Source organism: Lasioglossum baleicum, chromosome 6 (assembly GCF_051020765.1).
Source record: "Lasioglossum baleicum chromosome 6, iyLasBale1, whole genome shotgun sequence".
Classification (NCBI taxonomy): domain Eukaryota; kingdom Metazoa; phylum Arthropoda; class Insecta; order Hymenoptera; family Halictidae; genus Lasioglossum; species Lasioglossum baleicum.
The window spans coordinates 13,519,312-13,727,067 of NC_134934.1; the positions used below are offsets into that span (position 1 = coordinate 13,519,312).

At 37.7% G+C, this 207,756-nt stretch overlaps 18 protein-coding genes across 37 annotated transcripts; 7 read left to right on the plus strand and 11 right to left on the minus strand.

The window, feature by feature from the left end:
* Window positions 1-1,423: 1,423 nt before the first annotated feature.
* Window positions 1,424-19,418, plus strand: Moody (G-protein coupled receptor moody). Of its 3 annotated transcripts, none has more exons than XM_076426676.1 (9): window positions 1,424-1,931; window positions 14,681-14,819; window positions 15,167-15,307; window positions 15,435-15,605; window positions 15,984-16,111; window positions 16,262-16,415; window positions 16,488-16,687; window positions 18,159-18,437; window positions 19,277-19,418. In XM_076426676.1, exons 2-8 carry the CDS (start codon window positions 14,746-14,748, stop codon window positions 18,389-18,391), a joined length of 1,101 nt encoding a protein of 366 aa, XP_076282791.1. In that variant the 5' UTR covers window positions 1,424-1,931; window positions 14,681-14,745; the 3' UTR covers window positions 18,392-18,437; window positions 19,277-19,418. The 3 variants fall into 3 exon arrangements, with proteins under 3 accessions (XP_076282791.1, XP_076282789.1, XP_076282790.1); XM_076426674.1 differs by having other exon boundaries at window positions 18,159-18,347; window positions 19,277-19,416; XM_076426675.1 differs by lacking the exon at window positions 1,424-1,931 and adding an exon at window positions 1,967-2,184 and having other exon boundaries at window positions 18,159-18,347; window positions 19,277-19,416.
* A 1,164-nt stretch (window positions 19,419-20,582) lies between these two features.
* LOC143210127 (ras-related protein Rab-38-like) lies at window positions 20,583-26,211 on the minus strand. Of its 2 annotated transcripts, none has more exons than XM_076426681.1 (7): window positions 25,498-26,211; window positions 24,667-24,816; window positions 23,912-23,944; window positions 23,334-23,430; window positions 22,950-23,006; window positions 21,489-21,733; window positions 20,583-20,723 (listed from the first exon to the last, which is right to left on the minus strand). In XM_076426681.1, the coding sequence occupies exons 1-7, from the start codon at window positions 25,538-25,540 to the stop codon at window positions 20,599-20,601; spliced, it is 750 nt and encodes a 249-aa protein (XP_076282796.1). In that variant the 5' UTR covers window positions 25,541-26,211; the 3' UTR covers window positions 20,583-20,598. The 2 variants fall into 2 exon arrangements, with proteins under 2 accessions (XP_076282796.1, XP_076282798.1); XM_076426683.1 differs by lacking the exon at window positions 25,498-26,211 and adding an exon at window positions 25,132-25,472.
* Window positions 26,212-26,406: 195 nt separating this feature from the next.
* LOC143210124 (phosphotriesterase-related protein) lies at window positions 26,407-32,252 on the minus strand. Its single transcript, XM_076426677.1, has 7 exons — window positions 31,790-32,252; window positions 30,920-31,079; window positions 28,625-28,815; window positions 28,353-28,511; window positions 28,122-28,286; window positions 27,286-27,503; window positions 26,407-27,128 (listed from the first exon to the last, which is right to left on the minus strand). The coding sequence occupies exons 1-7, from the start codon at window positions 31,818-31,820 to the stop codon at window positions 26,997-26,999; spliced, it is 1,056 nt and encodes a 351-aa protein (XP_076282792.1). The 5' UTR covers window positions 31,821-32,252; the 3' UTR covers window positions 26,407-26,996.
* Window positions 32,253-32,392: 140 nt separating this feature from the next.
* Cdc27 (cell division cycle protein 27) lies at window positions 32,393-39,875 on the minus strand. 2 transcript variants are annotated; one of them, XM_076426671.1, is made up of 13 exons: window positions 39,707-39,875; window positions 39,117-39,192; window positions 38,879-39,026; window positions 38,411-38,794; window positions 38,012-38,336; window positions 37,727-37,912; window positions 37,405-37,651; window positions 37,144-37,324; window positions 36,835-37,060; window positions 36,435-36,562; window positions 36,031-36,352; window positions 35,797-35,944; window positions 32,393-35,082 (listed from the first exon to the last, which is right to left on the minus strand). In XM_076426671.1, the coding sequence occupies exons 1-13, from the start codon at window positions 39,728-39,730 to the stop codon at window positions 34,955-34,957; spliced, it is 2,523 nt and encodes an 840-aa protein (XP_076282786.1). In that variant the 5' UTR covers window positions 39,731-39,875; the 3' UTR covers window positions 32,393-34,954. The 2 variants fall into 2 exon arrangements, with proteins under 2 accessions (XP_076282786.1, XP_076282785.1); XM_076426670.1 differs by having other exon boundaries at window positions 37,727-37,915; window positions 39,707-39,874.
* A 1,353-nt stretch (window positions 39,876-41,228) lies between these two features.
* On the plus strand, window positions 41,229-43,565 carry Brn (beta-1,3-galactosyltransferase brn). Of its 2 annotated transcripts, none has more exons than XM_076426673.1 (2): window positions 41,229-41,637; window positions 41,912-43,565. In XM_076426673.1, the coding sequence occupies exon 2, from the start codon at window positions 41,958-41,960 to the stop codon at window positions 43,233-43,235; it is 1,278 nt and encodes a 425-aa protein (XP_076282788.1). In that variant the 5' UTR covers window positions 41,229-41,637; window positions 41,912-41,957; the 3' UTR covers window positions 43,236-43,565. The 2 variants fall into 2 exon arrangements, with proteins under 2 accessions (XP_076282788.1, XP_076282787.1); XM_076426672.1 differs by having other exon boundaries at window positions 41,230-41,844.
* Window positions 43,325-45,743, minus strand: LOC143210129 (microtubule nucleation factor SSNA1). The gene is made up of 4 exons (XM_076426686.1): window positions 45,086-45,743; window positions 44,808-44,905; window positions 44,033-44,232; window positions 43,325-43,923 (listed from the first exon to the last, which is right to left on the minus strand). The coding sequence occupies exons 2-4, from the start codon at window positions 44,857-44,859 to the stop codon at window positions 43,816-43,818; spliced, it is 360 nt and encodes a 119-aa protein (XP_076282801.1). The 5' UTR covers window positions 44,860-44,905; window positions 45,086-45,743; the 3' UTR covers window positions 43,325-43,815.
* On the plus strand, window positions 45,583-48,789 carry LOC143210126 (uncharacterized). Of its 3 annotated transcripts, none has more exons than XM_076426679.1 (6): window positions 45,584-46,117; window positions 47,022-47,054; window positions 47,131-47,361; window positions 47,465-47,679; window positions 47,760-48,023; window positions 48,105-48,789. In XM_076426679.1, the coding sequence occupies exons 3-6, from the start codon at window positions 47,224-47,226 to the stop codon at window positions 48,361-48,363; spliced, it is 876 nt and encodes a 291-aa protein (XP_076282794.1). In that variant the 5' UTR covers window positions 45,584-46,117; window positions 47,022-47,054; window positions 47,131-47,223; the 3' UTR covers window positions 48,364-48,789. The 3 variants fall into 3 exon arrangements, with proteins under 3 accessions (XP_076282795.1, XP_076282794.1, XP_076282793.1); XM_076426678.1 differs by having other exon boundaries at window positions 45,586-46,117; window positions 46,969-47,054; XM_076426680.1 differs by lacking the exon at window positions 47,022-47,054 and having other exon boundaries at window positions 45,583-46,117; window positions 47,117-47,361.
* On the minus strand, window positions 48,699-50,099 carry LOC143210128 (uncharacterized). 2 transcript variants are annotated; one of them, XM_076426685.1, is made up of 5 exons: window positions 49,885-50,099; window positions 49,576-49,784; window positions 49,238-49,494; window positions 49,013-49,155; window positions 48,699-48,942 (listed from the first exon to the last, which is right to left on the minus strand). In XM_076426685.1, exons 2-5 carry the CDS (start codon window positions 49,740-49,742, stop codon window positions 48,787-48,789), a joined length of 723 nt encoding a protein of 240 aa, XP_076282800.1. In that variant the 5' UTR covers window positions 49,743-49,784; window positions 49,885-50,099; the 3' UTR covers window positions 48,699-48,786. The 2 variants fall into 2 exon arrangements, with proteins under 2 accessions (XP_076282800.1, XP_076282799.1); XM_076426684.1 differs by having other exon boundaries at window positions 49,878-50,098.
* A 641-nt stretch (window positions 50,100-50,740) lies between these two features.
* On the plus strand, window positions 50,741-56,648 carry Strump (WASH complex subunit strump). Of its 4 annotated transcripts, none has more exons than XM_076426666.1 (18): window positions 50,741-51,040; window positions 51,282-51,509; window positions 51,619-51,721; window positions 51,805-51,996; window positions 52,206-52,420; window positions 52,492-52,858; window positions 52,947-53,222; window positions 53,308-53,533; window positions 53,634-53,869; window positions 53,946-54,197; window positions 54,266-54,448; window positions 54,530-54,646; window positions 54,724-54,896; window positions 54,976-55,238; window positions 55,311-55,494; window positions 55,578-55,798; window positions 55,867-56,020; window positions 56,272-56,648. In XM_076426666.1, exons 2-18 carry the CDS (start codon window positions 51,388-51,390, stop codon window positions 56,423-56,425), a joined length of 3,438 nt encoding a protein of 1,145 aa, XP_076282781.1. In that variant the 5' UTR covers window positions 50,741-51,040; window positions 51,282-51,387; the 3' UTR covers window positions 56,426-56,648. The 4 variants fall into 4 exon arrangements, with proteins under 4 accessions (XP_076282781.1, XP_076282783.1, XP_076282784.1 ...); XM_076426668.1 differs by having other exon boundaries at window positions 50,741-51,012; XM_076426669.1 differs by lacking the exon at window positions 56,272-56,648 and having other exon boundaries at window positions 55,871-56,014.
* Window positions 56,649-60,644: 3,996 nt separating this feature from the next.
* On the plus strand, window positions 60,645-67,215 carry LOC143210116 (uncharacterized). The gene is made up of 6 exons (XM_076426662.1): window positions 60,645-63,261; window positions 63,346-63,845; window positions 64,128-64,390; window positions 64,479-64,874; window positions 65,706-66,086; window positions 66,189-67,215. The coding sequence occupies exons 1-6, from the start codon at window positions 62,217-62,219 to the stop codon at window positions 66,598-66,600; spliced, it is 2,997 nt and encodes a 998-aa protein (XP_076282777.1). The 5' UTR covers window positions 60,645-62,216; the 3' UTR covers window positions 66,601-67,215.
* Window positions 67,216-69,313: 2,098 nt separating this feature from the next.
* On the minus strand, window positions 69,314-71,026 carry LOC143210119 (acyl-coenzyme A diphosphatase FITM2-like). The gene has a single exon (XM_076426665.1). It carries the CDS (start codon window positions 71,024-71,026, stop codon window positions 69,845-69,847), a length of 1,182 nt encoding a protein of 393 aa, XP_076282780.1. The 3' UTR covers window positions 69,314-69,844.
* Window positions 71,004-75,165, minus strand: LOC143210117 (uncharacterized). Its single transcript, XM_076426663.1, has 4 exons — window positions 74,860-75,165; window positions 73,860-74,190; window positions 73,220-73,768; window positions 71,004-73,143 (listed from the first exon to the last, which is right to left on the minus strand). Exons 1-4 carry the CDS (start codon window positions 74,992-74,994, stop codon window positions 72,434-72,436), a joined length of 1,725 nt encoding a protein of 574 aa, XP_076282778.1. The 5' UTR covers window positions 74,995-75,165; the 3' UTR covers window positions 71,004-72,433.
* A 1,357-nt stretch (window positions 75,166-76,522) lies between these two features.
* Window positions 76,523-82,640, minus strand: Cds (CDP-diacylglycerol synthase). The gene is made up of 10 exons (XM_076426664.1): window positions 82,378-82,640; window positions 80,698-80,822; window positions 80,517-80,613; window positions 80,264-80,440; window positions 79,597-79,799; window positions 79,365-79,521; window positions 79,131-79,283; window positions 78,919-79,050; window positions 78,644-78,778; window positions 76,523-78,472 (listed from the first exon to the last, which is right to left on the minus strand). The coding sequence occupies exons 1-10, from the start codon at window positions 82,417-82,419 to the stop codon at window positions 78,383-78,385; spliced, it is 1,311 nt and encodes a 436-aa protein (XP_076282779.1). The 5' UTR covers window positions 82,420-82,640; the 3' UTR covers window positions 76,523-78,382.
* Window positions 82,641-83,824: 1,184 nt separating this feature from the next.
* On the plus strand, window positions 83,825-85,867 carry LOC143209385 (glucose-fructose oxidoreductase domain-containing protein 1). The gene is made up of 2 exons (XM_076424961.1): window positions 83,825-84,562; window positions 84,642-85,867. Exons 1-2 carry the CDS (start codon window positions 84,076-84,078, stop codon window positions 85,313-85,315), a joined length of 1,161 nt encoding a protein of 386 aa, XP_076281076.1. The 5' UTR covers window positions 83,825-84,075; the 3' UTR covers window positions 85,316-85,867.
* A 1,612-nt stretch (window positions 85,868-87,479) lies between these two features.
* On the plus strand, window positions 87,480-195,161 carry Shab (Shaker cognate b). Of its 8 annotated transcripts, none has more exons than XM_076424941.1 (11): window positions 87,480-88,109; window positions 88,876-89,015; window positions 100,358-101,759; window positions 113,975-114,821; window positions 129,969-130,273; window positions 149,876-149,959; window positions 165,493-165,747; window positions 167,606-167,839; window positions 179,840-180,050; window positions 181,734-182,126; window positions 183,552-195,161. In XM_076424941.1, the coding sequence occupies exons 3-11, from the start codon at window positions 100,671-100,673 to the stop codon at window positions 183,803-183,805; spliced, it is 3,672 nt and encodes a 1,223-aa protein (XP_076281056.1). In that variant the 5' UTR covers window positions 87,480-88,109; window positions 88,876-89,015; window positions 100,358-100,670; the 3' UTR covers window positions 183,806-195,161. The 8 variants fall into 8 exon arrangements, with proteins under 8 accessions (XP_076281056.1, XP_076281057.1, XP_076281055.1 ...); XM_076424942.1 differs by having other exon boundaries at window positions 88,876-88,997; XM_076424944.1 differs by lacking the exon at window positions 87,480-88,109 and adding an exon at window positions 88,144-88,772.
* Uvop (ultraviolet-sensitive opsin) lies at window positions 186,431-200,022 on the minus strand. Its single transcript, XM_076424960.1, is given in 7 exon segments — window positions 186,431-195,574; window positions 197,096-197,280; window positions 197,485-197,866; window positions 198,533-198,748; window positions 199,598-199,830; window positions 199,833-199,890; window positions 199,892-200,022. Coding segments are annotated over 7 exon segments (1,299 nt in total). The 5' UTR covers window positions 200,008-200,022; the 3' UTR covers window positions 186,431-195,465.
* Window positions 200,023-200,593: 571 nt separating this feature from the next.
* Window positions 200,594-204,780, minus strand: LOC143209383 (FAD synthase). The gene is made up of 6 exons (XM_076424958.1): window positions 204,663-204,780; window positions 204,394-204,551; window positions 203,022-203,268; window positions 202,139-202,574; window positions 201,940-202,081; window positions 200,594-201,850 (listed from the first exon to the last, which is right to left on the minus strand). The coding sequence occupies exons 1-6, from the start codon at window positions 204,688-204,690 to the stop codon at window positions 201,425-201,427; spliced, it is 1,437 nt and encodes a 478-aa protein (XP_076281073.1). The 5' UTR covers window positions 204,691-204,780; the 3' UTR covers window positions 200,594-201,424.
* LOC143209382 (tRNA (guanine(37)-N(1))-methyltransferase) lies at window positions 204,773-207,437 on the minus strand. 2 transcript variants are annotated; one of them, XM_076424956.1, is made up of 3 exons: window positions 207,121-207,437; window positions 205,283-206,788; window positions 204,773-205,137 (listed from the first exon to the last, which is right to left on the minus strand). In XM_076424956.1, exon 2 carries the CDS (start codon window positions 206,769-206,771, stop codon window positions 205,332-205,334), a length of 1,440 nt encoding a protein of 479 aa, XP_076281071.1. In that variant the 5' UTR covers window positions 206,772-206,788; window positions 207,121-207,437; the 3' UTR covers window positions 204,773-205,137; window positions 205,283-205,331. The 2 variants fall into 2 exon arrangements, with proteins under 2 accessions (XP_076281071.1, XP_076281072.1); XM_076424957.1 differs by having other exon boundaries at window positions 205,283-205,408; window positions 207,121-207,434.
* Between the last annotated feature and the right edge of the window lie 319 nt (window positions 207,438-207,756).

The window sequence follows — 207,756 nt, forward strand, 5'->3', positions numbered from 1 at the left end:
CCAAAGAAAATTAATTCTAGGGGATTTTTTGTGATTAAAGAGTTAAATAAATAGGAGAATATTGTTTAGTAATTTTGTTCATTCATTGGACCATCATTGTTCAATTACTAGAATGTAGTGTTCATTGACTGGTATTTTTTATATTTTTTATTTAACGTTTAATAAAGAAAAATAATAATAATTTCATTTTATTTGTGTTCATTTATTTTTGACAAATGAAGTATAGGGAGCCATTTGGCATATATGAGATTCCTTTAATTCACATATTTTTTTTTTAAATAAAATATCTTCCTGAACAATTTCTTAAATGTTCATTCACTGGTGCAGTTACCCTACCCAATTTTGGTATAAATGCAGTCTATTGACGAGTGAACATCTACATGTTAGGTTATAGGTACAGTGACTCCCACTAATATTCGGACACGCTTAAAAACATCATAACTTTTTAAATATTAGACTATGCGATTTGAACTTTCTTGGGAAGCTAGAGCAATTAGTTTACTGCAAGGTGTGAAAAGAAAGGTTTTCGAAAATTGCATTTGGTCGGGGGATTGTAAAGAAAATACTAAAAGTTGCATTTTACAACTTTCTTATGCGGGCCTATATTGAAATTTTAAAAACTACGTTTTGTAGATATGTGTCAATTATATGCACTGTGAAAGTTTCATAGAAATCGGTTGATGCGGGAATAGACAACAGGCATTGAAAGATGCAAGAATCCTTGGAATTACTGCAGCTGGAGGCCGAAAATCGTGAAAAACTGCAATTTTTACCATCTTTAAACGTTTGTAGCTCATTACAACGTCGACCAATTTCGATGAAATTTTCAACATATGTTTAATTGATACAGATCTACGAAACGTGTTTTCTAAATTTTCCATATAAGCCCACATAAAAAAGTAGAAAAAAACAGCTTTTAGTATTTTCCCTGCAATTCCGACAACTTGCAGTTTTTTTTAAAATTTTTCTCACGTTGTGTAGCAAACTAATTCTTCTAACTTCTCTAAAAATTTCAAGTCGTATATTCCAATATTAAAAAAGTTATGGTGTTTTTAAGAGTGTCCGAATATTAGTGGGAGTCACTGTAAATAAAAGTTACAAAATTTCGGACTTTAACTACAAATAACAGAACAGTAGAACTTATTTCTAGAAAACTGTGTGAAATCGAAACGAAGGGCGGATGTGGGTGACTGAACTGTATGTCGTATGTAGTGCGGTAAATCTAAATGCATTTAATTCCCAACAGAAATTCTTGAAATTCTGTTCGTCAGCGTAAAAGTGGCTGCTGCATTTCGTGTTTCGTTTTCGGTCGGCGGCGTGGTCCCAGGCTTTCCCATTGCCTGAAAAACTGACGTAGGCCTAGTCACCACGTTCCTCGTGATTCGCTTCAAGTCCGTCCCCCCACGCTGTGGTCTACTGGGCCCGTATCTATCGCGGCAACCAGTCCATTCGCGGTGACGGTGACGGACAGATCGTTACTCGTCGCTCTGGATCACGTCCCTCGATCCCTCTGCCGACGATCGATTTCCATCCGTGGATCCTCATCCTTCCACGCGGGGAGCGTCACCGGAAACTGCCACTCCCATCGTGCATTAAAAAATGTGGAAGATCGTGCTAGACCACGCAGATAAACTTCGCTGAAAGAGACTAGGCCCAATTTTTGGGCCCGTCGTGCAAATTTCAACTTTCCGGTGTGCGAATAGTGTATCGTAAAAGAGAATTGAACTGACAGGACGGGGAGCAAGTGTGAACTTTAATATATAATACAGTGCCAGGTGCATTTGACGATTGTGGAACGAAAATAGATCCCCGGAACTATTGATTTCGGTCTTGGCGCGCTCGTGCTGGCGAACCGGAAGTCGGGTATGCAGACGCTGTTGCGGATGGTCACCGATCGCAATGACGTATGAGTCGTGAAAGGAATTAACACGGTGAGTCAGCCACGCATGTTTCTTTCCTCGTCGCATCGCGTCGGTTCCGTGAAGTTTTAATCACTGTGCTGGGAAAGATAATTTTGTTGCGAGACCGTCTGCTTCCGGAAACTGTTTTCTCAATATCTCAGGCGGAGAGGAATTTCTCCGATTGCAAATCGCTCGCGGATTTTGACGGGCAAGTTTTCCGGATCGATTGGAGTCGGATACAGTGCCATTTGGTTCTCCGTTCGGTGAGCAACCGCCTGTGCAGGTGATTAAATATCAATTTCAATCGTCGTTTGGCTTTTGCTAGTTCGATTTTATTCGGTCGATGATATTATCCGTGATACGAAATCAAACATTGTTTACATTGGATTCGATTTTGATATCTTGATAAAAGAGACTTTATTTTATTTTGAACGTGACACGGATGTCCCCAAGGTATTTAGTTTAAACTGTTCTTTAGCGTAACAGAATTAAATGAATTTCTCTTAAAGTTGAAATCTCTTGCAAGGTCAGGACCCAAAGTGTCCGACTTCGGTTTTCATAATCTTTTGTGAGACGATGGTATATGGATCCCTAATGATGTCTGCAAAATATTAGGTGTAGTTACTCAATATTTTTAAAGATATGAACAATTGAACTTCGCGCAACCTGCGTACACAACTAATGGAACTTCGAAAACTTGAGCTGCAATTGATATCAACAAGGTATGGAAGTTTAATTGTTTATATTTTTAAAACTATTTACACCTAATATTTTACAGACATCATTAGAGATCCATATACCATCGTCTCACAAAAAATTATCAAAATCGAAGTCTGACACTTGGGGTCCTTCCCTTGTTAGATCAGTTGGAAGAGACACAAGTCTAAATGAAACGAATAAATCGAATATTTTATTCACTTTAAACTAGAGATTCCTATTTCACGTACACATACTTCAGCACGCGAAAAGAAAATGTATATTTTTGTCAAGCGAATCAAATTTTATTTCATTTAAAAAGAAAGGTGTAATTATTAGATTTTGCTTAAAATCTTTAGGACGAATGTGACTCGTTAAAATATAGCAAGAGGTTAAATTGACACGCATTAAAGTACGTGTACGTAAATACAAAACATATTTTGTTTACTCACGTCCGATTTAAAAGTAGCATTGGGCGTTCTGTCGGTTCGAAACGAGAATAATTGTAGTCCGAGCTGGAACGAAGGGGCCGAGCAGCAATTGGCTGTATGGCACATGCACCCTTTCGAGGACCAATGCCAAGATCCCGGCAAAAAACGGCTGTTATGTGTCTCATGCGACGACGAACGTATCGGCGCGACAAAAAATATGGCCAGGACAAAACGAAACACGAATGACATCCGTACTATATTCTCCTCTTACTCGTTCGCCGTTGTTTGTATCTGTCAAGCTCTCTCTTTCCGCCAGCAATTTCGCATACAAGCGAGCACGTGGTCTCGTGGGCGGGATTTCGGATCTAGAGATCGTGAAACACATGGCGATTCAGCACTTGCGCAACGTGCCAGCCGATCAAACCCGTTAACCGGCCGATATATGTATTCAATTATGAACGAACTGGATGCTGATGAACAAGTCACTTCCGCGAGTTGCAATTATTAACCCCTTGCCGTACCATTTTCTTTAAAATTACAGTGATTAGAACGTCTTTATCTCGAAGAATGTCGTAGAAGAGAAAAGAAAATTTATATTTTTTATATGGATACATTTATTTAACGCTAGGGATGGGATCAAGTTCAATATGTACTCACGTATCCGAGTCAGTTTCAATAACCAAGTTTCATTTCACGGGTTTCGATTACTACTTAAAAGCAATAATGTTTCAATGATTATATTTGAAAAGTATCATTTTATACAAACTGATATCGAACCTCGGAATGAGTACTTGCAAGTTTCGAAAAGATATTTATAAGTATTTCGACGTTGAAAGGAATCGAATCTTTCACAAGTAGTACTCAAATCTCGAAAGTCAGAACTGCATAGTGGGTTTTAAGCACTTTCTTGATTAAATTGGTAACTATTTAAGAATAATATTTCCGATTGATTATGAAAATATAGTTACACATGTCGAATTAAATTATGCATCAGAGGACAACATAATTGATTTTAAAGGTAAAAAAAATAATGGTTAGAAAAATCAGTGAATTTCCGGGACGATATTCATAAAAGTTTCGAATCTATTCGACCAAGATTCGAATATACTTGCAAGTATTATTTCCGTTTACCAAAGTACTTGTAAAAGGTTCGAAACTGTCTGGCATAGGTTCAAGTATACTTAGGAGTACTATATCTGTTTTTCGAAGTACTTATAGAGAGTTCGAATTCAATCAATCAAAGTTCGAACCTGTTTGCGAGGTACTTGATCCCATCCCTACTTAACACTTTATCTACCGGTAGGCTTTCTAATAATTGGGCTTCACCAAATGGAAGCTTAAAAATCTTCTTTTGCACAATATTCCGAAGGAAATGGTTGGAGTTTGTTATTGAGAGTGAGTATGTTAGTTTATGATTAAAATTGCTGTTGCTATTGAAGGATTCCTTTAAAAAATCCTCAGCTATGAACCATAGACACAAATTTATAGTTACAAATTTTATTTCATCTAGAAAGAAAGGCATAACATTAATTTTTGTTAGACTTACTGTTGAAATCTTCATGATGAGTCTGACTCGTTAAAATACGGCAAGGGCATGCGAAAAACTTCTGCACAGTTAATCTTTCTTTTTTTTAATAATTTCTGCGATTTATATCATGATCTGGATCTCGTCGAGAACTGAGAAATTTGATTGTTCTTGAAACACTCGGCGAAAGTGAGCACGAGAAGTTGTAGTTTAAGGGTGAGAGATATCCATGTGTACATGTGTATTGTTGTTTGTTGCAGTTGACTTATCATTAGTCAACAATTGTTTTCTATTCTCGTCAGGTTCCTCGGAATTCATCCTTCGTCCGCTCATTTCCATAAGTCCGATTTGCTCGCGCGAGTCCACGGCAATGTATTTTTAGCGACGAGCAGGCAAACAAACGTTTGTTTGCATTGAATTTCGATTAATCGTCACAGCCATTTTCTCTGTACATCATGTTGTAGTTGTTAGTACCGATATGCTCGCGTAGTTTTCGTGTACAATCAAAAATTGATCGAGTTCACTAAGCGTTTTATCGCTGTAGAGGGTTGACAGGATGTTTAAATACTTCAAAATTCGAAACTCGAAGAAAGTTGTGCTAGTTTCGTGCTCGCCCGAAAGCGTAAAATTAAATTCGGATTCACAGAGGCCGTTACAAATTGATCGTTCATATGTATAATACATACATAAGTCTGGATGAAAATGGACTCTCGACATCTTCGACACTCGAGCGACATCTCAAAGTGGAGAACGCATGATTTACGACATTCTGCTTTGCATCAAATGCAAGTTGCACGCCTGTTTCACATGACACCTACATGACACTAAAGCAAGTACCGACTTATTAACGGCAATCTGGAATTCTTGGAAATTAGCGTGAATGTTCAACCACGATTAACATTTCTTCCATTTTCCGTACATATGCTTCTCGAACTTTGCAATTCTCGCATCACAGTAGTTTGAAACTAAAAAGCTACAGTGACTCACGCTAATATTCGGACACTCTAAAAGAAGGACGATAACTTTTCGTAATATTGGACCATATGATTTAAAATTTTTTGGGAAGTTAGAACAATTGCTTTGCTACACGACGTGGCCAAACTTTATGATAAAAAAATATATAAAAGACCTTTTTAAAAACCACGCTTATATTGAAATGCACTAAAAAGGAGAACATTTTTTTCCTGATTCTCCATAAAATACCGAATCCAGTTAAATGATTAATAATATTTCTCCCCAAAATTTTAAGAAATTAGTTCAAAATTTAGAATAGATAGAAAAATTTAATATAAATTTAAATAAAATCGTGACATTAGTGACTATAAAAACAAAAGCATGGAGCGCTAAACTAGTATATTGACGTAATCTTTGTGGGTGCTCCAGCTTTTATTTATAGTCACTAATGTCATGATTTTATTTAAATTTATATTAAATTTTTCTATCTATTCCGACACTATTTTATAACAGAAGAAATTTTGAACTAATTGCTTAAAATTTTGGGGAGAAATATTATTAATCGTTTAACTGGATTCGGTATTTTATGGAGAACCAGGAAAATATCATTTTCTCCTTTTTAGTGCATTTTAATATAAGCGTGGTTTATAAAAAGTTGTTCTTATATATTTTATTTTCTACTTTTATTGTCATCGGTGGCAAGTGTGTATACAAAATTTCAGGAAGATTGGAGACTATGGGAAGAGGTTTAAAATTCGATTACAAGATTTGACGCGTACGACATACAACAACACGGCAAGTTAATATAAGCGTGGTAAAAATTGCAAGTTATCGGAATTGCAGAGAAAATCCTAAAAGTTGTGTTTTGCAATTTTTTTCGGTTTTTTGAGAGCGTCCAAATATTAATGGGGGTCGCTATACATATATAAGTTCTGCAAAGTATTATAGAAACGTTCCCACTAAATAAACTATTGATTAGAGCGAGTTATCGAGAGAAATTCTCTCTCTTCTCCGACCTGCAGCATAAGGCTCACAGGTATGCAACGACCCATCCGCCATTAATTTCGGAAATGAACTCGCAAGATCACGGTTGGTCCAGGTTTCACGGTCCCATGGGTTTACGAGACGGCAATTCCCCATTCAGAAAGCTCAAAAAGACAGCGTCGGTTGCTAGGAATGTACAAATGTTCGCGACCATAAATAACCGGATTGGTTGGGCCCAAGGTAACGCGACGCACTACCCGTAAATCTGCAGAACAATGACCGTATTACCCGTGCTATAAATTCTGTCCGCGAAAACCAGGAGAGGTTGTTTGTTAAGCACTCTCCTCGAGCTGAAAATGACGAGACTAAATTAAAGAATATTTCAAAACATTTTCGTTACTGCATTTTGCCGAACAGAAGTTTCTTCTCTCCTTTAGTCTGTTGCCGCATTTTAACAAGACAGACTCGTGATGAAGATTCTGAACGGAGTCTAATAAATATACATATATGTTATTAATAGACTGCGGATTTTGTGCATTTATGACAAAAATGGGTACGTACAATTTAAGACAGTGGAGCAATACACACGAACTTTAATACAATACAATCTTTTCGGAGGCGGCGCGAAATTGAAAATTTTCGACACTGGAAATTATGAAAATCCTTAAATCCTTTCACATATTTAATGTATCTTCTCTTCCCACCTACTGATTTCCAAGTCCATCATCCAACCAATCGGGAGACATACCCTACAAAATGCAGAAGGTTTCGTTCCGATTGGTCCATCCATCTCGGCGTAATCGGTAAACATAGAAAAAAAAGCGAAAAAAGGCACATACAGATCGAATTGAGTAACCTCCTCCTATTTGAAGTCAGTTAAAAATCTTGGACGACAAATAATGTGTTTAAAAATAAATAACTAAGTACAGTGTTTAGACGAGGAAGAAGAGGGCCAATTTTTCTTTCCCATTCCCGAAGGAAACGTTGAAAAGATCTCCCACGTGGATGCCCCGTTGGGTCAGGTCAAGATTAATCGTCTTTCGATGATTCTCGTGGCAGCTCGCGAACGGGTGCAAGCGGAGATATTGGTCCAGGAACACTGTTTTGTTTACCCAGTTCCATTCGCGTGGGTGTGCTTTCCCCTGCACGTGTTCTCCTCGTCCACGTGTTGCTGCACGAAATACGAGCGACTGTAAATTTCAACGCGCGCGCATTCTTTATTGCTACTTCGGACGGCATTTAACGCTGAGAATACAATTCGTATCGGCAGTGGCCATACGGTTGAAAGCGATGTCCGTCCGATAGTTCAGTGTTTACTGCGACGCGACTTTGAACCTGTTTACCGAACGTGTTCGCGCTATCGTGCTCTTCTAGGAGCACCGATCCCTTCTAGTCAAATATTTTTCCACGATGTAAATATCTCCCTCTCCGATGGAAATTTTCCCCCTCCGTCCTGCTCCGGAAACCACACAGTTCGTCTCGCCCAGGGTCGACGAACTCTGAACGCGGTGCTCTTGATCCATTGTGACTTTTCCGGTAAATACAACGACGAAACCATGCGTGGATAGAACGCGTGGATAGCGTGAACATAATCTACGGTTTGCTTTTCCTGTAAAAGTAGCAATGCTCGTCATTGGATCGCAGGTCCTCGTGCAAAATAAAAATCTGTTGCGTCCTTCGCAACGAGCAGGAATTATAAAACTTGCCTCCTTCTTTGATCATTCTAGCCGACTGAAAATGACCTGGGTACAATTTAATTTTTGTCGTAAGTACACATCGAATGCGCAGTTCACACAGTTTCCTAGAAAATCCCGTGGCGGTTTAACTCTTTGCAGTCGGAGCTATTTTATAACTCGAGACAATTAAACATATCTTCGAACTGAGAATAATTCCATTCAATATTTAAATGTTTAGTAATTGATTCGATACCAAGATATTTAATAATGTGAACAATATTTTGGATAATGGTACAGCCATTTTTATTTGCTAGAAAATTAAACATTCCTTCCGACCTAGAGTAGTTTCATTGTATATGATTTTGTTCGTTTTACAGTTATAAAATTGATATAATACCTCATACAATACATAAATGTTTAGTAATTGATTAGATATCAACATTTAATAATGCGAACAATATTTTGAAGAATGGTACAGCCATTTTTATTTGCTAGAAAATTAAACATTCCTTCCGACCTAGAGTAGTTTCATTGTATATGATTTTGTTCGTTTTACAGTTATAAAATTGATATAATACCTCATACAATACATAAATGTTTAGTAATTGATTAGATATCAACATTTAATAATGCGAACAATATTTTGAAGAATGGTACAGCCATTTTTATTTACTAGAAAATTCAAAACATTTCTTCAGACCTAGAATAATTCCATTCAATGAGATTCAAGACATTCAAGACAACAGACTGGAGTGAAATAGAAAATTATATTCATTCTTAAGATATTTAATAGATTGAAAATAATATAACAACATGTTGAAATTCTTCTAATGTTTTTACTGTTTTAAATTGCACTTACTCATTTTTGTCGTAAATGCATAACATCCACTGCCTAGTTAGGAAATTGATATAATACCTCATAAAATACTGAAATATTTAGTAATTGATTAAATACCAAAATATTAAATAATATAAACGATATTTTGAATAATGGTACAGCAACTTTCAGTGGTGACTCTGAGTCACGAATGCGGAGGGTTAATAGAATTTTTATCATGCATTTTATCTCCATACGTTAATGATTTCGTTGCTTCTCGATCTTCATATTGAAACTAAACTGGAATGACTAGATCGCCGATTGGGGTGTAGAATCAAAATTGTCTGTATCAAGTGCAAGACACAGGAACAACGTTAATAGGGGTCGATAGGTGAGTCTCGATACACGAGGAAAAACTTTGTTACACTGCAGATAAGCTTGCATTCGATTGCCAGTTGCTCGTAGCGCAACGATTACCAAGATCTCTGATGTAATCCGTGTAAGTACTCTAAAGTGTACTCCGCGGCGACGACGTCACGTTTCCTGCAGTCCTTTCACTAATCCCGAGCGTAATAGAAAAATGCCCGACAACGTTTCCATGAATGGAGCCGATCGTCGCCGCGTCGCGTCGTTTGAAGAAAAAGCAACGCTGCGAGACGATCAGCCGATTTGCATGAGCGCGCGTTGCTTGCGCGTGCCGATCGTCTTGCTGCGTGGCTTAGGTACTTACTTTCACCGTGAGTCAACTTGACTCATTCATTGCCATTCGCCGCGTGATTAACTCGGCAATCATTCGGTGACGTCAGACGATCGCGAATGATTCTCTGCTACCGATCGTGACGTTTCTCCGCGTTCTTTTCTTTTTTTCGACACGGACGAGACCCGGTTTTCTCACCTTGCTGACTAACCCGACGGAGGACGTTTGCATTTCTCACCTACATTACCAGTGACTTCGGCTTATTTGTCGGTGACGAACAATTTTATTTTAATTAGTATCACTTTAATGTATTCGAGACAGCATGATCCACTAGTTGGTCACTGGACGATGCTCTTGTTTACCGAAATGATCCACAGGTGGCTCATCTCTTGATACTTGTGTTTGACGACGTACCTCATGATTGGATTACTATAATTCCCATTTTTCTCTCTCAGCGAGAAACCATATGTGCCCATAATTATGAAAGTTGTTTAATTGTCAACATTATTTCAAACTAAATTAATTCAATATAATTCTTACGATATTGTGATAAATGAACCTATTAGATAGTGCTTGTTATTTCAACATTATATGGAACGCATTTAATGTTGATATCCTTTTCCTTTAAATATCCTTTAAATATCTCGAAACAGGAAATTATATCACTTAGACCACTTTCATGTGAAAACATTCTGTTTGAAAGTCGCTACTGGGTCATTCCATGCCAAATCGATCACTTTTTGCAGACACCATCGTCGATTTTGATCTAAATGAAATATATGTTGTAGTCCATGTGAAATTAGGGGCGGTTTAAGTCATCATTTTACCGGTTTCGAATTTTTTGAGAAATGGCAGACTTTCGAAAATTTCGATTTTTGCCCATTTTGGCGAAAACTGGCCTCACTTACGAATTTTTATCTCATAAATATGGCCGTTTTCGCCAAAATGGGGTAACGGGGTACACTCTTTGTAAGAATTCTAACATCTTACAATACCTGTCGTTTTTTCCCGCATCAACCGATTTCGAGGAAACTTTCACAGTGCATATAATTGACACAGCTTTAAAACGTACTTTTTAAATTTTCAATATAGGCCCACATGAAAAAGTTGAAAATGCAACTTTTAGTATTTTTTCAACAATTCCGATCAATTGCTATTTTGGAAAAAATTTCTTTTCACATTCTGTAGTAAACTGATTGCTCTAGCTTCCCAAAAAAGTTCAAATAGTATAGTACAATATTAAAAAAGTTATCGTCTATTTTAGAGCGCCCGAATATTATTTCGAGTAACTGTAGCTATTTTCATGCTGCCGAATAATGCAAATTACGCCTCATAAACGAAAAAATAGGACTTTTGAGGGAGATAGCGCCCTAGATCGATCTTTTATCTAGCGTTTTTGGCTACTGCAAGCCCCCGTGTTTGTATTGTCGAGAAATGAGAAGGCGAATCCCGCAGGCTTGCAATCCTGGAAACGAGTCTACCGCCTTTAAAAACGAACGTCAGCCAGGGCAACGCGTCGTCAAACGTGCCGAAAAAGATCTTAATTGGCTAACTGGATCACTTACAGCCGTCTGAAACGAATACCAATTAATGTGGGGAGCCCATGATCACATTTGCGCCGTCTAAATCGCGAAGGGTGAGCCTAATCGTGTCTCTAGTAGCGACGAAATAAATTAGCATTGAAAGAGTACGGTTAGCTGGTGTGTTCCTTTTGTGAAGGTAACTAGAATAGAATTCGTTGAATCATCGATCGAGTTTGACGGGTAAAGTGTCTGAAAAAGTAACGGAGCATACTGTCGTAAAATAACACCGCCTATGTATTCATTTCATTTGTCAATTAGATGGACTATACAGTGCCGTTTCGTTTGTGTTCTCACCGCCGTTGTATTTTTTCATTGTACAACTAAAACACAATAGAACATTCAATATAATTCTCTTCTTACTCTTCTTTTGATCCAAGAACGTACATTGTTCGTACTGGTTGGATCAATGATTCTCTTATGCCTGATATTTTCTTGTTTCTGGCATTATCTACGATAAAGAAGTTGTAATTATTGTAGTTGAGCAGCAAATAAGTGTTACCCGATGTCTCTAGAAAATGTGTTCATGCTCGTGAAACCGATACAATTTTCAACTCCGTTCAGAACACAATAACTCATTTCACGAACTGAGGTTAGGGCATTAATCGATTAAAATTTTAATCAAGATCGATTGATTAATGTGTACGATTAAAAAAGGTAATCATTGAAAAATCGTCGATTGATTCAATCGATTGATGAAGTTAACTATATGTTCTCTAATAACTATAGATTAACGAAACCAAAATAGAATTTCATCTCTGTTTATAGGAAATTAATAACATATATATATTTATTAGACTCTGTTCAGAATCTTCATCACGAGTCTGACACGATATTGTTGGGCAAGGGGTTAATAAGTATTTAATCGTTAACTGCAATTTTCACAATTAATAAATATTTAATCGTTTAACGACTAAATTATCGACTAAACTAGGTGATTATAATTGGGATTAACGATTGAAATAGAAATTTATTCGTCAATCGTCGATTAAATTTTTGCCCAACTCTGAACTGAATCTGTTCCTTGGTCTCAAATTGACACAGTGGTAAAGATCGATGAAATAACCAGGTAAACAGTAATTTTTCGATGTTTTTTATTCAAATTGGTAAGTTAACATTTACACCTTAAATTTTCCAGTTATCTGTGTCGCATTAAAACAATAAGAGTTATGAAGTTTCGGGTAGATTTACCTATAAATAACGAAACGGTATAATTTATTTTGAGAAAACTATGTCAAATTGAGACGAGGGACGGATGAGGGTTACTTTGAAAAAAGCGAAGCAATAAAAGAGGTGGATCTCGGAGAGAATGTCGTCGACGAGGTGGATAAAAAACGTGTGAAGAGTATGGAATCGATCTTACAGAGCAGTTCTATAAAGATAACAGAGGCTCTGGCATGAAAAGAGGCGATAAAGCCGCGGCAGGAGGACACCAGCTGCCGGTTCCCATGTCTTCCATAAGTTTTCACGAGTTTTTTGTCGCGAGGGAACGCCCGCCGCTGGGTGTCCGTTAATTTCTCTTAATTAAGCTCAATCGAGGTTAATGCACCGCAGCTTGACCCTAGTTTACCAAATCCAGCATAGAACGAAACCAGCCTATAGTCGCTTCATCGAAAATGGTATTCGATGTACCGGAGTATGCACATACTTCCTCGAATTGCATAAATGATAACTAAACTGCGGATTTTATGCATTTATGACAAAAATGGGTACGTACGTACAATGCAGGGGTGGGCATTATGTGGCAAAACAAATGTTTCAAATACTATTTAATACTTTAGATTTTATTTTGCCTAAAGAAAATAGTATTTTAAATACGATATACAATTTCGAAAATTAAAATATTTCTATTTTAACAATCTGAACCTCAAAATAAAATATTTCTATTTCATCAATTTGATACAGAAAATTAAATATTTCTATTTTAACAATCTGAAACACAAAATAAAAAATTGTACTTTTTGAATTGTTATAATACTCTGAGAAACTGCATAAACATATGCAATTTATGTCAATCTTATCGTTAAGAAACGATTTACACTCATAAATGTACTGAATCCGAACCATTATTTTCAGCAATAATATTTAAAATTATTATTAAAAATAAAGACAAAATACAAATATTTGCACTATATTCTTCACATAAAATACTATTTCCAACAATCACTGCTTCTCTCAAATAAATTATTTTATTTTCAAAAGTTACTACATCAAATAAAATATTTTATTTTCAAAGTTGTACGCATACTTCAAAATAAATAGGTTTGTTTATTATTTGCTCTGGTACAATGTAAAGCAGTGGAGATGTTAAAAAAATTCAAGGACATCAGTGTATTAGTTTCAGCTTAACAAGATTATTAAAAACAGTAAGAAGTTTCAATTTCAATATATGCAAACAATTTTTAGTTTGCATGAAGGTCGGGAAACATTTGAGACTTCTTAACAAACAATTATTTCATTTCAAGTAGAACACATTTTAATGAGTTTGTTACTAAATTATTCAGGAAGGTTGTTAGTTTTTTCGAGCTATGACGAAAATCACGGCAGTAAGGTGGGAACGATTATTTCTAAAATTAGATGGGTTTATTGGTCGCCGTAATTCGTCTTAATCGTCAGAACTGTCTTTAACGCGAAAAACCCGCAACTTACAAGCACCGACGTGAGTTAACGCGCGTCACGTAGACCGGAAGTCGCGTTGTTGTTTAGGAATACTTTCCTTCAACAAACCGGGAAGCCCACGAAACTATGCGACCGGATTTTCGAGAATTGACGTAAGTGGGAGTTTACAAATTATTCCCCCCGACACCAAAAACTGAATTCGTATAGATAATTTCGGTTTCCTACTGCGGCAAGGCAACAGTTGCAATTGCTATCGGGCTACTACAGACCCTGTATTTTTTTAGAATAGATATAATAGGTTGTCTTTTGAATGAGCAGGTAATTTTGCTTGTAAATCAAAAACACATGTTGCTAGTGAGTGATTGGGAAACAGGAATTGACAGGTTATCTGAAAGATGGCAACAAGTTGTTACATATAATGGAAATTATATCATTGTGAATAATATTAAGCATATATTTTTATTAATCGATTCAAATGTTTTCTTTAAAATACGACAGAACTTTACGTCCCACCTAATTGTAGTAACCTTGTATAAACTGTTTCCTTCATTTTGAAATGAAATTATTCTCTGATAACTGAAACGATGAATGGTAAAAGAACATTTGAGAGATCAAAGTTATCGTTTTTACGTATGTTACAAGTATAACGATTGCACAATAAAATATGAAATGTAGTTTGAAAGGTTCTTTCCAGTTTTATCTGTGGACAGTTGAAAAAGAAATGAAGAAAGAAAAGAAAACTGATTGTTAGTAATGAAGTCGAATGTCTAATTTTCTTTTACTTGTTCGTCTATTTCCAGGCCTCGGAGGTTGATCAAAGTCGAATGATTCACACAGAACGAAGCAGAGGCTCGTCATCGTCGAAATGGACAATAAGGCCACGTGGTTGTTACGTGTTTCGGAAAACAATACCGAGATCATCGATGGCGATATGTCAAGGTAATTAACATTCCAAGCGACGAGTTACAACCAGCTGTTCAAGTCCCATTACACCGCTTGAAGAAAATTATTCCATCACCTTTAAACAGAATTCTAAACAATTGTTTTTGATATGCATTCAATGAAAGAAGAAATTTCTTTGTTAAAAAATAACATAGAGTATATAATTTCTTTTATTATATGTGTTTAGGAAACAGTTTGACTAAAATTTAAACAATAATAAATCAATCCTATACTATACTTGGTCATTTACTATACTTCGTTATAGTAAATAGCATATAGTATTCATAATTGTCAGTGATTTTTATTTCTCGTAGTACAAAGGATGATCCATTTCCTGTTCGCAGATTTCCGAAGCCGCTGCAGACGTTCGCGGCTGCAGTCGCCATTTTGATAATGATCGTCGGTCTCGCCGGAAATCTACTAACAATCATTGCCCTCTGCAAGTATCCGAAAGTTCGCAACGTTGCGGCCGCTTTTATCATAAGGTAACGAGAATTTCATTCGATCTTTCAAAAATTAAGAGAGAAAACAGCACCAATAATTTCTCAAATGAAAATAGTTCTTATTTCAATTGGAAAATGATGAATGATTTGTTTTTTACGATCATTGCAGTTTATGCGTGGCAGACTTCGTGTTCTGCTTGCTGGTATTGCCATTCGATTCGATTCGATTCATCAACGCTAGTTGGGCGGAAGTGCGGTTTCTGTGTGTCCTTGTGCCTTTTCTGAGATATGGGAACGTTGGCGTCAGTCTCCTCTCTGTCGCAGCCATAACCATCAATAGGTAAATGCTCGACTCTTATTCAGTTCTCGACGATGATTTCAATGACTGATATACGAATTTTTGCAAATTGTATCAGCCAAAACAATGAGTCACTTGTCTTTTTTAATCTTCTCGAACGCTAATACTACTTCAAGCGCACCATCATGTCGACAATCATTCTTATCTGTCTATCAGATACTATTTCAAGTACAGTACTAAGTTAAAAATAATTCGTATCTAGTTGATAGTGATCTAACTTCCGAATCTGATCTATTTTAAAAGCGCTTTCAAAGATCTTTAGTCACCGTAATTACGCTTCATTTGTTTCGATTAGAAAATTCTAAAGATGCAATTTTCTTTCTGGGGAATGTCAAAATATACTTTTTTTCCATTTTTCAGGTACATCATGATAGCTCATCACGGCTTATACAGCAAAGTGTACAAAAAATACTGGATAGCATCCATGATTATATTCTGTTGGATCTTCTCTTACGGAATGCAGGTGCCCACCCTTCTAGGAGTTTGGGGTGAGTCGGAGTGTGCATTCTCACATACTTTTATTGCCTAAAAACCAATCGTGAAACGACAAATAAAATGTCGAACTTTATATTAGAATTTTAACTTGACAATAGAAACGAAAAAATAAGTAATTTTACCGTTTTCTGTTAATGTTATAGGAACATTCGATTACGATACAAATCTTGAAACCTGCTCGATCGTTAAGGATCTCAAAGGTCGCACATCGAAGACGTTCCTGTTCGTAATGGGTTTCTTGATACCCTGCGTGGTGATTGTTGGATGTTACACGAAAATATTCTGGGTAGTGCACAGGTAAATCATTCTAATACATTGTCTTACGCTACTTTTCAACAGGAACATGTAATAGCTTTTTATGATTTATAGTTCCGAGTCAAGGATGCGAAAGCACACGACACCAGCGATAAAATCACCGCACACTCCCGGAAGGGATACCAGAGAGATTAAACAGAAACGAAGCGAATGGCGGATCACGAAGATGGTTCTCGCTATTTTCCTCAGCTTCGTCGCTTGTTACCTGCCGATTACTATCGTTAAAGTAGCCGACCCGGAAGTTCTATATCCAGGTAATATACATATATGTGTTGTATGTATACATACAGTGGGTGTACAAAGTATTCGTACACCTTCTAAAAACGAATAACTTGTACAATGAATAATTTAAAACATGTATTTTGTAAATCTAAGTAAGTTATACATGTACACTTATATACATGCCTTTAACTTTTAACACATAATTGATATATTAATTTTAAATTTCCCCTCAATTTTAAATAAATTACAATAAATTTCTAATTTATATTTTAATTTTTAATTTCCCCTCAACTTTAGATTTTTATAGATTACAATATATTTACTAATTTATAATTTAATTTAAAATTTCCCCTCAATTTTAAATAAATTACAATAAATTTACTAATTTATATTTTGATTTAAAATTTCTCCTCAATTTTAAGTAAATCACAATAAATTTCTAATTTATATTTTGATTTAAAATTTCCCCTCAATTTTAAGTAAATCACAATAAATTTACTAATTTACAATATATCCTGATTTAAAATTTCCCCTCAATTTTAATTAAACCACAATAAAATAATTTATATTTGTATTTAAAATTTCCCCTCAATTTTAAGTAAATCACACAATAAATTTACTAATTTATGGTTTTATTTTAAATTTAAATTTCCCCTAAGTGTCATCCAAATCGATCAAGATTATTATGAAATATAATTGATTGAAAATAGCAAAAATTGTAAGAATCAATAAGTTCAAAGATTTTGACATCCTACAATTTAATGTCGATAGATTTTTTACGCGTCAACCGATTTGAATGATACTTTGTACATGTGTAGAACTTACTCAGATTTACAAAATACACGTTTGAAATTTTCATTACAGGCATAGATGAAAAATTTTAAAATCGTCACCTCTAATCGTAACAAATTTAAAAAAGGTATACGAATATTTTGTACACCCACTGTATACATATAAAAGAAGAAATACGAAATGCGGGATGAACTTATTAATAATTTGTTAATCTTTCGAAGTCGTCGTGGTCGTTCTAATTTAAGACAGAGTAGCAAAACGTGTTTATACAAGTTTGCACAGAGAATTGTAGAATTTATTATTAGTTGCGGATGTTGATGCGGAGTCGCGTCTTTAAATCTAGATTTAGTAGAGCTGCAGCTAAATACAACTTTGTTTTCTGGATTGATCCCATCAAAACAATTCTCCCGAGCCGAACCAAATATTGGGTATCTGAAATTTTCCCTCGAGAAGTCTATCCGAAAAATTTCTCAACTCGACCCGACCTGATATATGTATTTTCGGCTTGAATGTGATTATTAGACTGCGGATTTTTAAGCACTTATGAAGAAGAGATTAACTTGGAAAAATATGAAAAACTATTAAGGGGTGACATGAATTTGTAATTAACTAATACTGTCCACAATCGATGCAGAATATTTTTATTTCGCATAAAGATCCGCAGTCTAGTGATTATTAATCACTGATTAATATTGGACTGTTTCGTTGCAGGGTTTCACGTACTGGGCTACCTCCTCCTGTACTTCGCTTCCTGCGTGAATCCCATAATTTACGTGATCATGAACAAGCAGTACAGACAAGCGTACGCTGGTGTGATCGGTTGTTCGCGAATAAGGGCGGGTTTGACACCGTATGGGAGCAGCGCACCCGGCCATCATCATCCACAGGACTACGGCCAAGGTAACTTCGAGCACCGTCGCGTGGTATCGCTCACCAAGCTCTGACCGAACGCGAGCTAAGCGACCACTCTTCGCTCTCCACACTTACTTCGTAAGTCCAGGGCACAAATTCGCTGCTTTCTATGATCGCCTTTTTTTCGCTCACTTCCGGTTCCACCTGCTCGACGCGCACACGTCCTCTGCAACAATTCCTGCAACCTCTGCTAGCAAACATGGACAGACAGGGGTACAATGGAACCTCGTTTATCCGAACACGTCCACGTGGTTCTACTGTATTTTCATCGTAATTAAATAAAACCTTACACATTCGCTCATTCAACAGACTTAACATCGAAAAATTAACCCTTAGCACTCGAGTGGTGACCCTGAGACACAACTACAAAATTGCAGTACCATTATTCAAAATATCGTTCACATTATTAAATATCTTTGTATCTAACCAATTACTAAACAATTCAGTATTGAATGGAATTATTCTAGGTCCGAAGATATGTTTCATTTTCGATGTCAAAATAGCTCCGATTGCAAAGGGTTTAATGAACATTTTTCGAAAATTTTGGTTGAAATTATTTGCTTCAAATCACCGACAATTTTTTACTGACTCCAGATTCGACCAACAACAACTTTGACCGTCGACGAATTCAACCGACAACGATTTTAGTCGACGACAGTATTATCCGATAGTAATTACATACTTCAAGATTACACATAGCTAATATTGACAATGCTTCTTTGGATCAATACAATTTTCGATTTCTGTAGAGATTCATATTCATATCTTATAATTAACCATGCACGTAGTCCGCTTCGTTGGTTGTCTTTTCTCAATCGTTTTCTGCTTGTCGCTGTGCACTATACCGATTGTTCGAAGCGTTCGAAAGAGAACAGGTGTTCGCGGATCGACTGCCATTCGCACGGTTTTCGTTGCAGATTTTAGCAAGACGATGGTCTCCACTGTCTCCATCGCTATGAACCCTGTGAGGAATCCTCACTTCGAAGAGGACTCGTGAAACTTAGGACTGAACTGCGCGTAGGAAGAGGAGGACGTAGAATAACGTACAGAATTTTAATAATCTCTACCTCCAACTTCAGATAACGAGAGTATTATTACCTTCGAAGTATTCAAACCACCACAGAGACATTGTCATTCAATGTACGGTAGACTCCCAAATCTGCCCATAATTATGAAAGTTGAGAAAAAATGAGTTTATCAGTTAGTTCACATCACATTATTTTAACCTAATGAACATTATATTTTTCTTTAAACATCACGAAACAAGAAATACATCACTTAAACCACTTTCATTATTAGGGACACATATAACGCGATGAAAAAAGTTGTTTCATACAATACATATGTATACAATCTTTTTAAACAAGTTTCTAGTCGCGTTACACGGGAGTCTACTGCAGATTTGAAAGTCTTTCAGAAACTGAGCCTGCAAATCTCGGTTTGTTCTTCTTTCGATGAAATTACTGCCAGTTTTATAACTGTTAAGATTTGCTCGGTGTACGACCGAGTGATGCCATTGCAAACATTGAAAATTTTATGAAGAAAAGAACGATAGAGCAGTGCTGTTCTCATATCTAGTGGTCGTATAAATGGCATTAGTATTGTACAATAGAGAGTAAAATAAGTTATTCGTCGATCGATAAGCGAAATGTTGATAGGTCCACGGCGAACGCCATATTTAATCCTCGAGACGCAAGTGTCGAACTTTTGCCAAAGGTTACACACAAATATATTTTGTACATAAAAGCACTCGTTAATATCTCTAGATATAATGTAAAATTAAATCATAAGTATATATAATATGTATTACAATATAGTCGTCAAACATATAGGCAATTTTATATTGGAGAATTATATTTATTCTTCTTAGACGATCTAAAAATGAACACGATGTAAAAAGTATATCGGAAAAGTACGGAATTAAATACTTTTTCTATAGTTCACGTTTTATCTTTCTTCTTCTCCGCAAAAACCTTGCGAACGAAAATTTGATTTTATGTAATCTCCGTGGAAGACGAGTCAATGATGCGATTAATTATAGTAAGTAATATTGTAAGTTCAATGAAAAATAAATATAGTTTCCGCATTTTTTTCATTGATGAAACCACGTACGCTACGTGTTTAAAAAATAGAAGACTACGAGTGGTCGTGTACAATCGAAACGTATATGATTCATGAGTAAAACTGTATGCATAAAGATAGCTATCTGAAGTATCGTACGATAAATGACTGATACCGATCATGACTTGCAGCATGCGCTTTTTTCTCGAATAGGAGGCCTATCTCGTAACCGAACGGAGTCGCGTACACCTCCGTCGATTTTTGTTTTCAAAACGTTCTCCACCAGATAACGCATTGCCACATCTGCAGAAAAGTAATATTTAACGTTACTATTATATATAATTTCAATCATCCTTCGATGATGAAATCAACGGTGACAATGAAATTTCATGAAAATGTCATCGACAAAGAAACTACCAAGATCGACTTTTTCGAAAGTAATCTATAAAATGTCGTCTTCTACGACTGTAACTTTGTTTTCCTCTTTCAACTGAAACTGTTAACACTTTGTCTACTGCAAATTACTGTAGGACCTCGAAACAGCCCGGACAAATTAAGGCCCGACGGATAATCGAGACCCGAGGGACATAGTTAAAATTTACATTATATTCCAAAATAAATTTTTTATTTTTAAAAATTTCCCCTTCATATAATACATATAATCATATTTAAACGCATATTTGTTTATAATCGGGATCCGATTAATCGAGGTCCTACTGTACTTTAAAAGACTGCTCCTTTGAGGATGAATGTCAACGTATAGCAGGCATGTCCAGAAGTTGTTCGATCGGAGGAATTCTCAAGGCATACCCCCACTTCTCCCGCCCGCGTGTCTCGCTCCCCATGGCGGCCGTAGTGATCGGAGCAACTACGGCTGGCAAGGGGAGCGAGACACGCGGCCCGGAGAAGTGGGGGTATTCCACGGGTATTCCTTGAGAATGCCTCCGATCGAGCAACTTCTGGACATGCCTGACGTATAGCAACAAAAAACAAATTTAATAATAGGTAAAGCGTTAAAACGACTCACGACGGTGTTTGGCATTATACGATGGAAGTTTCTTTACTCACCAACGTTTGTGTTTTCTTTCGCGGAGGTGACGTACCAAGCACCAATGTTATTCTCCTTGCAAAATTTTGCGATTTGCTCTGTCGGCACTACGGGATAGGGGATGTCGCATTTGTTCGCCAACAGGACTACCGGTATGTTCGCACCATCCGGTAGCGTCACCTTCTCCCTTAGATCGGACAGCCATTTCTTAATTGACTGAAACGTCGCTATCCGCGATATGTCAAATACCAAAGCTGCTGCCACTCTGTACAAAATATATATGTATTGTTACAAACATTGTTACACTATTTACACTCCCGTCCATAAATCATCGGACACTTACATATATACAGGGTGTGGCCGGACGGGTGGTACAACCGAGCAGGGGGTAATACTACATGTAAAATTAAGTCGAAAAAGAAGGAATAACATTTTTTTGTTTGACGCTTCGTTTTCGAGTTTGAAAATGCAGCGAATACGCGAGCTATGGCATAGGAATCGTCTGACGTGTCTGACCTGGATCAACCAATTCTACTTTGTGCATATACTAAAGCAGCGCTCGGATTTACTCACTCGCAACGGCCGAGTTTCGAAGGCTACGCCCCCTCGACCCGGCTGCGCGTCTCGCTCTCCGTGGCGGTTCTAGTTTGCTGCTGCTCAGGCGCGTTTCATACTCGCTATTCGTGACGCCTAGGAGAACTAGGGCCGTCACGGGGAGCGAGACGCGCGGCAGGTTCGAGAGGGCGTAGCCATCGAAACTCGGCCGTCGCGAGTAAGTAAATCCGAGCGCTATACTAAAGCACGCGAACCTGGCAGAATTTTAAACTCGATATTCTCGAAAACGAAGCGTCAAACGAAAAAAGGTTTATTCCTTTTTTTTTTATTTTTACATGTAGTATCACCCCCTGCTCGGTTGTACCACCAGTCCGGCCACACCCTGTATAAGTGTTATCTTATCTTCAACAAAATGGTAATCAAAGAATACAAGCTTCCAGCTTGATCCCAATCAGCCAGGCAGTCTCGAGCACAGCCTGGCGAGCAGATAGCGGGCATTATGCTGTCAGATGACGCTTGAAACTGAGGATGCTCCGAATCTGCTCGATTTTGGACAACGCAGAAAGCGATACTAATGCGCGCGCAGATACCCGTCCAAAATCGAGCATTTTGCTTACTGGGATGTTATTGTTTTATTTTAATTAGACGTATAGCTATTATACGATAATATTCGAATGCAAAATTACTACATTCGTAATTCGAAATTATTCGAATGCTAATTGCAAGTACCATTTTTATTTCATAATATATTGGTGCTTTAATATCAAAAAATGGTCCACATCCAAATTTGAATGAGTGTCCGGTGACTTATGAACGGGGTGAGTCTATACGAAATACTTTTATTTGATATTTGAGAAAAAGAACGATTCTTCTGAACCTTAATCAGTATTAACCGCCATATTTCTTTAAACGAACAAAACACTTACGCATATTTATAATAAACTCTAGTCATGTATCCAAATCTTTCATGGCCGGCAACGTCCCTGAAAATTCAAATCATCACTTGTACAAGAGTAATTACACCGTACACTTAAAAATTGTAATATTATACCGAATATCAGAAAAATATTTCCGAGGAATAGTACATATAGTTTTCATGTGTAAGGACTTTTGCACTTTATGCATTTGTATTATATACTTTATGTGAATAAGCGACATTTTTATAACAAAATAAATGCTTCGATAAAAATTTATTGAGATTTTTATTCGATATGAATATCTAAAAAAGTCTTCAAGAATAAAATAAACGAAATTTAGCGAAATTTTGAGCGATTTCAACGACTGTACAGAACAGTTTGCCGTGCACCTACCATAATTGCAGATTTATTTTAGTGCGTGGATCCCAATCGAGAGATTTCATCGCGAAATCGGCTCCTATGGTGATCTTGTAGTTCGACGTGAATTTTCCTATAAAAAAGTAATCGAATAAGAGCGGTTAATTAAAAACGACACGCCGAACGAAATAAAATAGAAGACGATAATATTCTTTTTTGATGTTTTCAGGTTCTCATCTTTCGATTGAAAGGAGATCAAGCGAATTAGGTCAAGAATAAAAATAGTCAGACGTTTATTCACATTCACGCCATCACGCTGATAGCAGGTGTAGCATGAAATTTAATGACATGCATGGATCGAAACTATTACACTATTTTTAAACGTTGATAAAGTGTGAAAATATGAAGATAAAAACTCAAAGATAAATTTAAATTACCTCCAGAATAAAATTCCAATTAATTCACGCGATGTTAATTAACATCTATCTTATATTAATATACATATACATATACAATCGCATGAATTAATTGAGATTTTTAGTTTATCTACAAAGCCAACGCGCAAACATCCATATATCGTAATAATAATAGCAAATGTATAATTTTGTTTTTACCTTCGGTGTACCGCCTAACAAGCGCAGTTTTTCCTAAAAAACACATCAAGAAATAAATGACGACTGCCGCTTTCTTTGTCGTGCGAAGTAAAATTCAATCACCACCCGCGTTTGTTTATGAAACGTAGTAAAGACGAGTATTTATCCCGACAATAGTCAAACGGCGGATCTACAGGGTATCTCAGCTGAAGAAGACCACCTAAAAATCTCCTTTATTTTTAATGGCACAAAAAATATTTATGGCATAATTTAAATGGTATCGAAGGAGGAATATCATAGAAGAACAATTTCTTTTGTCCGATTATTTTTTCATAGTTTTTTCGAGGTCATCGTTATTCTTTTATAGGGAAAACTAATTTTTTTTATTCCATCTTATAGCGGCTGAAAAAATACATTTGAATATGCTTAAGTCATTAACAAGAGAGATGGAGTAAAAAAAGATAAGTTTTCCCGATAAAAAATAACGATAACCTTGAAAAAACTGTTAAAAAATAACTGGACAAAAAAGAATTGTTCGTCTATGATATTCCTCCTTCGATACCATTTAAAAAGGAGATATTTAGGTGGCCTCCTTCAGCTGAGGCGCCCTGTATATGTGCACTTTTGGATCACCAAGAAATCGAGACAAGCAAAACACGTAAGTTCCATGGGATTTAGTAGATTTGTATTGTCAGAATGTATACTAACGGAAGTGGTATAGCACGCAGTCGGTGGCGAATTTTCGAATATTGGGGTATAAAACAGCTGCGACGCACCGACACCATAGTCGCCTATCACGAGGAACTTGAAGAGGAACTCCTTCTGACTGAACTTGGACAGGAGGACATCAGAGTCTCTCCGCGGCTTGCGTCCGTTCATTTCGCTATTCCTGTCGTTCTCCTTTCCGCGGTCCAGCTGAATGAAATCTACAATCGAATATCCTTAACTTCCTCTTCAAATCGAGCACCTCCTATTTTACAGGTTGATTCTGCGAACTGGGATAATTTATACGGTATCGATTGATTTAACAAAACAATTGCGTTGCATTAAAGAACAAAGTGCAATTGCACCTGGCGGGTGCATTGGTGCATCCTCTATCATTCTCTTCTATATATTTTCACTTGTAACACAGCAGTAGCTTGTCCCACTTCCCAGAATCACCCTGTACATTACAATACACAGTAAACTACTGCAATCACAAAGCAACACTTGTAGAACTTTTCATCTTCTCTAATACTTACGACTTCTTATTGAAAATGGCCGTGAACGCACGATGCACAATATCAACGATCAACGAATCGCGATAAAAGATTTGCATATTTGAACCGATATCTCCAAGGATTAGAGAAAACAAGAATTTCAGTGGTAATGTCAGAGAACATTATCGAGTATACATATACAAAATATGTATACATACAAACGTCTCCATTGCTTGTGTAAATAAATATGCACTACTGATATGTTTGTTGAACCAGACCTACGTTCAATTTTTAAATAACTATATTAGAAAAGACGCGTATTGTTATAAACTACTGCCCCCCTACTTGCAAACTATTTCTCCGAAGATACGGTTAGCACAAATATTTGTTTACTGACAATGTACGTACCCTGGACGCGAGCGTCGCGTTCCTCGTTAGGTGGCAGACTCATTGCAAATAACCGAGGGTGACAAGAGAGACTCGACCTCGAGGATCGTCTTCATACCTCCCTGGCCCCCCGAACTATCGTCATCGCGGTGCTATCTATCGTTCGGTGACCGCTGTAAACACCAGAGATCACATCAATTTCGACTACGGTTATCGGCCAGAGTTCCCGCTCACGCTACTTTCCTCGACACTATGTATATTTCATGATAGTTTATCGTTCCATGGGACCCGGTCGTCGGTTTAGCCGGAGATTAATCAGCATCCGACGAACGCAAGTGTGTGCCCGAAAAGCTATTAAACTCCGGCGCGATATGTCGCCTCTACATTGTTTCGTCGCGGTATAATGCCAAGGTTGTCGACGATAACTGCTGTTATTCGGTCGGGTTTATCTTCTCGGTACGCGACTATCGTAATATAGGCGCACGATATAGTTATATTACTTCTCCTATCCGGTTACGTTCGCGTAATTCGGCTCAGAACGAATCCTCATTTGGCGACTCGTGTGTAAAAGTACCAACTTAACGCTCTGTACAGGCTGATTCTGGGAATTGGGACAAGTTATTGCTCTGTTTTAAGGGGGTAGTCTCGTTTCCAGAATTGTAAGGGTGCGGGATGCGCCTTCTCATTTCTCGATAATGCAAAGATGGGGTTTTACAGTAGTGAAAAGCGCTAGATAAAAAATCAATCTAGACCGTTGTCTCCCTAAAAAGTTCTACTTTTACGTTTACGTGGCGTAATTTGCATTATTCGGCAGCATGAAGCTGCGCGTGTAGCTATATTTTCATAGAGCTGTGATAGTTACATGCTGCCATACCTTAACATTAAAAAGAATTTAAAAGAAACGACTAGGCCCTGTTACTCGAGGAAATTTATTCTGTTTGTAAAATTTTTCGACATGTATCGCAGTGTAATCCCAGATAGCACAAAGACGTCTTAGAGACGTTTAAAGACGTCTGCAGTTGGACATCCGGGAGGTCTTTAAGACGTCCCTAAGAAGTCTTAAAGGTCCATAAATGTCTTCCCTTCTACATTCCCATAAAAATAGATTCCGACAAAAAAGAGTTTAAAGTTAAACCTAGCTTTATCAGAAGAACGCATATGGAATTAACATAAAAAGTGTAATAAAAATAACAATTGCAATTAAAATAATATAAAAATAATAAAAATTGAAGTTGAAGTTGTAATTGTAGTTGAAATTGAAAAATTGATGTTGAAATTAAAGTTGAAATGGAAAAATTGAAGTTAAAATCAAAGTTGAAGAGTTGAAATTGAGGTTGACATTGAAAGTGAAGTTGAAATTGAAGCAAATACACTAACTCGAACAAATAATACCAATGCTAGTATGTACTGTAGATTATGGGTATATAAAAACCACCCTGTTTATGGTCTTAAAGACGTCTTCTTAGAACGTAAGGCTTTCAGACTTGAAATAGACGTAAAATGTGCTATCTGGGATGTGTTTAAGAGGACAACCAGGTTCTAGGATTTTGAATAGTCAATGTGTCGATTTCGTCTTGAGTGAAGCCCTTCAGCGACATCTTCGGCAGAACGTTGTTCAGAATATGAGAGAATCCGTGACCGCCAAACTTGCTCTATTTTTAAGAAAGAATAAATTGATAAATGAAATTCTTTTTTACAAATAAAAATGCTCTAGCCTCGCTAGATTTCGGGACATTTAAACGCAGAAACTAATCGATGCAAGAAATATTACAGTAAAAAATAGAATTGACTTAATGAAGCAATACTTACTAATCTGTGCTTGGTGTGAATATCGTGGCTCAAAAGCACACGATGCAATTTCTGATCGTTTCGAAGAAGCTTAACGCGATCAATCCGTTGCGCGTCGGATAACATATCCACTGCCGGATTTAACTGATAGAAAGAGCATTCCGTTCCAAACAAATCGAATTGGCAATAACAGTTCGTCTCGTCGGCAAACTCCAGAAGCCTTTCTTCGGACAGCGTTCCTATATTGATATGTGTATAAGTAAATCAAACAATTATAAATTGTTCATTTACAAATGTATATACTTGAAATGGAAACGGCCAATTCGGAATAGTTAGATATCTCCAATGTTTTATCGTTGATCAAATATGACAAATACACTTGTTCCATTTTTATCAAAAACATTATCTTCACTTTCAAACATAAGCTATCGCGCGAAAACACGGATCAGAAAGTCGTTGCAACTGTACACAATGCTTCAAGAGATAAAAGATAACGTGTAATTTAACGAAATCGAGCATTGATAAGAGAGAACAAGTATTGAGCATAGGAAATTCTAATTTAAGTGGCACAGCCATAATTAAGTTATCCAGATAGCACCGGACGTCCATAGGATGTCCAGGTGCTATCTGGGTATAAATACTGTAATCCTTGTTCCACTTGTTCCAAGTTACAAGTAGTGCAGCAGACTGTACTTTGAATGAGATAGACAGCGCTGAATTAGACAATGCTGAATAGAATGCAAGATAATCTAGCACGGTTTACGAAGAACGGTTTCTAGGCAGATTGGCGGTAGCGATGGTGTTGAAAATTTACGTAATCCAGTGAGATAGGTGATCCGATAATAATTGAAACGTACGATCCAGGTGAGAGAGAATGGCTTTCCCACTGTCGCCGCCAGCTTCCTGATAGAGCCTCATTATTTCGAAAGGCGCTTCAGGATTTCGTCCAGGATGGAAACTGACGGGACACTTTAATTGCGCCTGGAGTTCCCCGGTCGATTGTATCGCCCGTTTCTCGAAGTCTATTCAAAGAAATCGATATTAGGATCATTAATTATTACCGAGCAGAAGTAACAAAGTGTGTGTACCTTCGATTGGCCAGGCACTTCCCACTTCTCCGATGAAACCTGTTTTCACATCACGGCAGTCCTCGCAACCAATGGTCATCTCTTTCAGCATCGTATCATACATTTCTTCTTTGGATAGACAGAGATTTCTTTCACTCTGAGTGGCAGCAACATAATAACCTTATTCAAATATATAATGAGTAATCGAACAATTGGAAATGGCTACACGAAAGGAGAATATATATTCTACAGTCTGACGACGATCATGTATCCATTGAAATTGAAATTGGTACCTGTCCCAGCAATAATATTCACTCCAGTTTCTCGGCTGACTCTTCTCATCAATTCAATGTCCCGCTTTAGACCATGGTTGCTGTTCTCCACGATGGTACCACCGCCAAATTCACGGTACAATTTTACATCTTCGGACACGGCGTTTATCGTGTCCCCGTCGTTGAAGTTTAGATTATACCTGCTGCTGTAACTGCAAATAAACAGTTAAAAAATTTATTTTACCCTTCTATTATTTGATCTCTTCGATTTATCTTTCTGTTTACTATAGGAGGATTAACAGGAATTATACTATCAAATTCTTCAATCGATATTATACAAAAATTAATTACCATTTTTCAAAAAAGTACGATCGCGAAAAATACCTCCTTTATCGATATTATACAGTTTGGAACGAAACTGATCACACACACTTTAAATCAGAAGAACTTTTTTATGAATGGACCAAACGACTTCAATTTCTCTGTAAAGCTAGATGATGAATTAGTTTAGTAAGTGGCGTCTAATAAATATGTTGAAAATATGCATTTGATCGGAATTGTGAAAAACAATAGTAAAAATTGATTTTTACGACTTTTTTAGCTGGGCCAATAACGAAAATGTCAAAGATGTGTTTTGTGAACTCGTATGAATTATATACGTTCTGAAAATTTCATTGAAATTGGTTAATTGGTTTACGAGTTATAAACGATCAAAAGTGGTAAAAATTGCAATTTTTCAAGATTTTCGGAATTTTTATCACTTTTGATCGTTTATAACTCGTAAACCAATTAACCAATTTGAATGAAATTTTCGGAGCGTATATAATTTATACGAGTTGACCAAAATCTATTAAATTTTCGTTATTGGCTCAGCTAAAAAAGTTATAAATTTTTTCACAATTCCATCCGAATGCATTTTTTAACATATTTTTCAGACGTCATTTACTAAACTAATTCTTCTAGCCTTGCAGAGAAATTGAAGTCGTTTGGCCCATTCATAAAAAAGTTACTCTGACTTAAAGTGTGTGTGATCAGTTTTGCTCCTAACAGTACTTCATGATACTTATTATGTAATTGGACACTTTCACTATGTTTTATCTATAGAAGCAGTTTTTGCTATTATTGCTAGATTAATCCATTGATAACCCAGTTTTACACTAAATAAAAAATTACTAAACATTCAATTTATTATAATATTTATAACCTTTTTCCCCCTACATTTTTTAGGATTAATAGGAATACCTCGCCGATATTCAGATTACCCCGTGGGTATATACAAGGTGTGGCCGGACGGGTGGTACAACCGAGCAGGGGGTGATACTACATGTAGAAATAAGTCGAAAAAAAGGAATAACATTTTTTTGTTTGACCACTCGTTTTCGAGAAGATCGAGTTTAAAAATGCAGCGAATGCACGTGCTATTGGGTCTGATCATGATCAGCCAATTCTACTTTGTGCATATACTAAAGTACTAAAACACGCGACCTAGACAAAACGAAGCGTCAAACGAAAAAATGTTATTCCTTTTTCTCGACTTATTTTTATATGTAGTATCACTCGGTTGTACCCACTTGTACCACACGTCCGGCCAGACCCTGTATATATATAGAAATTTCATTAGATTCGTTACATTCATCACACTGATTAGTAGACAGCGGATTTTATAATGCATTTATGGCAAAAATGGGTAGATATAATTTAAAACAGTAAAAACATTAGAAGAATTTCAAAATATTGTTATGTTATTTTCAATCTATTAACCATTTGCAGTCGGAGCTACTTTAACTCGGAAATTAAACATATTTCTTCCGCGACCACCATATTTCATAATCTAAAGATTATCTTGATTAAATGGCACAGCCATTTTTATTTGCTAGAAAATTAAACATTTCTTCCTAGCTAGAATAATTTCATTCTATATGATTATTTTAATTGTATGGCTGTGAAATTGATGTAATACCTCATACAATACTAAAATGTTTAGTAATTGATTAGATACCGACATATTTAATAATGTAAACAATATTTTCAATAATGGTACAGCCATTTTTATTTGCAAGAAAATTAAACATTTCTTCAGACCTAGAATACTTCCATTATATATAATTTTTTTCATTTTACAGTTATGAAATTGATATAATACCTGATAAAATACTTAAATGTTTAGTAAGTGATATAGATACCGACATATTTAATATTTTTATTTCACTCGAGTTTGTTGCAATCCAGGTAAAGAATTTTGATTTTCCATAAAGATCCGCTGTCTACTGATTAGGGATAACAACAGAAGAATAAGGTAAGATTTATTACACTCACGGATATTGTCTTAAAAAACCAAGATTTTGTATCTCGATGTTGTCACCGAAGAATCGCTTCAGATGATGCGGAGGCGGAACGTAAAACGCATCGAACGACAATGACAGATGCTCGTGGGTAAGAATCCTGCCAAGCTCGTTCGCATTTTTTTCTCCGAGAACTGCGAGCATGCAAATGACTCGCCATAAATATAGATGAAAATGTTCGTGAAGATTTACAAGCTTAATTTGTAAAAACACAATCCAAATGGGAAAACGTTTGTGTTAAACTAATATAAATTGATTAGATTTAATGAAATAATTTTATTCGATTACTTCTAATTAATCAACGCGTTAGTTATACGCTGTCGGTTTGCATCTTCCATCGAATGTTTAACCCTTTGCACTCGGAGCTACTTTAACTCGAAAATTAAACATTTCTTCCTAGCTAGAACATTTCCATTCTCTATGATTTTTAAAATTTCATGGATATGAAATTGGTATAATACCTCATACAATATACCAATATATTTAATAAAATGTAATTTGCAATTTTTCGAGGCGATTTTTAAGAAGGGGGAACCAAATAAAATATTATTTTCTGACATTTTTGAAAATTTTCAGAAGCCATAAATGCATAAAGCTCCGCAGTCTACTGATTAGATACCGACATATTTAATAATCTGAACAATATTTTGAATAATAGTACAGCAATTTTTAGTGGCACCTCTCAGAGTTACCAATAATCGAGTGCTGAGGTTTAAAATCCGCAGTCGAATTGCAACACAATTTGAGTAATATCAAAATTCAATCAACTAAGAAAATTTTCCAGTAATTTCAAACAATTAATACTAGCTTTTTGAAACTCAGAATCGCAATTTCTTGTTCTCACCAGTTTGTACGTAGCTGTTTGCGTTCGCCATTTTCCGCTTGAGTGGATGCGCAATTATAATTCCTTCCTCTGGCTCGACCGGCCGTAGAGTGAAGCGTCGGGAGAACGTTACATAATAAAAACCCAAAGATTTTGTTTACACACGATACACCGTTTTCGTTGGTTGTTCAAGATAGTATTTTCTCCAATCGCCGGGACGAAATAAACAGTTGCGCGACCTCGACGAAAAGTTCGCGTAATATCAGTCGTCGTTCGATTCTACTTCTTCACGTTTCTTTGATTCATTTTTAGCTAAGAATTGTGCTGTATTTGAAAAAGTCTCAATTTTCCATTTTTTGTAAGAAAGACTGATTATCACGGAAAAGGATTATCGTTTTTTTCGGGTTGTCTTAGCTCCAATTCGGAAAACAGAAATCAGACAAGTCATCGCAATTTATTGTTTTATTATTGTTTCGCTACCAATCCTCGTCAGTTATATTTATTGATATATTGTTCTTGATGGATCTTTTTTATGAAGATAAGGATTCTTCCGAATTTTATTGAACGGCTGTCCACTGTTCATCGATAACAATCGTTCTTCGTGGATTAAAAGGAACCAAACTGTATCATACAAAGTGCAGGCCTTTATTTTTGCACGTACATCAGTTCGTAACGAGTAACACGACAACGTTCCATAAACTTACTTTAACCTGATCTTCGTTTAAGTAATTTGCTATTACATGAACCAGATAGACGAAACAGAAAACCACCTTCCCCGCTTTGGTTTCTTGTTCTCGTTGAATTCGTTTCTCTTTTTTTTGTGGGATACGTTTCATTCAATGTAGAAACATTAAAGTAAACGCTTCCAGTATTCGAGCCCGTAGCACGGTGTTTGCCTCGTTTCTTACAACTAAAAAGCGTATGGAACTCTCTCCTATGCGACACTTTTGTTTAAACGAAAAAGAACAGCGAATAAATAAATAATAGGAAGAAAAGTGGAAGGAAGGACCGTAAACGATAAAAAATCAAATGAGCCTGAAACGCGCTAGGATACGCTCAGGGTACGCTTTCATTGGGAAAGATACAAAACGATTAGAGGGACGAGATGCCGCATCACATTATACACTCGAGGACAATATTAAGTGAACACTCTTAAAAATCGTATAATTTTTTTGGAATTGGTCCAAAGGACTTGAATTTTTTTAAGATGTTAGACCGACTAGAAAATGAGTAAACAAAAATTTGTTTAGATTCCAATTGGTAGGAGAATCGTACAAAATTTTAAAAATGATGTTCTGTCAACTTTTTTATCTGAGCCTGTAACGATAATTTAAAAAATGCGTTTGTCAGGGCATTTCGCTCTTGTGTGATCATCTTTAAACGTTTGCAGCTCATTGCAATGTTAACCGATTTCGATGAAATTTTCAGTATGCATATAAGTCACCGAAATCTACAAGACGCATTTTTTAAATTATCGTTACAGACTCTGATAAAAAAGTTGACAAAACATAATTTTTAAAATTTTGTATGATTCCCACCAATTTGAATCTAAACAAATTTTTGTTTGCTCATTCTCTATGCGAATTTTTAAAAGTCTCCTCTTATTATTGTTCCCGACTCTGTACGTTCTTTGCTGACAATTCGTCTACGCGTCTCAAATACGTCTCATTCCCATCAAATATGCACACAATACAAAACGTTTACTACCTCTCTTGATCGAGCACGATATTATACATGCAAGCTACGCGTATAAATCGCATTATCGTCCCGATGGTCGACGCACGATTGAATCGTGCCGTTCGTACGGGATCGTGTTGCGGGCCGAACGGCAAGAAACGCTTCGCGTTTCGGTGGATAATATATCCACGATCCATGCATCATTCCGAGTACAATTATAAATAATCCGATAATCTACACCGGCTCTCCCGAAGTCTAGAACATAAATTCATTGGGCCAACACCGGTTGTCCCGAATAGACATTCTAGAAATGCTGAATCGCAATCGTCGATTCCGCAACAGAATTAAAATACACGTTTTATTGTTTTCGAGCGACACAAACGAGATTGTGTTAGAACATCGGGAAGCAGTTGGATGTTTAAGGCACGCTAGAACGAAACTGTTACTTGGTCAATTCGTGATCATAGAATGCATTTTATTTCGAACAACAGATGGACCTCCATCAATAAATATATGCTATAGACTTCCGAGGTTACCGATAAATTGAAGGTTCGTTAGTACGAGTTGGTTGACTCGCCTACCGTGCGATGATCGTCGGATCGACCACGCTTCGCGACGAGAATTGCACGATCGTCCGATACGGCCACGACAGTGGCCAAAAGGAAAAGAAAAAAGAATCGGAAACTGAAAAGAAGAAATATTCTCGTGTTTCTCAGTAAATCAACAACGGCAATTATATGGATAAATAGTACTGACAGAGCACTAATGATAATAATAATATTGATAATACAATAATTAATAATTTACATATACACTTCCACGTACTTATTTACTCAGTTAATTAATTATATTCCCTATCTACATACGGCATGCTTACGGGTACACTCTCGCCCGTCCGTTAAACGTAATACAGTCTGTACTCAACCGTAAACTCTTAAATGAAACTGATTAAACGCCCGAACGTACTCTATGTATCTATAAAAAATAATATAAGTAACCGTAAAAAATATACAGAGCAAAACGCGTAATATACAAATCGATCAAATAGATATTGCGAAATTTCTCTCTCTCTCTCTCTCTCTCTCTCTCTCTCCTCCCTCTCCTCTCTCTTTCTCTTTCTCTCGCACACACATTCTTGCACACACTCTCTACCCAGAGTTTATCGATTATTTGAAACGTTTCCCATCTCGAAGTGGATACGAAAAAGAAAATATAAATGTCACGATCCAAATCATGGAAAAAACAGTGTCTGGTTTTTTTTTGCTTTTTAGTTTACCGAAGGGGGCGCGGTATTACGGGACTAAGGAAAATATCATAAATATTAAAGTTGGACAAGAAAGCACTGCTCAGGTAAAATCAATGAGTGCGCCCAAGGGAAATATGAATTCAGAATGAGGCTACGTCAGTTTCCGAGAAGTAATTGATCAGGCCCGATCAATAGAAAAGATAAATAGTGACACGCTCGACGACACTTCATTCTGCGAGAATCTTGCACGCGACAGGATGTCTTCATAAACTATCGTCACTGTCGTCGGCGTGAGCTTCGACCGCAACGTTCTCGGCCAAACCCCCGGTACTTCCTTCTCTGTTGTTTTGAATCTCCTGCTCCATCGAATTATTCTGCGCCTGTTGCTCGTCTACGCATAGATAATAATACTAATTAGATTGATACAAGTAAATATATCCACGCTATTATTTCTGATGGTATGCCAAACATCTTCCGGCCTCTCTGATTCTTTTTGAATTGCGACGATTAGATTGTCTTTATCTTTAGCAGATTTGATGCATTTATGACAAAAACGAGTAGGTGTAATTTAAAACAGTAAAAACATTAAAAGAATTTTAAAATACTGTTATATTATTTTCAACTTATTAGCCCTTTGCACTCGAATGGTGACTGTGAAACAGTTTTGAAATTATTAATATAAATGTCGTATAAGACAACAGGTTCAATTTCATGTGCATAGTGTAAAAAAGATATGTCTTGATTTCGGAATTAAAATTGCTTCGAGTCCGAAGGGTTAAACATATTACGAGAGAAACTAAATGTCTATTTCACTCGAAATTGTTGCAATTCAGGTAGAAAATGTTTATTTTCCATAAAGATCCGCTGTCTACTCATAATACAACCGAAATCATAGAACAGACAAGAGTGTTTCGTCTGAGTACTCGCGTTTGAGAAAATTAAATTTGAGATTTCTCGAGTGTACGTGATACATGGGAAACCATATGTATGACGAGACATCGAAGAATGAGAATAGGATTGTCATATTCCGATAATGAAACTAGGCAAGTACTGAATATACCTTGGTAATGTTACGCTGACCTATCCTTCGTATTAAATGAATTACCTGACTGCGTTGCCGGAGATTCTTCATCCCCTTGACCTGGATTCAGTATAGCTTCTTTGATTTGACTGTTAACACCCTTTGGATCAAGATCCGATGCCCAACTAAAGTACATTAACGCGAGATGCGTGTTACCCAACTTTTTATGTACCTGGAGAAATTATAAATTTTAAGTACGTAAAGAAAAATGTAGAAACGCTAAAAACGATCTGAATAAATAACAGTAATAATTCATACTTTTCCTATCGAATAATAGACTAGGGATTCTTTGGGTACAATATTTTTCAACTCCTCAAATTCGCTAAGCGCTTCCGTGTGTCGACCAATTGAGAAATTAATACTCGCACGATGAAACTTGCATAAAGTATTGTCGGGATCGTTCGTGATCGCAGTATTCAAAGTCTTTAAAGCTTGATCGGTTTTCTTCAGTGCATGCTGCACGACACCGATGTGGCACATTATCGCAGAGTTCTGCGGATTGATTTGTAAAGCACGTTTAAAATGCAGTTCGGCCAGACTGTACTGCTCTTGTTTAGAGAATATTGTTCCTAATCCGAACCTGTAAAACACGATGTAAAATTGTAAGAACTACAAAATATTTTAGTTTACAAGAAAGTATACACATCTATGAATGAGCATACCACGCGTTATAATGCCGAGAGTCAAGTCTGATGGCGCTACGAAATGCAGTAATAGCCTTTTCTAATTCTTCAGTCAGTACGTATTCATGACCGAGTAGCGTATAGGCATATGGAAAATTAGGATCCACCTGCGAACAATGCGATTCATTATAATTTTCTTATACATATTTATTTGGTTGGAGGGAAAGTTCTGTTGTACTTTAAAGAAAATATTTGAATGATATAATTTCCATTATTTGTAACAACTCGATGCCATCTTTCAGATGACCTGTCAATTCCTTTTCCCCAATGACTCCCTAGCAACATGTGTTTTTAATATACAAGCAAAATTACCCGTTTATTTAAAATATGACAGAATTTTCCCTCTAACGTATATATTCGAGTGTTCTTGTCAACACACCTGAATAGCCCTCTGAAAGAACTTGATTGCCGTTTCGTGTTCCGTTTGTGCAGAAAATAAGTTTCCGGTAGCGCACCATGCAGCCGGTGAATTACGATCTTCCGAGACCAGTTCTTGTGCAAGAGTAGAGAGTTGCACTTCAGCGTGTAAATGCCATAAAACTGTACTATAAATTTCCATAAGTTCAGTCCTTTGGGGTTCTAACTGTCTCACCTCTGCGAAATAACTACATACCAAGGGATAGGACAAGTTGAAAAGTCAATTTATCTCGAACGTAGATTCATAAACAAATTTTTAACATTTTTTTACCTAGCCGCTTTTTTATAATCTATCATCTCGAAGTGTGCACGAGCTAGCATCGATAGTACCCATCCTGTATTGTAATGTTGTGCTGGAAGAATACTTAATATTTCAACAGCTTGAGCACACTTATATTGACTTAAGCATTGATATGCCATTCCTAGTTCACGGAGCAACGACATTAAACCCTCTAAAAGCATATAAACCGTATGATTGTGAATCACAATGAAAAATTTTTCCGTAAATAATTTCCTAAGAATAATAGCGTACCAGCACATTGTTTCTGGAGCGTTATAGCACAGAAATTAGTATTACTTTGATTGTTCAATGCATTCACGTTAGCTACTGCCTTTTCCGATGTGATAGTTTCAGATTTCTCCTTCTCGTTTCGATTTCTTTCGTTTAGCTCGTTGAAATTTGCTTTATTCAAATTACTCTTTGAAATCCTCGCTTTTGTTTTCCGCGAAGGAGATTTAGGTGTAGCAAATTTATTTCTATTAGGAGATTTATTATTTTCCTGGCGAAAATATAAATATACAATGATCTGGATACGTTCATGATTATTTATAAAGTTGAACGAATTTCAACTTACCTTGACTGAATAGCTGTGACTAAACAGCCTTGACGAACGCCTAACGTTGGTACCTTGTAACGTTGGCGGTGTTGGCGTTGGTGTAGCAGGCGTTACTGTAACAATATTTGCGCTGTTACTTGTATTTCCTGATTGTGAAAATACTGGTTTTCCTTGTTGTAATGGCGTTTCTTTCCTCGACATCAACTGCTGTTAATTCATAATATTATGTTTTACATCTCATAATATGTGAGATATAGATATATTATTTGTTTAGAAGTTAAACAATTGTTAATTAAGTCTTACCCCCATATGAGCTCTTAAACTACTGACACGTTTTACTAAACTTTTCTGGTCATTAGCTTCTGTGAGCGTGGTATGCGATGGTAAAACTGTCGGTTCAGGCGTATTGCTTTCCAACGGTAATATACCAAAAGTCGGAGTAAGAGGACTCATCGTATTATTGAACATGCTACGATACCGTGGCAGTTTAGCCCTTGGCGATATTGACGAGCAATTACTGTAATGCGTAGGTTGATTTTGCGGGCTCTCGTCTACAGAAGAATAGAATCTTGCAGCTGGTCCTATACCGTTCATAATAGTCACCGCTGTTGTCATTTGTGTGGGTGTACTGCGAAACACAAATGGAAAATATAATAGTCTAATGTAAATATGGATCTATCGCTTTGATTTACGTATACATACACACTGATGCCATTCGTAGTAGGTGTACCGCTTGAAATGTTAGTAGGTACAATGAGATCTGACTCTGTGGCATAAGTGGGAGCGGATATGCTGCCATGGCACATTGCAAAATTATCTAATTTGTCTAGTTGAAAAACTTTTGCAGGCTCTACAACATCGCCAACATTGCACAACTCTTCGAACGAATGCCACAGAAAAGGATTGAGTTTTAAAGCTAATTTGTGTGCATCATTTCCTTTTGCGGTACGCATCATTTTATAATAAATCTTGGCTATGATCTGAAGCGAGAAACATGCATGTTCGCCGAACTGAGTTATGATTTCTTCTAAATTTTTTAACTGTTTATAATATCCTCCTATTATTGCTGCCTCTGCTTCTGCGTATCTAAACATTCGAATACAAGATGGCGCGTTAATAACTAAACCTACAGAAATAATTGCAGAAATGCAGAAATAATTAGGTACTCACTTTTCTAAATCATAGCAACACTTGGCCAAAAGAAATCTGCATTGCGCAGAGCTCGGAGCTTTCTTCGAAAGCAACGCGTATGCTTGTCTAACTTGACCCGAACGGTAATAACATGTCGCCAAAAGAAATAATGTTTCTTCTGTGTCAACTAAAAAATATTTTTGTCCTCATTACAATCGCAGCACGCAAAAATTGATTATTCCAGAAATGATAACTGAAAAGAAAACAAAAGACTTACCTTCCGCGCACAACCTTTCTGCTAAAAATATTGCATCTGGATAAGCATAATGATTTAAACAATGCCATATGGCTGCCTGTAATTATATAAAACATAATCGCTGTCAGAACACGTATCAGTACATTGCGATAAAAAAGATTTGCTCTTAAAACCGCATAAATAAATATACATAGTACCTATATAACTATTCCCTAATAAAGTAATACAATTGAATTGATAAAAATTAGTGAAACTATACAGGAAAGAAATCGTAAACACCATAAACATTTCGACTTATTTATAGTCGTATCCCCTCCCATTCACGTCCATTTCGCAAAAGCAAACAACCCTAAAGAAGTACACCCTCACGGAAAAATACATTTAATGAGCTATTAGGATAAACTTACGATAACATAGGCAACGGTATATTATCGAGGAGGGGGTGGAGGTACGCGTGATATCACGCGAAACACGAAAGCAATTTCCAGTTGAAAGGGAAACGTACGCGCAAACTGTTTCAATTTCTGATGTCAGTATCAATAAGTGTGGATGCGCCCCGATAGAAAATCGCACGTCATTGAAAGTTTCCCGTTCAAATCGAATGATTTTACCTGCACTGGCTCCTGTACGATCATCGTTCACACGGTAGGCTTGGTCATATAAGAATAATCTCGAACGTTTCAAGGAAATTTAACGAAGAAAATCCAAAGTCGAACGACTGCTGTGTATAAAAATTTCTTAGGTGTCCATCTTTGCTCCGATTCTTTTGAAGTGAACAACGAACTTCAGTACGAAGGTCTACCAACACCGTAGAAACGTCAATTTTCATACAAACTGAACAGAACTTTGGCACAGAAGTATTTGTACCTGCGTTCAGGGCAATTCAGAGTTCAAATCTCCATATATCTATAAGATTACTTCATCTATATATCAGATGATTTATTTTGAATTATGTATCTTGTAACGTGACTTGTGAGCACCAGATATTCTGTTATCTTGGAACACTGCATCCTAACTGATATCCTGTAAATACCTACCCAGCTAACCAGGCGTGCCTTGGGCAAGCCGTGCCTAGGGCACAGATCGGCAAATCATTGTCCAATCTACGCTCGGAGGTGCTCAAGTCCCGATTGGCTTAATTTTGGACGACCGTAGGACCAGGGTTTGGACATGGGCATGAGGTCGGCATCAGGTCGGCACGAATCGACCGAATGTGCCTTTGTGGCAGCACTGTCGCACTGATGTACCGCATGCCGAATATCGTTTTACAGGTGAAACAAACAATTCCAATGCCGCTTTTGCAAAATTCACATGTTTTTCTATAAGCGAGGGTGAAACTAATATCCTAATCGCGATATGGAGCAACAAAAAATGAGTATACACATTCGGAGCTAATATCCCGTACATTACTACCGGGCCGGTATATAAGAGAAATTGGCGAAAAAAAAAATACAAATTTTATTTATTTCTCACATTTGTTATTTTTCCTAGACTGCGGATCTTTATGCGAAATAAAAATTGTCTGCATCGATTGCAAGAGACATAATCTAAAATTTGCATTGCCGTACAATTTTCTTTACAGTTCAATTTCAACTAATTGAATACACTTATATTTTAAAGATGATAAATAAAAATGATTTTATCATCTCCGCGCGAATGGCAGTACTCGATAAGTACTGTCCATCTGATTTTTCTAGACGCCCGAGGCCAATAGAAGAATATTCAACTTTTAAAGCGACCGAGTTTCGCCAATTTCTCTTATATACCGGCCCGGTAGTAATGTACGGGATATTAGCTCCGAATGTGTATACTCATTTTTTGTTGCTCCATATCGCGATTAGGATATTAGTTTCACCCTCGCTTATAGAAAAACATGTGAATTTTGCAAAAGCGACATTGGAATTGTTTGTTTCACCTGTAAAACGATATTCGGCATGCGGTACATCAGTGCGACAGTGCTGCCACAAAGGCACATTCGGCCGATTCGTGCCGACCTGATGCCGACCTCATGCCCATGTCCAAACTCTGGTCCTACGGTCGACACTAGCTCGGCATATGCGCGCACAGGAGGTCGACCAAATTTAGATTTTTGGTTGGCTGGGTATATGTATGTCAGGGTCTATTATTTTCACTATTGATATTAATTTTTTATACTTACCGAATGTTGACATTTTTTAAGGAGTTGAATATACCAAAATAAAATCTACATCCAGTGTCGGTACCACGGTACTATTGGTACTATATATATTAAAATTTTCGAGGAGTGTGCATCAAATTTAATAAATTATTACCGACACAATTACTGTCATTCAATTCATTTGATATGTAATACGAGCTTTTTCATAAAATTTATTTCGAAGGTGTTGTGAAACTATATATATTTCATTTCTCGTTGTTTCACGTAAATAATTGTTATATATATTACACTATTTTTGCTGAATTGGTTGGCAACCTGTGAGTGCAAGGTCAAAGAATATATTCATTATTTATTGATACAGTTTATAGTGGTTTATAGCGCATTATAGCGTCTGGCTGCTGAAATGTAAATATCGTCTTATGTATGAGCAATATGTGTATTTAAATACTTACTTATTTATATAGTATCCTCTGTTCATACAATAGTATGTTCTTAAATATAATTTTTCAAGTACATTTATGTATATGAATACGTACATATACATATACCTATATATTATACACATCTTATTATGTATTGTTTAAGCAATTTTCTTATAAATTATATAGCAATGTAAGTATCTAACTTACATGAAACTATGTATTCCAATATAACCTAAACATTTAATGTTATTTTACAGACTTCAGAAATATTAAAAGTACAAGAATTATGTAATACTTTGTAAAATGTATTGCTTCTTGCATGTTTGCTTTCATGCAAGTTTTCAACTGATAAAAAAGATCAAGTTGAAATATGTCTGCATTTGCATCGGCGCCATCATGTTACTCGACTTCTTTGGAGCGTTCACACATTTCTTTGAGGTCACATACGATTCAAATTTCGTTTATCCGTATGAAGGTGACGTGCGTGAATTTGTGAATGCGTTACGTCATAATGAGAAACCAAAAGTTGCTCCTATAAACGACTATAACAACACGTATATAATTAATAACAAACAGAAATGTACAGATCCAGCGTACAAAAAATATCGTGTTGTATACGTTGTGAAGTCTGCGATACAAAACTTTGAGAGGAGACTGGCGATTAGAAAATCTTGGGGCTTTGAAAAACGATTTTTCGATGTACCTTCGAAGACAGTTTTTATATTAGGCGTACATTTAAACGACAATGAACTCCAAGCAAAAGTGGAGGCGGAGGCTGCAAAGTATAAAGATATCATTCAAGTAGATTTTATAGATGCTTATTATAATAACACTATTAAGACACTAATGGGTTTTAAATGGTTAGTGACGCATTGCTCAAATTCAAAATTTTATATGTTTGTTGACGATGACATGTATGTTTCAGTAAAGAATGTTTTGAGATTCATAAGAAATCCCACTAGCTATCCAGATTATCTTAAAGAACCCAAAAAGATTGAAGCTCATAAGAGAGAAATTAAAGACTCCGATAAAATAAAAGAATCATACATTGAAAATGAGATCGCAGAGAGGAATATCAATAGTTCGAATAAAGATCACTTTTCTGTAAGGAAACTTGAAAATGAAACAAAAATTATAGGAAATAATGTTACACTGAATAGAAGAAAGAGACAAATTTTTGATTTAGAACTTCCAGAAGATATTAGATTGTTTGCAGGGTTTGTGATTATGTCGTCACCGCATCGTCATAAAACTTCCGTTTGGTATGTTTCTCTTAGCGAATACCCTTATCACTTGTGGCCACCATATATTACAGCTGGTGCATACATATTGTCGAAAGAAGCGTTGCTCGATATGTACTATACTAGCTTTTATACGAAACACTTCAGATTTGATGATATATATCTGGGCTTGCTCGCAAAAAAAGCAGATATTGAGCCTTTTCACTGTGAAGAATTTCATTTTTATAAAAAAGATTATACAAGATTTAACTACAAATACGTCATAACATCGCATGGATATGGAAATCCAATCGAACTACTCAATGTGTGGAATGAACAAAAAGCTCTTGGTAATGCTTAAAAAATGTTTTCAATACACTTTAGAAATTCTACATTAGTAACTTATTGTATAATTACTATATATATAATTATAAACATAGTTAATGAAGATATGATTATATATTTATTTATTACTGTATAATGATTATTTATTCTTATTGTATTATCTTCACTTGATCTCTTTTGTTTAGTGGTAGGGCCGGATATGTCTTTTACATTGTTACCAATTTTATGTAATTTAGTGGGTCTAGCATTCCTCCATTCTTATTTTGTCTATTGTATATTTTAGGATTTGCGATTCAACAACTTATTGTATTAAATTTGTAACAATTATAGAATTATCATGAGTGAATCAGCAGTATTCCTTTTTTTTAATTTTAATGTGATTTTTTAACATCGCGAAAAATCTCAGAAAAACATTACAAATATTAACATTTCGAGAAGATATGTATTATATGTGAAAACAGAGAAATATTTGCAATTTTGTACTTGTTGAATTATTATTCAACTCTGTGTCTATTCACACTTGAAACTTCAATAAGTATATTTTTTAAATCCTTTCACTTTGTATTTCTCTATCTCCCCTATTTATTATTGCATATTTATAATCGATGTTGGTGTTTCTCTGTATTTGCTTTAACTAATGTTTGGTCTAAATTTGTAGCCTCCCTTTTAATCATATTCAACAGAAGTTGCGAACTTTCCAAGATCTGCAATAACAATAAATTTCATATTAGTTTTATATAACAATTAAAGTGTGTTAACTTTTATTAATATATTTATAACATTTCTGTGAAATATGATCGACAAGAAGTATACCTTTACATACGCTGTTTCTGTATCTGCAATGGTTCTATCATATTCATTTCTAACAGCTATTCTTTGAGATAAACTGTCATTCAATCGTGTTAATTTATAAGACAACTTTTCGATTTCTCTTTGCAGATTATTTTTTTCTTCTTCTTGCGAATCAATTTGTACTTGCAACTCGCCACGTTTCGCTTTCATATCTTCTAAACCTAAACAAAATTAAAAAGTTATTAAAAAGTAGGGGGGGGGGATCGGTTCGGCTTTTTATGACTCGGGTCGGGTCAATTCCCGGGTATCCGAATATCACGAATTTTCGAGTCCCGAGTCCCGACCCAACCTGAACCCGAATTTTCGGATACCCGCCACTCGAGTGGCGGCTCTGAGGCACCACTAAAAATTGCTATGCCGTTATTCAAAATATTATTGTTTACATTACTGAATATGTTAATATCTAATCAATTACTAAACATTTCAATATTGTGTGAGGTATTATATCAATTTCATATATTCATACAAAGAAAAGAATTAATTAATATAGAATGGAATTATTCTAGGTCGGAAGAAATGTTTAATTTTCAAGTAAAAATAGCACCGACTGCAAAGTCGTTATAACCTCGAACGTTTTTATTAAAACGATTAAATAAGTACTTATTTCGAAATGATAAGATCAAATTACAATATAAAATGCGTATCAAATTAAGAAAACTTTGAATTCTTCAGATTTCTAATAAATAAACATAATTGCATACATATAGTTTGTATAGGTTATATGACAGCCACTTACATTTTACAAGTTCTTGATTATACGTTTGAAGAGCAGCACCGTGCTGAGACATTTCAAACCCTCCATGCACAAATTACAATTACAATGCACCAATTCATCTGATAAAAAAATGTAATTCAGTGACAAATTTAACTGACAATTTATTTCGAACAACATGCACGCAATTGAACAAACGTTTCAGTTTTGCCGCGGAACTCTGAAAGGATTATTTACGACGCATGCGCACTTACTAATATGAAATTATTTATTACAATTTAAAAATGTCAATGTATACTCACAATTGAATGTGTCCGTAGAAGTGAATGCGATGTTTATGTGTATTTGTACAAAGAAGATTATGTCATTTATATATATTATTAATACTATCGATAAAATTATATATGCTGATTATATATAATAATCATGCACTATATATCTATATCAAATATTTACGCTACGAAAAAGTTATCACTAGACTGCGAATTTTTATGCAAAATAAAAATTGTCTGCATTAATTGCAAGAGAGATATATATACAGGAGCAACATATATAGACATTCATTTCTTCTCTAAATAATAATTTTATATAACTTACAATTATATAGTTGGAAATACTATATATAAGCTGCATCGGAGAGCATTTTCAAATTCTTCAAATGTTTTTACTGTTTCGAATTCAATCTATACACATTTTTGAAATAATATAGTTATCGCATAGATATGTAACAATAAAATTGATATATATAGGAATAAACTATATGTATTCGAGGAATATGTTGTAATATTATTTTTAATGATTTCAAAAATGCGCTTTGTCTAATGGCGAAATTTGCATTTAAGTGAAACAATGCAGCTGTTCGCATTGCCTTTTAAAGGCGTCACGGAGTGTTTTAGTCCGGCAAGCTACAATAAATGCACCTTTCGCTCGGAATCTTCACTCCAGCAGAAAACGTGAAAGCCACAGAAACACACAGAAACGTGTTCGATCGTGGTGTACGTCCGTCGATCTATCGATCGTGAATAAATCAGTTAGTTTTTCAGCTGTGATTAAAATGATTTCGCGTTTCTCTTTCGTGTAATAGAAATTGGAAGAATCATTAAAGGTATACGTACAATATACCGAATACCGTTACAGTTAATACGTGCCGTATCAAAAGCTCGATATGTTCCAGTATCAGTGTACGATTGATCAACGCTTTCTAGTGAAAGAAACACGTTTTATGCATAAACAGCCACACGCAACCACCTGAGAAACTCTTACGCGAAATCTCGATCGATAGCTTGCAGATCAACTTTACTTTCGACAGGTTCCTTTCAACATGGATCTTTCAGGTATGACAATCTTCGGATTAATTAGAATTATAGTGATTCTGCCATTCAGCGAAAGCCATAATCGTATTAAATCTGACATCACATTTTTCCGTAAAAACTTTTTTAGTTCGATTTCTAATTTATTCTGATCGTACGGCTGAAATACAAACGAAATTTGATGCGAATTGAAAGGCAATATGCGTTCGATGCTATGTTGACAGGATTTATGGCGCTTGCGCAGGCAAATTGCACGTTCTTATCCTTTTTGAGTATGTATTTGGAGATTTCGTATCCTTTTTTAATTAGAACTGGCAAATACGTGAAGTCGAAAAATGAAAAGCAATTACAAAATACGAAGATGGAATAAAATTAATAAAACATAATATATATATATGTATATAAATGAAATTTTTATCGTGAACGAATAAATTAAGATTGTCAAATATAAAATGCTAAAGATTCAAATAGAAGAGATACAGATCATTTAGACGCAGACGATAAATGTATAAATTATAAACGCTAAAGGTGACAATTGCATTCACAATCATTTTGTCACTAATATCAAAGATGCATGAGACATGCGACCTTGTCAAATGACATCACGATACTATATTAGGCTCTCTTTACCGGCTCAAACGTATTGCAACATACACATACTTACATACGATAGAAAGATTTTATGATAATTACGTATTTTACAATTCATTTGCAAAGGATGCCACTCCTACTTTATTGCCCACACATCGACTTTAAAAATCGAAATCGTTTATTTGTCCTTCACATTTTATTATGTGTACATAAAATATTACCTTTTTTAATTCCTTACTTATAGTTAAAAATTATAGAATAATTAATTATTAATTTGTTTACAGACAAACGTAATAAATAATATTTTTGGTCTAAAATAAAGATTATTTGTCAATAGATATGTTCTTTTATACCACTCAATATTCACTATGTAAGTTTTCCAATTATAAACAATAACTTTCAATAACAATGTTTAGAGTGTAATTTTTACAGAATCCCTTTTTCAGTTAAAGATCATCATATCATCGATATACGTAATTCAAATTGTTCATCAACCTTGACATTTTTATAAGTACAACAAGCCAACATACTCATACACAATGACTCATACTTCGAGATATGTAGGATACCATGCTACTACAAATCGAGACTATTTAACGGATGGCGATGAAAGTCATCGAGCTCCGTCAGATCGCACAGTATCTGAATACATTGTATCAGCTGATCATGCTACGATGGTAATTGCTAAATACATATGGTTTATTCGCATTATACTTAATTGAACACTCATGAATAATAACAACGTAAAATTTCTATGTTACATGTATCGACATTGCATAGGTAAAAGCAATGAAAAAAGACCGTCCAGAAAAATATGAGAAAGATGAAGGAAGACGATCGCGAAGCGCACACAATAGTCGTGTTTCAGTATTATCCGGATCTTCCAGACAAGGTCTGCAACCCCTCAGGAAGAGTGCTTCGCATGGTAGTATATGCGACAACGGCTCAGACATATATGTTACGAGTGCTGCTTATAGAGCAACATCAGACATAAGGTTGTACATATGTAAACATATAAAATATAAGATATTCACTCGTCGATATGTTATAAACGCAGTTGTCATTCGATCAACAGCCATGTATCGCATCACAGTCTATCTCCAAGTTTAAGAATGGGTCATCGAGCACCTAGTCATTGCAGTTATGGTTCTGCAAAATCAGTAAAATCTCACACGTCCAGAAAGGATGGTATTATTATAGAAACTATGTCGACGCCTAATCCATTTTGCCCGAATACCAAGGGTGTTTGCTGTCTTATGCTTCTCCTTAATCTTGGCCTAATTCTTGTCGCGTTAGGTTTTGTTATAGTAATTCAATTCTTTCAACCATTAATAGTTTGGTGAGTATATAACAAGTCGTTTAATTCTGCATTTAGTAACACGTACGTATCTATTAATTTACTACGTTACTATGCTTTCAGGATTTTGGGAATAGTCTTTCTTATATTTGGATTTTTAACTTTGATAGGAAGCTTAATATACTGTGTTCATGTATTTAGACATGCTAAACATCCACACGATATCAATCCCGAAGATCTTTATTGGACAAAGTACTGGCAGGGTCATGTAGGTTCAGCACCCGAAGTGTACTACAAGGCCGAGGACAAGTATCAAGACGATGGGTACAGCGATCGCTTAAGCAAATACTCGAATAAATATTACGACCGTCAAAGATATTGAACACTAATTTAATGCGAAACGTACATACATTCAACATATTTATATTATGCATACGATCACCAAACAAGCATAATGAAACTTACACGCAAACTAATTCAAGATAAAGAAAAATCACCTATTATGTATATCCTTGTTATTAACATATACGATATAAGAACATAATCTGTACAATTGTATTTTGTATAAAAAATGCTAAATTATTTATTTTATACAGATAAATCTAAGAACAATAAAATAACAGTTACAAATATATTATTTATTGTATATAATAACTAAAATGATTAACAAGTAAGAATCGTTCTCTTACTTTTATAATTATATATAACGATATAAAATTAATTAAACCCTTTTGCTTTTATAAATATGTATTTTATTTATAATTTTACAAATTGTAATTTATTAACACAATATATAAGTAACGCATTACTTTCTCCATCTTTTTAATGTTCCTATCGTATTATCAAATAATCTTCCGTTCAAAATTGTCCCTGTACAATCTAGTAAATAGAAAAACCTTTTACCTTTAATTTTCATTGGTATATAAGTCTTCATATCCTTTCTTGCGACGATAGATTGTACCTTAAACATTAGAAATTACTTACAATCATGTAAGCTTATATAACAATTTAACTGATATTTTGACAACTACCTCGTTCAAAGGAATTTTCAAAACTGTTTGATCTTTATACAAGTGATAAGTAACTATAGATACTTCTTGACCTCCCTTGTGTAAAATAATATATTTGATATATCGTGAGGCTGATAAATATAACGCCCAAAATATTAAAGGTCCTAATCATAAGAAAAGAAATATTTTATAAAAGCTTATATAAAACCTATAATATAATAATATGCAAGATAAAGATACAATTACCTACTAATCCTCCATAAACAAAATATATTACAGTGAATCCATTAGTTCTTAAATATTCTTTTATGGATATGTTCGTTGTCCAAAGTAATTTAAGTTTTGGATCATAGGTCATATACAATATCAATGCAGAAAAGGACAATGCTGCGATTGAAAAATATCTCATAATTTGGAAATAATTCGTTTCCAATTTGTATAATAATACATTATTTTGTACATTTACACTTGGATTTAAAAAATCTATTCCTGCCTCTTTGTATCTATAAAAAAAATTCTAGTCATCTCTTGTATACGGTATAAGAAAACTAATTTTTCTTTCAAAAATGTTTTCATTATACTACCTTGAGTTGGTTATTTTAATTGCACGTTTAGGCGAAGAATGATATAACTCACGAAATACACAAGCTTTAAATTTACTATTCCCCCTTGTTCCTTGATAAAGAAGTTGTAGCTTGTTAATGACATTTATTCTTGTACAAGTGGTTTTAAAATACAAAAGATTGAACATTTTTATTTAACGCGTTCTTGGATGTATTACTTTTATATTTCACTGTAATTAAATAAGTTTGTCATAAAAGTCTGCACACTTTTGCATTAATACACGCACGATCTTTTACCCGTTTATTTCATAAATATACAGAACTTTTTACTTTTATTTATAACCATTTTTAGGTTACAGCTTTTCGTGAACCATGTATGGTTACAAGTTGTTGGTATTAGTCGGCCAGCATGGCACACATGGTCAGCATTCAGCATAAACAATACTCACTATATATACCACAGAACATTCAATAATACTGAATACTGCTGAATAATACCATACTTTGCGCATGACAGTTCATAAATTCTATATACATATAGATGAAGTGTATTATTCAATAAAAAATATATCTACAATCTAACAAATATAAACGGATTTTTGTATTTAATATATGTTCATGTATGTTTATCGGAGTTTATCCATACACACACACATGCATATATAATATTATATGTGTGTATGTATAACTATTGAAATTGCTTGAAATTCAAATTCTACTTTACAACAATAACAACCGCTATATATATAGAAAGAATATGTTATTTTATATACTATATGAAAAAGCATTATATTATTATACGAGATGTGAAGCTAAATACATATGTATTTTGTAATATACATATACCCAGACAGCACACCGGCTCGATTTTAGCCGGGCCCCTGTGCACAAAATGGCGCGAATTTCACCTGCGGGGGGCTCGAGCCCAGGGCCTGCCGGCCGGGCCGGTGTTCGGCCGATTTGCAAGATTACAAGGGGTGCGGGATTCGCGTTCTCATTTCGTGATAATACAAACACGGGTTTTTTCAGTAGTCAAAAACGCCAGATAAAGGTCAATCTAGGCAGCAATCGCCCTCAAAGGTCTTATTTATTAACTTATTATACTTTTGTCGGTAAAAAGGGAGACTGCTACGCATTTGCACAGTACTGCCACATTGATGCGACCCGCCCTGTGTCGTGCATGCGCGAGGAAAGTTGGGCTCAATCGAAGCACTGATTGGTCACATTAGTGTGATACCGTGCTACCCTCTCAAAAACAGGCTGAATCCCAGCCCGGACGGCAGGCCCTGGGCTCGAGCCCCCTGCAGGTGATATTCGCGCCATTTTGTGCACAGGTGCCCGGCTGAATCGGCCTGTCTGGGTCTCGACTGGTCTCGACGCAGCTCCAAGCGTTGTGTTTGCCCGTAACCTGTAGGTCAGGGTCAGGGGCTCTGCTGGCTGGGTCCGGTGGTAGGCAGGGTAGGCTCTGTCAGACTGTGCTGTCTGGGTATAAATATATATATATATATATATATGTATATATACATATATATACACATATACATATATTATATCAATGTACTTTTTAACAATATTTAAAAAATTAAATAAGCATTATATGCAATTATATGCTTGAATTGATTTGTTTCTTTTACAGTATTTTTACACACTTTATCTAATTGAATACGTAAATTGTGTGCGATTACTGATTACATATTGAATTTCCTTGACAGTTCTTTTTGATACAGTTACAGATACAGCCTTTCAACGTGAGCGTTGACGTTTTGACGTTTGTTATAACTGAAATGCTGATGAGTTATCTGTGGTTTTTATGAAAATATACAGTCCTTTAAAATGGGTGATTTCTTGGCAACTAACAATATTTGCGGGCAAAATTTATTGCGTTTGGTGTCCCGTGGAAATGCTATTATAGCGGAGTTGATGAGATTAAAGGATTATGTGCCGCCAGTATTTAGGTTATCTATTATTATTATCGTTAATTATGAATAAAATAAATATCGTTCTTGTAACGGTTATTACATGTTGATCTCTTGTTGGAATTAACGTAGCCCTTCCACTTTACAGTTTAGATTCAAAGCAGATAATACAAAAATATGGATCGATTATAATTGACTTTGCATATTTCAAATCGGTTAATATTTACGAACAAAAAATAGAAAATGATCCAGTAAGTAAAAGTGTATAGGATGTATATATATACATACATGAATGCAAATATAATTTTCATCTCAACAATAAACAACTGTATAGGTTCTTCAAGAGACCGACGAGGATTTGCGAAACAATTATTCAGATATCATTTCCAGATTTTATTTAGCATTTGAAAGCATACACAAGTACATTACTGATTTAAACACGTATGTAGATGAATTAGGAGATGGAATCTATATTCATCAATCTATAGATTCTATCATGCTGAACGAGGAAGGACGACAATTAATGGTAACGCAATAATTTAATCTATACGGTATAGTAGTTTAATCCTTTGCACTCAGAGCTATTCTAATTCCAAAATTTTTTTCATTTTATCAATATAAAACTGATATAATTCCTCATACAATATTATCAATAGTTTATTAAATGTTTACCGAAATGTTCGGTAAGATTTCAATAAGCTTTTTCTTATATATGGATATGATTTATATTTACAGTGTGAAGGAGTATATTTATATGGAGTCATGCTTCTTTTGGTGGATTACCATTTTGAAGGATGCATACGAGAAAGACTGTTAGTATCATATTATCGATATAATGCTCAACGGTCATCTTCCACAAGTGTAGATGACATATGTATGTTACTTCGTTCAACAGGATTTTCTAAAAATTCCAATAAAAGACCTACAAATTATCCCGAGGAATATTTTAAGTAAGCTATCTAAATTCTTTTAGGTGCTCCGGTACCTATAATACTTTCATATATTAACACGTATGTTTCAGGAGAATAGTGTTAAATGAATCCCTAATAGAACATCTTATCGGACGTTTACGTTCGGATGAAATATATAACCAAAGTCTTGCTTTCCCACATCCAGAACATCGCAGTACTGCTCTTTCTAATCAAGCCTCGATGTTGGTTGTTATTTTATCGTTTAAGCCAAGCATGTTACATACGCATACAGCCATGATGAGAGAGATCGTAGACAGATTCTTCCCCGATAATTGGGTGATCAGCATTTACATGGGAATAGTGATAAATTTGTGCGATTGGTGGTCTCCGTATAAAGCTGCAAGGACAGCTCTGAATAATACACTTGACTCGTCTAATGTTAAAGTAATCTCCCAAAAATATGGTCAGAAAATGAAGGTAGTTATGTTTCGAATTTTTGAATGAACATTTTAAATTAATAAGCTATATTTCTCTTTATATATTTGACGCTAGAATTATATTTTAGAAATTGATATCGGAAACAGAGGAAGTACAGTTAGCGGGCACTTTAGACGACAGTGCAATAGGATCCCTTGTAAAGTTAGTAAAAGAATGTAATGTAACTTTACATTGGATACTTTTACATACAGCAATGTCGACTATATCGCTGGAGGATTCGAAACGTACGCGTATGCTCAGACAGTTAGTAGTGAATGAAAGTAAATATACAACAGTTGATTGTCTTCAACTATTATTAAATACAGCTCAGATCGAACAAGATGTCAAACAGCTATATAAAGATGTACGAGTACAATATTTTTTATATTATATCGTCGCACATAAAATCAATGATACGTGGTACAATAATGTTGATCAATTAATTTTAGTTGTTGTTTGGTAAAGAAACTAAATGGATTAGAGATAAAGGAATATGTGTCGAGAGAATAACAGACCTTGCTCAAATATTTGGAGGTAATAAAACTTTCGACGGTATCGAGAAAAATCAAAATCTACATGCATGGTTTATGGAGATTAGTAAGCATATCGAATCGTTACAACAAGAAGATGGACGGAAAATAGTACAATTGTTACCGGCATTGGAAGAAGTGCAAGGTAAACTCTTTCATCTTTTTTGTCTTTTATCGTACATTCTGTTGTTAGAGTTATATTGATCTACAACTAATTATGATCATTTGAATTGAAACGATTCCAGAATTTCATCAATTGGAAAGTAATTTACATATATCTCAGTATCTAGCCGATACGCGTGAAATATTACACAATATGTTACGCACGGGAAGTATTACGGAAGACACTATGATCAGCTTAAATATAGTAACAGATTGTTGCTATGCATGGAATATAATGGAATCTTTTATCGAAACGATGCAAGCCAGCATCAAAGAAAGTCCTCCTACCGTAATTAAATTAAAAGCGTTGTTCTTAAAAGTAAATTTCCAGTTTTGTACATAGTATGGAAACATTCTATTTATTATGGAAATATTTATATCTTATTAATTTTTAGATGGCTTCGGCATTGGAAACTCCGTTATTGAGAGTGAATCAAGCGCGTAGCGCAGATCTATCGTCAGTATCTCAGTACTATAGTAGAGAATTAGAAAAATATGCAAGGCGCGTTTTACAAATAATACCAGAGACTGTGTTCGGTTTACTCGCTCAGATTGTACACCTTGAAACAAACGCTTTCAAGGAAATTCCTACTAGGTTACCAAAAGATAAATTAAAAGAATATTCACAGCTAGACGATAGATTAAAAGTGTGTTCGAATTTTTCATGTTTTAATTATTACAAAGAATATCAAATAAAAATCTAAATCTATTTTAGATGGCTAAGTTGACGTACGCTGTGTCAGTGTTCACGAAAGGTGTATTATCTTTGAGAAGCGTTCCCTTGGGAGTATTGAGAGTCGATTCTCATCGTTTATTAGAAGATGGTATACGGCAAGAATTGGTAAAAAAAGTCACAGTAGCCTTAGACAATGGCCTTGTTTTCGAACCAAAATCAAAGGTACAATCTAAATAATATGTATTTAGTTTTCTACTCGAACGTCAGTGCTGAGAATGTTTTTGTTTTAATGCGTTGCTTTAGGTATCAATACTACAGAAACTGAATAATTTAGCCGCAATTATGGATGGTTATCGTAAATCTTTTCAATATATTCAAGATTATATAAACATCAATAGCTTAAAGATATGGCACGAAGAAGTAAGTAAATTTGTACGTACGTAATATGGGATATTTAATTATATTTGTAACAATATAAATTTATTTTCTATTTATAGATAACATACATTATAAATAATGCAGTGGAAGATGAATGTATAGGTTCTTCTTGGACACCAGAGAGATCATCTAGATTTTATCAAGAAGACAAATATACGTCTGTATTAGATAATAATTCTACAACTTTTATCGGTAGACTTGCTCGTGAACTTGTTCGTATAACTGATCCTAGGTAAATTATTTTCTATTCGTAACTTCCGTTACCTTTTTTCAACACAGCATTATATGCACATTTACATATGTATTTTTAGAACAACTATCTACATCGAACATTCCCTCGCATGGTATGATCTGAAAACACAAGCAGAGGTTCTAAATTATAAAATATTTTCAAAAATAGTAGAAGCGATAGGCACACCCGGCTTAACAGGACTCGATAAACTTATCTCATTTTATATCGTTACTGAACTAGATAGTATGATTCGTTACATAGAAAGGAATCTTCGCAATAAAACTTGGACATCTACCTTAGATTACTTCGAACCGATTTTAAATTCCTCGGATATAATTAAAGGTATTTGTAGCTCAACGTATCGAACATCTAAAAATACTTACTCAGTTAACTTTGTTTAATATATGCGCCCAGGTAATTTGCCAAAACTTCATAGCGCAGTGGCTACTCATGCGAATAAATTCTGTCCTCAATTGCTCGAATGGGTATCGAAAATTGGACACTATCAGCTTCTTAAAAAGAAGATAGCGTACGAATTAAATACTACCTGCAAATTTGAAGCTAAACACATGGAAGCGGCACTTCAAACATTGAATGCGTACATAGAAATATTTCTTAATAAATTCGTCGTCTCGTAATCTAGCAATATATTTTTATACATCGTACTTTTCTAATTTATAGGGCTATTTTATTTGAAATTAGTAAAGGAAACAATTGTGATCAAAACGAGACTAAACGAAACGAACTGCTGCGAGAACTGAATGTCAGATTAGATTGGGCTGGCATAAGTAATTGCCATAACAATGTCTATATTAAGTCACCGAACTTAAATAATATCGCGCTGATTCTGTTTTTACTTACTGTGTCTCAATTACCTAAGGTGTACTATTGCAAAAATGCAGGTAATCAGTATTTTACATTTGCAAGCTTCTCGGCATGCAAAAATAATAATAAATATAATATATTATAGGTAGTCTTGTGAGTAAAAAGTCTCAAGATCCTCTAGACACTGTAATATTTACGATCGGGATACAAACGATTTTACGCCAGTTCACTTTTGCCGCAATGGCCAACTATGTTAAATATCTTTGTACATATGTTACCTCCTGCGTTGCAGCTGACAGGTATAAAAACAGTAATCTATGAACATTCATTAATAGACTGCGGATCTTTAAGCATTTATGGTTTCTGAAAATTTTCAAAAAATGCCAAAATATATCCTTCGACAGAATTTAGTGAAATTTTGATGTATTTCAGATCTACAAAGGCTACTACCACTGAAAATAATATTTCATTTGCTCCCCCTTCTTAAAAATCGCATAAACTTCCCCAGTCTATTCATTAAAATTAATATTCTTAATATTCTATTCAACAGCGCAAAAACCGGAAGCGACGGAAATACCGAAGGTTCGAATATTTTACATATTTTGGAGCTGTTTACAAAATTTTCCGGTTTACCACGCTCATTTATACTTAAAGAAATTCCAGTGATCGTAATGGATCATCTCCAAATGAAGATTACCAAGTAGCTAAAAGCTTCTCGTGTAACAGAATTTTTTGTATAAAACCAACTTACATTTTGTTACAGTACATATAAAAGAATATGGATATTCTCTATTTTGTACATATGTTCGCACATGAATTTGTATTTTATACGTGTACTTATTGCAGTGCATATACATATATATATATATATTGTATGAATTATTGTTAAATGATATAAGGAATAAAATTCTATTATTACTATAAAAATTTTCTCTTATTGAATTATTTGTTCGAAGAAACCGAAGAATGTTTAATCAAATAGTCTTGAATTTATAATCCGTTAAAATGGACTATAACTACTTAATAAGATTACGTTGGCATGATGACAATACTTCCACGAATGTGTGGGTCGTTATTGTCAACATCTGCATTGGGAATTGGTATACGCATCGGCGGCAAAGGGTGCGATATACCGCAATCGGCGGTGATGTGTCGCTTATGTACAGGTTTTATGTACAGGATTACATCTGAACCGACATTAACAAATCGAATTACAAGAATCGTCATCGCTGTACGAAATTATAACGTATTCGCCTTCATTTACGTTGTATATTTGCTTGAATACCGCAATTTCGCGAACGTAGGCGGCTTCGTCGGCTAGAACGGCCGCCGGGAGAACGTTGAAGGCGCCGAAAGTTGCACCATTTTTACGATTCATTAGAAAGTAATGTTTAAATCTTTAATAGTATATTTTATACGGATGTAAAAATTGCGCGATCGGAGAGAATATTTTTACATCCCCTAGAATATTAATTATTTTAAAATATAAGTAAAATTTTATAGAAATAGGTGAAGTATCGGCGGCGACGACGCCATTGACGCAATTGACGCCGACGAAGGCGGCTACAGGCGGCTACAACGGCGGCTACAACGGCGGCTACAACGGCGGTTGTCGGCGGCCTGATACAAAAGGAACTGCGATAAATTTCCAGCTCAGTCCCTTTTACGTGCTGTTACAAGACTATTCTGCTTGCCTATAGTTCACGTTGAATGTCCTCGAATACGATATCATGGATTCAAAGCGTCCGTTAAATTTGAAATTTAAATATTCGCGGAAGATTACACGTTCGAACTTCTTCTCGGTTGTAACAAGTGCATCTTTCGTTTCATGTCACGTACATTCAGTCTAGTTCGACTTTCATTTTATTTAGCGAATATCAATATACTTATAATAGTATTCCATATGTATATATAATACAAAAATGTATATAGCAATGTTAAATTGTCCACGTAAGTATACGAAACGTATATATACATATATTCATCTTGTAATAGATTCGCTGCTGAATTGTAAGTATAATTGCTATTTATACATTACAAGTTTTACAAATTCTTAGTACATACATATATTGTATATATATATATAAATTTGTACACACCCGTTAATATTTTTAATTTCTATAATCTCTCTCGTAACAAGTTCATCTTCTTCGTAATTGTATAAGATTAACGTAAGAAATGGAGACGAAATCATACCGTTAATTTCGGAAAGAGTGGTTGTGATATTTAAACCTGATTAGTAGACTGCGGATCTTATGCATATTTATATGGCTTCTGATAATTTTCAAAAAATGGTAGAATATAAAATTTAGTACAAGACAGAATTTAGTACAATTTTTATTTATTTCAGATCTACAAAGACTACAACTATTACTGAAAATAACAGTATTTTATTCACTGTCTTAAAATTCGTCTACAAAAATTGCAAAATTGCATATATAAACATCCGTATAATTTCCTGATTATATATAGCTGCGTTGTCATGTGAGCGTAGTCTACGCTCGATGTGATTATCATTTCGTCTCTATCATTCTATAAAACCATCAAAAATATACAAAAGGGCCCAGATAGAAGCATATTATCACAATTATTCAAATAAGTTACAATATCAGTTTCTTTTTAAAAACGAGTGCAAACATATGTTACTGGATTTTCGTCAGATCCATTTGTTTCTTCTGGGCAAAGACAATCAATTTTTCTACTAATATATCTGTTATTAACCATTATGAAATTGTAATCGTAACAATTTTTTAATATTAGAATACCATGCGACCATCTATAATCATCATTTTGGCTTTTGCCGCCGGAATGATCGTTGCGACACCTAGGCACCGTAATTTCTCTCACTTCGTGAAACATGCTGCGAGAATGCGGGTCATTCGTGGATTTAAACCAGAAAAGATATCCATTGCATACGGCTTCGGGAAAAGGCAAGACACTGCTGATGTCTCCAATATTAATAAAAACGAACGGATTTTATTTACACTTCTACGATATTTCCCTCAGGGGTACGTTCATATGAAATGTTCGAATAGCTCTTTATAAAGGGGGTAGAGAGTTCTCATTTCTCGATGATGGCAACGATGGGGTTTTTCAATAGTCAAAAGTGCGAAATAAACGATCAATCTAGGCCGCGATCGCCCTTAAAAGTCCTATTTTTACGTTTACGAGGCGTAATTTGCATTATTCGGCAGCGTAATTTGCACTATCCGGAAATTTAGCAATATTTTCATAAAGCTGCGACAGCTATATACATGCTGCCGAATAATTCAAAATACGCCTCGAAAACGTAAAAGTAGGCCACTTTGAGATACTTGCGCGCTGGATTGATCTTTTATATCTATTTAGCTATTGTGAATTGTGCATTATCAATTTTGCATTATCGAGGAATGGTTTGAGGCCGCCCAAGCCCAACCCTTACAATCCTCGTGTGCGTATACACACGCATACAAGTTGTACGACGTTTTTGCTTTTAGAATACCTGTAGAATGGCTGCTTCAACAAATGAAAGCAAATCCAGCTTTCGCTTCAAAAGTAACGGAATTATTAATGGATGGACGTGCTGATGATTTAGCATCGATGACAGATCGTTCTAATCTTGACAGAACAACATGGCTATCATAAATAAATTATTCAATGAACAAATGATATATATACAATTTCTAGTTATACATATTATAGTTTAATAAATCTGCGATGTTAACAATTATTTAGTACCGTTGATGTATTATTTTGGTTTGTTCAGTTTTTCTTTAGAAAAAAAGATTGTAATCTTTTGTCTGCACGAGACTACAAACTTGAAATACAAGAATAAAATTGAATTTTTTCATGTGTAATAAAAAAATTAAATGGACTATAATGTTAACGCTAAAGCCTACAATGGCGGCGCGGGGTATAAAGAGTGAGAGAGAGAACAATAGTCAGGTGTAGCCCGCTCTCTTTCTAATTGACGAGTTGGTGGGGAGAGATTCGTCCAATGAAAGTGGGGAGTGCGTAGGAAGTGAGAGTTGACTGGAGTTGACTGGCTCGCTGCGCCCCCACAAACTATCGGTGTGCGAGTGAGATAGAGATCCACCCGGCTACCATTGTAGGCTTTAGCGCTTCGTACAGACCGCGCAAGTCTATGGTAGGATGTTAATTGATGTTAATCTATTATATCTATATATATATATATATATATATATAATAGTTTGATTGAGTTTGATCACAGCTGATCACAGCCTACTTTTACCCCTACAAAGCATTTCCATGTAAATACAGATCTCTGGTAAATACTTCATTGTAACTGTTAAGTATGTATTAGTAAACGCATTAATTAACAATTTTCGTTGGAATTCATTTTGATGAGAAACCTCTGTAAAGAATGGAACACGCTATGTGTTTCATCGTGAACTGACTTATGATTGGTAGAATTTTGAGATGTACATTATAATATGTATTGCATTTCGTAAAAGTCCTTATCAAATCCAAATACATATATAGCAAGTAAAAAATATCTGAATAATTCTGTCGAATTCTGTAAGTACCAAACAGTGAGGCTACAACAAGAGGCGACACTCCGGACGGTGTTTTTGATGCGGCACGCGGGAAATTTAAATCAACTGGATTTAATTAGATCGCGGCAATATCTAATAAGTACAATTGAAGTATTTATGTTAATTTGAAAAGTTGAGAAAGAAGAAATATAATCAAATGATAACTGTAGAAAATGCAATTTTACTTATATAATTTAAATATATTACGATATATATATATTGCCGAATAAATTGGTTGTCCCTCTCGAAAAAGTCGATTTTTTCCAATATACTCTGTTACCAACCTGAAAGTTTCGAGAACGTCACAAAACAGTCACAAAACCAGGAAAACCAGTCACAAAACGGTGGAAAACAGTACAAAACAAAGGGTCCGTATAATTTCGGAACATACCATCTAAAGGTAATTCGTGGTTTACATTTACAGTAATGGAGGACTTTCGATTCCTACGTTCCACGAATTTTTCGTTTGTGCTTTGTCCTTATTAAGACTGATTCTGCCGTGGCTAATTAGTTTTGGAATTAACAACGTTCCATCATTGGATAGAGTTATTCAGAAAAAACGGTAAAACGAGGACGCACCTGAAAAGTCGAACCGTTTTATCTGGGTGACGCCATCGGCCTAAAGCCTCGGAGCCTTATAGTCTCCACAGGCCTACAGGCATTAGCGCAACCAAGGTAAGAATCCCACAACACGTTCTTAGCAGAATTCATCAAATATTTTGTATTTTTTCCAAAATATTTTACAAATTTCCGAGAATTCGTCCGTTCAGAGATTTACAGGTTCAGCTGCAGTTACACCTAAAATCAATGCAGTGTTAACCTCAATGCAACCATGGAAATACCCGAATGAACTTGTATTCAATGTAACGATTAACGTGTATTAGGTTTGAGTAGCAGTTACATTTTTACGTAATGAAATATTTCTGTTACATTTGTTTGGCTACTCTTTAATTGTTTTTAGGTTAATCAAAGTCGAAATATTATTTCATGAAAATATGTTGTCATGTTGATACAGCGTGCCGAGATTTTATAATTACTTTCACGATATTATACTCAAACGAATTAACTAAAGTTATATGACAAATCTAATTCGTTCATTCTTCGAGTTACAATTATAATAAATTTTTCGGGTGCAGATGATTAATTTGAATTTAAATGAAGAATGATCTAATTTGTATAATTCTATACATTGATTACCAGTTTATCAGTAATTTTCATGATTAAAACATAATTGATTCTCTTATAAATATTTTATTGAATTTTTCTGTTCTCTTTCCTAACAATAGCGAAGTATTTCTTTCTTCTTTTTTTTGTAAATTTAAAAATAGGCTAATGAACATTAGCATTGCATAGTCTTATCTTTTGCATCTGTTGGTAAAAACAATACTTTGATTTATCATTTCCTAAATTTTCCCTTTCTTCCTTTTTCTGTATCGTTCCATATGCCCAAAAGATATTCTTACAGGTTGAAAGTCCGTTCGCTATAGTTTCTAGTGCAGTATAAAAACGGTTTGCGGTTTACCGGTATTTATTAGTTTGTGTTGTGCTCGAGTTGAAAAAGTTTAAAACGTAAACAAAAAAGTTCCGGGCAAGAAATCCTGAAAAATAACAGTATGTATTGTATATGTGCAAAAAGTTCAGTTCAAGTATAAAGTATAAAAAGTTTGCTAGTAAAAAAAGTTACCGACGTGATATAAAAAGTATGTTCGACACGGTATGGAGCGCGCGCGTTGTGCCTTCAAGAGCGAGTACTGCACAGGTTCTTATTGATACAGGTAAGCCATGCGCTGCTACTGATGCAGATTTTACAGTGCTACATTCGGTTGGTACGGCTAAAAAGTTCACTTCTCTCAAGTAAGAGCGATTAATAACTTGTTTGAACTGTGGTCCCAGTCTTACGTCAAATTTCATTACAAACACTGTAAAAATATCACTTGTTTACAGGTTAGAATAATTCATCATGTCAGACTCTGGTTCAGAAAGTTCCTCCTCAGAGGGTTACGATGGAAGAAGAAACGCAGTTGCATCTGCCGACAATGTGGCTTCGCCATGCTACTCGCATCGTTCATCCGTATCGGGTCATAAGTCGAGAGCAAGTTCTATTTCTTCGAGAGGAAAATCTCCAGCGTCTGTTATGTCCGAAAGGGATTCACGATCGCCGGCGTATACACCGAACTCACCAGCGTATATTCCGATATCACCAAAATCTCAAAGGTCTGGGTTAGCGTCTCCTAGCGAAGAAGGTTCTCCAAGATCTATGCGTAGCTTATCAAAATCACCGCCTAATACACCGAAATCATATCGTTCGAGAAATAACTCTTTGGATTCGCCCAGAAGCGATAGAAGTTTATCTTGCTCGCCTATACCGGACGAGAGATCGTGCCCATCTACTCCTAACGACTCGAAGTCTTTACACTTGGAGGACACAGAACCAAAACAATTTGAGCTGGAGGTCGATGCGCAAAGATACGCCGATAATTCTCCTAAATCTTATTCTTATAAAAATAGCGAATCAAGACAAAGCTCGCCAAAATCGCCAAGATCTGGGCATAGTTCAGCGAAATCATTAATTTCAGGAAGAAGTTCTCCAAAGTCGGGTGCTGCTTCTACAATGGACGATCAAGAATCTGAGAAACATTCACCACCTCATTCGCCACCAATTAAAAGCGGTTCATTTAACGAATTAGACGGAGAACAAATTTCAGATGGAGACATCGAAGACGAGCCCGAGTCTATAGCTAAATCGAAACCAGCACCGATTACGCACGGCGAAGATTTGTCGGATGTTTCTGACCTTGAAAGTATGGATGGAGTTGATGGTACGGCGGAACATGAATCGGAACTTCAAGAAAATAAGCAAAACGAGGATAGACGCATCGGAGGAGAGAGAGATCACGATGATAAAGTAGAGAAAGAAGACAAAAACGCGCAAGTTGGATTAACAGAGGAAAGCGAGCAATTGGACTTCGAAGCGGACGGTCAGTGGAAGGATGAGCGTGACGAAGGTATAGAACTTAATAGTTACAAAGACATCGAAAAAGAATAAATGCAATTTGAACATAAGTAAAAAATAAATCTGATACTTTTAGGTGAAACGGATGGGCCAAATGTTAAAGACAGCAAAGATGACAAAGATAGAAAGGACAGGGATAAGGATAAAGATAAAATTAAGTTGAAGGACGGAGGCGAAGGAAATGACAAAGAAGAAGGAGAAGAAGATGGGGAAAAAGCAGAGTCAGAATTAGAGGAAGGCGAACTGAGCGATGGTGACGATGCTCGACCGGAAGAAACAGAACCGAGACCTGTTTGTCGTTTTTACAACCGCGGTCAATGCACGTGGGGTGTCAGTTGTAGATTTTTACATCCAGGCGTAACAGATAAGGGCAATTACACTATGTTTGATATGGTGAGGCCAATGACGTATCCACCGCATGCTGCCACACAACACGAGTTCAGACCGCATATCGATAGACCAAATATGGTACGACCGTTGCCTGGTAATTATGGTGGCGCGCCATCGCACACACCTAAAGTAGAGGAGCTCCCTACCGAATCTGCGTGGGAACGTGGATTACGACACGCTAAAGAAGTCAGTTTTCGTTACCGCAAAATTCTTATACATACACTAAGTATTAGGTTGGAAGGAAAGTTCTATCGTCTTTTAAATAAGCAGGTCATTTTGCTTGTAAATGAAAAACACGTGTTGCTAGTGAGTTATTGGGAAACAGGAATCGACAGGTTACCTGAAAGATGGCAACAAGTTGTTACAAATGTTATCTTTAAAATACGACAGAACGTTCCCTCTGACCTAATATAAATATACTCTGAAATTAAGAACACCTCGTTAATGATTATTTATATTTTCGCGTAGATGATGCGTAAAGCGAACAAGCGTAAAGAATCGGATATGGACTTCGAAGAAAAGAAAATGAATCTAAGCTTAGGTCAGGATGAATTAGATAGAGAAGCTGGTTACTATGTCAGAGCAGCTAGCCCAGAACCGCCCGTCGAGAGGTGGCCGCCTAGGGAGGCTCCTCGAAGGATACCGGCGCCGAGGATTACGCCTGAACGGTATGTCGAAGAACCTGATCCTTACTATGCACCACCAGCAGCACCACCGCCAGAGTATTATAGGTAACATTCTTGTTCACTATGAAACGATTCGCTCAGTTTTCTTTTCTCGTTTTGCACTTTAAAAGATAAACTTATTTATTTTTTACAGGAGAGTACATTATAAAGCAGATTCTCGTGTTACGGAATACCGAGAACGAATCGACTACCATAATGTACCTCGTGGAACACCCCATTCCGTTTCTCCACCGCCACACACAAGAGATCGCGAAAGGGAAAGGGAACGCGAACGCGACAGGGAACGAGAGTATTATGAGAAATATGAGAAAAAGCATAAGCGTCCGTCAAGGGAAGTTATAGTAGAACGTATTCCACCAACGAAACCATGGCGGGAGGAAGAACCACCGCCAGTGGAAAGGGGTAGAGGAGATGAATGGGCGGATCCTTGGATGCGACGGAAATCCCCGAGTACCGTGCGACGAAATACGTCGTCTCGACGTTCACGAAGGCAATCGTATTCATCAGGTTCTTCGTATTCGTCTACAAGGTAAACATTACGGTACAATTGTTACTATTTTATTTGTCTTGTAAATGGGTGTTATCCGAGCGGTCTCTCTGATTTTTTTAATGAATCTTTCAAACACAAATGAAATATTTTGACTTTGACACGAATCCGAAATCCAATCGAAAATCGGCGGTGGCCACTCGAGTAACGCCTTTATTAGTAAAACATCCTCTATTGGTATAGTAGTATTTTCTAGTCTCGACAAACCGCGTTATAATTAGAACTATGGTGATCACGTAAAAACTGTAACGTTGGTACATAGAACAAATACGAATTCGTAACTAATACTATTCTCGCCTGCTGTACAATGATCGAATTATCGTACGATCGCCAGTCGTGGTAATCTATTTAGAGTTCAGGTTTGGGTATAATTTCTTTGGAATTGGAGTCCGTAAATATTTATAATGAAGCCGCATCTGTTCTCAAAATTCTTACTTGTCTAGAAAAGTCATGTTCACGTTTCAACGTAGCATCTAGAACCGAATAAGATCATATGTTATTCAAATCTTCATTTTCCAAATACAAGAAGTACATAGTTATGTTTACACATCTCGGCAACCGAGGTCTCGCGAGCTTCGCTGTCCTTTTCTACGTTCGGCGCAGTCGACGCGGCCATAAAGAAATAGTATCCATTCACGATCTCTGTCACAGCAAAGAACCAAGAATTGATTAATGCCCAAACCTGTTAGAGTTATCGTAGAACCCGTAAAATTGTATATTTTAGTTTCTTTCGCAAAGATACGCGTCCGGCAGAAATTTTTTCAATATTTTTTCCGTGCAACAACGTACAAGTATCGTGTATGCTCTTTTTAGTTCTAGCCGTAGCTCGAGCCGATCTAGCTACAGTTCTTACGACTCCCTATCCAGGTCCCGTTCACCATCCCCTCCCTCTAGAACCCGTGGTGCTGGCAAAGGGAAAGCAGTCGCAACATCGCCACCCTCAAATCCTCCGGCAGTCGCAGCTGTTGCGCCCCAACGCGGTGCCATGCTAATGAATCCACCTGCTCCTTCTCCACGTCCACCGAAAGGTTCCATTTCACCTACAACCGGTACGTTGCACCGACGTGCCGGGCTGAACCCTCCTGCGCCAAGCCCTCTATCGTCTCATCAGCGTCATCACGAGAAGGCAAGGGATAAAGCAGCTATAGCAGCAGCTGCTGTGGCAAAGGTTATCAAAAGTCGATCAAGATCCAGGTAAACATTTCAAATAGCATTCGTCATTCACATGGTTTCAACGGTTAACGAACACATTTGGGATCTTATCACTTGGTACTTTGATAAACATATATTTTTCAGATCTTCGCACAGCAGTTCCGGATCAGAGAGCAGCGGTAGCAGTAGCGACTCTAGCGAATCAAGTTACTCGTCTTCTTCCAGCGAAACACGCCGCAGGAAAGGCTCAACGCCGCCGATAACGCGAAAAGATTCGAAAGGTATCGATGCTCTGAAGCTGAGCGGAACTAAACAACAGATCAAGCTGACGCTGAAACCAACTAGCAATGCCACGGCTGTGAAAAAGATCGATCGGTCCGGTATGATGGCCGGAAAGAAGAGACCGTTAGAATCGCCACCTTTGATTGATAGCAAAGCAAGCGTCGCCGCGGCTGCAGCGAAAGCAGCTAAGAAAGCGAGTTCGAGACGGGAAGAACTGTTGAAACAGTTGAAAGCAGTGGAAGACGCGATTGCTCGTAAAAGATCAAAAGTTTAATAACGCAGCTTTACTGCCTTAAAGGTAAATATGTACCTTCTTGCATAAATATTTCGTAGATGTACCGTGTAATTAGCTGCAGTAATGATAACGTGTGATATCAGAACAGGAACGTTGTATTAGGGACAGTTACGTTTCTAATCGAGCAGATCGTTCTAATCGCGATATCAAGATTTTATCTTTTGATTTTTCTTTTTTCTCTCGGTATAATATGTAAACAGACACAATGTTGAACGAACGTCATTATTGTACAGTTTCTTCATTGCTGGAACTTAGAGAAGCGTGCGTCTTTTCACGTATAAAATATTATATATTGTATATGTGAGAATTTCGAGCATTGAAGTTTTTTTTTTTAAGGATCGATCGAGTATAGCGATCCGTAGAAGTAAGGTAAAAAAGGAAAAGTAAATGAACTGCTGGACTACGTCGTGGACAAAATGCCAAACGCACGAAAACATAAAACAAAACATGTAACTTATTTATGTATGAACGACAAAGATTTCGTTGAAGTATGTAAAACGTATATTATTGTCACCGGTGTATAACATTTTTAAGCACGATATGCGAGCAAGTTTGGTGATATTAAACGACAATAAGATGTCGCGCCTGTACAAATAATCTATAATCTCCTCTTTTCTATTTTGTTAACCGATTAAGTATATATTCTTTACGTTATCATTAAAACGAAAGAAAGAACATCACCCATCAAACGCAATTGCATTCAAAATTAGATGTTAATTAGAATGGCCGTTAATGAAAGTAGATCATCGGCGGATAATAGGACAATTTCACTTAACCCTTTGCCGTACCATTTTCTTTATAGTTACAGCGACTAAAACGTCTTTATCCCGAAGAATTATTATTTTTTTTAAAATTTATATTTTTTGTATGGCTACATTTATTTTAATGCTTAAACATTGGTTACAAACGAATAAAATTTTATTTTATTTAAAAAGAAAGGCGTAACATTCATATTTATTAGACTTTGTTTAAAATCTTAATGACGAGTCTAACTCGTTAAAATACGGCAAGGGATTAAGGGAACAAACGTGAACTCAATATAACGAAACGTAAGTGCACGGTGTAATGTGCATTATCCTATATTGCTGCTTTTTATGTTATGTTTATTGCACACAAACAGGTGAAGTTGTATAATACTGTCACCGGCAACCATTCGAAACAAGTATACAGCGTGTCCGAAAAATCTTGTACATCCTTAAAGTCACTTTTCTTCTTTGCGAAAATGTTCTCCGCGGTTTTGCTCAAGAGTTATTAACAAGAAACACAGACCAATCGGACCGTGGTGTTGGCATTGGAATTAGTTGAGCCGAAATCCTTCCGCTGTAGCGGCGCTCTGATTGATCTGTCTTTTCCGTTAACTACTCTTTAACTTTTAGTACTCGAATGGTGACTCTGAGGCGTCACTAAAAATTACGAAACATTTAGGTATTGCATGAGGTATTATATTAATTTGATATTCATACAAAGAAAGCAATGAATATAGAATGGACTTTTTCTAGGACGGAAGAAATGTTTAATGTTCGAGTTCAAATAGGTCCGTAAGATACAGATGTGTATGTAGCGCTCCTGTATCTTGCAATCATTTGCAATGATCATTTGCAATCAGATGCAAATCATTTTTATTTTCCATAAAAAACCCAGCAGTCTATTTAAGATAGCACTGTATTTATAATTTGTGTCTTCCGACGTTGAAAAGAGTTTAATCTCTTTCGCGGTACAAATAAATAAAAAGGGGACGCGGAACTTTAGAGTACCTCTGTTTACATTATTAAATATGTAGGTATCACTTACTAAGTGATAATTTTAAAATAGCCATTCTAATTCGAAAACGAATTTTTCTTCCGGCCTGAAATATTTCTATTTTATATGATTTTCTTCATTTTATCGATATAAAAATGATATAATACCTCGTACAATACTTTCAGCAGTTTAATAAAATCTTAAATACGTTTAGTAACTTATTGAATAGAAATTTAATAATGCAACAAATATGTTAAATATTGGTATAAGAATTATTAGTGGCGCCTCCGAGTCACCACTCGAGTGCAAAGGGTTCACATTCAGTTACTCGCACACCACTTTCTGCATAACTGGTTACATGGAATTTTATACGACTCCAACGCAAATCAATATCTAATCAATAAAATAACTACTTCAATGCAAAATAAATATTTGCTGGGGTGGTCGACACCTTTGGTTTTGTTTGCAACATTATTTTCTACTTGTTTTGAGATTGTAAGTGCTATATGCGAGTAATTACAAGTTAACAAAGATACGGAGAAGATTTTCCCAAAGGAAAAAGTTACTTCCAATGACCTTGGGAATCAACCCTTTCAAGGAAGTACAACATTTTTCGGACACCCTGTACAACCACTATCAGATTTCGAACTATTCTTAAAATAGTAGTTAACGCATTGAAAAAATAAAATTTGTTGAACGAACGTAGCGACGCGGGGAAAACTACTAAGAAAAATGTATTCTTTTATACAACTTTTTATAGGCTAGTGAAATGAAATCCTACATGCAACAACAGTAGTAAAAGTACAGAAAATCTGATAAAATGTGAAAATGAATACATGCATATACGTAAACGTAAAATGGATGTGACAATGTATTTTGTACTTTCGACAAACAGATTATATTACATTCGTATTACAAGTCCTTTTTTTTTATCAATTACTGAGACGAACACTTTGTTAACAATAAAATTTATTAAATATAAATTACAAAACAAGGTCGGAAATGGTATATCCATAAGAATAATTGTACTATGTAGGTGTAGTCTGATTGGTTAAACAATCCATACATAGGTGAAAAAGGAATACATACTTTGCTTTAATATACTGTATATATTACCAAACATAAACGACAATTCTTTCATATGCTTACGTAATTCAATTGAAATTTCTATCTCGAAAATAGTAATTTCTCTATATATAGACAAAATATCACCAAAAATGCGTAAGACTTATCGACGACTTCGGATACGTATTCAAAATGGTGAAATACCACGTGAGCTAAGTAAAACAGTTTTCCCAAAGAACACAATAAACCGCTTAGCAGATATTTTGGTTGATTATACATTGTATAATTGAACGATACCACGGTTACATACAATTCCGAGAATTGTATTAAGGGAGATATAATTAAGAAAGCTACCTAAACAACATCAAAAAAAAGCTTAGACCAATCCACCCAATGAAAAGAAGCTAATTCATAATTTTTATAATCTAGAAGTAGTTGCGTCGGTGTCCGATTGTCTATTGACGCCGTTCGTTTCGGTGTTGTCTTGATTCGTGCGAATTGGAAGTCCCATAAATCTGTTTGTACCGTTTAAAGTGCTGCGTCTTGATCTAATCGTAATGTTGTCATGAGCCTTCACCTCGTTGTATCTAAATAAACCGTCGCCGGGTGGAGGTAGCGAATTTTTCGACGTTTTGTACCACCACTGATACGTGACGTACCATGTCAGAACGGCGGCTACGCCGCCGATGAATTTCTCGATCATGATATGATAATAGAGCATCGTGGATATCAACATAATGTCCCATAACAGCTGTTGCAGCGTCATCGCGACGAAGAGACCCCTCAGATAGGGGGTGAGCTCTTTGTGCGCCTTCTTCAAGAACTCTAGATCGGAGTTCGACAAATTCCGAAGTGGTCCGGTACTAGGATCATTCGGAGTGGTTCGCGAGTGTTCCTCTCGCATAACCAAATCTTTTATACCCTCCCATCCCACCAACGAGGAGCCCTCCTCTGCTAGAATTAAACTCGAATATATCAAGATAAACGTGTGTCCGGATATGTCGAGACCACTCCAGAATTTGCCGGACTGAAGGCATTTCGCTTTCGTCTGCAGTTGTACGTCCCTCGTGTTCAGGCATCGACCGTAATTCGTCTCGATGTAATTGAACAATCTGATCCATAATAACCAGGCGATCGTTGCCAGGGCCAATCTAGCGAGGTGTTTTAGTAGAAAGGACCGACGACCGCAGCCAAGTGTGTGCGCAGTCAACACCACCCATGGAACGGTTACGGTCAGCAGCCACCCCCATCCCCACTTCACGAAGTACTGGTTCAGCATATTGTCCGAACGTGAGAAATATGTTCTTGGCATTGTGATAAAGTCCGCTATGATCGATACTACGAATATCGCACCACAATATATAGCAACCTTAAGTCTTGTGTCGAACAGCAACGATTTCTTACAAACATGTAAAAACATCGTCACGAGAATTAGACCTATGGAACTGGGAGCAGCGGTCGGCCGAGTTCCGCCTCTGTCCTCGTGCGATGAATTCGGACGGAAGTTTAAACGGCTCGATCTTATATTACTTGCTGTTGAACCGAACATCGTGGAATTGCCAAGCGTAGGGTTCACAGTTCTTCGTTTCCCCGTAGCCATCGTGTAACCAGTACCGTACAGGTTATTGCACGTACATATGTTATATATGTTTTATTGGTATATCCAATACACGGCGCATAGACACATGTCGAACTATTTTCTCTTACACGAATCGAGGTTAGATTCCAGCCGATTTTATTGTTCTCTTCATATACAGTTAACAACTTTGATTTATATGAATTATTGTTGGATCAGCTGATCGAAATTAGTAGTCGAGTTACACACTACATCGCACACCCGTTACTTAAAATAGTACTACTTACTACAACTGTACGTAGTACCAAGTAAATGTGACCCACACTCCACACTGATTTGCTCTGTCATCCATGGTCAGCCATCCCCACTACCACTCTGTAGAAATTCATTCGAAACTGAATATCTACATAGTTTCTTGTAATGTTTTATTTGCATACGAAAGCACTTCGAATTTTACCTCGTCGAATATCCGAAACGAGGTTCTGCAACACTTGTAGCGCGTAAATTGACAAACTTCTTTATTCGTTGGATATTTTCATTCAAATTCTTTTATTTCGAGAAAGAATTATACATTCGAATAATCAACGAAATTTAATGTATTTAAGAAAATACAATCTATAGAATCATATACAATTAGTACCATTTGCTTCGGGGTTGGTATACTTTCGTTTCGAAACGAAAGCGTTTACAAGAAAGAAATCGGTACAGCATCATTGCACTTTGGAATGACGAGTAATCAATGTATATATAAATACAGAAATTTTCGATAAAACGAATACGATAATACAAATTTGACTAGAATTAGATTTTTATTCGCTATTCGATTTCTATTATGCTGCCACTAGCGTCAGTGTGCAATAAGCTCTATTTATTCCTTGTAGGAGATGATCATTCGAAACATATCGTTCGAAACGTCATTCGAGATGAATAATGAATTTACATAAAATAATCTCACACGCACGCTGTTATGTAATATTAGAAAAGGAACTTTGCTATTATCTCTTCCAGGACTTTGTTAAACATACATATGCAATATGTTCTCTAATAACATGCGAGTAGTTTTGCAAATTTAAATTTTATACATATGCTCATCAATTTTCTATATAACTTTTGCAAGGCACCATTGAGAGTTCGTTTAAAATATGTAGACATTAACAATGGCCTCCTAGAACGAAAATGATTTGTTTGAACGATGATTTTATAATAAATTAGGCAACTATGAAAATCATTGTTACTATTAATGTGTTGACTAGCTCTAAACAGATTTGTGACCAGTCACCTTTAATAATAAATTCACTTAAATATATTCACGAAACGGACTTACGTTACCGTTTCGTTTCGTTGTTGTTTATTATGATTGCTTTTGAGTGGTGAAGCTGGAGTAATGTACTTAAAAACAAGTATAGCTGCTAAGTATAAACGGAAAAATCATTAAACACTTATACGTGGCAGACTAGTCACGATGGAATCTAATTTGACAACTTGAACGTTAGACGTCAGGTAAAGTTCCTTCTGCGACTCTATATTATACGAAGACCAATAAGTTATTAATTCTGGGAACCCGTCTTCGCTCGTATAATCGATTTTAATTGAACTAAAACGAGCACGTAAATTCAAATTCGGTTGACAATCCGCAGCTTGACACAGTTGAATAATGTCGCTCTGACTCGCGTTCATCACTTGTACGTCCGTATAGTTTACAAAAACTATTAATACTCTTTCTATCAACCTTCTCTCTGTAATAGCAGACGCTGTCTTTGTATGTTCGGTTATCGAATCGATCCATTGCCAAAACTTGATGGCGAATCCGGAAGTGTATGGATTCCCAGGTGTAACGAGAAACGCTGGTTTCGATACGAAAGAATTTTGACTAACATGATCCCATATGGTTATCGGCTGGCTTCCAGCTGCCTGCAACGTTAAGTTTATGCTAGCTTTGCAAAATTCTCCAGGACACGAACCTTCATTTTCTATAGATAGTGAGTGATATGATGTAGGCTTCCAACTATGTTTCTCGTCGTCGTGCTTTAATGTTTCGAACATACGAAACGGTACCGACGACTTTACGACGGCTTGTTTATATGATTCTGGTAGCTTCATAGCATGAAGTAAACCAATGAACGTCATTGTTTTAACCGTGCCTGCAAAGACAAACCAATTCCGTATAAAAATAAAAGTCATAACGTATCAACATATAAAAAATAAATTGTCGCTTACTTTTTCTGCTATTATTCTTGCAAACATAAGATATAGTATCGGTGGAAACAAGACTGTATATGTCAATTAGCGAACAGTCTCCAGGCGAATATCTTCCTAAAAGGTTACCAGTCTTTCCAGATAAAAGAACAAGATTAGGCATACTTTTTATCGCTACTTCTATGCTCAAAAAATCTGCGACTCCGTCCGAATCGATATCTGGCAGAATGACAGGTAGTTTCTCGAATGTATGGATTTTTGAGCTCCAGTGTATAATGCCTGCAATAGGCTCGATACTAGCTAGGAGGCCTTGATCGCCGGCAACTATGCAATCCGGTTTCCCAGACTTATCTGTATCGACTGAATTACAATCCATTTCGGTAGGTGATCTTTTCAACGAGACCAGCCATAATGGAGAACCGCTACTTTCTTGCAACGACATAATCCCTCCTCCTGCTGATATTTGTCTTGGATCTTCGGTTGTGTCGTTCCCTTTGTATTTTTGTCCACGAACAAAGAATATCAGATTAGACGGTTTGTCTTGAATGATAGAGATAGGCCCATACAATTCTGAAAATGTACACATAAATAAAGTAACAAACGTTTCATTAAATAATTATAAAAGATATACATACGAAACAAGATATTCTATCAAACATACCTAATCCATTTAAAGTTCTATGCCACGATATAGATGATTTCGGTTCAGAGATTGTGGGGCACACCATTGAATTGTTGCAAGGTAAAACATACAAAAATACGACTATTATCACGATGCAAAGTAATATGGATGCAACCAAACAAAATCGACGAAAAGGAGACATGTCGCGTGGCTTCCACAAATCATTTTGGTCGTTTCCCTCGATCGACATTATTGGTACGTCATCTCTATAATATTTAAACATGTTCTGTCCGTTTTTCATCCGATTCATTGCATTTTTCGTTTCATCCAAAGGATAATATATTCCATTTTCATGAACTATTGTTGATTCCTACAATTTTTTTAAAGTTTATAACATACTTTCTACATTCTTCATGGAAAGTAAGTCGACACGCTTTCTCTTGCATAAAAGTAACATTCAGTTTTGTCGATTAGTTTTAAAAGAGCAACAACGATCGTATCAACTTCGCACCAGGTGGTGTTTTAATTTTCTTGTATTTGAACTTTTTCTCTCTAACATCTGATAATTATAAAGTTTGACGAACAATATGGAACAGAGGGAGTAACAAATACTACATCAAACAATCTCTTATTACGCAACGGAACAATAGATTACCAAGTTTTATTTAAATGTACCGATATACTTAAGGAAAATAATAAACAAACGATTGTTATACGTGAGAAATATGTTGACAAACTATCTAACGAGATAAATATATGTACGCGTATGTTTATAAACATTTTGTAGTGATTTATTATTATTTCTATTAGCGTACTTCTGAATTAGCATTGGTTTCGTATTCGAGCAATGTTTAAACAAATATATTGTTGCGTGTCAACGTATTTTCCAACGATGGGTATATGTATATTGTGTGTAATCGTTCAAGTACGCTATTTTTTTCACATTCTTCACTAAATAGTAATGGATTTACCATGCTTTCGACTTCATTTGTATTATTTAATACAGTGATTAATAGCATTTCTTCGAATTTAATCTTACCGCTAGCGGATCGTCGGTATGTTCTTTAGGAGCTTCGTTTTGTTGGGGCAAACAATCTTCATCTTCTGTATCGGTGTTACTTATACTTTGTGGCAAAGGCGCGTAACCCTTGCCACCGTGATGATCAATCGACATGTCGAACGACGCTTTAAGAAAATATATCGCCGACTTCGAAAAACCGAACTCAATGTTTATGTGAGCACATATGTATATTTATATCATCACCGTATCACTGTCTGTCAACTGCAAACTGCAAAGTATTAATAGCGCGTGAACATAGTTAGAGTCAAATATCACTTTACAGTATACCAACAATCAGTGCCGGCGTTAGGGTAGGGCGCATTTGGGCGATCTCGCGGCGAAATTCTCGCCCGGGGCCCCGGGGCGCCAGACCTGTAGGGACGCCGTCGACGCTGCTGCCCAGTGCTGAGATAGTGAGAGTGAGATATTGCACGGGTTTCACCTTTATTGTTAGACTTTAGAGTACTTTCATGGACCTACAGTACTTTAGACCATATATATAAATATATATGGTCTAAGGCAGTGCTTCCCAACCTTTTTATCGTCGCGGACCGGTCAACGTTTGATAATTTTACCGCGGCCCGCTGAAGGGGGGGGGGAGAGGGACGTTGATTGTTTATATTTCAGATTGTTCTGATTTAATAATTTTAATTTAATTGTATTTAATATTCCTTGGGCGGACCGGTACCATTTGATCCACGGACCAGTACCGGTCCGCGGACCGGGGGTTGCGGACCACTGGTCTAAGGGTTTCACGCGCATGTGCGACGATTTTTAGCGTCAGTAACGTAAAAGTGTGGCTAAAATGGGGTACCTTGGTCACCCCTCCTAATTTCGTAAAATTTGTTATAATTTGATTTTGAAATATGAATATGTACAACATGCGTGTGTTGTATTAAAATTTAATATGTATGTATTAGATGATTGCATAAGTTCGTGCCCGAGATTTTTATAAATGTCGCAAACTGTACTGCACGACGGATTGTATAATAAATAAAAATGATATATATATAGTCATCATTCTTTTCTACAATTGGAAAATTCTTTATTTATCGTATTCTTTAAAATTTAACTATTGAATTTTATTTTCAAATCGAGCACGAATTTATGCAATCATCTGATTCATATAATATATAATATATAATATATACATATCATTCAACTACGCTCTCGATTGAAAATCAAATCGCTAGAAAATTCGATTTTGCTGACTTGATCGATACCATTGCGCGACTGCGCGAACCAGAGAGATATTCTGCGCGAACTTAGGTACTTACTGGTACTTACGATAAAAAACAATAAAAAACGATAGCAGACGACAGCGTTCCAATCCCTTCAGTATTACCAAGTATTACCAATAGAAATAGAAGTAAAATTTGAAATACAGAATGTAATTCAATTTTCATTTTCATTAGAATTTATTTGAACAGATAAATTTGAAAAAAAAAGAAAGTAAAGCAAATTTTAATAAGCTACCGTTACACTACAATAATGATTGTTAAAATATTTCACTCTTTTAAACAATGTTTTTGTTGTCACCATTCGAGTGCTAAGGGTTAAAGGTCTTACGCTTTCCTTGGAAGCTAAGAAGATAAAGAGAAAGTTCTCATAGGAGCCTCTGACAATAATTAAACACCAAGAGTAACATTTACAAGAACTTCCTTTATTTCCTTCCGCTACTACATAAATATATATTGTCATATATTTACATTTAAGTCACCTTTATTTAAGAATCTATAGTTGTAATAACATATCTATTACATCATAAATCTTCCATCTAAACACGTATGTATATTTTGTTATGTGTGTCTATTAAATAAATATACTTACATTTACATGTATTTATATATATTACTGTTCTCTCTCATTCTATATACACATATATATATTTAACATCATATTTTTAACATTGAAATATTTCTTAGGATACAAGCATTTGGTGATAAAGGAAAGTACAAATATTCAATTTGGAATTAGGTACATTGTGTAATTTGCTTGTACAAGCATACAATCAATTAACTTTATGAAACACATATAAAATTTCAATTGGAAATGTAATGTAATCACACAAAAATATCGTTAGTTGTGCCACATTTTTCTCCTTCCACAATTGTATAACATTCCCTTAAAGATTTTCTTACTTCTAAAAACAATTGGCACAATGTTAAGTAGATCTGAGAGAACAACTTGGAACAAAATGTTTTCTAATAATATTTTTCGGTACTCGTAAATCTAGTAAAATATTGATCGATCTTTCACTAAATTTTAAGACTATTTTATTATTTAATTTACTGATATATGGTACGAAAAATATTCGTAATATGCTAAATAAGAAAGAACTAAGAGTACTAAGTAAAAAAATAGTTACTGTGGAAAACAGTTACATTTCCATTTAACTTTCTTATCCTTCTTTGCAATAAAATTAAAAATATATGGAAGTTACTTTCTTTCATCTTATTTTCATTGTTACACTCGGTATTACAATTAAACCATAGCCATGCACCGAGTCACATTGTTCAGAAACATACATTTGTTAAATTCGTAAGTACCGTAATTGTTAATAAAATATGGATACAATTATTTATTAATATCGTTCAACTATGTTTTCTTGAATTTTTATTATATTTTCTCGTCAAGAAGATATTACGTCGAAATGATTAATCTCAAAGTTAGTACTGATTCTAAAGAAAATTGCAAAATTCTCATAGTTCATTTGTCATACCCACGTTAGTTTGTACACATTAATTATACGCACATAACGAGACACATTACCGAGACAAGCTACAGAAATACTCTTCATATTCCTGTCGTACAATTAGCAATATACTATAAAAAATATGGAGACTTGCTGATTTTTCAAATGAAACTAGCTATTGTATGTTATGCTTCCTTTAAAATTATACGTATGAAATATATGGATTGTGTCAAAGAGATTCGCTTCTAATACTATGGATCTTAAATGCACAATTAGGATTTAAAAATATATCGAGATCTGATTGAGTTAGATGATCCGGTTTTGGACACGTACAAGAAATCCATCGATTTCATTGATCAATTTACAATTATATTGCGACGTATAGACAAAGAAAACATGTGTTTAAAAAATCTGTAAGAAATTGGAAGTTTTCCTTTTACAACACACAGAGTCTTCAACATTCTTTGGTTTCATTGATAAAAAAGAAATTCTTGATTAGAATTTCTATCATCATCACAGATCGACAAACATTATTTCCTTGATAAAAAATGGACTGTTTGTTGCGGAATGCAAAAAAACTGCAAATGTTGCATGGCATGTTTCTTAATCCTCTAATTATAAAATAAACTTTACCGTCATACTTGTAATGTGAAGTTACGATTGATACCGTTAATGCAATTTATGCAAGCGTACATTGCACACAATATTCGGACAAATGTTAGAAATAACGACAGTTAGTTTTTCTAACATTTTGCATAACTTAAAAGTAAACTTCTATAATTAGTCATGTAAATTGGTGGTGGAACATTAATATATATCTAATAAACCTCTGTGTTCTAGTGAATCCTTTAGCGTTTGGAATAACTGCATCTGTTGCTCTGGTTTTAAGCTGTATACCTGCATTGCATAGAATAAAAAACATACGTTTCATCAGTTTTAAGATGTTATTTTAAATAGATAGTATTACAAAAATTATATCTTGTTTGCTGATAAGCTGAGTTCGATTATTAAGTAATAATAAAAAGCCGCAAATAGCAATACCAAATGTTATAAAAATATTTGCTTTACCTGTTGTAGAAGTTTTTGAGGCGAAGCAGTTTGAATAAACGAAGATATATAGACATTCACAAATGTTGCCATTAAATACTGACAATCGAACCTGTCCATTATGCCTCCGTGTCCAGGAATAATGTCTCCAAAATCCTGTATGAAACGAAACGAATTTTATTGAGGTGTGCGAGAAACGACTCTGAGATTCTCGAAATAATTTATTCTTTATATGTTAAACATTAAAATACTATCTTACCACCTATAATGAAATTAGTATTTAAAATTAAAACTACCTTAATTTTGAACGCTCTCTTAAAGCCACTGGCAAAGAATCCTCCGAATGGCCCGATTACAGAACTGAATACTGACATCGATAGCGAGTGTAATAAGAATGGATATAGTGTCACGGTGGATTTTCCACTAATCTGAAAAAGATAAAGTAAAACGTTTTCCACAGACGTTCTCACAAAATGCAAACTACATTTTGGGTTCTCGGATGATTTACCACTTTCCATACAACTTGTAAACTGCCAGGCAATCCATATTCCTGAGGTTGGAACAAACTAGACGGTTCGCAATCAATAGTCATTCGTCCTAACGCTTCGCTGTATTCAATTGGACAAACAAAGTAGCGGTACTGACACATCACATACGATATCTGAAATACTCTTTCTCTGATTTCTGTTTGCGAGAATGCAATTCTTTAGAAATGTCTTTTTTAACAAAATAAAACTATTACCATTAGACCAAGAATAACCGTTGAGATACCACCACCTATAAAACCTTCCCAAGTCTTTTTCGGAGATAATTTAATTAAAGGTGTTTTACCAAAGAAGAAACCGAACATGTACGCCATCACATCGTTTGCTACTATCATACTAACTGGAACAATAAACCTGAACAAAGTAAATATACATGATTAAACAATATATTTCCAGAGCAATATTGATTTACATAAATAAATGACTCACCATATCAAACCTTCGAAAATATTCTTTATTATGAGGTAACTTTGTGTCACGACGATAAGTAGAGCAACGTGTGTCCAAGCAAATAAGGAAAACTGTTTCATATAGTATTTCTTTACGAGTGACAGTACAAACCATACGAAACCAACGATGTATAGACAAAATGAAATAAAACGGTGGTAGGTAACAAGTATACGTAAATATTCCTAAAAAGATAAGAGAAAAAGTATTAATAAAAAAATTCACGAGATATTTGGGAAATTAGAAACATGTAAAAAGATTATGGACTCTAAAGTTTTTGTAGCATTTAATGCGGGAAACAGCATTTCATATGTACAGATCTAATAGAAGCCTCAGAAAGTAGAACTGGAAGCCATATAAACTATATAAAGATAATACTCAAAGGTGTCCATTGATTTTATGTCAACCTATATCGGTTCGTAAAACTGTATTTCATGATTTAATTCAATTACATTTACAAGGTAAAATACATAACATGGCCATCTATATTATTCTTGTTCTTAGCGAATTGATAAAAAAGACTTTTTCATATTATACACGATATCAAAAGTTTAACTTCAACAAATTTACTAAGAAATGCCCTATACAATGAAATTATACAACATTTATACAATCATACAAGATATATAATTGCATGATGGTTACTCACCGTTCTGTTAATAACCACAGCAAAATAATCCATTAAATTTTCTCCGTAAAAGAAATAATTGGATGTAATTAAGAAATACCATGAGAGAGATCTAAACCATGGTAAACCATGAATTCTGTAGACAGCATATCCAATGTTAATAATTTCTTGGAAACATTTAACTTGTACAACGAGCGTCTATCAAAATATATATGAAAACATGTAATATTTCCTTATAAATTACATGGTGAAATTTAGCAGAGAAAGAACTTACTGTAGCCATCAGTGCTAAAGGTCCAATATAAATAATTCCACAGAATCCAATAATCATAAACAGTGTAAAAATAGTTCTAATCACCCAATTTTTCCAGCTGAAATATTTCATAATTTTTACAGTATTCAATATAATGTATATCATTCGTAAATAACAAAGGTAATGCGTATAAGAATTTTACCGATCAGGCAAGCCGGAAAGGGCCGAATTCAAAATGTGAGGAGTATGATCAGTTCCCTGTGGGAGGCTCTTCGCCATCTCCTCCACTTCCAACTTTGCGTCGTCTTCGGATTCCACATCTTCCTTCTATACGATATAACATAAATACAGTTTTTATTAACTTTGCCGCATTAAGAATGGTTTCCAGGATTGTGCAAGGGTATGGGATACACTTTCTCGATAATGCATGCGATGGGGTTTCTCAGTAGCAAAAAGCACTATATAAAAGTTTACGAAGCATAATTTGCATTATTCGGCAATGTAGTTTGCATTATTCGGAAGCATAAAGCTACGCGTGTAGCTATTTTCATAAATAGACTGCGGATCTTTATGCATTTATAGCAAAATTGAGTAGATAAAGTTCAAAATTGTTAAAAATTTTAATAATTGAATATGTCAATATATGATTTCTCCTCTTTTAAAATCATTAAGGGAAAGAAGTTACATACAATTTAGTTTCGATTTTTTGCAATCTATGCAGACAATTTTTATTTTGTTATTTAAATTATGCCTTGTAAACGTAAAAATGGGACTTACGAGGGCAATCATGGCCTAGATTGATCTTTTATCTAGTGCTTCTGACTACTAAAAAACCTTATCTTTGCATTATTGAGAAATGAGAAGGCGCAACCTGCACCCTTGCAATCCTGGAAACAAGTTTACCCCCTTAAGTATGAGTTTGAAAGAGTTTATACTACTAAATTTTATTAAATGAAATTTTAGTTCGTAGAAAAAATTCAATTGCCTATATATGCTTAATGCGACTTGGTGGAAGGAATTTGTATTTGTTTCCATTAGGAAATATATTAAAGTTGCAACAAAAGTGTTCATGCAAATGTAGATTTCCATACATTTGTGTTCATGTATGTAATCACATATTCTCTTAAACTTTAATGACAGACTGTATAGTTTAAGAAACACCTACAAGTTATATGAAAGATAACAGCATGTCTACATTTATTATCATAATTCATAATGAAAAAAAAAATATTACTAATAGTGCACAAAAAATTGCTGTACTATTATTCAAAGTATCAGTATCTAATTAGGTACCGTATGAGATAGTATACCAATTTCATATCCATAAAATTGAAAAAATCATAAGGAATGGAAATATTCTAGGTTGGAAAAAATATTGAATTTTCAAGTTAAAATAGCTCCGAGTGCAAAGGATTAAATATATCAATCATAGAAGGAGTGAATATGTAAATGTATAGAAACTTGGAACTTGTTATGTGAAAAGTACATGTTCCAATTAAGATAGGAAATACGTCGTATAAATACTATCAATTAATTAATTAATGTAAAGATACAATTAAAAAATGTTTCATCTAGAAATATAATTGTGTATAGAAAGAATGTATTTTTGACGAACACTGTATAGCTCTACAGCCGCATTCCCACCGCTGTATCATAAAAATAATATTAGCGGCGCGGCGGATTGCATTAGTGTAATGATTTAGTGTTAGTAGCTGTCACAGTCGTTATTCAATTCATTTAATATGTATGTATAACATCGAATACAAAGGTCAACACGCAGTTATTCACACTTAATGACACGACGGGAGACACAAACAAACTAGCAAAAAAATAGTTACGCGGCATTGAAATGAGACTTGCAAAATAGAGAAAAGCCGTTTACCTGGTCGTCATTGACGACTATTCTCTTCCGAATTTCCGTCATGTTTTATACGTTGAATGGCTTTACGACACTTGCACTTCAATGAAAAACTTAAAGTAAAAAATAGCAAAGTGACCACTGGTTCATACGGTTCACCTGCATATTTACAAATTTAAATAATTAATTAAATACAACGGACGTGACAAACAGCTATCATCTTTGCGCAATGCAAACTGACAGGTTAGCGCAGGGCACGATCACGATCATCGTCGACGTTCGGTTTATTTCGAGTACCTTCGGAAAATCAATGATAAAAAATGACTGACAAGTGAATGGAAACTAACGACTCGTTCGCAATCATTCGCAATACACCACGGCACGCTTACGTCGTTTAGATTGGCTGAGCCGGAATCCGTGCATTGTAACCGGCGCGCTGATTGGTTCATGTTTTTCGTTAATAACTCAAAAACAAAGCCGCGGAGAAAATTTTCGCAAAGGAAGAAGTTATTTGAAATTACCTGAGGAATCAGCTCTTTCGGAATACAACATTTTTGACTTGTACTTGAGTTAATAAAATTGATCACGAAGATATACAGGGTGTCCCAAAATTCGTGAAAATCCCGAAAGGGGTTGGTTCCTCAGACCATTTCAAGCGACATTTTCCTTTGCAAAAATGTTATCCGCGGCTTTGTTTAGGAGTTATTAACGAAAAACACGGACCAATCAGAGCGCGACCTAGACGCGAGTTGCCACAGTCGACCCGGCGCGCCAAGTGTCTATTGGCCGACTGTGACAACTCGCGTCTAGGTCGCGCTCTGATTGGTCCGTGTTTTTCGTTAATAACTCCTAAACAAAGCCGCGGATAACATTTTTGCAAAGGAAAATGTCGCTTGAAGTGGTCTCAGGAATCACCCCCTGTATATATAATATACAGGGTGTCCCAAAATTCGTGAAAATCCCGGAAGGGGGTGGTTCCTGAGACCATTTCATGCGACATTTTCCTTTGCAAAAGTTATCCGCGGCTTTGTTTAGGAGTTATTAACGAAAAACACGGACCAATCAGAGCGCGACCTAGACGCGAGTTGCCACAGTCGGCCAATAGACAGTTGGCGCGCCGGGTCGACAATGGCAACTCGCGTCTAGGTCGTGCTCTGATTGGTCCGTGTTTTTCGTTAATAACTCCTAAACAAAGCCGCGGATAACATTTTTGCAAAGGAAAATGTCGCTTGAAATGGTCTCAGGAACCACCCCCTTCCGGGATTTTCACGAATTTTGGGACACCCTGTATATATAATATATATATATATTAAAATATTTGTAGTTATACGGTGGTATAATTTATTGTTACTAAATACTGTTTGTTGCGTTGTAAGTTGATTTTGACTTGTATACAAAATTTTAGTATATCATATATACTTTATATCAGAGAGTATTCTATCTTTATTTTATTCGTATACTTTCATGTAATACCGCCTTTAAAAACTATAATATGATGTCAGAGAGGAAATCTCTGGCGATGCTCTTACTCGGTTGTGATATATACATACATAGCTTTTGACAATGTTTTGTTTGTTATGTATACTAAAGATAACAATTAAAGAGTATCGATAGAAACGCATACAGAAGTACTGTATAAAAGTGTTAAATTTTTTGACCGAAAGTAAGATTAAATTATCAATATTTGATAAAATTAGCGAGGAGATACTTGAAGAATTGAATATGACATTGCCTGGTATTGGAGTTTTTGGTACTGGAAGTATTGTAAGGATTATTATACCATTTCTGAGAGAGAAAGGCTTTAGGATCGAAGCTATCTGGGGCCGTACATTGGCAGAAGTATCAGAAGTTGCGACTGACCTAGATATACCGTTTCATACTAGTCGAATAGACGATGTATTGCTCAGGAAGGATGTTGATTTAATCTTTATCATGTGCTCTCCCAGCTTACATGCACAAATTGCAGTGAAGGCTTTAGGCATAGGAAAGCATGTTGTGTGTGATAAGCCTGCCGGTTTAAGTCAAAGCGAAGCTTTAAAAATGGTGCGAGCCGCACAGTATTATCCTTCGTTAATAAGTATCGTCAACCATAGTTTAAGATTTTTGCCAGCATTCGTAGATATGAAAAAGGCTTTAGAGGAAGGATATTTAGGTGGTGTTGTAACTGTTGTAGAAGTTAGAGTACATATGGGCAGTTTATTGCACAATGGTTTGTATTTGAATAGATTATCGTTCTGAAAAGAATTTTGTACTTTTATACAACTATATAATTTTCTATATTTTTATAGGATACGATTGGTTGTGCGATGATACAATGGGAGGAGGAATTTTAGCGTTAGTAGGGAGTCACGTAATAGATTTAATCTTTCACTTGACTGGTCAACACGCCTCCAAAGTACACGCAGTAGTTCGTACTTTCACCCAAACTACAAAACATATAAACGGAATAAGGCACGTTACATCGCCAGACTTCTGTAGTTTTCAAATGGAATTGAGCGGCGGTACATTGGTAACAGCAACCTTAAGCAACCATTTGCAAGGCCAGCTTTCTCAAGAGGTATTAATATGCGGAGGTGGTAATCATCTTCTCGCGCGCGGTGGAGATTTATATGGCTACCGTAACGGCCAAGAAGAAATGTTATATCACGATACAGATGATTTGCAAGATATACCGTTTCCTATCACCGATTCCATTCCAAGACCGTACGTCAAGGGACTGAGAAACATGATTTCTGCATTGAGACAAGCTTTCCAATCTGTCGAAGATAAAAAGGGTTGGGTAAAGGAACCAGTATTTTCTGCATCAACTTTTGAAGATGGCTTGTATGTTCAAGCAGTCATCGATGCACTGCGACAAAGTAACAAACGACGGGAATGGGTGAAAGTTAATATTCTGACAGAAGAACCAGATCCAAATCCTTTACTGAGTGCAGCTGTTAGAGCTACAGCAATTTCTATATAATTGCAAACGTTGTACAAAGACTGGTTTATTGTTATACAAACATCTTTAGTGCCACTGACAAATAATCTGCTAAAGAACAAAATAATAATGATTAATCACAAGTTTTATTGAAAAGGTAGCTCTACGTACAAAATGAACATTTATTATTAAATTTAGATCAAACTAATTATTTATTTCGTTGGAGATACTAAACGTATGGCGATTACATTGTAAATATGTGTATAAATATGTATGAAATCGAACAAATTTTTCATTTGTTTTGAATCGTACAACATAGTGTAACATTTTGACATTCACAGTAACAAAACGATGCATGCATCATACAAATGCTTATTTATATATTCATAAAACTATTTATGCCTTAGTCTGAGATATACAAAGAAATATATGTCACTCTGTAAATAAAATTTTTTATATTTATATTTAATGTTATCTTATTAATCCATTATTATATTAATTTATTGCACATTGATTTTTATTTAAGGTTTGTATAGAAATCAATTATATATTTAAAAAATGATTAAATAAATTAATACAAAAGCAAATTGAAAGAAAGTTGCAATTATTTAACAAAATTCAGAAGGGGTTCCTGATATTTCTAGTAGGCGATCTATGAAACAGTCTTCTACTAATGTCGCAAAATTGTTTAAAAGTTATAGATATTTTAAAGACTGAGTTATGATGCCAGCGAGCGCTGACGTCATCGTTATTGCTTCCCGATAGATTGGATAGACAATAATAGTTTGTTTCAAAAAATTTATGAAGATTTCTCCGATTTCTTAATTCCTTAATTGCGTTGCTAGATAGCGCCACCATTCGCGTTTAACTTATTTTTATTAAACATTTAATGATTCGTGTATAGCATTATCTGATTTTGTTATTCAACGAATTTGCAACAAAACTGAATAGACAATCTTTAGCCCTTGAAATTAGACAAGTTGCTTCATGCAACGATATTCAAATAAACAAAGTATATGTTTCTAAAGATACAATTTTACGCGCACCTCCATGTACTAGCTGCGCACGTTTAAAAAATTTTGAAAAGTGTAGATATAACTGAAAACCAAAATGGAATAATTTGAAAAAGGCGACATTGGTCAAGGTGAAATTTTATTTTTCATTTACAAATCTCGCTGCATTGTTGTTGTCATCAAACGAGTCAATGAAAAGATGATTAAAATAATGTGTGGTCCTCGTGGACTGTTCGCGCGAGCAGTGACGAGATATCGTATGGTTTCCACGCGCATGCGCGACGATTTTATCGTCGGTAAAGTAAAATGTTTGAGTAAAATGGGGTACCTTGGTCACCCCGTCTAATTTCACAAAATTTCTTATGATTTGATTATGGAAATATGAATGTATATATAACATGTGTGTGTTGTATTAAAATTGAATATGTAATATGTAAACTTCTTAATTCTTCCGGTACTTTCCTGCCAGTAATATACTATAATTTATTAGGACGTATACACTCCCGTCCATATAAATCACGGGACACTTACTTATCTTCAACAAAATGGTAAATAAAGAATACAAACCTCCAGCATGATTATATTGTTTTATTCTGATTAGATGTAGCTATTATATGATAATATTTGAATGCAAATTTGAATATATATAGATATTCACTCCCGTTCATAAGTATAAGTCGATCACCGGACTTTGTGAAAACTGCAATTTTTCATGATTTTCGGCCTACAACTGCCATTTTTATCACTTTTGATCGTTTATAATTCGTAAACCAATTAACTAATTTCAATTATACGAGTTTACAAAACACATATTTTAAATTTTAGTTATTGGCCCAGCTAAAAAAGTTTTAAAAATCAATTTTTACTATTACTGTTTTTCACAATTCCGACCAAATGCATTTTTTCAACATATTTATTAGAAGTCATTTACTAAACTAATCCTTCTAGCCTTACAGAGTAATTGAAGTCGTTTGGTTCATTCATAAAAAAGAGTGAGTGATCAATTATGTGCGTAACTATAGATACGTTCCTGGTTTTGATCGCGCATGCGCGTGGAAGCCGCACAATATCTAACCAATCTAACCGCTGCGCTGTTCTTAGAGGTAGGCTGTCGTTCTGCGCAGTGCGCACGCGCAAATTTTACACAGATTCAAAATTGATATCGAGCTATCGGTACGCGAAAAGAGGAAAGCGAACAGCATAGATGGAGGTCAAGTTTTCACCATACGCGCGACAGACAGGGTAGCTTTACAGTAATTCCCGACGCAGGCGCATGTCTGACTGTAGTCCAAACAATACCTCTCTCCGCTGTCGCGGGGCAGCTATAATAGTAGTACAATTCGTATCGTCATCGCTACCGGATACACGATCGGCGATGTTACCAGTTACCATCCGTCGTTACCACTGCCGTCACGAACAACTCGAACGTCAGATAAAAACGCGATTCACGTGTTTCCTACCTCGATATTAAACCGGTCGACAGATCGATCTATGCGTCGTGACCGATTTCAAATTACCACTGGAGATATTATCGAAGAAATGGAGATTAACCTCGGGACCGTTCTCCTCTCGCGTTGCATCTAAGCCCGAGACTATGCTACATTGTACATCTCCTAATCGATAGACGCGTGAACGTCGATTGCAGCGCTTGGTGTGGAACAAGTGGTAGTAGTACGGTGCCCTCTCGTCACTGTTCGTCACTGGTCGTCACTACTCGTCACGGTGCATTATTCGTCGCGGTAGCCACGACAAGATGCGGTGCTACATCGTGGTGCACAACGTCTTGTCTTCTCGGGCGAATGGTGACCGTGTATAAAGCAGAGGTAAGTCGTCGAGAGAAAATAAAAAGAAAATGAAAAGATTTCGCGTCAGACCGTTGGTACGTTTCTACTGGCTTACATCTATTTCCGTATAGTAGCCTGCTTCGTTATAGCACGGGTTGCCGGCACGCGTCAAATACTGTCCCCGAATAACGCGCGTACAGACCCAGATATGTTGAACCACTCAGCTGCTCGCTCTTGAATCTGTCAAAAATACACGAGTTCTCTTCCACGCGTTCCTCGAAGTCCCAATGAAAAACTTCCTCTGTCCATTGAACGTTACCGACGTTTTTCAACATACCAGATTACAACGTTTCCGAAAAATTCGTCATTCCGTAGGAGAGTCAATAAACTCAATAGACTGTCTATTTATTGTCGATGTCACCTGAACCCTCGAGAAACTACTGTACAGTAATAATGTTAATAGATTAGAAGGCCGTCCTAATATCTTTAGGATTCATAGAAAATCGGGGGTTCGAACGGCAGCATTCATTCAGAAAAGAGAATCGATAAGGTCTCCAGGTCAGTCTGGGTCAAATTTTACGGCTTGCGAAAACAGAGTCCACCGAGCAAAGTAAAGGTTAAGAAAATTGTGCGTTATGTCAAGAAAGGATTGGGGTGGGAGGGGGGAAAGTGCCTAATGTCCACGAACACCGTGACGTCAAGGTAGTATGCATTGTTGAGATATTTGCGTAAGGGGGGCAATGTTAGAATGCGAGGAATGTCGATGATCGTTTGACTGATAGTAGATGGTCACTTCACCTTTCAGAATCCCCGGGAACGTGACGATGACAGGTTGTGCGACAGTGAGGGGAACAATTAAAGTGTCGATCGTCTAGCGGTTAGGGAAGAAAGCGCATTCGATCCTGAAATGCAGGCCGTAAAGTAGCGGTAGGTTACTACTGCCTGGTAAGGCTCATCATCCATCTTTACTACTGTCGGCTGCGATCCTAACAAATCGGGTTCTTCTCCGTGTGGTTCGTGACCGTTGTGTTTTTCCGAAATGTACGATTCGATTGGCGCGCTCGACGCGGCGTCATCGGATTTGGACCCGGGAGATCGTTATTAAAAGCGAAGTATTCGAAACTGGCGTGTATTACGACACTTCGCGAATATTTTCGCTAGCCATAGAGCGACGTATTGACGCGCAGCCAAGATCCAGACCCTGATGCAGCGAAACAATGCTCGGACAACAAGCGTTTAAATAATACATTTTCGAACGATTTCCCTCGGCATTTGTTCCGTGCGGTTTCGTCGGGATGTTCGTTGCCAACATAACCTATCGGTCGGGTGACGAGCAGCCGATCGAAACGGACCCGAATAATAACCAGCCATAATAATTCAATCGATAACGAGACAATAGAGTATTACGGATACCGACTAACCCTGGGAACCCAGGGGGAGAAACTACTCTGAAATTATGCCACGGATAAATGCCGTGCGGTGACATTTAAACGGATTTAAAATGTCACGTGAACAGGAAGCTAACGTTTTGGCAGACCTGACACTGTACGCGTTGACGATTTTTCACGGCATTCCTACACGCGTTCACCGTTCAGCTCGCTTCGACCATGTCCGAAATCGTGGTTTCTCGAACGGTGAGAAATATATTTTTATTTATTTTTCATCGTAAGGGGATCTATTCAGACCGCTGTCTCCCTCAAAAGTCCTACTTTTACGTTTACGTGGCGTGATTTGCATTCTCTTCAATTCTCTTTCCCGTACCTTGTTTCAGTATTTAAAGAAGAAATAAATTAAAATAGTGTAAATTCAAATCGTATAAAACTGCAGACAATTTCTTTTATGTTTATGCATGTATGTATATGCTATGTAGAAAGTTTTACAAAATACCAATGTATTACTTAACAATTACAGGGAACGCCACTGATATAGTTTGAGAAACGTCTTACAAATCTAATAAACTTGATAAAAATGCGATGTAACTCGCAATTTTCTCAGGTTATGGCTCTGTGACTTGCGCGAAGAAGAGTTATGCTCTCCGCCAATAAGAAGGGGTCATGAAACTCACGAATCACTGTGAAAAAACCATGATCGGGAACGAACGTGATCGAATCACGAGTGATCCAAAAGTAGCAGTTCACGCCATCCTTAGCCGACACTATTGCGATCGAATATTTGAAGGAGGGAATAAAAGAAAACCGTCTCTTATAAGAAAGAGTCCTCGAAAGGTGCCAACGCGAAATGTATTTTCTGTAGCCATTCGCTTCCCCAGAGTCCACAGGAGAATAGCTCCGGTGTTTAGAATGTCAAGATTGGTCCCACGCACACTTGCCGGAATTGATGACGAGGACACAGGCACCGCTTAGCCCTGTGTCGTGTGTAAATAGTTGCACACCATCTTGCGCCATGCGCGGGGATCGCCCTTATACCCAAACTGATTGTCTTATATTTCCTGCGTTATTCAACGTTTTACTCGTTCGACTGGGATTCACGATCTCAATTCTTATCTAAAGATTGTTCGCATAACGTTTACACACCTTGCTGCGAATGACCTTAAATACGTTGACTCCCGCGCACTCCGCGACGACACAATTCCATGTCCGGACTAGAAAATCAATTCGTTATTAGCAGACTGCGGATCTTTATGCAAAATAAAAATGTTTTGCATCGATTGCGCGGAGCAGGAGTAAAATAAAAATTCATTTCATCCTTTAACGATTTTGTGTCGCGTGTGAAAAACAACATTACAATATTCTGAAAGTTTCCTAACGATTTACTGTTTTACATCTCACCCAGCCGATTTCTTCATAAACGCATAAATATTCGCAGCCTAGCAGAGTTTGGGAAAAATTTTATTAAAATTAAAATTTCGAACAAAGAGGGTTTAAAACCCCCTTGGAAAAAACCCACTTGATTCGAAATTTTTATTTAAATAAAATTTTTGCCCAACTCTGCAGCCAGTTATTAGGAAATCATGTTTCACACGAATAGAAAATATGTATAGACGTGGATTTGTCCGATCGAGTACTCTTTAAACGAAAGTTTCGTAAGGTCTTGGAGGCGTTAGAAAATAATGATTACATTATAATATTTTTGTCATAAATGCATGAAATCCGTTGTCTGATAATAAAGATACACGAGATATCTCGTCCATAGCGTCGTTTTTTCGACATCGTGGAATCGAGATGTCTCGTCCATTGTAGCGAAAGGGTTAAGGGTAGGATGTCTGTTATGGGAATTGTGAAAATGGGGTAAAGCGGGGAGGCACGTCGCGATCGCGTAGAAATGTCCGAAGAATGTCTAATTGGCTGTGGGTAAATGACAGTGGTGGAGTCGTTCGTGTGGATCTCGAGTGTTCCTCGGGAAGCACAAACGGTCACTGGAAGATCGGAACGTTTCGTTTCGCGCAGTAGCTTCCGCCCACGCGGATCGATCTGCGCATAGTAGATACTGAACCGTACGCGAGCACGGTCCTCCAGAAGTGCGGGTGTCGAAAAGCTCGTGGAAAGTCGCGTTCGTTGCGTCCTCCCGTTCATCTGCTTTGTGTGGAGAGATGACATGTGACCGAACTGTATTTGCGACACGCTGACTGGCTGGGTCACTGTGGCCGGAATGAGATCGATCCTCTTCCCGTCTCGCTCGTCGTCCTCTTCGTGGAAGCGAGTTCCCGTTTATTCGCCGATAGGGTGCTATCCAGATGGGCTACCGCGTGCGTTTACTTTGCTATCGGTACGTACGAGTATACTTAGATCGGAAGAAACACCGACCGGAAGTGTCGAGAGAACAAGTGATTTTAAAACCAGTGCCTCGCGGTCCTGCTCCCTTCATTTTTTCTGCATGCTTTCCCAAACTCTCCATTAGTAGCTGTAACAATCGAATTTATGGAGATGCGAGACGCTTAACGCTGAACCTACCAAGCTTTCAAAGTATCAGATAAATAGACACGGGATCTTTATGGAAAACCACGAGCGAAGTAGAAATTTATTTTCTTTCACTTAATACGTTTAACCCTTTGCACTCGGAGCTATTTGAACTCGAAAATTAAACATTTCTTCCTAGCTAGATTAATTCCTCGCGTTTATTTTGATATAATACCTTGAACAATACTTAAATGTTTAGAAATTGACTAGATACCAACATATTTAATAATGTAAACAATCTTTTGAATAATGGTACAGCAATTTTTCGTGGCGACTCTCTGGGTCACCACTCGAGTGTTAAAAGGGTTAATAGATTGCAAATATATAATATAACGGTATATTGAAATTCTTCTAATTTGTTTGCGATTCTAAGTTACACCTACTCATGTTTGTTGTAAACGCATAAAATCCGCTGTCCATTGATAAACGTTGCCTTAGAGAAATGGCAACGTTTATCGAGGTTGATCCTTGGACAAGGAAATTTATTTCGTTGTTTTCCATAAATGAATTTCGATCGTTTCAATAACTGGAAGATGGAGAACCATGCCATATTTGTAGGTAGGTAGGTTCGGTGTTAATTAACACGAAACATGTTAAATAGTAATTTCATTTGTTTGGCACTGTTGACGCCTTGCGCACTCTGCTTGGGCACCTAGAATTTGATGTTGACTTCGAGTTAAGTTCATTCGCTGAGTGCCACCGAGTATATTGTGAACATGCGAAGATGAGTAAACCTCATGATGTAATCTGTATTGGCAAGTGTAGGTAATGGAAAACGGGCTCTTGTTGTATCGTGAAAGACGAGAACTGTTCTTTATCGTTGCTTACTCGACGATAATAATTTCATTCATTCATGGTGGACTAATGGCTATTGTTGTTTACGTCTTTTATACCGACTGGACAATTTCTTGAACAATCGCGTACTTGACCAGTTGCTTATAACTAGTGTAAGAGTATTCGATATTTAAACGTTCTAAATATTTTCGTAATTGTATCGTATTTTAACCATTTCACGTCCAAACTCTGTGAATGTTTCTTTCGTAATCGTTTCAAGAAGTCATGTTTTGTTTGTCTATTTACATTAGTTACGTAGTCAATCGATATCACATCGATTGACTACGTACACACACATAAAATACACACATACAAATATCATTACACGCATACAGAAAACATTCATAATCTCGCTCCTACACTAGACTGCGGGTTTTTATGCATTTATGAAGAAATTAACTGGCTGAAATATAAAACAGTGAAAAATATAAGAAATTTACGAATATTGTTATGTTGTTTTCAACGTGAATAGACTATTAAGGGGTGAAATGAATTTTTATTGAATACATACTGGTTCTCGCAATCGGTGCAGAATACTTTTATTTTCCATAACGATCTGTAGTCTACTTATAACATTTGTACTTCAACGAAGTAAAAGAAATTTTCAATTTTATCATCTCTGCTAAGAAAGGTTTAGAAAGTTCGATGGTCAATTTCTTAGAGATTATATTAATATTGATATTACTGGTAATATTTTTAAATCGCTTTTGTCTTTCTCGCCTAGTATTTTCAAGGAAGTTTCAAACCTCGCGTAAATTATTTTATTGTAGGCGTCTCATTTATTAGAACGACTGTACCGTAGGATAAAACTGTGTAATTCCGCTGGTCGATACTTTAGGGTGATTTTAATCACAAGGACGATGCTCCTCCTCCCTTATTTTGACTGATAGCTCCCCACCATTTCGGGTACATTTAGTCGATTCAGGGTATTATTTTCAGAATCGCGGTTCAAGGCTATATCGAAAGCAATCGTATATGTATATCACGACTAAAATAACTTGATGCCAGTGAAGCCATTGCTGGTGATACTGGTGTGTAATATAACAATATATCATTGATCATTTATCAGTGCTTTTTTCTATGTATAATAATATTACGGTAACAAGTCTGTGTTCGAGTATTTTGTATTAAACAACATTTTGGTGGTATCAATCATTCTAAAAGAGAAAGTCAGATATTATTAATAAGATTCTCAATGATTTTATATGTTGAAATATATTTTTTTTAGACAATTATCCTACGAGAAATTGCTACGTTACTGAGAGTGGCGTCTTGGTACACGACTGAAGTTGTTATCGCCATTCGAATACTTGCCAAGAAATCTTTAGCTGTGAATCATAAACTTTTCAGAACTGCTGTTATAGTATCATTAACTTCGACATATAATTATACGTTCTTAATTTACCAAATGCACGCGCGTGTTCAGAATTTCATTTTCAAAAATCTTACGTCGACCTTTCGATTTCAATCGAATATTCTTCAATTAGCGAATCAATGGCAGCCGGTCGCGTGAAAATTTCATTTCCGAATAGTGATCTTTGAACTTGGAAGGAGGAAGTAGTTCGCCTAACACGGGAAACTAGGTCAGCCCCAATGAGTCAAGTGTGCCGTGCCACTGTCGTTTCTTTCCCCTTCGTACACAGTACACAGCGATACGGAGGAGGTTCGCTAAATTGTGGTGCAATCGGTGAAACATTGATTCCACGCAAGAAGGAACGAGGAAATGAAAAGCACACAACATATTTGTTGCATAAACAATGCACGAAATCGAGCGCGATTGTCATTTTCACTGCGAACAGCGTGCAAACTCACGGTTTATCGTAACTGCGGATCAAATAGACTTCTTTTGGCTCTGAATGTCTTAAAAATAGCAGAAAAATGTTAGTAAGCCTGATATAAAGGTCACATTTATTTTTGCATTTTCGTCGTGTGTTCCCGTTACAATTGCATAGAATGCATTTTTCCCATTCGTTCGATATTTTTCTAGATTCAAGTTCCTCATTTGGAAAATTACTTTATCCACGATCACACAATTTTCGTGATAAAAGTCAAAATATTCACTAGATTGATACACGAACGACTGCCATTCAATAAAATAGAAATAAAATCTCAGCATATCGACATAAAGGCTGGCTTTCAAGTCTGCGTTATATTCGCAGTTCTTGTGCATTTAACTCCCTTGCCATATTTTAACGAGTCAGACTCATGACGAAGATGTGAACAAAGTTTAACAAACGTGAATGTTACGCGTTTCTTTTCAGATGGAATCAAATTTGATTCGTTTGTAATCAATAGACTGCGGATCTTCATCCGTTCACTGCTTATGAAAATGTTCAAAAAAGGCTACAATATAAAATTCGTTAGAATTTTTATTTGTTTTAGATCTAGGAAGGCTGTTCCCATTAAAAATAGGATTTTACTTAATTCCGCTTACTTAAAATTTGCCTAGAAGAATTGGAAAATGCCACACAACAACGGCAGGGGGTTAAAACCGACACGGTCGCCGGAGCGTTAAAGGAGTGACCCACAGATAAATATAAATGACTAGTGTGCACTCGAACGCTCGTATTTCATTCGAAACGTAACTTTAACTTTACGGATATTTTACTGCCGCTCTGACAGTCGAATGGCTTAGAAGTTCGGATCACCTGATGCACTTGGCCGGTCCTAAAGGCGCCATCTTAGCGACCTTTCTCCTTTTTGGCTGATGCTACGGACTGACGTCCTGAACTTACCCAAACATTTCGTATGCCAAAGGTGGCGATCACGTGACAGAAAGACAGAGAGAGGGAGAGAGAGAGAGAGCCTGTTCACCTGTGGCAGCGTTCTAAAAAAGAAAAGGGTCGCGTGAAAGTGCAAAAGGGTCTTGCCATTTTCTTATCGAACACGGCTAATAACCTAACCCAGACCCGACGCGGCGCATTCGGCCAGCAATCGCTCCCGTTGCATACTGATCGCGAGCCCTCGTGCACGAAACCACGTGCGATTCAATCGGGGACTATCGGTCAGGACAGGTGTTTTTCGCGTGGTATCTGGGTCGTCGGGGAGTATTGACCTCGTGTATAAATAGTCCGCCGTACGTAATGTTCGCGGCAAAAACACTTTTCAAGCCTTTCATTTCCAAACTTTTCTCCCGGAATCTCTCCCTCTCTCCCTCCCTCTCTCTCTCTCTCTGTCCTCTACTCGTCGTTCTCTGTCTCCGTTCTCCCGAGAGCCATCGTCATTCCCGCGAATGCGCGCCTCGGTAATAAAGGAAGAGTCTCTGCCCGCCTGCCATACGCACGAAAATAGGTGCGATGATATCAGATTTGAGATCCACCGGCCTCATTAGAAGCGACACACAGCCTTTTTGTTTCGAGCAATTAGCCCCCGTTCCGGCTCATCTGATCTACGATCTTTTAAACAGGTCTGCAACACACTACCAACTCTTTTGGGGTGACCTCGACCCGAATTTTACCGATGGAATCGAACATAGGGTGTAATAAATATGTCGATGACATTCGAGCGTGATACCAGCGCTCTTCCCGAAGAAATAAGTCAACGGGGTTTGTGAAAGAAATCGGGGGACAGTTGCCAATACCGTGGATTTAAGAAATTTTCGATTCTCGGGGAAGGTTTGGTGCGTTGCTCTGAAAAGCATATAGGTCGAATGGTTCCGAGACTGTAATCTGTTTGCAATGACCCATTAACGAATTCGCACTGGATGACGCATCCAAAATATTCGTATACCGTTAAAAAATGAATAACTTTTTTAAAATTGGACCCAACAGCTTGAGTTTTTTTTTTTGAAGACATTAGAAGAGGGTTAGTTTACTAGCTGATGTGTAAAGAAAAAGTGAAGGTGATGATTTTTAAATGTTTTATATCTGTGCCTGTAATAACTGTGGAAGCCGCCTTTGCAGTCTAAATAAGTTATATACACGTACAAAGTCTCATCGAAATCAAGGATGAGATGAAATTTAAAATATATGTTTTGCAGATCTATGTTTCTGAAAATTTTATTGAAATCGATTGGCATACACACGAGCTACAAGCGGTTAAAAATTGTGAAAAGTCGTATGATAGTTTTTCACGACTTTTGATCAGTTTCTGCTTAAAATCCACAGAATCGTACATCTTTCGATGGGTATCGTTTCTTCCTGCGTCAACCGATTTCGATGAAATTTTCGGTATGTGTATAACTAACGCAGATCTACAAAACATATATTTTAAATTTTCATTAAGGGCCCAAATAAAAAAGTTTTAAAAAGTGCCTTTTTTATTTTTGCATGTAACTTTGTAAATTATAATTTTTGGGAAGCACATCATTTAGTAAACCAATGCTTCTAATTGCTTACAAAACATCAGGTCGTTCATTATAAAAAAGTTGTTTTGTTTTAAAGGTCGTACGAACACTTGTGTTGGCCACTGTAGCTTTTTCATGTGTCAATCGATTTCAATGAAACTTTGTACATGTATACATACGTATAACTTACTTTAGATGTACAAAATATGTACATGTTTTCAATTTTCATTACAGGCACATACAAAATATTTAAAAATCGTCACCTTTAGATAGACAGAAATGCGTAAAATACTTTTGGAACTAATAAATTGAATGTTTCTTTGAAGAGAAGGAAGACCTACTGGCGCCTTGAAGTGACTCTCACTTGGTAGTCCCGGCGACGAGTTTAGCTAACGATCACTGGTAGTAATGGACACTACCAACTCCCATTAACACCACCATAGCTTACCGTCTTGTTGATCTTCTGTTCTAAGAAAGTTTGTACAGATTCGCGCGGTGAATTCCTCCGAAACAACCTTGAGCCATATTTTTGGTAATCGATCAATCGATGGTAGAGAGTATTGTAAATATTTCAGTGAGACTGAAGGAGAATTATTATTACCACGCTTATATTATCTTGCCGAGTTGTCCATGTTGTCGTTGTCGTTGTCGTTGTAAGCGTCAAATCTTGTAATCGAATTTTAAATCACTTCCCGAAGAGCTAGAGACTTGAAACTTTAAACATAGCTCAGGACTGGATGACAATGCAATATTGAAAAACAAATTTTTTAAAAAAACTGTACGTCTAGGAGAAAAAAAATTAAATATTAACCGTCACACATCGCCGCGCGACGCTCCGTAGTACCTCATCACGTTCAGCGATCCCCACTCCGCGCGCCAGTGCTCCCTACTCCACTACGCGTTCCCACTCCGACTCATCCCCACACATTCCCAGTGTGGTGTTCCGTTGATTTAGTTCCATTTCGAACAATTTCGGACTCCATGAAGAGACGTCGTCTCTCGGAGTCATCCCCTCATTCTTTCTCGCGTATTTCCATATCTTGCGTTTCTATATACAATATCTTACTATTCCATACCAGGACATATTACTATATCTTGCGTTCCATTTAACACGTTCGCTGCCAACAACGAGTTATCTTGTAGGTCGAAGTTTGTGTTTAAGCGCCAGCTACGAATATACTCGCAGTTGGCGTTGTCATAAAACATCTTATTGCAAAAACCGACTACGCGCGCGATATAACTCGTATAATTAATGAAGCAATTAAAAATTATCTAAATTCAATATCTCCCATAAATACATGTTTTGTATTTTTATTTTACAATTAATTAAAATTTGTTGGCGTGGTGGAACCGTTTTTGAAAATGTCGCTCAGCAGCGAACGTGTTAAAAAAGACTAAAAAGTAGAAAATAAAAAAATATATAAAAAAGACTTCTTAAAAACCTCGCTTATATTAAAATGCACTAAAAAGGAGAAAACAATTTTTTTAGGCATTAGTGACTATAAATAAAAGCGTGGAGCGCCCACGAAGATTACGTCAATATAGTTTACCGCTCCACGCTTTTATTTATAGTCACTAATGCCTAAAAAAATTATTTTCTTCTTTTTAGTGCATTTTAAAATAAGCGTGGTTTTTAAAAAGTTTTTTTTATATATCTTTTTTTATAAGTACACTGCGGATCTTCATGCAAAATAAAAATTGTCTGCATCGATTGCAAGAATCAGAAACTGAATCGAATGTTATTGCTTCCCTTAATGATTTTAATAGAGGAAAAATCATATATTGACATCTTCAATTTCGGAAATTGTTCAACTATTTCGAAGTTCATCTACTCAATTTTGTTATAAATGCATAAAGATCCGCAGTCTATTTATGAGTACACTGCGGATTTTTATGGAAAATATCAATTGTCTGTATATTTATCGACAAGATAATGAAACGTTTCAGCACGTTGTCGAGAGGTTGCACTCTATTAGCGAGCAATTATTTAAAAACCGTGTCGTTCCTCCATCCCTGTAATTCATCGAAATTAGCGTAATGAAACGATTAACTGAAAGTAATTTAAGGCTATTACCGCTGTTATATCTCCTTCCCCGATGTAGGAGTATCATAGCTGAAACATGCTAATGACAAGATTAATTTGCGGTTAATTTATTTTCCTAGTATAGAGGGGAAGAGAGACAGAGAGAGAGAGAGAGAGAGAGAGAGGAGAATTTGTGGATGTGCGCGTGTTACGTTTTTACAGTCGTTGACGTTGATGTTTGTGTTTCTGTTCTTTCCGGAAAAATAATCAGAGATTCGCGCACGCGTTCATTAAAACGACACTCGCGGCAGAGGATAGTTGAAAGTTTCTTAGGCTCGCGCAAACGCAAATACACAAGACACGAGGAAACCGATATACATATTTTAGAACGTGATCAATGATCGCGATGTTTTACCAATCCGAAAATCAGCAGTTTATTGCGAATATTTTTCTGTCAATTAATTTGGAAGATTCGATCTTCCACGTGTTCCGTATTCGAACGCGTTTATTTATATACAAACGCGTGGCAAATGGCAAGAATACAAAAGTCTTTACATGATCGCAAAATTGTACCGTGTTTTTTAATAAATTTATTGAGTTTATCTTTTACAAAAAGTTTGAAAGTTGATTAATTGGAGAATATTGCCTGGAAACTGTAATATAAATTCATCGTAGCTTGTGAAAATTGTTTATCCATGTACAGCCGCTGCCCGTGTATTTCAAATTTTCCCTTGAAAAGTTTACGAGGTCAGCGGAGTAACAAATACTAGCGGCAGAAGCTAAAATTCTGACTCCTAGAAGAAACAATGGAGATGAATCTTTTTCCCGTATATTTATAGCCGCATAATCCGCGTATAGGTTGGACCTAGCACGCTTCCCGCGAAGAAGCGTCTATTGTTTCCTAATGAATATTCAAACAGCTGCTCCAGAATCCTTGTTCTCGCGGGGAGAAGAAAAGAACTTGAATTTATTAGCGGCTCCGAATTTGTTGACATCGGATGCTTCGTGAAATATTGCATACTTGAAACTTTAAAACATCGTAAACGTTGCTAACTCGTAGTACGAGGAAACTGTGCGACTGGTTAATTTTTCGGCTGAGGGCGATAGGTGCTAAATTGCACATGTGTCGGCAAATCTACGAAAAACCTACAAATACATATATCTCTGTTGATATTTTATCAGAAACTTATTGTCCACTTTGATCCACCATCCATTTTATGTATTTCAGATTATGGCGCGGTTAAGCCGGGCCAACGCGAGAGGACAGACGTAGGCACGGATGAAGCGCAAAAAGGGTAACGAGGACGAGGAGGAGGAGGAAGAAGAAGAAGAAGAAGAAGAAGACGCAGAGGAAGAAGAAGAAGAAGAAGAAGAAGAAGCAGAAGAGGACGCCAAAAACGAAAAAGAAGGAGAAGAAGAAGAAGTTGCCGTGAATCAGGAAACCGTCAACGAAGAGCCTCGCAGTCCAAAGACCGAGAGATCGGCTCGACCAGAGGCAGCCAACAGCGCGGTGCTATTATCATCTTGGCCTGGTGCGTTTGATGCTAAACAAAAGGCGGCTCGAAGAGGACACAACGCTGGCGGACGGGGAACGTAATGGGAGCGCCGTGGTCACGGGCCCGGTGCTATCGTCGTCGTCGTCGTGCATGGTGCCATACATCGGCACCGACCAGGGCTTCGTGTTCGAGGGTGGCGGCACGACGACGTTGCAGTGGGCCGGTGCATCTGTCCCAAGCTGTACCAGTACTGGAGGAGGATCCCTCGGAGTCGGTGTCGGCTCGGGGACTATAGGGACCGGTGGAGGTGTGATCGGTCTGGGTGTTAGTATGACTGGAGGCGGAGGAGGTATCGCCGTAGTCGGCGGTGGTAAACCTGGCGTAGGTGGAGGAGGAGGTGGAGTAGGAGGCGGTGGAGGAACTAACAAGGAGGTCCGTTATGCCCCGTTTTCAACGACCGTGGGATCCGTCGGTTCGGTGGGGCCGGTGAACCTGCCCCCGCCGCCATTGCCGCCCCCTTTGCCACCTCCGTTACCACCGCCTCCACCACCACCACCGCCCCTGCCACTGCAAATGCAACAACAACGCGCGTTCTCGAGGTCGATGACGTCCCTGCCACCCGAGCCGTTCATGATCATGAGGTCGAAGGCCCTGAACCGGCGGGTCTCGATCAACGTTGGCGGCGTGAAGCACGAGGTGCTCTGGCGCACCTTGGAACGGCTCCCGCACACCCGGCTCGGCCGTCTCAAGGACTGCAACACCCACGAGGCGATCACCGAGTTATGCGACGACTACTCGCTTATCGACAACGAGTACTTCTTCGACCGTCATCCGAAGTCGTTCAGCTCGATCCTTAACTTCTACCGGACCGGCAAGCTCCATCTCGTCGACGAAATGTGCGTGCTGGCATTCAGCGACGACCTCGAGTACTGGGGCGTTGACGAGCTCTACCTGGAGAGCTGTTGCCAGCACAAGTACCATCAGAGGAAGGAGCACGTGCACGAGGAGATGCGCAAGGAGGCCGAGTCCCTGCGACAGAGGGAGGAGGAGGAATTCGGCGAAGGGAAGTGCGCCGAGTACCAGAAATGGCTCTGGGACCTGCTCGAGAAACCGACCACCTCGATCGCCGCCAGGGTGAGTTACGTCGTCAATGATCATCGCGACCCATCTCCACCACAAACCCCCGTGTCTCTCCTGGCTCTCCTTTTTCGTTTTTTAGAGATGTCTCTTTTGTAGAGATCGGCGCGCGATCATGCCGTCGGATCGCGCGCGCGCCGTCTCGCTTCCGCGATCTCGCGGCTAACCGGTGGGAGAAAATTTGGAATAGTATTCTGAGATCGGACTACTCCGGGACAGCGGAATTTGAACTTGAGCCAAAAACACGGGTTGTCGCAACAACGCAGCGTGTCAGTTGGCATTGACGGACCCTCGTACCGGCACCGAGGGTCGACCTTGTTGATCGTGTCTCAAATTCTTTCGATGTTTCATCGTTAAGACGTAGTTTCCTCGGTAACAGGCTCGCGCCGATCAACGATACCTTTTTCCCTTTCGTTTCTCGCCTGTTTTCCCGTTCGAGCGTACCGTTCTCGAATTTTTACGTTTACCGGTCATCGACTCCGACGGCTTCTTTCTGCGAGTTACCCTCTTTGATTTCCTTGAAAGTTGCGTGCAATTTAGAAGCACATCAGATTCTATTCAGATTTATGAGGATGTCACAAAACCGGTATTATTTTGGCGTGACCAAAAAATTCTACAAAACTATCTTCTCTTAAATAAATGTTGTTACAGTAGTACCGAAGGGATCTTTCTGAAAGCGACATTCCGAAATTCTTTCGATCTTCCCACCACCTGAATTTTCACCTACTTAATGTACTCGTAAATGCATAGAATTCGCAGCCTACTCATCAGTCATGCAGGGTTGAAAATAGCTCTCAAGTTGGAGAAAAAAGCTTTTGGAGTCGGGATCGCTGACTTCATCCGTGAGAACAGACTTTTTAAAAGTGGATTTGCTCGTGAAAGAAAACATTCGAAGAAGTAGTACAGTCAACTTTGAACACTATTTTTACACCCGAAACGTAAATGACCGGCAGTGACGAAAATACATATCGAAATATTTACGAATGTTATATTGCATACGAGTTTCAATGAAGTTAGAGGGGATATCTCTTGCACAATGAGCCCTTGCGTGTTCGTCTTCAAGTCATTCATCCCGCGTTCGGTGAAACAACTTTCGATTTTCTTCCATTTCTGTATTTCTTTTCTTTTTTATTTTGGTTTCGAATGTTTCGCGAGGGAGAACGATTTCTCTATTGTTTACCGAACGAACGAACGGCTGACCGATAACTGCTCGCGTTCACTTATCGTGCGAGAATCCTGTTGAATCTGTCCACTAATCTACTTACGATGTCTCCACGTTTACAGTTCGTACTGGAGCCTCGGTTTGACGAAAGGTATTACAAAGTTGATAGTAGAAAACATTGGTTCGACGTAGCTCACGTATTCACATAGAGAAAGACAAGTAGTGAGAACGTTTGCGACGTATGCGATCTTTCGACATATTTCACCGTAGATCGTTCACTCGTATAGCAAATCGTCTGATCGGGTTTGGATCCTGGCTTTTCGTCGTTTTCCCGCTTGTCGGCATCGGGTTTGCTTGGCAAAGATGTGTGAACAATAACAAGAAATAATCAGTACATGGTTTTACGTAGTATTTAACAGCACCGTGTGTGTTTGTGATCAATATTTATGCGATATCGATTGGAAAAGAGAGGAGCGGGAGAAAATCGTGGTAAATTCGGTCGAGACACACAACGAAATCTTTCTTTCCTTCGGTTCTCTGTCTCCGGAGAAAATTGATTTTGAACATTCGATAAAGTACAACGTTGCTGCGTTAGGGTTGTTCAAAGAATACTGAATACGATCAATGATCTTCACAGTTCTAACGAAGTTGGAATTTATTTCATGCAAACAGAAATTCAAATTGGATCGGTAAAAGTTGTTCGCCTGGATTCAAATATTTCACTGATCTCGAAATCAATTTCTGTGATTTCCCCCGGAAAGAAATGAGCGTCTCGTTTCGACGAATTTTCACGGGAAAAAAAACGGCCACGATTTTCGCGGCGAAGCCAGCACCGCGGCCAATTATCTCGCGTCAAAGCCAGATCGAAATCACGTGAACCAAGCATAGTTGATCTATTACTCATTAACCAGACTCTAATTAGAGAGACCCTCATCTTGTTACATAGTATCGATGCATTTGGTTCGTTCCATTGATCGAGCTCTACTCGCTAGAAGAGAGTACCATGTAAATATGTACATGTATACGTGTACATGTATATGTATGTAAATATGAGCTATATGTATGTACCTATGTGTGTATGTACAGTAAAATCGTAGAGAGAAAGAGAGAAAGAGAGATATGTCCGATACGTCCGACCGTGAATTGTAAAATAGAGACTGAACGTACGCCGAATTAGAAACGAGAGAACCTACCTAAGGAAAACGAACAGATTATAAAAGAATAATCGTAGCAGCCGCAGATCGTGGCTCGCTGTGATCGCTACGATGATCGCCCGGTTGTGTCGATATCTGTAATGTGTATTTTATTTCTAGGTGGTGTTAACCGACCCGTATACTAATCTCATTTCTCGCCTAATCCACCTTCTCTAGTAGTTAGCCGTTGAAAAGAGACCGTGCGTCTCACGCCTGAAAGAAAAGAAAGGCAAAAAAACAACAGAAAAAAAACAATGAATGAAAGAACAAAAAGAACAAACGTAATCACCCCGCCACGGGGCCGTGATTCGGCCATCGATGATAATGGGAGTGCATAATACGCGATTACCAGGTATCACGAAGATTCTTTCTCGACACCGCTCCCTGTGAGATGTCATAGTAACTTCGCTACCAGCGAATTCAATTCGATGTGTGTGTGCGCGCGTAATACACGCATGAATAGCCGCGCGACTAACTGACCGAGTTCTATAGTAAACGAACGACGAGAGTAAAAACGAACAAAAATAAAGAAAAAAAATACGAAAAACCAAAAACGAAATAGAATGAAACGATAGAACGAAACGCAAAAGAAGACTCAGACTAATTTCTTTCGAAAAACCATGTGCGAACAATCAGCAAATCAATGAGAGAAAATGAAAAACGGGTGCATACTGAAGAGCAAACGAATCCGACGTTTGTTCGAAAAGAAATATGTACATAGCCGAAACATAGAGCCGATCCGTAGACTGAGAGATGCACGTGGCGCTAGCTGTAGACAACTAATAGCGCGTATAGGTTCTAGAATAGTCCCCTGTTCTCTTAGAGAATAATATTTCTTTTCGGCCGGACACGTCGAATTCGTGGCCGACTCTCGGCTGATCCTCGATTACTCGTTTAACTTTAACAGTGATTAAGGCACTCAGGCGGCGCAGTTTCATAAACAATATACTTACACACCACAGACAATACACATTGCACACACTGTTGCTCTGTGAATGAAACATGATGCGGGGTAAAGAAAGCAGCACCTGTGTCCCCACCGAACCCCTCACCCTTTCTCAACAACAGCCAACAAAAAAGAAAGAAAAAAGAGAATGTACGTACGCCACGTTCACCAATCTCTCTCTCACCACGAGCTCTAGCCAAGATCTCTTTCAGCCCCACCCCCCACCCCCACCCGTCTAATTTCCTGTTCACAATCTTCTCTCTTTGCGATAATGTCTTTTCGCTAGTCCGCGGAGAACGCGACTCCAGATCGGTCTCTTAAAAACAGTAGTTATCGCTTGATCCGCGCGATCGATCTCGGCCGCAGCATGCTGAACGCTTCAACGGACGCCGCAAGTTCCATAGTTCAGTAGAAGAGCACCCTGAAGACCTCCTTCGAGCGTGTACTTGTCGCTAACGACCTAACGAGGTGGCGAACTCGCCGGAGCCATCAACCGATGCTTCATTGCGCATCTGACCCAGCTAGAATCCTTCAAACCAGCATCAGTTTTAGGATTCTGTACCGTTCCAATCTCACCACGTTCTTTTAAAAGCGTAGAACCTGCTTAGGAACTTTGAAAGTGTGCAGAAGTATTTAATACCTAATCCAGAGACCCAGCTGGAATCCTTCAAACCAACATCAGTTTTAGGATTCCAGCTCCTCTGTGCTGTTTCGATGATCTTTTCATCGGCCATGTTGTTTTAAAGGTGTAGAGTTGACTTAGGACCTTTTACAGGACGATACGAACGCGAAAGTTAATCTTTGAAATTGTTCGCAAGATCGAAACTAATTTCGAGTGACTAACTGTTACGAGCTGGGACAGGTATCATAGCTTTCGTCGACTGAACTGGACCTCTGTTTATGGCCTGGTTGGGTTCACCACGTCGATAGATCGCCACCTCCAAGTATACGTCCAAGGGTTTTACCTTAATGCGTCAATATTACAGAAACTATTGATTTTCCACTATATTTAAACCGCGTAAGCTCAGTCGGTCAATAACTGCGGCTACTTCGGAGAGCCGATGGTATAGTTATCGGTGGGAACACCGGAACGCGGTTTTTTAATTAGTAATTCATTAAAATTGTCCATTAGTAATCCTCTAGAGCTGTTAACATCAGCTTCTGAAAAAAATTGAAATTGACGATTTTTCTACGATTAAATCTGTGATCACAGAGTGACTTCGAAGTTACCTCGAAGTAATAGCAAGCACGAACTTCGAGATAAATTAGTGTTAACGAATGTTGGTTTGCTCGACAGACGACTACGTTTCCGAGACCTTTCGAACCAGAGTCACAGTTTCAGAACTTTATGTAATTTTTGTAATCGTTCGTTTGCAAAATTTTTGTCCGGCTTCAGTCGTCGAGTAGGATCACGACTTTCCTGGCACCGATTCTCGAGGTCACTTTGCGTGCCACAAGAATTTATTCGTGTCGGGACTTACGAGTTGCTTTATACCCGATCGAATCGATTTGTTTTCGTCGAATTCTATTGACCCATTTACATTGAAACATAGTGAATCATCCACATAAAACGCTTGAATAAAACAGACTTGCCCGCGGTGAACAATTCGAAAAAAGTGATTTCTCGATTGAACGGACATCGATATTAATCGTCCACCATTATTGTTCGTGCATTCTTCGAGCTTTTACTTCGCCAGAATTTATTCTTGAAAGAGGAGCACGGACTTATTGTTGTGGCTATCAGACTTGCCAATCGATACCGGAAGCGGATGAAAAGTTAAACAGAAAAAGGCGGTAAGGTGGATGCACTCGAAGGTGAATAGCCGGCGAGTTATGCTTGTTAAAACTTTCACTGCAGGAAGTTGCCAAAGTACGATTATGTGCTTGTTGTTTTAGGTGAATCACCTCGTGTCGAGTGTGTATAGCTTTGCCCGACTGACTATGCGGTAGCGACTCGTAACTCAATTAGACGATACGGATAACCAAACTGTACTGGAAAAAAGCGGTAAACGTCCGCAAAGAAACTGTAACTTTCAATCGTTCGTATAGCGTTACGGTGTCGTGGTAAATAATAAAATAAATGTCGTGGTACAAATAAATAAATCACAGAGAGAGGGAGAGAGGCAGAGTTTGTCGGAAATGATTAAAATTTTTTATCTGCGATATTCCGGGAGAATGAAAACCGAGAGAAAATTTAATGAAATACATGTTTATCTCTCTCTCTTTCGAAGGCTGAACGAAATTGTATGAAACTGTGTTGACATTTCATCGTCGGTGGAAGCAATTTCGCTCTTTATTCATTATAAACGAACAATGCAGTGACGAGCATGGTGGACGATTTTAATGTAGCTATTTCGGGAAACTTATAAATAACTCGGTAGCTTCATTGAGATTTCGAGTAAGCTCGACGAGTTGAGATTTGTGGCGCAAACAACGAATGATCGACGCTACACCCTCGAACACGTTGAAATCCTCAATTTTTCGGTTAATTTGTTCGTACTCCGCATAGTTTATTTACCGGAAAGATAGGTTTCTCGACGAAGAACTGGAGATTTAACGCGGTGTTATGTTTAATTTGAAAAATTAATTGGTCTATTTCTTTTTTATTAGAAAATCTCCCATCATCGATTAACGTTAAGAAGTCAACAAATCGATTATTATTCGAGTTACGTCCTCGAATAATATCGGATAAATAAAGTCAACTAATCCTCTAAATAATTGGGTACATTACCTGAATCGATTAATGTAGAACAAGTTAATGAAGTTGCGTCCTTCAGTGTCCATTTGTCATATTAACCGTTTGCACTCGGAGCTATTCTAATTCAAAAATCGAATTTTTCTTCCTGCTTTAAATATTTCCATTTTATATGGTTTTCTTAATTCTATCGTTATAAAACTGATACAATACATCGTACAATACTTTCAGTGGTTTATTAAAATATTAAATACGTTTAGTAATTTATCGAATACAAATTTAATAACGCAACAAATAGTTTGAATAATGATACAAAAATTATTAGTGGTGCCTCCGAGTCACCCCTCGAGTGCAAAGGGTTAATTACAGAGTTCTGAAACTATTTTTGAAGGAAGCATTTAGGGTTAGAAATTAGGGTTGCATTTCAACCTGTTTTGGGGTGTAGCTCCCGTTTCCGGTTGTGTACCGCTGATTCGAATTCACCCCGCGTTTCTTACATCGTTATCCGGGCTAATTTTTCAAGATTCACAGGGGTTTCCCGTCACGGCATTAAAAGGGCACGTAATAGTTAACGCGTAAACTCGAAGGTCGTTTTCCGCATGCAACGGCGATACCATCGCGCCACGCTCCAGTTTAATTGCCAGCTAATTATTTGATTAGGCTCGCGTTTTCTGGCGAGACAGAAATCAAATCTGACCTTCTACACTATTTCTTGACGCCATACTCGCGAAAATTTATGGCCGTTCCGCTCGAAATCGCACGAGTATTCTTCCCGCGTGACAAGTTTCTCGTCCATTAAAATTTTCTCACCGATTGCCTTAACACGTTCGCGACCGCCATTTTGTGCAGAAACCGTTTGTCATTGACAGACACCTAAGCGGAAGGTATTCAAAAATAATAATGGATGTGTAAATAAATGATACGCTGTTTTCTTTTAAATTAGTATTTCATTATTCGTAATTAGTGAATTTTCAATAACAATGGAATTGTCAGTACGTTTACCATGACTACAAGCTGTAAAAACTAAGCAGGTATTGCGATGTGAAGTCTGCCTTCGAATCAACCATGTATATACACAGAGTTGTCCTAATTGTTAATGTAATTTGCCTTATTAAGTGTGTCACGCATGTGTGACGACGGTTTCTCGTGAGACTTTGCAGTGTTATTATATATTTGCGACGCCGGTAGGGAGCGTGTTAACGTAATTGTCTACTTACATTCTGTCAGCCAAAAGTTTAGAATCACAATATTCTAACGTCACGTCATTTTAAGACAAATTATTTAACACGTCGTTTGCGATCATGTTTTGCAAGTGTTTCTAAACTTTTCGTGGAAAAAGTGCAGTCGAATTGAAAATGGCGCCTTCTACCCCGGATTAGTGCAAACGCAAACATTTTTCTTCTTTCTCTGCTATTCAAGGAGGAAATATTTTGTTCTATCAGCTTTCGAACAACTTTGTAAATTGTGTGTAAAGTAAAGGAAAAGTTTCAAAGGGATTTAGTACAACTTTGAACTTGTTATTTGTAAAAGTCACTTTCCTATCTTCATAAAACGCGATCGAAACGTCAGAACTCTTTTATGATCGACATTAAACGAACAAGCTTCCAAGTTTGCCATTATCCAGTCGGTTCCAATTCGATGCACTAATCCGGACTGTGCAGTAGTTTGCTACGTTTCATGAATTTCCTCAAGTTTGTAATTGGCTGAGTCCTTTCTAAGATACGATAGAGCCTCTATTATCCAAGTGAAGCGCGACACCTTTTGCTCGTCGTCATATTATTACTTCATAAAAGAATATAAAAAAAAAAAATAGAACTATTCAAGAACCGATAATAGAGGATTTGTCGTACTATTTTAAAAAACGGGTCTGTATTACTGAGTAGTTTCGATATGAGCTTCGCTTCCAACAAGAAACGCACGTTTTACTGCTCTGGTCGATTCGGCGAGCAAAACAGCCTTTTCACGTAATACGAGTAAAATTATAAAAGTGAAGCGCGTCAGAGAAACAATACTGGGAGATACATACAATTTCGAAGGTGTTCAGATTCACATTATTTTAAACTAAATGAATTCAATGTAATTTTTACGATATTGTGAAAAATGAACGAAACTAGAATATCTCGAAACAAGAAATATATCACTTGTACCACTTTCATAATTATTTGCACATATAATATGATGTTTTCACTTTATTACAATCTGGCACTTTATTTACTAAGTTGAAGATTAAGCTGTACGCGTGTAACGATCGTTGAAGACTATTTAGTAAAAGTAGCTTTTAATCATCACTCAAACGTCTCTTCAGTGAGTCAGCTCTATTAATAATCCTGTCATCTATTTCCTACACACTATTTTCTACGTAGCGTGTTTAGGAAACAGGAAACCGTGTAAGTGGGAAGTGGAAAATGAACGATAGCAAAGAATTTCATTCGAACAACGCTAAGTTGCGAACATTGAATAATATACCAGAGTACCATAACTTTATCAATTTCGACTTGGCCACTCGCTTCTATTATATTATAACAACTGCCCTCGATACACAATTAGAAATGATTTAAGACAACGTGGTACGTGACTGCGTGACCATCAAAGTCGCTCAAACGAAACAAAAATCTACACGAGTATTGATCATAAAGAATTCGCTTCTCTGCACTAATGAATTTCCATTCGATTGACTATAATCAAATAACCCCCCGTAACTTCTATCCCCAGTATTGTCGACTCCTGCCGCTGTTCGACGAATCATTTCGGCCAGACTATTGCGAGAATAAGCGAAGCGTGTGAATCATTCGGTATTGTACAATCTCTATCCGACAACGAGAGCGCGCAAAGATGGCTTCAACCGCTCTAATCCCTCCCTAATCTCTTCCAGACTTCGCTTACCCCGCAATTTACTATAGCTGCTACCCTTCTCATCCACCTGAGACAGGACCTTCTCCTTTTTCCTCCACCTAACCGTAACTAATTGTTCCCACGAAAATGCCGCATCACACTGCTTTCTGCAACGAGAAGTGACCAATACTACTTTACAATTTTATCCATTAATATACAGAGTGTTCTATCCACCGTTCGCAAGCCTAAGCGTCTGCGCCATGCCAAGTACCGAACTGAAATGAAAATTGTTTGATTACGGGAAAAGTGTTCGTATCTCGATAGATTCCCCCGCAGGTGGAGTAATAAAAGTCTTATCAATATTGTAAAGCAATCTAACATGTCAGTTACATTTATCCCTTTGCACTCGAATGACGACTCCGAGGCGCCAGTAAAAAACTTTCAATATGATTAAATTCTTCTGTATTCTATAAATTGTATAAAGCTCAACTGTTGTATGAGAAAACATGTTCAATTCGATGTGCACAATGTAAAAAAGATTACATGGAATAAAAATCATCTGGGTTGAAAGAAATGTCTTGATTTTCGAATCAAAATTGCTTCGAGTCCAAAGGGTTAATGCTCGCGGTAGTGCTAGGCGTTGAAGAGCTTGAACATTCAAATAAGAAAACGAAGTTCACCACCTCCACTGCATCTTGGCCTGCAGATGCACGTATGCGCGTTTCCCGCTGTCGAACAATTTTTGGTAAATAATATCTAGGTTGGTTACTTGATATGATGCAGATATATTCGTGACCGATATCGGTGGGACAGTCTATGTATATTATGTACAGCCACATTCTCCACTGACAAAGAAACCACCGGTAGCATCTTGGCGGCAGAGCGCACCAGCAGTTTATTGCATGAAGACTGCGGGCGTGACCGCCGCCATTTTGTCTACCTGTTACCTTCTCCACCTTTCGCTTGTAAAGTTGCAATCGAGACCCGACGCACTCGGAAGCCGAGCTATCGAACGTTCGTATCCGAATCTCGATTCTACTAGAAAATTAGAGGGAAGCTAATTAATTGAATGTCTGGCGAAATCGATCTCCAAGATGGCCGCCGCGCCGCTTAGCTTCCGAGTCGAAAGGTCTCTGTTATTATTATAACACCCGCACTCTCCAACCACGCGATGCGAGCGCCTGTTACTTTCTGTTAAAGAAAGGTTTTTTGCTAACTATCTGAAAAGCGACGAATTGATTTCGCTTTGTAGCGATTGCAACCAGCCTGCCAGGGTACAGGGTCTACGAGCTGTTTGGCGTCGTAGGTTTGCTCGAGGGTGGATAAAAAAGGGAGCGGGGTTTTGAAGGGACGAAACAGTATGTGTTAATACGCTTGCCGAACAATGTGTACTTGGCGGAAGAAACACGGCGACTATTGTAGAATCCTACGGACCCCCAATCATCCTTCCGCTTCTCTGAACAAACACACGGATGCTGACGGAACCTCCATTTCGTCTCCTGCGCCCTTTTCGGCTACTTTCAGCACCGAAATGTGATATCATCTTCTTCTCGATCCCTCGCGTTTCTTTCAGAATTTTTCATCGAATCCTCTGCAACAGCAGTCTTTAATCCCCTAAGTATTTTTCAACACTTTCTCCGATTCTTCACGCCTCCTTCTGAACTTCGAGGAACTCTCTGCATCAATAAATACGATGTTAGTCAAGCTAGTTAAATTAAACGATCACGATCAGAACAATCGTAGAATACAATCGAAGAATTCAGGAGACGAATATTTTATATGGCGCGTGAAATATGAAAGTCTATTGTTAATGGAAAAACTGCATTTGAAATTCAGTATTCATGAACTTCTGAACTCCTTAAATTTCCCTGTAGATCCCTTCTAACACCTAGACGACAACGACAATATTGAAGCAGGAAGTACAACAAATTCATACACGCGTTTATTGAATATATTTTCCAGTTATAATCTCGCAGAGTTTTGACAAGATCGTGTCTTATCTAGATTCTACACTTCGAAGATTTCGATTGTTTCAATCGTTTCGCGAGTACTCGAACGAGTTTACAGCCGATTCGGCGACCCGATGAGAGACACTGACCAAGCCCACGTTCAGCAAACAACATTATCCCGAGATTGCATCCCGAGCCGGGTCGCTGTACGCGTTTCTTCCGCCAGGTATACAAACTTGTAAATGAGTCGAGCGACGTCGGGCAGACTGCCATCAAACGACGAGATACCCCTTGGTGCGAATCTCTGTGCGTCCTATACGATTCTATGGCAGTTTTCAGGGACTCTGAGTTCGTCAAGGGCTTTCAGTCTCACGGAAAATGCTCTAGAACGTTATAGGCAGTTCGCAATTTGTGCTCTATGCTTTCCTTTGTTTTCTTTTTTCTTTGTCTCGACGTCGTTACGAAAGGTGTTCACGTCGCTGGGAGGTCCGAGGTTATGCGTTTCGTTGGTCGCGTTTGTCTCGTCGACCCGAGGCCCGACAAGGCCCATCGTTGGACACCATCGACACCCATCTGACGTGTCTGAAAGAACAGTCTATCTCGCATTGTTCTCCACCGTCGTCGCCGTTCGAGCTGTCACAAGCTTCTTTACGTACGCAGAATTGTTGCTTGCTTCCTGTATATTTTTACATTGTTTCGTACTCTGTAAAAACGAGAAAACAAAAACAAATAAAAAGTAATAATGACTACCGTACGCTTCTACTCATGTTGTTTTGTCGGTGAAGTATTTATGTATTTTGGTGTTATATTATAGTTTTTTTTTTTAACGCTTCCGTGCAGTGAGAGCTTCTGGTTATTTACTCTGTTGTGGTAGCCGTTGTTGCTTAGGCCAGCGTGAGCCGAATGATAGTTGTTTTCGTTCGAACAGAGACTAAACTCGTGCTCGAGGCTTTTTTCGGAGAATCGTCCAGGTTGATCAGGTTAGGAACACAAGCGAGGTTATTCTCGCAGGAGACTCGGTTGTTTTTGGAGGACTGTGTGTGTTGGTCGATAAATTGGGGAAGAAAAAATTCATCGTTGGAGGATGTTCTTCGTCTCCGCATCGGGATCCATTATCGATCGTCTTCGTGTTCTCAGTGGTGGCCGTTGAAGCAAATCGCTTTCCACCCACACGCCAGTTTCAGACCCCCGGTGATGATTGATTGCTACGCGAAGTAGCGTAATAGCGCGAAGACTAGGGTGACGTGACGATTTCGTGAGAGATCGTTAGACAGGGATAGCGAGAAAGAGAGCGAGAGACAGAGAGAGAATGAAAATGAGAAAGAGAGAAAGAGAGTGAGAGAATCGTAATAATGTTAGCAGACGAATCGCCGTTTCAGGCGGTTCAGCAACGAGCGATGACTCCGTTTGACCGGTTGACCCGTCGCTTTTCCAGGTGATAGCTGTGATATCAATACTCTTTATTGTGCTTTCGACGATCGCACTAACTCTCAACACCATTCCTAGTATGCAAGTGAATGATGAGAAGGGGAACTTTCAAGACAATCCGCATTTCGCCATCGTGGAGGCCGTGTGCATCACATGGTTCACCCTCGAGTATGCGCTTAGGTTCAGTGCCTCGCCGGACAAGTGGAAGTTCTTCAAGGGCGGTCTAAACGTGATCGATCTACTGGCGATATTGCCGTACTACGTATCTCTGTTCCTGGTCGAGACGAACAAGAACGCGACCGACCAGTTCCAGGACGTGCGCAGGGTAGTGCAAATCTTTCGTATAATGCGGATCCTGAGGATTCTGAAACTGGCCCGCCACTCGACCGGGCTGCAGAGCCTTGGCTTCACGCTACGTAACTCGTACAAGGAGCTGGGCCTGCTGATGCTCTTCCTGGCGATGGGCGTCCTCATATTCTCGAGCCTCGCCTATTTCGCCGAGAAGGAGGAGCCCGGGACCAAATTCGTAAGCATTCCAGAGACGTTCTGGTGGGCGGGCATCACGATGACTACCGTCGGATACGGCGACATCTACCCCACGACCCCGCTCGGCAAGGTGATCGGCAGTGTGTGTTGTATATGTGGTGTCCTGGTAATCGCGTTGCCCATTCCCATTATCGTAAACAACTTCGCCGAGTTCTACAAGAACCAGATGAGACGGGAGAAGGCCCTCAAGAGGCGGGAGGCGCTCGAGAGGGCCAAACGGGAGGGCAGCATCGTGTCCTTCCATCACATCAATCTGAGGGACGCCTTCGCGAAGAGCATGGACCTCATCGACGTCATCGTCGACACTGGTAAGCGACGGACCACAAGGCAGGATGATAACAACCGGTCGTTTCCATTCCCGCGTGTCAGACCCCACATCTTGTCATTCGGGAATACACGGCTGCGACTCGATGCTTACACTTTAACAATCAATCGGGTCTGTCTTTTACGCCATCGTTCCGTCGTGTACAGGATGCTCGCGTAATTCGTCGCTGGACGTTCTTCTCGTAAACGGTCCTTACACCTTTTTCCCCGTAGCAGAGTTCCCAGAAAATGTCTTTGCGCTTCCCTCTCTACCATCAGCATTCTCCTCCAGCAACTCTCTACATCAGAGGTGACAATCCCCTCCACATTGATCTCTTCTGTCTGCTGATTCCCCCATTTAGCTGCTAAAGAAAGATGCACAGAGTAGAAACTGATTCGCTTGGTGGGGGAATCGGCAAAGTTGCAGAGATTGTCACCTCTGTTGGGTACCAGATACTAACGGTAGTGGGAATAATGTGACGTCACGTATTCTCTTCGCGCAGAGAGTCGCTACAGGAGAATCGAGCCAAGTACAGTGGTACAGGGGAACACACATCGTTTGGTAACCCTGCTCCGTAGTGTCGCGCGATGCGTTCAGCAGCGGGGGAACCTCGATTCCGCCGTCGCTGACTGACGGTTGGCGCGTCACTTAGTAGTGGGGGGAGAACGCTTATACCTGACGCTACAGAGGGAAAACTGTATACGGAACTAATCGAATCGTTAGACTAACTTACTTGCTTTCCTCTGAGATTTTTCTACTTTTTTCTTCACTGTCCAACGATCCGATTGAACTATCTTGAAAACTGTTCAAATTGCGTAACACTCCCAGGTCCAGCTAAGAGTCGTATCTTCGAAATAGTTTCTACACCATGATTTTGTACATTAAACGAAGTAAATGTTATAGTTTCTCGATGGTGCGATTCTCCGCAGAACTCCTACCAAGGTTTTTCCCCTGAGTTGATAGAATCTAAAAACGTTAGATTTCGACTAGCCTATATTCGATGAAATGAATAAAGGACCCTTTCCTTTTTACGAAAATGATCAGTGATTTTCGTTTTTCCATTTTTCTGCTCACCGTTTACGGAAAGAAAGCCGGCCAGTAATTACGCGAGCACCGTGTATACCTTGAACTTCTTTAAGATTTTTAGATTTAGTGTTTCTTCTTCATCCTATGCAGAGTGCGCCAATCAGGATCGACCATCCGATCAAGAACGTAACGTCACGATCGTCTAAGGAAATAGGTTGCGCGCGGAATATTTTATCGATCACAATAATTGCGTTTCCCATGTGTGTTTGCAATCTTGTTTATTATACGATCTCTCTCTCCTCTGTTATTAAAAATATTGTTGCCGATGGTCGCGTGATTTGGGACACTCTGTATATGCAGTGCGTGACACGGGATCGGTTTTCACAGCGATTCCTTCCTTTCCTCTTTCTCGGCACAAGCTTCCAGAGGAGTAGCCAAGGCGCGTTTCAAATGAATACTTTTTTATTTGGTATAATTATTTGGTATAAATGTGCTGGGAACGGAGAGTGGAATGAGTCAGATTCTGTGTCGCATACTGCACGTTACGGTCTTCATTATACAGGAATTTCCTTCTTCCGCTGGAATTCTTGTTTCCGCGTAGTGTTCCACATAAAGCGAATCGTTTTACTCGGAAACAAATTTCAGCTCAACTTTCGGCATCCTCTCGAGCGTAGAAAATGGGGCACGCAGATAAATATTAAGGGGGTAGACTGCGAGGGTGCGGGATGCGCCTTCTCATTTCTCGATAATGCAAAGATGGGCTTTTTCAGTAATCGAACGCGCTACATAAAAAATCAATCTAGGCCGCGATCGTCCTCAAAAGTGCTATTTTTACGATTACAAGGCGTAATTTGCATTATTAGGCAGCATGTAGTTGTCGCAGCTTTATGCTTCCGAATAATGAAAATTACGCCTCGTAAACGTAAAAATAAAAACCCTATCTTTGCAATCTTGGAAACGAGGCTACCCCCTTAATATTTTTCCTATTTATCGAACCACCGGCAGGATTCATTGTAAGAATCAAATACATAAATGTTAGAGTCTCTGTTGATAGGGGGAAACAAGAATTTGATCGATATCTCTGATATAGTTTCCGTGTAAACGATAAATGATAGAAATTAGCGTGATACTAGACCGAAACTTGTCGTAATTGGAATTCCAGCGATGAACGAAGTTCCGTCCATCGTTCACCGACATTTTCTAATCATGTATTTCCATTCATAAATTGACTAACACCTGTGTCTGAGCAATTTCTGGAAGGGAAAGAGAAAAGAAATGTTATTAATTTTCGTCGTGACGAAGGTTAACAATTTATCAACCCTGACGCAAGAGTGATAAATTTATCAGTTCTGGCGCAGGGGCAAGGTAGTACGTGGGGCCACGCACACAAACACCGTCTCACTCTCTCTGATCGACTTTCTCATTAATGCAACTGCAACTGCAACTGCACATATTCATAAGTACACACACGAGTCCCAGTGAGAAACAGCATTGAAACGATCGTTGCGCAACCGAGTCGTTAACCATCACTTTAACTTGCCGTCTCACCGGATATGTGGGAAAGTTCTGTCGTGTTTGCTATCCGCTTTTTCATTAATGCAAATCATTGTTCGATGTATCAGCTTTCTCTATTGGTTCAATGAAACATTTATCTCGTCCCGAAGATCAAGGACGAATTTCACCAGAAATAAACCAGTCATTCCGACAATAACTAATTCAGAAGCATCGTGCTAGGTCCGCGCGATAGGCGAATTATCTCATAATTCCAGTTATTATTCGAAGCTCCGAAATGTTCGATCGACATTTCATGAGCCATCTTTGACATTCACAAGCAGTTCGTTTCGAACGCGTTACACAAACCTTTGGCAGCCCGCCAACTGGTTTACTCGCGGAGTATACAACAGTGTTGCAAGTACACTCTGTCAAAGAAGAGGAATTAATCGTCAGACAACGGTCCAAACAGTCAAGTTTCAATAAATGAAATCGACAATTACCGCTACGAACTTTTTCGCAAACTCTGCCGCGAAATTCAATAGAAAATACAAACATTCAAACTTAAATCCTCAAGCATGGGCAAAAAACTTCTGATCTCTTTCTGTCGAATCTCTTATCACTGGAACTGAATTCGACGTGTCGCGAATGTTTAACCCTTTGCACTCGGAGCCATTTTAATGATTTTTACTTATATGATTTTTGTATTTGATGAATATGAAGTTGATATAATACCTCATACAATACTGAAATGTTTAGTAATTGATTCAATATCGACATATTTAATAATGTAAACAATATTTTGGATAATGACACAGCCATTTTTATTTGCTAGAAAATTAAACATTTCTTCCTAGCTAGAATAATTCCATTCTACACGATTATTTTAATTGTATGGATATGAAATTGATGTAATACCTCATACAACAGTGAAATGTTTAGTAATTGATTCGATATCAACATATTTAATAAAGTAAACTATATTTTGAATAATGGTACAGCAATTTTTAATGGCAACTCTCTGAGTCGCCGCTCGAGTGCTAAGGGTTAAAGTCCTCCACGGTACAGAAACGTCTGAAACACCGTCGCGTATCCAATTTTCGTTTAACCTTAACTCGCCACGGCATGTTTCTCCAAGCAATCTAGAAGACGGCCAGGGATATTGCATTTTTTATGCAGCCACTGCATAGCGAACTCCGGACTCCGGACCTATTTTCATTCTCCGTGTATGTACTCCGTCCGAGCTCTCGATGGGGATTGCTCGCTCGCTGTTAGTTAAACTCGCGATAAAACTGTTCCCTTTGCTAGCCACGGACGGACGTATCTGTGGAAGCTCTTGATAAGCACCGTTGCAAAAGCTTCTTCCGAAAGCACCTGTAGATTCAACGAGCTCCTCCAAAAATATCAAAGTAAAATCCAGCCTCGCGACTATGACAGCCATCCGGGTCGAGACGTCTCTTTCAGCCCGGAGGACATCGATCCTGGACAAGAAAGTTCGATGCTAGGTTAGAAAGCTTCAGGATTATAGAAACCAGACTTTACCAGACAGTGGTGAAGTCTTTATTCGATTCGTGATCAAGGATATCGAGACCCTGAATGTTCAAAAGCTTAACAATTACGATAAAATCACAGTCAAGCCATTTGTTTCAACCCAAGCTGAATGAGATACAGATTTATTATTCCTGAACCGTTTGACCAGAAAAACAGAAGCAAACCGAAACAGAGCCTTCCCAGAGACCCGCCACTCTGTGTGCTTTTTTTCACCGTAAAACGCAACCCCGGTTGATCACGCTCACCGCTGCAGTACACCATCCGTATGTGTCCAGTGTTCGTGTGATCTGGATCCGTTCGTTCTTCTTAATCGTAATCCCGCTGAATCCTGCGTCAAGGTTGATGAATTGGTGGCGTGTAACGGAATGATGAAAACTAAAAAAAAAAGGAAAAAGAGAAAAACAAAGAGGAGAAAGCAAAAGGATAAAGTGAGAGAGAAAAAAAGAAAGAAAAATATGAAAGGAAGAAGCGAAAAAACACAATGGATACCGAGCCTGTTTTCAGGTCACGATATGTCCGGCGTGGATGGTAACAGCAAGGAGGGGGAATCCGTGTACGGACGCAGCCCTGCCCAGACCAGGTCAGGCTGTTATCCTAGCTATGAGCATTACGGTCCCTCGTGGCGTCGTTGCGGTGCCTCGTTTTCTCCCGCTGCTTCCTCAGTTCCACCAAACGAACCAACAAGAACGAACGAACGAACGAATAAACGAACAAACGGAACGACCTACCACGCCGGACAGACCGAGCACACTCTCCAACTATCGAGACTAACGATCCGTGCGTGGAACCTGACCGGCACACTTAGCCCGAGATTAAACAACACTCCGTTCTGTGCCAAGGTTCCACCCAAGAAAACTAATTTCCACCCCTATCGCTACAGCGCGGATCACGATACGCGGGGTGTTCAACCCCTCGCCTTACTTGCCGTCTCCTCCAGAATTACGATCATCAGAGAGCCACTTCAACCCCCAAACGAGAATTTTCTACGCTCCTCCGAGAGCTCGGCGACTTTCTCTTGTTTTTCTGGCTCGTTACAGGGGTGGGTTTAGATTTAATCGAGAGCTTAAAACCTAACCGGTATTTCACAAATCATGTTGGAACAGTGGGTCTACATCTTTTAGAATAACTTTTGAAAATTGAACCGAACGAGTTTTCTTGAGATGTTAGAGGAATTAGTTCTTTCTTAAATTGCGAAGAAAAAAGTAAAGATCACAATTTTGAACTTTCTTGTCTGTGTGAAAACTGTAATGAAAATTTCAAAGATGTCTTTCGTAAGATATAAGTGTGTTATGTACAGGGTGTAAGGAAATTAAAATGTCGCGTCTATAGTAGCGCGATTCTACACCCCCGGTTTCGTGGAAATTGATATAAGAAAAGTGTCGCGAAATTAATTTCGATTAATTACAGTGACAAAACAAATGGTTGATCTTTCGACCTTGAAATTCAAAGTCAATAGTTAATTTTGCGGCAGCTTTCTAACATCTATTTCCACCGAACCGAGGTTGCAGAATCTCTCTACGATGGTCGCGACATATAATTTTTATACACCCTGTACACGCGCCAAGTTTCATCGAGATCGACTAAAGTTCATATTTACGAAAAGTGGTAGAAAATTGTACATCGCAAGGCGAGGGGTTAGAAAAGGATATTTGTTGCTCAAGTGCTGCGCGGACGTTCTGTTAAGATTTCGAATATTGTCATGACGTCACCAAACGAGTAGAAGCAACGTGGAAATGTGTTAGAACGAATGAAAAGTTACGTCGTAAATTTTGTTACGACGGAACTTGCAATATTCTTATTTCGTAAATTATTAACTCGCGCGGTTCAATTCGGCGTGACCTATACGAACGTGCTCGGTTCGTTGACTGCCAATCTTCCAAAAGCTTATTAAAAGGTCGTCTCGTAACACTTGGATAACTCTGCTCGTAAACTTTGCGGGTTTATGTCTGCTTTCTCACTGAGAAGACTAAGAAATGCTTGGTCGACGTATAGTACTGGAAATATTTATTGCACTACTCTTCGATCGATGTGTTTGCGCAATTGATGAAATTTATTGTGGCCAAGACAAACGGCTAGACATACGACAATAATAAGTGAAATAAATTGAAGCGTTAAATTTCAATCACACTTTATAATCGCATTTTTAAAGAAACAATTGGATTACGATTGTGAAGAAAACTGAGAAATTCATTCAGAAATCCTTAGCCATTAATTACCGATTTTAAGGGTGTTTACGTTCATTGACTCAACAAGCACACCTTCACTTCCATTAACTTGTGGCGTGTTTCCAACCTTACGACCAGTAATGTACGTTGATTGATCCTCGTACCTGGGTCCATTTTGGCGCAGGTTTCCAGAAGCACCATCCCCCATTTTCCATTTCCATCGGAGTACTTGCTTCAGAGCAAATTTGCTTGAGAGTACCTCCCGGCCGAATCTAGGAAAATTTCTAATTTTCATATTTTACATACATATTGTACGTAACAGGTTGTAAAAGTTAATGGAAAATTCTTTTCTTCATCGTTAGACATTGGAAAATATTTTAATGATTAAAGTTCATTGCTTTAATAAAAAAAATTGGGTTTTATTTCACCTTAAAATACCGAAATTACTTTCTTGCCAGCCGAATACAAAGGCTACTACCACTGAAAATAAAATTTGATTTGGTTCCACTTTCTAAAAATTCGTCTAGAAAAATTGCAAATATCATGAATATCCGCGGTCTGCTCGTCATATTATATCCTCGTCCAGTTCTTTCTCTAGAACATGACGAAGAGCTCGTATTTTTTGATAACTCGACCGGGAAGTAGTCTCGAGTTGGCAGTGTTTGCGTTGCGTCTCCGAGAAGTGCGTTGGCAAATACATTTCGTAAAGTTGATGAGTCAGAATGGATTTAGTCGTCGGAAATGTCTGTCTTTTCGAGGGTCACCCGTTGGACAGAAAAACACAAATGGAGCTGAGTTATACAAAAACATTTTTCGCTCAGCTCCGTTCGCGAGACTGTTAAGCATTTTCTACTCTTCTCGGAGAAATCGATGAGCCTTCAAAGAACTTCACCCCTTTCTGAACACCCTGTATAAATATACGTATGTCTGAAACCGTCGGACAACACTGCGTAAGTCACATTTTCGAAAATATGCAATTAAGTCACTGGAATCGTAATAAGTCCATTAAAAAAAAAAAAGAATTAAATGCACAGCATTTATTTCACAACAACAAAAAATTTATTTAACACAATTTCTTTTTGTGTTAGAGGAAGAAATTGACCGAAGTTTTCAACGCGTGAACGTGTATGCGTTCACATCAGTTGCTCTCGGTTAAAATAATGAAAATATCCACGCGTAAAATACAGGTCGCTGAAAAGATCGTGGGTGTGAAAAATATATATTTTCTTGCCAGAACAGAAATGTAAAAATATTGAAATACGTTGTCTAGCTTTGAGGCAATGCTCCAAGAAACATGTGACCTACGCTGTATTGTCTTGCAAGCACAGATGTATGTCCGACGTGGAAGGTAACCAGTTCTTCTGATCAGTATACAGTATACGCTCGCTTACTGCTACATACGTTCTGACAGTTAATAGAGCCTGAGAGAAAAGCAGCAGCAGCCTACCACGCCGGACTGACTTTCATTCGTTCTCGCTTTCATTCAAATTTCGTCGATCGAGCATGTAACAGTCTTAACGCGTTAACGGCCGCCATCGCGTGCGCGTTACTCTAAAACCATATAGTATACTTATAGACCCGGATTCAGATAACATGCTGTGTTCCATGTTTACTTCATCTACCAGATGACGGATGTGGGCAAAGTGCTATAGTTTGTTGAGAAGTCGCAATACCACAAAGCTGAAGTGTACCTGGAGGGGAAAAGGGAATCGTCGCCGCATCTCATTCTGTAGAAATACAGTGTTCCCGCGATTGTTGTGAGAACCGCGGGGTATCGAGTCTCAGGGAATGAAATGGTACTGCGTCTTTTTACGTGTGTGCCGAACATAGATTTCTTGGATAACTTTAACAAGTGTAAACGACGATCCTGGGTAAACAACGATGCTAAGCGGGAAATTGTTGTATTGTACTAATGCTATTCCATACCCGAGAATGATACATTGATGGGGGGGGGGGGGAATGATACATCCCAATTTAAACACCCTAATACCTTAATTTCTTTGTAGCGCGATCGACCGCCCAAGGGGGAATCCCCTAGTAGTGGGGATACAAAAGCCACATCATCCGCATACCCGAAAGTCACATCAATCGCGGGAACACTGTATTTATGGAAACTGTAACTGTAAAATATATTTTATTTTATTACTCGTTCGTTTTTACTACATTCTTATTATTTTAAACGTGGCTATTTCAATTTGTCGACTATAATTTGGAAAAGTTAAATTTAAATGTAGACGTTGATAAATATATTTATTTCGTTACAACTTGCTTTATTTAACCCATTCTCCTACGATTTATTTTATGGTTTTAAGTGATTAGAACCTGTTTGTAGATCATAATTTCCTAAAAAAGGAAAACAATAGCTGCACATTAACAGAACCAAAATAGAATTTTATTTCGTGGTTTAAAGGAAATTATTAACATGCATTTTTATCAGAATCTGTTCAGAATCTTCATCACGAGTCAGACACGATATTGTAAGGCAAGGGGTTAAAAAAAAAGAATAGTAAGAACGATATATTCGATATTAAGTATAAAATATATATTTGTGTCACACGGTTTTGTCGTTCCTGACAATTCTTTATGCAACAAGTTTGCACCGTTTTTCCAAGTGTTTACGAACCAACACATTATAAATATACTTGTATACCTCGCTTTTATATCGCTACTCATCATTTTGAATTATCTTGTGACGTGACTTGTGGGCACCAGATACTCCGTTATCTTGGAACACTGCGTGTTGTGCATATCCAATACCTATGCAGGGTCTATAAGTGTATATGGTCTAATTGTAAGACGTGACTTCGACTAGCCAGTTTAGTCGCAAGCAGAGTCGCCAGACTTGTGTCCTCGCTCTTATGTACCTTCTCCGTCCACAACGCTTTACTCCACCACGCTTTTGCCACGGCCGATCACGCGACGCGCTCCCTCTCTGTCGTGCATGTGTCACAATGTCACGTGACTAATCCAGTACTAGCATGGAGAGGGTAACCTTTCCTCTCATCTGGCGACTCGTAAGAAATTCCAGTAAAGAAAAAATCGAACAGTACCACCATAAAAAGGATTCGTTTCTATGCGTATTTCTTCACCGAAAATGATTTCGACAGAGCTATGATTATTAGACTACGGAAGTTTATGCAAATTTAATGCATAATTTATGTCAAATATATGCAAAAAATATGTGAAATGGTCGCCCTGAATAATTATATTAGTAACGAATGAAACAGTCGAATATAGTTTAATATGATATATGTAGAGTAATTGTATAATATTTATTACTGCTTGTAATTGGCATTACAATATGCGATGATAATTTTTTCATCAGATAAGATTAATTTATATGCTGAAAATGTCCTTTCAATATCACAAAATGTGATGGGGGCATATTTATACTTTTTCCAGTATCGTGCTTTTATTTCCGTCGTATCGTCGATATTTGAATCATTTAAACTATTATTAAGTTTCGACAATTTTTTGAAATTCTAGATTTTTCTGGAAACCATATTTATATTTTGCTCTCACTTTTTCTCCACAGCCAATAGGTACATTATCTAGATTTTGAGCAAAATCTGTAACTAATTTAATTGAGTGTTTTGATGCCAACGTATTCGATTCTAATTTTCGTTATTGTAACTGGCAAAGTGGAACAATTAGCTTCAATAAATGGTAAATCGTCAATAACATCTTTATTTTTTATCATTTCTCTTGGGCTGTCTTAATACATGCTAAGTACACTTTGTTCTTCAACGGATTTAACAATCTGGAAATGAAGGAGAACTTGCCTATTTGGCACAAAATTAATAATTCATTTAATCTTAATGAACTCAAATATTACCAAATATATTTACTTACTTCCCTAATAACATGCACATGTTTTGCGTACAATATCGCCGTTTCTATCCAAGTTCCCCATCGTGTTACGACCGCTTCTGGTGGTAAAGGAACACATTTGGCAGCTTTTCTTCGTAAATTTCTATTCTACGTGGAACTTTAAAGAATATTTATTTTACAGAAGCTATTAATGTATTGACCAAAGGAAAGTGTATTCGTATTTCCTCCACTATTCTGTGCAGTCCATGTGATACACATGTTATATGTACCATATTGGGATAAAATAATAATTATTATTAATAATATAACAATATTATTAACTGATTCTTAGGCCGTGTTCATACAAAAAGCGGCAAACGGTAGAGCAATTTATTTTTGATTATTATTACATGAGAAAAATGCAAAAAATATCCACAATATGCAGAAAGCATGCACTATGCACAACATAGGCTGTAAGCAAGATATTCAAATTAAAAATATATTTTTGGAATCATCTAATCATGACATAAATATCTGTCCAGATCCCATTTGTCTACGACATTTTCTATAAAAATATGCATTTGCATAAACATCCGCAGTCTAATGATTGTTCATAAGAAAAAGCCATAGGAAACAAGATATTTATAAAAAAAAAGTCACTAACAATCAATTTCCATTTTCCAAAAAATCTCGTTTTTACTAATTTCTTCCTAACTGATTCGCAAGAAAAAGCAAAATAAAAAAGAGAACGTGCACGGCTGTTCGCAAGTTTGGTCGGGAGATTTGGAAAATAATCCGGGCGGAAAAGTTTCGACGGCAGTGTTTTAAATCATTGTCGGAGCCGATAAATCGGAATTTCTGCATCCTTGTTCGGGCACGTTGTAAATTCCGTAGAATAAGTGCATACATATACTGAAGTTTTATGTATTTATCTGAAAACTGGGGCACGCTCGATCTCCTCAACGGCGCGCCGCGCGCCGGGGCGTAGATAAATTTATGGGACGGACAATTTTACGACGTTGTTGCATTGTTAAAGGACGGTTTTACTAGCTTCCACGAAACTTGTTGGCGGTAGGCCACAGATTCTAGCTGCGAAAATGGCGGCCGTTAAAGCGTTAACACCCAGCACACTCAGCACAATCGATTCCTATTCGCTGAAATTCGGATATCTCCTGCGTCACGGCTGATAAACTTATCGACACGCGTGCGAACTCGACAAAATGGACGCCGAAGTCCGGCGTGGTGCACGACAGCCTGGCGAATTCCGAAAATTCGTGTTCGATTAGCGAGGCGGGTTCGGAAGGGCTTCTTGATCGCTGAGAAACGAACGTCGGAGATCAAAGAAACTAATTACGGCGAGGGAACGCCTCCGCGTGTAATGAGCTCCGCGGTAAAAACCCCAGAGGAGAGAGAAAATTCCACATTTTCTAATTAATTAGAGGAGTTTGCCGCAAACTTGATTTCAACTGCACCAGAGGAACGAAATATGTTTCGTAAATATGTATACACTGTTCCGTAAACTGTGCTGAAACAGTTGCGTACAGTTTTAGTCGTGACAAAGAGACATGAAAGTTATCTAAAATAACAATTTCCGTACAGGTGTAGGTATTGTCTCGCCGCAATGAATTCTCTTTGATCCGAACGTTTCTTTTTCGACGACCGAACCGTAAATGTTTATGCGAATTCGTAGTTCAGTAGATCATTTTACACAGAGAAATTCAACTGGAAATATTATTGTACTTGTTACGGAAGGATTTATGGAGTTAATGTTTAACACAGCTTGATGTTCTGTGTGTGTTCATTGTCGCTACAAATGCATAAAATCTGTAGTCTATTGTTTACCGATCATCTTTCCGTTCCGAGCGCGCCTCACGTTTATGTGTCTGTTCTCGGTTTGATTCTCAATTAGAACACCGGTTTAGTATGAACATTGTATGGAATTGATATTGTCTGCTTCCACAGCATCTTTCTTTGGCGCAATGCTCGCGTTAGGAAATTAACGATCGACGCGTGAGAATGTTTTACTACGTTCTCGAGCGAGCATATCCGAATGTCGCGCAACATCCAATTTCTATAAATTGCTGATTGTACTAGTGCAATTATTGTGTGTGTCGAGACGACTGCGGATTTTATGCATTTACGTATGTATCGAACCGTCCGAAGCATAATGGAACATAATTTTTCATAACCAAGTGTATACATATCTATTTGATCTTTTCCGGTTTGTCTTTGTGCACCGGCGTGTAAAACTGTTCGAATCAGCATAAACATTCACGATCACTTCCGCGCGCAACTGTACATGTATAAGATCCGCAGTTTAATCAATCATTTTTCTGGAAAAGCATTTAGGCCGTTTTGCTTAGATTCGCAGTTCCTAGCCAGACCTTAAGCTGGTGCTCTTTCGTTTGCGAACGCTCGGTAGACCAGTTAATTTAGAATTTATAATTTGCGTTTCACGGGGAGACCTTGCTCAACTGGCGTCTCAGATTTCGCTGAAACTTCTCCTTTTTTTTCGCTGTTGCATAGACGCGTACAAACTGAATTGGGGTTCTCTTTTCAAAATAATAATAATAATATACTTTATTTTTGGCTAAGAAATTGGACTTGGTTTACATAAATTCTATCTTAATCTTTCATTCATCCATTCGCTCATTCGCTCACTCATTAATCTCACTTCCCATGATTTGTTACCTCTTTCTACTATCTAGGTATACTAAGTATTAGAGATCGTGGATTTGAACGTGTATTTTCAAATCAAAATATACATCAATTACAATTTTTCTACAACGATATTTCTCATAATTCTAACTGGAAATGTCGATTGAGCTTATTAAGGTAATTATGTATGACCTTAGTTTATTTAGTTTATTATCTCAATTACTATAGGAAATGTTCGCTTTACTCGAGAAAGTTCATTTTTTCATTTGTTCGAATCGGGAGAGTTTGCAAAAGGGAAATTCAATTCAGTTTGTCTACGTGCGAACAAATCTATACCTTGACACTTGAAAGTTCCATCCGAATCTGATAAAGAAAGCTTCCCAGAAGGCAGCTGACTCTCTAACATGCACTTGGCAGATTGAAATACTCGCGTAGCGCTGGTTCTCCATTTTAGAGGCCATTGGTTAATAGCGCATCGAATGCCAACGGCTAAGGTCACATCCAATTCGTTGTCATTCTTAAACATACTTTCATGCATTGTGTTGGCTTCGTTAACTTTAAATATACAATTTACATGGATCTCAAGAATTTCACGATTTTTTGATACTAGATTCATTGCCCTCTCGGAATGTTAATCATTGGCCTCGAAAAGGGTCGGTATATCAGTCACGACAAATCAAGATCATCCACAGAGCTGTAGTATTACGCCTGGATAAGAAAAATCATAGTTTCGCTAGTCTGCTGCAGAAACTTGACCCAGTCGATTAGGTGCTCAATCAATGCTTATCGCGCGCCGATTGCTCCGCGATCAATCAATGAAAATCACTGCTCCACTATTTTCTCGCACTAAAAAGAAAGAAAAACGAACTAGAAGAAAATTCTTCTCGAACTACCTCACTGCTGGGTCTTGCATGTGCTCCGTTCGATTGGATTAAGGCTACTCATCGAATCACATGAACAACCGTAGGTCATTTTTCGTGATTGATTACAGGAAAATTAAATGACGCAGAGCTAGAATCCTTTTTTCAATACATCCGAGCGCGATTTAAATATTTAAGCGTGCCTATTATACATAGATAGTGTTCACTCGATTGTTGATAAAAAACAAATTCGTTATTCTTGATTTTCGAAACAAGTTTCCTAGCTCTTTATCATTCAGGCATCTTGCAATGAATTCGTAAGAATGACTTACTGCAGGGAGTTCCAACATGTGGCCAGCTTCTTCCCCGCTTATGTAGTTCCCCCACTTTTAGACTTGATCGTCGCCGTGGAACAGGGATGGGCATTTTTGTCTCAATCGAGACAAGACCGTCCTTCACCAGCATCCTCCATCACCGTGGAGCAAGAGATGCACAAGCCTCGCGCATCGCGGTGAAGCGCGTTGCACGAAAGAGAGGTTGGTGGAGGGAGCAGGCGTTTGAGGGGCCCCTATCGTGTCCATCCCTGCCGTAGAACTTGCTCCTTGTTCCCGTGCTGCTACTACCGTCCTGCTGTCTCTATGGCTGTACGCAGTAGTGGCAAGAGGATTGACAAAAATGTTCGAACAAGTTGGAACTCCCTGACCTATTCTTGTCAAGCGTACCCTTAATTCAGAGACAGCGGGTAAACTTTTCCTTGCGTAACCAGAAATTTTTGACTTTTCCCAACGTTATCCAGTACCAAGTTTTGAAGTCCAACTTGGATTTCTCGCATTCTCTCGCCCAAATCTACCGGATAACATAGGAAAAAAATACATAGCAAAATTTCTGGTTGCGCAAGGAAAAGAGCAGCCGAGACAGTTGTACTGCTGAGCGCTCACAAGAAAGTCCCCGGAACGGCACAGAGGCAAGAGGGATCTATCGTTCTGCATAGCAGTAGTAGTGTGTGTGTGTGTGACCGCTTCGGCCAATAGAAGGTGCGCTTCTTCCAAAAGCTAACCAACCGGGCGCGCATTCTTGCCTACGTCACCGCATTCCTGCCAGGGACTTTCTTGTGAGCGATCATTAATACTTCGCCCATCGAGCAGCAGAACAGTCGAAGTGAAAAGCTTCTTAGAAAGTCAGCGCAGCGATGGGGATGCCTTCCCATGGAGAGACACCAGTTGGTAGTCTCCTCGGTGGTCCTGCTCTCTCCTCATCCCCCTAACGACCAGCCTACCACGCCGGACCAGACCGAGGCACTATTCCCATTACTCGTACTCTCGCCACCCTGTCACCAATACTGCCGCTCATCGAACCATCGCTGCATGCGTCTGTCTATCTATCTATCTACTTCTCTATCTATCTACTTCTCTATCTATCTATCTATCTATCTATCTATCTGTCTCTATTTCTCTCCGTCTCCATTGGAGTTACACCGTTCGACACATCGAGCGCGGAACTTCGAAGCGAGTCATCGTGAATCCCTTGCGTCACGGTTGACGGTGCCAGGCGATTCTAAAAGTGAGAACCGGACGGGCAAACTGTTTCCAGGTCACAATATGTCAGGGGTGGATGGTAACAGCACCGAGGGGGAGTCCGTGTGCGGCCGGGCCCCAGCGCAAACCGGGCCCGGCTGTTATCGTAACTATGAGCATTACAGTGTCTCGCGGCATCGTCGCAGCGCCTCATCCTGCTTCCCGAATCTGCCTAACGAGCTGCCGCCGAACACCCCGGACAGCCCTAATCGCCGGCTACTGGACTTCGCGCAGAGCGTGCCCGGCACCCAGAACGACGACTACTTCCCAGACGAGGTGCCGGCCCAGCACGTCGTCAACCAAGGCAATACCACACCTAGCGTAAGTCTCGCCGTCAGATCTATCTACCAACACTCTGTGTTTCGCTCTGTATTTTGTATTGTCTCGGTGATAACATTCCTACCGTACAATCCGAACATCCCCTTCCTCGACAACCTTTTGTTGTTATCTCTTCACACCCACCAAACCATTTCTCGTTGTCGGCACCTTTCGAGCTGCGAACGTGTTTGTGTACGTTTTGCTAGGTGACCACCTACCCCGGTCAGCGAATCAAAATGGTACCATTCGATTTGTCATGAGAACACCCTTCAATGGACGGGACACCTGTGGCGGGATTCGTTCAGATGATCGAGCAGTAGCTGTTGATACGGTACTTTGACTATGCGTCAAGCACTAGAAGCAATTGGTAAACGTTGCCCTATCCGAATGGTAACTTTGAACTCGTTTGATCTAGCATCGATACGTTTTTGTAGTTCCAGTCATTGTCAAATATAAAATCCGGTCGTTTGGTTAGTTTGGTGTTACCTTTCAAAGTACACTTGGATTTTCCATGCAGTTGAAATACATTATGCACCATTGTGTGTACAAGTAATGTGTCAAATAAATGTGGCCTAATTCAGGGTTTGGATCAGTTTTATTTCGGTCATTTGGCTAGTTTGTTTTAACTGGGTTACGTGAACGTGCACCATGGTCAAAGTACAAGCGAATTACATTATGCACCATTGTGCGTACAGTTTAGTAACTGTAAAAAGTATCAGCGAAAGAAAAAAGATGAAGAAGACACGATTTCAAATTTTGTTGTTCCGCGATTCTTGTATTGACCTGCTAAATTTTCAATTTATAAAATTTTCTATCTCCGGCTTTGCAATATCGAATCGAATCGAACACGTGACAATTTTACAAGGAGTTTGATGAATATTTTTGGCAGGGAGCGATTAATAAGCCTAACAATCTTGCAGCGTAACTCGAAAAATATTTTTCGATGGAATTCTGAAGTTTTGATAGAATTTTTCTACATTTTATGGGAAGAATCCGCTTCTCTCTCGGTTGTCTGACCTGTCCCGCCACATACAGACTTTGTATAGTAATCGTAGCACGATTTTAGGGGCAACGCGTCTTCCAAGAGACGATACGACCCCTAAACCATTATTGGTACCCGCACGTGATTATTAGAGGCAATACCACCAGAACACTACTGCGGTCGCATTGGATGCAAACTAGTAGTGACGCCTAACTGCGGTCAGACCCGACGGAAACGTGTCCCGCATTCGAACTTTCAATCACTGGACTGCTGATATTCATACGAACTCCCACTCATTCCAATTCCCCTATCATCTCATTTACAATCTTCCATAATAAAGGCTGTCTCTAAATGACTAAATTTTTAATTGCGCGCCATTTTTTTGTGGTGAACATAGAGTACTAATCTTTGACAATTGGCATTAGGAAGTATTGAGGTTTAGTCATGGAGAATTACACGATCGAGCAACGCATAGAAATTGTGAGAATTCATTACAAAAATGGTGAAAATTTTGCAGAGACGATTCGAAAAGTCCGCACCATCTCGCAACACTGTGGTGAATTTAATCACAAAAGTTGACAGTTTTGTTTATTTACGTAGCCACTAAGTTGAAAATGCGCCACATCGCTGAAGATGATTTTCTTCGAAAAATCAACATCAATTGGTTGATACTCCAATATCCAACTGGCTGCTGTTCTTGCGTCAAATGGATCTGGTAAGCATGCAAGTGCAGATCTTTCGTCAAAATTCGCTGCTCAGAGCATCTTGAAATGTTCAATTGCTAAGCACGATGGTAAATCGAGGTGGAAGGAGTTTCGTCAACACTCGCACTCGCTGCAGTTATGTTTTCACTCGACCGGCCGGTACGAGGACGGCCACTGCTTTTCGCGGTCAGAATTGAACCACTATTCTCAAGTTTTGTGATTAAATGCACCACAGTGTTGCGAGATGGTGCGTTATGATGACCAAAAAACGTGCGGACTTCTAGAACCGTCTCTGCAAAATTTTCGCCATCTTTTTTAGTGAATTTTCACCATTTCTATGCGTTGCTCGATCGTCTAACTCTCTATGACTAAACCTCAATATTTCCAGATGCCAGGTGTCAAAAATTAGTACTCTATGTTCGCCACAAAAAAATGGCGCGCAATTTAAAATGTCACGTCATTTTGAGACACCTTATAGTTAATCGAAAAGATCAATCCTTATTTCTGTGGTTGTCAGGAAGAACGCCGCATGTCACATATTTTCACTTTCGAGATATTGCCGTTTAAAGTTTTGATCACCAATGCTTTGACATAGGACATCGGTTAAATTGCATTATTTTTTTCGAGCCTTTCGTATTTGTTTGCATGACTTTTTTTTTGGTAAATACGTAAATCCTATAGTGTAAAGCCCAATTAATGCAGAAACTCAAATTTTTTGAAATTGTGACAAGCGGTGTTTTTCCTTGCAATCACAGATTTAATCCTCTGTATCTATATCATAATATCATTCGATTAGATTTCCACGAATATTCGCAGTCTAGCGATTACCCTATTTTATCATAATCGGATAAGAAGCACATTGTTAGATTGTTCATTTATAGTTCAACTCCAGAGAGGTGAAATGAATACGTCGAAAATACATTCTCATTTTTTCCAAAAAAATTTCGACACGAAGCGGATCATCTTAAAAAAGAATTTTGTCAGTGTTTATTTAAAAATTACATTTTTTCCCATGCCTGCGACCAAAGGAATACTTTTTCTCTGCAACTGAAACATATGTGTAAAAATTGTTTTTTGAAAATGATTAGCTTTCTGTGAACAGACTTGTGCGTCGGCATATTTGTTCGATCAATAGATTTCTTTCATTTGTTTGTAATTCCGAGCGTTCAGATTGAATTGCCGTACGTATATTTTTCTTTCGAATTGATAACCGTGCTTTGTATTTCACGGATTGTCGACTCGATGAATCGTGCATCCAATGCTATCGTTACTGTTTGGTGTCGATGTAAACGTGTCGATGTCGAATAGCCCCGGTTTTGTTTCTACACCGGCGTGTCGTTGTGGGAATCAACTATTGTGGTGATCAACTCGAATCATGCAGAATGACACGATGTACCCAAGCACGCCTAGTGTGTACAGTGTTTCGTTTCTTTCTGATCCCGTTTTGTTGTCGTTGGGCTGCGGATTTGTCTGCTAAACTCAATTTCAATTACGTCCAAAATCGAAATATGAAATTCTGTGATTATTACAGATTTTGCTTTGCGGACAATAAAAATGGCAGAAAATCCGCAATCCATTTGTTATACAGAAGGAAAGCACGTCGAACATATCTTTACATCTCTTTATCGTCATTAAAATTCCAACGATACGAAACTGAAATCGCAGCTGCGTTTACACTATTCTGTTTGACTTTTAATTCCATTAAAATTCCTTTATGTTAACAGTTTCATTAATTTCGAGTGACGTGAATGATTTTTCTAAATGGTATGAAATTAAAGACAAAATGATCAAGTCGTCTGTTAAAGTTCGCAGGGTAATTTGTAGGCTGCGGATGTTTATGCATTTATAGCTTCTGAAGGTTTTCAGAAAGATGCTGCAAGATATAAAATTCCACGGAATTTTACGAAAAAGCCTACTACTATTAAAAACAAGATGTTACACGATTCCACTTTCTTAAAGTCTGCTTATAAATATTGAAACTTGCATAAACATCCGCAGTCTGGTAATTTGTTAGGAACGTAGAGACCAAAAATGAATTTCAATGAAAACGGAGAATAAGGAACTTCGTAATCAACATTCCGCTTTTGGGAACTACTCTGCGAATTCCTTCGCCGTCCCTGCGCCAAGATGGTGTTTCAATTGCAAAAGTTCTCGGGTTCGATCAAAAAGTCGAATAAATCACGAGGTCTCCCGGTTCCTGGCGATTGTTGAAGCAAGAATAGATTTGCTCGGCGTGCAACTTCTTATCCGTGTGTGCCTGCTTGTTTTTGTCGGTATACTAATGATCGATCGAGTGGTATCTCGTGGTGTTGTTCGCGACTTTCCTCCGTATCAGCGAGATGGTTGCCAGCGTCCCCGAATTTTCGATCTGGCACAAGCGCGGACCGAGTAAATATTTCTCAGGATCGTACTTTTTTTTTGTGCTTCGAATTCTCGCGACCTATTCCGTTCTTTCTTTCGACGGTCTCTTTTGGTTCGATTCCCATTTGTATCTATCGATTTCACTGCGAAAATATTTACTCGATATCACGGAGTGTCGAGGGTATACGATCTGTGCAGAAATACACGGAGCTGGGTGGAATACGACGAAATATTGTGAATTGTTATAGTTAACCCTCATACGTTCCTCAGGGTGAAAATTCATCAACTTACTTAAATCATTCATCTCTTTCTGTTTGTGTTGCGAGATGTATTACTTTAAAGCGTGACGCTTTAAACGAAACATAACTTGTTGGTTTAAAGTGTAAAATAAAGATAGGTGAAATATGATTCTAGACTTTTATATGCAACTATTTTTGAGGAACGCGTGAGGGTGAAACAAATAACTCGCTACATTTTCATTATATCTAGTATTTACTTTTGATGCATTTCTGCGTCGCGTCAGTCGTCAATGAAAATGAGAATTATGAGAAAGGATGATCTGAAAAATGAAAATTGATAGGCCGAGAAGTATCATGAATTTATGATATAATCTGATTTAGTTTAAATTTCCTTGAATTATAAACTTCTACAGTTTGATCATCAATTATATTATACTCACTTGAGTATATATACAATCAAGATGCTAGATTGAAAATAATAATAAAGCTTTAAAGGGGAAATTAATTAAAAGTTCGAACGTAAATGATTTCAAGACCAATTACATCATCTGGTTTACCTTTGGAATAATTTCTGCGAGAGGCAGTGCACACCTTGCTCCGTACAAACGCATTATAGATTAACCAGAATGGTTTCTCCAGTGCAACACGAAATTCTCTTTGGTGCTAGTGCATCTGTACCTAACAGTGCTAAGCTATTACCAATACTGCACAACAGTTCACTCATGAATACAATGTCAATGTAAATCATTGAGAAGGAGCAAAACAATGTCAAGAATCGAGGAATTCAACAATTTTGATCGCTACTCGTTAACTTCTGAGAATTGTTGAAAGACGCGAGTGCTATAGGGTACAGATGCGACAGATGCAGGTTTGCGCAGCGTTTCGACCTCGTTATCGTTTCTTTTCTTTTGAACGAGTCAGACGCGATCAATCGAGCTTCTACACGATCATTAGAGATCACTATACACGCGTTTCAGTTTCTCGTCCACGTGCGAACGATCCGCGGAGCCCGACAGAAAACAGCATTAACACGTTCTGTGGCACAACATGATTCGTAAACATTGATAAAACGTTACGTTTCGTGTGGACGAAAATTCTTCTTCAATTTATTTCATGTGCAATCGACAAAGGAGCGAGCGATCCTTGAGAAAACTTTGATCACGAGAGTGATCCACGTGCTACGGAACGTGTTGACTAACTTCCATCGCGGAATTACTCTTTTTACTCGCTATTCGATCTCTTTAGGATCAGATATTTCCACTTGACGACTTCAACTTGCTCGTGTAAATAAATATTTCGGTAAAAATGTGAGACACTGAAAATTCATTCGAATCATTTCGTTGGGTAAACTTTACTTTACCGGACTCAAAAGTGCCTTTCTCCTATAAATTACGATGCATTTGGTATGTAATCCAGTAGATTTGTACCCGGAGCGGCTGCAGATCGAAGTTTCGATCCTGTAAGGTCAATAGTTCAGGAGTTATGCTTGCTTAAAGTTGAGCAATCTGCAGTGTTTCTGACAGGTTAGAGCGCCGCCATATTGGTTTGTAGTGACGACCGCGAGCCGCTTACCTAGCCGCTCCCCTCCCCCGACCTAATCACCAAGCAACTATCACCTAGCGGCTCTGCTTGGTAAGCGACACTACAAACCAATATGGATGCACCCTTACCTGTCAAAAACACTGCAAAATGCCCAACTTTAAGCAAGCATAACTCCTGAACCATTGATCCTACAGGATCGAAACTTTGATCTGCAGGCTACCAAAATACCAAATACAACGTAATTTATAGGAGACATGCACAAATTTTGAGTCCGGTAAAGTAAAGAGCAGCCATTTCTTTATTTAATAATTTACGGGCAATTGAAGTCAACTAGCCTTGTACTCTCTTAACCCTTTCACTCCAATGGACGAGATATCTCGTCACCATGATTCGCATCATATATATCTTAATATCTTTATTTGAAAATTTCACACAAGTAATCGATTTTCAAGACACGCGATCGTCGGTGGAAGGTAATATAAAATACTCCCTATTTTACGCAATTAGAGTTTTTATTGTTTATCTTGTATGGAATGCAGAGGTATCATTGTAATCGATGTAGAAGATCTAACCTACAAAAGTACAACTCACAGAAAAAAATCTCATCCAACACTTGAATGTGTGGTTTGCAGAAAACAATGTCTGACGGAAGGAAACCAGATATTTCTGTAAAAATTGTTCCACAATTACGTACAAAATAAACAAACAAAAACTTGAATTATCATCTTTAAGTACACCAACGAGCACGTGTCTTACAAAAACGATTACTTGTGTCAAACTTACAATGAAAACACTTCGTATCAATAATAAAGATACAAGAGATATTTCGTACACAGCATTTTTTCTTCAGCATCGTGGAGCGAGATATCTCGTCCACGGTAGTGAAAGGGTTAACAGTCGCATACTTTCATTGGTCGAGTCTGTCCCGACCCCTTGAATTATCAGATAGTCCTAAGTGCAGCGATGTCTTTGTTTCTCTGTTCCCCACAATTCCAGTGAAGTATAGAAAAGTGTTGAGTGTTGAGGCAGCGTGTCGTCCAAATGCTTTTTCGTCGGCGAATGTCGTCGCGTGGTCGGTTTGACACAAACGAACGACAATGTTTCTCTCCCTTCGCACGTTACTGCGGTCCTGGAATGCCCGCTTCTGAACACTTGTGAGAACGTGTCGTCTATCTGTTCTGTTCTTTTTCTCCGTTTTCCCTGTCAGCGACGCACCAGGCACAGAAAACTCCACCGGCAATTGGAAATCCTCGCGGACGCGTATTTCGATCACGATTCGCGCGCCACATCTCGCTTATTAAAGGACTCTGGATGTTCGTTCTCCAGTTTCAGTAAGATCATTGTTAAACCACTTCAAATATCAGGTCGTTCCATGGACAATGCGAATTTCCTTTTGTATTTCTTCGATGAAATGTAGAAAATCGCAACATTTATTCCTTTATCGTTTCAACTCCTCGCGGATTTTTGGAAATTTGGAAAATTTATCAGTCTTTAGGAAAAATGAACAATATACAGGGTATGGTTGGACGGGTGGTACAAAACTAAGTCGCAAAAAAGGAATAACATTTTTTCGTTTGACGCTTCGTTTTCGAGAAAATCGAGTTTAACACTAGAACTACCAGACCAGTAAAAATGACTGGTTTTACAATTTCATTTTAAAGTTCCTACTTTATTTTACATTTTTTCCCGCAATGATGTAATGACTTTTACAGCGATAACTAAAGGAGTAATATAATGAATTTTATTTTTGTTTAATTTATTCAGGTTCAAAAAATAATTTTGTATCATGGCTACTTATGCCAATACCAGTCATTTTGACTGGTACTTCTCTAAGTAGAAAAATATTGAATAATTTGTTTACTGATTTATTGATGTTTTGCGCAACGTCTTATTTTGGCGTCACAACATAAACATAAACATAGCTGCGATGTAACGTAATATAGTTATCGATGTTGTTTCACGCGGTCATTTTGTATACCATAACCGTTAGAATAGGACCTAATTTTTTTTATATAAAAATATTTTACTAGCCCTAAAAATGGCAAAACGATTGAAAATCTCTGAATTGTTGCAAAATGTATACCAATGGAATGCTCTGATATCAAGGATGGGGAATTGTTTGAGCATGAAGAAAGTAAATCAGATGAAAATGAAATTGAACTTTACAATGATAATAGTAATAAATAGGGTAAATGTTTCGTTTAGGGGAGGCTAAATAGTAATAATGAGATTATAGAGACAAAGAAAATGTTCAGGAGTTCACGGAAAGTGAATTAGAAAATATTTTGAATTTACATAAAGGAAGACGTGTTTGTGTGCTTTCAAGTTCTGAACACGAAAATGAAAGTATATGCATAAGATCTTGGTCTAAATAGTTGATCGAAACGTTGAAAGTTTTGTGGTAATTTGCAAAATCGCTTAAGTAGCAGCATCAGATCGAACCAGTGCGCTGAAAACATTAATATATGTTATTAACAAATTGTCGATCGAGATCAAGGAAACAGTTATATAAGATCTTGTTGGGAAAAATAAATGGAGGGTCTAAAGCTGGAAGATTACATAATATTAATATACTACATAATATTTTCAAAGACATATTCGACCCCATATTCCTTTTGTAAGATAGTAATAAATCTATAAATATAAAAATATTCTATTATTACATATTTCTTAAAGACCAGTCATTTTGACTGGTTTTGGTAGAACTAGCTTCGTCTTAACCTCAGTAATTCTAGTGTTAAAGTTCCGCCAGGTTCGCGTGCTTTATATGCACAAAGTAGAATTGGTTGATCATGGTCAGACGCGTCAGACGATTCCCATGCAATAGCACGTGTATTCGCTACATTTTCAAACTCGATTTTCTCGAAAACGAAGCGTCAAACAAAAAATATTATTCCTTTTTTTTCAACTTATTTTTACATGTATGTAGTATCACTCCCTGCTCGATTGTACCACCCATCCGACCACACACACACACACACACCCTGTATATATAATAAACTTATCCCTAGTAGCACAAAATATTGTATAGACATTCATATGATGTTAAAAAGAGATCGAATCTGTTTTTAATATCCAAATATACGTACAATATTTATTTTACATCATGTAACAATTATTTTTTTTCAAATATACAGTAAATATATATTTCATGTTACGAAAAAAATATTTTTTTCCAATTGTAAAATGAATGTTTATTTAATATTGGGAATAGAATATTTTTTCCTAATGTGCATTTTATATTATGAGAAAAATATTTCTTTCTCAATATAAAATGAATCTTTATTTAATATTAGCGGCTTAAAAAATATTATTTTAATACCTGAAAAAATGTATAAACAATATTTTGGGCTACGAGGGATGTGTTCGCATCTTCGAAAGTTTAAATTGTCGCTATTCGTCCTCGGAGAGTTAACGATTATATTGAAAAAGAGGGGATTTTATTGTCCTTTTATTTAAAGGTTCCGAAAATATGAAAGGAAATTCGGATGATCTAGGTTTGATAAATTCCTTACAACAATTCGTCGATGTGACCATCATCGCAATCTTTGCATTTCATTGTCTGCAATAATGTTACTATATTATTAAAAATGAATTAGCAACTGCGAACATATACGAAACGATTATACCCAACTGGGTCTACTATTCAATTCAGAAGTTTGACCGTGGTATAACGCAACAAATGAAAGTAGAAACCGAGGAATTATTGCAGGCTACAACGCTTCGCAATTCACCACTCAATAATACGTACAGACTCATTCCTTCGCATAGGGTGACCATATGAAAGGCTAAAATCGAAAATCTCCAGACAGAAATTAAACTGATTTCTGTACTGAAACAATTTAACAGAAGAAAGTCACGGATTCTTTGGCTAGCTACTTAAACAACTAAGTGTATAAAATTAACTGAATTATCTGCGAACTGCATAAAGTAAATTCCGAAGATTGCACTCCAATTTCACCCTTTTTGCAAATCAATTTCAACCTTTTACGAATAAAGTATTTTTCAGTTAGTTTTTTCAAAGAAAAATCAAATTTAATGTATACTAATCGTTAAGAAATTCAAAATTTTACTTACCGCGAAGATGCACATATATCAAATACTTATTTAAAAGTAATTACTACTAGACTGCGGATTTTTATGCAAAATAAAACATGTTTGCATTGATTGCAAGACACAGGAGTCAAATCAAAATTTTTTATCAAGCTCAGTTTTCATATTAAGCTGAAAGTAATACACTGATGTCCTTAAATCTTTTTAATATGTTCACTGTATTCAATTGTACGTATCCATTTCTATCATAAATGCATAAAATCCGCAGTCTAGTTATTACCAATTCGTTAAATTTGTAATGTATGAGAACTGTGTGTAGATACGTATATTCATAGTAGCCATTTTCTGATTAATCAATTTGTATTGACGTGTATTAAGTATCGAGTTTTATGTTTCCCCGGCAGCAACGACGCCGCTCACGTGTGCCTAAGTAAATAAATAATTCATTGTACTGATTTACATAAAGGTGAAATTGATTTGCAGAAGGTTGAACGTGACTTGCAAAACCTATAACTACGAACGTGTTGAAAATCGGGGAGAAAAATCGATGGGAAACGAGTATGAATGAATGTCGAGTATGGTCGCCCTATTTCACATTGGCGGTAATGATCTGACGGATTTCATGTCGGTATGTTACAGGCAATGTCCGACAGCGCGCATTGAACCGCCATCGTTGAACAAAGCCGGCCGAAACATTCGTCTCTCACACACACACGAATTAACCTGCTACTGTCGGACCTTGCCGAATCTCGTGCTCTGTCGCTGTTTCCGTAGAAAGAAAACAGAAAATCACCCGATTCAAAATACCAAAATACAAAAAACCGGACTCCATGAAAACGTCCTTGAAACGGGGGAAGGGTTTGACGTTCTCCGGAAGCGACGCCCGGAAGTGGTGCATGCTCGTTGCTAAGAAAGAATACAAAACGTCCATTTTGAATAAGAAAACGGAGTAGAGAAAAAAAGCGAAAATGACCAAAAAAAAACATATCTACCGTGAAGAGAATCGCGAGGAAAGTTTCGCCCGTCTTTCCTGGCAACGTCCGACACGATAGAGAAGCCATTCCATGATTTCGATAGCGATGGGCAGCCACGGGAAAGGCAACGACAGAGTGAGAACGATGAAGTGCGTAGAACAGTGACAGACAAATACGTGATGGACGATTAGCCGGGGTGTGATACTGCGGGCTCGCTTGCTGGACGAAATATAGTGAGAATGATCGATGCTAAAGTGTTTCACTTGATCGTCGAGTCGATTCGAAGTTCGACGAACCATTTCAACTTTCCACGTTCGATACATTCCTTGCAACAGTTTGTCAACATTCCTCTCGGACAGGAGAGCCTCAGGGAATGGTTGTGTCGATTTGTAAATAATAGTCGCATTTATTTATTCGAATTATTTTTCATTTTACGGAAGTCATTTATTACCGATCGCATAAACAGAACGTATACGGTAAACATATTAATATAATTAATTAATTAGACTGCGGATCTTTATGCATTCATGGCGTAGAAAAATGTTCCAAAATTTGGTACGATTTTTATTAATCTTGTATCGACAAATAAGATTCTATTTGATTCCACTTTCTCTTAAAGGTTGACTATAAATATTAAAAATTCCATAAACATCCGTAGTCTATTAATAATATTCGTATATTTGTATGAATAATATTTGTATGAACTTTATGGTGCTTCGCGAGAAACAGGAATTACAAGGAAATTCAATTTCCTCTAGTAGTCTGAAAGACCGAACGACATAACACTTCGCAGACTTATTTTACAAGTAATTTAGCGGATTAACTATGAACTCACTATATTCCATCCACCAAGTACACATACTTCAACGTCGGACCTTGCCGTGCTCGAGCCGAGAAAAACGTGGATCGCTTGGCTGCATTCCGAAAGATACGTTATCACCACGATTACTCTTACGTTCTTCGTACGCTCGTATTTCGGTTCGTTATTCGATTTTTCATATCGTGTCATGCCGCTTTTCTCGTTCTATTCTTTCGAGGATGCGTTTTCTGCTCGGTTCATACATACGTATTTTAGATCAGGCGCGGGCAACTCACTGCCCCAGGGAGCAACGTTAACCACGCCCCCAAGGGAGTGACGTTAGCTACGCCCCCCTGGGGCAATGCTGGCCAAGTGTCAATCGATAGTGGCGAGCCTGCAAACAATGAAACATACACTTTCAAATTCGTCCAACTACATTCTGATCAATTCGTAATCATTAGACTGCGGACTTTATCCACCTATGACAAAAATGGGTAGTTCCAATATAAAACAGTGGACAAATAAAAAAAAAGAGCGCTCCGGCTCCGGCACAGGTGAGTTGCCCGCCCGAATCCTAATAAAACTTCTTCATTTCTTAAGAATTTGATCTTTTCACAAGTAGTTATTCCGATCACGCTGCATCACCGAAATGCGAGCTGTAGAGAAGGCGATGAGTAGGTTGCTTCGTTGCTCGACCGCTTACCTTCCTGCGATTACTTTCGAACGATTGCGAGCAGGGTGGTCCAAAGTTAAATGACGAATCTCTGCCAATAACTAATGTAAAACTGAACGAAGAACATGTTATACAAACGTAGACCCGAGAAAGCTTTGTTAGAAAACTTCTAACACGGTAAGGATAGAATAGATCGATGATAATTCTCTAAGCTATCTAATCAAAATAATCGAACCAGACTGGCGCGAGTTGCACCGAACGTGCATTCAACATATTTTTTTTACGTTACCTTTTGATAGAGCGTTTTCTGGTCTACGTTCATGTAAGACTTTCGTTACGCCGTTGTTTAAAAAAATTGACAGACCTTTGATCGTTTAACTTCGAAGTATCCTGCAGGTTTACCGGGCAATAGTGACTATGTAGTTAAGTATGCATGCCAACTCGTAAAGATCGAAAGAAATTTACAAATATGAAATTAGTAATAAGGGAGGGGAGTTATAAATCGATAATAGAATTAAATATTTTCTAATTAAAGTATATATGTAGTTGTAAAGACGAAACTGTTCGATAATAATTACTGATCGATTAGTATATACGTATATCCCTGATGCTGTAGTCGCTACTGCTCTGTAGACTTAGATCAGTGCTGTCCTACTTGATTGCTATACACGTGGGAGCTCATTCCCTACACATGTGTCGATTTCTATTCATGCTAATTTTCTTGTTCCTGATTTTCCCTTTTCACCCATTAGTTTTCTTATTATTTCTTTCTCAATATTTCTATTTACTTCCCCCAACTGTCATTTGTTTTTTTTCTGGCTAATTTGTTGTCAACAAAAATTTCAGGTCGCCTTCAACACATTTCAAATTTTACAATTTTAGATCACAATTTATTTGAAATTACAATGTTAGAAATTTGAATCAATTAGGTATACTTATGTCGTTGGAAACATTTATTTGATCATGTTCACGCATAACTTTTTCAATCCCATCGTGAACGACATCATGAGTCAACAGCACTGTTCCAAACGTATACTACTGTACTGAAATATTTGGCTCCTTGATAAAATTTAATCGAAATTCTCGCCATAAATTCTTAATAGTTTTGACGATTTAACGTTCTTCATATTTAACATTCTTATCCTTACTACTACTACTATTGGTTCGCTGAAAGCCATTCAAAAAGTGTTCCTTTCGAACATTGATTAGGAAAGTAGAAAAAAATGGCGCATTGCATCGATGTCTAAGACTAGACTGCGGATCTTTGTGCAATTATGGCTTCTGAAAATGTTAAAAAAATGCGATGTTAATCTATTTCAGATCTAAAAAGGCTACTCTACCACGGAGAATAAAATTCTACTTCATTCCACTTTCTTAAAATTCGTTTACAAAAATTGACAAATTGCGTAAACATCCGCAGCCTACTGCTGACAAATGCTTTATTTATACAAGAAAACATTAGCGTGTTCGTTACGTTAATGATGCAAAATGAACAATGACGGTATCGGAAAAAGTCCAAACACGTAGGCACGGTAGTGTACGTTCGAAAGCCTCAAGCAGGAATGAAAAAAGCAAAAGAAAACAGCAAGAGCGTTTGATTTCGTGCACGTTACGCATAAGTTCCCACTGTGCCACGGTTTGCTCGATTACTATACCGTCCCATTCGGTGTCGCTGGATCAAGACTTGTGTCCCCACTCTACCTTCCCCTTCTACGATGCTATTCCCCCACGCTTCCGTCGCGGCCCGGTCACGTGACGGTCATCTCTCCCTCCCCTCATCCGGCGACACTGGTCCCATTCGGCGAGACGAGCTGAAACGTAGTACGAACACAACGAAGAGAACGTTCTTCAGCATCTTTTACGAAACTGCACCGGCTACGCATTAAACACCCTGGCATCGATTTAGTTTAAGGCTCGCACACGCTCGCGTTTAGAACATTTTCGTGAGATTAGGACGCTCTTGTTAGAAATTCTGCACGCCGATTCATATATGTACATATACAGGGTGGCCTAAAATTCCTGGCACGGCCTTGAAGCGGATAACCTTGTGTCCGACGATCGAAACGATGCTATCGATCCTTTTCTCGGGAACGCGTACCCTCGGGAGACATATCTTTTCCCACATCAATGATTAAGCACATTAATAATTACCAACCTGCATACTTTATGCACTTGTGACGAACATTAACGAATGAAACATGACACGGTAAGAAAATATTATGAAACTATTCAATTCTGATTATTTGACATATTCTCTGTGTTTTATCTCTCTTTCGGTTCCTTCTTATGTTTTCCATGGATTGTTTGTACAGGGTTATCCAGAATAGGACTATAGGAAGCTTTTTTAAAATAAAAACCTACTATTTTTAATTTTACTGGGCTCTTTTTATTTAATTATCAGGTATCATCTATGACAATTATGTGTGAAGGACGATATCTGTCAAATGACCACCACGACCACGTTCACAGACATCAATTCGAAGAAATGCACAATTCTTGAGAACGACGTGGAATTGATGTTGATGGGTCATTAGCAACACTTTCACGAACAGCAGCAATGTTTCCATTCGAACGAGCTGTTTTTGGTCTGCCAGACTTTGGCGTATCATGAACAGATCCAGTTTTATCAAATTTTTAAACCAAATTTCGAATTGTTTGCTCTGATAGACGGTTATGTATGCCGAAAAAATCACGTAATTTACGATGGATATTTTTTATTGAACACTGATTTGCAAAATAAATTTTAATAACTTTAACACGCTCTTCAGTCGTATACGACTCCATTGTTAAAATTGTCTATCATTGTACGTTAGAAATACAAGAAAGCGACAAGAAACAAACATGGCGTTTGACAGATATTCTCATTCAACATCCTAAAGGTACTTTTGGATAACCCATTATATTATATTCGTGCTTATAAAAATGAATTTAGTAGTATAGGGAAGCCTCGTTGCCTCAACCGTTTCTAACAGCGACGGACAGCTGGCAATCTCTCCATGGTTGACAGTCAAACGAAAGACTGAGCGAGACAGGTCGTGCTTCAGATGTAGTGAAAATTGCTATGCTCGTTTCCGATGCAGTATTACCACTGCTATAGTCACGCACTGCGGATCTTTTTATGACAACGTGTCTCTCTACATCATCAGCAGTTGTCCATTCTCTTTTATTCAGTAATCGCGAGCCCTCTCTGTCTCCTCTCATAAAAAACGGATCAATTAACAGCGAATCAAGCGATTTCAAAGCCAACTGCTCCCTACAATTCGATACGAGTTAATTCGTCCTTTGAATCCCTCTGTATAAAGGTTTTGCACTCGAAATTCACCCTTTTGCAAATCAAATTCAACCATTTACACATAAAGTATCTTTCAGCAAGTTTTCGTAAATTAATTGTTAAGACATTCAAAATTTCAAGTAAATGCTATTGAGTTTAATGAGAGGTATCACAATAGCAAAAAATCAATAATACTTTCCATTCAAAAAAATGTTGGGGGCCTCCCTTTCTCCCCCAAAAAATTTAATACATACTAAAATATTAACCCTCTTTATCCATTCAATTTAAACAAAGAAATTAATTTGATATCTTCGTTAGATTCTCAGGAAATAGCTTGTAACACTTTATCTGGTACACTCTGTATATGGAAAAGACGGGACTGCGTAGTATCAGTGAAATATCACCTCCGTCACAAAATCAAATAGACACTGAACTTTTAATCATGTTTGCGAGATCGTTAATGGAAACCCGATTAACGAGTATGTATAACGAAGTTCTATCGTTCACGAAAATCGAGTGACGATTATAAGGGGAATAGAACACTGTACCATATTTCTCTATCGAAATTTCACAGACTAATTTTGCACAAACGCCTCGCTACTGGAACCGAGGGATTATACTGTCGAGTATACGTTGACGTGTTATCCGCTTCAATGCTGCACCAATGAACTCGAGCGCACCGTGTATACTTGTTCGAGATATAATTAGATTGTTCTAGAGGAGACATACACACGAAATCTTTCCACGGACACGCTAATAGCGTGTACTAATTATTAAGTGTACATATACGTACGTATAATATCGGGACGTGTCGACGAGTGTTTGTTTACGTTCGTAAACATTTGCGTTGTTACGCGCAGGATATCGTATTTCGCTGCTCAATTTAATACTCGAACGGACAATTGTAACTGGAGTTCAACAGTTTCTTGGAAAAGAAGAAAAGAAAACAGTATCGTGTAACGTTTTTCTCAACGGTTCTCATGTAATCACTCGAACTCTCTTGATAGATTAATTATTACGGTCACGATGACGGTTGACATTGGTTCTTCGAAACACTGCCTGTACATACTCATTATTATACTGTACCACACGTCCAATCCGGCCGGAAGGATCGAGCGTAGATCGTTTGCCGGACTGTCGGGCAGTTGGAATTTTTATCCTTCTCGATCGTATTTGAGATTGTAATACGACACGATTCAACGTCCATTCTTTACACTAGAAACGAAACGTTCTTCTTGTAATCGAATAAAAAGTCCATTTCGAATCCTACTCTATGATTTCTGATTCAATCGTGATCTCTCTGTTCGATGAAATCTCTAAATCGATCCGTCAATCGATATCTAAACGCTATCATTTGTTTCGAATTTTTTAAATTGTTTTCTCGTTACAGGTTTTGCACACCAAATTCACCCTTTTTGCAAATCAAATTGAACCTTTTACAAGTAAAATATTTTGTAAAAAAATCAAATCAGATGTAAATGAATTGATAAGAAATTCAAAATTTTATTTATTTTGCGAGGATATACATCAAATACTTATTTAAATGTGATGAACTTGTAATAAATCGTAATTAAATGTTTCAAATTCAAGAGCATGTTTACGTCACGCTAAAAACCAAATTTATCCAATAGGTACTTGTATTTTTCACTTTCCTTCGAAATAATAATTCATCAGTCTTTCTATGCTTATGTTAGAGAATTCGAATTTTTTCTCGCATTTTTCTCACCTCGGTCAAAAGAAGCAAACCTTTTCGAGCGATTTCGAGATTTCTGAAAACACTGTTCCACCCAACGAAAAAAGAAATAAAAAAACAACCACCAAAACCAGTGCTTTCATGTTTTATTTTTTTTTTTCAAGGAGTTTTGTTAAGTAGCTGTTTCAGCTGCGAAGTAATTAACGTGTCGCGAACGAGATCTATACGAGCGATCTATACGAACGTCATCGATCCGAAAGAATTTATTTGCGAGGACATAGACAGGACGGCAGATTCCGGTAACTTCTGTTCGTACTTTTCATTCGTGTAAGTAACGAAAAGCAATTGTGACGTCCGACCACACACGATTATGCTACACAGGGTGTCTAAACAGTGTTGGCACAGTAATTGAACAATGTATTTTTGGCTGTCGTGTGAGAAGCGCTCGTACGAATGTGTGTTTCACGAATCACAGTCTAATTAGTTACTAAAGTCTCTTACATTTCATGCCTTCAAATATGTTCACCTGTTGTGATTAGCCACCTTTATTTTCACATAAAATTAAACGTTTGTGTCGATGATGAATGAACATTCAGAATGTTTTTCTTAAATAGATCTTTTTTTTCTACATCGGTATTCTGAGGAAATCAGCAGATCGCAGTATGTATCCAAAGGAATTGAAGCATACTTGTAATTGGTATGCGTTATAACTACATGTGTCCGTCATCATGAAAGTGGTCTAATTGTAAGTGATATATTTTTTGATTCGAGATATTTCAAGGAAAAGGATATTAACTAATAATTCTTATCCATTATTCCAAATATTTGCTGCATTATTAAATTTGTATTCAATAAATTACTAAACGTATTTAACACTAAACCTACCGAGCACTAGAAACGATTAAAATATTTCATCTTAGAAAAATGACAAAACTCTATTTAGATTTTGTGCAATTTTGATTACGATATGTGCTTCCATAAAGAAATTTATCGAATCAATTTCCATGTAACATTATAATTCCAATAATTGTAAGATGAAAAATATAAAACCGGTCATTTGACCGGCAGCGGTAGGTTTAGTGTTAATAATTTAATAAACTACGGAAAGTATTATACGAGGTTTTACATCAGTTTCATATCTAGTTTCATATATTCCGAAAAATTCGGTTTTCGAATTAGAATAGGATAGAATAGAACAATTGAATTCATTTAGCTTAAAATAATCTGACGTGATGACTCATTTCTTTTTAAAATTTTCACTTGGTCTACTCTCATAATTACGGACACATATATGTACAAGTTTTGTTGAACACAAATTCGTATCAGCGCCACTTCACCGGTTTCACCACTCCAACACGTTGTTCGATCATTCTTCCACTCTATTTACACATCCCGAGATGACTTTCACTTGAACGCGTTCACTGTCACACGGTTTACCAACAAACGAACACGTTTTGTCACAGCTCACGTTCTGTTGAACGCACATTAGAAACAGTTCATAAGTAGTGGTAGCGAAATTGAACACGAAATCTCAACGCGACGACTAAAAATCCACGATTTCTAGAAAAATTTATCGTTTACGCGAAAAATATCAATCTCTTCAGTTCTTTACTTTAATAAGCAACAACAAAAAAGAGAGAAAAAACAGCTGCGATATTGAATCCGTATCAAGAACACCCGACTATCGGAGTTTTAATTAGAGTATCACGAATACCACGATTTTATGAAGTAATTCACGTACCGTACACAAATGAACACTATCGCGACACGTTTTCCTTCTCACCCTTTTCGTACACGAGAACCTTCTGTCTCTCTCTTGCTCTCCTTCTCTCTATCTCTCTCTTTCTATCTCTTTATCTCTCGCTATCTCTCTGGCTCCACGTGATCCATACGTTGCCTCGTTTAAACCTTTGAAGCACCGTGCGAAAGGTGCAACACGTTTTCCACGAAATTCTAATCGAGTAGAATCGCGATGAATCGCGATTGCAGAAAACTTCTATTCGAAAATCCGAGACGGTAAAATCGTACACAAATACTCTTGAATGCGTGCTTCAAAGGATTAATTACATATTCGCTCGCTCGAGAAGCGTTCGAATGATTTCGTTATCTTCACTTTCACGATATATCCCCGTACGCGTGTACCCTTTTCTGTTTGAAACAATCCGAACGCGACTGTTCGCATATTATAAATGTTCCTTTCGTAAATGGAGTTCGATCGTGTAGAGAAACGATCGCGAAATGATCCGACCGCTTCCGACCGCGTGCCGTGTGTTGACGCCAAGTAAAATGGGAAATTGTGTGTGTGACATTGTAGGATGAAGAGAAAAAAGACAGCAGAAAATTCGAGAAAAATGATGAATTACCTAGCGAATTCGAGTGTTGCTTTTGTACTACGAAGGTATTTACGAACACTAACGTTCTTCCTTAGGCGGCACTACATACACCAATGGGCTGTCCAGAGAATTTTGTGGGAATTTACCGATTCGAACGACTATACTTCTACTTTTTCTTTTCGCATCAATTGTCTCTACGTACATATATCTTATGTATATACAATAATATACGTATTATACGATTTAGACATTTACGAGATATACTGTTCCGTTTCTTTCTCGCGAAACTCGATGATCTTCCCTCTATCGCTTCGCAAATTGTTCTCACGCAGTCCGATCGAGATCGATCGAAGGAATTTACGCGAACGACGGGAAAATTCCACCGTCGCTGTATTCGTCCCCCTGGCTTTTTATACGTTGTCTCTGTATCCGCCACTGTCTCCGTGTTTCTTACGGCCGATGCACGGTTTTCATGTATAGTCCACTGGGTGTATGCACTGCCACCCCCATCCGACAACCCCCTTCTCTCTATTTCACCCTCGTTCTTTCTCTCTCTCTCTCTCTCTCTCTCTCCCCTTCTCTCACTCTCACGCCCGCTCCCGCAGAAAACTTTTCCACCGTTTCACCCCCTCCGAAACAAAAGCACAGAGAACTTTCTCATTGACACGAACACCGGCCCATTCAAAGCTTCGAGCGAGCGGGTTTCTCATCTGGCCAACGAGCACGAACAAACGTGAACGAACGCGGAACAGTTATGCTTCGCATCCGACCGAATGCTTTCTGTTGTCCCTCTACAACGGACAGGAAAAGCATGAACGAAGCCGGAGAATGCGATTGTTGTCGCTGAATTTCGCCTGATCCTTCCCATTGTCGCAGTCGCGAATTTATTGTAGAATAATTATCTACAATATATTGTAGAGAGTGTTTAACGAATGTTCTCGTGAGACGGGCACCCGTCCAACTTCTTCGTCGCCGCGAGCCACACTCTCCCCACCATCGCACTGTGTACCGAGAATAGTTACAACTTTCATATACAGTTTATTCCCACTAATATTCGGACACTCTTAAAAAGACCATAACATTTTTAATATTGGAATATACGATTTGAAATTTTTGAAGAAGTTGGAACAATTGATTTGCTACACAACGTGACAAAAATTTTTGAAAAAAACTGCAAGTTGTCGGGATTGCAGAGAAAATACTGAAAGTTGTATTTTTCAACTTTTTTATGTGGGCTTATATGGAAAATTTAGAAAACACGTTTCGTAGATCTGCAGTAATTCGAAGGATTCTTACATCTTTCAATGACTGTCGTTCTTTAAAAAACGTATTTTTTAAAATTTCAATACAGGCCCACATAAAAAAGTTGTAAAATACAACTTTTAGTATTTTTTCTACAATTCCGATCAATTGCAATTTTTGAAAAAATTTCTTTCCACATCCTGTAGTAAACTAATTGCTCTAGCTTCCCAAAAAAGTTCAAATCGTGTAGTAAAATATTAAAGAAGTTATCGTCTTTTCTAGACCGTCCGAATAGTAATTCGAGTAACTGTATATTCTTCTTCGGGAATGTTTACCGAGCCTGATTATACCCATAATAATTCATTTAATGGCGATATAATCATACAAATCAGTACGATAAAGCTCCGAACCGTAATACGGCGAAATCGTACGTTTCTATTCGTTATAAAGAGAATTGTGTCGGTACAATAAATAATTAAGCTTTTGTACATGATATTCTATCTTAACGTAACGGGTTATTAAATCGTTTCAACAAAATGATATTATTCATTAGTTTGTTTCACAAAAATTAAAAAAATTTTACTACCAAATTTGAAATCAGCGTGACAAAATCTACAGGAAATGATATATACATATATAGCATGTCAAGAAAAAAATCTATGCGCACATGGTATTGGATAAACCACAATTTTCTTGTAGTTCTGCAAGTGTAACGCAGATTTTCAAAGTTAAAAACGGTCGTACCAGAATCTCTTTATTTTTCCCATATTCTGCAATGTTCCAGCTTTAATTTAAAAAAAATTACCGCTCTATCTCATTTCTATCGAAAGTTCTTTGATTTTGACACAAAATTCATCGGTTTACCCCACTGTGCGACGGCCCGCAGGCCTTACACTGTTTCTTTCATAAGTCCGAATGGTGGGAGACGCTGATAGGCACTGAGAAGCGGGGAAAGAAGCGGTGCGCGGCCCGCGAGCCGCCAGTTACCCGGCTCTGTAATAATTCACTCGAATTTCAACTGTTTTCTTAATCTTTGTCATCGCTAGACTGCGAGTTTAATGGATTCCCGATGAAAATCTGCGAAGACATAGAAAAAGTACAATTGCGCTAAATAGTCGAGAAATAATTGATTCGATTTAGTCCGACAACTTTCAGCTTCGATTCGACGAGTCCGCGAATGATGGATCGCGTTCACCTGCATTCGTTCGAGTCCATTATACATAGTAATGTGACGCGCGTTCGTCCGCGTTCGTTTACCTGCGTTCGATAGTGCTCCTCTGGCAGGTATGGACTCGGCATTAGACGCGAACGAGCCCCGCGGCTCGATCAGACTAATTCGAATTGCGTGCGAGCTGGCCATTTTCTCAGCGGAGGCGCAGGCATCGTTAGCTCGCGTTATTTAGACACGAACGCACACGATGCCTCCGGCTCTGACCCTGTCACTTAACCCTAAGTAGACTGCCATTGTTTTGTCCGACGAGGAACCCTATCCAGTTCGTTAGCATACGCGCAGAAGATAGTGTCTTCGAATTTCCACGATCTACACTTTGTCAATGGCAAGCTCCTCTGCTCCTCTCTCCTTGAACTTCACTAATTAGCAGGGAACAAAACTAACAGTTATTCTAACATTTTCTACGATAAAAATCATGAATAAACAGTTGATAATTATTGAAATTTAAGATAATGTACACAAAATATAAAGAAAAAAATTCGAAGAATTAAATGATTAAAAAATATCGAGTTTTATACTTTTTTTTGGTTACAGATAATAGTTATTCGTGTTCAAAAAATTGGATCCTCCTTGATAACTGTTATCGATGAAGAAAAACTGTTTCGATCACTCATAGCAGTTATCAACGAGAGAAATTTATTTCTGTGGCTCATAACATTTACCAACAAGAGAAAAAATTTTCGGTTACTTATAATCCTTATTTGCAACCAATTCGATTAGTCGATGAAATACTTGTTATTCTATGACTTTTTTTCTTTTTGATTATAACAGTTATGGTCCCTGCTAATTAGAGTCGTGCAGTAGTAATTCGACTGGTCGGAGTTTGATCGTGTGACTCTTCACATTGACTTCATTACAACCCATTTCTATTCTATAATAGTTAATTGTTTTCATTCTCTTTTATATTCCTCGGCTCTGATTTTATGCTCATAGATCCTGCGGTTCTTGTTTTCTTAGATCGAGGCTTCACCGTGGTATGTTCTAATCTGAAGCTTTCGAATGAAATTGTCAAGAAAATAACGAATACGAAGTGCTCGGAGAATTTTACATTTTCTCAATAATAATAAGAAACAACATTTCCCGAGAAATTTGATTTGTTGTTACGTCAAGATCGAACAGCATGCTACAAACTGGATACACTTACCGTTCACTAGTGTTGGGCATTTGCGAATTCATACAAGCAAATCATTTCCGAAAAGGTCAACGTGAAAATAGCGGAGTCATTTGCGGTGACGCGAGATTACAATGGTCTTGCGTTCCGACGCGTTAAAGTACGCGATTATCCCGATTCGGGCCTATCTGGTTACCTTGCGAATAATTCGCAAATGCCCTGCTACATATCACGATTGAAATCGATGCACACCGGCCGACGGATAATTTCCTGCTTTCAATTTTAACAACGAACGCCATGTTCGCACGCTACACCGGTGCATGAACCACTCCTACGCGTCCAACCGAACGAGTCGTGTTCGAGCAATTTGCTTGCAACCTGCTAACAGCCAAGACGAATGTCTTTGCACGAAACACGCCGCGCCGCGCCGTTTCAAACGGAACACGTTTCGCCCTCGAGTGGTTCGGCTAAATTCAGTACCAGTGTTCCTTTCATCCGCGTCGCAGAGCTCAAAGCTGCAGAAATAATTATTCGAACGAACTCTATCGCGTTTTCTAACTCGAATAAAATACAATTATTCCATGAACTAAATTTCACTTTTCCTCCGAGAACTGGATGACACATCGGCGGACAGCGGATTTTATGCATTCCTAACGAAACGAACGTTTGAAACATTAATAACTAGACTGCGTAGAATTAGCTAGAAATTGAGTAGACGAAATTCAAAATTTTTCCTCTATTATAATCATTCACCCTTTCGGTCACAAATTATTTATTCCTGGAAAAAAATCATGGCTTTGCTAAGCAGTCCTCTGAATTAAATTATGATTTTTCAGTTCTGTAAAATATCTCAGAGGAGGTCCCCAAGGGGAGGTGTAACGCGTTGTGACAGTATGAGGACAACGTTTACGAACAATCAAAACTGAATTTAGATACACCAAGCATTTTTATTTAGTATGTCCTTATATGAGGGCCGAAAGGGTTAAGGGAATCATTTTCATTACTAGGCACGGATAAAAAATTTAAAAATCGTCACCTTTACTTTTCCTCCGCTATTGCGACCAATGACAATTTAGTAAACTAATCCTTTTAACGTCTGAAGAAAACTCACGCTGTTGGGTCGAATTTTGAAAAAGATATTCGTTTTTCAAAGGTGTAGGAATACAATAAATCCTCATTTACTGTCCGGGGTCGCCTATGTGATCACTGTCCAGTGCCTACCCATGCCACTGCCGGCCAACGCCGCGCCGCGCCGCAGGGCGGCGATGATTGATCTCGGGTATATCGGTGTGAACACCACTACATTAGCACCATGTGTCGAATATTCAAACTTCTTAATTTTCATTATTTTTTTGTGGACTTCCACTAACTTATTTCTGGCACTTTTCTGATAAAAACAAGACCGAACACGATATAATTTCAACTGTATTTAGTGGTTTAAACGACGATGAAAGTTTCGAACGCAACGAAGAACAGCGTGTGGGACATTCTTTGAACTGTGCCGGCGACGGCGACATGCTTCGGCCACGCGATCCGTATTTCATTCTGTCCTTCTCTATGTTCGGCTCTCTCTCTCTCTTGAAGCCTCGGCGCGGCAGACGCAGTCATAAAAAATAGTATCCCTATACGATCACTCTACGTGCAGAACACGGCTGTTGGACAGTAAATGAGGATTTACTGTACTCCGTACACCCATTGTATATTATACTCAGCCTATTAAACGCTTTAAGAAAGAAGATCAGTTTCCAATTCACTCGAATTCATTACAATCCAGGCATAAAATGTTTATCTGGCATAAAGATCCGCTGTCTACGCATGAAAATCAAAAACACCAAGAAGACGCTCTGATCTTTCGCAAGTTTGTCTTCGAAGGGTTAATAAAAGAAATACCGTTTTATTTGACATGTAAATACGTCGAGCAGCTACTGATACTAACTGTTTAAATGGTCCCAAGCAACTGCAATTCGAATAATTATTGTACAGTGTTTTATCGATGAAAAGTGACACAGTTCTGTGACGCGTTCTGCTCTCTTGTGGCCGGTGTTCGCCAGTCCCAGACTCGCTCCGTTGCTCCACCATGCGCACACGAACACGCACCCATTCACACTCCGTACAATTAGTTGTTTAGTGAGAAATTAAACAGTCTGCGTGTCAAACGAGAATTCATCAGAAACGATTGTCCAGCTAGTGGTATGGCATGACAACAGACTGACACCGCTTCCGTTGCCTGCGAACAAGAACTAGATTCTTTCTTCTCTCTCTCTCTCTCTCTCTCTCTCTCTCTCTCTCTCTCTCTATTTCTCTATCGAACATTCTCACACAGAAAGCTCGGAAGATGATTATTCTAGGAAGTAATTATTTACACGACGAATGTATTAACCTGTTCGCCGAGTGGCTTTTCGACCGTGAATATGAAACGATACTGATCCGGGGCGAAGGAAAATGGAGCCTAACGAGACCTCGGTCCTAACGAACGCGAATTCTATAACGGCAAGCTCGGTGAAACGCGAGACTCATTAGCGGGAACGAGCTGCGAAAAAAATTAATAAAAATTAGTGGAACACGAAAGGTCACTCCGGAAACAGGTTAAAGAACGATCTTAGTTTTCATACTAATCCTTAAAGTTTTCCTTGGTTGGTTGGCTGCGTAGAGCAAGAGATACATGCACAGTACACTCTCATTCATCCTATCAACAGCATGATCGAACGATCCCCTTAACACACCGGCGCACGTTCGTTCCAACATGATTCGTGCCGCTGCTTTGTAGTATGGGAGCACGGCTCTAGCGGCACGATTCATCCGACACCGCTGTTCAACATTGCGATCTAATCGATTAACGAACGCTACCAAGGACCACGTCGATTAATTCAGGCTCCGATTGGACGAGTTAATGCCACCGCTTGACGGGACTTTGCTCGATCTTTTCGAGACCGGGATCTAGAACACGCGGGAGGAGATTCATTTCGGTGATGCAAATGCGACAGCTGTGACGATGATGAATACGAATCCGCAGCTGCGACACTTGCTCTCGCTGTAGAACCATTAAATCTCGACGACCCAGTTCTCATTCGGATAAGCAAAGTCCCTGTGACGAGGTTTATTAGGCTGCTGTGCGTGTTCTGTCCGGCAAACTGCACGTGAAACCACGTCGGTTTGAAAAACGCGATGAACAGCGCCGTTTTCTGAGCGTCGACCGATCTCGAGCAGGACAGTCATTAAATCAAATGAACAGACTTCCAGTCAGTGGTGGTTCATTGTCATCGGTTTGATGAAATAATACCTGTTTAACGAGTTGTAGATAGCAGGGACCATAACTGTTATAACCAAAAATAAAAAAAGTCATGGAATAACAAGTATTTCATCGACTAAAATCGTATGGTTACAAATAAGGATTATAAGTAACCGAAAATGTTTTCTCTTGTTGGCAAGTGTTATCGTTGAAAGAAATTCATTTCGATCACTTATAACAGTTATCAGTGAGAGAAATTCATTTCGATCGCTCATAACAGTTGTCAATAAGAGAAATTTATTTCGGTCGCTGATAACAGTTATCGATGACAGAAATTTATTTCGATCGTTCATAACAGTTATTGATGAAGGAAATTTGTAATAGTTATTAATAAATAGTACAACTTCCAAATGGTAGACAATCAATTATTTCATACATTTTTTATTCGTAAAATTAATTGCTACGAACGAACAGATTTTGTGTTGTTCTTATGGTCTGTTGATTCGTCTCGTTGTACGAAACCTTCTCAATGAATATCACAGGCTTGCTCCATCCGAAAAATAGTAGACAACTCAATAAATAAGCAACCAAAATGAATTTTCTCATATAATTATTACGAACAAGTGAAAAGAAATTCGATCATCGGTAACTGTTATGAGCGATAGCAATAAATTTCTCTCATCGACAACTGTTATGAGCGATCGAAATAAACTCTCATCGATAACTGCTTTGAGCAATCGATAACAGCTATCGAGGGGTATCCAATTTTTTGGACACTAATAACTGCTGTCTGTAACCAAAAAGTATAGAAATCGATATTTTTTAATAATTCTGTTCTTCGAATTTTTTTCTTTATATTTTGTGTAGATTATCTTAAATTTCAATAATAATCAACTTTTTATTAACGATTTTTATATCGTAAAAAATTGTAGAATAACTTTTATTTTTGGTCCCTGGTAGAAAGTCTTGTTGCAGTTTGATACGATAATTAATCTACACTGGTGGTCAAAATGATAAGGCACCTCAAGGTTTTTAGCAATGGACATTCATTTGTGCATATATACACGTAGAAAGTGAATATACAACAAAATCAGGTACTAAGTTTTATATAATATACTAAAAATTATAATATAATATACAAAAATTGACTATTAGTGTGGGCAAAATGATAAGGTACTTTGAATATAAAATAAGAAAAGTATTAGTAATGCGTGGACTGCCCTTTACGTTGTACCACTTCAATCATTCTTCTTGGTAAACTTCTATATAGATTTTTTATATCGTTTTGATGTATGCTTTCCCAAGCTTTTAAAATTGCTGATTTCAATTCGGATACTGTACTGTACTGCTTTCCACCTTCGCATAATATTCTTGACAGTCTTCCCCAAACGTTTTCGATAATGTTTAGGTCAGGAGACCTTGTAGGCTAATTTAAAACCTTTATATTTTCCTCTTGAAAATAAGTTTTCACAATGCGAGCAGTATGCACACAGCTGCATTATCTTGCTGAAATATATATTTTCTGCCAGCAATTCTGCAAGCATACGTTCCAATTTGCTCTTTAATTAAATTAAAGTAGCCAGCACTATTCATACGGCCTTGAATAAATTTTATTTCCATTTTTCCTCTATAGACGATTCCTCCCCATATCATTACTGTACCGCCACCACATTGTCGACGACTCAAAACCCTTTGTTCCTTTCATAAATCGTGGAAATAGTACTATTGTATCCATCTGGACCATCCAAATTTAGTTTCTTTTCATCCGTGAATATAATTCGTTTCCACTGAGATTTCACGACGTTCATGACGTGCCTTATCATTTTTGTCCACTAGTGTAGCATCGTTCGACTATTTTAACTTTTAATCACTCGCATAACGCGTTTATTAGGTCGTCTCGGAAAGTCATTTCGCTCTTCGTGTAGAGATGGCATTGCTTCCATTTGTTATTACTAGACTGCGGATGTTTATGAATTTTTCAATTTCTCTAGACAAATTTTCAGAAAGCGGAATGAAATAGAATCCTGTTTTCATTGGTAATAACATTCGTTCGCGCTTCTTTCTAGCCTCCACGGGCTATATATATAGAATGTACATATAAATATAAATACGGTGAATAAACATTTTACAAAAAAAAAATTGGAGGACAGTTTAATTGGCAATTTAAAATATTCAAAAGTGTCCCACATTTATCGCTCGACAGAAACGACCGCGGCAGCCTAATGAATTGAAATTTTTTCGACAGCCAACAAAATCGGCTCGCGGCAGCGTCGTTACTGCGCGAAACGAGTGGCCGAATAAAAGGCAATGCTCGAATTTCGTCGACGAAGGATATTGTTACACGCATACAATCGTCACTTTCCAATTTCCAGAGCGTACAGCATCCAGGTCAAATTGACGACCCTCTTCCGGTAGTTTGTTTCTGTTTTTTTTTTTCATTTTTATATTCCGTTTCGCGTCGAATATCGAGAATCGATTTATCGCTTTCATTCCGCGACAGAATATTTGAACCACGGAATGTACGCTTTCCTTGAACGACGATCTTGGATCGTTTGAATCCATTACACGATCGCGAGCGAAACAGGATGGCGACCGAGCAAGAAAATCTTGTCTCAATTTTGTTTGTACGCTTGTCGCAACGAAAGAAAAACCAGTGAAATTACTTGTGGATCGCTTAATATATTTCCCATGCGTGTTACGTTAGTTCGTTGTTTAAATTGATATAAAAATGTCTGTAGAACAACGAAGCAGAAAAATATTTTTATCGAATTGTGCGATAGCATAACGAGATTAACGAATCATTTGCTAAAAACAAGCTTTGAAGAAAAAATGCTGCGCATGATAATAATAATTGTAACAAGGAGCTATTTCTTGGACTCGAACAATCAGAATTCGTTAGAATCCGTCCCTCGTATCAATTTGACAAAGTATTCCTGAAATAAGTTATCCTGTTCTGTTATTTGTAGGTAAATTTGTCCGAAACTTCGTAACTTCTATTTTTTTTTAACACTGGATTTACCAAGGTTTCTTGTAGAAATATTAAAATTACAAATATATGTTTTTCTAAGAGGTTGTTTTAGTGAACTTCTCCACTGAAGTACAAATTTAAACAAAACTGGTACGAAGTCTAAATAAATGCAATTTGGTCATTATTATAAGGCAAAGTGTGCCAATCGCGTTTAGATTGAAAAACCTAAGTTGTAAATGTTAACTCATCAATTTCATTAAAAAAAACATCGAAAAATAACGGTTGAATTTGTTTTTTCATCGATATTTTCGATCTTCAGTTCGTGACATGAGGGACGGACGAGGGTTAAACAAAATATGTAACAAGGTAATTCACGAGTATTTTTCGCGAATGGTCCGAGTTCAATTCTCGACACCAATTCGATTTTTTTGATCTCCGAATGTCGGGAATGAAACGCTCGATGCGTCTGCTCGTGACCGGCCAATAAAGCCTCGCAAAGCCATTGTCGTTCTAGTGTCGTGTAATGGATTTCGCAGTACAACGCTTCTTTCTTCCACTTTTCGTCCTCTCAGCATGCGTTCGTTTAGCGAACAAAGGGACTCGAGTAACAAGCACGATAGACAAGCATTTCAACAAAAATACTTTGCAATTGATTCTTTGTATGCACACATATATAGCGCGTAACTTGTGCCTCTACGGTATGTTCTGGCTAGAGCTTGAGAACGACTTTTAACAAGTAGCGGACTTTCCGTATGTTTTCGCATCTTATTGCAGGCCCACGTTATTATACAGGGTGTTCCGTAACGAGTGACACCCACAATGTGCCTAGGCAGAGGACGCAACAAACGATGAAAGGAGTTCGTGCTAGCGTGCACCCTATTTGACATCTTCCATTATGTCGTTGAAAGGTTTTCTCATAGTGAGCTGTGTTCCCAAATATATGTACTACGTTTTTTGGCTGCTACTTACTTTACCGGACTCAAAATTTTTGTCTTTCTTCTACAAATTATTATGTATTTGGTATGTGATCTAGTAGATGTGTACCCGAGGAACCTGCAGATCGAAGTTTCGATCCTGTAGAATCAATGGTTCAGAAGTTATGGTCGCTTAAAGTTGAGCAATTTACAGTGTTTTTGACAGGTAAGCGCACCGCCATCTAACGGTTCTGCTCGATAAGCGGCGCGCGATCGTCACTACAAACCAATATGGCAGCGCCCTTACCTGTCAAAAACACTGCAAATTGCTCAACTTTAAGCAACCATAACTCCTGAACTATTGACCCTACAGGATCGAAACTTCGATCTGCAGATTCTCCGGGTACAGATCTACTGGATACATACCAAATACATAATAATTTATAGAAGAAAGACAAAAATTTTGAGTCCGGTAAAGTACAGTTTACCCCCTTTTTTAGGTAAACTTGTCGGAACGTCACTTCCTCACGGATATTAATGAAATTGAAATATGTTAGTACTCTTTCTAAACTCTTTCGAAAAAACTTCATTCAATTGTCGCGAATTCTGAGTGGGTGCAGGGTGAAAGACAATGTTCCGTCAATTTAAAACGGCAGAGTTCGTAGTTCAACACTAAACCTACCACGACGGGTCAAATGACCCATTTTAGACTTTTTATTTGACAATTATTGAGATTGTAAAGGTGTTTTCATGGGAATTGCTTGAATACATTTTTTTACTCCAGTATCGCCCAAAATATAAATAAATTTAATCTCGTTATTTTTATAATACTATACACATTAGTCACTTTTGATGGTCGGTAGGTTTAGTGTTAAATATTTCGGAATCGAAGGCCGAGCGGCGGAATTTGTTTATTTCGACGACAATACAAAGATACCTGAATTTTTCGACGTAACGGCTGAAATTTTTCCAGTTTCGATGAACCCTTTGCACTCGGAGCTATTTTAACTCGAAAATTAAACATTTCTTCCGACCTAGAAGTAACGTTTCGACAAGTTTTACCCTTCTTTATTTTAGGGTTGGCGATGATGTCTCCATTCTCTCGGAGAACAACTTTCGCAACAGACAGTTAGACCTACAGCTAACAATAAGACATCATGTTTTTCATGATTCATCTGACAATGGCTTCGTCGTCGTTATTCAAACTAGCTAGCTAGAATGTGCGAGACAACAATTTCCTGCCAGTGGCTCCACTTTTCTGATCACGAGGTCACGGTATATTTATACACTTCTTACCCGTTGCACATTGTTGGCGATGCATGCTACTCGCCGAATATGTGTACGTGCATTTCAAAGTTGTTGCTGATCAATGTTGTTGTCATGACGGTGACGGTCGAACTTGATTTCGGGATATTCTCCTCGCTCGATAGGATGTCATTGAAACCTCTGCCAACTACATTGTGTGACCCTATAATTGTGTTTATTTTCGTACATACAAGTCTACACGCAGAGTTGGACAAAAATGTTATTGAAATAAAAATTTTGAATAAAATGGGTTTTTTCTGAGTGGGTTTTAAACCCACTTCATTCGAAATTTTTATTTCGATAAAATTTTTACCCAACTCTGTCCACACGCACGTTGTTCGTGCAGCATCGTCTCCTTCATATTGTGGGATTTTATTATAGGTTTTGAACTTGAAATTCACCTCTTAACAAGTCAAATTCAATTTTACCTTTTTGTTAATTAATATCACTAATATCACCCTATTTGCAAATCAATTTCACCCATTAAGGATATTTAAAATTAATTATTTATTTATAGGTTAAATTATATATTTATTTAGACACACGTGATCGGTGTCATTACTGCGAGGGAAACATAAGTTTCAATACTCGACACGCTTCAATAAATACATATAAGAAAATGGCTACAATGAATATACATATCTACACTACGTAGTAATTACTTTTAAATAAGTATTAGGTTGTAAAGAAAGAAATGCAGAATTTTTTTGTTCCTTTGTGTCAACGAATGCACAGCTTTTATTTTTAAATAATATTAAATTCTCTGTAAAATATTAATTTTAATACTATTCCCTTCAATAATATTCTCATAATAATTTAATGTTACTATTAAACAATATTAAATTTTCTATAAAATTAATTTTCATATTATTGTTTTTATTAAAACAATTTTAGTAAAATTGTCTGTTATGTGAGTTATAACACTTTAAAAACATAGGTTCGAATCCTGCATTTTTTTCTTTACAACCTAATGTTTGATGTAATTTACATTTTATTTGATTTTTTTTTAGAAAAACTTCAACAAAAGGGTGAATTTAGGGTGCAAAACCTGTACTATACATACTTCTTTGTCTTCGCCAGCAAAGTAGAAATAAACTTTCTGTCGTTGGAACGAATCAGAATTCTTGTGCACACTGCTCACTAAACAAGAATCGAAATGAAACGTTATTCTTGTAAATTTTAAGCAAATGTCGCATAAAATTGTTTCTCAGAATTCAGCTAGGTTCTTGTAAATGGAAATTTGTCGGAAATACAACGAGCACGTAGTGCAGAATCGCCAGATTAACATTAAACCTACCGAGCCTTAAAAGTAACTGGAAAATGTTCACTTATAAAAATGACAAGATTGATTTTATTTGGACTTTGTGCAGCTCCTATTGTAATACGTGCTCCACTAAAGATATCTATACAATCATTTTTTTATGAAATTATTTTTATTATATCAATAATTGTAAAATAAAAAATCTGGAACTGGTCATTTTGACTGGTGGGTTTAGTGTTAATTCACTCCCCACTCTACCTTCCGTCACGTGACCAATCCGGTACTAACGAGGATAAAGGAAATTGATCGGAGTACAAAGAGAGTTGTAACTCGGAAACGATGTCAAATAGGAGGTGCGTACGTTTGTGGAACTTTTTTTCAGAGTTTTCTCCTGTCCTCGTTCACCGTTCAAGCGTGTCCCCCGTTTCATGGAACACCCGGTATATACCGTCTTCCACTATCTAATCTGCTCTAATGACCGTGCAAATACGTTTTTGGACACATCAGGCGAGTATAATAATACGAACGTAGAACGGCTACATCAAATAGATCCGAGTATTTAGAGAGCACACAATCATTTTGTTTGGCCCCCCTCTTAGCGTCTAGCACCCGAACAGAAATCTATTTTCTCGATTAATTTTCCGATTAGCGATGCGCGAGTCTCGTCGTCCGTAAATGTTATAAACATTCGAACATCGCGCGATATCGAGTCTTAACAATTGTCACGAAGTAAACAAGACGACATTGAATTCGTTATCCGGTTGAAGAAGGAACGATCTTTCCGAATAATATCTCTTTGAAATACCTTCTCGAAAAAATAAGTTTGACCAACGAACGCTTGACGGTGACCTAGTTAAACAATAGTTCAGCGGGGACAACCGTTTCTCTGAAACAACAAGGCGGGAGTCACGTTTCTTTAATCAAGGTACAGAGAACCCAATGGAAAACGGAATTTAAAACTTCTCCTTAAGAGATTAATTAAATGTTCCTGCACTGCCCGAAATTACCATAAAGCCACCTGATTTTTTGTGAAATCTTATAATTATGTCATAGTAATGAGAAGCTGACGCACGATAGCATTTTAGGATTAATAAAAGAAACCATTTACATGATTACATTCATAGATATATTATTTATTTACAGAAAAATGTAAAGTTATATGCTTTAACAAAAAACGAACTGCGAAATTTCCATAAATCCACACGTTTTTCAAGTAGATAACATCGAGATTATCGAAAATTTCTTCTATATTTACAAATTAATACTTAGTATAATTGCTACTTCTTCGAATAACGTTGAAAATTCATTTAGGCATTGATGAAATTAAAGTACGAAGAGTTTCTGCTTCGTTCACCGCAATCCATAACTCGGAAACAGAGTTGTACTGTTTACAATTGCCATATACTTTTCTTGCAAGTATTCCCCAAAGATTCTCAATTGGGTTTAAATCTGGCGAACAAGCTGGCCATGAAAAATCCTCATATTTTTGTTGTCTAACCACTCCATTGTTTGTCTTGATGCATGAATTGAGGCGTTATCGTGCTGAAAAGTGAAATTGTTAGTCTCAATTTCTTCTCAAAAGACTTTCTCAAAAGTATATGGCAATTGTAAACAGTACAACTCTGTTTCTGAGTTATGGATTGCGATGACCGAACCGTGGACATCCATCGAAGCAGAAACTCTTCGTATTTTGATTTCATCAATGCCTAATCGAATTTTCGACGTTATTCGAAGAAGTAGCAATTATACTATGTATTAATTTGTAAATATAGAAGAAATTTTCGATAATCTCGATGTTATCTACTTGAAAAACGTGTGGCTTTATGGAAATTGCGCAGTTAGTTTTTTGTTGTAAAGTATTCATGTAAATGGTTTCTTTCATTAATCCTAAAATGCTATCGTGCATCAGTTTCTCATTACTATGACATAATTATAAGATTTCGCCAAAAAATCAGGTGGCTTTATGGTAATTTCGGGCAGTGTATACTTGGAGAAAAATTCAATTTTCGACTTCATCTACGTTCTCTTGCCATTGCTAAAATATTCCACGAATTTACAATTAAAAACGTCCCTTTGCAGGTTCGCCACGAATTTACATTTCATAAAATTCCTTTTCAACTCTGACACGAATTCAATGCACGCCGTTCGTTAAGGGGAACAGTAAAATGAGAAATTTAATGATAATAATCAAGGTGAAAAGGAACATTGTACCGTGCGACGAGGCTCGTCGCGTTTTCCCGGTGACTTTTAGGCTGACAACCGTGTTGATGGCGGGCGCTTTGTGCAGCGAGCCGTCCTCGACGAGCCGAGACTTTTCACCATGGTCGGTGTTTCTAGGAATACAAAGAATTCAGTGACGCGGAAAATATAATGCCGCTGGCGACCAGCGACTTTCGTACTCCAATCTGCCAGGAGATGAGGTCGATGCGATCCGGGATGTTGATGGAGCCACCCCTGCATACGCTCTTCACCGAAACGAAGACGTCACCAGCTCAACCGTTGGAGATCACTGGCTACGGGAGAGCTTACAACGAGCAAGGAAGCGTGGACAGCTCCGATACGTATGCCAGCTGTCAGACGCATCCGTCTCAGGTATTGACATTGATATCCCTAGGAAATTGGCTTCTTCGTCAAACCACCAGTTAACTTTCATCGCCCGGAATATACCCGACACACCCCCTCCCGGGTTCGCCGGTAATTGATTCTTTTGAGCCCACCCCTTTTGATGGGTTCCTGAATCCTGGTTAACGTCACTAGTCTACTAGTCGACTTTCCTATCTAACCAGAAAAACGATCTGCTTATATACCAACGTCATTTTATTCTACATACCATATAGACATACCCGGCTTCCTGTTTTCCACCCAGAAAATAATTATATAAACTCATGATTTCATTTTCGACTCATCCTGGACCTCCATCCTTGTCGCATCATATTCCAACTAGCCCCTTACAATTTCTAAACCCCCACCATTCAAGTTAGAATCAACACTCCCGCCCATGACGATTTTTTATTATTAAAGGACCTACACTGCTGTGCAAAAGAAATAAGCACCCGGCCGTATTTAAGGATGTTCTGGAGGTATATAAAAACGCAACAAAATTTTTGAAAATTTGACAAGATATAATTCTTACTAAATTAATGCAATTACCAAAGTTTGGGTTCAATTCACTGCACCGTTTGAGAATTATAACAACTTAAAGTTTGCACATTTTAACACGTCTTCTTATGGAGAATTTTCATAAAATTCCACTTCAAACCCTTTAACCCTTGAAAAAACGCAACTAGAAATTACAGTTTTTTTATATATACATATAGTAAACATGATGTAATTAATTATGTTCAAAATTTATTAGGATTCACTAAACAGTTACAGAGCAAAAAATTATAAACTGTTACAAAACATCAAAATCGTATTGTCATCTCACTAGCATGGAAACGCGACAACTGTGTAGACCACTGAATATAGCTACAATCAGAGGGTACAATTATTCGCAAAAGACACTTACAATTTTTTATGATATGAAGACCATTTTATTAAAAAATAAATATAACATGAAATTCACTAATTAAACGAAAGCTTTTTAAATTAATCTATTTTTTTAATGCGAAATGTACTCATGAATGGCTTTCATTGCCAATATATTGAAGGATTTCGAATTTCTTGTACTTTTGTCTACCATTGTACCTCCAGAACATTCTTAATAGAAAAGCGTAAAAAATCAAATAAACACGTTTTATTGCCTGAAAAGGATTCCGCTGTTTAATTGAATAGTTCTGAGAATATGTGTTATTGCGGATTATCTAATACTTTATATGCAATACATCAATCATTGTACAATACAATTTCTACATAAAGATATTGTCTGTCATTATATCTTATATAATTATACTGGATGCTTCTTTCTTTTGCACAGTAGTGTATCGTATGAAATAAAAATGGTACTCACTAACTTTGTCGAATGTACTAATCAATTACTACGCGTTTAAGGTATTATATCAATTTTATCGGTCGGAAGAAATGTTTCATTTCCGTCTTAAAATAGTTCCGAGTGCAACGGGTTAAAGATTCGCCAACTATTTTATTCCATACGTCTACAGGGAATGATTATATACACGGGAAAATAAATAAATTTGACGCGTCGTTCCATATAATATCCAATAGTTATTCTAAAAAAAAGTCTTCGAAATCACTTGTTTTCACTGTGGTTACACAAGAAGCGCCGTAAACGGAGAACCATGGGGGAACGAGCGAGGACGATTTACTTTGTCGTTGATCCGTGAGTAAACGGCGGTGGGACAATCGACGGGAACGATTTTCAATTGCGCCCCCGCCGCGGTGGCTAAAGGATTAAAACCCGTAACGCGATTGAATCTCGTGGGGGTATATCCGGGGCCATTAAGAGGCAATCGACGTTGATCACCGATAACGTAATTGTATCGGTTCCCAGGGCGATCTGACCGAGGAGGCGGCGGACACCAATAATCTATACGTGAACCCGCTCGAGGCCGCCGAGAAGTGCGGAAATAGGGTGAAGAAGTCGGTTTCCGGCGAGGTGGCTCGAAACGCGTCGGACGCGTCACCCAGCGTCGAGTCCTTGAAAGACATTCGTCCGATGAACGAGGCCGGCAAGGTCACGCTGAACGACACGGTGCCTAAGCACAGGAAAATTCGTATTCAACAGGTGAGTGGCCGCCGGTTGGTTAGCTACCTCGGTGTCAATGCGAGCCATGTCCACCTGTGCACGCGTGTACCAATGTTTCCATTGGAATCGCTGTTCTATTCGCCGAAGGATATCACGCTGCTTTCAGTGTGAGGGACATAACCGCGAAGGACCTTGTCCTGCCAAGCAGAATAAAGATGGTTCTAGGTCATGCAAATGTTTACTTATCGTTAACCTTTAGTTACTCGCACCTCGAGTTGTGCAAAATTGCTCGCATGGGGTCTTGTAGGCCTCCAATACATACATATATAATATTAACGTTTCAATCCAAATAAAACAACTATTTTAGTTCTAGTTGTAAGGAGAAGCCGTGAGGGAAAAGTGGGTTTGTTAACGTATTTGGGCACACGGATAACCAAATGTTAACGATCGACATGTTTGTCGCGGGCGCTCGTTTCCACCTGCCTTCTTTTTGCAATTCGTTGGCGATCATAATTTTATAAATCTTCTCTTATTTCTCTGATTCTCTATTTTTATAAATTTAGCTATACATATGGTTGTCTGTTAATATATTGGGTTGGCAAGAAAGTAATTTCGGTATTTTAACTTTAATCAATACAATATTTTCTAATTTATTCATTTTGGCAAAAGATCATCGAACAAAAGGGAAAATATCTTATTCATTAAAGTTCATTGCTTGAATAAAACAATTGTGTTCTATGCATATCACCTTAAAATACCGAAATTACTTTCTTGCCAACCCAATACACACATACATACATGCACCATCCGTACTTCGACTCTATATAATTAATTATTTATTTACATTAGTTAAGTCTCTGTTAACATTTTTCGACAGGAATTACTCATTTATGAAGACATCGAAATTACCATGACCCCATGCGAGTAACTAAAGATTAGTTGGTCTATTCTGGTAACGTAATGTTAGTTGTGGTATACCATCACCGTATTCAATACTATATTAACGTGCTTTACCGGGTGTTTCTTTATTAGGGTACGTCTTATGTACATACTATGAATTATGTAGATAGAACCTAAAGGTTCAAGGGACTACCCTTAAAAATCTGTTGTTTTCGGGACCTTTTTTCAAGGATAATTATCACGCGAAAAATTCCGGTTTTTACAGTCGATATTTTACAGTAGCTCTTAACTCTATCCTCCATTTTTTTCACAAGAAAATATTTGAAAATGGCAGAGTTAAATGTAGTTTCATCAGTATGTCAACGAAGTGCCACTACCCTGAGAATTGTCTACTCTACTTGGCAAGACAATCCATTGAAACCACCGATGCAGGTTTCATCGAGCTGTCGGTGATTTCAATTATATTTGACCTCCTGCTGGAGGGTGAATTGTATCGAACGGGGAAGTTCGATGTGTCTGCGAACCATTCCGCAGGGTGTCTCCAAAACGTCTGGTTCAGTTATGGCAGCGTGTTCTGTGCGATAAAGTCCCACGAAAATGATATACAGATGAGTGTCTAAAAGAAAGTCTTCGAATAAGTGCCAAATAATCAACAATACTTTATTATAAATAGACTGCGGATCTTTATGCATTTATACCAAAATTGAGTAAATGAAATTAAAAATTGAAGATGTGAATATATGATTTCTCCTCTATTTAAATAATTAAGGGAAGAAATAACATCCAATTTGGTTTTCATTTCTTGCAATCAATGCACGCGATTTTTATTTTGCATAAAGATCCGCAGTCTAATTATAAAACTTCTTTGTACCCTGTATGGAACTTTCTCCTGTCGCGTGGAAGATACCTTGTCATAATTTAGTCGGAAGATTTTGAGACACCTTCTATGTACACGGATCTGTATTATATATTTATGAACTTTTTCACTCGACAGGCTACTGTGCATGACGAATATTGCGTTTATTGTTAACACTTCTCTGCCACTATTCGTGCGCCACCCAATCCTAAGCTCAGGCGATGAGGCGAGCGTAAGGTTTTTCGGTACGGTAACAAGCAAACGAATTTCAGTCGACTTCGATTTGCAAAAACGCAAAACAAGCTTCCACGAGTATCCAGTTTTCGAAACGTGAACGCAGAGTCGCCAGATGAGGGGAGGGCCCACGAAATAAGGGGAAAAAGTTACGAAAGTTATGAATGTAATCGTGTAAATGGTTTCTTTTATTAATCCCAAAATGCTAACGTCCATCAGCTTCTCATTACTATCACATAATTATAACATTTCGCCAAAAAATCAGGTGGCTTTATGGTAATTTCGGGCAGTGTACTTGTTTACGTAATAATTTATCCGAATTCGAGGAAAAGTAGTAGACATTCCTTTTAAAAAACTGAAGATGCACCTCATATCTCGATGAAAAAGCAAAGGAATAAAAAACAGATTAGTAAAATAAAGAATTTCAGATCGTTACGTTATACCAGATTCGCCCTGTATAAGGGTGTCCCAAAATTCGTGAAAATCCCGAAAGGGGGTGGTTCCTGAGACCATTTTAAGCGATATTTTCCTTTGCAAAAATGTTATCCGCGGCTTTGTTTAGGAGTTATTAACGAAAAACACGGACCAATCAGAGCGCGACCTAGACGCGAGTTGCAACAGTCGGCCAATAGACATTTGGCGCGCCGGGCCGACTGTTGCAACTCGCGTCTAGGTCGCGCTCTGATTGGTCCGTGTTTTTCGTTAATAACTCCTAAACAAAGCCGCGGATAACATTTTTGCAAAGGAAAATATCGCTTGAAATGGTCTCAGGAACCACCCCCTTTCGGGATTTTCACGAATTTTGGGACACCCTGTATGGTCTAAGCCCCGACAGTGACGAAACTCGTCACGTGACCGAGCCGCAGCCGAAACGTGGGGAATGGCGTCATAAAAGGGGAAAATTCGAGTGGAGACAAAAGTCTCAATCTGGCGACTCTGCTCCAATGCACGACTCCTCTTTTCTTTTTCTCTTTTCGTTTATTCAGACGATTTTCGCGCAGAGAATGTATTCATTATTATGTTTCATAGTTCTACACAGCGCGATAGCACGCACGAAACATTTTCGTTCTGTTCGTCGATAAGTTGTCAGGTTAGTAGGACCCGCAAATTTGGTAGTGCAATATTATTTCGTATGTGCTCGCTGTCATATAGAAAGTCAATCTTCGCATGTCCCTCAAACATAGAATGAACAACGCTGCAAAGTTTTATCAGTCGATATATATGTATATTGCTTTTGTTTTATTAGTCGAACTAGGTACACCCCTTAAAAAATTTCGAATTTGATGTTCGAAAGTAACCTGCAATAATAAACTATTTCAATATAAAGTAATTCGGCGATTAGACGCTTGTATGTAGAGCTTGTTGCATTTTCTTTTTTCATTACGTAGTAGGTAAATATCAGCCAATGCAACGACGAAGTTGATAAAAAATATACTGTAATTAATTCTGAAAATATTAATTGTTTCTTTCACGGCAATTGATAGAATACAATTTGACCGTGCGATAGTTTGTTCTTTATCAAATAAAAAATGTAAGTATAAGAGCAATAATAATAACTAGACTGCGGACTTTTATGCATTTATAAAGAAAGTAGCTGGGCGAAATATGAACCAGTGAAAGATGAGACAAATTTTAGAATATTTTAATGTTGTTTTCGATGCAACTAAGTCATTAAGGGATGAAATAAATTTTTATTTTATTCCTGATTCTCGCAATCAGTGGAGAACATTTTTATTTCGCATAAAGATCCGCAATCTAATAATAACACAATGTCAGTTCATCGGCTGATCTTATATTATTTCTTCATTTTTGTGGCGCGATCGACACTGGCAGCCTCTAGGAATGGGATCAAGTTGATTAAATCAATTGTGAAATAGTATCTACACCCATCTTTGTCGAATGAAGAGAGAAATACAGTAATAATATTTATTACGTTTACAAGTTGCCGTAAAAAAGTAAAGGAAATATTAGAAAGTACTTCAGCGAGCCATAAAACTGTTATTAAAACTATAAAAAAGAACAGGCGATTGTTAAGATTGTGTAAGAAAGGCGCGCATGTATAAGAGATGGTAAAATTTATAATAAACGACTAATGGACCATGCTATGTCTTACGAGATGAAGAGGATAAAAGTCAACTGTTCCGTTTCTCGCGATTTCTATTTTATAATTCATAACTCTTTCGATTCCTCTCCAAAGGCGTTCGCGTTTGCTCAGAAAAGGAATCGATGCCACTCGGTCTACACACTTGATCTCATTCCCAGCTGCCCCAACCCTCCCCGTCGCACCCCTGGCCCATTTAAAACTTGCTTGGCGAATACAGCGTCCTTTCGGACCTATATCTACGTATTATCACATAAAATTTGCATGGACTATCCTGTACAAAAATACACGTTATAAATTGCACATAAAGTGTCGAGTACGAGTAAGATTTTAACAAAAATTGCAATTTGTGCGAGTACAGTCGATTTATTATCTGCATATCTGTCTATTTTCATCGCGTGGATCAGGGACCAAAAACAACAGTTATTCTAAAATTGTCTACGATAAAAATCATTTTAAAAAGTTGATTGTTATTGAAATTTAAGATAATGTACACAAAATATAAAGAAAAAAATTCGAGAAACAATATTATTAAAAAATATCTATTTTTATATTTTTTGGTTACAAATAACTCCTCCTCGATAACTGTTATCGATTAGAGAAATTTATTTCTATCGCTCATAACAGTTATCGAGATGATCGAATTTCTTTTGACTTGTCCATGATCATTATTGATGAAAAAATTCATTTTGGTTGCTTATTTATTGAGTCGTCTACTCTTTTTCGGATGGAGCAAGCCTGTGAAATTCATCGAGAAGGTTTCGTACAACAAGACGAATCAACAGACCATAAGAACAACACAAAATCTGTTTGTTTGTCACATTCAATTTTGTTTGTAGCAATTAATTTTACGAATAAAAAATTTATGAAATAATTGATTGACTACCATGTGAAAATTGTACTATTTAATAATAACTATTACAAAGTTCCTTTATCAATAACTGTTATGAGCGATCGAAATAAATTTCTCTCAACGATAACTGTTATGAGCGACCGAAATAAATTTCTCTTATCGATAACTGTTATGAACGATCGAAATCAATTTCTCTTATCGATAACTGTTATGAACGATCAAAATAAATTTCTCTCATTGATAACTCTTATAAGTGATCAAAATGAATGTCTCTCAACGATAACATTTACCAAGAAAAAATTTTCGGTTACGTATAATCCTTATTTGTAACCAATACGATGTTAGTTGATGAAATACTTGTTATTCTATGACCTTTTCTCTTTTTGGTTATAACAGTTATGGTCCCTGGAAATGATAAATATCATTGAAAGCAAAAATATTGAAACTACATTTATTGTATAAATGTGGCCACAGTAAGATCATTGATTATGGGTCTAAGAGGACCCTGATTCTCCTGGCGCAACAATGTTCCGTACAATAGTTAGAGTTTCTTTTTCGAAAGAAGAGAGAAGAGACCCAAAGTACTCCAATAGTACACCCCTCATAATAATCATTCCAGACTCAAAATACAGTAGTTGTACATTACAACGCTGTACATTAACTAGGTATTGGATGTACAACACCCACTCGGTAAAGACCTATCTCTCAGAAGAGAAGGTAGAGAAAGGTTGTCATAACTTACTTAAGTGACCCATGTAAAAATATTCTGCATTGCCCCTCTATACTTAATTAGCTGGACAAAACTCATAACTAGACAACGGATGTGTATGCAAAATAAAAACTTTGTACCTGAATTGCAACAAATTCGAATGAAGTGGAAGTTTATTTCCTTTCTTAATATGTTCAATAGGTCGAAAATAATGTGACAGTATTTTTAAATTTTTCAAGTGGCTTTACTTTTTCAAATTAGACCTCCTCAGTTTTGTCATAAATGCATTACCGTAACATATGTATAGATGCTAGTTATATGAACTAATGTCTAGACAATAAGAATATTAACATTTCGCTGTCGGTAAAACCCCCCGACATTCTTTTTTGTCGACAGAACTTACATTTTGTAAGGGGGTGTCCATAAAAGCTCTTATATCTCGCTAATATCAATCGATATTTTAAAAATACGTTGTGTACTCACTTTTCTATATTCTAAAGTAAATTTTTATAATGGAAACTAACGGCGAAAGTACGTTTTATTGTCTTAATTAATTTCGTTAATTAAATATATTATGAACGTTACGTATGCAATATTCAACAAGCTCAAAGTAGGCAATAATGCGCAATAAACGGCAAAATTTTTCTTGGCAGCATTAGAGCAGACTTTAAACTTTCTTTTCGTGTAAATTTTAGAATGCGGAAATGACAGTGGTCGCTATTTCACGATCTGAATTTTTGGAAGTTTGGTGGAATTTCTGGAAAGACAATCCTCTTAATGGATTGTATAAAAATATGTTTTGGAGAAATCGTGTATAGATACGTTATGTGAAGAAGCAGAAAAAATCTATACGAGTTAATATTTCCAATATCTGCAATCTGCACACTTTGTAATACTAGTCATAAAGAAGGTTTTGTTCAGCTAGGACCTCGAATCGCAGCACTGTGCGAGGGTGGAGACCCAACGACGATCCTACATGAATCGTGACGCGACTAGGTAACCCTTTCTCATTTTTTTGTTTTTTAAAGACGTGCGGAAAAATTACGTACACGCCAGAGGGGGGTAGTGTGGGACTCAGGAAACACAGATGGGCGGTGTCCCCAATACTCACTAAAAAAACCGCACGTCTAGGACTCCTTTAGCCCTTTCCTCTCCTTCCTATGCCCTTAAGAGCAGTCAAAGCCCCACTCTCCGTATGTCTCTTGACCGTCTTACCCAGTCTTACCCCTCGGGCTCTGTTCACTCCTGTTCTTAGCTCATGCCACTAGGAAACCCTACTATTGGTACGTTTGATACTATTGGTGACGTCGGTCTCGAGTCTCTTCTTTCGAGAAACGAGCTAGGCCCTAGAGTTAGCGTGTCCTTGTCCGATAGCGAGGCTGCCCGAAACCGCACGAGCTCTCTGACCGGCGTGTCATCACTGCTTTTTTCAGTTTCACGAACCGTCAGGATCGCAAACGGAGCACAGTTGAACGAATCGCCGAGGGCGAATCGTGCGTTACCGAATCGTACGGCCTGCTGCTCGCCAGAGAGAAGGGGGCCCAAGCACAGCACAGACACACAGAACATTGCTCTCGCGCGCTCCGTCCGAAAACCGGCAAAACAAAAAGACAGACTACTCCCACACAGACTAGAGAGAGAGAGAGAAAGAGAGAAAGAGAGAGGGGACAGGGCTCTCGGAATAGCTCAACAAAGATCACACACCACAGGGACGCCCTTAGTCCCGATTGAAAGGGCCGGGGGGCCAATGGCAGCTAGAAAATCCGACTCCGATGATGCTTCACTCGGCGAACAATTCTTTTCCGGTATCGTTGACTTTTTCCTGCCACCAACACAGCTACAGCTTCGATCACGTTCATTGACGATGCTCCACACTGGTCCGGATCGAGAAGTTCAGCGACATTTTGTTAAAACTTTTGAACCATTAGAAGCATTGCAATGAAATTTTCACGAAAAATATTTTCAAAAACTAGACATTTTTAACTGTAGGTGATTAAATATTTTCTGCATTTGTTAAACAATATTGTTTCATTAGTTTTTATTGATATTTATTTATCAAAAACAAAATTGTATTTTATATTTATGAGAAATTTATGGGATTATTTAAATAGATAGAACTTTGCTTTGTCTTACTGCATTGATCGTTATGTTTTAACACGTTTTCATTACAAAAGTCTTCTCTTCAATTGAACTCCTTGCCGTATCATTTTCTTCGCAGTTACAGCGATTAAAACGTCTTTATCCCGAAAAATGTCGTAGAAGAGAATGCTTAAATATTGTTTACAAACGAATCAAATGTTATTTTAGTTAAAAATGACGAGCAATTCGTGACGAGTGTGGCTCGTTAAAATACGGCAAGGGGTTAAAACAGAGACAAGGAAAAATATTAAATAGGAAACGATTTTTGTCGTGAAAAATACTTTTCTTAAAATGTCCAACATTCAATGTTCATTACAACTATAATATTTATTAAATTGTACTGATTCGCACGGACACTTAGGAAACAATGTTCCTCGATTAGATATCGATACGAGAAAGTTGTTTTTAGGCAAAATGTCACCGAGCTTCTCGATCCGGACCACTGTGTGCCCGCTTGTTTCTCGCAGCACCCTATCACGCATCCATCACCGTCCACGCTCTCTTTCTCTTTGTCTCGTTCGTCTTGTTTACACGTACACACACGAAACCGTCCTGGAAAGATGCTTTTCTGAAGTTCGTATTAGCCGACTGTGCTACTGCTGTGAAACTGTCTTCTCCTCGACGATAATCATGGTTGCCGATCGCTCTAACCCTTCGCGGAGGTCGTCCAATGGTAACAGAGTCTTCTAACGTTTTTGTGAAAGTTGCGTTTTGTTTGAGAATTTCTGATTTCTGTTTATCCTCGGGAAGCAAGCTAACCCTCCGCGGAACTTGTTTGTTTCTAATGATTCGTTTATAAAACTTTCACCAACATGTTCGCGACACTTCTCCGATTGAAACGATACCGAACACGACACGATTGCGAGCCTATTTACTTGTTTAATCCACAATATAGTAGAACCTCGACTATCCGAACTAATCGGTGGAGAACTTCACCTGAGGGGACCAGAAATTTTTCACTTTTTCTTATAATAATCCTGTAGGTCTCGACGAGAAAATGTCGAGAGCCGAAGTTTTGATCTTAGGAATCAAGGTGATCGTTGAACATTTCAGTAAAATATTTTTCCACACGTGTTCCTATTTTGTAAATAGAATCCGTTAGATATTTTGTATGTTTAGCACGCGATGTTTAAGGAATCGTAAGCGACTCAGTGAACGTCCCAAGAGACGATGACGTCGAGCCCAGTTCCAACGAGATTTCTCCATCGAAATGTGTCGCTTCTCAGGGGAACTAGTTTCAGGCATATCACCTTGATTGCTAAAAATAAGTCTCGGAGAAGCTTTCATAAATAGAGCCTCATCGTTTTCGCAACGGACCGCGGTACTTGAATGATTTTCGGTGTATCAGATCGGGAAGAACGGTGACAGTAATCCGAACTATTTGAAAAATTCACGACGGTGACTGCGCGCTTTAAAACATGTTCTCGACGGGAGAGGATCGCGAGGAATAGAGTCGGAGTTTAATCCTTTAAGTACGTGGATGGCAATCCTGTGAAACGATCCCTCGCTTTCGAAAAGTTTCGAGAACTAGGAAAATCATATGATCGACGGTCATGCGAATTTGCAACGTAAAATCGGAAGGAACGGTGTTCTCTATTTTGCTTCGGCGATAAAAGTTTTATCGCTCATCCATTCTTCTATCGAGTATATAGTGGCGTACAAAAGTTCCCGACCACATGGTTTTTGCGATTTTTCTTCCAAAAGAGAAGCGTTAAGAAATTTGTACTAGTATAATATACAAGGGCATATTACGTGAAAGGATACTATAAAAAGAATCAATGCTATTTATTTTTCTTATGTATTTATTTGCAGAATAAGTAAATTAACGTGTTCAAAAGTTCCCGGCCAGTATGTTTAACAAAAAAAAAATGATGTTTGTTTTTGATTGTGTAACAATTTTGCGGTACATTATTTAACATATTATAATTAATATTTTGTAGCCATGTCCTTTGCAGCAATAACAGCAGCACAGCGATAAGGCATGGATTCAATTAACCGAGTAATGTAGTCGTGTGGTATTTTATTCCATTCTTCTATTAAATTTTTAAGAAATTCTGTCTTATTAAAACTGCCATGATTTTTCATTCGACGTTTCATCTCTCCCCACAGATGCTCGGTTGGATTTAAATCCGCAGATTGAGAAGGCCAGTCTAAAACCTGTACTTATTTGTAGACAGCCACGTTTTACAGGCCGTTATCCTGCTGAGAGAACCAATTTTCTGGCATTTTTCTTTCAGCGTATAGTAGCATACGTGTTTCTCAGATTTCTCTACATATACATGATACTATTCATGATACCCTCAATTTTTATAAGAGGACCAACTCCTTGAGCGGAGAAAGCTCCCCATACCATAATGCTTCCTCCACCATGTTTAACAGTTGGTGTTTGGTACCTGATATCGTTTCTTGTGCCAACTGGACATCGTACATATCGTCTTCTATCGCTGCCGAACAGATTAAATTTAGATTCATCCGAAAAAAGAACAGCTTTCCAATATTCAACAGTCCAATCACAATATTTTTGGCAAACTTTAATCGGACTACTTTATTTTTCTTATTGATTAGCGGTTTTTTTTAACACTAACTCTGCCAAATAGTCCTACATCATGTAATCTTTTTGATACCGTACATCGACTAATGTTAGCAACGTTTTCCTGTTGTAGTTCTGTTGCAATATGGCTAGCTGTCTTCTTTGGTTCCGCAATTGATTTCCCTTTTATAATTCTATCAATTCTTTCAGTGGTCTTTCGGGGCCTTCCACTTCGCGGGCGATCTTTCACGCCATGATCTGCATGATATCTATTGATTATATCGTTGATTGTACTTTTCCCGATAGACAATGTTCAAGAAATTTCAAGAGACGACTTTCCCCTTATAATGACAATTTAATCACAATTTTTCGTACTTCGACAGATGTCTTTCGACCCATGTTTACAGTTCAGCGACTGGTTACCGTCTGAAGTAATAATGCTACGTAATATTACTTGAATATTAACACTTACTGACCTTTTACAGACTTAAAATTGAAATTGGCCGAGAACTTTCGAACACGTTAATTTACATATTCTGCAAATAAACATACAAGAAAAAGAAATAGCGTTGATGTATTTTGTAGTATCCTTTCACGTGATATTCCATAATAAATGATACTAATAAAAATTTCTTAACGCTTTTCTTATGGAAGAAAAATCGCAGAAACCATCTGGCCGGGAACTTTTGCACACCACTGTATGTATACATATGCATATGTATACATAGTGGGGCGTTATGAACAGGTCACCCGAAAAACTAGCTTGCTTTTGCAGATAGAAGAATATCAGACTAAACTTACTTGGTATCGAGGCGCTCACAATCTGATGTTACTAATTTTTTCATAGGTGGAGGCGTCAAGGAGATACGAATGGTTTTCTTATCCAAATTCTGATAAAGTGTTTCAAGCCGAATATAATGATCTATTATGAAGGTCAGTCAAGATCGCTTAAGGTCAACTGCAATAGAAAATAAATTGTCTGTTAGTTTGGTCTGATGCATTTTCTTCTATCTTCGAAAGCAAGCAAGTTATTCGGGTGAGCTGTTCACAAAGCCCCACACTGTATATCAATCACACAGGGAATTGCGGAATGCTATTTAATTCTTTAAATAGTTGTGTAGACTATTTCACGCGATTTTTTAAACTTTTTTTATTCAATCTTTCGGACAAGACAATACTCTGCGCTAATTCAGCTTTCTTCTCAGCTCGTGCGTTCAAGATAGTGCTCGGTCGAGGAAACAAAATGGCGAACATAGCTGATCGTGCAACCTAACTTTAAATAACACGGCAATCAGCTTACAGAGAAAAACCGTGATGTCTTACGTACCTAAAAGTTAGCACAGATAGTACAAAGAACGAAACTGGTTAAGAACACACGACACCCGACGAACCGAAAAAGCTCAAACATACGTTGAAATAACTAGGATCGTGGACCGAACGGGATTCTTTCGTTAAACTGGGTTGAAAGAGAGACTATCCCATCGTGTTCTTCGGCCTGATCCCCGAGAAGGATCAGAAAGGCCTCGTAGAGCGTCTCCTTAACCACTCGCAGCCCTTAATCGTTGCTTCTCAGTCAATCACCCTCCATCGAAGCAATCCGCCCTTTTTCGGGAAGGATCGGCCCCGGATGTGTGTATAACTGCGTGTGCTAACAAAAGCAGCCGGCTGGCGCGTGTGTGCGTGTCGCGTATTAGTTATTCGACGCGGATGATTGCAGAGCGTGAGACTTCGCGCACAGTTTATCAGCGACCAGGAAAACATAACGGCGCGTAACACCGTGAAAGAGGACCATCTGGAGAACAACAATTATTACGCTGGCCTGAGAGGAGGCAGACCGTTCGCAGCAACCAACAGCAGCCTGGTCTCGGCCACGAGGATACTCAATCAGCACCTTTTCGGGTCCGCCAGCGGGCCCAAACAGTACACAGGTGACATTCATTAGCCTCTCATTATCTCTTCCCGATATACAGTTACGCACATATTATTCATCACTGGACTGCGGATCTTTATGCAAACTAAAAAATGTTTGCATTGATTGCTAGACACAGGAGCCATATAAAAATTACATTCTTCTTTTATATTATCTTATTAAAGTGAAACTGGACATTATCTTATTAAAGTGAAACTAACTAATACACTGGTGGCCTTAAATCTTTATAATACTTCCACTGCTATAAATGCATAAAATCCGCAATCTATTGATCACATACAGTTTAAATCAGAATAACTCTTTTTTATGAATGGACCAAACGACTTCAGTTTCTCTGTAAGGCTAGAAGGATTCGTCTAGTAAATGACGTTTAACCCTTAGCACTCGCATGGTAACTCTGAGACGTTATGCCATTATTAAAATTGCCATTAAAAATTGCTATGTCATTATTCAAAATGTTGTTTACATTATTAAATATATCGGTATCTACTCAGTAGACTGCGGATGTTTATGCAGATGCATATTTTTATAGAAGATATTTTTTATAGAAGACTTTTATAGAGGACATTTTCAGCATATAAATTAATTTTATCTGATAAAAGGCATCTGCTCAATAATATCAAATTTTCTATATAATTAATTATTTTCATAATAACTGTTGAAAATATAGAAAAAATTATCGTCACATATTGTAATGCCAATTACAAGCAGTAATAAATATTATACAACTATTCTATATCATATTATACTATACTATATTCGACTGTTTTTTATTCGTTACTATTATAATACAATTATTCAGAGCGACTATTTCACATACTTTTTGCATGTATGTATTTTACATAAATTATGCATTGAATTTGCATATTTTTTACATGTTTTGATATATAAAATTTGCATAAACTTCCGCAGTCTCAGTAATCAGTTACTAAACATTTAGGTATTGTATGAGGCATCATATCAATTTCATATTGATCAAATTTTATAAATCATAGAGAATGGAAATACCTTGGGTCGGAAGAAATGTTTCATTTTCGAGTTAAAATAGCTCACACGTTAAAGGGGTGGAATTACCTTGTCCGAAGATTGACGTAATCGTTCCCCCATTTTCCCGGCGCGGCGATATTTCTCGCGGGTATCGGTCATCGTTTCGATTCCACCCCCGCGATCAAAAGTGGTCAAAATGGCAGTTGAATGCTGAAAAGCATGAAAAATAGCAATTTTTACCACATTTTATCGTTTATAATTCGTAAACCAATTAAGCAATTTCAATAAAATTGAAATTCATATATACATTGTATCACGTAAAATCATATAAAATCGAAGAATTACAGGTCGGTCGAAAAACTCGGTTTTCGAATTAGAATAGCTCCGAGTACAAAGGGTTATAGGGGTGAATTACCTTGTCCGAAGATTGACGTAATCGTTTCCCCATTTCCCGGCGCGGGGATACCTCTCGCGGGTATCGGTCATCGTTTCGATTCCACCCCCGCGCTTGCCACCCCCGTAACTGGTTCGGTGGTTGCGAGATGATTCGGGCCACGTCCGGCCGTCGATTCGCCTTCCTATCGATTCCGCCGGTATTTCTGGGTCAGTCGGTATTCAGGGTAACCCGGCGAGCACGGTATATGTATACAGGTATGTATGTATAGACGGCAGGTGAATCGAAGGGGAATTTCAGGAACGAGCACCGAGAGTAAGCTCTCCTTGTCCGCGGATTCGATCGACGGCGAGGGCGTGCCCTTTATCGACAGACACCGGGCGATCTCGAAGTCGATCCTGAAGAAATCCGATAGCAGCAATAATTACTACAACACCGGCTGCGACTCGGACACCGAGAAACTGATCACCGACAACGCCTCCACGATCAGCATGTGCGACGAGACCGGGACCGGCACGGACACGACGAAGACCAAGCAACAACCTGTTTCGCCGTTGCTCTCCAGACAGGTCCTCGAGTCGATCTTCCGCACGAACAACAACCTCGAGAGGGAGGACGAGGCGGCAGACCAGACCGAGGAGAAGAGCTACGTGTCCAAGATCACCAGGTCGATATTCGATGACGTCCTCGAAGGTACTCGTTTCCCTTTTATACGCGCGATACTCGATCAGCCCGTTGCTGTGTCGGCGCGAGCTCAAACGGGCTTCAAAACGATCATCCTCTGTCAGAGATGCTTCTTTGAATTTCTAACCCAATTAGGGCTTGCAGTTCCGCAAAGTGAGATCCCGCAATCCCGCAGGATCCCGCGTCATTTTTTAGTCCCGCACTTACGTAAATAGATGATGCGAAATCCCGCAAAGCAGCGCTGAGCGTGTAATCAGTAGACTGCGGATCTTTATGCAAAACAATTTCATCCCTTAACGACTTTGTTACAATAAAAGCGGCATTACAACATTCTTGAATTTTTCAGCCAATTTCTTTGTACATACATAAAGATCCGCAGTCTAGTAATCAGAATAATAATCAGAATACCAACTGTTAACCTACAAGTGTAGAGGCTGAACGAGCTTTTCTCAGGGTATCTTTATAATTACTTGAGGACCAACCTAGGAGATACAACAATTAATATTCTCTGCTCTTACGATCATGTTTTCAAAATTCCACAAATAAAAATTTTATAGCGGATCTTTATGCAAATTAAAAATCTTTTACTTGAATTGGAAGAAACTGGAGTGAAATAGAAATTTATTTTCTCTCTTAGTACAACAATATCCTTAAACTGTTCTGATATTTTCACTGTTTCAATAATAATATATCGCATTATAGCTTCGGTATTGATATAATAATTTTTTATTCATATACCTTTTTTTAGTAATTGCTAGATATAACGAATTATTATATATAATTACTAGACAGCGGATTTTAGGCATTCATGACAAAATGGGTGGGTGTAACTTAAGATATTAAAAACATTAGGCGAATTTAAAAATACCTTTATATTATTTTCTACCCATTGAACATTTTAAGAGAGAAAATAAATTTCTGCGTCACTCTGGTTTGTTGTAATACAGGTGGAAAGTTTTTATTTTGCATAAAAATCCACTGTGTAACAATTACTATATGTATTATATATTTTATATTTTCACACATATATACATTTCAATTATAGTTTGTTTTCCGAAGAAAGATTTATTTTAATTTAAATTCATGTAGATTCAGATTTTTAAGGATGAGAGATTATCTCATTAAGTAAAATTTGTTTCTTTATTAAATATGCATCAGGTTGAAGAAATAAATCCTTACCAAATCGCGGGATTGAAAATGCCGGGGGATTGCAAACCCTAACCCTAACCCAATGCTGAAGACTCGTTCTGCTACTTAACCCTAGGATCACTAAAAATTGAAAACTGTTTTCTGAATAGATAAAAAATTAGTAGGAAATAATTCATTCGTTCGTTCGCGAGCTCTCAAGGTTAGCTCAACACAGTAATTGGGACAAGTACTCTATAGATCTGCTAAAGATCGATCGTCTGACAACGAACGTTTCTCGGATTTCAGAAGAGAAGCACACGCAGGACGAGACGTTGACGGAGAACAAGAACAAGGACGAGCAGAAGAAGCCGAAGATGCGTAGCCAAGATAAGGACGAGTCCTCGAAGGACAGTCAGACGATGCTGATACGCTCGTTGCGCCAGTACAAAGTGAAGAAGTCCGGCGGGGACGAGAAGCGACGGTCGAAGACGAACAATCACGGTTACAACAAGGGCTCGGACGCGAACTGTCTACCCCAGGAGCATCGTTTCTCGTCGTAGCGTAGCCTGTCCTTGCGCGACATCCTGCTACCATCTCTGTACCAGCAGGAGATCGAGTCGCTTTGCGTGAACATGTCGTTGTTTGAGACACCGTTCGCTTCCTCGGGATCTGCGCGGAGTCGTCGAAAAAATGTCCAAATCATTGAATCGACCTCCGTTGTGTAAATACTCGAAGAACCTGAAGAGGAGACACGACACGGGCAAGCGTAGCTTCGAGCGTTACAGTTCTGTGAACACAGGCTACGACCGCGCGGCACTGATCTTCGTCGAGCAAGAAGTAGGCGATCGGTTAACGCGGACACCAAAACAGTAAGAGTGAAGAGACGTTGGTGTCCGGATATTGTCAGCGAAGATCATCCGCGCGAGGATTCGATGGGATCGAGGAACGAACGGCGCGAGAACGACACGAATAATCGGTAGTAACGATAAGAATAACGGTAAGCGCAAGCAGCACTGTAGGCCACAGGTCGGCAAGAAGTGTCATACTTCTCGAGCCACCTCAGCTCCGCACCATATGAACTACGCGTGGCGTATTAGGGCGAAACCCGTATCAATGCGAACACCGACGCGCAGCATTCCATTCGAAATTTTGGATTGAGCACGTCGAAACGTACGAAAATGTTTTCCCATATCTGAATTCATTTTCCGAAATTATCATGCGACATCGTGGAATAGGCCTACAGAGGATACCATTGACGAAAAAGACAAACGCATTGACAATAGTACAGTGGTCGACACAACGATGGGTTCATATCAGTTTTATAATATGTAATATATTTTTCAGTTCGACTAGAAAATGATTAATTAAACTTCCATTTATTTCGCAGAAAAATTCCAAATTTTTTGTCATATTTATTAATAAACACATTGATAAGAATGATATTATTCAAATACATTATGTGTTCTACTAATTACATTGTGAGAAATTAGTTACTAATAATATATATAAAAGATAGAAATGTTACGTGAACCTATTATTATTTCGGCCACTGTACCTCCTCGGTAATGTGGAAATCTATTGATACGGATGTCGCCCTAATGCGCCAAACGCAGTTCATATGGCGCGGGCCTGAGGTGGCTCGAGAACTAGGACCGTCACGAGTACAGGTGAGATCAAGTTCAATATATGTATACTCACGAATCCGAGTCAATTTCAATAACCAAATTTCATTTCATGGGTTTCGATTACTACTTAAAAGCAATAATGTTGCAATGATTATACTTGAAAAGCGTTCATTTTATACAAACTGATATCGAACCTCGGAACGAGTACTTACACGTTTCTAACAGGTACTTATGAGTACTTCGATGTCGAAAGGAATCGAATCTTTCACAAGTAGTACCCGAATCTTGGAAATCAGAACTGTGTGCATAGCGGGTTTTAAGCACTTTATTTATGAAATTTGTAACTACATATTTAAGAATAGTATTTCATTTACAATACTTGGATTTAGCCTATTTCTTTTTTTATCCATGATATATTTCCTGCTTTTGAAAACACTCTTTCTGAAGGTGCAATAGTGGCCATTATACAAAGATATTCACGTTCAACTTTTGATAAAATGGGGTAGTTCACGGAATTTTCATTACAAAATAATAACGGGTCTTCTTCGCGATTTAAATATCGTGAGTTTAGATAGTTTTCCACTTCTAACACAGCAGTCGATGAGCTATCGTATTATTTGTAATTGCTACTTCATTGTCAAAGGATGGCCAAATTGATAATTCGTTATTTTGTCTGTGAACTATCGCATGTTGTATATGAAATAAATACATAGATTATGAAGTTATAGTTATACCTGTTGAATGAAATTATGCATTAAAGGACAGTATAATTGATTTTTTAAAAAATCAGAAAAGTTCTGGTACGATATTCATAAAAGTTTCGAATCTGTTCGACCAAGATTCGAATATACTTGCAAGTATTACTTCCACTTACCAAAGTACCTGTAAAAGGTTCGAAACTATTTGGCATAGGTTCGAGTGAACTTAGGAGTACTATTTCTATTTTTCGAAGTACTTGTAGAGAGTTCGATCCTGTTTGCGAGGCACTTGATCACATCCCTCACGGGCAGCGAGACGCGCGGCCGGGAAAAATGGACGAAGCCCTCGAAAATCGGCCAAAATGAGCACTTCTTGCCGACCTCTGCTGTAGGCAATACGCTTTTCCCTCGTTCGCCGAGACAGATCGGACGAGAAGATTTTTCGCACGCACGCCCGCGCAGAAAGAAAAAACCAAAAACCGCGACATCCGTTGCGTCGCGTTCTCCGTTCGCCTGGCCGTTGTCGAAGCTGCTGGGGCTGCTTTGCGTGTCGCGCGCGCGCACGAGAGAAAAACAAAAGTAAACGAAAAAAGCAAAAACCGTCGCGTTAGTCAAGAAACCAATTTCGTCGCTCGCGGGGGAACACGGACGCGCGTTCGGAGCCGGATCCCCCGACGATGTCGCGAGTGTTCGTTTATTTGCTGAGTGTCTTACACGTACAATTAGATGGTTGTAATAGGGATGCGTTAGATGGGTCAGGCCTGCTCGGCTGGACCTCGCAATCGAAGCGGAAACGTGGCTTGGAAGAGCGTGAAGCGCGTAGACGGTGGCCGCAACTCGACGATAACTGCCGTTCCCGAAGTTCCAGTCTTCGTGTTATTTTTGTCCCTCCCCATCACCGTTGGTCATCATTAGACTGCGGATTTTTATGCATTTACGAAGAAATGAACTGAGTGAAAAATATAAAAAAAAAGCTACTTGAGAAATGAAATTAATTTTTAACTACCGTTTCCCACAAACGATGCAGAATATTTTTATTTTCCATAAAGATCCGCAGTCTAGACATCATGTAGAGTCTTTTAATGAAACTTTGGAGATTTATACGGAGACACCGAAATCGACAGAGCTCGCCTCGCACCGTGAGAAAGCTGTCGAAACGTTTTTACTCACCCGGTATTATAACGTTACCCGTACGCGTACAGAGTGCTCTTTGATAAATCATGTAGGCCACGACAGCAACGCGAAACGAGTTAACCCTATTCGATAAGTGGATTAGAGACGTTTCTAGACAGACAAAGCGAAATAGACTCTCGACGATAGTCGTGTGAAGAGGTGTTAAAGGCTTCCCCTAGAAAGAAACGTAGGATATCAGACGCTTAGGACAGACAAGTAGATTACGATTGTGTGTGGCCAGACGAGTAGAAACTGTACCGCTCGTAGACAGACAAGTAGATTAGGAGCGTACCTGTCAGATCAGTAGAGTAGGGACGTAACAGGCAGACGTGTAGAGTAAGAGCGTACCTGTCGGACAAAGCCAGCAGATGGTGGTAGTCTCTGATCGAACTTAAATCAACTGACGTATCACCGATTAGAACAGTTTGAAGTGTTTCCAATAGATAAGGGGTTAGGGTAGGTTCGGGTCAGACCGTAGCGCAAGGTTCGACGTGGATATCGCGAGTAGAATAGCCTCTTCTTGGCCAGACAAATAGAGTACGCTTCCTTTCGTGTCAAACAAGTAGCATACGGCCCCTTCGATTAGAAGAATCGATCTCTGTCCTAGCGAACCAAGTAGACTTCACGATTTTATAATTTTCAAACCGAACGATTGTAAATATAGATTTTTAAATATCCCCAATGGTAATTATTCGTTCGATTGCGTTGGCGTGATTCGCTTCTAGCCTCCCCTTTCGTCTCTTCCCTTTTACGAACTTGCAAAGTTTCATTAAACTCGGACTCGTGGACGTTACAATCCAATCAATTCTTGCCGGTAGACAAGAATCATTTTTATGGCAAATAATTCCAGTTGAATTCTACCGTTCCATTGAATACTCATCCGTTTCTTCCCCAATGATCGATTAACATAGTTTCTCTTCCTCGTTACGATTAACGTAACAGTATCTCGAGCTTCGTTTATTTAACACGAGCCATCACTACCAGAGAGTTGTATCCACCTGGTCACGTTTCTCCACGCAAAACGCAGTTCAGAGCGGAAGTTATATCGTAGCACGACCGCTCTTCCAGAACCGGAAGTCCGGTGAAACGAGCACGGAGTTCGTGCCGGTTCTTCATAACAAGCACACTGCAGAACTCATGCATTCCTAGCGTGGACGAACGTTTCATTCATTCGTTTCTATCGAAATTCATAAACACAGTGACGTTTACGTATTTATAACAAACAAATGTTTCATCTTCGTACAACGATGAAACTCCGATATGCTCGATAAAAGATTGGAATTTAATACCACTGAAAGTAACATTTTATATGATTCCACGTTCTTAAAATCTGCCTACAAAAAATTGAAAATTACATGCATATCCGCAGTTCAGTGACGATTGATTAATTGTGAGGGGTTGATTTGTGTGTAGGGCTGATATTAACTCTACGAATTCGTTAAATTATTCATGAATAGACTGCGGATCTTTATGCATTTATAGGAAAATCGAGTAGATGAAATTCAAAATTGTTAGAAAATTGTTCACATTGAAGATGTCAGTACGCGATTTCTTCTCTATTAAAATCATTAAGACAACATTCAATTTAGTTCCTATTCCTTGCAATCGATGGAGACAATTTTTATTTTGCATAAAGATCCGCAGTCTATTCATGAAATTGCAGCCCCGCTTTTGTACAATTTATCTAGCAACTCTGTTGATCTTTGGTTTTGAAAAGACTATTAGAAACTCGCCGGTAAATAGAGTGTTAATGAAACGAAAAGTTGTATTTTTAACTGAAAAGTTCGAACGTTCTACGAGTGCGTGGAGTTCGCAGTCTGCGTTCCGCGACCGAGAGAATCGTGCGAAAACGCGTTTAAAACTGCTCGCGTGGTGGTCGCGAACACCTTGTTATATTCTAGCCACAGGCAACGATCATGTTTTCCACGAGCGAATTTTACACCGTTGTTTTAACGATGAGAGAACGACAGGAGAAACTCGTCGGCTCGTTGCTTCGCGAAAGGTGAATTTTAACACTGGAAATATCGACGTTCAACGTATGCACGCCTACTTCTACAAGGGTTGCAGACAACACCTTCGCGGAACGAGATAGAGGTTACATAACGAAAATAAAAACTAGCAAATCAATCGATTTATTCGCGTGTCGCAAATCTCTCTGAAATTAAACGCATTCTCTCGTCTCGAACGTTTATAAGACATATTAAGAGGTAATCATGTTGACTGCTCGGTGGTTCTAGTGTTAACGCGTGTACTTAGGACGGATACAGATCGCGTCACGTGCTCAATTAAAATGTTCCCTCCGTTTTCTTCTTCCCCTTCTCTTTCGTCGAGGAAATAGATTCTCGCACATTTTTCTGCGAGAAGAACCGAACGCTTTCTTGTTTCCCGTTTCAGTCTCGCTGTAGATCGATCGCCTAAGTTCACGGCTAGCGATACTCTCCACAACGTTGTTTACATAGCTTTTGCACTCGGAATTCACCCTTTCTGCAAGTCAAATTCCACCTTCTGCAAATCAATTTCACCCATCAAGAATATTTAAAATTAACTAGTCACTTATTTTATTATATTTATATTTATTTATTGTTATATTATGTGAATATACTTAACAATTAATTTACATTTGATTTGATTTTTTACAAATATTTGCTTATAAATGCTTAATCTGTAAAAGGGCGAAATTGATTTGCAAAAGGTGTATTTGACTTGAAAAAGGTTGAATTCGGAGTGCAAATTCTGTAGACGAGTCACCAGTAAAATACATATCTCTAATGGCATTTCTATTCATCGTTATGGTAGACGTAGGGAAACGAATAACTGTACAGTCGCAGGTTTAATGAACAAAAACGTCGAAAAACATATGAAGAAGGGAAATGAAAGAAAAATAAGAAAGGTTGATACCTATTCTCCGTGCGGTTGCGGCTGTTCGGGGATCATTGTTATGCTGGTGGTCTAATGTTCACGCCTCGAGTATTTTTTAACATGTTTAACGTTGTTTTCGACATTGTATACGAGCCGCGGGGAGGACCATTCTGAAAATTGGACGTCTCAACGTTTCGACTTTACTTTTGTAACGATGTTGTGTGTGTCGCTATCGGACTTGCGGATTTTAGACGCGTTTACAGCGTTCGGGATCACCTGACATTCCGTATAGTGAGAAGCGTACGATGAGGTTCTAAAGAAATGTTGTTCCGTCTTTGAATTTCGAATCTCTCCACACTGTACATTGGCAAAACGTCGACGTTGCGCACGGAAATCCGCAGCCCGATCGACGTGTTACGTATTTCTAGTACAATACATCGGAGCACGATGTTCGATTTCGTCGAGAGTTTCTTAAGAACGTTCCAAAAGCAATGACATTAGTCTGAGAAATATGTATATTTTCGTTTCTACGATTAGCTACACGAAAAATATTAATTTATCGAATAGTATATATTACGTAAACGTAATAATGTGTACATATCTTAGATTTACAGTTTCTAAAGCAACAGAATCATTTACAGCGTAACAACATAATAGTATTAATCGAAGTAAGTTAGAAAAAAAACGGCTGTACATATTCTAGTGTCTTGTAAATTTATGTGATCGGTTTGTATTATTTCTGCTCGTAACCAGAGTTGTGTTGAATTACAATTGAATTACTTCACGAATTACGATTACAAAGTAATTCGATTACATTGTATTCAATTATTCCGTAATTCGAAATTCAGTCGGTTCATTCAATTCAATTGTATTGTAATTTATAATTCTGGTCTCTTATTCGATTCAATTACAAATGTAATTTGTAATTCTGGTCCCTTATTCGACTTAAGTACAATGTAATTTGTAATTCTGGTCCCTTATTCGATTCAATTACAATGTAATTCGTTTTTACAATTGAAATACAATTACAAAGTACGGTGTACAGTATACACTTATGATTCGCGTAATTATTAATGAAATTCAGTGGAAGGTTCGAATTATGTGATGCAATTAGGAACAATGTAACTCGAATACTGTCTATATAAAGTACAATGTAATTCAATTACAATATATTTAAATTAGCACAACTCTGTCCGTAACAAACAATCGAGAATCGAAATTTTGGAGAATAATTCTGTTGAACGTAGATACATCACTTCGTAACGAATCCTATGTTCGTGAGAGTCTGCTAATTAGTTACTAATATTATCAATATTATTATCAATATCTTTTTATCAGATATCTAAGTAATAATATTCAATAGTATTATTAAATAAGTCATTAGTAACATCATTCAATAATAAATACTAGTCACTACGTATTAGGTTAATGGGAAATAAACGACGGTTTAAAATATAATTCTATGAAAGTGCTCTCCACGATATAACGAGAGAAAAGTGTTGCGTTTCTTCCATTGTTTTTATATCGTGAATGTAGCATTGAAGTTTCTATTATATTTGCCAAGCAGCGCACCAAAGGAAATATGTATATGAAAAACATTACATATATTTACAATCTAACGCTTCCCATGTGTTAACGATGATCAGCCATTTGCTTTCGATCGATCTATTGCATTGAGTGATATTAATATTAAACGTTAAACGGCAGACTATGTTTCTGGTGTGCGATTTCGTAAACGTGTTTCACAATTTCCACTATGTTATTATACATATACATATAGTGAAACCAATCGATTATTGTCCAGCGAGAAAACTTTCAGAATGGTCCTCGCGTACGAGATAACATTCATTGTTTCGAATTGTTACGGCGTTGTATTTATTATTCGCGGGAAACCCACGCGGTCATTGTAGCCGACGTTTAATTATAAGAAACAGAGTTGGGCAAAACATATAATGCACATAATGATCAAAAGTGAGAGAAATAATCAAAACGAATATACGAGCACTAGATACACAATATCGACTTATTAATTATTAATCACGAAATCAGTTAACACTTCTCTTAGAATGTACTCCATTTAATGTTATTGAGTTGAAATGAAAGATAGCTTCTGTCTCGCAAAAATGGCGGAAATTTATATTTTCTTAATTTACTGTACAAACGTTCTTTTCATCGAGGGTCCCAATCGATTGAAAATAAATTATATTAATTAAAATCCCGAGTACATCGATTACAAAAATTATTCGTGATTATTAATTAATCTTACGGACGCTTAATAAGTAATTACCGTTGGCACTACCAATCTATCGGTAAAGTGTATTACACAATAATCGAGTCTGCGGTCAGACTGCAAAACATTACGTGGCTTTTTAATTCTACAAAACGTTTTGATTTTGATCAAATCACAATGCTTTTCAACCCTCAATTGAGCGCAATGTTGATTAAGATGTCTTTAAGACGTCCGTTTGACGTCTAGAGGACGGCCTGGAGACGTTCGTAGGACATTCGGGAGGTCTTAAAGATGCATAAATGTTAATTAAAATAAAATAAGGGAAGAGTAAAGATAGATTTCGACAAAAATGAGCTTAAAGTTAAACCAATAAATAGCTTTATTAGAAGAACGAATGTGGAATTGGCATAAAAAGTGTGACAAAAATAACAATTGATAATTAAAATCACAATAAAAATAATAAAAAGTAAAATTACAATTAAAACTCACAATAAACATTAAAATTGGAGTTGGAATTGAAATTGGAATTGGAATTGGAAATGAAATTGGAATTGAGATTGAAATTGGAATTGAAATTGGAATTGAGATTGAAATTGGAAATGAAATTGGAATTGGAATTGAGATTGAAATTGGAAATGAAATTGGAATTGGAATTGAGATTGAAATTGGAGCAATACCAATGCTAATACTTCTATATTATGAGTATATAAAAACCACACTGTTTATGGTCTTAAAGACGTCTTTTTAGGACGTAAGACTTTCTGACATAGAATAGACGTAAAATGGACGTCTTTAAGACGTCGTGTGCTATCTGGGTTAATAGTTAAATATACTATATCCGGACATAGACAAACATAGTGGCGCTATTATAATTTCCAGACTGATCGCAGAGTGAATGATCGATTTGCCCAACTCTGACAGAAGAAGTTGGATCTCGATAATCTCGTAATCGCTTGGAGTTGCTCCGGAGTAAATCAATGTCTTCTGTGAATTAACATAGTCGGAAGTAGAAAGTTCCTAGAGAAATTGTACAGAACGTGATTTATTGTTTATGATCGTAATTGTATATTTAGCACAGTTTAGCGGTGACCATAGTACAAAAAGCGAGCCACGACCGTAGATAGACCGTGGCGAGAGTCAGCCAGGAGTAAAAACATGATGGCGGTTCGAGGAAACTGAAAATAGTCCGCGGAGGCGAAACGACACGAAAACAAAAGAAAAAAGACATGTTTCCTTTCTCTTCTCGACGCCGGCTATCCGTTTCGAGATTTGTTGATTTGTTGTTACTGGTCCCAGGCGTAACGACGATAATTATTATCCGACGAATTGGACCGTCTGATTCCCAACCGGTGGAATTGAAACCAGAGTTGTGTTCAATCACAATTGAATTATTTCACGAATTCTAATTACAAAGTATTCGTTCAATGAAATTACGATGTAATTCGTAATTCTGGTCTCGGATTCAATTAAATTACAATGTATTTTTATTATTATTAGTTATTATTATATTAAATTAGCACCATCAGGTTTACTAACTGGAAATTTTACGAATTTCAGAGTGATCAGTAACACTCTTCACTGGTAAATCAACAACCTGGAACACTCCATATAATAATGAAAGTAACTTAATTTAGCATGTGTTAACACGTACGCTGCATATATTAGTGGAAAATTAATTTTTACATTCGGACAAATAACTCTGTCACGAATTTCTGCGAAATGATAAGTGAGAGAAAAGTGTCAGAGACCAGATTTACACCAGGTGAGATCAGAACGGCCCAATTGACATGTTGGCTGCCCAAATGTGCACCACCAACGCGATATTGTGATAAGATGATACGCCTGTTTCGGTTGTTTTTACTGTTAAGAATATAAATGTTTACCAGTTGACTTGTACGCGCATTATTTCGATCGTTGTTCTATCGGCAGTTTTGTGTATTCACGAGGTTGCAAATGATGTCAGCTGAGTCCACGAATCGAATGTTTCTTCGAGAAAATTGAATGGTGCTGGACGCCGGTGACCACCGTGGCAGTCAACGTGTTGATCGGTAAAGCACAAAAAGAAACTTGAAAGCGCAAAATAATTTTCTAACGCATATAATGTTATCGGAAAGCGATTTATATGCTAATCGATTGCCCCCTTCTCGTCTCTACGATCACGAGAGTATACCTTGCTCATCGACATCGATTTACGCCTTTGAAACTGTTTGATCGATCCATGTGAAACTGCCAGTCGCGTTCCCTTCTCGTTCAAGACGAACAAAAACAACAATTCCAAATTAAATTCGAAGCCGAAAAGATAATCGTTTCGAAGAAATATACTCTAGTCGAACTTGCCAAGCTGAACATTTTATTTCAACATCGTTCTCTTTCGGTCTTTATAAAAACAAACGGCAGTTTCATATACAATTAGCCGAATGCATCGGGTCATTCCATATGTGTGTCCATAATCATAAAAGTAGTCTAACAATAAGTAATATATTTCTTGTTTCGAGATATTCCAAGGAAAACGATATTAATACTAAATGAATTCCATATAATACTGAAATAATCTAACAGTCCATTTTTCACAATATCCTAAAAATCACATTGAATTTATTTAAAATAACGAAATGATGTGACGCGAAATAACTGATAAACTCATTTTCTTTCTTCAATTTTCAATTAGAACAATTTCATAATTATGGGCACATATGTATAATGATTGAAAGTTGAATTTGAATTTAGATTTAAATATATGCCTACAATTATGAAAGCGGTCCAAGTGATATATTTCTTGTTTCGAGATATTTCAAGGAAAGGATATAATCTGATGTGAAATAACTGATAAACTCATTTTTCTCCCATTTTTACTTATTGTTAGACCACTTTTATAATTATGAGCGCATGTGTAACATCGTCTCTATTGTTTTTGAAACGGTTCGGTCATTTTATGAAGCATTCAGAAAAAGAATGATTGGCACACAAGTGATTATAGTTGGTAGCTATTAATTATTCAACTGTAATTCACAGAACGAGCGATGCGTACGGAATGATCCGGTGAATTGTATTTCTTTAATGCGAGGCGCAAGCGCGCGCACACACACACACACAGTCAATTCTCGATTACACAATTCAAGTTACACTTAGAAACGATTCTTCTGCCATGATATCAAAACGTTTCTAGCGCTAGCTGATCTCAGAATTTCGTCGATCACACACACACACATACATACACATACACGCGTTTCCGTTGATTTCTCAGATTTCTAAGGCCTAGAATCGTAGCTATAAGGCGAGTAGTGTGCATAAGCGAATAAAGTTGTAATTTGCCAGTTTTTGTTCCTCACAACAGTTTCTTCATTCGTACCGCACATCCCTTCCAACTACGATCTAAAATTCAATATTTCTCTGTCCAACGCTATTCTAGTCTAACTATTTTTTCAGATGATCCGTTTGTACTTCGCAGATCGATCTGTGTGAATGTCGAGGGGAGGAAAGCAGGTTTGCAGACGTGCCAGGAAATTGCTTTATTGCAGTTGCTTTCGCTATACAAGGATCGTATAATATTGAACAGAGTGAAAACATAGAGTCGCGTAAAGTGCCGAGTAAATACCTAACATTCGTTTGCCGTAAATAAATGTTTCGGTGAAGATTTAACTTGAGGCCGGAGGCTGTGCCACGGTTTCGGTGGTGGTGCTCTGCGCGTCTGATATCGGCTTCTCTTGTAGTTCCAGCCACGGTAGTCGTTTTTGCAGTTCTAACCTGTCGCAAACAACAGATCCCACTTCATTCTAGTGCTACAGAGAAACAGAGACTCTCGATTCGTACAGAGCTATCGGTTGTCTCAACGAATGCAGCTATGCTGGCTCAACCTGTAATGTCTCGACGTTCATCGAAACGTTCGAACGAAATTACGATGCAGCCAAAAGAATAATTCATTCATTTTCATAAAGTTATTCTTCTAGAACAGGCCTGGGCGACGCTGGCTCGCGGAACAGATGTGGCTGCTTCTCTCCTTCTCGTGCGGAGAAGATCAGAAATGGCTGCTTCTCTTCCTTCCGAAAAGGAGGAGCAGCAACATCTGTTCTGCGAGCCAGCGTCGCCCAGACCTGTTCTAGAATATTTCCTCTTGGTCTATTCTTGCAGTTAATTCAAGCGATTGTATTCAATCTCACAATCAAGACGTCCGAACGAAAGTAGGAACAGATCCCACCTCATTCTAGTGCTACAGAGAAACAGAGACTCTCGATTCGTACAGAGCTATCGGTTGTATCAACGAATGATGGCTCAGCCTGTAATGTCTCAACCAAGATGTTCGAACAAAGTTAGGATGCAGCCAAAAAGAATAATTCATTGATTTCCATAAAGTTACTCTTCTAGAATATCTCCTCTTGGTCTATTCCTGCAATTAATTCAAGCGACTGAATTCAATCTCTCAATCAAGACGTTCGAACGAAATTAGGAACAGATCCCACCTCATTCTAGTGCTACAGAGAAACAGAGACTCTCGATTCGTACAGAGCTATCGGTTGTTTCAACGAATGCAGCTATGCTGGCTCGGTCTGTAATCTCTCAATCAAGACGTTCGAACGAAATTAGATATGTAATAATGTACTCTTACTCCATAAACTTACAATCTATTCAAATGATTGTCCGAACCAGGTCAGGACAGAGTCGCTAGAGTCCCCTCTACTCGTGTCCTCACTCGTGTCCCCACTCTACCTTCCCCTTCTACGTCATGCGATGTAGTGTATGCATCACAATGTCACGTGACCAATCCATTTCAAGTAAATTCCCCTGATCTGGCGACTCTGGAGAGGCTACAATGTAGAGTCCAGTGTCGCCAGATCGAGGAAATCGATGGGAATACAGTTTACCCCCTCTCTGATAACCAGACCAGTCTACGGCACAGGCACCGTGGTCTACGGTCTTAGTGGGGGACGTTGAAGTGTGCTCATGGTGCTGGAATGGGATAGTGGAAGGGGAAAAGGAGGAGAGGAAAAAACAACCGGGTTCGGTTGTTTTTCCTGGCGACACTGGTAGAGTCTATATGTCTATATTCTATACATACTCGAATTACCAAGCAGTCGAGACGTCGAGACGACGTAGTTTGCAGTTTCTTATAAATATTTTCGACACATAGTTTCTGATACTTTTGTTGTAGCAAATGTATGAATAAATTGTTGAGACTGCTTTATCGAGCTGTATCTTCAAGGAGAGAAGACGAAGTCGGGGACTTTCTGTTGCCAGTGAATGTCTAAAAGTATATTGAGTAAATTTTACCTGTATCTCGGATGACTGATAGCGTAGACGTATGGGTCCAAGCAAGCAACAGCTTTGCACGTACATGCTGGTATCATTGTAACACCGGGTGTTAGCAGAGCTTTGTTGCCAAACGCTCCGATCATCGCCATTACGCCGTACGGTGTCCACGAGCAGATGAACAGGAAGCAGATGGTGATGGCAGCCTTCGAGAATGATAATAACATTAACAACATATACTCGATAAACATAAACAGTGAAAAAGAAAATTGATCTGCGAGTTCTAGATAGGTAAGCGAGAATCACTCTGTACCAGAGTAAATACGATTATTCTAAAGACTTTTTAGTATCGGCAAAACACGATGTTCTGCTGGCGACGACGATGAAGTGTAGCAGCGAGTAAAAAGTACCTTGGCTATGCGGACCTCGGCACTCTGACTGTTAGTGCCCGCGTTACTCCTCAGACTGTCCACGTTCATCTTCTTCGCCTGTTCTCGAAGGGCTTTCTCGTGGTTCACGACATGGCTGACGATCTGGCTGTAATAGTATATGATAAGCATCATCGGAATCGCGTAGGAGAAGGTGAATATAGTTGCAACGAAGATCCGTATCTCGTTCGAGTCGGTCAGGTAATCGAAGGAGCAGCTGGTGAGGAAACCCTCGGGCACGAAACGGCCCCAAACGCCCATCGCGGGCATCAGGGCCCACGGTATAGTGTACGTCCATATCAGGACGATGAAGAGCAGCACCTGGCCGCGCGACAACTTGCCGTCGAGAGGTCTTGCGATGGTGCTGGAAACGAAACCAACCCCTAACTACTTTCAAACGAATACTTTACCGTGAAAAGTTGCTTAAACTTCAAACATTCCGAGGCAATTCTACAAAATGTAGGTGACCATATAATTGACAATTTAATCATGGAAACGCTAACGAGTAGACAGCGGATTTGATGCGTTTGAACGGTGACTCTGAGGCACCACTAATCATTCTTCTACCATTATTCAAAATGTTTGTTGCATTATTAAATTTGTATACAATAAATTACTAAACGTGCTTAATACTTTAATAAACCACGGAAAGCATTGTACGAGGTATTATATCAGTTTTGTACCGACAAAATGAAAAATATCATCGAATTAGAATAGCTCCGAGAGCGAAGGGTTAAACATATTGAGAAAGAAATTAAATTTCTATTTCACTCCGGTTTGTTGCAATTTAGCTGAAAAATGTTTATTTTGCATAAAGATCCGCTGTCTACTAATGAGATTAAAAAATAAAGCTGTAAAACTCCGACGAAACTTAATATTGTGAGTAAATGCCTCCAGCCTAGAAAGTTCGAGACGCGACAAAATGGCGTCGAAGCTCGTTGCAAGTAGCTCGTGTAAAGGATACGATTAACGTTCTTCTCGTAATTGTTCTTGTACTGTCTGAATTGTTTTCGAGATAGGAGTATCGTACCTGTATCTGTCGTAAGATATTGCCGCGTTCGTCATGGCTGCGCCAATTCCAGTGAGAGAACCGATGACTGCGAAGATCTGACATCCTAAGTGGCCCGTAGCGAACCCGGTGTTAAAGGAATTGTATATAAATATCGGCGTCTTGATCATCATGAAGAAATCGCATACCGCGAGGTTCACGACGAACATGTTCGAGGGTGTTCTCAGTGATTTGGCGCTAGAAACACGAAGAATTTTTACGATTAGTTCGTTGGAATCTTTCTAAAGCAAGGAAACACTGATTTCGCACTATGGCTTCGGACTCGAAGGAATTTTAATTCGAAAATCAAGACGTTTCTTTCGATTCAGATCATTTTCTCATACAGTTGAGCTTTATACAATTTATAGAATACAGACGAATTGTATAATATTAAAACTGTTTTGATTAATGGTATGGCAACTTTTACTGGCGTCTCAGAGTCACCATTCAAGTGCAGAGGGTTAACATTACTTTACAACACGCTTATGATTTACCGTGTTCGTTCGGACACTAGAGCGCTAGCAAGAAGCAATATTACCGACGCGAGAGCTCGTGAACACAACAAACATTTGATAGAAAACTGATATCGCGTTTACTAGCAGCCGTCGCGACCCGTTAACCCTTTGCACTCGAATGGTGACTCTGAGGCGCCAGTCAAAATTACCGTATCATTATTCGAAACAATTTTGAAATAATTAAATGCTTCTGTATTCTATAAATTGCTAAAAATTCAACTATCGTATGAGAAAACAGGTTCAATTTCATGCGAATAGTGTAAAAAATATTATAAGGAATAAAAATCTAGGGTGAAGGACATGTCTTGATTTCGGAATTGAAATTGTTTAGAGTCCAAAGGGTTAACCATTTCATATGATTATTTTTAATGTTACGGATATGAAATTGATATAATATTTAATAACGTGAACAGTATTTTGAATAATGGTACAGCAATTTTTAATGGCGACTCTGAGTGATCACTCGAGTTCCAAGGGTTAATAGAAGAGGAAGCAATTGCTGGCGGAGAAAAACTGATCGGGCAAAACTTACGCGCAAAAGATCCATATCACCAAGCCATTCCCAAGCAATGCGAGAAATGTGAAAAGAATGTACAGAAGGGCCAATAAATAGTGAAGGGAGGGGTTCGGCTCCGGGTAGACCAGCCAATGATCCGGTATGTGAATGATTTCCTCCGGTGGAACGTTCCATCCGAGCAGCCGGGGTGGTCCTGCTGGTCCGTATCTCGCCTCCCAGTGGATACTGTCGTTGGACATGTTGGTCACACACCGTCCGCCAGCCCCTCTCCTTGATACCGCCGATCAGCCGGCTGTTTTATACCGTTCTACCCCCTTCAAACGACGAAACCCTAATCCCTGTGATTTATCTGGCTTCCCACGGCGGATCAGCCGCGGATCATCCCCTAGTTGCTCTTGGTCAGCAAGAACGTGCGTCAAAGTCATTCGAAGCGGTCACGATGGTCATCAGTCGAAGTTCCGAGGCCGGGGACGCTGGATGAACCGCCGGACACCCTTGATTTTGTGCGATGAAACCTACGCACAGTGGGGTAGTTGGCCGAAAAACCTGGAAAACTATTTCGCCAATATTTGTGGGCTCAAGGTCATAAACAGACTGCGGATCTTTATGTATTTATGAAGACATTGGTTGAGTGAACAATAAAACAGTAAAGAGGATTAGAAAAATTTAATAATATCGTAATGTTGTTTTTAAAGTAAAAAAATCATTAATAGATGAAATCAATTTTTATTTTATTCTTGCTTCCCACAATTAATGTAGAACATTTTTATTTTGCATAAAGATCCGCAGTCTAGTCATGCAAAAGTAGGTCGTTGAATACGTCTTGACGACAGCTATTATGAAATAAAAAATGTATTTTAACATTCAAAAGAATCGAAATGATTTTTATTTTTTGACGAAAAATTTTTTAATTCTTACTTTCTTACACTTAGAAACGAATTTAACTAACGATCCTAAACAATTAACTAAGTAAATAAGGTAACACGCTAAATATAAACCAAAGTTTAAATCTAACACTATATGTATAAACGCCATATAAAATTAGAACTGAAAAGAAACTAAAGGAAAACTAAAATATAACATAAAAGAATGTAACATATGTGGAACACTTACTTGGGTATAATAAATAAGAAAATTTCCAGTTCCGATAACAATGTACGCTTTATTCTGTGCAGAACGGACAAGCATTATTTCGAGGCAATTTCAAAGATAATATCAATGGTCTTTTATTTCTGTAATACTTTTACAAACACACTGTACCGTGCAACAAAATCAATTCCAATTATTCGCGCAGCGAATACTTTGATACTTAAAAATACATAGAATGATCCGTATCGCGCCTCGATGACGCATCACCCGTGCCAACATAGTCTATTACAAACTTGATTGTACGAGATCGATAAATGTACTCGCAGATATTTATTGAGAAATCAGAAATAAATTGTTTTGTTGAACCCTCAACAAATTTTCATTAGGAATTTTACAAGAACGTTTTATGTTCATTTCAATCGAATCTTTTCATCGTTACAAAATATTTGATTTGCCGAACATGTCGTAAGCGATTAATGGCAGCAATTTACTATTTCTGACTTTTGTCGAGATTAAATAATTAATATAGTGGTGCTATTTTATTAATACTTCGTTGATTTTCTGTGCTTACATATTAGTCAAAATATGTTACAGTAATACTCTAAAGCCGTATATATATATACAATTCTATGTCGTGTGACATACGAAAAATAAGTTTTCTTGCATTTTTGTAGAAAATGTTGACAAGCTAAATCAGCACCAAGCACTAATAAAATGTGCATCATTCTGTAAATTGCATATAAATAAGTTTCATTATACTCTGCCTTGCCTCTCAGCAGATTCGTCGATTAAAGTATACGCTGGTAAATAGGACGAAGGATTCTTCGGATCCTTTAGTCGCGGATTTGGTACTGTAGTTGACTTCGTTCCCAAACTTGTATAGCCTTGATCGTATAATGGGCAATATGGCACATTATACTGTAATAGGAAACTCCACACTTGGTCGTACGTCCAGTTCAGAATAGGATTCACGCGTACTATACTCGGCCAACCCGGATCAGTTGGCGTGAAAGGTTTCAAGTTCTCCGAACCAGGATCGCCCATCCGCATTCCCATCAAGCTCACCTTTAAATTCTTCCGTTCCTCCAATAGCGAACTCAATGCCATTTTTATAGGGCGTTCTTTTCTTATCAACTGCAGATTATAGTACTGCGTAGCCGTTTCCACGAACGAATCTACCTACGAACAAAAGGATTACTCTTTTTATATAGAGAAATACTGAGAAGCATTTCAAATAATTTAAACTACTTTCAATCTAACTTTCTTACCTCTGGAAATGGATCGGCTGTTACATATAAACACAACAATGGCGAATAATTCCGTAATTTTGCAACAGCTGCAGCTAAATGTAAAACCACTGTGCAATCTTTCCCACCATTGAAGCTTACAAAAATATCTTCTTGTCGATACCTAAACATTTACCATAAATTAATCGTAGTCTACGCAATTGTGGCTTAATGAACTTACTTATCATAACATTCTTGTAAGATATCCAAGGCGCTTTTCAAGTGGGGCTGATTATTAGCATCTTTAAAAACAGCTCTCGCTTGGTAATCGGTAAATCCATTTTCCAGATTTCGTATTTTCTGTACCGGTAGAGAACTCAACAGTTCTCCTTTCGCTTCTAGAACAAGTTTCTTTTCTCCCTCCAATGTGATTCTTGTAAAATTGATGGGTGTTGTTTGAGGATAACTACCGATACTGACTTTATTTTTCCAACTATTCGCATGCTCGTCCAAAATGTTCACGATAGATAATTCACTTAAATTAATGTCTATAATCTCAAAATATAACGGAGTACCCTTCTTTAATTGTGGTATTATCGTGTCGACAGCAGGTTCAAAGTATTTAGGAGATCCAGGTAATATGTATACATTCTTCGCTTTTATAACTGCATACTTTCCTAGAAGTTATTCAATGTATAAGTTACGAGATTATTTTCAAATTTCTTTCTTTTGACGTTCATAATTTATTTATTCTCCAATCGTTACATGTTAGCTACGATAAAATAGAATTTCATTTCAATTTAAACGAAATTATATATTTAGCAGATTCTGTTCGAAGTCTTCATTCACGTATGTACAAGGGATTAATGAAATCAAATGTTTTTAACCCTTTGCACTTGGAGCTATGTTAACTCGAAAATTAAACATTTCTTCCAACCTATATATAATTTCATTTTATATGATTATTTTTAATTTTATGGATATGTGTGTGTGTGAAATTGATATAATAATACAATACTTAAATGTTTAGTAATTGCTTAGATAACGTAAACAATATTTTGAATAATATATGGTACAGTAACTCGAGTGCTAAGGGTTAAGAATTTTATTAATAATTCACGTACTTTGCGACTGAACGTAAACGAGTTCACAGGGTGTTGGTACAACGGTAAATCGGCGAAATTCTTTCTGATCAGGAAATAGTTTTGCATAAAGATCAACCAATTCTTCGTGTGGCTCAAGTTTCAATTCAAAACCTTTCGCCACAGCTTCATATGTTACATCATCGTGGGTAGGTCCGACACCACCAGATGTAAAGACAACAGAATAGTTTTTCGAAGCATCGCATAAAGTCTTTGCAATATCATCTACCTATTTCAAAAAGGAGATGTGACATGTGACGATGTGAGATTCAGATGCAAATGCTTATTGGATCCTGGATCAATGCTGCAATCTGCAATATTGCACGGGTTTCATTTCAGTGAAATGATTTCACGCGTATTTATGTGCAACGATTTTTAGCGTCAGTAACGTAGAAATGTAGCTAAAATGGGGTACCTTGGTTAACCCGGCATAATTTTGCAAAATTTGTTATGACTTGATTGTTGAAATATGAATGTATAACATGTGTGCGTTGTGTTAAAATTTAATATGTATGTACATATAATATACATATAATATATAGACTGCAGATCTTTATGCAAAATAAAAATTGTCTACATCGATTGCAAGAAACAGAAGCTAAATCGAATGTTTTAATGATTTGAATAGAGGAGAAATCATACATTGATATCTTCAATTTTTTAAATTTTTCAACAATTTTGAATTTCATCTACTCAATTTTACTATAAATGGATAAAGATCCGCAGTCTAATAATATATAAACTTCGTTCGGTACTTTCCTGCCAGTAATATAGTGTGCCCCACTACTTTCTCCACAAACTTAGGACGTAGACACGTACCTGCATTTGGTCGCGCATGCGCATGAAACCCGTGCGATATTACAAATTCCAGCACTGGTTAGAACCCAATTAATTCGATATTAGCATGGACAAAAATCATTTGTATAGATTTTGAAATTAGATATTTTTTTAAAGCATCGTCTTCTCACGGACAACGGTCAGTTGAGATAATATTCACCGATGCAAATAAGCTAAAGTTTATTAGATTATGTTATTGGCCGCTTGGTGCAGCACTTTACTGTAATCACCGAAACTTTAAACACGAGTTCTAGTATGTACATACCAGTAAATACTGATAAATACTCTTCTGCCCTCTCAGCTGATACGAAAGATTACGTAAATGTAGTGAAATATCAAATGTAATTATAAAAGATATTTTAAATAAAATATAAGAAATATTAAGAGAAATACACTAAACTGTATATGATAAATTCAGTATCACAATTGTTCAATGTTTTATTTGAAATCTATACTTCCACACGGAAGTATTTTCAATATGAATTGTTTTCTATAAAGATAATAAAGTAATACGCACAATATCAGGTATCACTGTTACTCTTTGAAGTTTAATCCCAGAAGCATGTAGACTTTTTGCGAGATATGTCGTATTCGTATCAACTATTTGTCCACGTAAAATTTCATCTCCTATTACAATCAAGCCTGCAGTATGAACCTCCATGATGAATGATTTTCCTATGTAAAATAAAATAAATTTATGTAAATAATAATGAGAGGAAATTGAACTGCTCGAACACCTTACGAGTTCTTCACTTTGAAACGATTAATAGTCATTAAGAGTAATACCGTAGCTATCATTGTGCAAATATAACATGTGGAATATTTAACTATACTTAGATAACTGCTTATGATAAAAATTAGGTGATAAGAATAAACTCTGCAAAACACTTTCATTGTTGATTACGTTTATTTTATGTAACAAGGTTGGTCCAATGAAAGTTTCCAGAAAATGTGAATTACATTTATAGAAAATAAATCGATAGTATTCGTATACATCTTCATTAATAAATGATAACAGTGCGTAAGTTAGATTATCTAAATGAATTCATCAAATTTGCATTTGTTCAACCAATGATGTTGTTACATCTGTCTGCACCGGTGTCCTATTGGGCGTTTTCTTCTTTTCTGCGCGTTTGGTATTCTTTACCTTCGTTATAGGTTTGGACCGATGCATATCTTTACGTATTTCCTGAAGTTGTTGATCTATTTGTGCTGTTCTATCCTTACTCTTTTTAATCGCTTTGTTTCCTTTCAAATCCAACTATTAAAATAAAGAATTGCAATATTCTTATGATTTATCGAATCCAGACAATAGATAATACTTATACAAGAACCAAACTCGTATTCAGAATTATTCGTTAGTATTTATTTAATTGTATGCTTATTGTTTGCGAGAGTTCACTTACGTTTTTTAAATTAGATACAACCTTCTGTGCTTTGGCCTTTAGTTTAACGCTACGAACTGTCGACACTTGGAACACATTCTTGTTCTTTTGATTCTTTCGCGGTCCCTTGTTCTTTCCCATTATTCTCTGTAATATTATCGCTTACAGATATATCAGAAATATTTTCCATTTTCAATTTCTTCATTGCTGGCTCCTCGCCTTTCAAAATTCTTCTGTTCAATTGAAACGAGACACGGATCATTTCTTTGTACGGAGAAACATTTCTAACAGTGTGTAAATTAACTAAAGACTCTTGCAACGTACAACCAAGTTTTTCTTCCACTAATAATTGCGCAAGTTTACAAGCGTCTTCTCCCTTGTTTGCCTTTACGAAGCAATATAGATGTACTATGGGAGGTTGAGAATTTATCTTTATTATTTCATCTTCATCGAAACATTCGTAAAACACATCCAAAAATTCAACAGCGATGCTTGGTAAATTCATTACTATATGTTCCGAGCCATCTTTCTTGCTAACTCGTCTGTTTAGAATATCTTCTTTTACGACAGTCCTTAAAAATTCTCTACCATCCATATTAAAAGATTTGATATTAGATTTGACTTTATTAGTTTCAGCATTCTTTTTAAGCCACTTGTACGATTCAGGATTTAAATCATTCGCGATTACTCTAATCCCCTTACGAGCAGCGGGAACAGCGAATGGTCCAACTCCAGCAAATACATCGTACAACACATCATTCGGTTTCATAATTTTTGTCAGATTCGAATGTTCCGTAGATAAACGAGGATTCCAGTATACTTGAGAGAAGTCAAACTCATATGCAAAACCATTTTCTTTTGCTATTGTGACAGTATCTTTATCGCCTGCAAGTATCTCCATTGTGAAATGTCTAAATGTTGTATCGATTGTATTTATCTTGTTCACTACAGTTCTAGCAACTGGTATAGTATCGAGGAAAACCTGACCGATAATCGTTTTGTATGGCAAATGCATATCGCGCAAATTTAAGTGCACAATGTGGCCTACCAAGCTGTACGAAGTTGGAACTTCAATTCCTTTAGGTAAAATGGCTTTTAATATATCATTTGCATTCCAATTATCGTAGTTTATGGTTAATTCTGTCTTTCCGAATTCTTCGTATAATCCTGAAAGTTGTTCTCTATCGTTTTCCGACAGGTCTTCAAACTTTTTTATTAAGCTGGGGTCTAAATATGCGATAGTCTTGTCATCTACATTTTGAATTGCTTTAAACTTTCTTAGTTTTAGTAAATATTTCTTCATGATTGGTTTCATTTTTGATATTTTAATATCACAAAATTTTATATATGGTAACTCTATAGCAGATTCGAATGCTGTACGGTCCAGACATGTCATTCCTCGCACTGATTCAGGAGGAACCAGCAAAGAAGTCATTTTAATGTCACGAGAATGATATTTCGCCCAAAAACATTGGTTGATTAATGTTTTAAAGTGTCTCTTTATACCCATGAATATAATATAATACCCTACAAAGAATTCCTAATTATTCCATTTCGATCAAAATCGTTTCTTGGTATAGTATACAATAACAATTCTCCTACATAATTTCTCTATTCTACGTGGAATATACAAACGTCTGAATTGAATTTTTCTAATCAATTGTACGTTTCATATATTTACATATCCATATTTCAAACCTATTAAATTTGCATTTTTTTATTCAATATACATATGTGCACGTAAAACTTGATTAAAAACAATCGTATTGTGTAAATTTATGAGAAAGTATGAATTGGAATGGAATATTCTTTATAGAAAATATCAATAATCATGTTAATCGAAAATAACTGTTATTTACCTGTATGGTTTTGGCTTCTTATAAAATTCAATTCTTCGTATGTTGATGTAAAACTCTGTCATATACGAAGTGAGGTTATCAATTCCACGTTACAATGATAATATTCGTATAGGTTATATCATAACTATGGTACCTTAGGCCTTAGACCATATATACTAATAGACAATAGACCCGGCATAGGTATAGTCACAGCCACGGTGTATTATAGAAGTGTTACCTGCTTCAATATTATTGTCTATTGTCAATCTACATTATCTACATTGACAATACATATTATCATTGAACGTCTAGGCAGGGTGGCAGGGGCCGCTTAAGGAAGTGGCGCCACAAAGCGGTGACTCTACGTACTAATTGATCGAGATATCTATATTGATTCTCAATATCGACGTTTCGATTCTCGCGGATCGAGATGTGTTTGATGGCGGTGCTTTTTCTTCGAATGAAGACGAATATCGTGGATGAGTAGATCTAAGGAGTACGGAAATGATGGTTTAAGGTTCAAGGGAAGTGGAAGAATAATGAAAAAGGAATGGATAAGGTAAAAAGAAAGGAAACAAAGGGAAGGATGTTCCTCAGGTAACCTATACATAACTTCTCCAGGGTCAATCAGGTTTATCGACGACCTACATAAGTCCT

What these genes read in the sequence shown, in the direction of transcription:
- Moody (XM_076426674.1), top strand. Translation starts at nt 14,746, where the DNA reads ATGGACAATAAGGCCACGTGGTTGTTACGTGTTTCGGAAAACAATACC. An exon ending in CACCCTTCTAGGAGTTTGGG is followed by an intron (nt 16,112 to 16,261) that starts GTGAGTCGGAGT and finishes TTAATGTTATAG; the next exon opens with GAACATTCGATTACGATACA. An exon ending in TCCACAGGACTACGGCCAAG is followed by an intron (nt 18,348 to 19,276) that starts GTAACTTCGAGC and finishes TTTTCGTTGCAG; the next exon opens with ATTTTAGCAAGACGATGGTC.
- LOC143210127 (XM_076426681.1), bottom strand. Translation starts at nt 25,540, where the DNA reads ATGAGTCTGCCACCTAACGAGGAACGCGACGCTCGCGTCCAGG. An exon ending in TGTTAGGCGGTACACCGAAG is followed by an intron (nt 23,431 to 23,911) that starts GTAAAAACAAAA and finishes ACTTTTTTATAG; the next exon opens with GAAAATTCACGTCGAACTAC. An exon ending in GAAAGAAAACACAAACGTTG is followed by an intron (nt 20,724 to 21,488) that starts GTGAGTAAAGAA and finishes ACTTTTCTGCAG; the next exon opens with ATGTGGCAATGCGTTATCTG.
- LOC143210124 (XM_076426677.1), bottom strand. Translation starts at nt 31,820, where the DNA reads ATGGCGAACGCAAACAGCTACGTACAAACTG. An exon ending in AAACAGCTACGTACAAACTG is followed by an intron (nt 31,080 to 31,789) that starts GTGAGAACAAGA and finishes GCATGCTCGCAG; the next exon opens with TTCTCGGAGAAAAAAATGCG. An exon ending in CATTCTCTCTCACCTGGATC is followed by an intron (nt 27,504 to 28,121) that starts GTACGTTTCAAT and finishes ATATCAATATAG; the next exon opens with GAACGCTGTCCGAAGAAAGG.
- Cdc27 (XM_076426670.1), bottom strand. Translation starts at nt 39,730, where the DNA reads ATGATCGTACAGGAGCCAGTGCAG. An exon ending in TCTATTATTCGATAGGAAAA is followed by an intron (nt 35,945 to 36,030) that starts GTATGAATTATT and finishes TAATTTCTCCAG; the next exon opens with GTACATAAAAAGTTGGGTAA. An exon ending in ATCTCCGGCAACGCAGTCAG is followed by an intron (nt 35,083 to 35,796) that starts GTAATTCATTTA and finishes ATCTATGCGTAG; the next exon opens with ACGAGCAACAGGCGCAGAAT.
- Brn (XM_076426673.1), top strand. Translation starts at nt 41,958, where the DNA reads ATGTATTGCTTCTTGCATGTTTGCTTTCATGCAAGTTTTCAACTGATA.
- LOC143210129 (XM_076426686.1), bottom strand. Translation starts at nt 44,859, where the DNA reads ATGTCTCAGCACGGTGCTGCTCTTCAAACGTATAATCAAGAACTTGTA. An exon ending in TAATCAAGAACTTGTAAAAT is followed by an intron (nt 44,233 to 44,807) that starts GTAAGTGGCTGT and finishes AATTTTGTTTAG; the next exon opens with GTTTAGAAGATATGAAAGCG. An exon ending in CAGAAACAGCGTATGTAAAG is followed by an intron (nt 43,924 to 44,032) that starts GTATACTTCTTG and finishes TTGTTATTGCAG; the next exon opens with ATCTTGGAAAGTTCGCAACT.
- LOC143210126 (XM_076426680.1), top strand. Translation starts at nt 47,224, where the DNA reads ATGACTCATACTTCGAGATATGTAGGATACCATGCTACTACAAATCGA. An exon ending in CAGCTGATCATGCTACGATG is followed by an intron (nt 47,362 to 47,464) that starts GTAATTGCTAAA and finishes GACATTGCATAG; the next exon opens with GTAAAAGCAATGAAAAAAGA. An exon ending in AGAGCAACATCAGACATAAG is followed by an intron (nt 47,680 to 47,759) that starts GTTGTACATATG and finishes TTCGATCAACAG; the next exon opens with CCATGTATCGCATCACAGTC.
- LOC143210128 (XM_076426685.1), bottom strand. Translation starts at nt 49,742, where the DNA reads ATGTTCAATCTTTTGTATTTTAAAACCACTTGTACAAGAATAAATGTC. An exon ending in ATTAAAATAACCAACTCAAG is followed by an intron (nt 49,495 to 49,575) that starts GTAGTATAATGA and finishes TTTTTTTTATAG; the next exon opens with ATACAAAGAGGCAGGAATAG. An exon ending in TGTTTATGGAGGATTAGTAG is followed by an intron (nt 49,156 to 49,237) that starts GTAATTGTATCT and finishes TCTTATGATTAG; the next exon opens with GACCTTTAATATTTTGGGCG.
- Strump (XM_076426666.1), top strand. Translation starts at nt 51,388, where the DNA reads ATGGGTGATTTCTTGGCAACTAACAATATTTGCGGGCAAAATTTATTG. An exon ending in TATGTGCCGCCAGTATTTAG is followed by an intron (nt 51,510 to 51,618) that starts GTTATCTATTAT and finishes TCCACTTTACAG; the next exon opens with TTTAGATTCAAAGCAGATAA. An exon ending in TATCCCGAGGAATATTTTAA is followed by an intron (nt 52,421 to 52,491) that starts GTAAGCTATCTA and finishes CGTATGTTTCAG; the next exon opens with GAGAATAGTGTTAAATGAAT.
- LOC143210116 (XM_076426662.1), top strand. Translation starts at nt 62,217, where the DNA reads ATGTCAGACTCTGGTTCAGAAAGTTCCTCCTCAGAGGGTTACGATGGA. An exon ending in TCTTCGTATTCGTCTACAAG is followed by an intron (nt 64,875 to 65,705) that starts GTAAACATTACG and finishes TGCTCTTTTTAG; the next exon opens with TTCTAGCCGTAGCTCGAGCC. An exon ending in AAAAGTCGATCAAGATCCAG is followed by an intron (nt 66,087 to 66,188) that starts GTAAACATTTCA and finishes TATATTTTTCAG; the next exon opens with ATCTTCGCACAGCAGTTCCG.
- LOC143210119 (XM_076426665.1), bottom strand. Translation starts at nt 71,026, where the DNA reads ATGGCTACGGGGAAACGAAGAACTGTGAACCCTACGCTTGGCAATTCC.
- LOC143210117 (XM_076426663.1), bottom strand. Translation starts at nt 74,994, where the DNA reads ATGTCGATTGATCATCACGGTGGCAAGGGTTACGCGCCTTTGCCACAA. An exon ending in TAGAACTTTAAATGGATTAG is followed by an intron (nt 73,769 to 73,859) that starts GTATGTTTGATA and finishes GTACATTTTCAG; the next exon opens with AATTGTATGGGCCTATCTCT. An exon ending in CAAGAATAATAGCAGAAAAA is followed by an intron (nt 73,144 to 73,219) that starts GTAAGCGACAAT and finishes TTGTCTTTGCAG; the next exon opens with GCACGGTTAAAACAATGACG.
- Cds (XM_076426664.1), bottom strand. Translation starts at nt 82,419, where the DNA reads ATGACGGAAATTCGGAAGAGAATAGTCGTCAATGACGACCAG. An exon ending in CGGTTATTCTTGGTCTAATG is followed by an intron (nt 79,284 to 79,364) that starts GTAATAGTTTTA and finishes AGAGTATTTCAG; the next exon opens with ATATCGTATGTGATGTGTCA. An exon ending in CTCAAAAACTTCTACAACAG is followed by an intron (nt 78,473 to 78,643) that starts GTAAAGCAAATA and finishes TATGCAATGCAG; the next exon opens with GTATACAGCTTAAAACCAGA.
- LOC143209385 (XM_076424961.1), top strand. Translation starts at nt 84,076, where the DNA reads ATGACATTGCCTGGTATTGGAGTTTTTGGTACTGGAAGTATTGTAAGG. An exon ending in GGGCAGTTTATTGCACAATG is followed by an intron (nt 84,563 to 84,641) that starts GTTTGTATTTGA and finishes ATATTTTTATAG; the next exon opens with GATACGATTGGTTGTGCGAT.
- Shab (XM_076424941.1), top strand. Translation starts at nt 100,671, where the DNA reads ATGCTAAACAAAAGGCGGCTCGAAGAGGACACAACGCTGGCGGACGGG. An exon ending in AAGGCAATACCACACCTAGC is followed by an intron (nt 130,274 to 149,875) that starts GTAAGTCTCGCC and finishes GTGACATTGTAG; the next exon opens with GATGAAGAGAAAAAAGACAG. An exon ending in GTTGCTTTTGTACTACGAAG is followed by an intron (nt 149,960 to 165,492) that starts GTATTTACGAAC and finishes CGGTGTTTCTAG; the next exon opens with GAATACAAAGAATTCAGTGA.
- LOC143209383 (XM_076424958.1), bottom strand. Translation starts at nt 204,690, where the DNA reads ATGTTATATTTGCACAATGATAGCTACG. An exon ending in TTTGCACAATGATAGCTACG is followed by an intron (nt 204,552 to 204,662) that starts GTATTACTCTTA and finishes TATTTTACATAG; the next exon opens with GAAAATCATTCATCATGGAG. An exon ending in TAACAGTGATACCTGATATT is followed by an intron (nt 203,269 to 204,393) that starts GTGCGTATTACT and finishes TTTTTGAAATAG; the next exon opens with GTAGATGATATTGCAAAGAC.
- LOC143209382 (XM_076424956.1), bottom strand. Translation starts at nt 206,771, where the DNA reads ATGGGTATAAAGAGACACTTTAAAACATTAATCAACCAATGTTTTTGG.